The 288,358-nt window shown below is 43.9% G+C and overlaps 10 protein-coding genes across 22 annotated transcripts in view; 7 read left to right on the top strand and 3 right to left on the bottom strand.

Moving 5' to 3' along the window:
• The first annotated feature begins 16,094 nt into the window (after positions 1–16,094).
• On the top strand, positions 16,095–59,508 carry RHBDF2 (rhomboid 5 homolog 2). Of its 6 annotated transcripts, none has more exons than XM_072111953.1 (19): positions 16,095–16,236; positions 32,092–32,191; positions 38,555–38,670; positions 41,094–41,218; positions 41,500–41,695; positions 42,893–43,105; positions 43,185–43,313; positions 43,400–43,524; positions 44,585–44,788; positions 46,033–46,144; positions 46,400–46,474; positions 50,876–51,037; positions 51,357–51,463; positions 52,573–52,636; positions 53,078–53,172; positions 53,270–53,345; positions 55,283–55,383; positions 55,463–55,616; positions 56,875–59,508. In XM_072111953.1, the coding sequence occupies exons 3-19, from the start codon at positions 38,557–38,559 to the stop codon at positions 57,292–57,294; spliced, it is 2,472 nt and encodes an 823-aa protein (XP_071968054.1). In that variant the 5' UTR covers positions 16,095–16,236; positions 32,092–32,191; positions 38,555–38,556; the 3' UTR covers positions 57,295–59,508. The 6 variants fall into 6 exon arrangements, with proteins under 6 accessions (XP_071968054.1, XP_071968056.1, XP_071968058.1 ...); XM_072111954.1 differs by lacking the exon at positions 16,095–16,236 and adding an exon at positions 22,667–22,909; XM_072111955.1 differs by lacking the exon at positions 32,092–32,191 and having other exon boundaries at positions 16,109–16,236.
• A 3,619-nt stretch (positions 59,509–63,127) lies between these two features.
• AANAT (aralkylamine N-acetyltransferase) lies at positions 63,128–70,059 on the bottom strand. The gene is made up of 4 exons (XM_072111959.1): positions 69,907–70,059; positions 65,671–65,857; positions 64,771–64,925; positions 63,128–63,711 (listed from the first exon to the last, which is right to left on the bottom strand). Exons 2-4 carry the CDS (start codon positions 65,813–65,815, stop codon positions 63,406–63,408), a joined length of 606 nt encoding a protein of 201 aa, XP_071968060.1. The 5' UTR covers positions 65,816–65,857; positions 69,907–70,059; the 3' UTR covers positions 63,128–63,405.
• An 11,951-nt stretch (positions 70,060–82,010) lies between these two features.
• Positions 82,011–106,708, top strand: UBE2O (ubiquitin conjugating enzyme E2 O). Its single transcript, XM_072111952.1, has 18 exons — positions 82,011–82,442; positions 87,711–87,770; positions 87,859–87,969; positions 88,156–88,253; positions 88,343–88,406; positions 89,398–89,541; positions 89,715–89,824; positions 91,948–92,095; positions 96,080–96,528; positions 97,087–97,241; positions 97,332–97,444; positions 97,949–98,077; positions 99,651–99,740; positions 99,855–100,521; positions 100,926–101,062; positions 101,691–101,894; positions 102,625–102,682; positions 103,793–106,708. Exons 1-18 carry the CDS (start codon positions 82,092–82,094, stop codon positions 104,497–104,499), a joined length of 3,795 nt encoding a protein of 1,264 aa, XP_071968053.1. The 5' UTR covers positions 82,011–82,091; the 3' UTR covers positions 104,500–106,708.
• Positions 106,709–113,111: 6,403 nt separating this feature from the next.
• SPHK1 (sphingosine kinase 1) lies at positions 113,112–127,524 on the bottom strand. Its single transcript, XM_072111951.1, has 5 exons — positions 126,888–127,524; positions 120,515–120,661; positions 116,309–116,403; positions 116,103–116,218; positions 113,112–115,495 (listed from the first exon to the last, which is right to left on the bottom strand). The coding sequence occupies exons 1-5, from the start codon at positions 127,282–127,284 to the stop codon at positions 114,739–114,741; spliced, it is 1,512 nt and encodes a 503-aa protein (XP_071968052.1). The 5' UTR covers positions 127,285–127,524; the 3' UTR covers positions 113,112–114,738.
• Positions 127,525–132,176: 4,652 nt separating this feature from the next.
• On the top strand, positions 132,177–145,054 carry LOC140064745 (uncharacterized). Of its 2 annotated transcripts, none has more exons than XM_072111950.1 (4): positions 132,177–132,328; positions 132,411–132,684; positions 142,055–142,227; positions 143,978–145,054. In XM_072111950.1, the coding sequence occupies exons 1-4, from the start codon at positions 132,295–132,297 to the stop codon at positions 144,277–144,279; spliced, it is 783 nt and encodes a 260-aa protein (XP_071968051.1). In that variant the 5' UTR covers positions 132,177–132,294; the 3' UTR covers positions 144,280–145,054. The 2 variants fall into 2 exon arrangements, with proteins under 2 accessions (XP_071968051.1, XP_071968050.1); XM_072111949.1 differs by having other exon boundaries at positions 143,972–145,054.
• A 4,789-nt stretch (positions 145,055–149,843) lies between these two features.
• PRPSAP1 (phosphoribosyl pyrophosphate synthetase associated protein 1) lies at positions 149,844–168,479 on the top strand. 4 transcript variants are annotated; one of them, XM_072111944.1, is made up of 12 exons: positions 149,844–149,993; positions 154,328–154,502; positions 154,640–154,692; positions 156,238–156,304; positions 156,690–156,862; positions 158,468–158,583; positions 158,723–158,778; positions 159,277–159,422; positions 161,909–161,947; positions 162,589–162,659; positions 162,758–162,904; positions 164,442–168,479. In XM_072111944.1, exons 2-12 carry the CDS (start codon positions 154,339–154,341, stop codon positions 164,598–164,600), a joined length of 1,191 nt encoding a protein of 396 aa, XP_071968045.1. In that variant the 5' UTR covers positions 149,844–149,993; positions 154,328–154,338; the 3' UTR covers positions 164,601–168,479. The 4 variants fall into 4 exon arrangements, with proteins under 4 accessions (XP_071968045.1, XP_071968047.1, XP_071968048.1 ...); XM_072111947.1 differs by having other exon boundaries at positions 149,865–149,993; positions 154,399–154,502; XM_072111945.1 differs by having other exon boundaries at positions 149,881–149,993; positions 154,318–154,502.
• Positions 168,480–170,280: 1,801 nt separating this feature from the next.
• Positions 170,281–193,004, top strand: QRICH2 (glutamine rich 2). The gene is made up of 17 exons (XM_072111943.1): positions 170,281–170,625; positions 173,756–173,818; positions 175,275–175,373; positions 175,824–175,886; positions 177,258–177,717; positions 177,964–178,061; positions 178,700–178,779; positions 180,260–180,374; positions 180,455–180,583; positions 181,097–181,171; positions 181,798–181,956; positions 182,810–182,931; positions 183,876–183,941; positions 184,021–184,122; positions 190,473–190,629; positions 191,008–191,197; positions 191,921–193,004. The coding sequence occupies exons 1-17, from the start codon at positions 170,281–170,283 to the stop codon at positions 192,019–192,021; spliced, it is 2,424 nt and encodes an 807-aa protein (XP_071968044.1). The 3' UTR covers positions 192,022–193,004.
• Positions 193,005–198,084: 5,080 nt separating this feature from the next.
• UBALD2 (UBA like domain containing 2) lies at positions 198,085–211,563 on the bottom strand. The gene is made up of 3 exons (XM_072111942.1): positions 211,331–211,563; positions 206,374–206,436; positions 198,085–202,589 (listed from the first exon to the last, which is right to left on the bottom strand). Exons 1-3 carry the CDS (start codon positions 211,538–211,540, stop codon positions 202,272–202,274), a joined length of 591 nt encoding a protein of 196 aa, XP_071968043.1. The 5' UTR covers positions 211,541–211,563; the 3' UTR covers positions 198,085–202,271.
• Positions 211,564–231,179: 19,616 nt separating this feature from the next.
• On the top strand, positions 231,180–260,907 carry RNF157 (ring finger protein 157). 4 transcript variants are annotated; one of them, XM_072111939.1, is made up of 21 exons: positions 231,181–231,331; positions 233,475–233,616; positions 240,891–241,009; positions 244,587–244,675; positions 245,238–245,384; positions 245,548–245,665; positions 245,771–245,837; positions 247,261–247,304; positions 247,739–247,786; positions 248,823–248,894; positions 248,981–249,140; positions 249,489–249,601; positions 250,010–250,242; positions 250,713–250,818; positions 251,265–251,376; positions 251,999–252,192; positions 252,382–252,435; positions 252,754–252,799; positions 253,065–253,163; positions 255,386–255,426; positions 256,373–256,506. In XM_072111939.1, exons 2-20 carry the CDS (start codon positions 233,529–233,531, stop codon positions 255,424–255,426), a joined length of 1,950 nt encoding a protein of 649 aa, XP_071968040.1. In that variant the 5' UTR covers positions 231,181–231,331; positions 233,475–233,528; the 3' UTR covers positions 256,373–256,506. The 4 variants fall into 4 exon arrangements, with proteins under 4 accessions (XP_071968042.1, XP_071968041.1, XP_071968040.1 ...); XM_072111941.1 differs by lacking the exon at positions 253,065–253,163 and having other exon boundaries at positions 231,180–231,331; XM_072111937.1 differs by lacking the exon at positions 255,386–255,426 and having other exon boundaries at positions 256,373–260,907.
• Positions 260,908–285,843: 24,936 nt separating this feature from the next.
• Positions 285,844–288,358, top strand: part of FOXJ1 (forkhead box J1) — a 4,838-nt gene continuing 2,323 nt past the window's right edge. Inside the window, exons 1-2 of the mRNA XM_072111936.1 lie at positions 285,844–285,975; positions 286,371–286,912. Coding sequence (XP_071968037.1) covers positions 286,403–286,912 — 510 coding nt within the window. The 5' untranslated portion in view covers positions 285,844–285,975; positions 286,371–286,402. The remainder of the gene's footprint in view (positions 285,976–286,370; positions 286,913–288,358) is intronic.

Here is a 288,358-nt window from a genome sequence, read left to right as displayed (position 1 = left end):
GTATATCTCTATACACTGAATATTCCTTTTGTCTATTTTCTAGATTTATTTTTTGCGTGTGAGATGGTGTGCAGACTTCAGTTCCTGTACAGTCAGGGAACCACTAAAGCAGCTACAAGATAAGACAAAAGAGGAAAATACAGAACAGTGTTTATCCAAGGTCACCTTTTTTAATTATCTTTTCTAGCAGAGAATTGCAAGGAATGCAATAAAAGGTCACAATGTTTCTCTCTAGTGACATACGTCCTAGTAACATCCTCATACACATTAGAATCACTACTAAGTATCCAGAGCTAAAAAGGAGAACATCAACATCATCAACTACAGGCTGTGTGTATCTACAAGCACATCTACTAATATATCCAGATCAATGAGTCAAAGTTAGTCTTCATTTTATCTTCACTAAAGAGGACCTGTCACCCAAATTTTCGGCACTAGGAGCTGCTTACTAAAGTAATCTATGTAATCTATGGCCTCCTTCATTTAAAAATCAACTTTTAAAATTATGTTAATGAGCTTGCATGACTCATGAGGTGTTTCCTGAGGCCCTCAGTTCTTTGGATTCACAGGATGTTACACTTTCTCCACCTCCCTCACCACTGTTTGAGATTACAGTAGGCAGAGGGAGGGGGCAATTGACGAGGGAGCAGAGGCGGAGACAGTGTACCAACCAGTGAATCTGCAGCATGGAGGGTTTTGGTTACACTCCCATGAGCCCTTCAAGCTTATTGGCATAATTATAAAAATTGATTTTAGTCTTATGGGTATGATGAAAAGGGAAGAAGGTTTGTTACTTTAGTTTTGTAGCTGAAGCCTACATTAGAGGAGGAGATTAGTGGTTCTCCCGACATGAGGACTAATGCCTTTAGTTATTTTTCAATAAAACATTCAATAAAGCAATGGTACAAGTGAATATTTGAAAATGTGGAATTTATTTTTTCAGAAAAAACTTCTTTTTCCACTGATCAGGCTCTTTTCCTACTCCTCATTTCACTTAAATAGCATTCACTCTATAATCTGACGGAACCTACCGTATTTTTCAGATGATAAGGCGCACCGGACTAAAAGGTGCATTAAGAATAAAGGCCAGCTAAGACATCTAGGTGCATACATAAGGCGCACCGGATTAAAAGGCGCAGGCGGCTGCTTAGGTTAGAAGGCGGTCCGGGGGCGTGGTTTGGATGCCGAGCGGAGAGGTCGCATAGAGATCCTGCTCCGTCATCAGCTCTGGTAAAGCGACTCTCCACAGCAGTGACCCGGCGACTGTCAGCACCCCGAGTGCATACCTACGACGGGGGACATGACGAAGAAAGAACGCCCCAGGCCCCCGCAAACTCACGGACTTCTATATAGAGCCGAGCCAAGATGGCGCCGATCGCCCGCACACACAAACAGCAAGCTCACAGAGGGCAGCCAGGACGCAGGATAATTTGAGCAACACCCCGAATAGGCGCAGATCGTATTCGGCACCATCCTCCCCAAGCAGCAGCAAGGACACAGGGAGCAGAGGTGAGCAGTCAGACAGGGAGATGACACCGGGTTCGGCGGCAGATGAAGAAGTCCCGTGGTTCGCGCTATGGCTATTTGGCCCGGAGCTCTTCCCCTTTTTATATATAAGGCGCATCAGACTAAGGCGCACTTTTGATTTCTAAGAAACTCATAGTTTTTTTGTGCGCCTTATAGTCTGAAAAATACGGTATTTAAATACATGGGAGCAAAGCTGCACAGCACAACCACTACATGGTGTAGGATATCAGGGTTCGTGGACAAGCCCTGCAGTTCTGTACTACAAGCTCTTACTACTAATGTTATATTTTGCATGCTCCAGCTTATGATTCCTTTTCATTTCCTCTACTTCATTGACATAGGGGCTCATAGATTCGGGGAATTCCAGAGATATTATGTAACTTATCCAGTATATGAGGAACCAACAGGACTGTATACAGACTGCCTTTACTTTAACCCTTTACTTGCCGGACCCTTTCCCATTTTTAGTTCCAATTCTTAGTTTTGCCATAGTATGATGCCAATAACTTTTTCATTCATTTCAGTGTACCTGTGTTAGGGTTTTTGCAGGACAAGCTCACATTTTTATTGATACCATTTTGGGGACTGTACGACCCTTTGATCAATGACAAAAAAGTGGTGATTCTGACATTTGGGTGCTATTTTGCGTTATGGTGTTCACACCCGGGAATGATATTATAATATTTTGATAGGTTGGACATGGGGTCACCTAAGAAGTTTATGATTTTATGTTAATGAAAAATTTGAATTTTTTATAAATTTTATTTATTTTTGTTTTACTATTATTTCAGACACCTTGGGTACTTTAAGCCTAGAGGGTCGGCTCATTTATACAATGTACTGCAATACAGTTGATTTGCAGTATATTGTAAATATACTGCTTCTGTATTACAGTTTGTCTCTAGCAAATTGTAATATTGATTGCTTAACAGGCTCCCACCTGTCATGGCAACCAATTGGTACCATCACTGTGTATTATCCCTGTACTGTGACATCATTGTGTGTATTATCCCTGTACTGTGACATCATTGTGTGTATTATCCCTGTACTGTGACATCACTGTGTGTATTATCCTTGTACTGTGACATCACTGTGTGTATTATCCCCGTGCTGTGACATCACTGTGTGTATTATCTCTGTACTGTGAAATCACTGTGTGTATTATCTCTGTACTGTGACATCACTGTGTGTATTATCTCTGTACTGTGACATCACTGTCTGTATTATCTCTGTACTGTGACATCACTGTCTGTATTATCTCTGTACTGTGACATCACTGTGTGTATTATCTCCGCACTGTGACATCACTGTGTGTATTATCCCTGTACTGTGACATCACTGTGTGTATTATCTCTGTACTGTGACATCATACTGTGTGTATTATCCCTGTACTGTGACATCACTGTGTGCATTATCCCTGTACTGTGACATCACTGTGTGTATTATACCTGTACTGTGACATCACTGTGTGTATTATCCCTGTACTGTGACATCACTGTGTGTATTATCTTGTGCTGTGACATCACTGTGTGTATTATCCCTGTACTGTGACATCACTGTGTGTATTATCCCTGTACTGTGACATCACTGTGTGTATTATCCCTGTACTGTGACATTGCTGGGTGTATTATCCCTGCACTGAGACATCACTGTGTGTATTATCCCTGTACTGTGACATCACTGTGTGTATTATCCCTGTACTGTGACATCACTGTGTGTATTATCCCTGTACTGTGACATCACTGTGTGTATTATCCCTGTACTGTGACATCACTGTGTATTATCCCTGTACTGTGACATCACTTTGTGCGTTATCCCTGCACTGAGACATCACAGTGTGTATTATCCCTGTGCTGTGACAACACTGTGTAGTATCATCATTGTATTGTGACATCACCGTATGTATTATCCCTGTACTGTGACATCACTGTGTGCATTATGCCTGCCTGTATTCCCTGTGTTCAGCATCAATCTGATTAAGCAAAATCCAACTACAGGCGGTCCCCTACTTAAGGACACCCGACTTACAGACAACCCATAGTTACAGACGGACCCCTCTGCCCACTGTGACCTCTGGTGAAGTCTCTGGATGCTTTACTATAGTCCCAGACAGCAATGATCAGCTGTAAGATGTCTGTAATGAAGCTTTATTGATAATTCTTGGTCCAATTACACCAAAAATTTTGAAACTCCAATTGTCACTGGGGCAAAAGAAAAAAAATTGTCTAGAACTTCCATTATAAAATATACAGTTTCGACTTACATACAAATTCAACTTAAAGAGAACCCGTCATGCAAAATAACCCCCCTAAACTAAATATATTTTCATAAACTGCCATTAGAAAGCATTGCCTCTATCCCTTCATTGTCCCTCTACATGCCTGTAAACCTAAGCAATGAGGTCCTAAAGCTGTATGCAAATGACCTGTGAAATGTCCAATGAAGCATTAGCATATTCAAGCTGTCCACTCTATTCATGAGTGGGATGCACAGCCACACCCCCAGTGCTTGACTGATAGCCTGTATAATGATGTGAGGCTGTATAATGATGTGCTTCCTGGTGCTGGTAGCCACGCCCCCTGCAGCCTGTGTGTGCATGTGTGTGTGCATAGGAGAGATACAGCAGCTCCATGTTACAGCAGAACATGTCAGATTCATGTGTAGCTGATGTCTGTGTCTCTCACCTGTATATTAGGAGGATGGAGCATGTCAGCAGATGCAGCACTCACACTAGCCATGCTTTACTATACATTACACACAGACATGAGCAGGGGGAGGAGAGGGGAGGGGTAACAGAGGTGACATCACTGCCTCTGATCATGTGACCAGCCTCATTTACATGATAAAAAATATATGATTTTACAATGAATAATGTATGAAATAACTAGATAAAGGCTGGGATGGATCCTTGTGAGCTGCTCCAACAGGTAGAGGTGACAGGACAAGTGACACAGACCTGATGACAGGTGTCCTTTAAGAACAAACCTCCAGACCCTATCTTGTATGTAACCCGGGGACTGCCTGTAATCAAAACTGAATGTGCTGCTGAAGCTGGTAGAGTGGGGCCCTAATACAGGTTGTGCTATGTGGCCTTGCAATTACAAGTTGTTACTTTCACTCTTTGCACCGCTGAGACCTATGAAAAGTTGTGGCTTAAAGCCATGAGTCCCAGGTCTATATGGGCTGCCAGTACTGTGCTGTACATAGTGTATAGTGGATTGGCCACAAGCAGATCTGCAGTGACTGACCCAATATATTCTGTGGGAGTCCGGTGTACATAGACAGGTTGAGTTTCATGTATTTTTTTCAGCACATTTGCCATACAAACTCACATCTTAGACACATGGCTCATCCTTGTCAGATGACGGGAGAATTGGCTGAGTTTGCAATCTCAGGGTTGCCAAATATTTTTGCTGACATTTGTTCTCAGATGTTACATGAAGACAACCTGTTCAGTAGAAGAAATGTATTATACAGTAAGCACAGTTCTGCATATTAGCAAGTTATCAAATTTGGATAATGACAAGGTCCTCAAAAAGTGGAGTTTGAATCATCTTATGACATTTTAGTATATTGTGCGTTGTATATAGTTTAGGAGGTTGAGAAAAAACAAAGATCCATCAAGTCCAACCTGTAGTGTTGATCTAGGGAAGGTACAAACCCCATAAGACAGAAACCAATTACCCAAACATTACTTACTAATTAGAAAAAAAACCATGATTTACCTCATTAATTTTAAAATCTTAATATATTAGTTTATTTCAAGCATCCATGTTCAGGGTAGAACAGGCCCACCATAGAGCCAAAGGAACCATTGATCCAACTGAAGATAATTCACTACTCTATAAAGCTTGATAGAGGGTGGGCCCCCAAAATAATTGTATGTGATGGGCCTAAGGAACCCCAGTCCGACACTGTCCAGGTTACAATATCTAGCACCAGTGAGTTCCACTTTTGCACATTGTAATAAAATGTCTGTTTTCTTAATTATATACCCCAATTTTGCAATCCTGTCTGTATGTGCAAGCCATAGAATCAACCATGATCCTATCCCTGCCTACTTGGCTTACTGCGTTAACCTGCAGGGGGCAACTGGACGACAGTCACTACTGAGTATGTGCTTTGATCAGATGACAAACAAAAAGAGAGAAAGACTGACAGACAAACACAAGCAAATTCAGAGTGTGTCAAAAACAAGATGGCGGCGAAGTACAGAATCGTGGGGCAAAGAGTAAACAAAAAATAAAGCAAGAATCAGAATACAAGCAATAGCTCAATAGAGAATATATAACCACAGCTAACAATAGTATAACCAGCCCCTGAGTGAGATTAGCAGGAGTTCCTGGACATCAACCTGGCTGTTGATTGGATACGCTGTCTATCACTCAAACCACACCTAAGCTCCAAGATTGTGGGTGCGGTCACACGTCGCGTTTAACGCATGCGTTTAAAAAACGCATTGCAATAGCTGAAGAGTGATTTGCCTAATTAAACAGCTGTTAACACTTGCATTTATAAAACGCAAATGTTAACGCTTGTGTTAACAATGTGTTAACCAACGCATGCCTTAACCGTGATGTTAACGCATGTGTTAACAATGTGTTAACAGTTGCATTTTGTAAACACACGTGTTATAACAGCTGTTTAATTTGGCAAATCACTTTTCAGCTATTCCAATGCGTTTTTAAACGCAACATGTGACCGCACCCTAAACCCAGCTTTCCAAATCAAACACTCAGCTAAGCCAAGGGAACTAAACTCTACATGGCAAGCTACAGAGCAGCCCTGCTTCCACAAGCTCAGAACCCTGTAGCCATCAACCCATTCATAGAGTTCTGACAATGTCCTTATATTCTAAGCCCCCCATTCTCCTAATAATCCTTGGCACTTGCTCTAGTACAGCTACGTCCAACGTTGTGTGTTTAAGTCACAAAGGTGGCTTCTTGCACAAAAGTTTAGTGTTGTCTACTTAAAGCATAAGTCTGTGATATCACTATTGTTATGGTGAAAGAGGGGAAAAGATGGGGCGCCTTGTCCCTAAACTCATCCACTAGTGTGCTCACAAAGTATAATATCACCCTTACTGGCTCCCACACTATATAATGTTCCCCTTAGAGTCCCCCACATAGTGTAATGCCCCCTATGACTCCCAAACACACCATATGCTGCCTCCTTTCTGTTGCCACCCATTTTTAATTCCCCCCTTTTCTTATAGCCAATTTTTGACCCCATGTCTGAAACACCACCGTTGATTACATGCCCCTCCACCCCCATTTTTAATGCCCACATTTTTGTATCTCCATCTTTAAAATGCTCCTGTTTCAGTTATACCATACCCTCACTTCTTTGGTTTTTGCTGGTTTCTCCCACAACAGTCCTACCCTCTTCTCTCATCACTGCTGTTGTGGGGACGGCTATGCTGCTACAGACAGAAGTGGGATTGGCTGGAATGGGTTTTCCCACAAACTGAAGTTAGGCCCTATCCACCGGATCAGTGCGGTTCTCAGTGCTGAGACCCCCACAGATCGTGAAAACGAGGGGTCCGATGGGGTCCCACGTACCTCTGTCCGACGCCTTGTTGCTCCATCAGACTAATGGAGCAGATGGCTGCGCATGACCGTTCTTCTCCATTAATCTCTATAGGGCTGATGGAAATTGCTGAGCACTGCGTTCACAGATCTCCGTCAGCTCCATAGAGATTAATGGAACAGAATGGTCATGCGCGGCCCTCTGTTCTAATAGTCTGATGGAGCAACGAGTGATCTGATGGAACCCTTGTTTTCGTGATCTGCGGGGGTCTCAGCACTGAGACTCTCACTGATCAGCAAGTTAGGCCCTATCCTGTGGATAGGGCCTAACTTTAGTTTGTGGGAAAACCCCTTTAATGGTGGAACTGGGAGCCCACTGGCTCCCTGCTTCACCACTGCATTTAACTCCATAGACGGAGGACACAGTGGCCACAGATAGAGTTTAAGCTCGATTTTGTGGGATAGGTATGAAAATCCGGGATGGTTGGGAGATATGTAAATGGAGCATATTTACAGCGATCCCAGAAGAAAGTCTTCAGGTTTGCAATATGGTAATATTATTCTGTTCCTAGGTCATGACCTGGCGATGGCTGACTGCGGTGTACCACTGAAGGTGAGAAGAATAGCTCCCTACCACCACTAACTAACATAAGACACCACACACAGCCTAAATCGTTGGAATGGTGATGGTCACAGCTTTATTGAAAAACATCTTTTAATGCACTTCTGTCAAAGATAAAATAATTAATAACACATGAAATAAATACAACAAATAATAATACAACAACAAACTTTTTAGCAAGGTCCTTGGCAAACCTGCTTCCCAGTGGCATCTTAAACATCAATTTTTGATATACAAGTATATGACTCCCATACAGGGTCGGACTGGGGTACCTGGGGCCCACCAGTGAAATTAATTTTGGGGGCCCACCTACTACTACATAGAAATATTCTAGGATAAGGGAATTTCCAAGCACTGTCGGGGGCAGTGAAATAAAGGATAAGCTTATCCCTCTCTGCTAGCGCTCGGCTCTTGGTTTGTGTACAATGGCTGCAGTGGTGACATTACCTCAGGGCATTAATGTAAGGGACAGTATAAGAGTTAGCCCTGGTGTCCCGGGCAGTGGTTAGGGATGTAAGTGTTCGAACTGCACCAACCTTCCAATAAGGAAATGCTACCCTACTCTGGGTCCCCGCACCAGATAGACAAGTCACACCTGGCTCTCTGACTCTATAGATATAACTGTACATACTCTGAGACCTGTCTCACACTAGAAGGTTATTTAGTGACTACAATACAGATCTGACACAGGGAGAAGTAGGATCTTGTACCTCACAGGTGACTTGCCTTCTCCTTCACATCCAGAATCATCATAAAATCTGGTTGCAGAATTTTCTGGCAGATGTGTTCAGCTCTGGGAAGCAGATCCCCCGCACTGAGCCCCTAAAAATACCACAGTTACTTACAGTGTAATGTCACCTGGATAAAACAATGTCCCACACTGTACTTCTAAAGAATCTACATAAGAAACCCCTCTGTGCCCCCAGGATATCAAATATTACATTGTTACCCCCAAATATATTACTATACTACAGTCTGTGAATAAATACTGTGCCATTAAAAAGTATGGTTCCCCCCATTAATTAGATAATGGGGGTCATTTACTAAGGGTCCAAATCGCGCATTTTCGACGGTTTCCCCGAATTTTACCGTTTTGCGCCGTATTCCCCTGGGATTTTGGCGCACGCGAGTGGATTGTGTCGCATCGGTGCCGGGTTGCAAGCGCCAAAAATCCGGGGGCGTGGCCGTCGGAAAAATCACGCTATTTTAAAATAAAAAGTGTCGCTTGACACTAACTTACATGCACCAAGGATAGACTGGTGAACTCATGCGGACCTCGGCTCAGCAGCGACACCTGGTGGACATCGGGCGCACGACCTTAGTGAATCACCGCAAGACCCGAATCCTCGTTGGTAAACGCGCCGCTGGATCGCGACAGGACCGGGTAAGTAAATGACCCCCAATATTTGGTTCCTCTGTGAATTATTTTAATGAATTAATTTATCTATTTAATGTCCCTTCTAATTATTTTTATACATTTCCCCTACTAAAAAAAAATAACATAATATAACAATCTACTTATTATTATATACAAAATGTACTAATACATTTTTATACCATGTCCTAATTATTATTATACATATAATCCCCTCCAAATTATTAATGAGCATATAGTATCCCTTCAATTATACATTTTTACAACTTGCCTCCTATTTATATATTTACACCTAGTATCTGCACATTATTTAATTGTATTATAATATAAAGTGAATGATTTGCTGCACAGGGCGCTGGTTACTGGGAAACTCCCTGCTGACACATTCCCGCTACATATAAATAGTTTTATTTCTGTACATTGTATATACACACTGCCCCCCTTATTATACACCCCCCTAAGCGTTTAACATTAACCCCCCTCCAGATTTTTTAAATAGGTCACCTCCATACACACTGTCCCCTCCAGTTTCTAGTGAGACCCCCCCCCATACATGTTTCCCCCCCCTTCATATTATAGTTACCCCCCATGCACATTAAACCCCCCTTCATATTATAGTTAGACCCCCCCATACACATTAAACCCCCCTTCATATCATAGTTAGGCCTCCCATACACATTAACCCCCCTTCATATAACAGGCCTCCCATACACATTAACCCCCCTTCATATCATAGTTAGGGCCCCCCATACACATTAACCCCCCTTCATATCATAGTTAGGCCCCCCATACACATTAACCCCCCTTCATATAACAGGCCCCCCATACACATTAACCCCCCTTCATATAACAGGCCCCCCATACACATTAACCCCCCTTCATATAACAGGCCTCCCATACACATTAACCCCCCTTCATATCATAGTTAGGCCTCCCATACACATTAACCCCCCTTCATATAACAGGCCTCCCATACACATTAACCCCCCTTCATATCATAGTTAGGGCCCCCCATACACATTAACCCCCCTTCATATCATAGTTAGGCCCCCCATACACATTAACCCCCCTTCATATAACAGGCCTCGCATACACATTAACCCCCCTTCATATAACAGGCCCCCCATACACATTAACCCCCCTTCATATAACAGGCCCCCCATACACATTAACCCCCCTTCATATAACAGGCCCCCCATACACATTAACCCCCCTTCATATAACAGGCCCCCCATACACATTAACCCCCCTTCATATAACAGGCCTCCCATACACATTAACCCCCCTTCATATCATAGTTAGGGCCCCCCATACACATTAACCCCCCTTCATATCATAGTTAGGCCCCCCATACACATTAACCCCCCTTCATATAACAGGCCTCCCATACACATTAACCCCCCTTCATATAACAGGCCCCCCATACACATTAACCCCCCTTCATATAACAGGCCCCCCATACACATTAACCCCCCTTCATATAACAGGCCTCCCATACACATTAACCCCCTTCATATAACAGGCCTCCCATACACATTAACCCCCCTTCATATCATAGTTAGGCCCCCCATACACATTAACCCCCCTTCATATAACAGGCCCCCCATACACATTAACCCCCCTTCATATAACAGGCCTCCCATACACATTAACCCCCCTTCATATAACAGGCCTCCCATACACATTAACCCCCCTTCATATAACAGGCCTCCCATACACATTAACCCCCCTTCATATCATAGTTAGGGCCCCCCATACACATTAACCCCCCTTCATATCATAGTTAGGGCCCCCCATACACATTAACCCCCCTTCATATTATAGTTAGGCCCCCCATAAACATTATCCCCCCTTCATATTATAGTTAGGCCCCCATACACATTAACCCCCCTTCATATAACAGGCCTCCCATACACATTAACCCCCCTTCATATCATAGTTAGGGCCCCCCATACACATTAACCCCCCTTCATATAATAGTTAGGCCACCCATACACATTAACCCCCCTTCATATAATAGTTAGGCCACCCCATACACATTAAACCCCCCTTCATATAATAGTTAGACCCCCCTTCATTTAATAGTTAGGCCACCCCATACACATTAAACCCCCTTCATATAATAGTTAGGCCCCCCTTCATTTAATAGTTAGGCCACCCCATACACATTAACCCCCTTTCATATAACAGGCCCCCCATACACATTAACCCCCACCTCCATCTGTTTTGCCATTAGGAAAAAAAAAATGTACTCACCTCATCTTGCATCCTGTCTCTGTTGCTGCCATGGGACGGGGGAGAGATGCGCGCCCGCGTCGTGACGTCACGGCGCGGCCGCGCGATGACGTCACGACGCGGTAGCACATCTAAGTTACAGTGTGACGTGCGCCGGAAAGCAGCCGGCCGCGTCACACTGAGAGCTTTGGCTGCAGGAATAGTACTCGAGCGGCCCTTTCGGCCGCACCGAGTACTATTGCAGCCACTGGCAGGGGCCTCCGATGGATACGAACGGAGCCCCCTGCCATAATGACAGGAGTTGGGGCCCACCGGGGAATTACCCGGCCCCCCGGCGGGCCAGACCGAGCCTGCTCCCATATACCGCACAACATTGGTCACACCAGTAGACCACTAGCCGCCAACCCCACCAGCTAAGTGGGGAAAATGTACATGCCAAAACATCACAAATCTAACCCACCACCCAGGGCTGGACCCCCTGGTGAGGCAACTCCGTATTCGCCCTCTAATAGCCACGTACCACGCCACCTCCTCCATCAGCTGCCCTTCTTCGTTGAAAAAGAACCCGCCATAACAAGCATCCTAACTACCTATCCTCCCATACCCTAACACAGATTCTAACCTAATTGTATCCCTCCTCCCCACTACTCACATAATACACACATCAAACTAACGTAAATTAGGGAGGGTGGGCGGGACAATTTTCATTTCCAAAAGAAAAAGTTCCATCCTTAACCCTTTATATAAACCCCTTTAAAACTCCACCCCCACATTCAATTCCCCTATCACCTCACACTAAGGTCCAACCACCCTCAAACTCCAACCCCCTTTCTTAACCCCTTCAGCCCCAGCCTGTCATGCCCGCACTCCTCCCAGCCTCCAGCATGTTCCATGCTCCCATTCAGTCAGGTCCATAAATATTTGGACAAAGACAACCATTTTTTCTTTACCTCTATAGCCACTTAGGGGTGTCTCTAAGCCGGGGGATGGGCATTTTCATATATTTAAAAATGACACATAGAGGAGCAGTTTCCCAAAGGCAGGGGGGGGGGGGAGACTGCTCCTCTATAGCCACGCCCAGGTGGCAAGTGCCTGGTCACAGAGCACGTGGCATTTAAAATCTACTATATAACACATCTTTTTTTTCTCTGTAAAACCTTTTTTTATAGAAAAACTTTTTGGCAGTGTATGCACTACCGGTATGCTCTGTCGGGACTGAGGGGGTGATAAAAATGGGTCTCCTGGTGACAGGTTCCCTTTAAGGGGTTAAGGAAAACTCATGATAGACTTCTGTCACTTCTTATGATTCATCCTCAGCAACTTAACTGAAGCCAGCGTCTTTTATTATAGGACAAAGCAGAAAGTGCAAACACGTGGAACCTTGGTTTCATCCTCTGACGAATCATCTCCTACGTAGCAGCTTATTTCTTATAAATCACATGCTGCCTCATTTCCTAGGTATTCCCCAAAAATGTCTTGTAGAATACTTTGTCAAAATCTACTTTTAAAAAATCATGATTTTTATTTTAAAACTGCATTATGACATCTCAAAGTAAGAGTTAAAAAAAAAAAGAAAAAAAATCTGTAAAAATGTCCTTAAAGATCTGTTTTTTGTGTTTCTGTTTTTCACTCCCCTCCTTCCAAAATTCACAATGCACACTGTAAAAGATGATGTGGAAAATCCCCATATACTTCTGTAGGTTAAAGTACCCTAGGGTGTCTGAAAAATAATAAAAATTAAAAAATAAAAACCTAAAAATTCAAATCACCCCCCCCCCCTTTCCCAGCTACTGATATAAATATAAACAGTAAAAAACATAAACATATTAGGTATTTCCACATCCTACAATGTCCAATCTATCAAAATATAATAGCGGTTGAAAATAATGCCAAAGTCAAAAACTGCACCTTTTCACCATTTTGAAACATATAAAAAAAAAATTCAAAAGATGACACCACCAACAGCTCCGTACACGGAAGTATGAAAAAGTTATTAGCGCCAGAAAATGATAAAATGAAGATTTTTTTTTTTTAGTACAGGAGGTTTTAATTTTCATAAACGTATGAAACCATTATAAAACCTATTTACTATAAATTGGTGTCCCCATAATCATAGCAACCGTAAGAATAAAGGAGATATATAATTTGGGGCGCACAGTGAAAACTGTGAAATCCAAGCCCACAAGAAAGTGTCGCAAATACATTTTTCCCCTATGTCACTGCATTTGGAATTTTTTTATCCGCTTCCCAGCAAACGGCATGAAATATTAAATACTATGGGGCACATTTACTAAGAGTAGTGCAAACTGCACTAAATGTGTAGTGTGCAGGGGGCGCCAGATTCAGGATTTCTTGCCCATGTTCTTCATGAATCTGGCGCCCCCTGCACTGCCCCGACAGATTGCACCAACTTTCTTTTTGGTGCACCTTTAACATGGGTCTGGCGCACGGTTCCACTGAGCACCAGAACGCCACGTAATTGGTGCGCAACAAAAGGGTCATGTGCGACACAAATACCTGTACAAGCAGTTTGCACCTAAAAAAGTAAAGTAAATTAAAAACACAAAAACTAAAAAAGGGCCTCAATGTTAACCCAATTCTACGCAATTCTACGTCATAGGATGAAGGTAGTTCCCACACCTTGACGTAGAAGCTGAGCCTGTGCAATCGCCGCGGGATCCCGACAGTACGCCGGGATTATCGCGATACCGTCTGTTTAACCCTGAGAAGTTCCCGCCATAGCAACCCTGAGAAGTTCTGCTCTTCTTTTAGCTTCTAAAGCCTTAGTTTTACGAAAATAAAGTTTTAAAAAATATGAAAATATGGCTGTGGGTCTCCTGGTCAATAGATGTCAATGAAGCCTGTAAAAACAAGGGCATTAGAAGCTAGAAGAGCAGATCCTGCCAGAGGGGGCACACACCAGCATGTCAGTGTGCTTGGTTTACAATCCTTCATCCTGGTGGTAGATTTCCTTTAAGAAGTGTCTGAGAAACATTTCTGGTGCGAGCCACACAATTGTGGCGCACGCTGCACTGAGTTCCGGAGCTCATTCCAACCGTGCGACGGACTTAAGTCAGACATAAGTGTGTGGCAAACCCTATGTTAAAGGCGCACCACAAAAAAGTTGGTGAACTCTCTTCTTTAATCTGGAACACCCTGCATTATACACAGGCAAACCCATGTTTAGTGCAGTTTGGACTACTCTTAGTAAATGTGCCCCATTCTGCACAGAACAACTAGTGCCTGTCTACCTGTGTACTGTGCAGCAGATTCATCAAAACTGGCACACGTTCTTCCTGAATCTGGCGCTCTCTGAACTGCTTGGGAAGTGGGCACCATTTTGCAAATATGAAAAAGTTATTAGCGCCAGAAGATGGCAAAATAAAATAAAAAAATTTGGACAGAAGGTTTTAATTTTTGTAAATGTATGAAAACATTATAAAAACTATACAAATTTGGTATCCATGTGATCGTACTGACCTAAAAATAAAGTAAACATGTAATTTGTGGTGCACAGTGAAAGGCATAAAAACCAAGCCTACAAGAAAACGGCGCAAATTCGTTTTTTCACCATTTTCACTGCATTTGGAAATTTTTTGCCCGCTTCCCAGTACATGGCATGGAATATTCAATACCATCACTATGAAATGTAATTTGTTACGCAGAAAACAAGCCGCCACACAGCTCTGTACATGGAAAAATTAAAAAGTTATAGATTATTAAAGGTGGGGAGTGAAAAATGGAAATGAAAAAACAAAAAAGGGCCAGGTCATTAAGGGGATAATAAATCTTGGCCATTGTGTGTACAAGACACACAAACGCATGCGTTTTTTACGATCTGAAAACGCACTAACTAAAAATGGCCCAAAAACGGCCTAAAACGCCATGTGTGTCTTCACCCTAAGATCCCCGCTCAGGTCCACCAGAGTTCACCTTCTTCTTCCTGGTGCACGTAAGTGCATTGGATGCGACACAATTTAATGTTAAATGCCGCCCTCAGTCCGATGGCCGCCCCCCCCCCCATTTGTGTCACATGAAAGGCAGTGAAGCCGCGTTTAAAATCCAATCGTGTGCGACACAATAGCCTTTTAAATGCGGCGTAAATTGGTAATCGTCGGAATATTCGTTTGTGTGGTCCGCGAACCCTTAGTAAATGAGCCCCATTGTTTTTGGCTCAGGCCTTCTCATAGTCTATGGGAACATGAAAATGATGGTGTCACCTGCATTGCCATCCACATTAGCAGACCAGGTGTTATGTAACACAATAAAATGACCCTTTAAGGGGGCCCTGAAGACAATATTAGTTCTGTAGTATTGTAGTTAACTGGGGGACAGGAAAAAAACCTTCCTGTTGCCCATAGCAACTACAGTTTTTATTTGAAAACTATCTGCAACTAGTTTTTATTTAGAAATTATGGCGGGAAACCATTTCCTGTGTCCTTATAGTTACAAGGTATTTCTGTCAGACTTGTGTAGTCTACACCGCCACATGATTTCTGGTTGCTATGGACGACAAGGCCACATGTTTCCCTATAGATTTTCTAAACTTTATTTATACCCGCGCATAAGGACACTGCTTTTTACATTCCTCCACCCATTGATAGGTGATAGCAGCTGCCTGCAGTATCTCTTTACTGTGCTACAAGTCCAGACAAGCTCCAGCTCCCCGTCCTCCCCCTCAGTCTACACGTCCCGTCAGGTCCAGACAGGAGGAGAGCTGTGCGCCGCTTACATATAACATCCCCGAGCCCGCGCCGTGACTCACATCCCACCCACGTGTTTCCCCATCATCTTCCGCATTCACACCCCGCCCACTGACCACGCCCTCACGGCAGCGAGACACGCCCACCCAGCTGGCTCGCTGCGGCCACGCCCAGAAAGTGTGTGTTTGTTCTGGAGTGAGAGAAGGACGGGAGCGCTGAGAGTGAGGAGCTGCACACTAAGCCCAGGTGATTGGCCCCTGTGTCCCGGGGGCCCCTGCCATGTGTGGACTCTGCATAAAGCTTTACCTGTCTGGAGGGCGGGCTCTCACTTTAAGGGGAGCTCCATTTCCTGTATAGTTGGAGATAATCTATTGTTTCCTGTTATCAGCCAGTTCTGACTGGGTCCAGAACATCCTGGAGCACTTGTATACAGATATGGGCTGCATTGCCCCATGAATTGGCCTCTTGTATGCTGCTGCCTATAGATTTCAGCCTGTTCTATAGTTTTCTTTGTGTTTCCTGATACAGAATAGGGACCTAAATGCACTAATGTGAACTGGTACTTGCAGGAGCGCCCTCCTGGAGCATGTCCAGGTAGTTATCATGGTGAGGGGTGTTCTCTAGTTATTGGGGAGCTCTAACTAGGTTGTATGTAAGCATCTAGGGTTTGGAACTACAACTCTCAGCATGCCCTGCTCATTAGTATGTGAGAGGTGTCATTTGGAACAGCCACAGAGCACTGGATAATACGTATTAGCCTGCAGAACTACAACTCCCAGCATGCCTGTGAGTTATTACGGTGAGAGTAGTCATTTTGCAACAACTCTATACGGATTTAGGTTGCAGAACTACAACTCTCAGCCTAACTTGGTGTAAGTTGTCATTTGCAGCAGATGATGAGCGCTTGCTAGGTCATATAAGGGTTAAGTGTAGAACTACCACTCCCAGCATGCCCACATCACATTCCTGGTGAAAGTTGGCGTTTTACAACAATCGGAAAGCGCTGCCTGGGTCATGTAAAGTGCAGAACTACAAATCCAAGCACGCTGGATATGCTTGGAGTTGTAGTTTTGCAACTGCATGAGATCCCTTAAAGGCTTTGCTGGCCCCATACATGTAGCCCCTTCTGATTGTTATATATTTGTAGTGCAATTTCCCCCATAACTTCAAGTTATGATGTCATCCCATCAGTAATGACATCATGTCACGGCCTTGATTACAAAAAGACATCACATGATCACCCCAGCACCTTTACACCAAATCCATGAGACCGTAATAGAGCGGCTTGTCTGGTGGGTGTGAATATAAGGAAGTTGCATGAAGGAGGAGCGAGTAATGCGGAGATCATACATGTCATGTTTATATAGGGAGTGCACAGGATGCTATAGACAGTAGTCTGGATTCTATCCTCCTGACAAGTAATGATCGAAACCCCATGCGTTTCTTGCAACTGTCCTCCCCCCTAGTAGTAGTCATTTAGTGTGAGCCCTACAGGATAAGGTGATTGGTTTCTTGCACACAGCGCCACACTTGTCAGCATGTTGTGTGGGGTATTGCAGCTTTGTCCTAATCACTTTAGCTTTAGTTCCTGACGTGACCTGGAGTGACTGTGTATCCTGCTGCATAGGGCCTTTTTCATTTTAATTGGAATATTTGTCAATCACAGGAGCGGGGGGATGGGGCAGGGGTTCCAAAGAGTACTTACTACAGATTAACGGACCTGATGCTTGCGTTCAGGTCCGGCCACTCAACCCAGGCATATTGGCGGCCGAACAAAAAGGCAAACTGTCTCCCCCTAGCCACGGTTGGCCAGGGAAGGTAAGTATCAGTGCTAAGTACGCTGATGGGCAGGGGTATTCCAGGTCAGCTGCATAACCCCTTTAAATATCTGATGCAGGGACTTATCCAGGATATTTAACAGGTTAAGGTTGGTTACTTTTTATCTTGCAACATTTCTTCCACGTAACTAATTTTCCAAAAATAAATACATGTGTATTTGTAGTCCCTTTACACAGTAGTAGTTTTACCTATAGTTAGTGGTACAGTGAGCCCCTTGTCCATGTGCGTGTCTGCCTTTCACAGCCGCTGCCTATATAGGCCATGGAGCTGCCTGTAGTCCCCATGGACGCTGGTGTTATAGGTTGCTGGTGGTTACATTGCCCTGTTATGTCAGCCGCTCCGCTCTCCTTCTCTACATCCTGTCACTCGTCTTCTGCGTCTTTTATGCTCTATTTCCTCTTAATGTATCTCTATAAGCGGGTGTATACGGGCACGGGAGGGAGGCAAGGGGTTAAATCAAGGCGTGAGGAGTAATACGTTTGTAGGTCATAAAACTGTTCCCGCCATCCCTGGAGTGTGTAATCCTATACGGGGGCCGCAGTGTATTGATTACCAGTTGTTATGCTAGGATTATGCGCGGCCATGTGTTCCTGTATAGACAGAGTCCTCTAATCTACTATATTATGGGATAAATTATAGGATTGTGACTGTTTAGTCATCTGCTTCTGGGTGGCAAAGGACATGGCTGACATTACGGTGTCACTCTGCTTTTCTAAGGTCCTGAACAGTAAGCCATAACCTTGTTTCATGGTTAGACAGTAGCGGTGAGCAATGTAGATAACCTGGGAGCCGGGACTGCAGCCGTATCGCTTGTTAGGCTATGTTCACACACGGCAAGCTGGATGCAGAGCAAACGGAAGAATTTCTCCAGCAGATTTACATTGTGTGACTATTACCTTGCCAGGGCTGTGGAGTCGTGACTCTTCAGATATAGAATAAATTGGTGGAGTTTGAATAATGCAGTGTGAAGAAATCAGAATTTGTGAAAATTCTAAAATGTGTATTCATGATCTAAGGATTTAGGCCAGTGGGTCAGACCCCCAGGGCAAAAATTTAAAACTTTCCTGGCTCATCTTCTGCTCCCTGCAGCTTCTTCTTTCCTCTATGTGGCGCTCTACTGTGTCCCTCACTGCGTCCCCCACTGCTTTTGTGCACCAGTGTCGGGTGCACTCCTGGGTCCTCTCCTGCTCCTGTCGCCGGTGCACACAACCAGCATCAGGACTCGGGACACAACAGGAGAATCCTTGAGCAGTGAAAACTTCTCAGCTGCACTCACTGTTAACTGGCCTTCTGAAGCAATGCAGACACATCCATCAGTTATTAAAGCTCTCATTGGACTCCGACTGCCAGCTGCTCGTCGCCTGTTGGCCGCCGATTCTGCATCCTCTTCTAGGCTTTCAGTTGGGATGAAAGTGACTGCACTTTATGTACATGCTCAGTAGTGAAGCTTCTTTGCTACAGATCAGAGGGATAAGGTACTGAGAAGGAATGTCTGCACTCATCTTAGGGCTCATTCACATGGCCGTCTGCGGGGACGTACATGCGGCCGCATGTACGTCCCCATAGACGGCAATAGCGGCGCAGATACGGTGCCACACATGCTTGGCACCGATCCGGGCCGCACACCGCAAAAAGATAGAGCTTGCTCTATCTTTTGGCGTGTGTGCGGCCGTGTGCCGCTATTCTCTATGGAGGTAGGAGGGGCCACCTCCTCTCCAGCACACGGCGTTATGCCCGCACAGCGGGCATACCGCGTGTGAATGAACCCTTACAAATGCTAGAGTGACCAGAAAAACAGGGCTGTGTAGTTGGTGGCCATTGAGGAGTTGGAAGCTTGACACAACCCTGCTATCCATGTACTCCATTAAACCACAGAAAATGGAGTGGCAGGACATATGTGAGAACTGGACCTTGTTTTTGTCATCAGTGGTGTCACAGCGGTTGGATCCCAGTCGTGCCCCGGTCACACCACTGTTATTGATGACAGTCACTAAATTCATTTATTTCTAAAGACAAAAATAACATATCTTGCAGCCCCGTTTTGGTAGTTATAAACTGAGTTGTAAAAGAAGTGAAACCTGCTTACTTGCTGGTTGTGCATGTTGCGGCCCCCCTATTCATTCCTAATGCACTGATAGCTGAGCGCCGTACTCGGCAATCTCCATCAGCACCATAGAGACGAATGGAGCAGCCAGCACATACACGACCGGCATCTGGGTGCGACGGGGGTACAACCAACCCCTGTTCTTTTAATCAGTGGGGATCCAATCACTGTCCCTCACCAATCAATTTGGCACCTATACGTATATTTTTTTTTTTACACTGGAAAACCCCTTTAAGTAAAATATATATTAACTTTATGAAGATTTGGTGCGGGTTCACATGGCAGATTTTAACACAAATCTATGGAAATTCTCCTAGCGTGGAAATCAATGGGAGGCCATCATGTCTTTTAAGTCAAGGAACAAATGAATTGCCCTGCCCTATATTCCAAGTGGAATCCACATAGATTCTACAAAAAATTTAGGCTACCAGACAGGAATGTTGTTGCCGTTTTTGAGACATACAATCTGTGCCAAATTCCCCTGTGTCAGTATACCCTAATAACTGTAAACATTTATGTGCAGATACCATGGATTCTTGATCGATATAATTGTGACAAGGTGTGAACAGAACCTTTACGATATTTGTCAGAGTGTTTCAGGAGGTGTAATTTTCCTGATCTGTCCATAGAAATGACATATGGCTCTCGCTGTAATACCCTGCTTGTGCCTTTAGAACCAAAACAATCCTGTATCCGTAATAGATGGGTGAACTCCATTGGGTTTTAGTAGTGGTTGAGCATGAGTCAGTCATTCTCTGAATTTGGGCTTGTAATGGATAAAAGCTGGTACCATCTGTATGGGGCCTCAGAACCCGAATTCTACATAGTGACAACATTCTGTTAGTGTTTTTCCATTTTGTTCTATTCGTGCGCTAAAGGGGCTTCCAAATGGGGTTATCCCAACGGCCCCATTTAGGCCATAAGAGTTTCCTTTTTGTCCTGGGTTCTTCTGACCAAGCCTCCATTTTTACTGACTATTTGGAAATATTTCCATTGGGAACATTCCAATATCATGAGAAATTGCTCCATCTTTCAGAATGGGATGCACAGTAATTGAAACAGTTCTACAGTATAAGAAAAACATGGCTGCTCAGATCCGGAAACAGCGCCACATTGTCAGTAGGTTGTGTCTGGTATTGCAGCCCAGTTCTGCTGAAGTGAATGGGATGGAGCTGTCTGCTTGTATAACCTGTGAGTGGTGCATGATTTGATCCCTTTGCAATCCCGTAAATTTTTTTCCGTTACTCATTTTCATAGAAAACAAGAAATGAATTATCCCATTTCCTGTAAACATTTCCTTTGTAGTCTGCTCTGACCCTGATGTGTTGATGTGATATCTTCCTCCCTTTGCTCATTTTACTTGCTAACCAACTGAATTTGTATAAGCAAATAGGGGGCACAGATAAGGGAGTATGTCTGCAGGATCAGACTACACAAGGGTTGTTTGTAGTCTGTTACTATGATAAAGCAGAATAGAATTTTTCTAACTTTATTTTTTATTTTTTTGGTTTTGATTTTACCGGTATATTGTTGACAGGTAAAATGCCAACATCGGAGACTCCAGGAAGCCTCAGACCGCTCATTTGCAAAGAAAAATAGAATAACCATACTCATTTGTTTATTTTTTGTTTTTTCTTCACCTCTGTCCTTTCAGGTCTGGTTGAGTCTTGGATACAGCCACCTTTACCAACCCCACTATTGCCAATGCATATGGTTTTCTTAGTTTTTTTTTTCTTTGAAGGCTTCTCCATCTTTTAGGGTAGTCCTATCTTGGTAACCTTTCATTTTGAAATCCACCTGTTGCATCCGGCTCTTGCTAAGGCATAAAACATACTCTCTCTTTTGGTGCTGATTATAGGTAACCTTGTTGTTGAGGGGTCTATGATGGGTGGAGAAATAGGATTATGTGTTTAGTAAGCCTTAGGGCAGTGATGGCTAACCTATGGCACTGGTGCCAGAGGTGGCACTCAGAGCCCTTTCTGTTGGCACTCAGGCCATCACCAGAGATGACTCCAGGTATCTTCCTGCAGCCCCAGACAGCCCAGGACTTGCTGTGCACAGAGCTAAGTGACAGCTCTACCTGGGACTATTTTCTGCTTTATTGATGTCCTCAGGTGCTGGAATCAATGAAAGCTGTGACAGAGAAGGGAGTATAAATCACAAATTACATTTCTGTGTTGGCACTTTGTGATAAATAATTGGGTCTTTGTCATAGTTTGGGCACTCGGTCTCTAAAAGGTTTGCCATCACTGCCTTAGGTGTTCTTCTCTCAGAACTTTCCCTACTCAATATAAGAGGCCTTCAGAGATCATCTGTGATCCGAGCTGAAGCCGGACAGTCTTCAGTTTCCCTGCAGCGCAACCACAGGGGAAAGAAGGTAACGCAAAGTGTCCATCAGAACAGTTTTGTATGTGATGAAGGCAGGACAGGACCTCCACCAGGGTGATAGACAGTAATTAGTAATGCGATGAAATCATCCCTTTATACTTAGGACACACACTTGCTCAGGAATCCATGGTCTGCTGTGTTTATTGTCTGTCAATAGGTACTCAGCATATTTTTTCTTAGGGAACAGTGTGTTCATATCATCTTGTGAACAATAAACACCATTTTTTTAATGCTGCATGTTCTTTCCTGAGTTTGGGGGTTATCTTGGAATCCAAATGTCCTGTTCCGCCCCGTTTCCACGGTGACCCATCTGTTTATTTGCTGAAAATCTGTCACCTAGTATTCTGCTGACTTAACTCCTATGAAGCTTGTGGTTCACAGTCGCATAAGCTCAGAAAGCATATCTTACTTGTGCCTTTATTAATGGAGGAGAAGAAAAATTCTACCTCAGAGATATTGTGGATTCGCAAGCGTTAACATCAATCTTCACCGCCAGGACGTGTTCTTGAAGCTTGGACAACCTTGCTGATGACACCGGAGGAAGGATCCTTGACCACCTCTTTAGTAACGGCTCTGGGAAGGCAACAGGTCAGTCTTATAGGACGGTAGGATACATATGGAGGGAAATATAGGACTGGTCGAGAAATATGTGGCAGCATATTACAATAGTAGGACATTCAGATTATCCTTGGCAGGATGAGGTTAAAAGTTGACATGTAGAAGTCATAATGAAGAATTTGGCCTCAAGGTGGTCACCAAGCTACTTAGTGGGTAGAGGTATTGCCTCATATATTACAGTCTTGGTTGTATATTTAGGTGTACAATGCTTTGACCATAGGAAGTTCTGACAGATTATGTTTTTCTCCACGTCCATTTTTTTCCCACCTCACATCTGATGGCTTCGGCTGAAGGATCTTTCTTGTATGGGCCCCAGGAGGGCAGCGGGTCAGTATTGTAGGACAGTGTGATCATTGTGGATGGTCGTGTTGGCAGCAAGGTTTTGACTAGACAATAGTTATGGCTCTTTGGTTGGATGTGGTGAAATGTTGACTTATACTTTAGGGAGCATCTTGGGGAAGTTGGCCATGTAGAGGTCACCAAGCTACCCAGTTGAAGCATATTGAAAGTTTACTTGGGGTGATAAAACAATTTCTAGGTAAGCATAGAGTTTTAATATTTTCTACATCTTTTCTTTTCCACCTCACAGACAATTTTTTCAGTAGTTTATCGACTGAAGTATCTCTCCTGTCCCATCAGTTCTTGACCTCCTGGGTTTGCAGTCTGTTACACACACACAGTATGTTATCAGTGAATTACCTCTTATCACATCTTTATTGTGTTTTCTGTTTAAGCAAGGTATTGTATCCACCTTTCCATAGAGTGAAAGGATTATTCTGAGTGATGACTGACACAATTATTACTGTCAAACAGCTATATCTATGGAGATAAAGTGATCAATCCCTTCTTTAGAGGTCTGGGGCCTTTGTAGTTATTGTTATTGTAGTAGTAAACTTTTACATGATAGATTTTATACTTTTTGTGAGTGTGTATTACTAACTTGTCTGGAATCATGTGCTAGCGACCTTATGATGACATATCAGATGTTTTGCTATGCCGATAGTGTTCCTTCATCATGAATAGTTTTTTAAGATTCTTTTTCTTAACATTCTTTTATCTAAGAAGCTATGGCCTCCATTTAGTATTGTTGTCTGTGTGTTTTCAGTTGGAAGAGTTGTTGCTAGGTCCTCAGATGCAAGTTGGATAGCCCATCTATACATACTAATGATAGGGTGTCTTTTTCCGTTAATAGGAGCTTATTGGTTTCTGTGGACACCTTGGCACGCTCTAGCGCTAGAGTTCGTTCTCTGTTTTAGATAAAGGCTCCCATATGTATAGAGAAAAGAAGTTAGAAGACCATGCCCATTTTTGTTGAACCAGCCTACTGTCTGCATTGTATGGTTGACCTCCATTAGGTTACTTTGGCAGATTGGGAGAATTGTTTTCGGAAGTGGCTTTGACCACTCTGTCCATTGAAAATATATGCTAAGACAAATTAGGCATACATGGACATGTGGGATTCTGGTGGCATCTCCAATGCTGTTGGCAAAAATAACCAATTGGCCAAAGGCTGTTGATGTGTATGGGCACTTGGAGAGGGAAATCATGTATAGCATGTCCTGCAGACATCCGGCTTTTTCAAGACTTGCTGCTTAGCCACGACATGACCTCTAGCTCTTGGGATATACCTACTACCTGTGTCTGGAGCAAATATCTACCTCTTCTTTATATGATAGTCATACAGTTTTTGGGTCTATTTTTCGTGGCTAGAAGAGGTCTTAGTACATGTTTGACAATTCTCTATTGATAAAAACAACAAATCTATATTTTTCCATGCTGTTTTCCTTTAATTTAATTTCTGAGAAGACCAAATTGCTTGTTAACTTATTTTGTGTTTCTTGCTGTGAAGCTGTTGGATGGTTCTTTTAAAAACTCCAGTATAATCTGCTTTCCTCTTTACAGAACCAGCGATTTGTTGACCCCCATGGTGAAATCTCCAAGTGTCAATCTGTGGCTGCATAAACCCTCCTGAACCATGTGCCCATCTTTGAGAAATTTTGGTTACCTGCTGCTATGTTTATTTCTTGAATACAGTCATGTTATCTTAGAGGCCTTACAAAACTGCCTTTAAATATCATGCATCAACTAGGGCCGATTCTAGCCTAGCTGCCTAAGGCAAAAATTTAAATGACCTCCCGCTTCAAGCTGCCCACCCCTGCTATAGTTGGTTCACCAAAACTGCAGGCAAATTTATAAAAAGCATCTATAACCTGATCAGAAAATGTTGACAACATTATTAACAATGGAGAACAGCCTCACAAAGGGTCACCAGATCACAGACGCCCTGTGACTGACCCTACACAGGCTGGTGCTCTCTCACACACAGTCAGGGACACTGACATTAGTAGCATCTAGTGACAACCTGCTCCATCAGAAAGAAGATTTAAAGGGGTTATCCAAGATTAATAAATTGGGGCCTGGCTGGGGCGGGCTCTGCTCCAGTGCTGTTGATGTCCTGCTCCGCTGTTTGTCTGATCCGTGCCTCTGTTTGTTTACAGGGGCACAGAAGCTGGGCACAGGGTGCTTACGTCTGGCTGGAAGCTCCCATCCGACAGCCGAAGCTGTACTACTGACTTACTGCCCACCTCAGGGCTCAGCATTTTTATCTCTTTTAGTGGCAGAAGTGATCCTGGTGCAGATCAGTGTCTGTTCAATGATGGGCCAACCTATGGTCCTCAAATTGTTTATCTCTGAGGCCCTGAAGCCGGCAGTCAGAAGCGGTTAAGTTTGTCCGATGTGCAGTGGTTGGAAGCTATAATGATGAGGAGAACGGATGAATATGGTGGTCTTTGTAATGGTGTCATATTGGTTGTCGACAAGCAAATTGTGGGTAAGGGCAGATTTTGCATCTATACTTTCAGAGAACATATGGATCAGCAGTGAAGGAAGGTGGAGATGGGTGGTTATTGGAAGAAGATGCTATGGGCCAAATGAGTGTTCGGCAAATGTCTGAGGAGTCTGGCTCCCTTTATCTTTATTGGTGGGGTCTCTATAATCTCACATGAACATTCACATAGTAGAGCCTGGAAGCAGACCTAATACACATTCAAATTGCAGAGTTGTTGTCTGTCTTTAGTGGGTGATGCCATGTGGCTCCTTGTCTTTCCAGGATTTGGGCAGTGCCAGGGACACTGGCTCCCTTCTGCCTTCCTCCGCTCCATCTGTGCCCTCCCTCCCTCGTCACACACTTGAGGGTGTGAATTAAAGACCATGGTAAGGGAGGGGGTTTTGACTTGGAAGGATTCCCCGGTGCTGTATAACAGTCTGCTGTATGTGAATCCCAGCTGGAACATAAGGTATTGGCCTCGGAACGGAGATGTTGAGACAGCAGAGCATGACCCGCTATTTCCAGACAGATTGACTTGAGCTTAATTCATGTTGATTGAAGTTAGTTCAATGCCCTTATTTTGTCTGTGTCTTTTTAGTAACGGACTAAAGAGTCTTTTTTTGTGGGTTTTTGCCACCGTTCACACAGCATATGAACAATCTGTGAGTGGGATGTAGAGTAGATTAGTTTTTTTTTTTTTTTTTATGCGGAATAAAGAATAAATAACAATTTTTGGATAAATGTAATGTGTCTTCAGAAATTACATAGTTTTGTAATAGGGGTTTTCCAAGACATTAGATATTAATCACCTATTCCATCATCATATTGGTGGGAGTCCAACACAACCATAGTCGGCGATGTTAAAAGACCACAGGGCCAGGTTTTCTTCACTTTTGATGGAGGTGTAACCTTGCCATAGATGGATTTGATTATACATTCCTGAAAAGCAGAAGAGGTAATGAACCTCCTCCAGCTGACCACTGCAAAGTAATGTAAAGGGGTCATATTCAGTTTCCACTTTATCGTGACTGCTGTAAAGCAAATTTCCGTAGGTCGTTCAAGATGGCTACCCCTCCTCCCCCCAAATTATGTTGAAATCTAAAGGAGAAATTTAAGTTGTAGAGTTTTGCCGGTTATCAAATACAGGCGGTCCCCTACTTAAGAACACCGTCTTACAGACCACCCCTAGTTACAAATGGACCTCTGGATGTTGGCCATTTACTGTACTTTAGCTTTAGGCTGCTATAAATGGTTATAACTGTTATCTAAGGTGTCTGCAATTAAGCTTTATTGTTAATCGTGCTTCTTCTGACAACCCAACATTTTTTAAATCCAATTGCAACAGAGACCAAAAAAAATTTTGATTGGGGTTCCAATTATAAAATATACGGTTCCGACTTGCATACAAAATTAACTTAAGTACAAACCTAAAGAACCTAACTTGTACGTTACCTGGGGACTGCCTGTATATTGTAGACAAATCTTTGATAAGTTCTAAAAAGCCTAATATTAGCTTCTACATTCGTAGTCATTGGAGACCAGACCCCAAATTATTTCTTTATTCCCCTGAAGTCACATAAAATTTGAAAGCTCCTTTATCTTCCCGTGTCCTGTGAACCGTGGTCGACCTCCTTAAAGAAATGAAGGCCACACTAATAATAGGGATATGTCGGTCAGTCTCCCTTTTGTCCATCTCTATTTGGTTCTCTTTTTAGCAATTTTAAGGTGACCCTAAATTGCTGTTGGCCGACGTCTCCAGCACACATTTTGGGTAGGACAAGCTGGTATTTTTAAGAGGGGGGAGACCAAAGAGACCCTACTCAAACATCTGGTGGTGTTTTTGTGAGAACATAGAATCGAACATGTTGAAATTCAAAGATAACCCCTTAGAAATGGCCTGGGGCGATAGTAGTATCAGATGGGGAAACATTCATTATTAGGTCACATTCTTCCATATTCTGAAATGTAGTACATCTGGCCATCTCAGAAGTACAGTTCTGCCTATCGTGTATGATCTGACTGGAAGGCATTGTGGCTTTGTGAAAACTTGGCTGACATTCTGTACCGTAAAGGATTTAATTATCACAAATCTCTCCCGAACAGTGAATTGATGCTTTGTGTTGGTAAAAACGGACATTCTATCAATGGCACATTCTAAGGAGAGAGATATAAAAGCTGTTTTTATGTATTTGTGATGTTATCCGAGTGTTTGGTAAGAGAAGATCCCACTGAGATGAATACGATGACTGGCTGTTGCTCCAGAGAGATGGTTGAGAAATAATTCTGTGTTTGTCACCACATGATACAATTGTGTCATAGTCCTTCTCTAAAAGTCATGTCTCCAATTGCTCCCCCTGCAAAATTTCTCACCATGTGAAAGCCACAATTTGTTAATCACGGAAATTCGCTTTTTGAGACATTATATATTTTATTTTTTTAACGAGTTGGGGGGGCCCCACTTAGCCGAATCTCTGTCTCCAACAGCCTGGCAGTGTGGGGTGAGGGGGGCAGTATGTAATAGAACCATGATGGGGCTGTATATAGTTAACTGCGAGCGGGCTGTATATAAAAAACCATGACAGAGCTCTTTGGGAATGATAATCTAGGAAATATTTTAGTTTCTGAGGTTTGAATGCCCCCACATGAGTTCACTGCAATGGGGCCCATCTGGATTCGGCTCCAGTTGGACTAATAAAAAAAAAACTGTTTCGCTTCAAAATCTTGAATTATTTGAGGTAGGATCTGAGGTAAATATATGGACAAAATCAGTCCAATTGATATCTGATACATTCATAATGTTTTATTAAAATGGAATAGGTGTCTACAGCAACCAATTTCAGAACATGTTTAAGTAGTTTAACAAATAAAACATTATTGCTTTTTGGTTGTAATAGGCCACAATTACCACTTTCTGTCAGGGAAGATGTTGTCGGCGGGAGTCATATATAATCATCATCGGTTCTCTTCTTGTATCGTAACACTGGACCTGACTATGAGTCTGGGAATGGTCTGTCGCTGTATGGATGAAGCACCGTGTCATGGCTTCCAAAATACAAGAAAATAATCACTGCAGGGTCCGCCTAATGGTGACTGCATATTTTCAACTAAAGGGTTGGGTAAGGTCATAAAAATTTTAAGCTTAAAATTGAAATTTACCAGTAAAGGCAGTACCCGGGTTGCGTACAAGATAGGTTCTGTAGGTTTGTTCGTAAGTCGAATTTGTATGTAAGTCGTTATAATTGTAACCCCAGCCAAAAATTTCTTGGTCTCTTTGACAATTGGATTTTAAAACTTCTGTATTGTCATACAGATAACAATAAATCTTAATTGTAGACACCTTTGATGGCTCTTTCAGCTAATCATTCTAGCCTTGGATTAAAATACAGTAAATTACCAACTTAACTAGGGATCGTCTGTAAATCTGGTGTTCTTAAGTAGGGGACCGTATTGTATTCCCTTTTTTTCTGGATGAGTCTATTTCCTCTTTATTTTTATACAATTCCTGAAGTTAGACAACTGGACCACCACTTTAACGTTGTCCTAAAATGACAGCCACACAGAGAGAAAGTGTATGTGGGTGTCCTAATTTCCCCTAATGGGGATTGGGCTAATAGATTTTGTTATGCTTGATCTTTTGTTTTATTGAGAGGGTATGAGCCACAATTCAAGGAGTCTTCCACCCGAGCATACTTGTGTATAGAGAAAGTATTGTGTGGCCAGATTAAACCAGATTAACTATGTTATTGTACTGTTGTGTATTATATTATATTATATATTATATTATTATATTATTTTATTATTTTTCTATTAATGGACATCTTTCTATAAGAAAATTTTTATTGGGATGCACTGGGTGTGTGACTTGCTCTTCGAAATGCTATGGTAAATCCCATTCAGGAATCATTTTCCGGTGAACACAGAAACGCCTCTTCGATTTCTATCGAATTTCTAACAGATGGGCAGAAAAGCTAAGGTTTGCTTACATTAGTCCATCCATCTGCTGAACCAACTGCTGGGCATGCTGGGAATTATAGTAATATCCTTAGAATCAGACGATGTGTAGACTATGCAGCCGGCATGTACATTAGGGAAAATAAGTATTTGATACTCTGGCGATTTAGCAAGTTTTCCAAGTTACAAAGAATTGAGCGGTCTGTAATTTTTGTCGTAAGTACGCTTCAACTGTGAGAGAGAGAATCTGTTTAAATTCTTCATTTGTATTTTATTGCACAAAGTTGGAACACACTGCTGCTGGGATTTTAGCCCACTCCTCCATACAGAACTTTTTCAGGTTTCGGGGGCTGTCTGTGGGCAACGTTCAGTTCCAGCTCCCTCCCTTTTCAATTGGGTTTAAAGGAAATCTACCACGTTTACAAAGTAAAAAACGCCTACACATACTCACCCACTCATCTTGATCCCGGCGCTTGTCTTCGATAATCTTGACTCGCCGGGATCACCAAGTTTTAAAAGGTAACATGAAGGGCGAGGTCAAGATTTATTGCCGCCTCTTGCATAATGTATGCCTCCCTCTTCCATGATGGAGAGGGAGCGTGAGGTCACACAGGGGCGTGAATAATTAGCAGCCCTCAGCGCCGGACATCTCGTCTCTACCCTTAGGCTGGCGCCACACGTAGCGCTTTGTCTGCGCACGCAAACGCAAACAAAGTCGCGCCCACCGGGGCGGGCTTCGGCCCGATCGCATCGGCGTTTCCATAGAAACGCCAATGCGATCGGGCCGAAGCCCGCCCCGGTGGGCGCGACTTTGTTTGCGTTTGCAAGCGCAGACAAAGCGCTACGTGTGGCGCCAGCCTTAGGCTGCTTTTTATAAGTCTCTCTTTTTCTAGGTGGTCCCGGGAGGTTGGGAGATTGTCCCGCCTCCTCCTGGTCCCTTACATTAGAGCTGCAGAGCAGTCGAAGCAACGGGCCAGGCGAAGGCAGAATCAGCCATGCTACTCAGGCAACCACACTCTCTTCCCCGAGTTGTAGTCTGAACCCGGCAGAGAAAATGACTGTTGCGATAGGCGGCTACAGTATGAGGAGTCTGAAGGACAGGGGGCCACAGTATGAGAACAGGGGCTCCTCACACCGTGTGAGGAGGGGAGGGGTAGGAGTACAGATCGTATTATGTATAATTTTGGGGAGATGACTAAAAGTGGAAAGGGAGAATAAAATTTAAAGAGGGGTTTTATATGGGTCCATAGTGCGGTTGGCTACTGTAAGGGGGAATTATACTATGTGGGGGCCATTAAGGTCAATATTACACTATGGGTGTGGTTTAGAAAAAAGGGGGAGTGAGTTTTCGTCCCTTTTTTCTCTTGCCTAAAAGTCGGCTAAAATCTTAAAATACATATTCATGCCCATCCTAGCTTCAATATAGTGCAATCATCCTGTCCCCTTTTGCAGAAAAGCACTCCTGAAGTTTGATGTTTCCACCCCCATGATTCACAGTTGGGATGGTGTTTCTTGGGGTGTATTCATCCAGATGGTCCTTGCCAAACTTCAATTAGGCCTGGACTATACTTGCATTCTCTGCATAACTCTATTACGGCGTAGTGTGTTACTAAGGGTAATCTCTGAGACTGAGCTCCCAACTCTATTACGGTTATTGACTTGAATGTGAGCTGTAGAGAATTGGTCCCTATTAGTCCACCCAGAATTTCAATACAATGTAGATTCTAGTCAGTGGGGTCCATCAGGTTCAGTTTGTTTAGCCTTTCATTTTTCTATTCATGTAACAGTAACTCTTAAAGGACATGTACCACCAGCATGAAGGACTGTATGCAAATGAGCCTGAGGGGCTCCAGGTTTCATCGATGTTAATGGAGCCCCTCAGACTCATTTGCCTACAGTCCTTCATACTGGTGGTAGATGGCCTTTAAGTCTTTGCTCAGATAATGTATTTTTTTTTTTTTTTTAAATAACTGCAGTAAAAGTGGAGTTGTATTGTAACGTGAGAGCTTGAGAGCGGCAAGCCTTCTTTCCTTCTATGCAAAGTGCTTTATGTGAGTAGTGCCAAGTACTGGCGGAGTACTACAAGTTTTCCCCTGGTACTCTTGTTAAGGACTGTACTTGGTAATGTATCTGTCTGGCTGCTCTGTGTCTCATCTATGTTGTGTTTCTGGGGAGGGGAAGTCCTGGTATTCCATCTATGTATGATGTAATCCCCATGCCCCCCCCCCCCCCCCCCGCCATGGTGCCCTAATCTCTCCTCTCAATCCTTTTGATGCGCTCCCACTTCCTTGGAGCGGCTATGTGTTTTTGTCTGATATTTTTACATTTTCTATCACATCCTGTAACTTCCTATTACTCACCTTCCTCTCTACAGCGCAGGAGCCAAAGCAAACACAGGACAGGATTGTAAATAGCTGATGCCTACTGTGCGGGAAGAAGTCCCCTTGTCGAGAGGCGGATGATCTGACCAGCAGGTACCCTGCACTGTAACACATCATATCTATCTACTGCTTCACACAAATGACAATGTCTTCATGTAGAGCAGAAGTCTTAGTACAGATGGCGGAATGAGGTGTTTGTGGTGTTTTTAGGATGTGGTAATGAGGATGGTGGTCACTCGGGAAGTGGAGCGAGAGTGGCTACTGTATCACTGAGTTCAGGGCTTTACTTCTTCTGATTCTTGTATTATTTTTATTCTTGCTTGTTTTCTACATCTTGCATTGAGACAGGATAGAGGATTAATCTGCATTTATTTGCCACACATCAAAGGGTAAACCGACAATTTTGTATTGTTCTTGCACACTTTGACCCAGTAGGAGTATGACCCTTAACCCTTCCTGATTTTTGTTGTGTCCAGTCATGTGTTAGGGAAATTCTTGATGATAAGTGACCCCTCCTCAGGTGTTTTGAGCCAACCCTTATGCCAGTATGGGGGGCCCTGAAGTGCTACAAACCGTTGCGTATTTTGGTATGTTTTGTATGTTTTCTCATGATTTTGGCAAAGTAGCGGCACTGCTGAGGTTTTTCCATTTGTGGACAGTATAACTAAACATGGATTGAAGAGCTCGGCCACTTGGACTGAAGTTTAATAGGATAAGTCTAAGACCCCAATAGGGCCATATATATTATACTTACCCTGATAATTTTTGCAGGGAACTGCTCCTTGCACCACCATCCGCCGAAAGCCAGCAGGACGTCACAGGGCTTTGTGATCTATGACTCGCAGCAAACTTTAACAGGGTGAGAATAATATGGGTGACCTTATCAGGGTCTTATACTTACCCTGTTAAAGTTTAGTATAGGTGGCCAACTCGTTTAAGTTCTCCCTTATCTACTGGATAACAATCTGATTGGTGAGGCTCCGACAGGCAGAGTGCTAATAGGTGGAACAGCAGGCATAGCATGCGTCCTGACTATTCAAACAATATGAAGTGTCAGAAATTGCTAGGCACGGCGCTCTGCTATCTCTAGCACACTTATTACCTGACTATCGGAGTGCCAGAAACTGTGGATCTCTGGATTGCTCAGTGAGGACCCCTGCCGTCAGACCCTCGCCAATCATCTTGTTATCCCCCATTGCATGGATAGGTGAAAACTTAAATACAAAAAGGTAGGTAGAAGGTCCAGCACTCGTGAATAAAACATAGATCCTTTATTTCAGTTTTAACATTTCTTAAAGGGTTTTTCCATGAAAACAAGTTAGGTCCTATCCCGTGGATAGGGCCTAACTTGCTGATCAGTGGGGGTCTCAGTGCTGAGACCCCTGAGATCGCGAGAACGAGGGGTCCAACCGTTCTCTGTCAGCTCCATAGAATTTAATGGATCAGAATGGTCATGTGCCCTCTGCTCCATTAGTCTTGGGAGCAACGAAGGGTCGGTCGCACCCCTTGTTCTTGTGATCTTTGAGGGTTTCGGCACTGATCAGCAAGTTAGGCCCTATCCCGTGGATAACCCCTTTAAGTCAAAAGATTGTAAAATGTGAAATACAAGCCTGTATCCACTTTAAAAAATAGATTCAATGACCTACTTTTGGACAAAAAACATTTGTGTTTCATGGTTTTGAAAATAGATACACATTTCACACTTTACAATTTTTTGCCTTAATAAGTTTTAAAACTGTGAAATATGGATCTTCTACCTACCTTTTTTTTCATGCTGGAGTCAGCACAGTCTCAACTAGGATCCTGGTCACCGCTCACACAGACAAACAAACTCTTCATATACAGTACTGGAAAATCGTGTTATGGTGAGCTGTTGAGATATATATATATATATATATATATATATATATATATATAATTTTTTTTTTTTTTTTTTTTTCTCCCCTTTTTGAAGACTTAAATAGGGCTGCCACGGAGAGGGGGGATTAGTGTTACTGTGTTCAGGGGGCCCCAAAGAAGATAAGGAGCCCCTGGTCACTAAATACCCAACTGCTTTCCCAGGTGCAGGGAACTCACTGTGCACTCAGGTGCCGAATTATCACTGTGTGGGAGCGGGCGGCCGACAAAATTTACCAGTTAGGGGTCCAAAAATTCCTAATGACAGCCCTGGATGCAACCACTTTGATAAACACCCAGTTCTTTAGTTATGTAGCCTTTTCCATTCTTGTGTAGTCTTCTGAAAGATTTTCGGGCTTGTCATTGTAAGAAGAAGTGAATTGTCGGTAACGGGCGTTATTCAATAGGCAGGACACATGTGAAACCCATTGTTGTGATCTCTTCTCCTTAGAAAGGTTTTTATGTTATAAGAAGATATATCTAGACAAATGTATATATTCTGTGTAATTCTTTGTCTTGTTGTTGACCGGCTGCGGCCTCTGTAAGAGGGCACAATGCTAGCGTGCACACAATACAGTATAAACCATATGTCACGCTGTGTTTTCTCTCTATTGTCCCGCGTTGGTATTTGTACGTACAGAAAGCTCTGCTTTTTGTATATCGCCGCATTGTGCCCTGTACAACAGACAGAAAGTGGTTTAATCCCTCCAGTAATCTGTACGTTATTGTGGTGCATGCTCATCGCTGCGGTGTCAATTACTTGCTACTTTGCATTATGCCTTTGCACCCATGTATTTTTTTTTTACTAGACCATATGTTACTGGCAAACCGCTTGTTAAAGTAACTGTAATTATGTATATGTGAAGATTATGTTGCATGGGTGGATTTGCAGGTTATACTCGAGAATCTGTGGTGCTAACCACCTACTATGAAACCATTTCTCATACAATATGTAGTGCCGAATGAATGGATTATGGGGAATAAAAATGATTATAATAAATTAGAGGAAATTTTTGGTCTAATTCAATTATGTAATGGGTAACACACTTTGCATATATTAATAGTCCAATGTGGAGACATTATATACCATACATCTATTTCTACATTTGGTGGTGGAGACTAGCTGTTATGAGGTCTCCGATACATTGCACATTCATGTGTTCAGTTTTTCGGATGCAGTTTTCAAAGCCAAAAGCAGGTGTGGATTATAATGGCCACTGAGAGGCGCTACTGTTTCACTCCGCTCCTGGTTTGGACATGGTAAATTGCATCTGAAAAACCAAACCTTTGAATGCACCCTTAGAAAGTACAAGATAATCTGTTAATGGGGCTTTTGGGTGATTGGAGAGGGTGATATATCTGGTAGCCCCATTGATCAGCTGAGTGACACTACTGTCGGAGTAGCTTAAATGCTGTTTTGTCCATAGTTTAGTGGTCACCTTGTCTCTCTGCTCCAGGCACAGCCTTCATTGAAGTCAATGGTTGAGAATGACGTGGCTGCCACGTTTTGGACATAGTGGTTTCCTTCCATTGTGTTAAACAGCTGATCACCTAAGGCCTCTTGCTCATGAACGAGTTCAGTCGATGCACTGAAGGGTTCTCTTGACCTGAACATCTGTCCACTGGATGAACTGACATGCTGGTGCTTATTTACGAAGGGTCCCACGGCCGCACTTTCGTTGGGTTTCCCAATTTTTCGGGGGATTGTGTTGCACGCGATCGGATTGTGCCGCAATCGCGCCGGCTTTCACGTGACACAAATCGGGGGGCGGGACGTTGGACGATCCGACGGATTTGGACTAAGCGCGAGATTTAACATTCACATTTGTGTCGCAAGCCAGGCACTTAGATGCACCAGGAAGAAGAAGGTGAATTCCGGCGAACCAGAGCGGGGAAGCGACACATGCAGGATCTCGGGCGCACGATCTACATGGATCGGGGCGGATGTGCATTCCGGCGGACATTCCGGATCGGGGATCGCGACTCGGGTGGGTAAGTAAGTGCCCCACTGAGTTCATTCTAGTGCTCAGAGGTACAGGTTGGGAGATCCCTTAATCACACCAAGGGATTTTCACTGACTGCACTCACTCGTGGGCGAGGACGATTAGTGACCAATCCTAAGGACAGGGCAACAGTCCTATTTGCTAGGCAAAATCCCTTCAAGTCTGCACACTAGGTATGTAGTTTAAAGTCCAGGATTGGCTCCAGGTTTCAGTAGGCCCCTGGGAAACAGAGCCTCCGTGGGCCCCTTTGCAGTGAACTAATTTGGTGGCATTAAAAATTCTGAATTTAACAGTTTCCTGTTACATAAAATATTCTCTATTTATAATACTAAACGGCGCCCTCATAGTTATTTTTATATACAGCCCCTCTCACCCCCATGGATTCCTTATGTACAGCCTTGGGTATGCTCCCAATCAGCTCTGGGCCCCGAAACTTACCCGGGTATTCCCAGTGCTGGCGCCGGCCCTGTTAAAGTTTATCATGATTTCATAATCTTTCGTAATCTTGCATAATCTAGACATCATTTTTATTCAAACCCACCTAGTGAAGGAGGTCACTTTTGTATAAATTTTTTCCTGATTTGCAGAGAGGCATGTTACATGAAATAAAGTAGAGGTCATCCTTTATTATTGCAAAATCACAGCTAAAAAATGTAGAAACTACAATGGAACTTGAAATCAAACATGCATTCTATGCTGACAACCTTACTTGTCGATGACAAGCAAACATCTATCCATCCATCCATCCATCCATACTCATTCTATTATGATTCCAAGGCCCACCAAAGGCTCGGACAGGTGGCAATAGAGACGCTGGAGTGACTGAACCTGACCAAATGCAGTCTGCGGTCAGGTATGCCATTGTTTTTGCAAGAAAAAAGCTGTGGTTTCTAACCCTGGCCAACCCCTTTAAGAGGAAACATGTTTTAGTAACTGTGATAACCACCACTCCCTATGCCAATTAATCTATGCCAGTTTTATGTCTCCTCTGTGCCAAGGCTCTATCCCTCTGCTCTTCTCTCTCTAGATTTGCATCATAAATTAGTCCTGCGAGGTCTTTCCCCCCCCACAGACCCTGCATGAAGTATAGTTGTTTCTGTCTTGTAGATCCCAGCTCCCCTGCACCCCATATTCTCTGTGTTAGTGATCGCCGTCCTCCAGGGATTGCTCCTACTCACTGATTCATGTGTCACACGTTGCCTCTTGCCATCTGTTCTCCCCCTGGAGATGATGTATTGTGCACACACATAGTACCGGCAATTACGTCAACCCTTCCGTAACAAGCCAAGCTTTATTGTTCCCTCAACATAACATCAGTGACTGAGGAAGGCATATTTTTTTGGGGCAGAAACGTTGCTAGAATTATGTACATGGTACAACAAAGACTCACTTATGTTGTTGGAGTAGGTAGGGGCAAAAGCCAAATTAAAAATGGAAGACTGGCTGGATTACTACACGTACCAGGGGGTGACATAGTCTGGGGGTAATGGTTAGCTTTTTTTAAAAGGTTTATTGATTTGCCCCATCGTGTTTGCTGCCGCATTTGCTTTACAAGGTGCCTCTTCTATGTGAAGGGCCGTTCCATCGTGTGAATCATTACCTATAATACAATACTACCAATGTATGGAGACTGCTTCCTGCATTGCTTATGTCACATGTTTTTCATATCTGTATGGAGTATATTTGTGTTCCTTAAAAACAAAAATGTCTAGTTGAATAAGCACTTACTATGGTTTCTGGAAATATTTTGTATATATCAGTTATACATCTGGCAGCAGCCTGTTATAGAGCAGGAAAAGCTGTGTAGATTGCAAAAAGTGTCCTATTTACAGGGAGCATGTTATAAAGCAGGAGGAACTGAGCTGATTGCACATAATGCCCTATCTGCAGGAAGTATGTTACATAGCAGGAGAAGCTGAGCAGATTGTACAGTTGGAATTATTTCTCAAGCCCCCTACCATACCTGAGCAGTCTGCAGTCTAACCCTAATGTTAACCCTAACCCTAATTTCCTGATGACTCTAGCTCCACCAAATGACTCCAACTCCACAGTCCTGTTTTCCTAGCAGCGCTGAGGGCATTCCATCCCAATGCCTTATTTCTCCAGTCTATAGCAGAGGAGCTTCACTCCTGAGCATGTACATAAAGTGCAGCACACATTCATCGGAGCTAAAAGGGGGATCAAGTCCCACCCAGGTCTACATCTGCAAAAAGTTTGTATGTTCTTTCCGTATTAGCGTGGGTTTCCTCTGGGTCCTCTGGTTTCCTCCCACACTCCAAAAACCTACTGGTAGGTTTATGGGGACAGGGACTGATTTGGCAAGCTCTGTGCAGCGCAGCGTAATCTGTGTGCGCTATATAAAGAAATTATTAGTATCTGGGTTCCAGTTACTGATGTGGCCCCTTAAAGATGAGCAGTATGACAATGTGGTCCTTGGACCAATAAATGATGTCCATCTGTGGCAATATTCTTCTATGCGGTGTGCTATCTATGTGTACGTATATTTATGTGTGTGTGTATATGTCTCACCAGGATTTTTCTTTTCTTTCCTTTCCAGAAATGGCATCTGTGAATAAAAATGGTAGCAACTCGCGTCTACAAAGCCGAAAACCACCAAACCTCTCAATCACTATCCCTCCTACAGAGGCAGAGCGGGAAGCTAAACAGTTGCAGGTACACGCTGAAATATATTGTTATTGCCATTTTTTATTTTTTGTTTTACCACTTTAAAGCTTTTTTTACATTTTTTTTTAATGGGAACTAGTCAATAGGTTTAGGGCCTTTTCCCTCCATGTCACCAGATTGTCCTTCCAGGAGTGTATGAAATCTCCTTTGTAGAATTTTCTCTTTTATCTATCATATGAAAATGAGCAGCGAAGAGTCCTATTTCGCTCAAGATGAGTTTACAGACTGGAGGGAGAGTGTCACTTCATACAAGCCTTTCAGACAACACCAGAAACGGGCTACTGGTGTCATAGTTAAGATAAGAATCTCCTTTTTCCACATTCAGGCTTGTGCTTCTGTCATCTAAAGAATTGGACATACAGACATTTAAAAGTGCAGCTCACATTTCCAGCTTAAGGCTGGATTCACACTACCGTAGCCTGCTGTACCGTACCGTATGCCATGAAAAGATAGGAAATAAAACAGAATATGTCCTATTTTTTCATGGGGTACAGAGCGGTACGGTGCCGCACGTGTGCTGCACCGTACCGCTCTCGTACAGGGCCGTGCGCCCATTGCCGTCTATGGGGGATGTACACTCACCGGCCACTTTATTAGGTACACCATGCTAGTAACGGGTTGGACCCCCTTTTGCCTTCAGAACTGCCTCAATTCTTCGTGGCATAGATTCAACAAGGTGCTGGAAGCATTCCTCAGAGATTTTGGTCCATATTGACATGATGGCATCACACAGTTGCCGCAGATTTGTCGGCTGCACATCCATGATGCGAATCTCCTGTTCCACCACATCCCAAAGATGCTCTATTGGATTGAGATCTGGTGACTGTGGAGGCCATTTGAGTACAGTGAACTCATTGTCATGTTCAAGAAACCAGTCTGAGATGATTCCAGCTTTATGACATGGCGCATTATCCTGCTGAAAGTAGCCATCAGATGTTGGGTACATTGTGGTCATAAAGGGATGGACATGGTCAGCAACAATACTCAGGTAGGCTGTGGCATTGCAACGATGCTCAATTGGTACCAAGGGGCCCAAAGAGTGCCAAGAAAATATTCCCCACACCATGACACCACCACCACCAGCCTGAACCGTTGATACAAGGCAGGATGGATCCATGACACCAAATTCTGACCCTACCATCCGAATGTCGCAGCAGAAATCGAGACTCATCAGACCAAGCAACGTTTTTCCAATCTTCTACTGTCCAATTTCGATGAGCTTGTGCCAATTGTAGCCTCAGTTTCCTGTTCTTAGCTGAAAGGAGTGGCACCCGGTGTGGTCTTCTGCTGCTGTAGCCCATCTGCCTCAAAGTTCGATGTACTGTGCATTCAGAGATGCTCTTCTGCCTACCTTGGTTGTAACGGGTGGCGATTTGAGTCACTGTTGCCTTTCTATCAGCTCGAACCAGTCTGCCCATTCTCCTCTGACCTTTGGCATCAACAAGGCATTTCCGCCCACAGAACTGCCGCTCACTGGATGTTTTTTCTTTTTCGGACCATTCTCTGTAAACCCTAGAGATGGTTGTGCGTGAAAATCCCAGTAGATCAGCAGTTTCTGAAATACTCAGACCAGCCCTTCTGGCACCAACAACCATGCCACGTTCAAAGGCCTCAAATCACCTTTCTTCCCCATACTGATGCTCGGTTTGAACTGCAGGAGATTGTCTTGACCATGTCTACATGCCTAAATGCACTGAGTTGCCACCATGTGATTGGCTGATTAGAAATTAAGTGTTAACAAGCAGTTGGACAGGTGTACCTAATAAAGTGGCCGGTGAGTGTATATTGGCCGTATATAAGTCCCCCATGCGGCAGTGTGATTGAGGCCTAATGTTTATAACTTGCTGTATCTCTTTAGATCACAGAATCACAAGCCTGAAGTGATCAGAAGTTGAGATTCTTATTTTTCATGTGACACTTGAAGCCTGTTTACAGATACCATGGAACTGAAGTTAGGGGCATCTCAAGTGATACACCCCTAAAGCTGCCTCTAAAAAGTGACTCATTTTGGGGAAAAAATGACTCTTCTGCTCATTTTCACTTGACTTTATTCACAGCTTTAATCAGTAGAGTATGGGTGATAATGGCATCACTGGACACAGTTTCCATGTACCCACAGCTCACGTAGACTCCTTGGGGAAAGGTTAACCCAAGCTTCATAACCATTAGGTGGTGGTATGATGGTCCCAAATGATCAGGTTCCGTTTAAAGGTGTTTATATAAATTTCTGTATCCTTTTTGGAAGTTGAACTTTGAGACTGTCACTGCAGGCTGGTACTGTGCTTACGACTACACATCTTAATGCAGATGGCATTCACTACACTGAATTTCAGATCTTGATATGATGCTTGTCATGTAACCCTTGAACAATTCATTTACTTATATACATGTAATTTCATATTCTCTTACAGTCTGTACCAAAACCTCTGTACCAAAAGAGTGTCAGCCTACAAGAACCAAGGAGAGAAGAAGATGGTGCCACTCCAGACAGACCCGTCTTTAGAAGACAGACTTCACTTTCACAGAGTATAAAAAGGTAAGTTTCATGCAATGATGAGGGTAACGGAGGGTCTATCTCTGTGCCTACGGAATATTGGGCTCCTATACTCTACATAGCTTGTATGATTCATATGGGATCAATCCCTATAATTGGGTATCCTGTGAGATAACACTACTATATTTGGTTGTCCATGCTTTGTTATTGATAACCCATCTCTAGAATAAGCCACCAATATCTGGTCAGTGGGGCCCTAATACAGTAGAGTCCTTTACATCGGCGTGAAATCGGTCCACAATTGTTCATTTTTCTCCTCTCAGAGGTACGGCTCAGTGGTTCGGTGTGAGCAATGACTTTGAAGGGAAGAGACAGCAGTGGCATCGCAAAAGTCTTCATCACTGCAGTCTCCGCTATGGAAAACTTAAACCACAATACCAAAGGGATATGGAGCTGCCCAGCCAGGAAACACCATCCTTCCAGACCACAGAGTCCCCTGCCACCTCTCGGCTGCCCAAGGTAAGTGATCTATAGCGCATCAATGTATATAAGGGGTAATTGGCCCTCATCCCTTTAAAATAAAAACTGGAACTTTAGGTGGCACCAATTTTGTACGCCTTACCATCTGTAAATGGAGACTTAGAGTGAACCTGTCACTAGTAATGTCATTGCTGTTTTTAAAATGCCTTTGTCAACGTTCTGATTCATTTCACTAGTTTATATAAGTTTATTTCACATTACCTGGCTCTCTGCCAGCAGCATGTGCGGAGTCCAGGGGGAGGGGCAGATTCTGCCTTGTCTCCTCATGCATTCTTCGTCTTCTCCAAAACCTCCCCCTCCCCATGTCTGGTTAAAGCACATGACCGTAAGTGGGGAGGGAGCTGGATGAGTATGAAGGAGTGGAGATTGAGACACAGGCTGCTGCTGCCGCCTCTCCCTGGGACTCACCATACACTGCAGGTAGGGAACCAGGTAATGTGAATGAAACTTATATAAACTACTGAAATGATTCAGAATGTTGACAAAGCCATTTTTAAAATTGGCACAGCATAGGCTATTATAACCTGTCAAGGCATATTACCTTCCTGGTAACAGGTTCCCTTTAAGGCCTTTCACCTGCATGGCCAGGTATTAAAGGGGATGTTCCACAAAGGTTCTCTACCACCTCCTCATTACAAGAGCAGCTCAGACACAGGCATTTCATGCCGGCAACCTCGGTGTCTAGATACTTACTCTACAATCTACAGACATATAAGGTCTTTTTAGCTGAGCTGACTGTGTGTTTTATTGGATAAGGTGAAGGAGCAGAGCTGAGTGTTTCATTGTGTTTTTCTATGTGTCAGATACTAGTAGAATGTTTAGAATTTACATAGAAGTGTAGATAAACCCTGAAACCTGATAATCTAAGCACATTGTCATCACACAGTATCTCATAGCACAGAAGAAGTGGCTGCTTAGAGAGTCCTTGCCCACACTCTTATACTGACCATCACTGAGTGATAGGAGCTAAAACAACAATAAAACTGAGTAAGGGGATAAAACAATCTTTATTGTGTAAATCTCACTAGGGGACTAAAATTTTAAAACTTTCTTTCATGGGCAAACCCCTTTAAGTGATTACTCATCTGGGGCCAAACATGCAAGTTAACAAGCTAATATATACCAATACAAAAAATTGTCTTGCAGATCACATTTGTGTTTCTGTCTCCTCCCCAGATCAGGGATCCATTGGCACGAGGTCGGGCGTTTCGTCATCCAGATGAGGTGGACCGACCAAGAACCCCTCACACAGGTGTCGCCCCAGTGACTCCTGGAGTGATGTCCCTGACCTCCTTCACCAGTGTACGATCTGGGTACACCCGCCTACCGCGGCGTAAGAGGGAGAGTGTGGCGCACATGAGCTTTCGTGCTGCGGCTGCCATTATTAAGGTACAGTTTAATGCTTTGCTGTTTTCCTAGATCTAAAACCTAAATGCTATTAGTCTGAATGTAACCCTTGCGTTTCCAGGGTCGCCCCATTCTAGACACCCCTCACAGCCGGAAAGCTCTACAGAATCGTAGCTTTGCTTATCCCAGCTTTATGGATGAAGATACGGTGGATGCCCCCGACACTCTGGATTCCTCCTTCTTCAGTAAGGCAAGAAATGCTTATTCTCTCAGGTAGCTATTTCCTATTGCTAAACGCTATTCCAGTGTCTCTGTTTAACACATTTTCTTGCACAGGTTGAGATGCACGATGAAGCCTTCTCCATGCCCGATGATGTTTTCGAATCTCCTCCTTTGTCTGCCAATTATAAAATGCAAATGCCAACTCCTGTAGATAAATCGGAGGGGCCCATCACAACTGTGTAAGTGTTTTCATTTACTCTTAAAGGTATTTTCATATTAGAGACTTATCTGAAGAGATCAGGGTTCCCCTGCCTCCCCTTTCCAACTTTTCTCCTAGTCTGACGGGAAAGGCTTGAGACAAAGAAGGGTGGATTTTCTATAAAAATCACTTTCATGAACCTCTTCAAGTGGTTGTACCATGTTAGAAAGTAATCCTCTGTCTCCAGGTGGCGGACCCCCATCAATCACTAGCGGCAAGACAAATGCTTGACCTGCCGCTCCACCAAGTGAGAATAATGGGATCCTTTATTCTGGATTGCTTGGGGTCTCTTTCTCACTAGTGCGTGCAGCATGTGTCTTGCCACTCCTTTCTATTCTGTGGACATTGCTGAGCACAGTGCTCTGGTATACTTGAGCGCTGTGCTCAACAATTTTCAACACTGCCATAGAGGATGGCGCAGAAGGACACATAAGTGACCCTCGTTCATCAGATTGCTGGGGATCCCATTCTTGTGATTGGTGGTGGTCAGCAGCAGCTCCCCTATTCTGTGGAATGGGAATAACCAGCTAACTTGGTACAATCCCTTTAAGATTATTAAGGGAGCTGCACCCACAAAAAGGGAACCCAATACTCCCTTGAAGTGAATGAAGCCATGGTGTGTATCCTCTATTCACTTCCATGTGACATACAGGGTGGCAGCTATATGTCGCAGCCCCATAGAAGTGAGTGGAGCGCAGGTTGAGGATGCACCACTGTAATGCATTCACATGGGGCACTTCAGGCAACCTACAAGCCTGCATTCTCCATTCTTGCCCCACAGTATCCAAATGAATGAAAGTTGCCAGACATCCCCTTTTAATTATATGTTCTGAATTTATATTTTAAGGTATTAATAAATATTATACAGCAACCTATGTTTCTACATGTCTCTTTAGTATAAAAATAACACAATATTCATACCACTATATTCGGCTGAATCCAGAGGAGACATGTACAAACAGAATCACCTAACAGCCCTTACGTAAAAAATGCTGCAGGGGGAAGGTAACGTCATACTTCGATGTTGTCATTTTTGGCAGGAAAGAACCTATCAAGCTCTCTCCACCCTTACCTGGCCACCCACGTAGGGGCAGACGTATTGCATCTCAGGTGAAGCATTTCGCTTTTGATCGGAAGAAGCGTCGCTATGGCCTGGGAGTGGTAGGGAACTGGTTAAATAGGACGTACAGGAGAAGTATCAGCAGCACTGTACAGACCCAGCTGGAACATATCGACAGCCACAGGTGAAAAATTGCAGTATATAATGACAATGTGTAGCACCTACAATAAATCTGGAGGGCATCCAGGGGTTAACACAGAACAGTCGTGCACATTCATCACGCACTTCAGTTTGCTCTGTGCACACTTCTCCTTTCTTGTGTGGTTTCTCACATGTGAATCATCCATTTTTGCTGACATTTTCACCCATATTATACCGTCATATATTGCAAGACCATATTCAATTATTCCATTGACCTAAACCCTCCTGCAATAATAGTCGACACCACCACTATTGATACGGAGTCTCTCACATTCTGAATATTCCTTTAGTGCAGCACGGTGGCTCAGTGGTTAGCACTACAGCCTTGCAGCACTGTGGTCTTGGGTTAAAGTCCGATCCAGGTCAAGATCTGTAAAGAGTACATAATAGTAGGTCGATTAGATTGTGAGCCCCATGGGGACAGGGACTGACTTGGAAAACTCTGCATTATATAAATAAAGGAATTATATTACCAGAAGGTACCATATGGATTTAAAGTTTTACGTCAATCCGGTAGTTGCTTTCACTCCCGGTACGTTCCCGCGAACCTCTTCTTCCCCCTCTGTCCAGAGCTGCCCTATCCTTTGTCCACCTGCTGTCGTGACATCATTGATCTTGCACATGAAATACAGCTCTTCTTCTCGGTTCTGATCAACTAGAGCACCTGCAGAGCTACATCATCCTCCACCAGATAACCATGGGGGCCCATCATTTAAATGTGATTCCTGATGATGCCACAGCATTGGGTAGGCAAAGTATATGAAGCAGCATTGAAGAGAGAAGGGGGGGGGATTCAAAAGTGATACCGCTGGAGCAAAGGCAATGCCCCAAGTGCACCAACTATCTATTCTCCAGAAAATAGACATTTTTTAAATCTGTCAGAGGATCTTGGAATGTACCAGAATGGTAGGGTCACATAAAGAAATATATTGCATATTAGCACTGGTAATATGTATAGTTATTCTTCATTATAGTTACTCTAAAGTAACAACATTGCTAGGTTATCTTTATATAATTGCTGTGGGTCCCACCTTTGCATAGCAGACAAGCCCTGAGAACGGAGGGGCGCCAGCTTCCATGTTGTTCCATGTATGGTGATGACCAGTGTAGTATATTTCTGCAAGGGATCAATATTATAAAGAGATCAATATTATAAAGAGATCAATATTATTCCTAATATAGACACCTAGAAGTTGATCAGCTATATCTTTTTGTCTTTTTCCTCAGACCGTACTTCACCTATTGGGTGACGTTTGTCCATGTGCTCATCACTCTCCTAGCCATTGGTACTTACGGCATTGCGCCAATTGGGTTTGCACAGCACACCACCACAGAACTGGTAGGTAACGCTTTCAAGTTTTAATTTTCGAAAACACAAAAGTTAGGTCTTGACACCATGTAGAAGATAGGGGGAGTGTTAAAGCTGCTTGGGGCAATGTTTATTCAAGATAGTTCCACACCCCATTGCCCCGAAGGCAGGCAGGGCCTTGGACTCTGCACTGAATGTTTGTTGATTTTATTTTGAGTTTGGTATTTTTGGTGATATCTCATAGTAATTTTATCATATTATGTGGCTTTACTCTCTTGTCTATAGGTTTTACGGAACAAAGGTGTGTATGAAAGTGTGAAATACATTCAGCAAGAAAACTTCTGGATCGGGCCCAGTTCGGTGAGTGGAATTGTCACTAATTTGTTATGTACAAGCAGGTGATGTGGGTATTGCTAAAAAGCCAATGAGCTAATATAATCGAGACAAAAAAAGAGGTGGGATGCGTACACAGAACTAGACAAGAAGACAATTTTTATTAATTCATGATCAGAAAAAATAACCACAGGAAAACAAAGAAGGATAAAAGCACTTAAAAATACACCCAAATGGGGTGTATGTAGCTGCCAAGGGCAAATGAGCCCTAAGCTCCCTCACACAATCTGACAATACAAAAGATGACCAAATAAATTAAAGGGGTTGTCCGAGTTTAAAAAAAGTCTAAAATAATAAAGCTGTACTTACCTTCCGGTGCCCTCCCGTATCCAGCGCTGCTGTCGCTCCGGGCGCCATGTAAACAAACATGGCCGTCGGAGCGCTACATTCAGCTCCGGTCGTGGCCGGGTACGCCTATCCGTCCCTATACACAGCATTGTGTATGGGGGCCGGAAGGTTGTCGTGCCCGGCCGGAAGCTGAATGCAGCACTGCTCCGGCGGCCATGTTTGGCGACAGCAGCGCTGGATACGGGAGGGCACCGGGAGGTAAGTACAGCTTTATTGTTTTAGGCAGCCCGCTCCCGGCCACATATACTTTTTTTTTTCAAAACTCGGACAACCCCTTTAATGAATAATAAGAAAACCAGGTATCAAATATCTAAATCAATGTAACACACAGGTATATGTGTGACAAAGTGCCCTGTGCAAAAGACCTGATTTTATAGATGCCTGCTTGCTTAATAATACAATACCCAAAAATGTATATGAATTCCATTGGTCCAAGTGGAAGTGGATACAGATAAAGCAGCAGGCAAAATCAGATGGAGAGGGAGTAGAGCAGACCCCACACGTATCGTCACCTATCTGGCATCTATAAAATCAGGTCTTTTGCACAGGGCACTTTGTCACACATATACCTTTTTTGATACCTGGTTTTCTCCTTGTTCATTAACTTATTTGGTCGTCTTTTGTATTGTCAGATTGTGTGAGGGAGCTTAGAGCTCATTCGCCCTTGGCAGGTACATACACCCCATTTGGGTGTATTTTTAAGTGCTTTTATCCTCCTTTGTTGTCCTGTGGTTATTTTTTTTCTGATCATGAATTAATAGACATTGTCTTATTGTCTAGTCCTGTGTACGCATCCCACCTTTCTCTTTTTTTATCTTAATTATGTTGTTATAGGGATGCATGGAAGCTCTATGTACATATCACATTGGTAGTGCCTGCTCTTTCTTTGTTTCACCAATGAGCTAATATGTAATTGGTATAGACTTTGGTATCCACAACTTCATGGCCTTTTCCAAAAGACACCTCCCGCGTCATTGTAAGGCTCTAGCCGTCCGCATATAATAAATGAGCTTGTGCCCTTCCCTGTCTAGAGTTTGTGTTGCCGTGGTCCAGTGATTGCGATCTGCACCAGAGCAAAAGTTATTTTAGTTCTCTGTATAACCCTTTTACAGTGTATTATGTGTCTTGTGAATTATGGTTTAGTTTTTGTATCATCTCCATCAGGGGCGTCGCTAGGCATGTGCCCCGGATCTTTTTTCCTGTGCCCCGAATCTCCCTGGGCTGCATCAGCCAAAATCACCTCTTCCTGCATCCTCAGGATGCAGAAAGAGTTAAACACTGTGGAGGAGCACAGAGCAGTCAGCACTGTGCACCGCAGAGGATAGGAGCTCAGCAGGCAGGGCATCATGCTGTTGTGCTGGTGGTGAGGAGGGAGGAGTAATCGCCTACAGCCCCTCCCCCACTTCGGAGTCTGACAGGAGGGAACAGCAGCCTTTCAACTGGAAGGAGAAGATGCCGGGACCACGAGTAGTGGGCGGAGCTAAGAAGAAGGAAGGAGGAGAAAGCCTGCAGTTGAGTGACACCTAGACAGGTGAATCAAAAGAGGTATCACCAGGGATCAGAGGTGTGAGCAAGGCTCCAGGGGATGTGAGCAGGGTTCAGGAGGTGTGAGCAGGGGATGTGAGCATGGGTCAGGGGATGTGAGCCAGGGTCAGGATGGGTGATTAGGAGATGTGAGCAGTATTCAGGGGATGCAGGATATGTCATAAACACTGTAAGGGTGCGAATATACCGCATGGCCAGGACACAGCGAAGATGCCATGTGGTGCAGTGGGCCGGATCAATTAATGGATTGTGTCAATAATTCATAACAAAAATATTTAGAAACCGTTTCATGTTAACAGGACATGAAACGGTTACTTAATAATAATGTGGTTATAGGTTATCGGCACAATCCATTAATTCATGTGGCCGGCTGCATCACATCGCATCTCTGCTGTGTCCTGGCCATGGGATATAGTTGTATACTCTAGATACAGGGGGTATGGGCCGCTGCAGAGAACAGCTCAGCTCCACAGCATCAAACATGATGGCTGCTGAAAGTCAGAAGATAGAGGGTCAGAAACCAGGGGCAACTGAAATTGTGTACTCCAGGACTGATAGGTTGGACTTGCTGTATTTTTGTTATTAACAGAGAATGTGCTATTTTGTATATTTAAGACTTTGTGGGAATACCGCTTTAAAGCTATATTCACAGGTTGCAGATTTTACATGCAGATTTTCGTGTAGAAAATATGCAGCGTAATACAGTATCAGTAAAGTAGATGATGTGTAAGAATTCCGCAAAGAAATTGTCCCTCAGTGTGGAAAATAAATAATGATTGTGTTAGTTTTTTGTGCATCCTCTAAGATTTTTGTAAGCGTTTTTTTAAATTGAAATCTACGGAACAAATCGGCATCAAGTCCACACCATGCTGCGGAATGTGATGCAGATTTTTGCTTGAAATTATATCAGATCAGGTGAAACAAAACAGGTAAAAAATTAATGTGGAAAATCTACATGAAATCTGCAACATGTACAGTGGGGTCTCTCTTTTTCAAGTCAGGTGTATGGCCTTCCTCTGGTCCGGTAGAAATATCACATATATATGAGAATATTCCAGTGTTGGGGGCAGAAAAATGGGCAATAGTGGTGGTGTTTGCATTTTTGTCAGCTCACAAAAGGGCATTTTACAGTACAAGGTAGAATAGGGAGCATTTTAGAGTATTATTTGTGTAGTTCTCGTGTAGCCGTATTGCAGTGTTTGGCGTAGCTGTATTAGGGGTAGCAGCAGGATGACAATGTTAAGGGGCCATGGTAGAGTGTATAATGAGAAAATGAAGGTGGGCCTGATAGAGAAAGCAGAGAACAACTACAATCCAAGAACACTTCAGCTGCTGTCACTAATGAAACAAGGTATTTTATATTATTAGTACTACTGTTGTGAACAAGTGCATTTGGGCGTAGAGCACGTAGGTGAACACTACTGAGAATTTGGTAGGTATACATTGGGGCCCGTGCCCCGGATCTTTTGTGTAGCTAGCAACGCCCCTGATCTCCATACAAAAATATCAAGATCCTCACAGATTTCTCTCTGGTTAGTGGGGCAGTACTCTTCAGCCTAAGACCTAATCCACACAACACAAATTGCGGCTAGCTCACTGCCCCATAGCCTTCTTTTGGGCTCTCAGTGTGTGGTACGTGCACTGTGCCTCACTTCACTGTGAATGTGTCGACTGATCGCACTGCAGGTCCTGTTCCTGTCCCCATTGTGGTGCTGCCAGTCTCTTTAAATTGATATGGATCAATACGGTTGAGCAGTGACTACCCTTACCATGTCAGCCGGCCCACAAACAGCCCACGACCCTTTGTTTTCAGCCCGCTTGCACACGGTCCTGTGCATGATGCCTCACTTCTCCTGCACCCATTGTCTGCCAAGCAATAAACACTTTGTATTGTGTAGACATCACTTTGCCAAAAAATACCTAATGGAAGTCAAAGGAGTTTAATGGTGTGTTCACACGTTCAGTTTTTCAGATGCAGTTTTTAAAGCCAAAAGCGGGTGTGGATCATAATGGGCAGGGCTGGCGCCATCACTGGGCCTACTTGGGCAAGTGCCCGGGGCCCAGGGCTGCTTGGGGGCGGGGCCACATAAGGAATCCTTGGGGGAGAGGGACCTTTATTTAATGAATCCATAGGGGGTGAGGGGCGCTTATATAAAATATCCATGAGGGGGCTGTTTGGGATGATAAACTAGGGAATATTTTAGAACAGGAGACTCTTCGTTTCAGAATTATGAATGCTGGCACTTTAGTCCACTAAGGCTCTGCTGCAGCGGTCCTACTGAAACCTGGAGCCAACCCTGATAATTGGAGAGGCCATAATTGCCTCCTCTTTTTTCATTCCACTTCTGCTTTGGACATTGAAAACTGCATCTGAAAAACTGATCATGTGAACGCACCTTTAATGGTGACCTAAAGATAAAGGATTCAAATAAGGAGATGTGAACAGGGCCTTATACTTTTCTATCCTCATTTCAGATCTCACTTATCCACTTGGGAGCAAAGTTTTCCCCATGCATCAGGCGAGATGCCCAAATCGAGAGACTGATAAAACGAGAACATGACTTAGAACGTGAATCCGGCTGCTGCATTCAGAACGATAACTCTGGCTGCGTACAGACACAACGAAGAGACTGCTCGGTAAGAATACACCCTCATGTATCAGATGTACTGCACTTAATATTGTACCACTAGGTGGCGCTCATTCACCAGCACATGTTATTTCTTTATGTTCCTGGTCTATGACTTGTAGGGTGAAGTTTGTATCTTTTACACCAGATTTACACTTTCACCAAAGTTTTTTTTTTTTCTCAGTTAAATTTTTACTTACAGGTTTGTTAGATGAAATCGATTCAGTTGAAGGTTACTTAACCCCATTTCACAATGGTGTCAAAATATCTATTGTTTTATTTAAACCATTTTTACCACCTGTATGATTCATATTTGTACTTCTTTCTAGGAAACCTTGGCTTCTTTTATAAAGTGGCCAGAACATAAAGCTCCTTTGTTACATGGGACGTACGGTGATGCTAGGGTGTCAGGGGCGGTGTGTCACCAAGACCCCCGGTGAGTTATATTATGATAGGTGGGTGCCTATAATGTCCTTACTATGTGGAGACGTCTTCAGGATGATGGATACCCATGTTTATGTTCAATGAAAAAAATTTTGGTTACTGAATGGTTAAAATATGTGTTGACTTGTGGCTTGGTGCAGCGCCTCACCTCAGGGCCAGCTGCCACCCATCTCTGGCCTTGGATTACTAGGACTGAATTAGTAAAGCCGTCTGCTAGTTACAGGATGTATTGTCCTGAGGTAAGATCGGCTTCCTCGCCACGTGCCGTGTCCTGGCGCGCTGACATGCTGGCTTACTTACAGGAATAGGACTCGGGCCATAAGAGTTTGTGGCAGTGAGATGAGTGACAAAGTAGCATGATGTGTCCTGAATAGATCCCCTATTGTATTCATATATCATATTGTATTGATGAGCTTCCCTCATTTCTATTGTGTACAATATACAGAATAAAACATGTCTTAGACTTTATCTTATTGCACACATACTCTGCCACTCAATCAATTGCTGAGAACAAGATCCTCATTCTTGTGATCGGTGGAGGGTCCGACAGTCAGTCCTAAACAATCAGTTGATTATCCCTTATCCTGTGGATAAGGGATAAATTGAAAATATGGGAGAACCACTAAATTCACATGACCGTTGGGGGGCGTATATATGCCCGCCATATACCATATATACGTCCCCCATAGGCCGGCAATGGGCGCACGGAGTTGTACAGTACAGCACACGTGCGGCACCGTACCGTTCCATACCCAGGAAAAGATAGGACTTGTCCTATCTTTTTCCGTATTACGGCACCATGCAGCATGCATCTATACGGAGAGGGTGGGGGCGAGCAGGGCTCACCCCCTACTCTCCCCTGTGCCGACGTGTGCACGAATTCAGCCTTAAAGGGATTTTCCATCACTCTAGTCACCAGTGGAAAAGCTGTGTATGCTCCTTACAGTTCTACACATAATTTACATATTCTCAGTGCCACTGTGGCCAATTAACATTGTCTGTAATGTAACGTAATAGAGGTCTAATCTAACGTACTAATGGATCAATGAATCTAATGGATCAAATAAATTAGTTTCATTTTATTTCTCTTCTTCCCTCCAGGACATGTGAGGAACCTGCCTCACTTACACCCCATGTCTGGGCTGATGACATCACTAAGTGGCCAGTAAGTAATAACAATGATTTCGGCTAGCCATATTTACTATTTCTCACAACATCCTCCCCATATTTCACCTGAACCCGAGCATACATATCCCCCCTCCCCTCCCAGGAAATTTCAAAGGGGTTGTCCGGGATGTGAAAAAAATATGTCAATTTTTATCCAAAAACTGCTCCACATGTGACTGTGGCCAGTGCATGGAAATGGAAGTTGGGTCTATTCATTTCTTTACAGCTGAGGTGAAATACGACCACAAACCAGAGGTGGGGGGCACTGTTTTTTAAAATGTTTTTAAATCCTTGACAACCCCTTTAAGATTGGAGCATGTTGAAATCCAAAGTGCTTCCCCTAAGCATATGTCAATGGAAAGAACTTGGAGGTTGTCGATGAGGCCTAGTCTAAACAAGTTGACCGATTCATCTAATTTTTTTTGTCCCTTTTCTCTAGATTTGCACCTACCAACCCAAAAACAATCACACTGGACTTAAACACATGGACTGCGCAATCAAAGGAAGACCGTGTTGTATCGGTACCAAGGGAAGGTAAGAAGAAGGGGCTTATAATTTGGGTTACCACCACAGTGACCACTGTCCCTCTCAGGTTCTCATCTTACCATATTGTTATTTTCTTTTCCCTCAGCTGTGAAATTACAACAAGGGAATACTGTACGTTTATGCATGGCTACTTCCATGAAGAGGCCACACTTTGCTCGCAGGTAAGTTGCTGTTCGACGAAAGATATAAGAATATGGTGTCCATATCGCTAGACGTCAACATGGCCGCCAGTGATCGTTGACTCTTATTAGGGAGTTGCATTTTTTTTTTTTTTTGTTCTTTCCCAGATGCCTTGGGTGAGTGATAATGTGTACTTTTCAAGGGAATATATGAGCTATACTGATCATGCAAACCTGCCCTGAGCGAGCTGTGTAATGACAACTTTGGGGCACATTTACTTGGCCGCCTGCTGGAGTTCACAGAAAGTGCATTGTCCGACTATAAAATTGTCTGCGATTCGCTAAAATTGTGCGCCCGATATTCTGCATGTGCAGCCTCCCCGCTCAGATCCGATGGAGTTGACCATCATTTTTAGTGGTGCATCTTAAGTGCTTGGGCTTGGGACACAATTTGAAAGTTAAATCCCGTGCTCAGTACGAATCAGTCGGATGGTCCAACGGCATTCCCCAAATTTCATGTTGCATGGAAGCCAATGCAACTGCGCCACAAAAGGATTGCGTGCACAAAAATCCCAGCGCAGGCACTTGTTAAATACCTGTCCAAGCCGTGCAAACCACGAAAAAGGAGAAAAGTCCAACAAAAGTGAGCAGCGCGACCCTAAGTAAATGAGCCCCATTATGTGTGTGAAAATTGCATTGATATTCCAGGATTGGGGCTTCTCTGATGACCATCTCCTCAAACTGCTCTCTTAGCTTGTTACACTGAGATTCGACAAACCCTCCCTCAAAATAATTGTAGCAGCCTTCTAGCTGAATTCTACAACACCCAGAGAGAGAGAGTGTGCGTGTGTGTGTTAAAAGCACAGCAGTGTGAGAGATTTATTACAGTATTTTAACTTGCGGAAACTGCTAAGAAGATAAACTCCTGAGTTTTTAGATACATTGGAAACATTTAGCATGGTGAAACTAGATGACAAATCCCTTACAATTTATGCTTCCTCAATTTATTCTATAAATACGTATGTATAGATGATTCAGTACATTCGCACATCCATACAATTATGCAACTATGAAATATTACTACTGGAGTTTGAGATACAGACCCTGAGTGGTAGTGGGCACAGCAGTTATATCCTATCCTATATATCCACAGCATTATATCCTATACAGTGGTATTGGTAATCCATCAGACTAGTGGCAGGGCAGCAGAGCATTGGTAACATATGATATGTCCTGGGGTTTGCTTAGGAAAGTGGTAAATTATATGTGTGCAGGGTAATTGTGCTATGGAGAGAGGGGTATTGTAGGTTTCTTAGGCTGCTTTTACACATGTGGCTATATGCATTCCCATAGGCGACTATGGCGCCTGGCGGCGGTACAATGCACGCACATGTGTGTCTCCGTACCATACCATGCATGGGAAAAAGATAGATCATGCTCTAACTTTTCCTGTGTTTACAGCCGTCCGGGCACCGTTATCCATGGCCTCCTTCTGAAATCAACTTTTAAAATTATGCTAACAGAAGCTCCCGGAGGTGTTACCAGAGCCTCTCCATTCTGTAGCATCACATGTTGTTACACTGTGCAGGAACATATCTCCTGAGTGCTGTGGGAGTGTAGTAGCTTGTGAAGCTCCAACAAGGAGCGGCTCTGGTATTACACCCTCCTCCCCCTCCTTCTGGCACATTAACTTCTGCACAGTGTAAAAGCTGTAGCACAGGGGCCTCCGGTAACACCCCCCAAAGCCCTTTTGGCACATAATAATAATTTTAAAGGTTAATTTTAGTAGGAAGAAGATTATGGATAGCAAATATAAGAAGATTACCACAGTCCAAGTGCCTGGATCTATGAGTAATGTCCCTGGTTTATCATGATGGATTTTGAGAGTCGATTGAGTGTACTGAATGATAATACTTGAGTGAAAATTACAGCAGATTTTTTTTTGTAGTGTCTGATATTTAGTGGTCTATCTGCTTCAGGTTCACTGTCTGGATGAAGTGTGTGGCTTACTGCCATTCCTAAATCCCGATATCCCTGACCAGTTTTACAGACTGTGGCTATCACTTTTTCTTCATGCTGGGTAAGTATGTTTCAGTAGGTAGGTAGCAAGTTTTCACCAACGTATTTGGCCACTGACTTCATCTTTCGTGTTTCCTCAGGCTTATCCACTGTTTGGTGTCAGTGATTTTCCAGATGACGGTCTTACGTGATCTAGAGAAGCTGGCAGGCTGGCTTCGGATTTCCATCATCTACACATTGAGTGGGATTACGGGGAACCTAGCCAGTGCCTTATTCCTGCCCTACAGGGCTGAGGTGAGTCCTTACATTTTAGACCCAAGTTATCTACATAATAAATGGATTGTACAGGACTAAACAAAAAGCTCGGCCCTACTGAAGAATCAATTTATTTTTGTCCTTTTAAATGTGGACAATTGTGTAACTTGTAAAATTTTTAACGTTGGATGCCAGGGTCGTTCCGGTCAAGTAAGGTAGGTAAATGATATAGGTAGCAGTATTCAAACTTAGCCAGCCTCCATGGTCTGTCGGGCACGTGAATTCCCTTCTCATGTTCCTTACTTTCTAGCTTTCATATGATTATAGAGAGATTAGCCGTCTGGCCTCACGCCAGTCACTAATCCATGTGATCAGACAGTCAGGATTTGTCACCCGTTTCCTAATTGGATCTGTCTGTAACTCTCACTGGGTCAGGGCACTTTCACTAACCTCACGTTTTACATCTCGGTTTAGTCTGCATCAAACATGTTTGTTTGAATTTTTGGTGAAATGAAGAAAAAACTGAATTATGAAAATATTTCCCCCTTTCTATGATTTAGGCGTCCAGGAATCTGAGATTTGGTTGTTTTTGTCCTTTGATGATTTCTCTTCTAACAATGTGTGGCCTTACAAAGTGAATTGTGTCATTTTGACCAGAATTTTGTTAGAGAGGGGTGTAATAGAGTGGACATACATCCTCTGGAGCTGCTGTTGGGTAGATCGCTCTTTTGCCCAATCTCCTTTGCTTAAAGGGGTTTTCCAGAAGTTCTAGAATCCCCTGAGAGGCGGAGCCAAGGGTGGTAAAGAGAATGCATATAGCTATTCTGATCCGACCCTTGGGTTCCTGCATTTTCGGACAGACATAGGGCCAAAAACTGGAAGAACCAAAACAACGCAGAATAAAGGGACCTGTCTCTTGCCTTTATATTCCTGGTGGAATGCAGGACACTGCACGCCCAGCTCAGGACGGGTCAAATCCCGCTGTGTAAATGCATCTTTATAGGGTTACCACCTTGTCTCTTCCATGTCACAGACAAGCTTTCTGTGCCAACGTGGGAGATAACATGGAGCAATGAGATCTCATTGGGGGAAATGTGTCAGAACCCTGAAGTAACAGAGGATTCCCACCAGGAAATATTCCAGATGTAACATTGTCTCCTGATTGGAAATGGGATTAGTGGAAAACGTGACGTTGGCCAGGATTTGTATTTCTGTATTATTGTATGATTTCTCTGTAGACCTGAGTGGACCACATTCTTATACTTTTGCATACTCACCAGATTGTCTTCTCTTTCAGGTTGGTCCGGCAGGTTCTCAGTTCGGTCTTCTGGCATGTCTTTTCGTTGAACTTTTCCAGAGCTGGCAGATCTTGGCTAAGCCATGGAAGGCGCTCTTCAAGCTTTTTGGCATTGTCCTCTTTCTCTTCCTCTTTGGACTGCTTCCGTGGATTGACAACATAGCCCATATTTTTGGCTTCATAAGTGGTCTTCTGCTGTCCTTTGCCTTCCTCCCTTACATAACCTTTGGCAATGTCGACAAGTACCGTAAAAGGGCTATGATAATTGTCTCACTGATGGTCTTTGTAGGTATTTTTGCCTCCCTAGTGATCTGGCTCTATGTCTATCCCATCAACTGGGCATGGATGGAATATCTCACCTGTATACCCTTTACCAACAAGTTTTGTGAGAAATATGATATAGACCAGGTGCTCCACTAAGTTTTTGGCTTCTGAACCCTGGAAACTCTTTGAAGAAGAACTTGAAGGTCCTGAAGATTTCGGCAGACTGAGCTCAGATTAAAAGATGAGAGATTTTGAGAAGTGAATGACCGCTCTGGGCAATATGTACTTGCTATTTTTTAGTGCCAGTAGTGACGTTGACATATCTGAGTCAGTCCAAATCTTGGTGCCCGCCGTTGGATCCACTTATCTGACTGTGGAGGGTGCTTTGGAGGAACCAAAGGAGGGTGAATGAGCTTTGCAAAGACTTGGAGGATCATCAGCTCAGGAATCACTCCCTCCCCCTCTAACTTACTCTTTTATGTTGAGTGTAAACTCCCAACAATATGGTCAACCACAGCAGCTGAAAGTATGGGAACGTTTACAAAGGAACCCTCTAAGACTTGTGCAGAGGTGCTAATTTTTGGTACAAAACCCTGCCTTCGAGGGACAGAATCTCACTTAAGTTTACATACCAAACTCTGGGATAGAGAAAACACTAGGCCCTACTCTAGGAGGTTAGGGATGTTTGGTAAGGTAATCTGCTACTTTGCTAGGGCCAAAGTACGTTTACATTTCAACCTTTCATAGAGTTTAATAGAAGTTCATATATCTGGAGTATCCCTAGAAATAGTTTTTTTTATTTAGGCACCTTCTTAACATGTATAAAGTGAACCTGCCAAGTGATTTCTGCTGCCTTATATGAGAGCAGGAAGCTGAGCTCCAATTTATAGGTTCATATGATTTGGAGTGGGAATTTTGGGTGAAAATCAGAGAAACTCCTGACAGGACCCTTGGGAGAGACCATGGGAGTCCTGATTCCTCTACCCACACACAAAGATTGACTTCGAGAGTCCTGACTATCCACACCCATATTTAGTGCTTGGCTGTGAGAGTTCTGATTAACCAATACACACACAGTGATGAAAAGTGAAAGTTCTGATTAACATACCCATAGCTAGTGTTAAAGTCCTTATTACTCCACCCCCACAGATCATGATTGGCTGTGAGTCATGTATACCCTCTTCACTTGCAGTGATTAACGGTGAGAGTCTTGATTACCTTGCCCCACATACAGTGATTGGCTGTAAGAGTCCTGATAACCCCACCCACACTGTAATGATTGGCTGTGAGAGTCCTGATAACCCTGCCCACACACAGTGATTGGCTGTAAGAGGCATATTTTAGCATATCAGGACTCATACTGTCTTTTCTAGGAGTCCTGTCAGGATTCGCTATACTTTTTATTAAGAACTCCTGCTTCAAATCATATTGTCTTATGTATCGCATAGCTCAAATTTCCCTCCCTCTACCATATCCTGCTCTACACCCCTACACCTATGAAAAACAATAAGGTGCCCAGACTTAAATGGTCTGATGGATCTTCATTGCAGACTTTTAACTAGGACAGGGTCCATCACAAGCCCATACATTTTTGGTAGTCAACTTGTATAAAAGCTTCATATTTGTTGGTGATTGGATCATATCCCATCCTTACATCAAGGAATTATTAGTCTTCATTCCATAGGGATGAGTGTTATCCAACCCTATATATAGCCCCAAAATAAGTCCAGTCACATGTAAGCTCCTGTTGGCACCTTCCTCATCCACTTTCCAGATATCTGTCACTCCTTCCCACACACAGAGGGACACAGTGTCCACCACCTTTCCAGTCCTAGCAAGGACATCAGGGATCTCCGGTACCTCACATCCACCTGACTTGCACATAGATCAGGGACGCAGTGTTCTCTGTTTTTGCATAAAAGGACCAAATCCACAAGATAATCTATCTCACTGTGCACACGTCTACTGAAAAAAACGAGAAAGGGCTTTTAGTAGAATATTTTTTAACATAAGACATTTGCATGGGACGCTCGAATTTTTAAAAAATAACCCTTTGCTGCGCAATAGGGTCCGCTCCGCAAAGTGTCGCAACCCATTTTTTTGGAGTGAATGTTGATTTTTGTACAAGCCCTGTTGTCACGAGACATATGCAATCAAAGTACCGTAGTTTTTTTGGATGCAACTTTTTTGGGGGTGAAATGTTTATATTTAATTTATTTAAAGCGAGACTTGCACCACCCTGCTCTCTCCCCTTCCACCTGGGAGGATGGGGAGGTTTGTAATACGGCCGCTGTTACAGGAGCTTCGGGACTGGTGAAACCGCAGAGCACCGAACGGCCTTTGAAATAAAACACTCATATTATGTTTCCACTTCTTATGTCCTGAGCGTGAATTGGAAGGGGGAGAACATGAAGGATTTTCCAAGTATATATTTTCTGTCTTTACTCCAAAACACATAGAACATTATGATAATGAAGCCCTGCCCCTTCTATGGCTCCTTCAGCGCTTGGTTCAGCGCTTCTACTAGCCTGTGAGGTTTTCTCGGCAGGAGAGGATGATGCAATCACTGTTCTCCCTGCCAGACAGAGTAATCAATTGCTGCACTGTGTATAAGTGACCAACTCAGGTTGATTAGTCATGCTTCACTAACCTCCATTTGTAATTACAAGCTCTGTGTGTAATGTGTTTATGTCAGCCGCCTGACCCAGCTTTCCCAAGGTCCTGAATGTTATAACTGTTTTTTCAGCAAAACCACTCAGCTCAGGGATTAACCAAGATATGTTCCTGCATCAGTGTAGCTACAGCAGCTTCACAATGCATCAAATCAAATGGTAGGTTTCCTTTTAAGCTATGGTTTACTTTTGTGGCATAAATACGTGTCACTGTGGCACAGGAGTGATGCCATGCTATCCTCTATCATCAATACTCGGCATCACTGCCTTTACTATCATGGCAGCATCGACACTTCAAGCCCCCGCCTCTGATGTCTTCTGGGACTTGAAGTTAATAAATGATTGTTTAGATCAGATTTGTTGGCTTCCGACACCCAATAACTATAAAGACGTCTGTTGTAGCAGGGGTGCAATTTCTATCATAAAGATAGACGCTATCTTTTTCCCTACTAAATTTAACACCTCCCTCAGGTAGGGTATAAAATACCCTTTCTAGAATTTCCTCTTTATCTGAAATCTGACCTTAAGAAAAAAAATCCCCTGAAAAATAATAAGCAAATGATCTGAGAACAGTCATTTTTTGTGTCAGATGAGTCACTTTAAGATTCTACTACACACATATTTATCTCTCTGCTTCCCTGCACCTTCCTTTTGCACAGTGGTGAATGTCTCCAATGGGGGGTTATCATTCTGCAGGCTCTTTCCGACAATTTTGAAACTGTCTCTGGAGCTCTGACCCTCATCAGGTTTATCACAGTGGCTTAGGCTAGTTTCACACTGGCGTTGGTGCTGTGCTTCCTTTGCGCATGCGGTGTGCTATGTCTCTAATTTTCTTCTTTGTTGTCTTCGTGTCTGCAAAAAAGGCTGAAGGTTTAACGTTGCTTTGCAAACATCACACCTACGGTAATTCCTCAACCTCATCAGTAAAAAAACCCAGTTTCATCAGTTTTTTTTGCGGAGCCATAGACTTATATTGCCTTTTGTGATCCACATCCTTGAACAGAAATAGGACGTGTTTTATAATTGTTTCCACAGAGAACGGATCAGGGAAAAATAAGGCAATGGGGGATTTTTATCATAAGTCCCATGGCAACCAATCAGAGCTCAGCTTTCATTTTCCCACAGCTGTTTACAAAATTGAAGCTGAGCTCTGATTGGTTTCCATGGGCAAATAGACAAGTTTTACCTCAGAAACTTGATGATAAATCTCCCCCAATGAATTGTGAGGCATCTATGGAAATCACTGAACCACGAATATGAAAGAGCCCTTAGACTGCTTGATATATCTGGTCCATTAGGCTGGTGCCACACGTGCCGTTTTGTCTGCGTTTGCAAAAGCAGACAAAGCCGCATCCACCGGGGCAGGCCGCGGCCCGATCGCATAGGCGTTACTATAGTAACGCCTGCGATCGGGAACGAGCCGCCGGTGCTTTGCATTAAATTAACGCAAAACACCTCGGCAGTGATTTAGCAACTTTTAGGCACAGATCTTTGTACTGCCAATGTCTTTGAGTGTTGATGCGCATTTATTTGTGACTTTTTAGGCACAAACACCTACTATATATTGCACCAACATTTGGAAGCAGGCGAAATACAAAGACATGACAAGTACATGACAAGCCCTGCCTGAAAAAGTCACAAAAACATTGTGCAAAAGTCCCAATGCCCCTAAAAAAGTCGCAAAAATACAACCAAAAACATCCATCCAACTAAAATAAATCCCTCCCTTACAGATATTGGCGCTGTACATAATGCTGATTTTATCCACGCTGTGATCTCAGGTAGACCCATGTCTTGGTGCATGCACAGTACAGGCAGTCCCCTACTTAAGAACACTCGACTTACATACGACCCCTAGTTACAAACGGACCTCTGGATATTGGTAATTTATTGTACTATAGTCCTAGGCTACAATAAACAGCTATAACAGTTATCACAGGTGTCTGCAATGAAGCTTTAGTGTTAATATTGATTCTTATGACAACCCAATATTTTTAAACTCCAATTGTCACAAAGACCAAAAAAGTTCTGTCTGGGATTACAATGATAAAATATACAGTTCCGACTTACATACAAACTCAACTTAAGAACAAACCTACAGACCCTATCTTGTATGTAACCCGGGGACTGCCTGTATTGTAGTAGGAGGAGAGCTCTGCACATGCACAAGATTATGGACCCAAAGAGAACACCAGCAATTCACAGCTATGGCCATGGGGTACCAATAAGCTAATCTAAATGTTTTAAGGGAACCTGTCACCAGGTTTTACCTCACTGAACTACTTGCTCCTTCGGGTAAGATATGCATTTCCACTTTCATGTGAAATCTTTTCACACTTGCATTGCAGATCATACAATTTTGCCTGTGTTTTTTGTCAGTTTTTGATCTGATACGATAGCGTTCTGGATTTTTTCATGCAAGTTTTTTTTGCTTTTCAATGCGTTAAAATGAATAGACTGATGACTGTGGTCTATTTTTTTATGGCAATTAATCAGTTAAAACACATTGCACTTACCTATGTCTCAGTGTGCAAGGCGCTTCAGATGCATGCCCATTAACTTGTATTGGACTTTCTTCAAGTTTTTTTTTATTTTTTTTTAAATGCAAGTTTGACAAAACCCATTGAATACAATGGGACAGAGGGCAATGCAAGTTCAAAAATACACCTAGGACAGGCACGTAAAAAATGTTGTGTGAAAGCGGCCCAAGTCTCCCTGGTTTATTCATGCTTGATTTTGATGGTAGATTTGTAGCTCTACGGCACTGGTTCCTGCGATTAGGGCTACGGTGCGGAGACGATGCCGGTTTGGCTCTGCACCGGAGCCAAGCCGGCATCGGGGGTCTCGGGATGTCAGCGGTAATCTACCACTGACATCCCCGGGAAAAATGTCTGTCAGCATTCTGAATCATTTTGGTACTTTATAAAACTTTATTTCACATTACCATGTGATGAGTCCCAAGGGGAGCTGGAAGCGTGTATCTCCTCATGCATTCTTCCTCTCCTCTGTACCATGCCAGGGGAATACCAGGCACCAGGGAGCTGCACGAATGTGCAAGAAAGGGGACAGACACGGACACACAGTCTGCAGCCCCCCCTCCTCCCAGGACATGCTGCTGGCAGGGAGCCAGGTAATGTGAATTAATGTTTTCTAAAGTACTGAAATGACTCAAAATGCTAACAAAGGCATTTTTTAAATCAGCACAGCCTATTGGAACCTGTCACCAGCAAAAAATTACATTTCTTGTGACAGGTTCTCTTTAAGTTTAGTGGTAGCAATCTAAGGCATTAATGAATAATTCTCACACCAGGCAGACATAGAAAACCAGCAAAAAAAAACAGATTTATTATGACAGATCATATAGATTGGGAATTTGTACAATGAGAAGGGATTTGTGTGTGTGTGAGGGGTTTTATACAATGGGGCTTCTCTTCTGCAGTCAGGGACACAATTGTCATACACTTCATATTAACCACTTCATGTCTGTCAGTTCCTTTCACATTTAGGGTGAACCTTTCCACTCTGCAATTATTAGTAACCCTTGAGAAGCGAAAGGGGTTGAGGTTGTCAGATTGAAGGAGGAAGGTTGGGGGGGCTAGCAACCACTATTTCTGCGCATAAAGGCATGACCTTTAACAGGACACTGCATCTCAATAAAGGTCAGGTCTCCAACGGTGATGTCACAGGGGCCCACTGCCTTGAAGCCACACTTGGAGTAGAAAGGAACCAGAAAATCTTCACACATTAGCGCAGCCCGTCGTGCGAAAGGCAGACAGCGCAGGTACTGGAGGTAACGCCAGAGCAGGATGGATCCCTTGCCTTGCTGCCGGAACGTGCGGTGGACAGCCAGGACATGGATGTGGACAGTAGATCCATGGGGTTTGTGCAGGGTGAGGGCATCCTAGAAGAAGAAAAACCTACATTATATCAAGAAGTTAATTTACTAATTTTGCTTTATCTGTATAAAAACTAGAACAAAGAACAAACAATCTGTTAAGCTTCTCCTGCTCTGTAACATGCTACCTGTAGATAAGAAACTATGTACAGTCTGCTCAGCCTCCTGCTCTATAACATGCTGCCTGTAGATAAGAAACTATGTACAGTCTGCTCAGCCTCCTGCTCTATAACATGCTGCCTGTAGATAAGAAACTATGTACAGTCTGCTCAGCCTGCTGCTCTTCAACATGCTGCCTGCAGATAGGACACTATGTACAATCTGCTCAGCCTCCTGCTCTATAACATGCTGCCTGCAGACAGGACACTATGTACAATCTGCTCAGCTCCTCCTGCTCTATAACATGCTGCCTGCAGATAGGACACTATGTACAATCTGCTCAGCCTGCTGCTCTTCAACATGCTGCCTGCAGATAGGAAACTATGTACAATCTGCTCAGCCTCCTGCTCTATAACATGCTGCCTGCAGATAGGACACTATGTACAATCTGCTCAGCCTCCTGCTCTATAACATGCTGCCTGCAGATAGGACACTATGTACAATCTGCTCAGCCTCCTGCTCTATAACATGCTGCCTGCAGATAGGACACTATGTACAATCTGCTCAGCCTCCTGCTCTATAACATGCTGCCTGCAGACAGGACACTATGTACAATCTGCTCAGCTCCTTCTCTTGTATAACATGCTGACTGCAGATAGGACACAGTAAAATCTGATTAGTTCCTCCTGCTCTATATAATGCTGCCTGGTAATGGGACACTATGTACAATCTGTTTAGCTTCTCCTGATGTATAATATTCTATCACCACTTAGGACACTGTGTATAATCTGCTCAGCTCCTCCTGCTCTATAACATGCTGCCTGCAGAAATGACACAATTTACAATCTGCTCTGCTCCTCTTACTTTATAACATCCTTTTTTATTAATTGGCTTTTGATTCTGATGAAAATACTACTGATGTGTAGCAACAACCTAGACAACTTTCTGTGTACAGTTTGCTGTTACCTGATTGAGCTTATCCTGATCCCATAGCGACCCAATGATAAATGCCACAAGTCTCCCCTCTTCAAACCAGCCAAGCGACAGCTCCGGACAAAGGGTCAAGAAATGTCTAACCTCATCCAGATGGAGGGGACATTCCCCGGACACTGAAATGAAGGCTGTGCAAATACACAAAGACAGAAAGTAAAATTAACAAGTGTTTTAAATGTTCTTTCTAGATTTTCTGTGGAATAGAATCACATTTTGTTGCATCAGTTTTATCATCACCTTTCATCGCACTTCGTCTAACTCTTAAATCTAGCATTTGATGCTAGCTTTAAGAGTTAGACCAAGATCCAAGACCGTGACTGCGATAATCTTCTTATATTTGTTATCCATGGCCTCCTTTCTTCTAAAATCAACTTTTAAAATGATGCTTATGAGCCAAAATGGCTTTGGGGGGAGCGTTACCAGAGCCCCTCCATGCTGCAGCTTCACAAGCTGTTACACTGTGCAAAAGCATGTGTTCCCCTTCATTCTGCTCCCTCAGCACTCCCCCCCTCTGTCAGATGTAATCTCACTGCAGCTGTGAGTTTCAGCATACAGTGGGAGGGGAAAGTGATCCTGCACAGTGTAACCGCTTATAAAGCTACAGCCCACAGGGTCTCTGGTAACACTCCCCATAGCACGTCTGGCTCCTTAGCATCATTTTAGAAGGAAGGAGCCCATGGATAACAAATATATAAAATATATATAGAAAAAGCACTTCGCTTACTGACAGATCCCAGCAAAGTTCAATGCCTCCCAATAACTTTTTTGGTACTTTTTGTTCCCTTTACCGTTGCACCAGTGAGTAGGAAAGTCTTAAATTTTAGCTTTTCTGTTAGGAATGTCTAAAAACCCTTATAATACATAATTTCTTACCTTCTCTTTCAATCTCAAATACACTGACTGCATCTTCTGGAGAAAGACAGCGGAATTCACTGGCAGGAAGTGTATGGCGTCTCTGCTGGCGCGGTGATCGGATATGGACTGGCCTCATGAAAGGCAATGCATTCAGCACAGACATGGCAGGATCTGGCTCTCTATAGCTTGGTACCAATGGCAAATCCTGTTGGGAATAAGTAAGAACCTGTCAGCAAGGCTTATATATATACTGCATCTATGACTCAGCCAGCAAAGGGCACTAATAGTGTCAGAAGGGAGGATCGCCACATCCACTTAGGTGTCCATTGTCCCCATGAATATTCAAGTATAAGCCTACCCTATAATTGGGAGGGATAGATTGTCACGTTATAAACAAGGACGCATTATAGTGTTTTTCTGAATGAAAGATGAAAAACATGTCATAATTGCCCGTATTTGCATAGTCCCACCATTTTATGGATAGATGAAAGGGGCTGTGTTGCTGTTCTCTGCCCAGCAGTGACCACTGGTGCCGAAGTGCCGAAAAATTCTAAAGGAAATCGGATGGGTTAGGTTGCAAAATTCGGAATATCCCATTGACGTGTAGACATGTACTGACAGATCATGTTTGAGATTTATAGATTGATCAGCACTGGTTTAATTTACATCAAATGGTACCAGGATTGTGGGGGCTTTGTTTTTCCCACAATGTCTGGAGCCAAGCTAACCCATTACGTAAACATAGTGGTAGGGGTGGATTATGATGCCCATGGGCTGCATGAAAATTGTGGAGCATTTGTTTCCTTCATATGGTACTAGAATCAACCTATTTGGGAAAGGAGGGTGCCTCCTGTCCACTTGTAGTTCTACAGTTTGAGGACCTTTAAAGGTCCCTTATGTAAGTGTGTGTTGAGAGCATGAGGATTTCATGACTTCTCTTTATTATCTCTACTGGGCGATTGGTTCAGGTGGTCATGGGTAGTAGCCTTGGACCCGGGTGGCTGCCCAAAACACCAACATTATAATCCGCTACTGGATATGAATTAAGAGGACAGGTGATATATATAACATTGATGGGGGGATCCATCCATTAACTGCTCCGGTACCAGAATCAACACAGAGAATGGAGCTTGATGAACAGCTTCATTCTCTGTGTAGTGACCACTCACACTCAAGTCCAATACTTAGTACCCCCAATAATTTATGACTGATGACCAGGACCTGACGTTCAATTCCCTTCTTGCCTTTATTTTCCTATGTTTTCTATTGTATAGGTTGTATCACTATGCAGATCATGTCTTGAAGTGGATGAAAGCAAATGAATCTAATAGTATTTTTATGTGCCATACAATATAATTGAATATGATTATTTATTCCATTTATTTTTAATATATTTCTATGATTTTCTTGTATAAGGGTCGCGTGCTGCACTTTTGTCAGACTATGCCCCTTTTTGGGGCCTAAAACAGCTTGCATAGGTATTTAAGAAGTGGGTGTGCTTGAATTGTTTTGCACGTGACTCTTTTGTGGCGCAGCTGCGCTGGCTTCCATGTGACACAAATTAGGGGACGTGCTGTCAGACCATCCGACTGATTCGGACAGAGTGGCGTATTTAACTTTCAAATTGTGTTGCACGCCCTAAGTTTAAGATGCACCACAAAAAGATGGTGAACTCTGTCCGGGGAAGCGACGGATTCATGATTTATAGCCGCACACTGCTATATAGACAGACAAGCACTCCAGTGACCGGATAAGTAAAGGTGCCCCATTATATATATGATCCATACATTATATAGTTATAAGATATAACATATAATCCTGGATTATCTTTGTATTATTGGAAGGATCTGGCGGACACATTCGTTTCCTACCTGCAGATGACTTGCTGGGTGCTTGAAGGTACAATATTTTATATTTTGTTTCTATTAACAATCTGCACATTTTCTTTCTGATCTAGATCTGTACGTTCTTATTCCATCAGCTTTTCCTTTAAACTTTTAACATAATGCCATGTTATTTAAGTCAGGAAAAGTGATAGTAGCCTCTGTCTTCAGGGATTAGCCAATTAGCTTAATCACCTATACTTGTAAGATAACGTCTGTTCTTTTAAGCAGGACAGGAGTAAACAAGCGTCTTATTGGTATGATGCGGCCGAATATATTAGGCATGATATTCATTGGGGTTAATTAAGAAATTGTAAAAGCCTCATGATTAAGGGCACTTTCACATTGTTGTTTTTTTTTACGTCCATTCAGTTCAGTGATTTCCAAGGATGCCTCACAGATCTATTGATTTCTATTGGGTTTTCACATTGGCTTGTATTCTTACCGAACGGATGAAACAATTTTTTTTTTACTGAAAAATTGGTGTGATGTTTTCAAATAATGTTCATTTAAAAAAAAAAAAAATGTTTGCGGACAATGATACAAAACGGATGCAACTGAAGCTGAGCACCAACACCAATGTGAAAAAGCCCTCAAGGTGTAAAGACAAAATAGCGAGAAATCATCTTTCCAGAGAATTAATAACTTCATATCAATGTAGATATGACTACTGTTTCCCCTAATAGTTACTCTATTCATCTCTTTGGAACTGTTTCATTTAGATGGAGGGTCTTAGCAGCCTGCTCCTCCCCCCGACCCCCCCCCCCCCCAAACCAACACACACACACACTGTACAGCAAGTTATAACCTCTGCCAGGAGGAAAGTTCTACTTATTGTGGTCCTAAATGTGGTCCATTTTTTTAAATTTTTGACATTGAGCGACACCGCCTCAATATTTATTGATAGAAATCAGAATGTCAATTGTATCATATACATTCTTTCATCTATAACAAGATGTAGAAGGCCGGTATTAAAGGGTTCCAGGTCTATGATACTGATGACATATACATAGGAAAATTCATTGATCTGGTAGGGTCAAACCACTTATTGGTAAAGGTCCTAACTATTGGACCACCAACTAAGGATTGCTTGATTATCCCTAAGACGTATTAGACCGGGGGTGAAGACGGATCTGTAATCTGTGTTGTATGGTGTATTATGTACAATGGCATAAGCTAATACTGTACTGCTGTATATTGTAAATAGGAGATGTAGGACCTGGTCACAATGGGCTACCTTGTTCTCATATATTAGAGAGGCCATCTTAGAGCCCATAAATAGCTATCCAGAAGAACCCAGTATTTCCACAATCATTCCCATAAACATGGCTCTTACATCTTTCACCAGGACAGTGGAACATCGGGGTGCCCTCATTCATTTCAGATCCCTAACCGACCATCATATAAGCAGCAGACTATGATGTCACCCAAAACCAGATATTATTCAGTAGAATTCGTCACTATTCCAATAAATAAACCCAAACCTGACCAGCCTTCTAGAAAAATCCATAGCGCATATCATAAACCCTTTATCTCCATGGGTGGCCTGCTAAAAATGAATAAAACATCTGAATAAACAAACAAAAAAAAAAAAACGCTGAACATTGACACTCAAGGTGGAGTAATGCTCTAAACAACCCTACGCAACGCGAATTACGGTGCGGACCCTATGTGAGAAACAGACGTCAGAGATGGAGCCGTCCTATTAATATAATTGCTATGTGTTAATTGTGGGGGAGAGGACTGTAAATGAGCAGTTATGGTAAAAGGTAAAGGAAATGACTGTGATTTGGTGATCTGGTTGGTAAAAATAGAAATGATGTAGCAGAGCTGGGTTTGACAGAGTAGCAGGAGTACCATGTCGTTATATTTTTAATTTTGTATATTATATATACTGGTATATTAATAATTTTTTTTAAATATTTTTCATGTTATTATTTTTAACACACAGCTGCATTAGTAGATGTCCTAACAAACTCAGCTTTACTACAAATCAATACGCAGAAAAAAATTAATCTTAGCGAACAAGATACACATAAGCCTCCCCCCACCTTGTAAACATGATGGTCTGGATAGACCCAATTTCTAATGGACCATCAATATCTGGATTTGGATATTCTACAATAAACTTTGCAGATAGCAGGCAGGTTTGTTTTTTTTTGTATAACTCAAAACTTTTTAGAAAGCTCAAATGTATGCAGATTCCAGCACGATCACGGAGGACGCTTGTAGTAGTTCAACACTTTTATTTCATGCGTAAAAAGTCACAAAACATGCAGCATATGGACATAAAAATGACCTACGCGTTTCGTCTGGTTAAGACTTAATCATGGTCTACCCACTTTTTAGGGTTCTCCATCAGATCACTCACCTCTGTTCAGCACTGACTTGAGTGGACAGCTCCTAAGTTGGGTCAAGAAGAAGAAGATAGGGAAGACAGGGACCTGCCGCTCAGTAGGTGTCGCTGAGTCCACTGATCCCCTGAGCTGGCTGCTTATGATCACATCCTCTGAATTAAGATATTTATCAGTCACGTGACCGGTCTACAAAGGGTTTAAGATCTCACAGGTGACTAGCGGAGACAATGACAAATGTTCACTCCTATCTGCCAGGACTCGGCTTCCAGCTGTCAAATTTCGACTGTTTTTACAGATCCTTGTCCTATACATGTGTTCTTTTAAAGATTAGTTCTGACCACCACTACTTTAGAAGACCCCCTCCCTAAAAGACCAATTTTTTTTAAATGTCCAATTTTTTTCCCTATTATACTCTTGAGGCCGCCCTCCTATTGTCACACCTTAAAAGACATTTTTTTCTGTGCGAAATTGGGCAGTTTACTCACAGAGATTGCACTGCAGATGTTACCTTTTATTTTGTTGGACTGCTGCAAGCGAAACTAAATAGTTTTAGGCTAGATTTTACAGATTTATCACTAAATGTATCGCTGGGAAATCATTCCCACATTTTAGGAAGATTTTCTGTGATTTTCTTGCAAACCTTCGGTCCTCTCTATTGTACTTTCTACCATGATTTTCCTCCTATGGGCAGTGATATCAAGATTTTTTTAAGTAAAAGTAAATCCCCAATAAAAAGCGTCTTTCCAGCGAACAAAAGATAAAGTTATAGAGGGTAGAATTAACTTCACTACACCCTTGCAAATTCTGGTTCCTGCTGAACTGCACTTCCAGGGTGTCTCCAATAAGGGGGAGGGGGAATTCTCAGCCAATTACTGAGACAGATCACTGCTAATCACTGATTGGTGGAATGGCCTCCCCCACTGCTTCCTGTGATGTAACACAGGAAGTTAAAAGAACTGGGCCACCAGAAGAGCGCCAATTGCAGTTTTTCTATTTTTTATTCTTCGGAAAACTCCTTTAAGACTGATGTTGTTTCTGAAAAGTGAATATTTCTCACCTGCGGTCCTAGCAGGTTATGCGCTATGCACTCCAAGGGTTGGTGAATATCCAAGCTAATTTGTTCCTCGTGTGTGAGAAACCTTCCAAAGCTGAAGCTACCACCTCCGGGAATGCTGAGGCTACTATTTCTGGGAACACCTAATATCCATGCCTAGGGCATTTTATATGGAGGACTTTGTGGATGCTAAAGCAATTGGGTTCTGAACTTTCTGAACTTTTTACATATTTTTGGATTGGCACCCAAACAGCCAATGTGGAAATATGTGTGGGTGGCGCCGGCCATTTATTATACAGGAAACCGAACCTGAACGAAAATGTTGGGTCTGCTCATCTCTAGAAATGACATTTAAAAGATATCATTCATGGCAATACAGGGGATCTGACACATCATACTCACCAGCTAATATAACCATGCACTTAGAGTCCTATAAATAGACACATAATACGATTTAGATGAGATCTCCCAACAGCAGATATGTGAGGTCAGGTGAATATGTCATACATTTCTGTAGTCAGAGTTCCACTTTAACTTAAGCTAAGATCAGAATTCATTTTATAGTTGGATAACTTTATAGTAACTACACAGAGACATAGGAAGCAAAGCAATATTTCCTCATCATTCTTAACAGCCCTCTTGGGTACAGAACATAGTTATATAGCAGTGATGGCGAACCTTCTAGTGGCCGAGTGCCCAAACTGCAACCCAAAACCCCCCTCATTTATTGTGAGGTGCCAAACAAAAATTAAAGCAGTAACTTATCGCTCCCTTTTCAACAACATTCAATCATATTGGCCTCCTGAGGACAGCAACAGCAAATTTTCATCATTTTAGCTTCTTCCAGTGTCCCTCTGTACACAGAGAAAATCGTGAGGCCGGCAGGAGGTTCTCCAAAGATAATTTGGCCCTGTCTACTCATTCTCCCTCTTCCTACAGTCCCAAATAGCAAAGTAAGTATCTAAATATCACTGAAAGCAGCATCTTTTAAGTTGCTTGGAACTTCAGGAAGATTCTTTGAATCCTGTCTGGTGTGCTGGGGAGTTGGCCTGAGTGCCCACAGAAAGGGCTCTGAGTGCCGCCTCTGGCACCCGTGCCATAGGTTCGCCACCACTGTTATATAGCATTCAAATAGTTGAAAAGTAAAAATAAGGAATGGGGAACCTTTCACTACAAAGTGGCATGTTAATTTTATACTGTTTTGGTTGCATTTCCTGCAATCTAATCTTAATCTGCATCTGGAAGACCCTTCTCAGCCTGAAACAAAAAATTTGGTCAAGGTCTTTAGACGCATTCACTAGATATGCTGTATACACCAAGAATAGACCAGGAGTGACACCTGGAGGATAGAGTGTGTATTACATGTAGTTGACATCAAATTCTGCTTATTATACGCTAGTGAATCATTCTGCATACCCTGCTATTCCATTACACAGGTCAATGGTCTTCTCAGATGCGTTCGACGTGGCCTTCTGTGGTCAGGGATATATTTTTTTAGCTACAGTTCTCATTGAAGAATACCTTTTCTGTGGGGGAAGACTGACCACTTCTGCTGCAATTAAAGCATCTTTTTAGGCTTCCTGCTCCTGTGTTCCCGTGTTCCTGCGTTCCTGTGTTCCTGTTCCCATCTGCCAGGACCTCCCTGTTTTGGACTTGACCTATCATCTCTCCTGTCTGCCCTGACCCTGTGCCTGAACCTGACCACAAGACTGTCTCCTGCTAAGGTACCTCAACCTCGGCTGCCACCGTGGGCTAGTCGCACCCGTGGAACGACCTACTGGTATCCCGCCGCAGCAAGACCATCCCGCTTTGCAGCGGGCTCTGGTGAAGACCAGGTGCCACTTAGATTCTGGCCCCGGGTGTCGGCTAGTACCATCTCCCGCGGTGGTCCAGAGGATACACTCATCCTGACAGTAACATCCGGCCATGGATCCTGCCGAGGTTACGCTTCCTTGCACGCCTGATCTTGCCACTATCGTGGTCCAGCAATCCCGGCAGATTGCCACACACGCAAAGATCTTTGACAAGTCACCGCCATGCTGCAACAGCTGCTAGCCACTCAGCATCAGCAACAGGTTCCTGAGACTGCTACGTGACTTCTGCCACCCCGGCTTGTCTTCCTCCCGCAGAACCCAGGCTACGGCGGTCTCTGCTTTCTTGGACTCCGGTTCTGCAGGGAACTTCATTGATTCCACTCTGGTCTCCCGACACCACATCCCTGTGGTCCCTTTAGAGAAGCCTCTGGTCATCTCCTTGGTCAGCGGTCAAATTCTCTCCTATCTCTCCTCTGCTGTACACATGTGTAATGGTCTACCTAGACGGCATCTTGGTGTTCTCTCCAGACATCGAGACCCACCAGTCTCACGTACGGCAAGTTCTTGGTCACCTACGGACTAATCGTCTCTACGCCTAGCTCGAGAAGTGTCTATTTCAACAGAGAAGCCTTCCTTTCCTAGCTTACATAATCTCAGACAAAGGTCTCCAGATGGATCTTGCTAAACTGTTTGCAGTTCTACAGTGGCCATGTCCAGAAGGTCTATGTGCTATCCAGAGTTTCCTAGGTTTCGCAAATTATTTCCGGCAGTTTATCCCACATTTCTCTACTCTGGTGTCTCCTATCGTGGCACTCACCTAGAAGGGCGCCAATCCCTGCCTCTGACCCTCAGCGGCTGAGGGCCTTATCAAGGTTTAATTCCACCTTTGCTTTGGCTCCTGTTCTCTGTAGGCCTGATACGGAGAAGCCCTTTCATCTAGAGGTGGACGCATCTTCCGTAGGTGCTTGGGCAGTGCTCACCCAGAAAGGGCCTATGGGCCGAACACTCACCTGTGGCTTCTTTTCCAAGACTTTTTCTCCCGCAGAGAGAAATTATTCTATTGGAGATAGAGAACTTCTGGCCATCAAGCTTGCCCTAGAAGAATGGCAATACCTTTTGGAGGGAGCTCGCCATCTGGTCTGCGTATGTGGACCAGCTCCCACCGGGCAAAACGTATGTCCGACGTGCCCTTTGGAAGGTTCTTCACCCACATCTTTCGGCTGCATGGACTTCCGTTTCACATCGTTTCGGACCAAGGGGTCTAGTTTGTCTCCCGCTTCTGGCGATCTCTATGTAATCAGCTGCAGGTGAAATTAGACTTCTCTTTTGCGTACCATCTGCAGTCAAATGAACAGGTAGAAAGAGTTAACTCTGGGCTGCTACCTTCGTCATTTTGTCTCTGCCCGTCAGGACGACTGGTCCACTTTGTTGCCGTGGGCAGAGTTCTCCTATAACTCTCTGGTCTCGGTATCTGCTGGTGTAGCCCCATTCTTTATTGTTTACGGATGAATTCTATGCCCACCGCTTCCTCTGTCCATTCCCTCTGATGTTCCTGCAGTGGAAGAATTGGTGCAGGACCTCAGTTCCTTCTGGGAACAGACTCGTCAAACTCTACTTCAGGCGTCTGCCAGCACCAAAACCCAGGCCGACAAGAGACGCATACCTCCTCCTATCTTCTTTCCTGGGGGCAAGGTCTGGTTGTCCTCCAGGTACCTCCGGCTGAAGATCCCCGGGTACGAGCTTAGTCCACGGGTCCTTTTGAGGTCCTGACTCGCATCAATCCGGTGTCCTACAAGCTGCACCTTCCTCCCACCAAATGCATCCAGAACTCCTTCCATGCCTCCCTGCTCAAGCCGAAGTGGGGGCATACTGTCATGGGTGGTCCCACGACCCATATTGCGTATCGCAGGCTCACCCGTGCCCCTCTGCCTCCTGTCTCAGTCCCATCCGCCGCGCGCACGTCTCCGACTCCTAGACTCCGACTCCGCACGCGGCCTGGCTTCACTGGATTTAAAGGGCCTACACGCCACTAATTGCCGCTGCTCATTTTCACAAATTCCATATAAGCTTCATGTACTATTGCTAGAACTGGCAGGGGACTCCTATGGGGACAGGTGTCAGGGCCTACCGGTGGGCCATTCCAACTCTGAGTGCAAGACATATGAAAGCTGCATACAGTTTGCAAAAAAAGACATGAAGGACTCCCAGACTTCGAGAAATATTGAGACAAAGATTGAATTTTTTGGTGTTAATTGTAAGTGGTATTTTTGGAGAGGACCAAGTGCTGCTCATCACCTGCCAAATACAATCCCAGCAGTGACACATGGTGCTGGCAGCATCAGGCTATGGGGGCAGGGACAGGACTGGTTGCAATTGAAGGAAACATGAATGTGGCCAAGTACAGAGATATCGTGGATGAAAACCTCTTCCAGAGTGCTCTGGGCCTCAGACTGGGCCGAGGTTCAGCTTCCAACAAGACAATGACCCTAAGCACACAGCTAAAATAACAAAGCACAGGCTTCAGAACATCTCTGTGACCTAACTGGCCCAGCCAGAGCCCCGACCTAAACCCAAATGAGCATCTCTGGAGAGACTTGGAAATGGCTTCCACCAACGTTCACCATCCAACCTGAGAGAACTGGAGAGGATCTGCAAGGAGGAGGCAGAGGATCCCCAAATCCAGGTGTGAGGAACTTGTAGCATTTCCAAGAAGACTCCTGGCTGCACCAGCTCCAAAGCTGCTTCTACTCAATACTGAGCAAAGGAGCTGAATACTTATGACCATGTGATATTTCAGTTTTTCTTGTTTAATAAGTAAGCAAAAATATCTACATTTCTGTATTTTTTCCTGTCAAGATGGGGGCAGATTGCACATTAATGAGCGGGAAAAAAAACGTACCAATGCAATGAAACAAAGAGTGAAAAATTTTAAAGGGTCTTAATACTTTCTATACCCACTGTATATCAAATTTATATAGTTATTATTACACCTTTATACCCAGACATTGTGCAGTGTCAGGGTTTGGCACTGCAACTCCACCATTCATCTGAATGAGTCTAAGCTGCATAATGATAACATGACAGGATGAATGGATCATAGTCACAACAAAAAAGAGTCTGAACACTAACTTAAGTTTGCAGCCCCTTCAATCAGATAATAAGTAAGGCCGGAAATTAATCTTCAGGTTGTCCAGATTAAAGCCAATATTGTTAATAATTATTTCCATTTCCATTTTTTATTATATTTTTTAACATACATATAAATAAAGATTATTATAGCAAGTTGCCAATTTAGCATACCCAGACAAATATGTTATGTAAATTTAAAGGGGCTGTCCACTTTCATATATAATGTATACCTAATGTACTTTTTGCTCGCTAGAGGTTAAATCTGCCAAAGTAATGTAAGTCTCAGATCACCAACCAGATCAATTCTTTAGATGGAAAACCAATACTTCATTCAATGTGAATCCATTTTCTATATTTTTTTTTAATAATCTTGATAAACCCACTCACAGTTTTATTTGCTTGAATTTCAAATAAAAGGGGAATAACATCAAAATTGCAAAGAAAAATCATATCAAAGAAGCTGAAATGGAACCGAAAATCTTGCGTGGCTATCAGGCTTTACTTTACTCTGTCTTTAGAAAATATTCTATATCTACATAATGCCATGACCTCTGCACAGAAAAGGTTAACAGATGTTCCACAGAACTAGTCCCCATCTCATCGTGTCTCCCCAGGGAGAGCTGAATGTTCTCATGTTGTAGTGTACATGGCTGGCCGCCATTAATGTCCCTTGCCATTACTAGTGCTGCTGGGTCTGTATACATTGTATAACATTTGCTGTTCATCATTTATCTGGTAGTATAGTGTAGGACAGACATATAAGATATCCACATAGAGAACGTGGCACACACCAAAATGAATTTTATGATTTTATTTCAGTGAATTTTTCACATAGCATAGCCTTCACCGTGGTATACGATCAAAAGGAATACAAGTTACACAGATCAAAGTACAGGCAGTCCCCGGGTTACATACAAGATAGGGTCTGTAGGTTTGTTCTTAAGTTGAATTTGTATGTAAGTCGGAACTGTGTATTTTATCAGTGTAATCCCAGCCAGAACTTTTTTGGTCTCTGTGACAATTGGATTTTAAAAATGTTGGGTTGTCATAAGAATCAATGTTAACACTAAAGCTTCATTACAGACACTTGTGATAACTGTTATAGCTGATCATTGTAGCCTAGGACTAAAGTACAATACATTACCAATATCCAGGGGTCCGTTTGTAACTAGGGATCGTATGTAAGTCGAATGTTCCTAAGTAGGGGACCGCCTATAATTTACGACATTTCGGTCTGGCCGATGCGATGGGGGAACCACATATGTGGTGAGGTTCCCCCATCGCATCAGCCAGATCGTACTTGACAAAGGTCGAGATGACCAAAACGTCATAAATTACTTTGATCTGTGTAACTTGTATCCCTTTTGATAGCATAGCCTTCACCGTGGTATACAATGTGAAAAAAATTCACTGAAATAAAATCATAAAATTCATTTTGGTGTGTGCCATGTTCTCTATATGGAGTAAAACAGATTGAGAATCCTACATTGAGCACCACCTACCAATAGAGTGCGGTCACTATTGCTCTACGTGAGACCAGGGGCGGACTGGCCATTGTACCCACCGGGAATTTTCCCGGTGGGCCGGTCGGTCCTGGGCCGGTGTGGGGCCGGTCCGGAGCTGGTGCGGGGCCGGTCCGCACTCCCTACAACTTTTCATCTAATCTATAGTACCTGCATCGTACGATCGTACAATGCAGTTACTATTGATTAGTACACAGACGCAGCGCAGCACCGCTGCTTCTGTGTCTGTGTATAAAGGGCAGCTACACAGGTCGCGCAATTGACGTCATTGCGCGACCTGTGTAGCGTGGAGGAGGCTGGCACTTACCGTGTCAGCTGTCCGGCCCTCCCTGCAGCTCCGCGGCTTGGTGTTGAGGCGCGGAGTAGTGACGTCACTATCCCGAGCCTCTACATCAAGCCACAGAAGACCGAGGGAAGAAACCTGTGCGTAAAAGGGTGAGTATGATGTTTTGTTTTGTTTTGTTTTTAATGATAGAATGGGGACAATAATTATTTCTGGGGCGGGAGGGGGGTGCATTAAGGCTGGCAGGGGGCATAAATTATAGGTCTGGGGCAGGGGGGGGGCATTAATTATATGTCTGGGGCGGGGGGGGCATTAGGGCTGGCAGGGTTCATAAATTATATGTCTGGGGCAGGGGGGGCATTAATTATATGTCTGGGGTGGGGGGGGGGTGCATTAAGGCTGGCAGGGGGCATAAATTATAGGTCTGGGGCAGGGGGGGCATTAATTATATGTCTGGGGCGGGGAAGAGGGCATTATTCTATATCTGGGGCTGGTAGGGGGCATAAATTATATGTCTGGGGCGGGGGGGGGGCATTAATTATATGTCTGGGGCAGGGGGCATTATTGTATATCTAGGGCTGGCAGGGGACATACATTATATGTCTGGGGCGGGGGGAGGGCATTATTCTATATCTGGGGCTGGTAGGGGGCATAAACTATATGTCTGGGGCGGGGGGGGGGGGGGGCATTAATTATATGTCTGGGGCAGGGGGCATTATTGTATATCTAGGGCTGGCAGGGGGCATAAATTATATGTCTGGGGCAGGGGCATAAATTATATGTCTGGGGCGGGGGGGGCATTATTGTAAATCTAGGACTAGCAGGGGGCATTAATTCTACATCTGGGGCTGGCAAGGGGCATCAATTATATGGTGGGGGCATTATTGTATATCTGGAGCTGGCAGGGGGCATTAATTATATGTCGGGGTCATTATTCTATATCTTGGGCTGGCGGGGGCATTAATTATATGTCTGGGGCGGGGGGGCATTATTCTATGTCTGGGGCAGGTTGGGGCCATTATTCTATGTCTGGGGTATGCTGGGGTATTAATTCTATGTCTGGGGCAGGCGGGTGCCATTAATTCTATGTCTGGGGCGGGCTGGGGCCATTAGTTCTATGTCTGGGGCGGGCTGGGGCCATTAGTTCTATTTCTGGGGCAGGCTGGGGCCATTAATTCTATGTCTGGGGTAGGCTTGGGCCATTAATTCTATGTCTGGGGTAGGCTTGGGCCATTAATTCTATGTCTGGGGTAGGCTTGTGCCATTAATTCTATGTCTGGGGTAGGCTGGGGCCATTAATTCTATGTCTGGGGTAGGCTGGGGCCATTAGTTCTATTTCTGGGGCAGGCTGGGGCCATTAATTCTATGTCTGGGGTAGGCTTGGGCCATTAATTCTATGTCTGGGGTAGGCTGGGGCCATTAATTCTATGTCTGGGGTAGGCTGGGGCCATTAATTCTATGTCTGGGGTAGGCTGGGGCCATTAATTCTATGTCTGGGGTAGGCTGGGGCCATTAATTCTATGTCTGGGGTAGGCTGGGGCCATTAATTCTATGTCTGGGGTAGGCTGGGGCCATTAATTCTATGTCTGGGGTAGGCTGGGGCCATTAATTCTATGTCTGGGGCAGGCTGGGGGCATTAATTTTATGACTGGGGTAGGCTGGGGGCATTAATTTTATGACTGGGGTAGGCCGGGGCCATTATTATTACACCTGGGTCATAGTCGGAGCTCTATCAATACTGGGGTGGAAGTGGGGGGTTAAGGAGGTTAAAGGTGAGAAAGAAGAAATACATTATCCTTACACTATGGGGTACTATTTGTGTGGTACTAATATTGTAGGGGGCTCTATTACAGTATTTGGGGCACAGTATTGGTGGTAGCAGAAGAAGGGACAATGGGAAAGTGCAGAACATAAGACGTCTGTGTGGTAAACTCTGCAGGAAAGCTGTGTACCTGGAGGAAGAGACAAGGAGATGGTGGAACTAATGGAGAAGAGGAACGAGCACAATCCGGGGAGACGTCACCTGATGTCACTGGATGCAATAGGTGAGGATCTCATGTGTTTTCTGTAGCTGTATATGATAAATACTGATTTTTTGCATGTTCGCTTCTGTGTATATATGTAGTATTATAGTAGTTATATTCTTGTACATAGGGGGCAGTATTATAGTAGTTATATTCCTGTACATAGGGGGAAGTATTATAGTAGTTATATTCCTGTACATGGGGGACAGTATTATAGTAGTTATATTCTTGTACATAGGGGGCAGTATTATAGTAGTTATATTCTTGTACATAGGGGGCAGTATTATAGTAGTTATATTCTTGTACATAGGGGGCAGTATTATAGTAGTTATATTCTTGTACATAGGGGGCAGTATTATAGTAGTTATATTCTTGTACATAGGGGGCAGTATTATAGTAGTTATATTCTTGTACATAGGGGGCAGTATTATAGTAGTTATATTCATGTACATAGGGGGCAGTAGTATAGTAGTTATATTCTTGTACATAGGGGCAGTATTATAGTAGTTATATTCCTGTACATAGGGGGCAGTATTATAGTAGTTATATTCCTGTACATAGGGGAAAGGTATATAAGGCTTACCGGGTCGTGTGTTTGCATCATTTACTGATCGACAGGTCACATTCTTTGCACATCAGATTCACTTACTAGTAAAAGATGTTCTTGTTTTGCGTTAAGGCCATCTACCAACAATTTGTCTGTTATAACCCCACCCACATTTTCTGACCACACCCCCTTGTTTTGACTCCGCCCATAAAATGGGGCCACTTTTACAGTTTTTTCCAGGGCCATTTTAAATTCCCAGTCCGCCCCTGCGTGAGACATATAAGATATATCATGTATAGGGTCAATCTAGGTATGGTTTGTAGTATTGATGGTCAAATTTGAAGTCTCGTCTATATAGATGCTTCCGATTGTTGGATCCAGAAGCATATCTTCTGAACTATGGTGTATACTGTGTAAGAGGACCCCTACCGACTAAGTGCCATTTGTAATACGGTGGAGGGGCTTAAATCCCTAAAGCTGAAAACCCTGGGAACTCCAGGGGGTCTTCTTGTAGGTCTTCCGGTTTCAAGCAGCAGTTCAGTTAAAAACTTGGAAGCACATGGGGTGATGGGCGCATGACCACAAGCTGAGTGCCTGGAGGATGCCAACAAGTCATTCTGCTTTGGTCATGGGGACGTTTATTTTATAGCATCAATTGAAGGAGTTTAATCTTCATGGGGAAGATGTCTGAATAGTGGAACCACATAATTAAAAGAACAGGACTCCCATGTAATATCTGAAAGGAGAGGTGGATGTATGGGCACTACACCACTTCATCTCTATTAGAAGACATGTACAATTCTCAACTATCATTGGCCACAAGTTATTATTAACGTATCTTTTATCAACAGGAAAGATAATAAGTTACAAATTTTACACAGTTATGTTGCTTCCTTAGTGTATCATCAGTGTCGGACTGGCATGTGTTGGGCCTACCAGAGGTGGTAATCACTTCAACCATAAAATACCATGCGCCATGACTGCGGTAATCTTCTTATATTTGTTATCCATGGTCTCCTAAAATCAACTTTTAAATTTATGCTAATGAGTCAGAAAGACATTGGACGTGTTACCAAATCCCCTTTGCGCAATAGCTTCACAGGCTGTTACACTGTAAGCAATAGTGTTGAGTGGACCCGAACCCAAACCAACCACCATTAGAGGGGATTGTCAAAACCCTCCCCAAAATGGCGACGGCCGCCAGCAGGTTAGTGCCGATGTCCTACACCCGCAGGTAATTTAAATGTTGCTAGTGACTTTTCCATTTAAACTGTTATCGCCCGCAATCGGGGACAAATCACAGGCGTTACAGGTTGGGTGCCGAATGTTATCGCATAGAGTGAGAGGGGGAAGTGCATCTGCGCAGTGTAACATCCTGTGAAGCTATAACCTAACGGGGCTTTGCTAACACCAACCAGAGCCCTTTTGGCTTATACTTATAATTTTTAAAGTGTATTTTAGAAGGAAGGAAGAAATGGATAACAGATATAAGCAGATGACCACAGTCACTGGACCTATTAGTAATGGCCCTGGTTTATCATGATGGGTTTTGATTTCCTTTGTATCTGTTATGACTCTGGGTGCAGTGTGCTGTGTAGTCGGCCATTACTGAGCAGCGCTGCGCATGCGCACACCAGGGCTCCTTTTGTTCCCAGTTCCAATGCTCTGGTCCCTGGTAACAGAGCACAGGTTACCCCAGCAACAGCATCCCTGCGCCTTAGTAACGACGTCGGGCGCCGTGACGTCAGCTCGCTCTTCCGCCGTTCTCTCCTTGGTAACCGCCCAGGCCGGCGGCAGCTTCTCTGTTCTCTTCCGGACAACAATAATGGCGGATAGCGCGGAGCCCCCGTCCCCAGTGGCCGGCAGTGACGGCTCCCAGCGGCTCCTCTTCTCCCATGACCTGGTGTTCGGCGCGTACAGAGGGCAGAGCCGGTTCGGCCTGGTGCGGCTCATCCACGGGGAGGACTCAGAGAGCGAAGAAGAGGAGGTTGTGGAGGAAGAAGAGGCCGGCGGGGGCCGGAGGAAGGGAGGAGGCGGAGCGGCTGCGGGGGAGCAGGGCAGCCCGGGCTCGGACACTGCCGGGGGGGAGGCCAGCAGGTTCGGGCCCCTGAAGCGCGGCTACGTGCGGGTGCAGTGGTACCCAGAGGGCATCCGGCAGGACGTCAAGGAGACCAAGGTAACGGACTGCGCAGTGATCGGGCGGATCGCTCCTACCCATCACCATCATAGCTAATGATCCTACTACAAAACATCGTGATCTGCCCCAATATTGTGGTTGATGGGGACAGGGATTACCGAAATGATAGGATTAGAGAGGCATCTATGGAGATTATATGTGCATTGTGCCATTTAGTGTACATGCTACAGATCCCATCATACCCTGATAACTATAATAGAGATTACTAGAATGACCGGATTACCAAAGGTTCCCTCAGATTATACACAATTGGAAACCATTGCCTTTACTGTGACACTAGTCTCAGATGCAGGGGATACCGGGTATCACTGTGAGATTACAAGAATAATGGGATTATGGAAGAAGATGATCAGATTATATATTATATATCTATAAAACGTCTGTATTCCCGTCCTGTCGTGGTGAAAATACATTCCCTGTAGAATAACCAGATTATCACAGGTTTCGTCAGATCAGAAATAATTTCCACGGTGGTCAGTAAAATCTGCATTGATGGTGGCACTACAAATCTCAGCTGCAGACTATACAGGGTATTACATTGAGATTATGGAACAATGGGATCAGATTATAATTGATTTCTCTTTGGTGCAGGGGACCGCAACCATCCTTATTTCTGTACATCACGGTATAACTGTATGTTATTTTGGAGGGATTATTAGAATAGCCAGATTATCATGGTCAGATTAGACCTGATTCCTATGGTGGTCAGCAAATATTCCCAGCTGCGGTGACACTACAATTACCAGCATGCCCTGACCTCCACAGGGAATTTATTGGAGTGAACTAGAGATTACTGCAATAATGGGAGTGTGAAAGGATTCATCAGATTATAGATGGTTCCTATTGTGGTCAGCAACCATTACCATTAATATGACTACAAATCTCAGCCGCAAGCTATACTGGGTATTTGAGATTACTGGAATTATGGAACAATATGGTTATTATAGATGATTCCTATTTTTAGCAACCATCTTCATTCCTGGTGTTGTGACATGACACCTATAACTATTAGTAGAATAACTGGATTATGAAAGATTTGGTCAGATTATAGATATTCCTATGGTCGTCAAACATTGCCATCTGCAATGTGACACTACAACTACCAACATGCCCTGACAAAGGATTGGTCAGATTATAGAGGCTTCCGATGTTGGAGCAAGATATGGCAAGGTTTATTAGTCATTGGTATGTAACTATAACTCCCAGCATGCCCTGCCAGCCCCACACTATACAGGCTATTTGTTCAGGATTACTAGAATACAGGATTATGAAAGCTTTGTTGGAATTATAGCATATTGCTGACATTGGATGTGCCAAGAGTCAGAAGCCGTCGTTGTGAACTACAACTCCCAGCATGCTCTCAGAGGGTTATATAGGATGGCCATTGCAGATAAGCAGAATTCGGGGATTATTTGAGACTGCAACGCTACTTCAAACATTGTGTAACTGTGTGTCAGCATGCTGGGAGTTGTAGTTCCACAGCAGCATGATTATTCTTCCCTAGGCCCTGTAATTTAGTTATTGGACATCCACGTAGTTGACCACTATATCCTCCCTATTTCCTGGTTGTATAGTGGTATTTATATGTTCTGTATGCTTTTTTTATTTCCATTGGGGTTTATGCCAGACCCAGAAAGCAGGGCCGCCCGTCTGCCAATGACACTTGCCGGGGGGCTTTCACTGGCAATTAGCTGGGAGGATGAAATCCCAGGGGCGACTACTAAATGTCAACCTTTGGCTTGTGAATCTGGATGGTGCAGATTACGTGTACGTATGAGGTCACACACCCCGGCCTTTATGCCTGTGACAGATGGAGCAGATTGGATGTCATTACACAGATCCCCTATAGATCACTTCCCGTTAGGGATACAATAGGTCTAATGTTAGAAGATGGGGAGGAAGCGGTTAACAGACTGGGTGGGGGATAACGGTACATTGCAGTGCACGCCGATAACATGGGTGTGCGGAAACCTCCACATCAATAGAGGCAGCGTCTGCCCTCCTCCTGTCCTTATGTGCAGCCTCATGAACATGATGATTTACACACTGCGCCGCTCCAGGATTAGTTATTATTCATACATTAATATTTTATCACTGTCTTCTTCACGTGCTGCGCCGCTTCCTTACAAGACCACCCCCTGTGTCTGAGCTCCTGCTGGGGTCCTGATCCCATAGATCTCTATGCATTATATCCACCTCCCCTTCAGCCCCCAAAACACAGGGTTCTCAGGAATGAGACCCCTTTAAGATAGGAATATATCAGGGGTCCTACAATGGAGCCTTGGCACCAAACTTGTGGTACCTTTCGCTAGAGGGTGTTTATACTTTTATGCTATGATTTTGTGCAGTGGACTGTATGATTATTGCATTGAAGAAATTTGGGTTTGCAAAATTTTGTGACATTTTCAATGATTTCAAAGAGTCCAGATTACTCCGCCCACACACAGTGATCGACAGCTGTCTGTGTACAAATACTGATATTGTGAAAGCTGTCAATCACGGTGTGTGGGCGGGTCAATCACGGTGTGTGCATGGGGTAATCGGGACTCAGTATGTTTTAGGAGTCCTGTCAATCTTTACTTTCGTCAGAAATCCTGTTACAAATTTCCATGTAGGTTGTGATTACAGTGACAGCTGTCAAGGTTTACTGTGGGGAGGTAAACATTTGGAGGGTGTATAATAGACAGGTACCTTGTGTATAAATAGGTCTTCATGTTGAGCTATTATAGGAAGCGTCCGCTCTGTTCTCTCCCAGCTCTAAGTTTTGGAGTGCTGCAGGTAACCACAGGAATCGATGGGCTCCCATTGATTTTACAGCGTGTCCGGCAATGCTTTGTTTCTCCCACAGTGACATTGCATGAAAATGAATATTATACACTGCAGATACATCTGCAGACCCCCACGGGCACCTAGTGGTGGGCGTCTGCAACCAGTGGTCAATACACGGTTATCACTAAGCAAACACTTATTTCTTATCAGTGTATGTTTGCTGGGGGTCTGATCACTGGATGAGGGTCCTGGGGCGCCCATTCTGAGGAGTTTTCTTAACTAAAAGAGGAAAAATGACATTAGTACCCTACAGAGTTAGGTGTGTCTGTGCCTTACACTGCTTTGCATACACCTCCTTACTGGAAGCGACTCCTGTCTCCTTGCTTAGGTCAAGCAGGGTCATAATCAGTCCCTCTTTTCCCATCCTTAGTCATTAGGCTCCCAACCTTCCATGTCAGGTCCCTGTACAGTTACCAGTCCAGGAATTTTGGCTGAGCCACATGCCAGGTCACTCATCTGTGCCAAGTGCCTCTTAGTTGGAATATTGTAATTCTTCATCTCTCCTGTGAGGGTGCTGTAGGGATATTCCACAGATTACGGCTGATCGCTGGAGGTTCCACCAGTGGCTTATTCTATAGGTGGACAGGAGGTCTTCTAGGGGGTGGTCTTATCATAGAGGTTGGCAAATTTGCATTTATGATAGTACTTGGGAAATTGACAATGGGTGGGCTTCTAAAAGAGGGAGGAGCCTTAGGAGTCCTGTAGAGTGATTGTACCTTTATCAGTCCAAGGGTCGCATTGTCAGACCACACAAATTTAGGGGGCCGCAGTAGTAACCAGCACCCTAGATGTGCCAAAAACGAATACAGACCCCAGAGCAGACTACAAATACAAAGCCAAAACCAGACGATAATTCTGGATACCCCTCTCCAGAGCAGACATATAATACTGAAGACCCCAATGCAGACCTTTAATACAGGAGAACCCCTCCCTCCCAATAGCAGATGTATAATAGTGGAGACCCCAATGCAGGAGACAAGACAACCCCATATGTTGTGTTTGCAGGGTAATTGGAGCATGATAGGAGTTTTCTGTGCAGCGGTATGGCACGTGTTCACACAGGGAGGGTGGGGTGCTCTCCTCTGATGCAGTTTGCCTGCATTGTATACTAGGAGTGTTCTGGCAGGAGGCCCATGTGTTCAGCTCTAGCAGCGCCAGGACTTTCACACATAGGAATGACTATGAGTAACGCAGTCAGCAGTTCTAGAGAGAACCGGCCAGATAATGGGGAGCTGCTCACCTTTTTGTTAGGGTTGTAAAAAAGAAGCCATTGTATATGTAGGATGTCATGGGTTACTATAGTGAGGGGGGTATTGTGCTGTCTACTATGTTCTGAGAAGTTCCTATGTGAACAGCGTCGGACATGACCCCCACCTAGAGTTACGAAGGTCATATGGCCACTGATATCTACACATTAATCTCTATGGGTGACATCGCTACCTGTGACCATAAACAGAAGTGGATTGAGTCTGCCATATGCCCTGGGCTGTATAAATATTATAGCCCCTACAAGTCTGAAATCACTCCCTACATCTGTTACTCGAATCAGCTTCTGATGGAATAGAGGATGTGTCCCTTCTGCCTGATTTCAATCTGCAGTTTTAGGACCTTTGAAAGACATTCAAAGGTCCTGAAATGACTCTTGAATACGTGTGTATTTAGAGTAGGAACAGATTAGGAGGATTTCATTGGTGAAGCTGCTTCTCAGTATAAAATTTGGTGTGTGGTTAGAGTGATCATGGGCCCCCTAGAAAGTTTGGGCCCCAGGTTACCGCCCAAGCCACCTATATTATAGTCATTACTGTCCATACATCTATACCCAGTATTTAGTACCCCTATATGCAAATTACAGTGTCCTCTCTGGTACTACACAGGAATGCACTGCGACTTACCTAGGCAGGTGTGATAAACTGCTCGTCTCTGCTTCATCTGTATGAATCGCTACCTATATATAGAAGATGACTGTCCTGTTATTGACTTGTTTAATCTCAAAGGAAATTTGAGATTCCCTTATCCCTTTGAGATATCCCTTAGGATAGGTCAGCATTACATTGGGGGGTGTCCAAAACATATTACCATTGATGGCCTGTGTAGGACAGCGCTTAAAGGGGCTGTCAAACCCTTGAAAGTATTCCCTATCCATAGGACCCGCGATGAGCTTCAGTTCATTGGAGTCCTGGCCACAGATCATGAGGATGGGGTCCTCTGTCTCTTATTCGAAGTGAGCATTGGTGACACTAGCACATTGCCTCGATGTTGATGATAAAGTACAGGACCCTATTCCTGTGATTTGAGGTCCCAGTGGAAGCCCAGAGATTGAACACTTCTTACTTGCCCTGCGGATAAGTCATTATGGGGGGACCACCTATATAAGTTTCATCACTGCTATATAACTCTTCTTTTTTTTTTGTCTTGCAGCTGAAACTAGAGGACAGGTCATTGGTGCCCAGAGATGTTGTGCGTCGCTTAAGTTCAAAGGTAACTATTTGTCCATTGCTAGTGCACCAGATCTGCATGTGCTGTATTTTCTGAATACTTGAGGATTCTCCTTGTTGCTCCATTACAGGACAGTCAGTGCGGCACAGTCATTGATGTGAACATAGATTGTATGGTGAAAGTTGTGGGGACAAACTGCTTCCTTAATCCCATTAACAGCAAGGACCTGCAGCACATATGGGTAAGATGTCTTGAACTTGTCCTATATGATAAAGCTGTCTACATGTATAGGTATATACTTGTCATGTGACTGCTCCTGTCAGCTGTATTCAGCATTACCCCATGCTGGATGTGGGTCAGATACCATGGGATCCATTACAGAACTCCCCCTGCCTAATCTTTCTCATCCTCTACGTTGTCTTTGCAGCCCATCATGTATGGAGATTACATTGCATATGACTGCTGGTTGGGCAAAGTTTATGACCTGAAAAACCAAGTAATCCTAAAATTATCTAATGGAGCCAGGTAGGTGTATTTGTGAATCGGGTCCTTGTCCGGTCATGTGATATCTGTCATTCTCTGTGGTGTTAATGCCTGTTATTCTCTTGTTACAGGTGCTCCATGAGCACAGAAGATGCCTCTAAGCTGTATGACGTCTGTCCCCAAGCCAGTGACTCGGTAACTATTCTCCCTCTATTATAGCATCACAGCTTGGTGACCTCTTCCAGAAAAGGGGTGATGCAGGATGTCTGACACTAGTGACCAGTGGAAGGATAGATCATTAGTTTCAAAGTCACAGAAAAATTTTAGGGATAGATCAGCCAATGACATTTTTGGTAAAAATTGTTTAAAAAAAATTCCCTACATTTCAATGATGATGTTTCAACGCAGACATGTTGACATGTTCTGGACATCCCCTTTAATGCACAGTAATGTAATTACATCAATTAATTTCTAATCTAAAGACTCTGCTGTACATGTAGACTGTGTATATAACAAAATCTGACTGGTAGGGGCTGACCCCAGCACTGATCATCTGTTCATCTCTGATGTATACAGAGGGTCACTGTGTCCCAGTATCATCCAGCCGTGCTCCCATTCACTTTCATTGACCGCAGTGACTGTGGTTGAGGCCTCTGGTTGATACAGTTACAAGGGATCAATCTGCTCTGTCCCTCTGTATAAGGGTACTGATCAGTGCATTGGCCAAGTGTTGGATCAGTGTGAACGGGCCACTAAAGTGAAATTTTAGGTTTTCCCGTATCCTCATAACTAGCAGATTGGTGGGAGGCCCAGTGGTGGAACTTCCACAGATCACGATAACAGGGGTCCATTGTACCCCAGGTGAACAGAGTGGCCAGTGGCACATGCACCTGTTACTCTATTCATCTTTGGTTTATGGAGATTCATAAACAATGAATGGAGCAGCGGTGCACATGTACGACCTGTCGCACCATGCGTTTGGGGTAGAGGGGTTTCTGAATGTCCGACCCCCAATATTATAATATTAAAGATCAATCCAATGGACATCTTATTCTTGAGAATCCCCGACCCACAAATAATTCTGCTACTCAAAGGTTTAATTGTGTATGAACCATCAAACTCTACAATAAGAGCAAATGGCTGTATGTGTTCCTCTCCGCTCATGTTTGTCTCTGTTCATACTTAGGGCCTGTTTTTTGATGACTCTTATGGCTTCTACCCTGGGCAAGTGCTCATTGGTCCTTCCAAAGTCTTTTCTAACGTTCAGTGGCTATCTGGCGTCAAACCCGTCCTGAGCGCCAAGAGTAAATTTCGTGTGGGTGTTGAAGAGGTGCGTACTATAAGGTCCAATTTTTCTCCAACCTCTACTGCCCCCTATCTACAAGGCTGTACGCTGCATGCCTGCAGTCATGTTCTTGGTGTTTTCTGCTTACTAACATGTACCTTCACATCACATCCGCCATACATTCATCTTCTCACAGTATCTTGTTGTGCTCTATCCAGGTGCAAGTAACAGATCTGAGAGTAACCTGGATTACAAAAAGCTTTTGTCTTGGGGGTACCGATTCTATGGACCCACCATCGTCTGTTATAACACAAGAAAACTTGCACAAGTGAGTAGTTGCTGCTGTGTGTAACCATGTCTTTATTTCCCACTGTATAATGATCATGTTAAGGCTACAATCACACAGATGTGTACCCACCGTACCATAGCACACGTCGGCGCTGGGGAGAGGAGGAGGGGATGAGCGCTCGTTACCCCTGCCCCTCTCCATAGTAATATATGGTGCACAGCGCCGTATCCCGGTGAAAGATGGGGGGCTTGTCCTATATTTCTCCCGGCTACAGAGCGGTACGGTGCCGCACGCCCATTGCCTGCTATGGGGGACGTATATACACTGTATATAAATCCCCCATACGTGTGTGTGAATATAGCCTAAAGGAAATCTACCATCACAATCCACCATGATAAATCAGGGACACTTACTCATAGATTCTCAAATTTGTTATCCATGGCCTCCTTCCTTCTAAAATCAACTTGTAAAATGTTGCTAATGAGCGCTTCCTGCTATATTCTGTGCTGAGGGAGCAGGGTGAGACAGTGTAAGCCAGATCAGAGGGGCTTGGGTACCCGCTCAAACTCGTTGGCATCATTCTGAAAGTTGATTTTAGCAGGAAGTCATGGATAACAGCTATAAGAAGACATTACCCCTGGTTTATTATGTTGGATTTTGATGGAAGATTTCCTTTTCATGTGACAGCTCCTTTGGTATGTTCAGCATGCCGTCTATTACAACATCCATGCGCCCTCTCCCTCATACATAGATGTGTGATGTATGGCATAACACCTTGACTTCTTGCCATGAATCTTTGCATTTAAATGTTCACTTTCTTTTGGTTTATCCCTTCTGATCTTTGTGTCGGTGTGCTCAAATTTCCTCTTCCCAAAACATAATAGTATATCACACAAGATGGGACAATCTCTTCCTGCCCTTTGCTTGTATTGGGATTGTTAGCTAAGCACATGGGGAAGAGAAACCTACTGTGACCATACTTATATTATGGGAAAGTATTTAGTTAAGCTTATTGTGTTATTTTTTTATTTTTTATTTTTTTCCCTTTAAAGGGAGTTTGTCACCAGATTTTACCCAATTAAACTACCAGTCCCCTAAGGTAGGTGGGTGAAATGTCCTTTCTAGAATTCCCTCTTGTTTATGAACTTCAGTTTAACTTTTATGAAAATGAGTGAAAGGAAATCTACCATTAGATTTCATGCATTATAACCAAATATACCTTAAAAATACTGTAGCTACACTGATGCAGAAACATATCTTGCTCAACTTGGGGATTAAACAAGATATGTTTCTGCATCAGAGTAGTTACAGCATTCCCATGGCATGTTTGGTTCATAATGCATGAAAGCAAATGGTAGATTTCCTTTAAGTCCTATTTTGACTGAGATAAATCCTTTCAGATGCCCCCATTTTCAGTTCTGTAGCGCCTAGAACATGGTGCTAGTTTCATATTAAAGATAAGAATTTATCCTTTAGACCCCATGTGGTTCTGTGATACAGAAAACAGGAAATACAGACTAGATTGGTGGGAACCAGATCTTTATCTGCATCTCTCATTTTAAACTGTCTGTATCTCTGGTTATGTAGATCACAGAACCACATGTCTGACGCAATCTGATAGATGAGATTCTTTAATGTGACACCAGCAGAGATGTTTCTGCTGATGTGAAGTGACACTCCCCTTTCAGCCTCTAAACTTGACTCCTCTCTGGCGGAAATATGGCTCTTCTCTGCTCATTTTCACATGACTTGGTCTTTGGAGGAGATTTTTCTTATAGATATGCAGTTGAGATTTCACATAAAAGAGAAAATTCTAGAAAGGACATTTCATATCGTTTCTGAGGAGGCTGGTAGTTAAATGGGATAAAAGTGGGTGACTGAACTAAGAGAGGGTCTACCTATTGCTTTTTAACGAGAAGCCCCTCATCTAGCAGATTATGATAACGGGGAGCCCTGCCATAAGATGGGGGAATGCCTGTCTTTGCTCACTTCTGTTCTTGCAGTGTCCAATCAGGGGAATAAAGTGCTTGTAATGCATGCATGATGGAAGGTCCCTCTGAATTTTTCCCTTTTTGTTAGAATTTATTACATTTTGTATGTTTTCACGTTGACTCTCAGAATCCAGAACACTAATTCTGATTTCTCTGTTTCCCATATATAAGGGTAAAGAGGCTCGGCTCGTTTGACCACACACAGCGGCAGCTGGGAGAACGCTGTCTGTACATTTTCCCTACCATTGTAGAACCCACCAAAATCCTATGTGAAAGCTTAAAGAATTGTCTCCTTGGGGAGGTGACTAGTTCTCGAAAGGTATGTAGTATTTAGGTACTTGATATCTTGAACTCCGGCTCAATGCTGATTCGTTGAATTATACCTTGTGCAGGGCCTTTAAGGGAGGAGCATCACCTGCACCATGCATTATTCAATGAATTGGCTTTGACTGGAATTCTCCTATTAAAGGGAACCTGTCATCAGAAATTGGCCTAATAAACTATTACCAGTATGTTATCTAGTAACTTTACACCTTCCAAATTAAGTTTTTTTTCATCATTCAGAAAATCTACATTGCTGTGAGATGTAAATTGGTTGTAAAAAGTCAAGGAGGCGGAGAATTTAGCAATGAAGTCACCACTGATAGCCTCCTGTGATTATTAACCCCTTCCCACAGATGCTTTTTTTTTTTTTCAATTTTGCGTTTCCATTTTCACCACCTACAATAAAAAAAAAAAAAATCTAGCTTTTTAAAAAAAATTTCCATATGAAGTGCTGTGTCAGGGCTTCATTCTGACTGTATTTAATATTCAATGCCGTGTACTGGGAAAAAAATTCCAAATGCTGTGAAATTTGTGAAAAACTGCGTGTGCGTAATTTTCTTGTGGGCTTTCTTTTTTACAGTTTTCATGTTGCAACCCAAATGACGCGTTATACTTTGAGTCGCTACGATCACATTATAGTATAGGTTTTTGTGTTTTTAATACACTTAAAAATGAAAACCTTCTGTACAAAAAAAATCTTTATTTTGCCATCTTCTGTCGCTAATAACTTCTTCATATTTCAGCGTACGGAGTTGTCTGAGGTGTCATTTTTTTTTTTTGCAATATCAGATTAAATTTTCATTGTACAGTCCTCAAAATGGTAGCGCTCTTTTGGGCACTTATTATTAAATGTTTTATGTTGCAAAATGGGGAAAAAGTGCCATTCTGGATTTTTGGGCACTATTTTCCACTATGGGGTTAAACTCTGTGAATAACTGTGATTATTATATTTTGATTGGACATTTTGGGACGCGGTGATACCAAACATGCTTATGATTTTTACTGTTTATTTTTTTCAGTCCCCCGAGGGTGCTTTAACCCTAGATTGTCTGATCGTACCATACTACAGTCATGCCATGCCATTACTCATGCCACTTGCACATGGTAACAAATGACCGGAAACTATACAGCCTCGGGTCTTACAAAGATGACACATCCCGCTGACATTACAGGGCGCACCGATCTAATCCAAGATGGCGGCGCCCATGTGATTCTGGCTTTTTAATGCCACCAGGCTCTATCAAAGGCTTAATACTCACAATCGGTGCTAGCACCGATCATAGGTCTTACCGGTGGGTGTTTGCTGCAATATGCAGCAAACACCCACCTTGTATGGAGAGGGCTCAGCCTGTGAGCCCTTTGCATACACCCACACCCGACGTGTGATGTACTAATACTTCAAATGGGGTTAAAGATTCTTTGTACCATGTTAGCTAGCAGTTAAATAGATGGAAGTTGAGTCCCTCAGTTGTTGATACCTTTTATTATTTGCAAGCTCTTGAGACTACTCAGGTCTCTTAATTAGGTACAAGACAATATCTTAATAGAACACAAACGAACACTGTAACGCTATGGTTGATGAGGCAAGAGATAAGAAGCAGCACAATCAATGGAAAAAAAAAGTAAACATTTTTGACGTAATAGAGACCTGCTTAGTGATGTCTTTGTCTCAGAGTGCCCCTTCACTGTAATTGATGATCCTGCACCCAGAGAGAGCTTGACTTTAGTGTAAAACTCTCCGCCTTCATAATTTACATTTCACTTCCAAGTTCATTTTCTGTCTGATGTCACCACACTGGACCGCGAAAGAAACATGATGTAGAAGGTGTTCAATGGACAATATACTGGTAGTGGTTTATTAGACATTACATGGACCCAAGGCCACAGGGACTTCAATGGGAGTCACAGACTGTGCTGGCCTGGTTGCCCATATTGACTACAGTACACAGGATGGGATTTTGAATATCATAGTATACATCACAGTGGGGATGCATTGTAGTATGATCATAGTGAGGATGCATTGTAGGAAACATCAGTAGTAGCAACATTGTACTGTCCTTTCCTCTGCACTGTAGTTAGCCCGTGAAATATAGTCAGCACACAGTCATACACTTGTGCTGAAATATGAAATTTCTGTAATTTTTATGTAATTTTTTTTTTTTTGGGTGACTTAAAAAACGGTCATTAGAGACTAACATTTGTTGGACTTTTATGTCACTTTCACGCTGTCAGAATTTTGCATTAGTATTTATAAGCCAAAACCAGGAGTGGACTCAAACACTCCATAATACTACCTTTTCTCTTTATAGGTTCTACCATGAATTGCAAAATACTGATGAATTACTGACCGTGTGAAAGTGGTCATAGGGTTGGTCGTACATTGGGTAGCTGCCATCGCTCGGGTGATGATAGCAGAGTATATGAAGGCAGGAGCTGTACGATTTGTACATTTTGAAGATGCCGTGCAGTGTCATATAAGCTACAGTCACTATACATTGTCTTCTGACTCCATACACTGCTAATATCAGTTGATCAGTACAGGACCTAGGTGTGAGACCCATACACATAGCTCCCAACCATCCCGATTTTGCCAGGAAAGTCCCGTTTTTCTTACCTCAGCCCCGCGTCATGGGCAACTATGAGATTGTCACGGATTTTCCCCCCACGTCCCGGCGCTGTGTTCGCATAGTAAATACTTTCAAAGCCAGAATTCATAGTACAGAATGGCTTGTACAGACATCGAGCAGGGAATCCTTTTCAGAGAAGTGTCGGGTTAGCGGAGAGCAGGGACCACGTCATCAGCTTCAGATCTCTATCCATATATGGTCACTGCATCTCCTAGGGTTCCCCAGAGCAGACATCGGGCAGGGAATCCTTTTCAGAGAAGTGTCGGGTTAGCAGTGAGCAGGGACCACGTCATCAGGTCAGATCAGCATCTGTCCATATATGGTCTCCAGGGCTTCCCCAGACACAAGCTCAGTATTTATATCTAAGCTCAGTAATTAAATTAAATAGTTTACCCCAGGCTGAGATTCGAACCTGGGACCCTCTGCACTGTAGACAGGAGCCTTAACTAACTGAGCTATAAGCCAGGTGATACTTATCATAGGATTTTTGGTAACTAAGAAGTGTTATCTGCCACTGTTACACTGTGACACAGACTTACTGCACTGATAGAGATGGATCTTCTCAGATTATTATTGTAATTATTGAGATTATTATTGTTATAAATTTTATTATTATGGAGACGATTATTATTAATAGTAATAATAATAATAATCGCAATAATTACAATAATCTCTGAGAAGATCCCTCCCTATATACCAAGGCATTAAATCTGTGCCACAGTGTAACAGTAGCAGTCACAGTTCTTAGTTACCAAAATTCTAAACCTTGATAATCACAGAGGTCATAGCTCAGTTGGTTGGGGCGCTGTGTCATTATTGTTCATGGACCCTGCAGGTTCTAGGTTCAAATCCCAATGAGGATTATTTATTTATTTATTTATTTTTTTTATTGAGATGATTTTTATTATTATAATATGGCTAAAATTTGGGACGTGGCCCGGGAGTGATTGGGGGTGTGGCTTAGGGGGATTGCCGCGGCACGCTACGCTGCCATTTTGTCCCTCTTTCCCTTTCACAAATGTTGGGAGGTATGCATACAGGCTCTAAATGATAACCTATCATAAGGCTATTTCAATCATTTTTCAGTCTGACAACCCATTAATAATTGTATGATCAACACTTACCACTCTAGTCCCAACCTCACCCCAAATACTGATTGGTTAGATCACAGTAAGTTATCTGAAGATTAAAGACAACAGGACAAAAAGACATACTCCTACATATGAGATGTTCAATCACTTGAACATCAACAAGTTCCGTCATGATCGATGTAATGTGTGTATGCTGCCCCCTAGTGTTTTTCTAGATAAACTTTAATAATATGCCCATTTATTTTCTGATCTTCTTTTTAGCAAACAGAAAAGTTACGGGAGAAGCAAATTGTAAAGATCATCTCATGTACTCAGGAACCGGCCAATCCAGCTTATCTACTCAAAAGAAACTCTGTTAACCTTCCATCCAGTGAGATGAATGAGAAAGATGTCTTGCAAGGTGAAGAGGAAGTAAAGAACGCGGCAGACACGGAAGGATGTTCTGTGCAGGATCAGCTGCTGGGAAACGTCCATGAGATGTTTCAGGATTTGCCCCTTAAGCCCCGCGATCAGGACGCTGACGATGAAGGGTTAGAAGATACTGATGACACGTGTTCTGTAACGTCCTCAGCGAGCTCTACCACCTCCTCAAAAAGTGGCAGTGGGCCTGGCCGTAAGAAGAGTATTCCCCTATCCATACGAAACCTGAAAAGGAAGCACAAAAAGAAAAAGAAGAGCAAGGTTTACAGAGAATTTAAAACGGGGGACAGGTTTGTAAGTGGGGGAGATCCCCTTTTTATACACCGCCATGATAGTATGTCGGAAGATGGCAAGGGGAGAATAGAGCATGGGTGAATGCTAACACCCTAGATCAGTGCTGGCACCGATTGCAATGCTGCCAGAAGCTTATGAAAGCCGTCAGCGTGTGGGCACCAACATATTGGCTCAGATTGTGACTGTAACAATGTGGTGGTGGCAAAACTGCCATATACTGCAATTCAGTAGTATTGCAGTATATTGTAGGGACAATCGGACTCCCTAGTGTATAAGTACCCTAGAGGTGTCTGTTTCCATCGGGGAACCTCGTAACAGAATAAAGTGACCAGATGTCTGAAACTCCACTTTTTTGCCATTTTACAAGACCTTTTATAAAAAGAAACTTTAAAAAAGTGATCATTGTCATCTCATTCTGCAAAAAATTACATTCTTCATGTGAATTGCGGGTCCTAACAATTGAACCACTAGCAAGCATAGGTGCAAGAAGTGCAAAAGCCCCTTAATACACACCTTTATGATGCATTATGTACCTTCTTACACTTGTCCTGCAGGGTGGTCGTTGAAGTTCTCACCACCGTGACAACAGCAGACGTCATGTGGCAAGATGGAACCGTAGAAACCAACATTCACTCAAATGAACTGATTCCTATTCAGCATTTGGACAACAATGAGTTCTGCCCAGGAGATTTTGTGGTGGATAAAAGAGGTGAGTAGATGACCTCCTCCTGCTCCGTTCTGACCTTCTGTAATGGCAGTAATGTTCTATCCCTAATGATGTTTCTTCATTCTGTTATAGCACACACTTTGCAGGACCCTAGCATCTATGGTGTAGTACAGTCTGGAGATCACACAGGGCGCACGTGTGTTGTAAAATGGATCAAGTTAAATCCTGCAGGAAATGATGTGGAGGTAAGGGAGAAGTTGTTCTACTAACATACACCATACACCTAACATACACAATTTACTAATAATGGAAGGGTTAGAGCACATCCCACAGTATGCACATGCAATGGGATGCATTGTGTGGTTCGGCACCCTCTGCCTGCCACCGAAAGCCGGTGTCTCACAAGTGATGTAACTGTCCTTATATGGACAGTTTCGGGACTGGGGACCTTCCAGAATGTAATCTCATCGGAAGACTGGGATGGATGCCATACATAGTTGCATCCGCCCCCCTTTAGTTGCATGGTCTCCACTGAGCGAATACATCGCTGGGCAGGATGGAAACCTGTAGATGTGACATATACTGTGCAGGCAGAAAGGATGCCCTCACCTACCAGTAGATGTCTATGAGTATGTTTATTGAATTTGTTATGATATGAATGTAGCCTTCTAGGAAATGTTCAGTATATAGACTGTATAAATTGAGGCCTTTACCATTAATGGTCTAAAAATGAAAACTTAATATTTTAGGTTGTCGGAGAAGAAGATGATGTTAGTGTCTATGATATTGCTGACCATCCAGACTTCCGCTTCCGAGCTACAGATATTGTGATCCGTATCGGGAGTTCAGACCCAGATGTAGCCGCAGATGGCAGCCAGGTAACCAGTTATATTCTGACATAGGGATTTTAAGATTGGGATCCTATTAAGCCTGTTCTCATGCTGCGCTGTTTTGCCTATGGCAACCAATCTTTTATTATCAATTAAAAATACTGCAGTTCAGTCAAACATGTTTGGCTAAAAAGCATATTCCCTCCCGATGCAACTAGTGTAACAACCCCCCCCTCCTTCTCAGGAAAGTTGTAAAAGATAAGACATGTTTACTACTTTCTCCTAGACTTGGAAGATGGGCAGAAGACAGATAAGAGATAAGGTTTACTTTCTGCCTCTATTAGAGACAAACATAACATTTCGAGACTCCCTTTTTTTGGAGCTACTGTAAATATTTAGAAATTACATTATAAGCAGGTCTCATGTGGTCTGCGCTAAACAGGTAGCGGTGAAGCTTTACTACGGTTCTGGATTCCTCCACCATTAGCAGTAGTATATAAGGTACAATACAAAATAATCTTATATTAATGCATTAGCGACTACAAACAGACATCTGAAACAATAGAAGTGAGGGCCCTGCTCACAAGAGCTTACAGTCTCAGGATGATGGGGTGACACAAGAGCTTACAGTCTCAGGATGATGGGGTGACACAAGAGCTTACAGTCTCAGGATGATGGGGTGACACAAGAGGTATAAGAGCTTGTATAATGGTCCAGCCATTCTTTATAAGGGAACAGTACAAAATAATTTTAAGAAATAAAAATGCTGTTGCTTTAATCAGCCAGCAGCCATTATCTAAGTCATACAAAGTCCAAAGTCCGTGGTACTGCAGAGAAGCCTGGAGGTCGGTATCTGGTGTTTGCCCCATCACAGACAGGAAATGGGACATAGGATGGATTAGTAAACAGGGGGTTGACATATCATGCAGTTAGTGAGTGTGATAGGCTGCCTAAAGAGATGGGTTTTAAGAGAATGTTTGAAGCTTTGGAAGTTGGGTGTTAGTCTGATAGGCTGGGGTACGGCATTCCAGAGAATTGGTGCAGCTCGGGAGAAGTCCTGGAGATGTGCATGAGGGGTTCATGGACCAAATGTCTGAAATGCCACTCACCACTATTCTACCAGATCTGGTCTCCCTGGATTGAATTCCTTGATTCTCTGGATAAGTATTTAACTATTGTTCATTACTGACTTGGGGTATATCGCATTTACCCTGATTGCTCACCCACCCTTTCCATACCCTTCTTTTGGTGTGTCTTAATCCCTAAAGAATTGTTATAATCTTTACTTTCTGAATCTTCTGTTTTTCCATACTTACCTTGTCTTGTGTACATGTTGTCCATGTTTTATGACCCAATCTTTGATTGCTGTGACTCATAGTCGTAATGTGATGTGGAATTATATATTACAGGACGTGATCATTATAGTTATGTCACTTTAGCACTTTTGTTTACTAGATTATTGTTACATTCTGTGTACAGGAATTTGAGACTTGACCTTTCAATAATTTTGGTAAATAAACGTAATGAATACATAGATGGTTGTCCGTTTTCACTCCTCTTATGTGTATGGTGTATTCTAAATATTCTAATTAGAATATTTTTTTATTTATTTTTTTTCCAGCCCTCTGTTGGACAAGTTGCTCATGTTGACGTCAGTAGTAAAGTAGAAGTGATTTGGGCTGACAATTCCAGGACCATTGTCCTTCCACAGGTAAGTGAGTTTATTCCATCTTCTGGACATGTGGTCTACATAGCTATGATATCTATGCTATATAGCTCTGGTCTACTTAGAAAATAAATGATTGCCTTTTATGTCCTTCCTCAGCACTTGTACAACGTAGAGTCAGAATTGGAGGAATCTTTCTACGACTCGGTGGACAGCACCACTAGCGGCGCCTCCTCTGATGAGTGGGAAGATGACAGCGACAGCTGGGAGACGGACAACGGCCTGACGGAGGATGAACACTCGCGTATCGTGGTCGAAGGAGCAGAGGAAGCAAATCCAAGCGCATCCGCAGAGCAAGCGCAACCTCCTGAAGCAGAAAACGCAGAAGCCAGTGCTGCCGCCGCCGCTTTAGGGGTAAAGGTGAACGAGAAGGAAGGAATGGTGAAGAGCTTCAAGGAGTTAAAAGAGGCTATTAAGATTCTTGAAAGCTTGAAAAATATGACTGTGGAGCAGCTGTTGACCGGTTCTCCAACATCGCCCATTGCTGAGCCGGAGAAGTTTACTAGAGAAAAAAAATTCTTGGATGATATCAAGAAGTTGCAAGAAAATCTGAAGAAGACGCTTGATAATGTGGCCATTGCGGAGGAGGAGAAGATGGAATCCGCACCAGAAGCGGAAAAAGAAGAGAAAGCTGAAGCACAGACACCAGTCCGATCTGAATGGCCGAGTGACACTCCAGTCCTGTGCCAGCAGTGTGGAGGAAAACCTGGTGTCATATTCACTAGTGCTAAAGGAGAGGTGTTCTCTGTGCTGGAGACCGCACCTGGTAAGTAACCGGGTTGTAGTGATACCTGTCATTGCCAAATTCCTGTATAAAGGGTTGTTGTCCTCCAGATTATGGGGGTTGAATGGCATTTGAGCTGCTCCTCTAAATCATTTGCTATATCCGTAATAAAGTGTTAATAATCAAACTCTAGTCATTCTTATAGATGCTTTATGGCACCTTGGTCAAAGAAATTTGTCAGCAGTTTTGACCATACAAAGCTGCAATGTTGGGTATTGTCCCAGGAGATCCGTACATGGGTGGAATATGGGTTCTTTCATGTTTGCCCCCTACTTGTCACATAGCAAGACCATAAAATCAAATCCAATTTTGTCGGAAGTCTCCTCCCGATCACATGGACTCGCTATAGATGGCTATGTAGTTACACTACTCTCTTCTCTCTGCAGAGAGCCATGCTTTCAAGAAGCTGGAGTTCCAGGCACCAGAAGCAAAGAAGTTCTTCAGCACCGTGCGCAAGGAAATGGCTCTTCTGGCCACATCCCTTCCAGATGGCATCATGGTCAAGACCTTTGAGGACAGAATGGTAACTCCTGGCAGAGTTCTTATGTTGCTCTTTATCAGTGGTAATTCAGTAGATTTTGGTTATTGTTAGACCTTTTGTACCACTCTGAGTATGCTAGTATTAAGGAGGTTCAGGTCCACAGGCCTGGATGGCCAGCATCCCTCAGAGGATGAAACTCTTTCTATTCTCTTACTTTTCAGTTATTCAGAATTCAAAACCTAAAAGGGGTATTCCTGATAAATATGAATGTCTGATACAAAACTCATAATGCTATAAATAAATGAATGCAACAAAACTCAATATCAATAATCACAAAACAAAGATGAAATGGTTTGCTTCTATGATACACAAAATATTATGGGCTTTCTTAAGTAGGTGGAGTTATCTCCAAGATGGCCACCATCTACAACTACAAGTCCCATGACCCCTCAGTTCTTATTTAACGGTGCTGGCACCAATCATGGGTGTTAGCGACGGGTGTTTGCTCCATTGTGCAGCAAACACCCGCTGAGTATGAAGAGGGCTCAGTTCGGGAGCCTACTTCATACTCCCCCTCTGCCACAGGAGGTTCAGGAACGTCTTTTTTGCGTTAAGGGGTTAATATTGAATATTGCTCCCTGTTCACTTTGTTTTGTGTCTTTCTTTGTAGGACCTCTTTTCTGCCTTTATTAAAGGTCCAACCCGCACCCCGTATGAGGACGGCCTCTTCTTGTTTGACATTCAGCTTCCCAACATCTATCCCGCTGTGCCACCACTTTTCCGCTACCTGTCCCAGTGTAGTGGAAGGCTGAATCCGAACCTATATGACAATGGGAAAGTGTGTGTCAGTCTCCTGGGCACCTGGATAGGGAAGGTAATTGGTTCTATACATTGTCTTTGTTACACTGCTAAAGGGGTTTCCTTGTAATTCCTTGAATGCTATAGTTTTCATCTCCTGGTGGTCCTTGATGGTCCTGCAGCGAGGATGTCATATACATCATTCATACAACCACCACAGGGGATTGCAGATGTCAGCACTCACAAGCCCTACACATAAACGTCACCGCTAAGAGCGGCAATAGTATGAATTATATGCCTAAAATCTTCACTGCAGGATCAGCAGGGACCCCTTTATCAAGGGACTTTTTTTCGTCTTCTTAAATCCTACCCCTTTACAGTGTGAATAGGATTTGCCTTCATATGTATATTTTCTGTGCATAAAGTTCTACATACATAAAGTTAGGTTTTCGGGATAAATCACTGGGTGTCTTGCAGTGGGCAACCCACAGATCAGTTCTAGTGAGGCCAATGAAGTCACCTGCATTAGTTCCATTGTCTGTTTGCAGTAAATAGGCTTGGGCTGCAATACCAAACGCAGCCACTATTTATTGTGTAGTCCTGTGCAAGCAGTAATTAGTTTGAAGGGCTGCAGGGGTCCCAAGTGTCAGACACCTATTAATTTAAAGGTCTATCACTAGGAGTCCTAGGAAACCCTTTTTTAAGCAGCTACTCAGATCAGTCCACATGGCATTATCATGTTCTTTTCTGCAATATAGCAAAATGTTAATTTGTCTTAAATTATATGTTTATGTTTAATTAAACAGGGCACAGAGAGATGGACAAGCAAGTCTAGTCTTCTTCAGGTCCTCATTTCCATCCAAGGTGGGCTTAAAACTTTCTTTAAGGGAAACTTTTACCAGATTTTGCTTCATTAAAGGAAATCAATCATCAAGATCTAGCAGGATAAACCAGGGACACTTGCTTATAGATACAGACACAGTGAGCGTAGTAATTTTCTTAAATTTGTTATACCTGGCTTCTTTCCTTCCAAAATAAACTTTTAAAATTATGAGCTAAAGGGGCTCTGGAGGGCGTTTCCAAAGCCCCTTAGTGCTACAGCTGTTACAATGAGCAGATCATGTCTCTCCCACTTCCCTCTAGCAGCAGCATGAAGTGCAGGGGGAGGCGAGACCAGCTCTGCTCATTGGGGCTGTACACTGAGGGGCTGTTAAAAAAAAAAAACCTCCAAAACCCCCTCAGACTCATTAGCATAATTTTAAAAGTTTCTTTTATGAGGAAGCAGGTCTCGGATAACCAATATAAAAGATTAACACGGTCACGGTGCCTGGATCTAGGAGTAAGTGCCCCCTCAAAAGTCAAGTGAAAATGAACTGAGATGAGTCAAGTTTTGAGGCTGAAGGAGAAGTGTCAGTTCAGACGCCTCTATCTTTGTTTTTTTTAGACCCCAGAAACATATTAAAAATAAGAATCTCATCTTTAAGATCAGATCAGGCTTGTGGTCCTGTGAGCTACAGAACAGAGATACAGGCAGTTAGACATAGTTGGGAATGTGAACCAGAGAGAGCGATACCTTTTAACTTTCTATATCTGTAGCTCACAGAACAAGCCTGATGCAATCTAAAAGATGTTTAATATGACACATGCATGTTTGTTGCTTCTATAAAACAGAAGATGGGGGCATCTGAAGGGACACTTCCCCTGCAGCCTCTGAACTTGACTCCTCCCAAGCAAAATATGTCTCTTTTCTGCTCATTTTCTTAGGACTTTAGAGGATATTTTTCTATCAGTAATTGGTTGGGATTTAACGTACAAGATTCTAAAAGGGACATTTTGTTCCCTACCTGAGGGGGTTAGACATTTAATGGGGTAGAATCTGATGACAGGTTCCCCTTAACAATTTGGTGTTGAGAGCATGACCATGACTGATGAATTAATCAAAATTTTTTTTGTACATTTTCCGGTCATCCTCAGGCCTGATCTTGGTGAACGAGCCGTACTATAATGAAGCGGGCTTCGATAGTGACCGCGGTCTGCAAGAAGGCTATGAGAATAGTCGCTGCTACAATGAGATGGCTCTCATCCGTGTGGTCCAGTCCATGACACAGATGTTGAGGAGACCTGTGGAAGTCTTCCAGCAGGAGATCCTGGAGCACTTTCAGAGCAATGGCTGGCGTTTAGCTCACAGGATAAATACTTGGCTTGAGACCAACACAATGGTAGAAAAGAGCAGCGAGATGTCGAATGGCCAGGAACACCCCTGTATAGTCCCCTACAGCCCCACCGAGACCGACAGCACGCCGGAGCCTACACTGACTTCCAAGGACCTGGACGATTCTGGATGTGGAGCCTCCACGGTTTCCCCCGGAGAAGCTTCCCGTTATTCTGACTTGGAGAATGTAGGTAAGGGAGTGGTGGTGAGTAACACCAGCAGCCCTGCCGAAGAGCCTCGAGGAGCAACCGGAGGGGCGCTGCCAAGTGTGAAACCAAAGAAGCGCAGGAAGAGCTACCGAAGTTTTCTGCCTGACAAACGAGGCTACCCCGACATCGGCTTCCCCTTGTTTCCTCTATCCAAGGGCTTCATCAAAAGCATTCAGGGCGTTCTAGGGCAATACAAGGCTGCACTCTTAGAGGCCGGCATCGTGGAGCCCCGGGCAGGCAGACTGACATTACCCTTGTAGAAGTGAGGGACTCGGTGGGCAGGACTTTTCCCCTGCCTCCTCCACACACTTCATCATACACCTTCTTTATCTCCCCCTTCCTTCCCCGTCCTTTTCACTGCCAAGCGAGGCCCAAGTAAAAGGTCTGGGGTAATGTAAGACTCCAAAACTTCAGGGTCTCCTGTACACGTTGAGACCAAATAAGATTGTAACCTTATAAATAATGGCTGACATGTTGCTGTATGCTCTGATGTTCTCCTTAGTTACTCTGTCCAGTTTATCTGCTCCTGGTGTAACGCCATGGGGCTGCCTTGCTGCTATGGGGCAGAGAATTGCACCATCATTGCTCGTGGAAGAAGATCGGTATCCTCTGTATCATCGCTAGACCCTCGCCCTATATGGGTTGTCTTATCGTATGACCTTTACCTCCTTGTCTGTCACTACACTCTTTATGTAGGGGAATTTCTTCTCCTTAGGCTTATAAGCTACCGAATGTGAGATGTACGGGATCAGAAAATCATTACTTCTCTTTTGCAGCATCACAAGCAAGTGCTTTACGGTAGGGGCATCACAGGGAGGGCAGATGTCCCACAGGTGAAGTCTTTTAAGTGGTTGTTTCACCAACCCACTTATCTTGAGAATGGGGTCCCATGCTTAAAATGAATGAATGAATGAATGAATGTATTCACATTCAAAATCTATGGGACGGACATAGATGGGTGAGTGCTATACTAGGCTATGTCTGGCCGATTAGATTTTGTTGTGTGACCATCTCTGCATTCCCACCCAGGACTTGGCATTGATGGTCTATTCCTTTTGGGCTTTCAATAGTTGATTACGGTGGAAGCCAAGATCTGACCCCACATGGATCTGCTGGGAGCCTTATTAACAAATAAACCCTAAGCAGCCATTGCTCCCATTCACTTTTAATGCGAGTTGGAGCTGCAGTTACAATGTCCAGCCACTACAGAGACATGGAGCCAACTTCTAGCTCTACGTCCCTGTGTGTACAGTCTGAATGGCTGAGAGGCGATGTCCTCCACCCACCGATCAACTATTAATAGTAAATCCTGACAACCCCTTTAAGAAGAAAATTAGCTCCCATTGAAATCTATGCACTTCTATTTTTCAGATGGACCATGTCCCCTCTAGTGGTCCTTATGATAGTCCTCACAAGATACTGGTGGTAACTTGTATATCTTCATAGACCACCCACCCCTGAGGAGACAGTTTCCCAAAACCCTCCGAGGTGTCAGACTCCACCAGCGAGTGAATAGTTAAGGCCCTTTTTGCTTTGGCTCATCATCCTGTCCCTTCGCTCTAAGCTAATTAATGGGGACAGGGCTGTTTAATATTTCAGGGGACGGAGCGCGAGCTTTGTCTCATCTGGTCCTCGCCGCCCCTTAATAAACGGGAGACCGACACCGCAACGACGGCTATAATAAACCACTGCCATGAAGACGAGACCACGCAGGCCACAGCGTCTTTCCTTAACCCTTGCCTGCCTGTAGTATGATCTGCCTTACATCTTGGCATGTTTACATGAAGCCACCCCTTCCCCCTAATGTGATGTTGGGTTTCCTCCCGCCCCTCTGCAGTTCTGTATTATACTCTGTGTGTATGTAATATTTAAAGGGTCAAAATAACGCAAAATAAAGCACTACTACCACGCATAGAGGAGAGCATGAGTGATGAGCGGGCCTTGTAGACATAAGCTGTGGGATGTTATATAAACCATGTATAGACTGCGCTGTATTATTTATGTTTTTTTGGGGGGGTCTTTTTTTAGACATTTTTCAACCCCTTACACCCCTGAGATCGTCTATAAACTTCTAATTTAACCATTTTAACTCCTCTGGGCATATCACTCACCCGCCTGTGGTGATGTACACGAAAATGAATGTGTTGGGTGGGACGTGATCTCACATGTATTCAATTAGCTCCATAGATATAGTGAAGTCTGATCTCTGGGGGGGACCTAAAGGGGTTAAAAATGTAAGGAATGAACCTATACACCCCGCTTCTGACAGATGTACAGTATTTATGCTGGCAGCAGATAATTTTGAACCAAATGCTGTAAAATTCTGAGTGCTGGTGCTTCTGACGTGTGTGTATAGTGCTGTGTGACTTATTATTCTTTTTTTTTTTTTTTTACATTTTTGTTTATTTTTGCTAATTTAATGTTAAAACAATTCTGCAGGATTGTTTAATTAAAGATGCCTCTGCTTAATGATGATGTCAGCCCTTTAATCCTCCTGACAAGTTATTGGATTCCAGGATTGGTTCTGAAATTTGCAGAAGTGCCGCTCCATCCTATCTGTGTATGCAGCTATAATGTCATGTGACTAGGGTGACATCATCACAGGTCCTTTAGAATTTTAGCATTAAAAAACTGTACACCAAGCATATATCTCATGAAATCACATCAGCCTGCATGGAGAGGTGTAGAAGTCCATGCAGGCTGCTGGGATTGTTTTATGTGGTCAGATATGTACGTGGGGTACAGTTTGCTAATGTTAAGTGGCTAAAGGACCTTAGATGTTTCACATGACATTAGGCCACGCCCCTCAACTCGCTCCAAAGATCTTTAGATACCAAGCGAGTTTATAACTGATTACATGGGGATCTGAGGGAAACTACTTTTAGCTAAAAGCAGGAGGTCAGATAGTTACTAGGGCTCTATAGGAATCTGCCACTACCTGTATTTGTGAAAAATGTGGTGACGGGTTCCCTTTAAGTTCTCTGGAGACGCTGTACGCAGGGTTTTTCTATGTCCACAATCTACATCTCTAATGACCATTATGCTTTTAATTAATTTACTTCATTCCTAGTCTCCAGTACAAATTATTTCAACAGCCCTTAATGCAGGGGGAATATAAGAGCCAACATTAAGATCATTTTTGGGATTTAAATTTTTTTTAAAAACTAATTTTATGTGGTCAGCCACGCAAGAAAGATGAGGAAGATCATGTACCTTTGTTTTGGCTTGGCTTTTGTCTCGTTCAGCGACTTTTCTCGGGGGTGTGCACTTTTGTAACTCTTTGCACCTAAGACAACCTCCTTTCAAAGTTTGCCATTGTCTGGATGTCTGCAGTGTCTCCTTGGTTATCACCTGATTCCAGATGTTAAAGTTCACATTATAAAAGTCATCAATATGTGTGGATGTGACCCAAAATTTTACTGTAAGGTGGTGTAAGGTAAGTGATTTTCACTGTGCTCATACACCTATTAACCTAAAGGACTGGCATCAGGACTGGCATTATACAAGTTTCCATCTACGTTAAGGCTACATTCACACTACAGTATGGGGGACGTATATACGGCCGATATACGTCCCCCATACACTTCTATGGGCTTGCAGCGCCCAATGGGAGCGGTACGGTGCAGCACCGTACCAATCCATAGCCCGGGAAAAGATAGGACATGTCGCCGCGGCCATACATCGCTATGGAGAGGGGCGTGGATGAGCTGCGCTCACCTCCTCCTCCTCTCCCCGCGCTGCCGTGTGCCCGACGTGCTACGGAGCGGCGGGCTCACGGCAGTGTGAATGTAGCCTAAGATCCCCATTCTTGTATTTGTAACAACTAGGTGATCTGCTAACTGTATTTACAGAAAAAAAGTTTGGAAATCCCATCCCCTTGCCCTAGCACACATGGTTTCTTCTGTGTGGTTCATGTTTACATGTGCAAACTACAGTGCCAAATGAAACTTGCACAGCAGGCTCATCCTAACATTTGCAATAAAACTGATCCAAGAAAGATTCTTCACCAAGTCTAAGTAAAATAAAACTTATCTCAATACATCACACTCATCTCTCAGGTACTTTGCCCTTCCTGGTTGTCAGCATAGTAGCACTCCACTCATGTATGCATATAGCCCTCCTTGTCACCATAGTAGCACTCCAGAACTCTACTCCTGTATACATATAGCCCTCCCTGTCATTATAGTATCACTCCAGCACTCCACTCTTGTATGCATATAGCCCCCCCTGTCATTATACTATCACTCCAGCACTCCACTCTTGTATGCATATAGCACTGCCTGTCAGCATAGTATCATTCCAGCACTCCCCTCCTCTATGCATATAGCCCTCCCTGTCCGCATAGTAGCACTCCACTCCTCTATGCATATAGCTCTCCTTGTCACCATAGTAGCACTCCAGCACTCTACTCCTGTATACATATAGCCCTGCCTGTCGGCACAGCAGCACTCCCGTCCTCTATGCATATAGCCCTCCCTGTCAGCATAGCATCACTCCAGCACTCCCCTCTACCCCTCTTTTACTGTTTCCCTCTGATTAAGCATGAGCTGTTCAAGCTTTAAAGGGGATTGCCCATGAAAGAAAATTCAAATTGTAATCATCTAGATGTGATTGCACGCTAAAAATCATTTTTAACCCCTCATTTTACAATTTTACTCAGTTTTATTGCTGTTTTAGCTCCTATCACTCAGTGATGATCAGTGTAAGATTCCAGAGTGTGGGCGGGGAGTCTCTAACCAGAAACTTAATGATGCTATGAGGTGCTGTGTGCTGACAATGTGCTTAGATTATCAGGGTAGAAGGTTTATATACACTTTCATTTAGCTTCTGAACATTCTACTAGTGTTTGGCGATGAGACGGATAAGAGATGCATATTACAAATGACTACTATTACAGGCATAACATACACAGCTCTGCTATATCTCTCCTAAAATGCATACTGTCAGACCTGCTGTCCCTCCCCCGGATAAAGATCTTATATTTCTGTAGCTTTACTCTCCTCACGAGCCGGCCATTAGGGAGACAGTGTGTGAGAGCTCATCTTGGAATAAAAGGGTGAGGGCTCAGGGTCAGACCGGATAACACCTAAAATCGCAGCAGCCATTATGGAGGATGGGATGGAGTAGAAGTCCATCGAGGCAGCTGTGATTTCATGTGATCAGTTATATACATGGGGTAGTCATTGCTTATTTAACAGGACCCTTGATCACCTCACCCTGGTCACTTTACATGCTGAGAAGAAGCTTAGGACATGAGGAGGAGTAGATGGGAGGGGCCCACAAAGCAGGACACGCCCCCTCAGATGCAAGGGAAACCTACATAAGCTCATAAAGCTCAGTGAATGTGTGTTTATGTCTGCTAAAGGAATCTGCACATTTACAATCACCAAATTTTGCACAGTGGCCTCCTTTGACTCATTCTGGACTCTGTTTTAAGTCAAAATAGTCACCCCACCCTTTCCAAAACACACTTATTAACCTCCTTATACTGGAGTCATTGTCTGCTGCTGCTGTGGTAGTTAGCAACTAATCACAGCTCAGCTTCTATTTTGCCACATGTCATTAATATGAGCGCTGAGCTTTGATTGGTTACTATGGGCAATGAGTATACGATTATGTGTGAGGTCTGGCAGACAGACAAGGAGGGAGACAGAGAGAGAAATGGATATAAAATATTTTTTGTTAACCTATTCTATTTTGTTATAGCTAAGAACAGTTTACTATCCTGGGCAACGCCGGAAGCTACAGCTAGTATAACATGAAGTTGATTTATGGGGATGTAAGGGAAATAATTTTTAGCTAAAAGAAGGGGGTCAGTCAGTTACTAGTGCTCTATAGGAACCTGTCACTGGCTGTACATGTGAAAATGTGGTGACAGGTTCCCTTTAAATACGGTACAACCATGATCCCGGCGTATCACATACGTTACACCCATTGCAGGCGACACATCAGGGATATAATAGAGGAGGATGAGTGATCGCTGATGGCAGGATTGAATAATTTAGACTCTATAAATGGAGCTTCCCTCTAGTACACGCCCAGTAATTACTGACCCAGAAAAGAGCTGGAATTTTGTCCTCTAACAGACTACAAATCCAGACAGTTCTCATTTTTTAATTTACATTATTTAATGACCAAGTTTCACATTTGATGTGTCATAACTTGAGATGCTTTGATATGATAACAACCAGTGCTGGCAATGATCAAGAAATGAGGCGGCTATAATAAGTGCGTGTAATATATAAAGTCTGCAAGTCTTTATTATAGCCTGGGACAACCTGCAGAACCGGTTATGGCAATGGTTACATTATATCATCAGGCTGGTCCATGTTGTACAAAGATGTGAGGGACAGAGAATGATAATAAAGAGTATAAAAGTATAAGAGTAAATACATTTTTTTTTCACAGAAAATAGTGTTTAAGTGATAATAAACTTTGTATTATACCCATTAAAGGGGTTGTTCAGTCACAAGAAGTTGGCCCCTATCTACAAGATAGGGAGTAACTTGCTGAGTGGTGGGACCCCCACGGATCCACAGAATGGGGGTCTGTTGTAGCGCAAAAAGAATGGTGCAGCAGGTGGTACATGCACACTGCCGTTCTATTCACTGTCTATTGAAATGATGAGTACTGCGCTCATCTATCCCTTTTAGTGCCATACAGATGTATAGAGCAGCAGGGCGCATGTGCGTCTGGCTGCTGTGTTCATTGGGAGTACATTCTTATGATCTGTGGGGGGTACCACAACTGTGACTTCCACTGATCAGTAAGTTAGCCCCTATACTGTGGATAACGAGTTGTGACTTGACAACCCCTAAAGTACTGCAGATTGTCTGTGCGTTTTGCCTGCTCTTTCTCCTGCAGTGAGCAGTGTGATCTACTTCAGACAAATAAGGAGGCTAACGATTAACTCTTTCCATAATTAGAGCATATTTCCATTCATTCAGCTCTATGAGGAGATTAGACTAGCCAGGGACTGTCTGTAAAGAATTAAATCATTACACACTTTATCAGGTTCCTTTATCTCGCAGCTGTCCGTGGATATAAGGAAGTAAGTTAGTTCCCAAACTACTTTATACAAAAAAGGACGACGCAGGAACAGATTTCTTGTATTTCAGTGTTCATTTCTGCAGTTTTTTTGAAAGTTTAGTAACACCCTAACAAGAATAAGAAGAGCAAAAAGATCTAGTGCTAAAGAAATTCCACTTTATTCAAAGACACTTGTAAAATCTGGTCACACACAGCGAAAACAGTCAAAACGCGTAGATCGTTTTATTTTTCATTAAGAAAAACCTCAGTCTGTTTTTTATATATGTGGCACGTGAGTTGCTAAATGTGGATGTGCAACCCTTTGATAAAGTTGCAGAATTGGTGCAGCTACTTCCAAGTTTTCCTAAGTTACTGAGGGACTGAAGTGTAGTTGTGCCTAAATTTCAAGCTTTTTTAAAAGTTGCACTTTATAAATGGGTCTACCACATTTAGATTCAAGGGATATATTTGGATATATCTAAAGTGGATTGCAGCACCCCCACAGTTTTCAAAGCTTTGGTTGCCGCCACACAGGTGCCATCATGTGGAACCCCAACATACCAGCAAATTTGAAGATAGACCATGCTTAGAAAATAGATTTATAGGGGGTAATTTGTCATTAGACAGCTCCTTGCGAAAGTTCTACGTCTGGCTTTTGAGTCCGCCGTCAGATTCCTTAGAGTTGCTTTGGCCCTTTTAATAAATGTTCTTATACCTGCTTAATTCCTTTTTAGTTTTTTTCAAAAAGTCGCAAAAACGCATAAAAAGTCCCAGCACATACGCCAGCAGGGAATTGGAGTGACTAAGTCTTGAATGTGTTTTTGCACCGTGTTGCAATAGCAGTAGTTCTATGTTTACGTCAGTGTGACCTGTGTGATATTTTAGCAGTCAAAAGTCTAATGACCAAAATGACCACTGATAAATAACCTTTATAAAATTTATGTAGATTCGCTTCTCGGTGCAGCTAGAAATTTTCAATGCTGTCAGAGCACCCCAGTCCATTTTTCTCACCCTCCCTGCTTTAACATCAGCACCCTCTCATTCCGAATCCTTCATGTACAACTCTTCAGCACCCATCTTATTTTGCTCTCCTTGTTCTGAACTATTGCTCATACACGGTTCTCGTCTTCTGGGCGCAGACACATTAGTTGTAGTTCTTTATGGTTTAAAGGAAACCTACCATCAAGGGTCTACCTACTATCTACCTGACCCTTAGGCTACATTCACACGGCCGTATGGGGGAAGTATATACAGCAGACCTATATACACCATATATACGCCACCCATAGATGGCATAGGGCACATGTTTCCCCATCATACGGCGCCGAGCGCCATATATTGCTATGGAGAGTGGCGGGGGTGAGCAGTGTCCCTTCTATTGTCCCGATGTGTGCCTGCTGTGCTGCGGTACAGTGGACACATAGTCGTGTAAATGTAGCCTTGAACTGTCTGTGTATAATCTTTTCATTCAGTAGATGTTGAGAAAATTCTTATCTTTTATTTATGCAAATGATCAGCAGAGGCTACTGGGAGGTGGAGTAGGCTCCCCGGGGAGCGGGAGTCAAGGCGACTCCACGGCCCCGTAAGCTTTAGCCGATCCCACCTACCAGCACCACCTTGTTGTGCTCCGGCTCCCTTTAATGATCTTGAAGCACCAGCTTTGGGACGGTAGTGTGCAATGGAGGCACTGGTAGGTTGAATCAGCTGGGGAGAGAAATAGCCTTGGCTCCCGCTCCTCGGAAAGGCTACTCCTCGCCCCAGTATCCTCTGCCGATGATTTGCATAAATAAAGATAAAAATTTTTTCAGTGTCTTCTGAATGTAACGATTAGATAGGGACAGTATAGGGATCTGGCAGATAGTAGAAACCTACCACTGGTTTCCTTTAAAAAAAATATTGGAGGTAGTTGGCAAAAGCATAGTGATGCTCTGGACAATGTTCTTCTGGAAAACCTTGGGTCGTGGCAATGTGAATGTAGCTATGACACATACCCATAGATTGTATAGACATACTGTAAGAATCTGCCGCCAGATATCAGAGGAAAACTTCATGTCTCCACGAGTCTGACAGCACAAGAAGGATCCACATAATTGTAGGTTTTTATGTGACAATGAGTCAGTGTAAATCTTTATTAAATGTGTCCTGATTATAAAGTTTTATATAAAAAAATAACTAAAATAAGACATAAAAACGAGAGGATGTTGTGTCTTCTCTAACCTGCCTGGATCTATATCATCACTGACCACCACCTGAAATTCACAGACGAGACTTGCAACATAAACATTTTATTTTCTCTTTCTATAAATTAGATTTTATGCAGGTTTTGCCTATTGAAAAACAATACTAAGCCTGTAGTGTGTAAGGTTGTGTTCAGACGGTGCAGTTAAAACTAAATCAAAAGTCTATGCGCATGTTTCATATATAAAATAAATCGCATTCTGATGTGGTTCTATCTGCAGCCCGACTGCATCATCATCTGTACAACAATTGCACACATCATTCACTCTGCACATGGAGACTGTGGTAATACCAGTTAAGTTAGAAGAGATTTGCACAGAAAGTTTTCAACCGGTAACCACCACTAGGGGGAGCTTAATGCATACAATTTATACATGGAATCGAATGATAAAACTGTATACAGTAACCTCATCTAATGGTTTCTGCATGGGGTAGAAAGCTGTCATGTAAACAAAAATTCTATTCTGGGGACTTGTAACAAATTATCAATAGCTTTATAATAGTATAATAATGGGTTGGTTGATATCAGATCAGTGATGGGCACTTCCATTCAAAACAGCAATGGTCATCCAGTGAGCTCTGCTTCCACCAATTTCCAGGTCAGCATCTTTAGGTTCATTGGTCATGTGGTCAGGTTGCGGATCTCTCTTGGTCAAATAAACAGTGTTGAGCTGCAATACCAAACATAGCCACTGTACAATTTATAGTGCTGTTCTGGAGGGAAGGGATCATGGCTTGCTGCAATCTCTTAGACTGCTCATCTGTGGAGGTTTCCTAGAGTCGGATCCATAATAGCCTACGCCCCCAAATCTGATATGTTTTTAGTTCTGGAAGATCCCTTTAAGAAATCAGATCATTACTGCCACAAAAATCCAACCAGTTTCATGGTACCAGCTTTCAGCTGCTGTGTGAAAACACCGCCTAAAGGTCATTCAACACTTGTTTTGGAGAGAATAGCCCCTGTAAAAGGACCCTTAATAACCGGCTTCAGCTTTCCTTATGGATGTTCAGGAGTTGCCCTTTAAGTAAGCGAGTGCAAGCAGATGAAGCTCTCAAGTTGTCTACAGAGAGTAGAAATTATCGCCTCCTCACAGCTATTTTACTCATCCCCACTATAATTACCTGGGTATGTGGGTGGCACTGGCACTAGCTCCTAGAAATCCCAGTCTTGTGTGCCACCTCATTCTTTCCACAGATGCCCCTGTGCTCTTGCTGGTCATACATTCTTGCAATCACTGGTGAGGACCTTGTCCCATTGATATTACATTCCCCAAACCGCAGTGAATCTGCCCTTGTATAGGGCTACAGTCAATGACCTCCCCATCCACTGTCATGATACCTGAGCTTTCCGAAGGCTCAATCCTAAATGCCTGCACCGGAACATGGAAGAGGTGCGGGATCTCCTGGTCTAGGTGGGTTCCTTTCTCCATCGCCATAAATAATTTAATAAGAGATTTCCGGGAGATCCTAGAGGTGGCATAGAAGAGGTGGATGTTACCTTCTCCAGGACCTTTGATCATTGGAGCTGTAAAGTGTTCAGCACCTAGATGAGACTGGTAGAGAGCAAGGACCAGAACAAATTGGTCCTCCACTGTGTGCCAGTGACTCGGGACAGGTTGGTCCAGTGGTACCAGTAAGGAATCTACCAATATCTGTGTCTCCTTACTGTCTGATGAGGAACTACCCCCATTACAGGTAGTGTCCTTCTCCTCAGATGAGGCTGGGAGGTAGGACAGTCGTCCTCTATAAGTTCTCAGTGCAGTCAGACGGACAAAAGTGCCAATAGAGAAACGTGCATATCCCATAAACCTATACTTCTCACTTTCTATGTCCACGTCGGAAATGAAGCCCCATGCCAAGCTGAGAAAGGAGAAGATCCTCTGCTGGGAGGAGGTGGTCAGTGAGACAATGTCCAGGGGGACAGGATGACCCTTACATAAAATAAATGCACAGTTGGTCAGGAGTTTAGTTCCCGTCACTTGCTGGTGCCTGCAAAACAAAGGAAAGAGATTAACAATGGCGCCGTAGATGAGTCGCGAACATCCCATTGTAACCCCTACCACCCCAGAAGTCTTCAAGGGTTCCTCATACCATATGGCATATATTTTATCATGGACCATCATTATATGTATAGTGACCTTCCATGAGTTTGTTTTCAGCCATGTTGGTAAGGTGAAGAGTTCACAAACTGCTGTGTCCCATCTGTTATCAGCCCCTTCAAGACCTCTCTGGGGATTTGGATTAGTCTTCAAGTTGATAGTAGTTACAATGGGAAATGTGTCTGCCTCATCTGCTGCCAAACACAATGGTCCTGGAAAGCTTCATGGCCTTCATGAAGGGTGATAATGACTATAATTATGGAGGACGCCCGTTCCCACCTGACCACAGTTGGATTCATCAGCCCACCAGACATATGGACCCAACCAGCCACCATCATTCCACCAACAATAAAATTGCTAGATCTACTCAGATTTGGGTAACAAGTGTTCTTGTGTCTATGTGGCCATCAGAGGATCCTATGTAGCTTTACCAGCATCTCCTTACATGACCAAAAAAACTTAATATGGGATGAAAACCATGAAAGCCAAAACCTTACCCCGAATAATGATTGATAGATGCCGCCAGTGCATTCCCAGAACCTCCAGGCAGGATAGAGAGGATCTTTTTAATGGCCTTTGCCCAATCCGGTCGCTCCATTAACCCATTAATGACCTGCAACAGAAACAACCATTTAGACAGAGAAATGTGAAAGCTGTAAGGTAATCATTAGATCAGAAGCTACAATGATTCTTAACCAATTACCTCAAACATCAGCCCGTCCCCCGACATCACCACTATGGCATCCCAGGTGGACAGGTCCTGCTCCTGCACCACTTCACGCGCTTGATTGGGTCTCTCTGTGTAGGACAAAAATATAGATGTGGTATAAATCAGGTATCCAGGCAGCACAAGCTCATGAGAAGTTATCAATGTAATTCTTCTAGAATGTACATGACTGGAATTTTCCTAATAGTTATCCATCTTCATCGCCTTCATCTACCAAATTCTTGTGTAAATCCTGCAGATCATTCATCCGTCCTCCTATCTCAGGTCACACAACATTTATAGAGTCGATTCATATAAATCATTCCAAATTAAGATGGTAATGGAAACAGCCCCTTTCATGAATACTATAGAGTGGTAGTAAAGAGATGTAACCGAGTGTATAATGATGCAATACAGGGGTCTGCCAAAAATCTTCTCCTCTGCCCCATTTTGTACACACGCAAGGAATAGTTAATAGTTGTTGTTGACCAAATTATCATTAGCAGATGTGCCATTAGCGGAAGCCTCCAGCAGTATAACTAACTTGTTATATGTCAATACTTTCCCTCACAGCTAATGACAATGAGATCCTGCTGGCTATGTTCCAATCTACACAGCAAAGCTAAAAAAAGTGACTGCAGAGCACAGGACATTCAGCTTCTAGTGACTGCTCTTATGGCCAGTGTACTGACTGCACATTTTTCGGGTTAATCAGTAATAAAGGGTTATTACACCTCAAGTCACTGGGTGGATTTATACATTTTGACATTTTCCTTTGCACATACTTATCTTGAGGCATGTTCATGTAACGGTAGGAATTTTATTAAAGGTAACAACAGCATTGAGACCATTAAACCTCTTTGTGACCCCTTTGGTAGTCGTAGGTTAATAGCTATTGAATGGCACCTTACACTAAGGCGCCAACAGTTACAGAGAAAGCAACAGCAAGACTGAAATTAGGGCCCTCTCCGTACTGCCCAACACACTCCTAACCACAGGGGACAAGAAATCCTGCAAAATATGGGAATATATGACTTAAAGCAGGAGATCTATGTAAGAAGTGGAGTAAATCCTGACAGGTCTCCCAGGAGAGACAATCAGAGTCCTGATTATCCCACACACACAAGTAATTGGCAGTGAGAGTCCTGATTACTTCATTCCCACAAATTATTTGGTACTCATTGATATAAGGAGAACTGTCAATCACTGTGTGTGGGCTGGGTTACCAGGACTCTCACCGTCAATCACTGTGTGTGGGAGGGATTACCAGGACTCTCACCGTCAATCACTGTGTGTGGGCGGGGTTACCAGGACTCTCACCGTCAATCACTGTGTGTGGGCGGGGTTACCAGGACTCTCACCGTCAATCACTGACTTTGTGTGGGTGTATAAGAGCTAACCAGTAATGAAAGATGCAAATGTGGGCAACAACCCTATTTTGTCCTCCCACTTTCAAAGCAGTTCAGTGATATATACTAAAACACCAACCATTAATAGTTATGCATTAAAAACACAGTATCACCAGGTATAGCTTGGAAACCAGCTTAGAAAAAGTGATTAATAAAAACCAATACCCAAAATATCGTCAAACCAACCCGCCGGTAAACGGTTCTCCCAAATAATATGGCGTTGAAATAGATCAGTCTTACTGGCCTTGGCATCAAGAGGTCTACTCACTGTAAGGTAGCACGCAGCAACTCATGTCCCAAATATCTGTTAGATGGTGGCGTGGATACGGGCAGCGCGCTAACACTTTCCCTAACCCCCTTGACATTAGCTCTTGCCCTTACAAGGGCAGTACCTTGTACATTTGCCCTGTCAATGTAATACACCCTGCGTCCCCCCACCCTGACACATTTCGTCCCTTAGTGGATTCTTCAGAGGGTACAGCGGAGGATGCAGGCTTAAATCGACAAAATTGTCTTAACCCTGGTGAGGGGTAAACAACCGGGGTAGGATAGAGTAAGTACGAAGTATAAGGCTACGTTCACACAATGTGTGCCCACTGTACTGAATCACGGCGGGCACACACCGGCGCCAAGGTGAGGAGTAGTAGTAATATATAGCGCATAGTAATATATGGCGCACAGTGCGCCCATTGCCGCCTATGGAGGACGTATATACACCCCCCATACGGTCGTGTGAACATAGCCTAACTATCAGGGCTCGTGTCCAGAGTCCCTAATAATAATCATACTCATGAGTAAGGTCTCTATTAGGGCTTGTGTCTAGTTATACAACAATTTACCAGCGGCTTGGTTTGACGATATTCGGTGTATTAGTTTTTATTAATAACTTTTTCTATGCTGGTTTGATGCCTGGTGATACTGGGTTTTTAATTATATCCATTTAAGGTTGGCGTTTTTAGTATATCACGCTTATTTCTGTCACTGAGTGTGGGCGGGGTAATCGGGACGGTCACTGCCAGTCACTGAGTGTGGGCGGGGTAATCGGGACGGTCACTGCCAGTCACTGTGTGTGGGCGGGGTAATCGGGACGGTCACTGCCAGTCACTGTGTGTGGGCGGGGTAATCGGGACGGTCACTGCCAGTCACTGTGTGTGGGCGGGGTAATCGGGACGGTCACTGCCAGTCACTGTGTGTGGGCGGGGTAATCGGGACGGTCACTGCCAGTCACTGTGTGTGGGCGGGGTAATCGGGACGGTCACTGCCAGTCACTGTGTGTGGGCGGGGTAATCGGGACGGTCACTGCCAGTCACTGTGTGTGGGCGGGGTAATCGGGACGGTCACTGCCAGTCACTGTGTGTGGGCGGGGTAATCGGGACGGTCACTGCCAGTCACTGTGTGTGGGCGGGGTAATCGGGACGGTCACTGCCAGTCACTGTGTGAGGGCGGGGTAATCGGGACGGTCACTGCCAGTCACTGTGTGAGGGCGGGGTAATCGGGACGGTCACTGCCAGTCACTGTGTGAGGGCGGGGTAATCGGGACGGTCACTGCCAGTCACTGTGTGAGGGCGGGGTAATCGGGACGGTCACTGCCAGTCACTGTGTGAGGGCGGGGTAATCGGGACGGTCACTGCCAGTCACTGTGTGAGGGCGGGGTAATCGGGACGGTCACTGCCAGTCACTGTGTGAGGGCGGGGTAATCGGGACGGTCACTGCCAGTCACTGTGTGTGGGCGGGGTAATCGGGACGGTCACTGCCAGTCACTGTGTGAGGGCGGGGTAATCGGGACGGTCACTGCCAGTCACTGTGTGAGGGCGGGGTAATCGGGACGGTCACTGCCAGTCACTGTGTGTGGGCGGGGTAATCGGGACGGTCACTGCCAGTCACTGTGTGAGGGCGGGGTAATCGGGACGGTCACTGCCAGTCACTGTGTGAGGGCGGGGTAATCGGGACGGTCACTGCCAGTCACTGTGTGTGGGCGGGGTAATCGGGACGGTCACTGCCAGTCACTGTGTGTGGGCGGGGTAATCGGGACGGTCACTGCCAGTCACTGTGTGTGGGCGGGATAATCGGGACGGTCACTGCCAATCACTGTGTGTGGGCGGGATAATCGGGACGGTCACTGCCAATCACTGTGTGTGGGCGGGATAATCGGGACGGTCACTGCCAATCACTGTGTGTGGGCGGGATAATCGGGACGGTCACTGCCAATCACTGTGTGTGGGCGGGATAATCGGGACGGTCACTGCCAATCACTGTGTGTGGGCGGGATAATCAGGACTCTCATCGTCTTTGCTAGGAGTCCTGTGAGGATTTTGCCTTTTGCTCCTTATTTCAGCTCCAAATCATATAATCCTATACATCACAGAGCTTATCTTCTCTCTTCCACCATATCTGGCTCTCAGATAACACAGCACACAAAACCTGACAGGTTTATCACCAAGATTATGATAAAAATGCTGAATTTCCTTTTCACTTTGATAAAAGAACAGTATTTGATTGGCCATTGCACTGGTGCACCTATGAGGGAATGTATATATTTTATATTAACTATAAGTGCGATAGTCACATGATTTCTCTCCAAGGTCACCTGGTATGAGGTCTTTTGAACGTACCGACTGATAACAAGTAGAAATATAGTGTTAGCCATTGACCTTCCTGTCAGGTCTGTATAAACATATGGTACCTGGTCACTACATCTACACCACAAAGAGGGAAAAGTTGTAACATCAAGGTATCTATATTTTTCCAGGTCAAAGTTCAACTATACATTGATTTAACCTGCGAGTCACATTACCTGTCACGAACAGGGTGAAGTGGGCATTGGCCTCTGTTAACATTGGCATCACATGGGTCTCAAAGAGAGTCAGTGCTTTTCCAGTTCCTCCTCGTGGATTGAGCAGCACCAGAAAGCGAGGTGGAGAGGGCAAAAGTCGTGGGGGACCTGGGTGATGAAATGACTGGTTATTATATATACAGCAATATCATCTCTAGATAGACATGAGTGTTCACATTTCAAGGATTTTCCTTTTACACTTCTCATACCCCAGCCTACATAATCAGAGGACTAAATTTCAAGATGCCCTGCCTGATTTCACAGAAGAGGGTTGGCAGATAGTTAAAAAGGTTAATACTCTTTACGGCTGAAATGAGGGATGCTAGGCCTGGCCACACCAGGACTTACCTCAGGAAGCCATTTTAATTCAATTCAAAAAGTAAATTCAAACATTTTTCTAAACTACCATATGTACTCGAGTATAAGCTGAGGTGCCTCAAAAAATGGACAACTTATTGACTCGAGTATAAGCCTAGGGTGGGAAATGCAGCCGCTTATAAAATTTTCAGTAGCCTCCCTCGTTAAAAAAATGTCAGCAGCCTCCCCTAATTAATAAAATGTCCAGCAGCCTCCCCTAATTAATAAAATGTCCAGCAGCCGCCCCCTCATTAATGAAATGTGCATTTCATGCCACAATTGCGTAGTGTCTTCCTTGCACACCCGGCATGTGCAGGACAAACTTTATTGTGTTTGGGGAATGTTTTTTTGGAGAGGAGGAGGTCTTTGATGAATTGGGATGTATAAATATTTTTATATAAAAGAGTGAATGATACTAATTTTTACAATCTGATCAGACCGTCCACCTACAAACTGGCAGATAGAAACAAACATTCAGCAATGAAGTGTTAATGTTTGGGGATCCAAATCTATTTCCTCTTATCAGCTGCACACAGCTTGGTTCTTGACCTGATCGCCACAGTCCCTGCAAACCAATTTGGGAAACCCTTTCTATCAGCCCCTGAAGAGCACTTCCACCCACATTATCTCCACACACAGATGCAATCATGCGGTATGAATGCCAATTTAGGGCCATGGTGCTTTGCACTTTTACACTTATGGGGGAAGGAAAGTGACAAACACGCTTCTATGTGGGGTTGTCACTGAGCCTTCTGTGCTGAAGTTTTTAATTGTTCAGAACAGGTTTTATTAGTTTTTTAGGTTTCTTAAGCCATCATACAGCAGTGTGGGCCCCCTGTTTCTGTATACTTGGCTTCCCCCATTTCCTTTTGCATTGAGGATATGGGAACATGACCGAAATACCTAAATAGGTGAAGGCTTCATCAAGGTACAGAATTGGACTATTTCCCAAAACTAATTAAAATGTCTACAATAAGGAGCAGCGCTGCGGAAAAAAAGAACAATTCCTGTACTATTAGACAGCATTATGTTATTCAAGAGAAGCAGATAATCCTAAAATCAAGTCCCGGGAGTGGGAAAACAACACCAAAAAAGTCTGAGAAAATAAAAACTCTGAGGATTGACATATAGTGTTATATCTAAAAGGTTCTACCAAACTTTTAAAAATGTGGTGCCCTAAACTGATCTACATGGATAGAAGACCTGGTGGATGCATGGAACTAGACCAATGGGACCAATCAATCCCTTGTGCAGGATTTTTTAACATCTAGCACCCCCACTGTTTGAAAAAAACACAGCATTTTAATTTTTATGATTTATAGCGCTGAACATTGTATAGGGGTCTCTACTGGTATTGCAGCACTTAACCAGGACTAAGATGCACACAGATTAGGTGACAAATGGATTTGACATTACAGCCCCATAAGGTGCTCCAAACACTTGATTGCTGCCCCCACCAGTCAGAAGACCCCTAGAAAACCGGTTCTGTACTAATGGGTGTATGAGAATGCATCCCGATGCTCTATGCCCAAACTTCAACCAAAATCCACTTATTTACCTTGAAGTGCCAACATGGAATTTTAAGCAGTAACTTATTGCTACCTGTTCTTCCACATCTTTCAATCATATTGGCCCCCTGAGGCAGCCAATACAGTTGAAAGAACATCATTGTAGGGTCCAGGGTCTCTCTGTACAGTAAAAATGTAGGGTCCAGCAGGAAGACCTCCAAAGATAATGCAACCCTGTCCACACCTACTCAAATTTCCTGCAGTTCCAAACAGCCAATGAAGTGTCTCTTTAAAATATCTTTATATCTAAAGCATCTCTTAAGTTGCCTGGGACTGCAGGAAGATTTGGTCCTATTTGGTGAACTCTGTCCTGGGGTGATGGTCTGACTGCCCACAGAAATGGCTCTGAGTGCCACCTCTGGCACTCGTGCCGTAGGTTCGCCACCACTGCTCTATTCAATTATATGGGAATGACAAAAATAGCCAAACACAGCGCTCAGGTATCTCCGCCAGTAAACGGGAGATCATGGGGTTCCAAGCAGTCAGACTCTTATCCATCAGCTTGTTATCTGCCATTCTGTGGAAAGGGAAAACATGTTAAGTTGGGAAAACAATTTAACCTCACACACAACGCCATTTCATGGGAAGTGTCTCTTCACTTCCTCTCAAGCACACCGCCATACATTGCACAGTGTAGGTGTTTAGCAATGCAACTCCACTTATCCGCTTGAGTGGGACGGAGTTGCAACCTGGCAATGTGATTGATGGCCATTGAAGTCCATGGTCTGAGAATCATCTCTCACCACTTCAGACAGGTAACACATGCAATTTCAAATGCATCATAACAGCTGACAAGAGATTTGCCTGTTTACATAGCTGTTAAAAAGATGTAAACAAAACAGATAATGCTGCGTTAACATGGTTTTTTTTTGTAAAACATTGTTAACACCTATGGAATCAGGCAAATCTCCTGTTCTCAGCTGTTCTGATGCGTTACTGCCACATGTGAACGCTCCCAACACCACTAATACCTCATATAGGGGGATACAGAATTGTCGCAAATTCCATGTAAGTCTTTGTGTACAGAGATATAAATCAGGTTTCTATGGGACAAATCCTGCAAAGTAATACACTGCGATGTATAATGTAAATGCTGGAATGTGCTCCGACCTGTCTGTGCCTCCTCCACCTGATAGGGGTTACGCCTGGTGTGTGTTACCTGTACACAGGGCAATGATCTGGAAGCAGGTCACTGATTCACTGGAGCGCAAACACAAAGCGATAATGGCAGGGTGACACAACACAGGACACAAGCGAGTGGCGGGAGAAGATCACAGACAACTCATGTAACAGGAATACAGGGATACTTAGATGGTACAATTGTAAAATAAAAGGAGCTCTCACATAAAGGGAAAGAACTGTATAGAATATTTACACAAAGTGCTGCTTTACAGCTTTGTGCATCCTAATAATTTACAGCTCTATTATCAGAAACTTGTGTGGGGTCCAGTCAGTATCCTGCTCCGGAGCCCTTGCTTCTGATTGTTCCTATTATTTGGGTCCTGTCGGTACCCTGCTGCCTATACCTTAACATTGGCATTGCCAATGGGGTGCTGTCCAAAAGGGGTGCTGTCTGTGGCCTGCTGCCTAGCCCTCGACTCTTATGGTTTCTGTTGTGGGTGTCCTGTACGTACCCACTCAGCCACCGTGCCACTAGTCAGTATCCTGCTGCCTAGCCCTTGCCTCTTTATGGGGGGCCCAGTCAGTATCCTGCTGCCTAGCCCTTGCCTCTTTATGGGGGGCCCAGTCAGTATCCTGCTGCCTAGCCATTGCCTCTTTATGGGGGGCCCAGTCAGTATCCTGCTGCCTAGCCCTTGCCTCTTTATGGGGGGCCCAGTCAGTATCCTGCTGCCTAGCCCTTGCCTCTTTATGGGGGGCCCAGTCAGTATCCTGCTGCCTAGCCCTTGCCTCTTTATGGGGGGCCCAGTCAGTATCCTGCTGCCTAGCCCTTGCCTCTTTATGGGGGGCCCAGTCAGTATCCTGCTGCCTAGCCCTTGCCTCTTTATGGGGGGCCCAGTCAGTATCCTGCTGCCTAGCCCTTGCCTCTTTATGGGGGGCCCAGTCAGTATCCTGCTGCCTAGCCCTTGCCTCTTTATGGGGGGCCCAGTCAGTATCCTGCTGCCTAGCCCTTGCCTCTTTATGGGGGGCCCAGTCAGTATCCTGCTGCCTAGCCCTTGCCTCTTTATGGGGGGCCCAGTCAGTATCCTGCTGCCTAGCCCTTGCCTCTTTATGGGGGCCCAGTCAGTATCCTGCTGCCTAGCCCTTGCCTCTTTATGGGGGGCCCAGTAAGTATTCTGCTGCCTAGCCCTTGTTTCTTTATGGGGGGCCCAGTCAGTATCCTGCTGCCTAGCCCTTGTTTCTTTATGGGGGGCCCAGTCGGTATCCTGCTGCCTAGCCCTTGCCTCTGACTGTTATGTGAGTTCTTATCATTACCATCAGGCTGAGCCCCTCTCTCCGTTCCATCTTGATTGCATTTTGGAATGCAAAGGAGACAGAATGTATGAACTCAGCCACAGGGCGGTTTCCCATATTGGGTTTTGGTCAAACAAACACAATGCTAGAGTCCGGGGACAGGCCTCGGCCCAATTGCATATGTGTTTCCATGGAAACACATGCGTTTGGTAACCAGCACCCGGTGTCTTGCATTTAGCCAGGTGCAGGTTACCGATCGCATGGGTTTCATTGGAAATGCATATGCGATTAGCCAGAGGCCTGCCCCTGGACTCTAGCATTGAGTTTGTAATTGCAGCGCCAGCAGCATGTGTGACTGCACCCCTAGGCTGGGTTCATATTTTGTGTCAAAGCATGTCTTTGTTAACATAATGTTAACACAAGTGTTAACATTTGCGTTTTCTAAATGAAAGTGTTAACATCTGTTTAATTAGGCAAAACTCTCTAAAGTTGTTGCAATGTATTTTTAAACACATGCATTAAACACGACGTGTGACTGCAGCCTAAGGGCGCGTTCACACGTTGCGTTTTGACCTGCGTTTTCATTGCGTTTGAAACGCATATACAACAGCTGAGGAGGGGCGATTTGCCTAATTACATCACTGTTAACGTTTCAGTTTACAAAACGCATCGTAAACGTGATGTTAACGCATGCGTTAACAAAGCGTTAACGCATGCGTTTTGTTAACGCATGCGTTAACATTGCGTTTACAAACGTAAACGGTAATGTAATTAGTCAAATTACCTCACATCAGCTGTTGTATATGCGTTTCAAACGCAATGAAAACGCAACCAAAACGCAACGTGTGAACGCGCCCTAAGGCTGGTGCCATACGCACCGCTTTGTCTGCATTTGTCTGCAAACGCAGACAAGGCCCCACCCACCGGGGTGGGCCGCGGCCCGATCGCATCGGCGTTTCTATGGAAACGCCTGCGATCGGGAATGAGCCGCCGCTGTTTTGCTTTAATTTAATGCGTTAATTTAACGTCGTTATGAGCGCAACACTAGCGGAACGTGTGAACGCACCCTCAGGGGTTCAATTTTTCAGATGCAGTTTTTGATGTCGAAACAAGGAGTGGAGTAAATAAAAGAGGAGCAGCGCCTCTCTGTGATATTCTCTCACCCATTATGATCCACACCTGCTTTTGGCTTTGAAAACTGCATCTGAAAAACTGACCATGTGAATGCAGCCTGACTGTTGTGGGGACACTAAGTAAGCTAGTATCTTGTATTTATTCAACTTTGAAGCTCAAGAAATTGTAGTTTTATCTAAGTGTCACTAATCTACACACGTCTGTACGGTGACCACTGATAACAAGGCCTACTCCCATTCACTAGTGTTACCCATAGCAACCAATCAGCATTCAGCTTTCATTTTACACAGGTTATATGAAAAGTGAGAAGAGGAATCTGATTAGTTGCTATAAACCACTTTTCTTTTAACGTGTGTTCACACGTTCAATTTTTTAGATGCAGTTTTTGATGTCCAAACCAGGAGAGGAGTTAAAAAAAAAAGAGGAGCACCTTTCCTCAATGATATGTTCTCCCATTATGATCAATACCTGCTTTTTGGCTTTTAAAATTGCATCTATAAAACTGAACATGTGAACGCATCCTAACTGCTTTCTCACATAAACAGCGCCCTCCCTATCTATGGGTTTTGTCAGGTATTGCAGCTTAACTCCATTCATTTCAATAGACTTGAACTGCAATACCACACACAACCGATGGATTGCTTTGGCCGTGTTTTAGAATTTTGGAAACCCTTCAGGAACGCAAATGTTGAGCTGCCAGACGCACCCGATTATAATAAATGAGGTCACGTAGAAAATCAACAGGTTACAAAGCAAAGTTTTCTAACTTTGGGTACAATATAGAAGAGCAACATTGTCACCTAACTACAAGTCATTGTGAAGCCACAGCCTGATGACTTCCGCCCAGTGTAATGATCGCTTACCTTGTTCATAAGAAAGCTGGCATATCTTCTGTGCCCAGGTCTTTGCCAGGTTAAAGTTATGTTCCCTATCCCTTGATGCCTCTGTCCGAAACGTCCTTGTAATCCTTTGCCGGTAACTTGTGGCCCCCAACATGCCTCGAAGAGGATAAAATATGACTTTGAAGTAGCCCCCTATGTCTTTGGGGTCTTTACCCCTGAAGGCACGACAACTAATGCAGTCGGAAAGTTGAAAGGAGGTACGTGAAGACCCCGAGGAAGCGGCGGAGAGGCTCTGGCTGAATAGCTGAGATCTAGTCAGGAGCAAGGACAAGGAATTGCCATCTTCAGGCACCTGGGAGAAGGTGTCACAGAGGAGGACGTCAGTTGGGACGCTGGCAAAGTCATGGGCTTCTCCCATCTTTGGCCCTTAAAAATGTAGAGAAATAAGAAATGATATGCAATGAAATAAGCAAAAAGAGTGCATAAGGTTCAGGAGATGATCTGCATAGAGAGTGCAAGGATCAGGCACCAGAGGAGAGACTGTCAGAGCAAAGAGAAACCGACTGAGGAGTATAACCAGCTCTGCCTGCTCCTCCGCCTGTCGCTTCACGTTTGACTCCTGTGTGCCTCTTAGCAGTAGCCTGCACCCCCTGCTCCGTGCTGCCCTCTAGTGTGGGCACTGCAGACTGTTAGGTATTTACTGAGGCCACTCACCTGTCCTGCAGAGGCGGTTAGATCTCTGCACAGGGGAGACACATTATGGCTTATTCACAAATCCGTCTTTTTTGTCAGTATGCTATCCGTGATTTTTACTCATTATCTACCCTTTATTTTCTATATGTTTTTTCACCTTTCTGTTTTATTACACTGATCAGTCATCTCATATCTCACAACTTTCGTAGCAGTAACATTGTGTCCCCCAGCTCCCTGTCACATTGTGCCGCCATTCTCCCCCACTCATTGTAGCCCTTAATATTGTGCCACTTTATTGTGCCCCCACCCCAACAGGTTCCCCTTATTCTGCCCCCAGCAACTCCTCCTCAAATTGTAGCCCCCTCCCCCTGATATTGTGTCCCCCTGCTCCCCCTAATATTAAAGCCCCGGGACAGCAGGATAGAGACCAAAATATATGTACTTGGGACAATTGAAGATAGATGGTTGTCCCTTTTACAGATAAAGGACAATAATAGAAGTCAATGGTTATGCAGAAAAAAGGATGACGTGTGTGCAGTCCTTTTTATTCACTGATGATGTTTTCTAATGTTGAGGTTGAGTTCACACATCGGGGCACATTTACGCATTTACGCCGGGTTTCCCGAATATTTCCAATTTGCCCTGAATTGCACAGAGGTTTTTGGCGCACACGATGGGATTGTGGCGCCAGCATTCATGCGACACAAATCAGGGGCGTGGCCACCGGAAAACCCGACAGATTCGGACAAACCGCGGAATTTAACTTTTAAAATTGTGTCACAAGATCAGCACTTACATGCACCGGGAAGATGGTGAACTCCAGCGGACCTGGGCGGGGTAGCCACACATGCAGGAAATTGGATGCACAATCTTAGTTAATCGCGGCAGCTCCGAATCCTTGTCGCACATTCCGGATCGGCGGCATCAACGAGACCCCATTCTGTCTAAAGTCTTGAACTGCACTTAGCTGGAAAGGGAAGGGGCTAGAACACACATCTCTGCTTAGGATAGGTTTAAGCACATGGGGAGGGGGGGGAATATATCAAGGCGTATACCCCTGAAAACAGACATACAAAGTGTGACTTAGTCGCAATGCCAGGAGTTTTGACTTATCCGCCATCTACAGTGATTGAGAGTGGAGGGAGCGGTGCTGGTTTGGGCAAGCCTGTGCCTATTCAGGTGCGGGCTATGGTACAATTCTACACCAGGTCGCTGTGCGGGCTATGGCACAATTCTACACCAGGTCGCTGTGCGGGCTATGGCACAATTCTACACCAGGTCGCTGTGCGGGCTATGGCACAATTCTACACCAGGTCGCTGTGCGGGCTATGGCACAATTCTATGTTGCCACACACCGGGATTTATCAGTAGCCTGGAGCAAGGACATGCCGTAGGGTGGGGGCACCATCATACGCTGGGGTGTGTAACAAATGTGCCCCATGGTGTTTTTCAAACTATTCAAGGGAACTTCAAGGGCTCGACAAAGCGACCATACATTGAGTTAACACTACATCGTCATTGCGTTTAATGTGAACACAGACTATGGGACAGATTTATCAAGTGTCTGAAAGTCAGAATATTTGTAGTTGCCCATGGCAACTAATCACAGCTCCCCTTTAAAATATTCATGAGCACTGATAAAATGAAAGCTGAGCTGTGATTGGTTGCCATGGGCAACTAGAAATATTCAGACTTTCAGACACTTGATAAATCTGCCCCTATAAGTACAAGATTTTTGAGGATCTGACTTGATAAAACATATTTGGGAATGTGGGCACTGTTCCAGGTTACGGTAGTGATGAGGTTTTCTGCTTAAGTAGGTTTGTAGCCACTTTTCTACAAAAAAATTCCTGTTTTTCACTCGCTCATTCCGTTCTAATGACATCACCCACTGTGCCTCTTTCTCTCACAGTCTGTCTCACTGAATGAGTTATAACTATACTACTGCAGCTCCTCCTATTCTGCAGAGCTCAGACATATAAACAAAGATCCACAGAGAGTTTGCAGACAGCACTAAAGTAGCTGGACTGCTGAATCGCTTGATGAATAATGTACTCCCAAAAACATATAATGGACATACAATGGACCCCCAAGAACTAGTATAAGGCAAACCAATTTGGAAGTTAATGGAGAATCACTTGAAACTAACAATCACAAATAACATGGATGCTATTGATGACACATCCTACATGGGGTATAATGTCTCAGCACATAATCCATCAAGTGGATGAACTGTAGTAGTGAGGTTATTTATTGAGACAGCCCTGTATACTGCAGTTGCAATGCTGGACAGTACGCCACCATAGCCAATACAATGTAATGTACAGAGCTTTCTTCTCCTCTCAGAAGTACCCCCTGTGAGGCTGTATACATTACATACCTCCCAACCAACCCATTTTTTGAAAGCTAGTCGTGGATTTTTGGGTCTGTGCTGTCCAGCTGTCTTGGTTAGGAGGAAGTATGTCCCAAGCTGTAACACTATCTACTTCTACTAAGAAATGCTGTTATTGTGTCTGCTGACGTCAAAGCCGATCATAGCAGTATCAGGCAGAGCTACCACCAGGAATTTTGGGGTCCCCTACAGGAAAATGTTGTAACCCCCGTACTTCCCCTATCCCAGCACACACATCATAGTTTGTCACCATGAACTGCAGAATTGCTGTTCGTACTGTAGATGACTCAGGCAGCTGCCTTCTGCCGGTGGCTAGTTTGTACTATGCAAGATATTTCAATGTCATCTGTGTCTTTAAGACACAGATTCCATTGATATGTAAAGCGGCGCAGAACAGACCCCTCTGTCTGTGCCACTCTGGAGCACCCAGGTGGCGTGTGATGCACAGAGCTGCAACCCAGAAGATCTGGGAGACGAGAGGGTGGCAGCGGCGTGCAAACAGAGAGGTAAGTATTCAATTTACTAATGACTGGGTCATTCATATACTTTTGGGGGGAGTTGTATATGGTTAAACTATGGGGGAGTGCTGCAAATAAATACACTGTAGTGGGAGCTATATGTAACCTATAAAATGTGAGGGGACTGCCTACTAATAAACTCTGATGGGCCTGTATATGACAGCTATTCAATTATTGATTAATTAATCTCCTTTCAGCGGTTGCTCAGCGTTTTGAAACGCATGCTACGTGTGACTGCCCCCTCAGCACTTTCCTCAATGACCCCTTCTTGTCCAGGTAGCTGCTTGCAGCACATTTGTAACGCAACAGTCAGTGATTTTATTCCATGAATTCTTCCCCCATGTCACAACCTCCTGCAGTATCAAAATGATCTACTAATACTTACTGTACATGGCAGAATTTGCCACAAACATTATTATAGGGGCAATATATATTATTGTTTATTACAGGAGATCTCTAACATGGGACATATAGTATCAGTGACTCCACAGTAGCCAACAGCCACAATGCCCTAACAATAACAATATATATAGTAACAGTGCCCCCATAGTAGTCAATAGTCTCAGTGCCACAACAGTAGCAAATAGTCTCAGTACCCCAACAGTAGCCATTAGTCTCAGTGCCGCGACAGTAGCCAATAGTCTCAGTGCCGCGACAGTCGTCAATAATCTCACTACCCCCACAGTAGCCAATAGTCTCAGTACCCCCACAGTAGCCAATAGTCTCAGTATCCCCACAGTAGCCAATAGTCTAAGTACCCCCACAGTAGCCAATAGTCTCAGTATCCCCACAGTAGCCAATAGTCTTACTACCCCCACAGTAGCCAATAGTCTTAGTGCCTCGACAGTAGCCAATAGTCTCAGTACCCCCTCGGTAGCCAATAGTCTTAGTACTCCCACAGTAGCCAATAGTCTCAGTACCCCCACTGTAGCCAATAGTCTCAGTACCCCTACAGTAACCAATAGTCTCAGTACCCCTACAGTAGCCAATAGTCTCAGTGCCACAACAGTAGCCAATAGTCTCAGTACCCCTACAGTAGCCAATAGTCTCAGTACCCCTACAGTACCAATAGTCTCAGTACCCCCACTGTAGCCAATAGTCTCAGTACCCCTACAGTAGCCAATATTCTCAGTGCCGCAACAGTAGCCAGTAGTTTCAGTGTCCCCACAGTAACCAATACTTACAGTGCCCCCCACAGAACCTAATAATCACAGTGCGACCACAGGAGGCAATAGAAACCAAGTCTCCTGGAAAAGGTTTTAGTTCAAAGTTACCAGTGAGTCTTTCTCAGTATAACCCCAACCTTGAATTGAACCACGAAAAACGTTCCAAGGGTCAAAAACAGACTGGACCACCTTACGGGTTTCTCTATAGAAAGGAAATGTTGCGCCCTAGACTATATGGTAGAGCTGAGTAATGGACAGGTTTACCTCTCAAAGTAAATTTTCTCTAAGTTCTCTAAGACATGTCAGCTCTAATTTTTGTGCTAATATTGTTGACATTTCACTTAAAGTTTCTGATATAAAGTTATAAATCCAGTTTTTTCTTGCCCAACCTTATCCTTCAGCACTAAAATAACTAAAAATTGATGTTGCTGCATAAAAAGTGGATGCAGACATGTAGTTGGAATACAATATGACAAAATTAAAAGCAATAGGCGTATAAGAGCCATGGGGCCCCGTATACAATTACTGAATAGGGCCACAATTCCCGTATCATTCCAGGACCTGCCTCTCTGGCGCCTCTAGTGGCCGCCGTGGGCATTGCCGTGTGAGGCGGATCCGCTTCCTGTGCCGCCCGTACAGGGGGAGCCGGGGTCACACGGATGGAGTGTCAGGGGCCGGCACACAGCAGCGCAGGTGAGAGGGGGCGTATGCTGCGGGTGACAGCCGCCATGGTCCCGGGTGTAGTAACCAGTGTCCCCGCTTCTCTCTTCCCCAGTGCGGGCGGATTTCGGGGCTTATTCTCCCCCCGGCTCCACACGGAAGAGGCACATCCGTTTCGCGGCGCATCATGACATCCTCCTGCTGCGGGAGGTCATCCACCACAACCCGTTCTGGGTGCGGGAGTTCGGGCAGGTGTGGGCGGCGGTGGCCGAGAGGATGAGCAGCGCCCTGCAGAGCGAGGGCTTCGAGGTGGACGGCAGGAGGTGCCGGGAGAGGACGGCGCTACTACTGGACTACTACAAGAGGCACAACTACGCCATGCTCCGGAGGTGAGGGCTCATACTAGTACTATTACTACTAATACTACTACAAGAGGCACAACTACGCCATGCTCCGGAGGTGAGGGCTCATACTAGTACTATTACTACTAATACTACTACAAGAGGCACAACTACGCCATGCTCCGGAGGTGAGGGCTCATACTAGTACTATTACTACTAATACTACTACAAGAGGCACAACTACGCCATGCTCCGGAGGTGAGGGCTCATACTAGTACTATTACTACTGGTACTACTGATACTACTACGAGAGGCACAACTACGCCATGCTCCGAAGGTGAGGGCTCATACTAGTACTATTACTACTGGTACTACTAATACTACTACAAGAGGCACAACTACGCCGTGCTCCGGAGGTGAGGCTATACTAGTACTATTACTACTAATACTACTACTTCAAGAGGCACAACTACGCCATGCTCCGGAGGTGAGGGCTCATACTAGTACTATTACTACTGGTACTACTAATACTACTACAAGAGGCACAACTACGCCATGCTCCGGAGGTGAGGGCTCATACTAGTACTATTACTACTGGTACTACTAATACTACTACAAGAGGCACAACTACACCATGCTCCGGAGGTGAGGGCTCATACTAGTACTATTACTACTGGTACTACTAATACTACTACAAGAGGCACAACTACGCCATGCTCCGGAGGTGAGGGCTCATACTAGTACTATTACTACTGGTACTACTAATACTACTACAAGAGGCACAACTACGCCATGCTCCGGAGGTGAGGGCTCATACTAGTACTATTACTACTGGTACTACTAATACTACTACAAGAGGCACAACTACGCCATGCTCCGGAGGTGAGGGCTCATACTAGTACTATTACTACTGGTACTACTAATACTACTACAAGAGGCACAACAACGCCATGCTCCGGAGGTGAGGGCTCATACTAGTACTATTACTACTGGTACTACTAATACTACAAGAGGCACAACTACGCCATGCTCCGGAGGTGAGGGCTCATACTAGTACTATTACTACTAATACTACTACTTCAAGAGGCACAACTACGCCATGCTCCGGAGGTGAGGGCTAATACTAGTACTATTACTACTAATACTACTACTACAAGAGGCACAACTACGCCATGCTCCGGAGGTGAGGGCTCATACTAGTACTATTACTACTGGTACTACTAATACTACTACAAGAGGCACAACTACGCCATGCTCCGGAGGTGAGGGCTCATACTAGTACTATTACTACTGGTACTACTAATACTACTACAAGAGGCACAACTACGCCATGCTCCGGAGGTGAGGGCTCATACTAGTACTATTACTACTGGTACTACTAATACTACTACAAGAGGCACAACTACGCCATGCTCCGGAGGTGAGGGCTCATACTAGTACTATTACTACTGGTACTACTAATACTACTACAAGAGGCACAACTACGCCATGCTCCGGAGGTGAGGGCTCATACTAGTACTATTACTACTAATACTACTACTTCAAGAGGCACAACTACGCCATGCTCCGGAGGTGAGGGCTAATACTAGTACTATTACTACTAATACTACTACTACAAGAGGCACAACTACGCCATGCTCCGGAGGTGAGGGCTCATACTAGTACTATTACTACTAATACTACTACAAGAGGCACAACTACGCCATGCTCCGGAGGTGAGGGCTCATACTGGTACTATTACTACTGGTACTAATACTACTACAAGAGGCACAACTACGCCATGCTCCGGAGGTGAGGGCTCATACTACTAGTACTATTACTACTGGTACTACTAATACTACTACAAGAGGCACAACTACGCCATGCTCCGGAGGTGAGGGCTCATACTACTAGTACTATTACTACTGGTACTACTAATACTACTACAAGAGGCACAACTACGCCATGCTCCGGAGGTGAGGCTATACTAGTACTATTACTACTGGTACTACTAATACTACTACAAGAGGCACAACTACGCCATGCTTCGGAGGTGAGGCTATACTAGTACTATTACTACTGGTACTACTCATACTACTACAAGAGGCACAACTACGCCATGCTCCGGAGGTGAGGCTATACTAGTACTATTACTACTGGTACTACTCATACTACTACAAGAGGCACAACTACGCCATGCTCCGGAGGTGAGGCTATACTAGTACTATTACTACTGGTACTACTAATACTACTACAAGAGGCACAACTACACCATGCTCCGGAGGTGAGGGCTCATACTAGTACTATTACTACTACTACTACAAGAGGCACAACTACGCCATGCTCCGGAGGTGAGGGCTCATACTAGTACTATTACTACTACTACTACTACAACTACTACAAAGGCACAACTACGCCATGCTCCGGAGGTGAGGCTATACTAGTACTATTACTACTAATACTACTACTACAAGAGGCACAACTACGCCATGCTCCGGAGGTGAGGGCTCATACTAGTACTATTACTACTAGTACTACTACAAGAGACACAACTACGCCATGCTCCGGCGGTGAGGGCTCATACTAGTACTATTACTACTGGTACTACTAATACTACTACAAGAGGCACAACTACGCCATGCTCCGGGGGTGAGGGCTCATACTACTAGTACTATTACTACTAATACTACTTCTACAAGAGGCACAACTACGCCATGCTCCGGAGGTGAGGGCTCATACTAGTACTATTACTACTACTACAAGAGGCACAACTATGCCATGCTCCGGAGGTGAGGGCTCATACTAGTACTATTACTACTAATACTACTACAAGAGGCACAACTACGCCATGCTCCGGAGGTCAGGCTATACTAGTACTATTACTACTGGTACTACTAATACTACTACAAGAGGCACAACTACGCCATGCTCCGGAGGTAAGGCTATACTAGTACTATTACTACTGGTACTACTAATACTGCTACAAGAGGCACAACTACGCCATGCTCCGGAGGTGAGGGCTCATACTAGTACTATTACTACTGGTACTACTAATACTACTACAAGAGGCACAACTACGCCATGCTCCGGAGGTGAGGGCTCATACTAGTACTAATACTACTACAAGAGGCACAACTACGCCATGCTCCGGAGGTGAGGGCTCATACTAGTACTATTACTACTGGTACTACTAATACTACTACAAGAGGCACAACTACGCCGTGCTCCGGAGGTGAGGCTATACTAGTACTATTACTACTAATACTACTACTACAAGAGGCACAACTACGCCATGCTCCGGAGGTGAGGGCTCATACTAGTACTATTACTACTGGTACTACTAATACTACTACAAGAGGCACAACTACGCCATGCTCCGGAGGTGAGGGCTCATACTAGTACTATTACTACTGGTACTACTAATACTACTACAAGAGGCACAACTACGCCATGCTCCGGAGGTGAGGGCTCATACTAGTACTATTACTACTGGTACTACTAATACTACTACAAGAGGCACAACTACGCCATGCTCCGGAGGTGAGGGCTCATACTAGTACTATTACTACTGGTACTACTAATACTACTACAAGAGGCACAACTACGCCATGCTCCGGAGGTGAGGGCTCATACTAGTACTATTACTACTAATACTACTACTTCAAGAGGCACAACTACGCCATGCTCCGGAGGTGAGGGCTAATACTAGTACTATTACTACTAATACTACTACTACAAGAGGCACAACTACGCCATGCTCCGGAGGTGAGGGCTCATACTAGTACTATTACTACTAATACTACTACAAGAGGCACAACTACGCCATGCTCCGGAGGTGAGGGCTCATACTGGTACTATTACTACTGGTACTAATACTACTACAAGAGGCACAACTACGCCATGCTCCGGAGGTGAGGGCTGATACTACTAGTACTATTACTACTGGTACTACTAATACTACTACAAGAGGCACAACTACGCCATGCTCCGGAGGTGAGGGCTCATACTACTAGTACTATTACTACTGGTACTACTAATACTACTACAAGAGGCACAACTACGCCATGCTCCGGAGGTGAGGGCTCATACTAGTACTATTACTACTAATACTACTACAAGAGGCACAACTACGCCATGCTTCGGAGGTGAGGCTATACTAGTACTATTACTACTGGTACTACTCATACTACTACAAGAGGCACAACTACGCCATGCTCCGGAGGTGAGGCTATACTAGTACTATTACTACTGGTACTACTAATACTACTACAAGAGGCACAACTACGCCATGCTCCGGAGGTGAGGGCTCATACTAGTACTATTACTACTAATACTACTACTTCAAGAGGCACAACTACGCCATGCTCCGGAGGTGAGGGCTAATACTAGTACTATTACTACTAATACTACTACTACAAGAGGCACAACTACGCCATGCTCCGGAGGTGAGGGCTCATACTACTAGTACTATTACTACTACTACTACTACAAAGGCACAACTACGCCATGCTCCGGAGGTGAGGGCTCATACTAGTACTATTACTACTACTACTACTACAAAGGCACAACTACGCCATGCTCCGTAGGTGAGGCTATACTAGTACTATTACTACTATTACTACTACTACAAGAGGCACAACTACGCCATGCTCCGGAGGTGAGGGCTCATACTAGTACTATTACTACTAGTACTACTACAAGAGACACAACTACGCCATGCTCCGGAGGTGAGGGCTCATACTAGTACTATTACTACTAATACTACTTCTACAAGAGGCACAACTACGCCATGCTCCGGAGGTGAGGGCTCATACTAGTACTATTACTACTAATACTACTACAAGAGGCACAACTACGCCATGCTCCGGAGGTGAGGGCTCATACTAGTACTATTACTACTGGTACTACTAATACTACTACAAGAGGCACAACTACGCCATGCTCCGGAGGTAAGGCTATACTAGTACTATTACTACTGGTACTACTAATACTGCTACAAGAGGCACAACTACGCCATGCTCTGGAGGTGAGGGCTCATACTAGTACTATTACTACTGGTACTACTAATACTACTACAAGAGGCACAACTATGCCATGCTCCGGAGGTGAGGGCTCATACTAGTACTATTACTACTGGTACTACTAATACTACTACAAGAGGCACAACTACGCCATGCTCCGGAGGTGAGGGCTCATACTAGTACTATTACTACTAATACTACTACTACAAGAGGCACAACTACGCCATGCTCTGGAGGTGAGGGCTCATACTAGTACTATTACTACTAATACTTCTACTACTACAAGAGGCACAACTACGCCATGCTCCGGAGGTGAGGGCTCATACTAGTACTATTACTACTAATACTACTACAAGAGGCACAACTACGCCATGCTCCGGAGGTGAGGCTATACTAGTACTATTACTACTGGTACTACTAATAATACTGCTACGGCGCACAACTATGCCATGCTCTGGAGGTGAGGGCTCATACTAGTACTATTACTACTAATACTACTACTACAAGAGGCACAACTACGCCATGCTCCAGAGGTGAGGCTATACTAGTACTATTACTACTGGTACTACTAATAATACTGCTACAAGACGCACAACTACACCATGCTCCAGAGGTGAGGCTATACTAGTACTATTACTACTGGTACTACTAATAATACTGCTACAAGACGCACAACTACGCCATGCTCCAGAGGTGAGGCTATACTAGTACTATTACTACTGGTACTACTAATAATACTGCTACAAGACGCACAACTACACCATGCTCTGGAGATGAGGACTCATACTAGTACTATTATTACTACTACAAGATGCAAAACTACGCCATGCTCCAGAGGTGAGGCTATACTAGTACTATTACTACTGGTACTACTAATAATACTGCTACAAGACGCACAACTATGCCATGCTCCGGAGGTGAGATTATACTACTAATACTAGTACTACTAATACTACTACAAGAGGCACAACTACGTCATGCTCAGGTGAGGTTCTACTACTAGTACTACTACAAGAGGCACAACTACTCCATGCTCCGGAGGTGAGGGCTCATACTATTACTACTACTACTACTACAAGAGGCACAACTACGCCATGCTCTGGAGGTGAGGACTCATACTAGTACTATTATTACTACTACAAGAGGCACAACTACTCCATGCTCCAGAGGTGAGGCTATACTAGTACCATTACTACTACTATAAGAGGCACAACTACAACATGCTCCGGAGGTGAGGCTATACTAGTACCATTACTACTACTATAAGAGGCACAACTACAACATGCTCAGGAGGTGAGGCTATACTACTACTACTAATACTACTAAAAGAGGCACAACTACTCCATGCTCTGGAGGTGAGGCTATACTACTAGTACTATTACTACTAGTACTACTACAAGAGGCCAAAATACGCCATGCTCCAGAGGTAAGGCTATACTACTACTACTAGAACTACTAATATTACTAAAAGAGGCACAACTACTCCATGCTCTGGAGGTGAGGCTATACTACTAGTACTAGTAATACTACTACAAGAGGCACAACTATGCCATGCTCCAGAGGTGAGGTTATACTACTAATACTACTACAAGAGGCACAACTATGCCATGCTCCAGAGGTGAGGTTATACTACTAATACTAGTACTACTTATACTACTACAAGAGGCACAACTACTTCATGCTCAGGAGGTGAGGCTCTACTACTAGTACTATTACTACTACAAGAGGCACAACTACGCCATGCTCCGGAGGTGAGGCTCTACTACTAGTACTATTACTACTACAAGAGGCACAACTACGCCATACTCTGGAGGTGAGGTTGTACTACTAAAACTAGTACCACTTATACTATTACAAGAGGCACAACTACTCCATGCTCAGGAGGTGAGAGCTCATACTAGTACTACTACAAGAGGCACAACTACGCCATGCTCCGGAGGTAAGGCTATACTACTAGTACTACTAATACTACTACAAGAGGCACAACTACGCCATGCTCTGGAGGTGAGGACTCATACTATTACTATTATTACTGCTACAAGAGGCACAACTACTCCATGCTCCGGAGGTGAGGCTATACTACTAGTACTATTACTACTGGTACAACCACACCATGCTCAGGAGGTAACGATATACTACTAGTACTATTACTACTGGTACTACTACACGAGGCACAACTACGCCATGCTCCGGAGGTGAGGGCTCATACTAGTACTACTAATACTACTACAAGAGGCACAACTATGCCATGCTCAGGAGGTGAGGCTACACTAGCACTATTATTACTAGTACTACTAATGCTACTACAAGAGGCACAACTACGCCATGCTCAGGAGGTGAAGCTATACTACTAGTACTATTACTACTGGTACTACTACAAGAGGCACAACTACGCCATGCTCCGGAGGTGAGGCTATACTAGTACTATTACTACTGGTACTAATACTACTACAAGAGGCACAACTACGCCATGCTCAGGTGAGGCTATACTATTAGTACTACTACAAGAGGCACAACTACGCCATGCTCAGGAGGTGAAGCTATACTAGTAGTACTATTACTACTGGTACTACTAATACTACTACAAGAGGCACAACTACGCCATACTCAGGAGGTGAGGCTATACTATTTGTACTACTACTACTACAAGAGGCACAACTACACCATGCTCAGGAGGTGAGGCTATACTACTAGTACTAATACTACTGGTACTACTACAAGAGGCACAACTATGTCATGTTAAGGAGGTGAGGCTATACTACTAGCACTAATACTACTGGTACTACTACTACAAGAGGCACAACTACGGAAATGCTCAGGAGGTTATGTTATACTACTAGTACTACTACTAGAGGCACAACTACGCCATGCTCAGGAGGTGAGGCTATAGTACTATTACTACTGGTACTACTACTACAAGAGGCACAACTACGCCATGCTCAGGAGGTGAGGCTATAGTACTATTACTACTGGTACTACTACTACAAGAGGCACAACTACGCCATGCTCAGGAGGTGAGGTTATACTACTAGCACTAATACTACTGGTAAAACTACAAGAGGCACAGGTATGCCATGCTCAGGAGGTTAGGGCTCATACTTCTAGTATTATTAATACTTAGAGGCACAACTACCATATTTTTCGGACTATAAGGCGCACAAAAAATCCTTTGATTATCTCAGAAATCAAAGGTGCGCCTTATAGTCCAGTGCGCCTTATATGTGAACGTACTTACAGACAACAGCTGCCTTAAACTGTGCACAGGTCTGCCACCTGCTGGTCATTCATCCTTATAATCAGGTGCGCCTTATAGTCCAGTGCGCCTTATAGTCCGAAAAATACTGTACGCCATGCTCAGGAGGTGAAGCTATTCTACTAGTACTACTACTGCGCCATGCTTAGGATGTGAGGGCTGATACTGCTTGTACTGCTACAGGAGGCACACCACTAGTATTAGCATTACTAGTACTACAAGAGGCACAACTACTGTGTCATCCTCAGGTGGAGTAGGCTCATACTAGTAATAGTACTACTACTAGTACTCCAATCACTTCTAGTTCTATTTCTTCTTGTACTTCTACAAGAGGCATAGCTATGCAATGCTCATGAGGAGGGATGCAACCACAGTACTATTAGTATTACTATCACTACTACCTAATATAATACATCTGTACTATAACTGGTAATGCTATCATTTTCTCAGCAGAGATGAGGGCTAATACTATAGTATTACTACAAGTACACCATCGCCAAATCTACAAGAGGTACAACCACGTCATGCTGCATAGATAAGAGATAATAGTACACATTACTACTACCGTAGTACTGCTATCACTTGTACTACAAGAGTCACACTGAGCAATGCTACAACGGTGTGGGCTGCTACTACTGTTTTATTTTTCTACTAGTGACCCTCTCAGTGCTCCTACTAGAGGTGTGCTGGTGCACAGGTTCACATGAGGCAATGATAAGGTTACCGCATTTCGATGCTGAGCGTCTTAATCATGGGTGAGCTGGCGTTTTTTCCTACTTTGTTGTAGTTTGATGTTTATACACTACTACTAGTACTCCCATCAGATCTATGCCATGTTGCAGGTCTGCTCCTACTGTGTTACACCCAAGTGCTGTTGTTTCCATTTGTACTGGGTCCCCCATCGCAGCTGCTACTCCCACCAATAATACTCTCCCCATTGCTGCTGCTCTCGATACTATTGATGCCATCCTACTCCTACCATAGTATTTCCTCCCATCACTGCCCTACTCCCTACTTAATTGGTGCCCCTATCGGTTTTAGAAATGTTATAGATCCTACTACTCCTAACACTTTCGTAAAATCATTATACGTTCCCCCTTATTTGCCTTTTATGTTCATTATTCAGTTACTACTGATCCTCCCTGATCTTGCACCTTCTCCACAGGGGCGGCACAGAGGCTATGTACATGGAGAAAGAGGATTTGCTGCAGAAAATCCTGGAACTGGAATCTGAGAAGCGAGAAGTCGGTTCTGATCCGCGGCACAGGGACACCTTGTGCGTCACCGTCACTGAGGAGACTCTGCGCAGGGCACAGGAGGAGGCGGCCATCCCACCCGGTGTGTACCTTATATTCTACAAGTGGTTGTGCCACTCGCCCTATGTAAGGTCCTCTCCTAATAACTAGTCCTAGTAATCAGAAAGGCACAATACACGTGCTATATATCTACTAGGAGCACCTATGGACTACACTGGACAAGTTGTTTATGAGTCCATTGTATTCATGAGGTTAATATCATCCTCACTCATCATAGCGGTGATGGATAAGCTGCTGTGTATACAGGTACACAAGAATTGTGATCTTTGCTGTGCATCACTGTGAACTTTTGGGTTATTTAGGGTGATCTGGAATATGATATAACTTCCTCCTGTAGTGTTTCCTAAGTTCAGAGTTCATCTGGAAATGAATTTGTAGGCTGAGCCTTACCATGCTGAACTTCCAAAACTCAAGAATCCCCTTTTACTTTGGAACCCCTTGGTGAAAACTAGGCTATAGAGTCAGATTTATTGCTGTCTATGGATGAGATTTATGGAAATCAATACCGCCCCCTACAGGTATGTGACCATAATGCCAGCAAAATGAAGGGCGTAGTAATTGTATGTGGTGGAGAACCCTTCTAATGGCTAGATAAGACCAGTGTACAGGGGTGGGCAAAAATGTAGCAACTTTTGTAAATATTGGTAGGAAGATTATTGCACTGGGCAGTGATTGGGGTGTTAATATGGCTCCAAAACACTGATTGTGTTCATTATTTATGTAGGAACACAAAATGGTCACCAGGTGGCAGCACCGTTCCTCTGCTAGAGGGATATGCTGCATACAAGAAGCAACTGTATGGGGGGGCGGGGGGGGGGGGATGATAAAATAAAATTGTTAGAATAGGAATAAGGGGTCCCACTATTCCTAATGAATTTTAAAGGAATTGTATGACATATATTAGGTCGCTGCAGTTGCTGGCTAAGTACAAAGTCCACATTGGTCCAGAAAGAGTTTTAAGTGATTTTGTACATTTTTTTTTTTGCTCTGTTTAGTCCTAGCGCTACCAACCATCCGTTTTCTAGTCCTAGTGTCATCCTAGTTTTCAGATTTTTGCAGCCGTGAGCTACTTCCTTGAAACACATGAAAAAACACCGACCGCACTAGGGTGGCATGTGATTGCGTTTTATTTTTTTTTCATGCACCCATTTCCTTCAATGGGTGAGTTTCACACACACAAACAAATTTCTGATACAATTGCTGTCCCAGTTTATATCGGACACAACTTTGATTTAAGGACTATTGTTTTTAATTATGCATGTAGCATGTACTACTCTCGTCCGAGCCGTGCGTGAAACTTGCTTAATAAAGATATTAATTGCATAAAATAAAAATTGGACAGCATTTGGATGCCATCACAACTGGGTTGACTACATAAATGGATGATTAGATAGCATTAGGGCTCAGTCACATGGCTGTCTGCGGGAACGTACATGCGGCCGCATGTTCGTCCCCATAGACGGCAATAGTGGCACGGCGGGGATACGGTGCCACACATGTGTGGCACTGATCCGGGCCGCACACACCGTAAAAAGATCTTTCGCCGTGTGGGAGGCCGTGAGCCGCTGTTTTCTATGAAAGGAGGAGGGGCCACCTCCTCTCCAGGACACGGCGGTATGTACCCTTAGGACGTAAAGCAGAACACAATCGTACGATTTGACGTTCTGTACACGGCCTATGTCTATGAGGAGATCCCCTTTTTGAGGAATATATACTAATAGCTGTTTTTATATTTTTATTAACATATAACCTTTTTTTCCGGTCAGTTATAGAGTCCAAGCTAGAAGATAACAATATGGCAGAGCGAGCGGCCAGGAAGCAGGAATGTGAGGGCTGCTGCGGCGCCTACGCCCGCATCCTGCAGCACCTGGAGAGGAGGGCAGAAGCCGAGCAGCGCCTGCGGGAAGAAGAACTGGCACTGCGCCGCGAGGAGCTACAGCTACAGAGAGAGCGCGCCGCACTGGAGAGGGAGAGGCAGGAGGCCGAGCGCAAGGAGAGGGAGAGACGCTTCGAGCTGGAAAGAGAGGAGAGACAAGTCATACTGGAGATACTGCGAGAGAAGATGATAAAGTGACGGTGGGTGCGGGAAAATCACACCTACAAAAATACACAAAGAAAGGGAATGGAAGATTTGTTGAGACAGACAGGACAGATGTTTGTAAGGTCATCCACAGGGAAAGCAATTCACTGAAAAGGGAAGACCCAGGAAGGGGGGGAGGTGACAGAGTGAATAATGACAAAGTGACGAGAGTGCAAGCACACAGGACAAGACCCCAGGAGCTGTGCTGAGATCACTGCCGAGCGGTGGTGCCCAGATAAATACCAAGGTAAGAGATATGATCACTGGCGTGCCAGGGAGAGAACGACTATGGAGAACCCTTTCACTGCCGCAGTGGTGGGCTTGTCACATACAACATCCCCTAGACAGGACGGATAAGAGAATCTCCGAGTAAGTGTCATTAATTATATACCCTGATAATAAATGTTTAGTATGACCATACACGTAATTACAGCCTATACACGAAGTAATGAATTCTGGAGACTGCACAGGGTTCACACAGCAGCCAAAGCTGGAAACGGATCCGCATGAGAGGAAACTTTATATTTCTCTTCTCATCTGGATTCGGTCCCAGAATTCACAGAGCTGCAACTGCACAGTGTGAACCTGACCTACCAAGATCCTAATAGATTGTAAGCTCTTGTGAGCAGGGCCAACATCCTGGTTGTTTATACTGATGATTATTTTACTTTCTGTGTAATGTATATATCCCTCATGATGTGTACAGCGCTGCAGAGTATGATGGGGCCATATGAATAAAGATACAGGTATATGATTTGTATTTGAAAAATTTTGGGAGCTAATTTATTCAAATTTTCTTCTGTATTCAGACTTTCCTTTGAATGGCCTCTTGCCTGGCCCCCGATGGTCTCTGTATCCTGCAGTGTGTGACTGGCTATGGTGGTCATATTTTGGTACATCAGCATGCAGGCTAATGGACCATGGGGTGCCAGGGGGATTGAGAAGGTAAGTACTTTCCCCCCCCCCCTCATCTTTTTAAACAAATATCTGCACCTGAATATTCTGCAGACGAATTGCACATAAAATCCACAGCAAAACCGAGTGTGAATGGAGCTTGAATATGGACACTTTCTAACTTTGTATCATGAGTATAAATGGTGCTACAGACTTGTGTGTGAACCGGTACCAGACACCCCATGGCTTGTAAGATCAAAACATGTATGTGACATGTACGGAATATGATGGTGATCTATTAATAAAGATTATTATTATGTAAGGGAGGTCACGAAGTTCCAAGCAGAGAACAGACTGATAATCTCTATATTTACACCGTTGCTGAGATAAATTCTCTGTAATGATGTTACAGACACTTCTAGGTCAGGGTCCCGGGCAGGTTAATTGGTCCCTTACATGGACTTCTGCTGCCATCTTGATTTCCTAGGACGGATCAAGTGTACATAGTAATGTTTAGTAACCTGAGACCTATAAACATAGCAACCACAACACACATGGAATACGGGGTAGGTCTGAGAATTTGGTGTAGGTATGTAGCTGTACAAAACACTTCCTATATTTGTAGCTGTCATTTTCTTGTATTTTCATAATATTGTAAATTTCAATAATCCTAATTGATACGGCTAGACTTCTAGAACGTTATTGTTGACATGGCAGAAGACCCCATCTGACACCAGGACTTAAGTTTCAAGAACAGGTGCCGGGTGTCAATCACTCTGGAGGTGACGTGACCTGTAGATTACATACATCCAAGTATGAATAACGCTCCATGCACACGTACGTGTACATTACACAGGGCCACAAATAACGGATCCATGGCCCATTTGTCTCCTCGCCATACGTGGGCTGGAATAGGACTCGCTCTGAGTTTTGGATGTAGAGACTGCAGCTATGTGCACGATCTTGTTGACATGTCTGTGTGCTATCCGTTGAATCAGCAGATGCCACACAGACAAATAGGGGGAGATTTATCAGAAGTGTCTGAGTGCAGGACTGGTCTAGTTTCTCATGGCAACTAATCAGAGCACAGCTTACATTTTACCACAGATGTTTATAAAATGAAGGCTGATTGGTTCTCATGGGCAACTAGAACAGTTTATCTTAGAACATATGGGGTCCCATGATCCGGCTGCTCAATTTGGCGGCAGATTGCACCCTCTGTAGAGGTCTATGGCACCTGATCACGGTATGGTGAGTACCAGTTGCCTCACCAAACCCTGACCAAGCCAGGCGGTTGCTGTGCATCATATCGGACATGTCCTATATTGTGCCGTATTATAGCGGCGTCTTCTCAGCTTTCAATGGAGAGGGGACTGAGGAACGCTCACTCCTCCTCTTTCCTATACCCGGCTGCACGATCACCCGTGCTTGTGTATAAGGCCTAAGTTTGTGTGACTGAAGGGGAAGACAAAGAAATGCGGACGAGAAATTAATTACAGGCCCCACCAACTATCCCCATCATATACTTCTATGCATAGAAAAATGACACCATACACAGCTCCGCACACCGCAGTGTGAAAAAGTGCCAGAATAGGGCAAAATGAAAATATTTTTTGTACAAGTATTAATTTTTTTTAATCTATTAAAACATAATAAAACCTATACAAGTTTGGTATTGCTGTGATTGTACTGACCCAAAGAATAAAGTAGAGGTGTCATTTGGAGCGCACAGTGAAAGACGTAAAAACTGTGTCCACAAGAAAATGGTTGGAATTGATTATACAGGCAGTCCCCAGGTTACGTACAAGATAGGTTCCATAGGTTTGTTCTTAAGTTGAATTTGTATGTAAGTCAAAACTGTATATTTTATAATTGTAGTTCCAGAAAAAAATTTTCTTGCCCCAGTGACAATTGGAGTTTCAAAATTTTTTGCTGTAATGGGATCAAGAATTATCAATAAAGCTTCATACAGACACCTTACAGCTGATCATTGCAGTCTGGGAGTATAGTAATAGCATCCAGAGAGCTTCACCAGACGTCACAGTGGGCAGATGGGTCCGTCTTTAACTAGGGGTTGTCTGGGGTCCTTAAGTAGGGGACCACCTGTACCATCTAGGAAGGACAATCTGCCCCTGTAAATGGGGAAAAAAAAAGTTGTTACAGATTTTTAAAGATGGGGATTGAAAAATTGAAACACAAAAAAATGAAAACGTGGTTCTTAAAGGGAACCTGTCACCACAACCCCCGTTTATTTTTTACCACGCACGTGTTCCAAAAGCCCATAAGGTGACAATTGCTTAGTTGCTTTTGTCATGTTTGGCTCCCTGCCGAACTCCCACACTAAGTCCCGGGGGCAGGATTTTTTCCCCAGCCCACACACCCCAGTCCCTCCCTGTGACATCGGGGATGGGCAGCAGCTAGGAACCAGAGGAAGGGACCGGAGTGTGTGGGATGCAGAAAAGATCCAGGAGCAGATGTACGTTTGATTTTGAATCCCTGTCCCCGGGACTTGGCGTAGGAGCCAGGTCAAATACACTATATGATTATAGTGAACCAATACTTCTTCCAAATCTGACAAAAGCAACTTTGGAAGATGTGGGTAGTGAAAAACGGAGATTGTGGTGACAGTTTCCCTTTAAGGGCACAGGAATCCTCTCATATCTGTTGGTTGAGATTGTACACAGATACCAACATAACTGTTCCAAAACCATTCACGTACATAGAAGCAGAGCTGCATGGTTTTTGTTTTGTCTTATAGGCCCACAAGGGAAGTTTTCATTTAGTAGATGTATACCTTGGATAGGGATATGGGATTGGTTGGGGGTCTGACACCCAGATTATACACCCAGTCAGTTGTCTTGGCTTCCTCTGGTTGTCAGATGCTGGAGGCTCCCTCCTCTTGTGTGCCAGCTGTTCCAGGGGACTGCGGATCTGCTATTCCATGGCATTGGTGGAAGTAACCTTCTGCTCTTGGCTCCATCCACCATGTAGTAGTATCAGGAAGCTGCTACAACAGCTGATTGTTGCTGGGCCTGGGTGTCCGACCTCCACTGACCATACACTGTTGACCTATCCTATGGGTGTGTTCACACATTCAGTTTTTTAGATCCAGTTTTTGATGTCCAAACCAAGATTGGAGAGAAAAAAAAAAGAGGTAAAACCACTTTTCTCAATGTCTTCTCATGCTTTTGGCTTTAAAAACTGCATTTGAAAAGCCGAGCATGTGAACACACCCCAATGATCATTTTTTTTTAGTACAGAAATTACTTGGGAGGAGCCTGGACATATAATTACTAATATATGATAACGTTTACTAAAAATATAAAATATTTGCATTGTTACTAGACACATAAGATCCTTGTACCCACACACCTGTATATACTGTATACACATCATAATTATACGCCACCACATGAGGATGCACCAGTCCTGCTCGCCTCCTGAAAGTTAACAAGTTAATTATGGGATCAAGTTGAAAGAAGCCAAGAGGGTGTTATTATATCACTGGTGATCCGGGGATTAGTAATAATAACATCCCCCGCATGAGTCTAGTATGTACCGTGTATATATATTCCTCCAGCATGTCTCTGATGTATATACTATAGCAGGAGCTATATACCAAGAGAGAACTATACATCCCAGCATGTCTCTGATGTATATACTATAGCAGGAGCTATATACCAAGAGAACTATACATCCCAGCATGTCTCTGATGTATATACTATAGCAGGAGCTATATACCAAGAGAGAACTATACATCCCAGCATGTCTCTAATGTATATACTATAGCCGGAGCTATATACCAAGAGAGAACTATACATCCCAGCATGTCTCTGATGTATATACTATAGCAGGAGCTATATACCAAGAGAGAACTACACATCCCAGCATGTCTCTGATGTATATACTATAGCAGGAGCTATATACCAAGAGAGAACTATACATCCCAGCATGTCTCTAATGTATATACTATAGCAGGAGCTATATACCAAGAGAACTATACATCCCAGCATGTCTCTGATGTATATACTATAGCAGGAGCTATATACCAAGAGAACTATACATCCCAGCATGTCTCTGATTTATATACTAGGAGAGAAGTGTACATCCCAGCACATCCGCATTGTATATACTATAGCAGGAGCTATATCTCACGAGAGTACTACAACTCCCAGCATTTTTGTTGTATATATTAAACAAGGGGCTGTATATCAAGGAAAAACTACAATCCCCAGCATGTCTCTGCTGTAATGGAAGGATCTTTATACCATTAGAATACTACGACTCCCAGTATGTATCTTGTGTATATGTTATACAAGAGGATGTATATGACGAGAGAACTACAATTCCCAGCATGTATCTATTGTATATATATTACACAATGGGCTGTATATTACGAGAGAACTACAACTCCTAGCATGTATCTGTTGTATATATTACAGAATGTGTTGTATATGACCAGAGAACTACAACCCCCAGCATATATATGTTGTATATATTACATAAGGGGTTGTATATGACGAGAGAACTACAACTCCCAGCATTCCCCGGCCTTCTATTCCAGAGCTCTCTGGTAGTACGTGTCAGAGGGGCCGCATTGTACCCTCCGTACAGGGGTCACCCCCTTACGTATGTACAGCACATCACTAACTGCCTCTCCAGACCCCGCCCCCTGCTCCGCCCCCACCCGCACGTGACAGATCACATGACCGTGACGTCGGCCCAGGTCCTATTGCTCGTACAGATCTAGCATCTAGTCGGGTTACGGGGAAGTTTGTGCAGCAAAACAAGAGAGACTTGTGCCCAGGAGTCCGGTATGTACCCCCGCCCCTTCCCCGCAGTGCGGGGTCCCCTCCGCTCGCCCGCACCCCACTACTGCCTATGTGTCTCCCCTTCTCTGCGGATATTCTGCATCTTGTCGCATCGCTGGTATTTTCGTTTAAAGGGGCGCTCCATTTCTGATCCCCTTTCTTTGTGTACGTGACAGTCAGTGTTGGCTATGGCTGCAGTGCAGAGGCAATTACTCAGCAGACACTTCCTAAATGCTTAGAATTATTTCCCTGTATGACTTTATCTACATTTGGATCTTCCCCAGCTGTTACAGAACAACAACTCCCAGCAGGCAGGCTGTCATGGCATGCTGTGAGTTGTAGTTTTACGCCACTTACAGCCTACAGATTGTAAATTATTGCCCCTAATATATAAATCCCTATAGATCACTATAGAGATCCCTCCCTGTATGTGTCTTAGTCACTGCCCCATAGCAAAACTGCTGCCAAAATTGTATAAGATTTGTTGTTGCTGCAGGTCAGGGCGTCAGCTTTAGTCTCGCTGGGTGTTTGTTGCTTTGTATCAGCATTAATAACCTCTGATTGTGATGTACCCGGGGCCGATACTTCTTTGTGCTCTTTGTTAAATCGCTGCCGGCCACTTATATGAACATCTGCTTATCAGGGACGTCTGCCCCCTGCCTAAAAGAGATTATAAAGTCCTAAAAGACAATGCAAAAGGAACCTTGGAGACAATGCATGGAGAGACTCTAAGCCCCCAAAAAAGATAAGGGTCAAGTGAGATGGTGCAGAAGTAGGGGCGGGGGTTAATTAAATGGTTTCATAATGGTGGTGAGTAAATGGGGGGAGGGGGGGAGGTCCGGTGAGGCGGCTCAGGATGGGGGAGGTCCGGTGAGGCGGCTCAGGATGGGGGAGGTCCGGTGAGGCGGCTCAGGATGGGGGAGGTCCGGTGAGGCGGCTCAGGATGGGGGAGGTCCGGTGAGGCGGCTCAGGATGGGGGAGGTCCGGTGAGGCGGCTCAGGATGTGGGAGGAAGATTCCAGTTCCTTTATTCAATAAATGGGGGATCCTTTAAGCTGGCGCACAAAAGGGAGATCCAAAGAGCCAGTCTGATAAGGGGTGGGGGTCCAAAATAAAGGGGCGCATAAATGGGTGGTCCAGTGCAAGAAATATAGGGTCATCCAGTGAGCTGGCAAAAAAGTGGTAGGTCTATCGAACCATCTAGTAATGGGGTCTTCTTTTTTTATGATAAAAGAAGGGTCCACTGGGTTGGTTCCTTCCACTGAGCTGGTGCCTGAAAAATACCGGGCCCCAAACCAAACCGCTGAAATTCAGGGGTGCCTCAAGATTTTTCTTGCATTACCCATCTAAGTTTCTTCCTTTCTGCCAAATAAGATGTCAAACCAGACACAAGAGGCACCTATGATCACTGGTCTGTGCCATGACACGTACATTTCCGACTTGAGCTTCGTTCTCCTTTCACCTGGCTGTGCAGCTTCACGGGCTGTTATACTGTATAGGAGCACTATCTCTCCCCCCTTCCCCCTGCTGTGTGCTGAAACTTTCTCTGCTGCTGTGAGATTACATCAGGCAGAGGAAGATGCTGACAGAAAGTGAGACAGTGTAACAACTTGTAAAACTATAGCACCACCTTCTAGCTCATTAGCATAATTTTAAAAGTTGTTTTTAGAAAAAATCATGGATAACATTATCACAGTCACGGTGCCTATGAGTAAGTGTCCCTGGTTTATCAGGATGGATTTTGATGGTAGATTTCTTTTTTTTTTTTCCCTCAAATATATTTTTATTTAAAGTTTTTTTGCATAAAATGCAAAACAGAACTTTAAATCAGATTGGTAGGTTTCTTTTAAGTTAAGGAATGAGGTTACAATGGTTAAAATTGGGTAACCTGCAGCAAAAGATTTCCCGGCTTACCTACGACATCCCAAGCCTTTTGAATTTTCAGCTGGAAATTAAAAGGATTTTTAAAAATGGGACTTTTTATAAAGATCGCCGCCCGCTGGTGGGTTTTCTGTGGTTGGTATTGCACTGCAATCCTTTTTAAATGAATAGGGTTGAGCTGCAATACCAGATTACACCTTAGTACAAGAGGGGCGCCGTAATGAATGTGCTCACCGCTCACTCTGTGTTCCAATGATAAGTGTACGGACCCCTTTATCTGTAGATGGGGGACAGCATTGAATCTTGAGACGTCCTTGTTAGAGGTGCATTCCCATGCTGGACCGAGTGTGCATGTTTATAGAGGGGACTGTTTGTTCATTATGTGACCTCTTTTTCCGCAGTAGTCAATGGGAAGAAAGTTCTCCACAGAGAAAGTTCCAGTGACACAGGAATAGCAGAAGCTTTTATGGGGTGGATCCGTGGTGGCGGGGGATAACTTTGCACCTACTACACCTATGTTTATCTGGGGGGGGGGTGAGAGGTGAAAGGTGAGCATTTCCTGGATGACTGCGGGAAGCTAAATGACATTTCCATAGCCTACAGGAATGTGCTGTAGTTTTATTACAGGGGAGGGGGTTGCACTGGGGGATTACAGCAGACTACCTCCGCTCCGTAGATTTATATATACACAGCTATAAGAGTCTTTGTCACCATAACAGAACTCTAGAATTATGGGATTCTAGGATACACATCACTTCTATATTTTAAATGGCCCCTTAAAAGGGTATTCCTCCCACGAAGACCAGATTCTTAAATCTACTCAGGATAATAGAATAACACACTCTCTAATTCACTATTATGAACAAAAATACAGTATTTCACAGATATAAGTCCAACCTGTCTCTTATCAGTCCTGGTGTACACAATTTCGGTTTCTCTTGAATATGACCATATATCCTCTGACTATGAGATTCTTCTCATGAATAGCTTCTCTTGTCTGCACGCTGTAGTGCTCTCTGCCTCCTGCCCCTCCCATCTGCATTACAAGACCAACTCAGACACAGGCACTTCCTGCCAGTGAGCAGAAGTGTGTAGAGACTTACTCTACTAACTACAGACAGATAAGGTCTTTGTAGCAGAGCTATAGGTGATATGTAGTAGAACTGAGTGTTTCATTGTGCGTTCTATCCATCTCATGGATCTCATCATCTCTGAAGGTCTCATCTCTTTTTCTATGTGTCAGATACTAGTACAATGTTCAGAAGCTAAATAATAGTGTAGATAAACCCTGTACCCTGATAATCTAAGCACATTGTCAGCTCACAGAACTAGATAGATCCACACACACCCTGGAATCTTACACTGACCATCACTTAGTAATAGGAGCTAGAACAGCAATAAAAGTGAGTACAATTGTAAAGTAAGGGGTTAAAATGATCTTTATTGTGTAAACATCACTAAGAGGTTAAAATTTGAGAACTTTCATGGGCAAAACCCCTTTAAGTCCTGACAGGGTGTGGTTAAAGGGGAACACATGATCTATTCAGGAATAAAAGGGACAATTACATATCTGATGCCGCAGAAAGTAATGGGTGAGGGCGTTATCATTTTACGCTATGTCTGGTACATTGCCACCATATTTTTGGGAGTTTTTTCTTCGGCAGGATGACGATGCAGCAGATCAAAGCAGACCAGAGTTGTCTCATTTCCACAATCAGATTTACAAAATCTCTCGTGGTTCAATGGTTATCAACACAGAAATTCTCCATAGATTCTCCTGCGGGTTGGTAACGATAGGATCCTGGACAACACGTGACGTAGCTGTGCATCACAGGGAATGTTCCTGGTCGTTAGAACATTCTTTGTTTATTTTGTGTTTATAAACCACAATCCTCCAATCTGATTGTGACAATCGATTTCCCAGAGACAATTCTGGTCTTCTGTGAGCTGCTACATGACCTCCTTCTCATTGGAAATCCTGGCCTTGATCCAACATGGCGGCTATGAACCAGAGACGTCCTAAAAGATTGGCCTCTCACCCGTTATTTGCAGGGTTCTAAAGTGTTATTTTTAAAGGGTGTATGCATTGCCCTGTGTATATATAACAGGTCCACTCTCCTGATTTTCGTGGGATCTTGTCATCTTATGATCTATCAGTTACATTTCAACACGTCCGATGCTTCAGTTTTTGGTGGAAATCGCAGTAGGTTATTCCATCCTCTCCAGTCAAAACACACGCAATCTCGGGCCGATCCAAGCATGCATGTGTGTATTGGGTAGACAAAAGGAATAGCTGTAAGAAGAACCAGCTTGAGAAAGGCCGTTTCATCTGTTCCACGTCACTTCTATAGACACTTGTTAAAAAAAAGTGTGGACTGTGTCATTTGTGTTGTGTAAAGTATCGGTGGCTTTTGCGCTGCTATTTGTTGATCAGGGAGCCGTGTCAGTGTATTTCAGGTGTCATCATCATGCCAAGACGGATGCTAATGCCTCACAAGTCTGTTTTCTCTCACTCCCGGCCCCCAAAGTGGCTGAATGGTCCCTTTACTATGAACTCAGCCAAAGGTGGATACCGGGTCTTCTCTGCTAACTCCAGTCCTGCCTGCGTGGAGCTGGCCAAGAGAATCACCGAGTGAGTATGGACCCCGTGTCCTAAGATATGAAGCTAGTGGCTCCTACATGGCACCTAACAGTGTACAGAACCTTTCAAGGGGGTCCACACGCTCCCAAATCATCACCTGTAATACATGATATTCCTCTCCTCTGCAGGCGGCTCGGTATTGAACTTGGAAAAGCTGTTGTCTACCAGGAGACCAATGGAGGTGAGAAAGGTCCATGCTTCTAAAACTTAATGTATATAGCACCAACGTATTCTGCAGCGCTGTACAGATCATGGGGGACAAATACAGACAAAATAAGACATAACAGAGCAAAAGGCATGAGGGCAGGGCGCTCACAAGAGCTCACAATCTATGAGTCTTTGTGCAATAGAACCTCTATGGCGCCAAGTCCTGGGAGAGCAGGTGTAATGCGGACTTTGGCCAGTGGATGTTTTACTTTTCCGGTTACTATTGACTAATAAAGTGATTTAGAAAGATGATTATATTGACAGTTCCGGTAATATAGTAATAATTATTTTATAAGCGATGGTAGGATTTAATCTGCTATGGGTGGCATGGTGGCTCAGTGGCTAGCATTACACCCTTGTAACGCTGGGGACCTGGGTTCAAGACCCAGGGTCAACATTTGCAAAGAGTTTGTATGTTCTCTCCGTGTTTTCATGGGTTTCCTCCGGGTCCTCCGGTTTCCTCCCACACTCCAAAAACATACTGTTAGGTTCATTGGGGACAGGGACTGATTTCGCAAGTTCTACGTAAATAAAGGAATTATTATACTTTATAATCCGCTGATCTGCATCGTCATGAATTGGTAAATGGTTGAGGCAATGGGTCATAAAATAACTTCTCGATTACTCATGGATTTCAGAGCTTTTACCCTGGTCACATATCCTGTGAATAGAAGAGAAACGTCTATAGCGGCACAAGCCCTTAAAAGGAATCTATCAGCACTTTTGACCGTTCAAACCTGCAGACATTGTTAGGTAGAAATCTTGTCCGTGTGCGGGTCTGATTGCAGTTATGTCTCATCTTCTACTTCTTACAGACCTGTGACAATCTGCAAGACAACTGACTGCCTCGGGAACCTGAATCCCTGCAGTAGGGCAAAAGATCTTTAAAGGGAATCTGTCAGCAGGGTTGGCCTTACAAAGCAGCTGACAGTGATATATTGGCCCTGGAGATCTGTGTAACCATACTTGTGTGTGCTTATGTCAGTTATAACAAGACTGTAAAATGCCTTCACTGTAGCTGGACTTGAAGCACACTGGTGTGTGGTATATCTTTATTGTGATGCTGCATAGCCTCCCTTTAGCAGCTTCTGTTTGTATACTACAGCATTTGCCCATTGTGCTGTGTTCAGTGAAGAGATCTCACAAACCAGTGCTCCAAATCCAGCTACAATCCTGGAATATAAACACATTCGTGCATTTTACAACCCTGCTGCTAATAACAAAGTAAACAAAGCTACAGTTACCACTCTCCAGGGACAAAACCTAACACTGTCTGCATTGTTGTATGGTCAAACCTCCTGACAGATTCCCTTTTATAGCTCTATTGTCCTGCTGCGGCCAGTTATCTTTAAGACTGAGATGGAGAAGATTTGACATCACGGAGCTTCCAGGACACTGCACATTTATAAGTTTTAGTTGTAAACTTACTAAAATAAAACCTAAGGAAAAGGCTAGGATTTTTTATGCATTTTTTTATTTTACATTTCCTAAATTATAACCTTTTTCATTGTTTCTTTAGAAACTAGAGTGGAAATTCAGGAATCGGTTCGCGGACAGGATATATTTATCATACAGACGATCCCAAGGTAAATAATCTGGAAGCGGGAGGACAGCTGGATAGTTGACTAATAGTCGACTGCTTTATAGGGAAGCAGATTGTACGGCAGTCCCCTATGAATCGACCTAATCTGCCATCCTCATCTTATCAGTGACCCATCCGCGCTATTCTAGGAATCTATATAAGAAGAGATACTCCGCACAGAGGAGACGCTCAGCCTAAACCTCATTCCTTTGGCATCTGCAGCTGTCGTAGAATAGGGATTATGGCGAGCGTTATTATCTCTGGCTTTATGTTATTCGGGCTTGAAGGTCACAGAATTATAGCGGCAGGTGTGGCGGCTTCACAGGCTCCCATTGTCATCTACATGATTGGTGCATTACTGATCGCTTTCTGTATTGACCCCTTCGCAGGGACGTGAACACCTCTGTGATGGAGCTATTGATCATGACGTACGCTCTAAGGACATCCTGTGCCAAGAATATCATCGGGGTCATCCCTTACTTCCCTTACAGTAAACAGAGTAAAATGCGCAAGAGGGGGTCTATCGTCTGCAAACTGCTGGCGTCCATGTTGTCCAATGCGGGTAAGTGGATCATCCATTTATATCTATATAGTGGCATTGGCAGGTTATGATCTGGGGTATATGAATGTGCCCTTTGTGTGTTCACAGCACAAGGAAAATTCCCAGTACAAATCTCATTCACATTCGCAGAAATTTGCTACATGTCAGTCTGATCATTAGGAGTCCAACGCGGTTTATAAGAAGGGACCTTTGTATGTCTGCATTAGTCACGCGTGTGCGAGGGCTCCACTCTCTTTAACGAGACTACAGGGATTGGCCATGGGAATAAATGATACGGCAAAACAAACGCATGACTTAACGGGGTTGGACATTTTACCTCATGATTTTTGTAGTGTGTGTGTGGGGGGCAGGATATTAGATAATTTACCAATATACATCTATTAATAGTTCTTTTCTGATTTCTGGATATATAAAGTGAAGCCTCCTGTCTTTTTACCTCATCAGTCAGACATTCCTGACCATAAAATGGCGGCAGATGGAGGGTCATGTGATCTCTAACTGGTGATTGTTCATAGAGATATAGAGATCACATGACCCTCCATCTGCAGCCATGTTATGGTCAGGAATCTCTGGCTGATGAGGTAAAAGTCAGGAGGCTTCACTTTATATATCAAGAAAGCGGAGCAGAACTAATAATAGATGTATATTGGTAAATTACCTAATATTCTGCACCCCACACGTCCACACAAACATTACTAAACATATAAGGTAAAGTGGCCAATCCCTTTAATTCTCCAAACATATGGGGAGACATGACCCCAGGCCTCTTGATTAGTTGGGCCCACATTAATCAGATTGTACTCCTCTATCCAGCGTATGTAGCATAACTTGAATGGACCATATTTTACCCAATTGAACTATCAGCCCCCCTTAAGTCGGGTATGAAATGTCCTTTCTAGAATTCCCTCTTTTTTTATGTGAAATCTTGCCTGTTTACCCATAAAACAAAATCTCCTCCAAAATCATGAGAGGGAAGTCATATTTTGCCCGAGAGGAGTTAAGTTTTGAGGCTGCAGGGGGAGCAGCACTACACACATATATTAAAGATAAGAATCTCATCTTTCAGATCACGTAAGGCGGCTGCAGACCGTTAAAGATATGGCAGAAATCCAGTTTATCCAGTCCTGTAGATCGCAGAACCTCAAGCGATATGAAAAGATGAGTTTCTTGAGGCTTGTGGTTCTGTGATCTACAGAACTGGATAAACTGGCAGTGAAAGACATGGTTGGAAATGTGAGCTGCAGATAAAAATCCAGTTCCTGCCTTATTTTTAACTGTCTGCAGCTGCCTAATGTGACCTAAAGGATGAGATTCTTATCTTTAATATGACACCATGTTTCTAGGCGCTATGGAAGACATGGATGTCTGAAGTGATGCTCCCCCTGCAGCCTATAAACTTGACTTTTTAGGAGATATTATTTTTTTTTTATAGGTAAAAGGGTGAGATTTTACATAAAAGAGGGAATTCTAGAAAGGACATTTCACACCCTACCTTTGGGGCTGCTAGTATAATGGGGTGACAGGTTACCTTTTTAAAATGATCAGAATTGCTCTCTAGATATGGTATTGCTCTTAAATTTTTTTTTTGGTAATCTGAACCTTTAGGACTCACACACATCATTACAATGGACCTGCATCAAAAAGAGATTCAGGGCTTCTTCAACTTTCCTGTGGACAATCTGCGAGCGTCCCCGTTCCTGCTACAGTATATACAAGAGGAGGTGAGCAGTACCACATACACCACATTCAGACTCTTCCTCCAGTTGCCTCCTTAGTAGTCAGGTACTCAGTCACTGTCTAAGAATTTTACATGATGTCCTGTATGGGATCATCCACTCATCATGTTCTTTCCTTTTTCAGATCCAAGATTACAGAAATGCAGTGATTGTCGCAAAGTCTCCGGATGCGGCAAAGAGGTAAAAGAAAAATTAGCTTAAAAAGCCAAAACGTATCTGCGGGCGCAATAATACAGTAGTATGCGAAACATAATATATCTTATAAGAATCTGAATCCGATATTGATGTCTTATGAATAGGTCACAATTATATCTCTAAGGGTACATTTACACGATCGGGTGCTCACATTCACACGTGTCAGTGTGCTAGAGAGGAGGTGAAATGAGCGCTGGACACTCCTCTCCAAAAGGCAGGGCCGGCGCCATAACACGGCAAAATATAGGACATGTATATAGTCCTATATTTCTCCGGTCACTGTACGGTAAGACAGTGTGTGCTCACCGCACCGTGAATGGGCGTTATAGGTGTCAATGGGGACGATATCCTATCAGTCCCCATTACATTTGTGTGATTGAGCCCTCAGTTGGCCAATTACACAGGACTTTGCTCAAAGAGAAGATTTTGCTATTGGATTTAAATACAGAGTTTGTTCTTACTTTCTTCATACCATCTATTAAGGGCGCAATCCTATGCCGAGCGTCTGCGCCTGGGACTTGCTGTGATCCACGGGGAGGCACAATGCGCAGAACATGACATGGCCGACGGACGTCACTCACCACCCACTGTGAAGAATACCACCGTTCACCCCGGGCTGGAGATCCCCTGTAAGTGTGTTTCTTGTATGGTCTTTAATTTAAAGTATCCCACAGCTGTATGTACTGGTGGGGGGTCCTCACAGTGTAGATCTTACTAACCTTGGTCTTTGGACCACCTGGTACAGGTAAAGCTCTACAGTGTAAGGACCTCTCTAAACAGCTCCATGCATGTATTCTTAAAGGGGGTGTCCAGGATTTAGAAAAAAAAAATTGTCCGCTTTCTTCCATAAATAGCGCCACACCTGATCGTAGATTGTGGTGGTATTGAATGAATAGTTTGCATGGTCAGGACCGGGACAACCCCTTTAAAAGGAAGGGAATAAACAGGTTCATGTTGAAACTCTACATGCCTGATCCTACTGTCCCTCAATAATCTGCTGGGGGGTTGGGCAGAGAATAATTTTGTGTATATGGATTAGCTTTAGAGTTTATGTGAATATTTCTAGTACAAGTCATCGTTACGCAGGTTCTATTGATAGCCCTGTTATATATATAGCAGTGTAAATACACAGAGAATGATAAGAGTTATTGAGGAAGGGGAGTGATGGCCAAAGGCCGGGGGCAGCTACATCAATGGGATTTCAGGCTATGAATGGAACGTCTTCCGAGGAAGCGCAGGAATGTGGACTGACGACTTCTAAGAAGATAATCATATCTGCTCTCTAAGAAGCAGAAGATCAAGGAGAAATGACAACAAGTGTCAGAACACACAGAACTGTATCTGTCACATTGGCTGAAGAGGTTGTGCCAAGTACACAAGTTATCTAATGCCGGTCTGCTTCATACGGGGGGACAAGGACCCCTGTTCTCATAATAGGTGGCCAGACCCTACATAATCAGACACTTGCGGTATTAGATGTTCACTTGGAAAAAACCCCTTTAATGTATGTGAATAGAATAAAAAGGGAGTTTTACAGGAACCTGTTTATACAGCATGAAATACAGATAATTTCCCCATTACAAAGTTGAAATGGACATAAAGGGAATATAAAAGCTCAGCAGTGTATCCATTAATGATTAATGTAATAACCGTATATACTCGACTATAAGCCAACCCGAATATAAGCCAAGGCCACTAATTTTGCCACAAAAAAACTGTGAAAATCTATTGAATCGGGTATAAGCCTGGGGTAGGAAATGCATTGGTCACAGCCAGTAAATAGCTAGTCGCCCCCCCCCCCCCCCCCTAGTATTTAGCCATCCAGCCCTCTGGCCAAATATATAGCCAGCCCCCTTCCCAATAGTCGGTCACCACCCTGCCCTAGTAGTTAGCCAGACTCCTACCCCTATAGTCGGCTGCATTCCCCCAATCTAATCGGCCCTCTGCCCCTGTAGTTAGCCAGCCCCCATTTGCCCAATTCCTTAAAAAAAGTCAAAAACTCACCTTTCTGGTGCCCCCTCAGATCTTCTCTTCTCCGGTCCCGCAGCGGCAGGTCCCGTGTGCAGCAGCTGACGTCACAGCTTATGTGCCAGAGCAACACACGGACCTGTTGACGTCATAGACTGTCCACAGGAAAGGGCTTTTGATAGGGCTATTTACTTGTTTTTTTCTCGACCCGAGTATAAGCCGTGTATACTCATGTATATACGGTAAATAACTTATTTCCCCCTTTTCTGGCTGCTCTGAGGATAAATTAATTCATTTTGTCTGAAGGATCAGGAAGCAGGCACTTTACACACGCTTTTCAATGATTTCCCAATGATTATACCCCTTCCTGAGAGTCAGAGCCTTATGTGTAACAATTGTCTGTCCTGAAGACCTCCATCCCCCTCAGTCACAGCTGGATGATGGCTACTGTGACTTGGGGGACTGTGTGTCTTCAGTACAGTCAGCTGCTTATCCCTCACTTTAAATAGCTCCTCTTTATGGGAGTTTAGCAAATATGGATTTTACCCCAGCAGATGGATGTTTAATGTGAATGGTCAGCCCATGGGTGGTATATGGACATATATCCTGAACACTGTGTTGGGATCCAGAATTTTTGCTGTACATGTGTATGATGCTTAGAGTCTTCATTAGATTTATCAGCCCTTTTGATGCAGTCCTTCATATTAATGTTTTTAACAATATGTATTGTTTCCTGCTCTATAACATGCTGCCTGCAGATAGGACACTATGTACAATCTACAGGCAGCATGTTATAGAGCAGGGGTAGCTGAGCAGAATGTACATAGTGTCTTATCTGTGGGAAGCATGTTATAGAGCAGGAGGAGCTTAGTAGATCATAGAATTATTTATTATAGGGCATACTGTCCGCTATGTAAATGTGCTCAGCCCCTCTTGCTATATATCATGCTGCCTGAACCTCAGACACCATATTCCATGTGACCGGTTCTCTATATTGAACACATATTAGCTGACCTGCTATAAGACGAGCAGGGCAGGAGTGTATTTGCTATATATTTGGGTTGATTTACTGCTCCTCTTCCGGAGGATATAACCTTACGTCTATGTGCAGCCATTGCTTATTTGCTTCCTGTGCTTTTGCTATTAGGCAAACGGCAGCCCCTGTATCCAGGCATTGAACTGCCAAGTATGGAAAGCGTTGTGCTGTGTGCCGCGTGTCCGCTTGCTGTGCTTCATTACTTACTGTGTGCCCACTTACCCACCTCTCGCACTCATATACATCACCAGTCTGTCAAACACTGAGCCGCTAAGTGTCCCATCATCCTGACCTGACCAAAGAAGGACATAGAGAGTAGATGGAGCCATGTAACATAATATATACTGTATCCTGCTGCTAATGTTCTCTAACACATCAGTCAGTGGGGTCCAGAGCGTAACACTAATATATACTTCTATATTCTCTCATTATCTACGCTATATATAATATATACTGCCTGTATCCTGCTGCTAATGTTCTCTAACACATCAGTCAGTGGGGTCCGGAGCGTAACACTAATATATACTTCTATATTCTCTCATTATCTACTCCATACATAATTACAGCCTGACAGATTTGCATGGAAGTGCAAGAAATAGGTTTGTTGTTTGCTGCTCCTTATAGATATTATTATCAGCTGCAGACTGGGGAGGCATGCTGGGAGTTGTAGTTCTGCAGCAGCTGGAGAGCCACTGGCAGACATGAATGGCGTTGCTGTGTGTGTGTGTTTTGCATGCTAAATCCCCCTTACTGTATTATTGCACAATTAACTCTATCCTTTCTCCATTAAGTGATGATGGCAAAGGAAAAGCCGCCGATCAGTGTGGTGGGAGATGTGGGAGGACGGATCGCCATCATAGTGGTAGGAAGATGCTGCAATACTTGTATGTGTCATGATGTTTTCTTATCAAAGTCTCTAACTTTGTGATTGTGGTTGGGGGGGTCTGTGTGTGACTTTAGGATGACATCATTGATGAAGTTGAGAGCTTCGTGGCCGCCGCAGAGATTCTTAAGGAGCGCGGAGCGTACAAGATCTTTGTGATGGCCACTCATGGGATCTTGTCTGCCGATGCCCCCAACCTTATTGAAGACTCTGCAATCGATGAGGTCAGTGCACAGATAAGTAGATGCCGATTACATGATACTGTAGTAGCTAGAATATCAATATTTCAGTCATTTGTTACCCCTTAAGTTCTACCCATATTGTCTGGTCGGAGCTTATCACTTATCTGGGGGCAAAGTTCTAGGTGGTCAGTATCTGAGAAGTAGTGGACAAAACTCACAAAACCTCCAGCAATCTGGGGCCCAGAGTGGCTCCTGCACTCATCATTGTGTACCAGGCGGTGCTGTGTACATTTACCAGTGGTTATACCTGGTACTGCAGTTCAGTCCTACACCAGCAGCAGGGATTGCAAATTGTTTGTAGCTCAGTATTTCCGTTCACCACTGCACAACAAAAAGTCTGAGCATGCCCTTAGAAGGATCATAATGTAATGTAAAGTGCAATAAAATGTATAAAGGAGGTGATATGAAACGCATATAATTTGTGGAAGGAAGCAAATTTGCGTCCTTTTAGTAAAAATGTTGTATGTAAAGTGTCTCCTTAGTAACACTCTTAATATAGAGTTGTTAAGGAGAGCCCATTCATATACTCTACACACCCTATCTTGTTTACTGTAACGTTAAGCAGCTTCTCCTTCGCTCCCCTGAGTACTTCATTACTTGTATACATTTTCAACTTCACTTATTACCTTTTTATTTCTTTGGCTACATTCATATTGGATTTTGTGCAGCATAAGCTTCTCAAAGCTCCTGGCATATACACAGAGAGAATACATAGACATATACTGACAGAAGGAGGCCTCATTTTTATCTCTGTATGTCCGGTATACAGGCAGTCCCCGGGTTACGTTCAGGATAGGTTCTTTAGGTTTGTTCTTAAGTTGAATTTGTATGTAAGTCGGAACTGTATATTTTATAATTGTAACCCCAGACAGAATTTTTTTTGGTCTCTGTGACAATTGGATTTTAAAAATTTTGGATTCTCATAAGAACCAGGATTAACAATACATCTTAATTGCAGACACCTTTTGATAACTGTTATAGCTGATTATTGTAGCCTAAGGGTAAAGTACATTAAATTACCAACATCCAGAGGTCCGTGTGTAACTAGGGGTCGTCTGTATGTCAGGTGTTCTTAAGTAGGGAACCACATCCAGAAGAAAACACCAGATGCAAAGACGCAGCAAGCTACATCCTTACCTGCTGCTCCCTCCTGCTGAGCCACAATGTGCACAGCGGAGGCCATTGGCAGCATATGGTGTCCCTCCAATTGTAAGGACTATGACATCACTGGGGAAACACCCTAAACATTGGCGGTAGCCAATCACTAGCTGCTGATGTTCACTCGTGGTTACAGAAAACCTCATACAATGTGTAGGATTCATGCTGTATGGATCAGGCTCTCCTTAGCAATACGTATGAGAATGTTGCTTAGGAGAGCCTTTACATAGAGTTTTAGGATAAAAAGACACAAATTATTACACATCTTCTTTTTACCTCCTTTACAAATGCCTTTTATTTTTCTCCGTGTTGGAGACACTTTAATGAGTGAAACACTTGTGTCTGTTCTGTTCTCCCTAAGGTTGTGGTGACAAACACCGTCCCCCACGAGGTACAGAAGCTGCAGTGCTCAAAGATCAAAACCGTGGACATCAGCCTGATCCTGTCCGAAGCCATCCGCCGGATCCACAACGGAGAGTCCATGTCCTACCTCTTCCGCAACATTGCAATGGATGATTGATTGGTTCTGCCCAGCTTATCAGTCCAGTGCTGGATGGGTGCCAGTCACAAGTGGGTGAAGCTCCATGTGCAAAGAGGGTCAACTTTGCTTGAGGAATCCCGTCCCTTTTTGCATTCACACTACAGGCACTGCCACTTTACGGCTGGGGGTGAGGGGAACCCTGCTTTACTTATCTCTGCTTGGATGAGAATGGGGATACACCTGATTTGGGGGTTTGGAAGGATTTGTAGCTTGCGTTGTAAATTTGTCTTCAGTCCATCAAGAACTGGATAACATAACCATTTAGCTTTCCTCTTGGATGCGGATGTCCTGAGCCTTCCGTGAATCGAGATGGTGTTGGTATTGCTCCATACTGAATCGGCATTAACCCATGGGCTGCCATAGGAGCAATATAGGACAACACCATTGGATACACCTATTTGAGTATATGCATCCATCTATACATACAATACACATCAATATATAATATCTAGCTGGCAGAGTGGGTTCTGTAATGTAAAGGTTGGGTAATCCCGAATTATTAGGTGGATCGTCTGGCCCAACTAAGTATGACGCAAGCCGTAATTTCATAGACCGTGTGAGCATGCACTCGCACACGTACATGCGTATAGTAGCTTCACACATACTGCTTATGTCTGTGTACATACAAGATCTCTGTACACAAATGTGCATGAAAATATAGCAAAAAGTGAAAAAAATTGTGTAAATATTTAGGTGACTAAATTAATGCTTTGTAGTAATGGATGGGTTTGGCTGGGGACATTGATTAGATCTGCAACATTTAGGGTGGGTACAACACAGCAGTATCATATACAGGCAGACCATCCCTTTATCCTATCCTGCTCCACAGGACAGACTAGAAAATAATCACTGGGGGGGGTCCGCAATCACAAAGATGATTTTTTATTTCCCCTAAATGATAGAGATAGCCGAACGCTCAGACATTGCTGGACCTGCGCCCCATCGATTAGGTAGAATGGGACAACCCCAGGAAAGCTTGAGCGCCCCCTAGCAGTTCTGCCATCCTGTTACTAACTCGGTTTGCCCAGAATGACATAACTAAGAACAATTTTTCCAGCTTTTGCTAGGAAATGTAGTTTTTTGTGCTCCATTAAGGAGCAGGTGTAAATATATACTAAGGTGTTTGCATTGTAGTACATAGACCAGTGTATATACAAGCCGTGTGTAACTATATACATATATTTTCACACTGTATATACTCCTTTGCTTGGATTTTACAAGTTTCTCTATAGGTGAACATGACGTCCTGTGAATCCTATTGCTGTCCTGATTTCATTCCCGTCTGAGTTCCGTGTATTGCGAAGATGATCTGCGGGGCCATGCTATATAGGGAGATGTGTTCTGTACATTGTATATACTTTACAATAACCTCTGGTAGAGCTCTGCCAGGATAAATCCACTTACCTTGTGTATGTACGACTGCTGCGGGCACACCTACTGTACGTGTGCGGGGCTGCTGCGGGCACACCTACTGTACGTGTGCGGGGCTGCTGCGGGCACACCTACTGTACGTGTGCGGGGCTGCTGCGGGCACACCTACTGTACGTGTGCGGGGCTGCTGCGGGCACACCTACTGTACGTGTGCGGGGCTGCTGCGGGCACACCTACTCTACGTGTGCGGGGCTGCTGCGGGCACACCTACTCTACGTGTGCGGGGCTGCTGCGGGCACACCTACTCTACGTGTGCGGGGCTGCTGCGGGCACACCTACTCTACGTGTGCGGGGCTGCTGCGGGCAGGGTACACTTCTCAGTACTGTATTGTATGATTTTGTGTGTTTTATGTTTTATTTTTACTCGCAATAATAATTTAGTTTTAACTTTATTTTCATGGTTTTGCTGGGGTTAAAAAAAAATCATCACAACTGAGTTTTTCCTCTAAACCTGTGTTTCGTATCTTGGGTTATTTGATGATTTGAGTTGGATTGTTGTGATAATGTTTTTGGTTGCCATAAAGAACCATTGGCTTACATGTGTCCTGATATGTTATACTAAGCTATATTGGAAATAGGAGGGCTAAATCTTGGGTGTTACCACTGGGTGGTATATGCCCAATAGTGGGGCGGCATCAGAATTTTTATTTCTCAGAAACAGCTCCACCGTTGTTTATTGGTTGTGTCTGGTATTGCAGCTCAATGCACTTGGAGGAGATACAACTGATTGACAAGAGGAGCAGTGTTACTATAAAGGAAAAGCTTCATCCACCTGCTGGGGCCACAATTGCTGCACATATACCCTGCAGCCGGGTAATGGCTGTGATTCCTATGGGTGTGCAGAAGATGTTATGTGAGACTTAAAGGGTTTTTCTGGTCATTACAGGTATTCCTGTATCCACTGGATATGAGATAACTTACTGATGGTTGGTGGGATCCCCACAGATCATGGGAACGGGGTTGTGTTGTACCCCAAGTGAGACCTGAGCGCTCTATGGCACAGACACTTGAGCGAACAGCTTTACTATTCCTTCTGGGGTACCACAGACCCTTGTCCTCGTCATACATGGAGGTGGGGAACCCACCACTAGTTAGCAAGTTATACAGGAAAACCTTTAGTGGGAGGACAAAGTAGCGATTTCACTTAAAACCCACTTGTCCGAAATGCCCCTATATGGGCATAAAAAGACGCCATTTTTTTAAACGGCACCTAGTAGATTGTGCATTACACGCTTCATAGTGCACAAGGATATGATCAGGAATAGCCGCAGTATAAAGCATGGGGAACACGGGTAGAGCGATGGGTTAAGAACCCTGCAAATTCATTGCAATGTGAAGAATAGGACTTTTAGACATTAGGAGAATAGTGGAACCTAAATCAATAGGACCCGACCCCACTATATGATTCTTACATTAGATTATGTCACGTGGCTACTGTATAAGTAGAGGTCTTCAGTAACAGGATGACAGTGACACCTGCTGTTTATTTAGAGGTACTACATGTAACTATACAGCCAATAATAACCAATCCCTCACAGTGTAAGTGTTCTGTCTATGCATTGGGCATCACTGTATACTATCTTAAAGAGTGAAAAAAAGGCAATAATGAGAATTTTCTCAGAGCTTTTAGGGTATAGATCCATTTAGGGTATAGGTGAAAACCAATGCAGAATGATTGATTAATGTCAGGTTGGATTCCCTGGTAAAACATGCAAAACTGCACATTTATTTTAAAGGGCATCTACCACGAAAATGAAGGACTGTATGCAAATAAGCTCGAGGGGCTCCAGGCTCCGTTAATACCTATCGAGCCTGGACTCATACAGTCCTTCATCCTCATGGTAGATGCCCTTTAACCATAGACCAACAGTGACCCAGAGACTTCCATGTCTGTGTGGTTGTTGACTAGTATCCTGAATTGTATCCTAAAAAATTGGCTACATTTGGAGAAAGCAGGTCTATCCACCACTGCTGGCTATAGACTGGATATGGTATCCCTATTTTAGGGATGCTGAGCTGTAATACCAGTCCAGGGACAAGAGTGGCGCTGTTTCCGAAATCAATTATCTTCTTACCGTGCCAGCTGTGTAATAGAGGTAAACGCATCACAAGGCACCTAGTAAGTCATGACGTGTCCGCATTCAATAAGTCATGAATTACCCGCGATGGAGATGGCACAACACTGTGATTTCTGCCTATGTTATTCATATGAGCTTCCAACGTATGGCCAGGAGGGGGCATTATATGAGACATTGCCCTAAAACGGATCCCAGGACGTGTGAGGTTGGATGCCCATGTGCCCGCTATGAGGGGGGGCATGAGGCGCGGCCATTGATGTCTTCGAAGAGAGGATCATTGTATTTTCCTGCAGAGCAAATAAGAATGTGACGTATATTTTTCAATAAATAATCGGATGTGTTACAATAATCATTGTGTGTCGTCATTTATGGTACAAAGCATCCGGAAAGTCTCCAGACGCCATCACTCCTCAAGTCGTCACCATCATTCTGCGCTCTATACCCCCCATAGTGACAAAGGGAACACAGGACATTACAAATCTTTGATATATTATTGAAAAAATAAAAGTATATAGACTCTCCCCAAATTCATATTTGCGGCAGCTTTGGTTGCGACTACAGGCTCCAATCTTCCTCCGTATTCCTGGATTTGGGGATTTTCATACTTTCCAGTTATGTTGGATGGTACAGCCATGTCTATCCAGAAATGTTTAGTTGGGCTGAAGTCATAGCTTACAACCACTGGATACGTGTACTTATTGGAGATTTATAAGAAGTTTTGGGGTAAAATTGTTCTAGTTGGCCATTGGAACCAATCAGAGCTCTGCTTTATATTTATAAATTGCTGTGGGAAAATGAAAGCTGAGCTCTGATTGGTTGCCATGAGCAATTATGATAAATCTACCTATTGTCTCCAGATTTTACCACATTAAACTACTATCCCCCTCAGGTAAGGTATAAAATGTCCTTTCTAGAATTCCATCTTTTTATGTGAAATCTCATCAATTTACCTAAAAAAAAAAATCTCCAATCATAATCATCTGAACAAAATAAGCAGAGATGCGTCGTATTTTGGCTGAGATAAGTGAAGCTTGTGCTTCTGGGACTTACAGAACTGGAGGTACATCAGTTAAAAAATAGGTGGGACTAACTATTTATATCGGCGGCTCGTATTTCCAACTAAATCTTTGTCTATAGCTCCAGTTATGGAGCTCCCAGAACCACAAGCCTGATGTGATTTAAAAGATGAGATACTTTAATCTGACACCATGGTTCTAGGTGCTACAGAACCGAAGATAGCAGTGTCTGATGTGACACTGTTTCTCCATCCTCTAAACTTGACTCCTATGAGGCAAAATATGACTCTTCTCTGCTCATTCTCACTTGAGATTTTTTTTGTTTTAGATTTAGGTAAATGATTGAGATGTCACATAAAAGAGAGTAAATTTCATCCCCTAGCTGAGGGGGCTGGTGGTTTAATGGTAAAATCCGGTGATTTTAATGCATAAGGTCTTGTGGATGGCATGTAGAATACCTGGGGCACAAAATCTCAATTACACAAGTTTGATGCAAATCCACAGCAAAATCCTCTTCAAAGGTTTTAAGATTTTAATTATATTTAATTATAAAGTCAATAAATTTGAATTATATAATTTTATATAAATCCAATATATTATAAATTAGACGGTTTTGGATGCCGGCAGTGGATTCATTCAGCCACCCATAACACTGACATATTTAGGGTCCTTATTATATATATAAAATCGTGACCATAAAGAATTCAGGATAACGTCTATACCAGGCCCTTCCCTGCTTATCCTGAAGTGCGCAGCTATCTTTGTTTTGCGCAGGATGACAGAATGTTGCATTGTATCTACAATTATGGATGACATTAGGGCTCATTCAGCCTTATGCGTCCGTTTGCACGTTGTCCGTATTGTGTCACCGCGTCCATTTATTTACGTTATTCGCTATCGGCGAATTTCATGGATAGTCTGAATGAGCCCTAATTGTATAGCTCAGTTTTTGCGGGTCCCACCACCTCTTGATGTCAATATTAGCAGCAACATGTATAAGGTGCTACAGTATGAATACACTTCTGTCACCTAGCCACAGGGGGCGCCCTACACTGCAGAAGAAGTGAGAGGTAGGTGTGGCATCCTGATACTAACTGAGAGCCCTGATGAGGCAATGCCCAGACACCGAGAGGCATGGAGGCAGGAGGCATCAGTCTACATGACTTGGCCAATTTAGCCATTGGCACCCCAGAGGTGGGGGCAGTGAATTTCACCGCTTTGCACACCCTCCTCCATGCCATCATCAAGCATTTACCCATCCAGGATGAAGGTGCAGAGCTCACAGGTGGCAGAAGGCGATGCCCACCATCTGGAGGAACCCTGGGGCAGCTGGAGGCACTGAATCACTTACCCTCTGGACTAGATCTCATAGAGAGGAGCAAGCCTGGGCATCAGGAGGGCAGCGGAGCTGTGGAAGACATGTGGCAGCTGATGAAGCTCAAGAAGAGGCTGGAGGTCAATGAGGAAGGAGTCTGTAAGGTAATGACAAGTCTCTGATCAGGTCCTGGGGGCACTGTATCATCCGTGCCCTCTATCCTTACCGTAACCCACAGGTCACCCATGTAGCAGATGTGTTTGTGAGATGCTGGAGGATAGCAACACGGTAATACAATGATCAGGTGCAACATCGTCATTCTCCATAGGGAATAGTGATCCGGCGTAAAAGAACTGGGATGTCACTAAACACCATATGAGGGAAGTGAACCGGAGAGGAGTTCTTAAAGGGGTTTTCCACATCTGTAATATTTGTGCATCAAACTTAAGATTAGTGTTGAAGAACAAAGTCCTTATATCAGTGTCTCTATATCAATGTTCCTATATCAATTTGATAAGTGGCATTGATAAGGTACGTCCACCCATGTGAACATAACCAATGGGCATCAATGTTATGCGGCAATTCAAATTTTACCTTCCATGGTCACAAGTGCAGCACCTCGAGGAGCTGGAGCCATCTATAGTGTTCAGCTCTGTAGTCTCATCCCTCATACTTCATATGTGGATTTTGCTGCTTAGAAACCAGACGGATGATAAAAGTGGACCCCCGGGCGCGTAAAGGAATCTGAACCGCAGGACACTAGAGAATAATTTACCAGCTTGTTGTCTGTGCATCCATAAGAACCGCACAGACTTCCAGGGAGCTCATTATCACGTCAAATCAACTGTGAAAGAATTTTTGGGAGATTATAGATTTTTGAGGAGAGGGTTTTTAGAATAACGTGAAAGTAAAATAAAAATTAAAGTCATCCTAATGGGACTGAACTGTAATACCAGGTCTTTCCTTATCATTTGAGTGGCGCTGTTTCTGGAATAATTTAAAAAAATAAATAAATTTAAGATGTTTTCCTAATAAATGATATTGATGCCCTAAGACCCCCTGTCATCAGACATTGGGATAGGGGATACGTCTGTAGGATTTTTATAATGATAATGAAACAACTTTGAAATGGTACAGAGAACACAAGGGTTCCGGTTTTTACTGCAGGGGCGGAGCTTAACAATCTTTCTGTCCTACAACAGGCAAGACAGAGGGGGGAGGATCCTGCTGCGGCCAGTTATCATACAGCCATGCACAGGTGAATGAGAAGGAGGAAGGGGGGACATTGTATTTGGAGGTTATTGGATTGTTTTACTACAGGCAGGACAGAGAGGAGAGGATCCTGCAGCGGCCAGTTATCTTACAGCAAGGCACAGGGGAATGAGAAGGAGGAAGGGGGGACATTGTATTTGGAGGTTATTGTATTGCCTTACTACAGGCAGGACAGAGGGGGGAGGATCCTGCTGCGGACAGTTATCTTACAATCTGGTAGAAGTGAATGAGAAGGAGAAAGGGGGGACATGATTTCTGCATGCAATTTTTTCGGAGGTTATTGTATTGTCTTACTACAGGCAGGACAGAGTTGGGGGCTGCAGCCAGTTGTCTTACAGCCAAGCAAAGGTGATTGAGAAGGGGGACAGGACTGTTTTTCCTGAGGTTATTGTAGTTCTCCCACAATAGGACCATTGCTTGTAGTAGCAGTATGAAGCCTAGCCTACATGGTCAGCTGCATTTATGAAGCAGATATACTGTCTTAGATCATGAAAGACTGTAAATAACCATCCCTCAAATTTTCTCAGAACAAAAAGTTAAAAAAAAAGTCATTAAAATATAATTGGGATTCAGTTTATATCAAAATAATATAAATATATTTTTTTTATTATTAGGTCAGTCTCTAAATTGGGGGTCTTGCTGTTACCTACAACTCCCATAAAGCCTAGGTCACCCATCAATAGTATATGTATTTGAAAAGATGAAAACTGGAAGCAGTTGGAATAAAAACAAGAAAACATAGCTACTGGAGCTTATTTGCGGCCAAAAACATATCCCTGTGTGTATTGATCTGAGGTACAACATGCCAGTTCTTTTCAGATCATTTTTAGGGTAAGTGCAGGGTAGGAACAGGTTAATAAGGCAGAACCCTGACTAAGCATGCTGTCTCCAGTATTAGGCTCTTGTGTAACCTGTATATGATTTCATGAATACAATGTAATGTGATCGGCACCACTGAAGGCATTTTCTTTCAGGACATGTAAGCTTCTCCCATGGAGATGAAGCCTCTCATTAGCCGGTTACCCTACCCCCGGAGACAGCCCGTTCTGTACAAGTTCTCCCTATGGATCGCAGCTTTTGTAGATCTGTAGAACTGTGTATTACTAACTATTAACATATGTTTATGAGCTCTACGATTAAAGGGAACCTGTCAGGGATATTTGGAATGCTGGACCACCCACATGTCCTTCTGGACCCGGGGTTAGTGCCCTAAATATTCCTACAGAAACCCTGTCCATTATACTAACCCAGCTCCTGCTCCTAGTAGCTGATGATGGAGTAGCCTACTCCAGCTTCAGTGCTCATGTGCAAGACCTCAGGTGTAACTGAGGGTCCTTCCCTAACTTCAAAATACACCTGCCAGGCACCAGGAGCACCTACCGTGTCCAATCTCTAGAACTCACCTATAGATAAATGCAATAGAGAGGTACCCCCTATCAATAAAAATATATGGGTACCCCAAATACATTCTCAACACTGAAAAATTTGTCTTAAAGTGAGTCTGTCACCAAATTTTACTAGTACCCTCTCAGGTAAGGTATGAAATCTGACTCTTCTCTGCTCATCTTCACATGACATTTCAGGGAGATTCGTACATGGGTGAGGATTCGGATAAAGAGGGGATTCTAGAAAGGACAATTCATACCCTAATGAGGGGGTTTCGTAGTAAAATCAGGGGACAGGTTCACTTTAAGATCCCACTAATATTAAAACTGTGTTGGAAAAAGAAATGATACATGATGACGCAGTCTGCATGGTGCTTCGCCAGATTATGCCCGCTAGTAGGATGCCCTAGTTGGGTGCCCTCTTATAGCTCCATACAACTTGGTGGTTTTGCAGAACCTCTAATCAAACCCATGTGTAAGTTTTATGGCTGATGTAGTAGTCTTAATACAGTGTCCCTAGCCTTCCATGTACCTCTAAATTTAATACCAAGTACTATGGGAAAGAATTATTTAAGCTCTGCCAATATGGTTTTGTCTGTCTACCACACATTTGATGACCACCATTTTCACCCTCCAGGTTATGACCGTGCTACAAGATCTCATGCTGGACGTCAACACCCTAAAAGAGTCACAGCGCGAGGTACAGGATGAGATACAGAAAGGGACCCAGACTGCAGGCTTAGTAAGTGTCACAAGCAATTGCATTGTGGCATCTAAAGGGTTAATGGGCCACACTTATCCCTGGAAACGCATGTGCGTTCGGGCCGAGGACCGCCCCCCCTGGTACTTGTGACCGCGGCCAAAGTGTTTGCACCAGTTTTCTGTCTGACTATGGCTATATTCAGACGACCGTATGGGGGGCGTAGATACGGCAAAGTATATACATCCCCCATAGGCCAGCAATGGGCACGCGGAGCCGTACAAGAGCGGTCCTATCCTTTCTCAGCATACGGTGCCATGCACCATATATCCCTATGGAGAGGGGCGGGGGTGAGCTGGGGACGTGTACCTGCCGTGCTATGGTGCACATTTCCCGAGTAGTGGAGGGGGCGCCAGATTCATGAAGACCGTGCATCAGTTTTGATGAATCTGGCGCCCCATGCACACTCCACAGGCAAACTGCACATAGTACAGACTGCACTAGATTTGATAAATGTGACCCATTGGGGCAGATTTATCAAGCTGTCTGAAAGTCAGAATATTTCTAGTTGCCCGTGGCAACCAATCACAGCTCAGCTTTCATTTTACCAGTGCTCATGAATATTTTAAAGGGGAGCTGTGATGGGTTGCCATGGGCAACTAGAAATATTCTGCCTTTCAGACAGTTTGATAAATCTGCCCCAATGTGTTAAAATTCTCTCTATATTCCGAGCTGGACACCACCTCTTTAATACAGCAGTGATGATGTGAGCCCAAAGATGGCACTCAGCATATCAAATGGTACTGCATGTGTTTTAAGGGACAGGGATGTGGCCGTGGAACTGGTGCTGAAGGGAGAGGACGTGTTCCATCTCTGACTGCTCCAAGTTCCCTTGGGGGAAAGTAGGCGCCAGGGTTTGCAGTGTGTACTGGTAGGCCCCAATAGTTGATTGACAGTCGATCAACTTCTATGGGATTATCCACGCCACACTGAACCTCTGTTAAAAGTGCTGAGCCCTCCACCTCACCTCCTTCAAAACAGCAAAGTTGTCTCAAGTCATGGAGGAGTCAGTCATGCTGTACGATGACTCTTCTAGCTGCGATTCTGTGGCCCATCCACCGGCCACCTACCCCTAGCCCATTTTTGTCCTGTTCGTCCCAAAACTTTTTAGCCTTACTACACCCATTTTACAGCCTATTTTGACTTCAACTGAGTTTGTGTTCGGGTCAAGCCTGGGTCCCAAACCAATTTTTTCCCGATGTTCAGCCATCACTGATGAGTAGACACTTCCGTCCATGAGAGATCCCATGGCCTGGTCTAGATGGTTACAGCTGTAGGGTCTATGTCTTGTTTATACCCAGGGAGTGCTATCCTTGTGTATAGTGGTTGTACATGGCACTGGCGCCTCTCTGTGCCTATACATCTTGGTTCAGTATATTCTAATGTGACATTGTAGGAGAGCAGCAAGCCGCTGGAGAAGCCCTACCATGATGTGACGACAGAAGCGGAGAAGGATAGTGTCCATATTGAGCTGGGATTGTTGAAGGCTCAGGTGGTAGGTACATGTGCGGTAACGTATGACTGACGTCACATTTCAGAAACAACCTTCACCACCGTATAACAGTAATGGAAAAGCCTGCCTCAGTATTCATCCATTCTCTATGGACATCTGGAAAAGTGCTTGACGATCTCTGTCCATATTACAGAAGTGTAGGGGAGAACATCTGCTCCTTTCATAGGGTGATATAGAGAATCTATTTCATGGACATTGAAGTCTAAGTGATCAGAAATGGAGCACAACAATGCTTCATCCTGGTGGAAGAGGTGGAGGTCTGGTCCCGTTCTCCAGATCGCTAGGCCCCCCAGCAGCCTGACACATATCCTCTATCCTGTGAATATCCCACACTGTATCTAGAGTAACAGAACATGGAATATTGTGGTTGACCATAGGTTACCACTAGTTTTATGTGGATTTGAGACATTTTTTTCTCTTGTGTTACTGTAGAAGAAACTGCAAGAGAAGTTTGAAGACTTCCACGAGACGTTGGCACGATTCCCAGAGACTAAGGTAACCGTAAAGGGGGAAATGCCTGGAGCAGTGTTAGTGCCGAATGTCACGTTCAGGTTGTGAAATCAAATGCAGAACTAATCATCATTATTACTGTGTAACAGGAATGCACTTTATTCCCTGGTGTTTGACCAGTGAACCTTAAAGGGATTTTCCAATCGTATTCAGTGATGGTATATTGCTATAATTAAGTGAGGTGAAAACTCTGGACGCTGATTCTGAGAATGATTGGGCCATAGCGCTAGTTTACTGCTGGGTCACCTACTAAATTATACCAGCAATAATTTGGGCACTAGCTCATGCCACCCTCGTTAGAGTTATCCTCTGACATGGGAGGACCAGTAGGACACAGATCAGCTTGTTGCTGAGTATTGCCAGCAGTGGTAGTTTGCATTTACCGGTGGCATGCTGCCCAGTTTATTTGGGGATTAATTCCAGAGACACTACTTATTCCACGCTCCTCCACAGGGCCGAATTAAGATTGTTGGAGACCCCTGGGTGCAAAATTTGGTAGAGCCCCCCGCCGATTGTATCCCAGCCAGGATACACGTTTAACATCCATGCAATCGGCAGTGTTCCCCCTCAGTCTGTGTTATCTATGTAATTAGCAGGGTCCCCCTTAGTATTCCATTCTTAGTCTTCCCCCTTCTTAGTTGATTTTTAGCCCTATTGCAGCAGAAAAAAACAACAAAATATACTCATATGTACCACATGGTGTTTACAGCGTGTTCTATAGACACACATGCAAGTAATTTTATACCGAAACCGGCTCTGCATCTGAGCCGTTAGAGCTCCAGACTGGGCCTGGTGCTCCAAGAGTGCCTATGATGATGCCCTGTTTCCACTGGTGGAGGCCCCCCCTCCCCCGAGGGGCAAGTTGGTGGGTTGGTGGGGCCCTGTGGCACGCTCCTTGAGAGCCCTCTCATAATCCAGCTCTGCTCCTCCATGTGATCAAAGCTGCCAGGCTACTCCTTATATAGATTCTGTGTGTACAGACTATGCAGAGCTGAGTGGAATTACACAATTAAATCTCATTTGATTCACTGCTAAGCTCCATCATGAAAGAACACTAAGCATCTTAGGAAATGTGGGCAGGATATAATAGACTCAATTCTAGGGCAAAGACAGGAAGAGGTCAGTCTCCGCTCACTTCTCTGCTGTTCAGGAAGATTTTTGATAAGTAGCTTCAGAACACAAAAAAATGCCATAACTCTGCAAAGCAAAAGTAGAGTGACACAATTTGGCCTTTGTTCTGATGGTTTTTAAGGAGGGTATTAGATATAAAATTATTGTAGAAGCATTGTACTTGGCAGCTTCTTTACAAGACCAAGAACCTGAAATGCTCTCACTGATTCTTCTTTCTTTCACCAGGAGGCCCGGACTACAGAGTTCGGCAACAATGACATCAGTCCGGTGTCTGAACCTATAAGAAGTACTGAATTATCACAACCAGATAGACACATGTTGGAAGCGTCATATACTGAAGGGTCCAGTCAGGATGAAGATTCTATGTCTTCTGTGGAGACTGCCCATGTCACCCGGGATGGTGTGGCCTCAAGTATATTGGAAGACACTCACATAGAAGTTCTAGGTCAACAGCATGAAAATGATTTAACCTATACCCACCCCGGGGCCCCTGTGCTTGGCAATACTGAGATTAACCCTTCTAAGACTAGCATGGATACTACCCCTTCTCCAGGTTCACCTGTTACACCTTCTCCTTCCACTGGAGCTACATCTAAGGAGCCTACAATGCTTTACATAACAGTGGATGACCTGGAGACAGACAAGGCTAACCGGACCGACCTCAGACTTTTGCAGAAAAATACAGGTCTGATCCAGCACAAATCTCAATAAAAACATAAGGATCAGACAGAATAATATGTGTGTTTGATCCTTAACCTCACAAATAAGAAGCTGATCTGCAGTAATCTGGTCTGAACACTACACAAAGAATGGCGCTACTTCCAGTTCCTTTCTCTGTGTATCAGCTGCTGGCTGCAAGGGATCTGTGGGAGTCTTGGGTTTTGGACCCCAACCAATGTATCAGTAGGATAAATTTTCTCCCTTCTTTCAGATGATCTTGCCAGGAATGTGCATGACCTGCAGGAAAAGCTGAACAACCTGATTAGAGAAATTCAAGACTTGAGAGGGGACCCTGATAAGAGACACTTGGTAAATATAGGGATTATCCAGAAGGCTTATATATATATATATTGTAGGGGTTTAGCTCAAATGTGGGGGTCGGCAATGACAAAGCTTTCTTGGACAGCAGGATTAAAGTTGAAACTGTGCATTTATTCCAGCAAAAACAGCAGTAACAAACAAAACATCAAATAAAATCCTTGCCTGTCCGGCTCTAACTAAACACTTGGCGGCCCTCACTAGCCACTGGAGGGCTTCTCCCTGCCAGCATGAAACATACATTCAGTAAACCCCAGGTCACTCACGCGCTCTCACACAGTCCAGCCTCTGTGTCTCCAGGTAGAGAGCGACTTCTGACTGCTCCACACCCTTCTTTAAGGGGTTGCACACCTGGTACATTGTTAGACTCATTAGAAACTGGAAGCTTTGGTCTGGAGCAGTGATCACATTTGTCTCCACTCCTGCAATTAGAGTCCTGTACCAGATCTTCCCAGAGACCAACACATGGAAAACAGCTTCCAGTTTGACCCCAAAACTGTGGTAGGTAGGCTTTGGTCTTCAGATTTCCCGACAGCCCAAAAGTGCAGTGAATTCACAAGTTTCCTATAAGATTTATATAACTCTCTACTATTCAATTTTCCACTTTGCTAACCATCATTTTCTTATAGTTGGACCGCCCGCAGAGATCAGTAGACCAGGGTAGAATCATACAACATGATAACCAGAAGCTAGAGGACTCCAACCTCAAGTAAGTTAGGAGACCAGGTCCAACACTTATTTTCAGGAAGAAAATACCTTGGGCAGTAATCATTCATCTTGTCTCACTGTATAAGCCTAGTGCAGCATGCGCCACATTCAGCAATTTGGTTATAAACAAAACCGGGTCTGATCTCTGGTTGCTTATTGAAAGTGTGCAAAAAGTGCAAAAAAATGAGTGCCACTTGGTTCAGTTATGAAAACCCTCTCAGTTTCCATGTCATACCTGTGTTTCAAAAATAAGTCTAAATATGAATTAAAGAGGACCTGTCACCACCCAAAAAGACCCCCACCAAACATGCCCCCCCCATAATCTTCTCCCCAGCCCCTTTCTATATATGCTAAATTTATTTTAATGTATGTTGGGAAACTTGTACTAAATGTTCCTAAAAGATCTGGCTTCTTACCAAATAAGAGGTCGGATCCACGTATCTCATGCGCTGGCAGTCGGGTTTATTCATGAGGGGGCCGGCAACTCTCTGTATGCTCTGGCCGACACCTGTCCACCACACCCCTCTGTTTCACTTTTCTTGTGCTCTCAGCGGGGACCTGTAAGAGAATCCGGCAGCATCGCATATATTGTGCAATCACTGCTGGCTCTCTGCGGTGCGGCCGCGCCGTGCTTATTGACAGTGGCCGCTTTCCCGCTAATGAATTCAAACTTACTGCGCAAACGCAGAAGCTCCTTTTCCAGTGTAGATGCGCCTCTAAATGCTGAGCTCTGCGTTTGCTCCTCTGAAAAACTGAACGTGTCGACATACCTTTAAGGCTTATTTTTAGGGAATGTCATATGTTTGTCCATCTTTTGGAAAATCATCATAACTCTCCAAACCCTGCTTAGCAGTGGCACTTTCCTTACTTGAGCCCCTGTTGTCCATTCATTATGACATTATGTCATTTACGATTTGCGACGATTTCCCCTGAATTGCCCGGGATTTTGGCGCACGTGATCGGATTGTGGCGCATCGGCGCTGGCATGCACGCGACGGAAATCGAGAGGCATGGCCGAACAAAAACCCAACGGATTCGGAAAAACCGACGCTTTTAAAACAAAAAATGTGTCGCAGAGCTTGCACTTACCTTCACTAGGAATAGGCCGGTGACCTTGAGTGCGTTCCGATACTTTTCAGCGCAGCAGTGCCACCTGGTGGAAGTCGGAGTAACTGCCTTAATAAATCCCGGCCGGACCCGATTCCAGCGCAGAGAATGCGCCGCTGGATTGCGAATGGACCGGGTAAGTAAATTTGCCCCATTCTCTTTAAAATGCTGCCACAACTACATTTCTTGGTGCCACAGTTCAGAAGATTAGGGCTTATTTTTGTGGTAGGTCTTATTTCAGGAAAAACACAGAATTTGTAAGTGGATAATAATAGGGGATGTACAATATTATAATGATGAGAAGTTGGGATGAAAGAAAAGCATTGAAACGTTAAAGAAGTTAACATTCCAAAATATCTCATCTTCATCCCAAGTTCCGCCATCCAAGACATTGAAAAGGAGCTAAAGGAAATGCGTAAGAGTCAGAACCAGGAGCGCCCCTCCGGGGAGCAGTCAGTGACTGACGTACCCCTGAACCTGCGCGATGAGGTAAGTGCACTAAAGGAGGCATTTACAGACTGACTCTAGTTGTGTGCCACCAACCTAACAATGATGTCTCCTACTTTTAGGACAATCACTCCTCTGTTATTGATGACATCCAGAGTTCAATGTTGCGGCTACAGGAGGAATGTGAGCGCCTGACCACAACCACAGGATCGCTGCTTCACGACCAGGAGCAGAAACAGCAGCACATTGATGTGAGAGTCTCCGCAGCCAGTATTATACCCTTAATATCTGCAACATCGACTGAACTTAATGGGCAACTACCACCAGGATGAAGGACTGTATGCAAATGAGCTGCAGGCTCCATAGGTATTTATGGAGCCTGTAGCCCCTCAGGCTCATTTGTATACAGTCTTTCATCCTGGTGGTAGATGCCCTTTAAAGGGCTTGTCCAAGATTAGATACTAAGGATGTAATCTTAGATAAATAGGATAGATCATTAATATAAAATCAATTGGGGGGGGGGGGGGGTGATCAGGCACCTAGTACCCCCATTTGTCGGCTCCTGTGGCCAAAGGAGCTCTGTGCAACACAATTAATGCTCAGCTCCTATTCATTAATATGAGGTGAGTTGACCAATTTACACCCGGAGACTTCTTCTGGCTCCCCCACCAACGGAATTAGCATTTTAATGTATATATATATATATATATGATGGATTTACTTAATCTGTACTTATGGCGGCTCCTTCATTACTCTCCCTACAGATCCTGTACCAGGCGGTGGAGAATCTTGACAAGAACAAAGTAGACAAGGACCTCCATGAGCCGGAGGACGATGTGGTGAGGTTGTGGCTGTTTCACCAGTATAGAGCGCTGGGGTATGATGAAAGCCATGTGACGCTACGTGTCGCGGCGGATACATTAGGAGGCTTAGACCTCTTCATGTATCCGTCTGGTGGCCATGGCACTGGGCAGAGCCTGGCATAATTTTGCGTAAAAAAAAAATAAGGAGTGAATATTCACAGGGTTTTAGAAAGTGCACACGCCAATGGCCACTCCCCTTCTCACTCACAAGGCGTGGAGTTGGCGAAGTCGCAAGAATAATCACAAATTCTTGTATTGCGGAAGAAATTGTGGATATTTTAGTGATTCAAAGCCAAGAAAACTGGCATAGAGGCAGTGATATATCCGCCCTGTGTCTCCTCTGCTGCTATGACCATCCTGATGCCTACCTACCTCTGTCTCCCTTTATTACTAGTGTTTATGATCTTTAAAGGGGTTGTACCACAAAAGACACTTATCTCTTTACTTGTCCGATCAGTGGGGGGACCCCCCACAATCACAAGAGGACACGTAATGAAGGACAGGAGCTCTCCATTCTCTATCTAGCCCTTATGTGGACTTTTCCTTGTGTCACATGGCCTTTAACCTTTCCCCTCTGTTTTCTGGATGATTTGTCTGGATAGGTATCAGAGGACCAGGCACCGAAAGGTAAAATGAACTGCACAGATTTTAATGCCACCACAGAGAACAAAATGTTACAGGAGCTGCTCAGCAAAGTGACTGCCCAGGAGCGAGACTGGCAGAGACTGGTGGAGAGAATCAGTGCGGAGATGGAGAATAAGGTGGGATCATGTGAATATTAGGGGTAGTCTGAGCTTTTCTTATCATAATATCATAGGGGCTTATAACCTATTGTATCTATAGGGGTTGTCACAGCACAAGTATTGATCCACTTAAAGGGGTTTTCCCACGAATGAAAGTTAGGGCCTATACATGGGATAGGGCCCATCTTGCTGATCAGTGGGGGTTTCAGCACGTGGTACTCGGTAATTTCCATCAGCTCCATAGAGATTAATGGAGCAGAACGGTCATGCCCGGCCGTCTGCTCCATTAGTCTGACGGAGCGACGAGGGGCCCAACGGACAGGTCTCAGAACTGAGACCCCAACTGATCAGCAAGTTAGGCCCTATCCCGAGGATAGGGCTTAACTTTCGTTTATAGGAAACCCCTTTAAAGGGGTTATAGACAAAGTTAACAAGTTATCACCACAATCTGCTGACCTATGTACTGCTAGGACCCTTCTAATAGTAAGACTGAAAGCAGAAAGTTGTGTAAGTATTTTGGGGATGGAGCCAAGTACAGCTTGTGGCTTTGTACAACAGTCCTATAGAGGTGAATGGAGGGTCAGGGCACCAGAATAACCTCTCAAACCTTTCATAGTAATTGATGTGAATAGTCAAATGCACTTGTGTTTCAATCCACTTTCCTTTGTTCACAAAAGGTTCCAGCTGTTCGGACCCCAAAACAATCTAATAACTAGGCACAAACCCAATAAATATTGTATGTGACCTAACAACTCAGTAGTTTTCCATTCAGCCGTCCTAGACACCATGCGTTGTGATGTCACCACTGGATGGGTCTCATAGCCATGAGATCAGTGAGTGGTCAGTAATACCGCTGTCTTATGGTTTACAGCTGGACCGCATGGAACTGGAGCCGCTGAAGAACATCTTGGAACAATGCTGGAGAGACCTTCACCAACAGCTGCAAGGACCTCCAGTGCAGTACGAGGTCGAAGAAGCTGCTGGTATCCGAAAGTAAGTGATTGCTAGAGATAGAGAGACTGAGAGTTGGGTAATAGACCCTTACTGACAATCTGGTGTAGATGGGAAGGTAGAGGGCGGCTGCAGAAGTAAATACCAGCCCTCAGGTAGTATATGAAATGTCCTTTCTAGAAATCCCTCTTTTATGTGACATGTTGCATAAGGCATATGTAAATGAGCAGACTAGAGTCATATGTTGCCTGAGATGAGCCACTTTTAGAGGCTGCAGCTGTAGTTTCACTTCAGACACCTCTATCATCAGTTCTATAGTACCTGGAAACATATTAATGATATCAATTTCATCTCTCAGATCGCATCAGGCTTGTGGTTCTGTGATCTATAGAATTGGAGATACAGGCAGTTAAAGACAGAGCTGGAAATGAGAGCAGCAGATAAAGATCCAGTTCCCACATATGGGGGATATTTATCAGGGCTTCTGCACCTTGTCCGTGGCATAGAAGCCCTGAAATAATTGCAAATGCTTGCTTACAGCTAGCACTTGCAATTTTATATGACTCTTTCCTGTTGTAAACGTGGGAGATTTCACATAAAAGAGAGAATTCTAGAAAGGACATTTCATATTCTACCTGAGGGGGCTGGTAGTTTAATGGGGTAAAATTTAGTGACAGGTTCCCTTTAATGGGACCTTTTAATAACATTTCTATGGGACTACACAAAGCAGTGACTGACGCTCTGATCCCCAATAATCCAACACATATCCTCGGGAATACGTCTTAATTAGAATAGAATGCATGGACTAAACAGGAGAGAAGCAGTAGTGACATAAGGCTGCCAGCAGGGGGCACCGTTGCCTTACGTTTAGGTTGCATTTTTTATACAATTTTTTTTAATTATAAATTTTTACCTGTAATTTTATTGAGAGCAGAAATATTCTATTCTAACACTTTTAAGATGATATTTTTATCTTTACCATCCAGGCAGCTGATACAAAGATTTCACTGCATCTCCTGTAACCGCATGGTGGACATGATGGTGCCCGGATCGTAAGTTTTTTCTTTGTTTCATAACATAGTTTTTTCTTATTCAGTATATGTTCCCTTCATTCTCTTTTTGGTTTATCAGAGAGGTATTATCCATCCCAAACATCCCTGGACTACCAGCACATCGCTCCAACCGGCCATATACTGTGTTTGAACTCGACCAAATCCGCCAGCAGAGCCGCAGGTGGGGCAAGTGGTTTGGTATCGAAAAATGTTTTCTGAATTTTTAGAAATATGATAGGTCATATATAAACTCTACTGATCAGCTAATAAACAGTCTATGGCGATGTATGTACAGAGCTCTATAGACTGTGCAGTGGCCAATCTGTGTTACTGCAGCTAAGCTCCTAGGCAATTGAATGGAACTGAGCTGCTGCATCTGGTTCTGCTACTACACATTGGGGGTCATTTACTAAGGGCCCGATTCGCGTTTTCCCGACGTGTTACCCGAATATTTCCGATTTGCGCCGCTTGTACATGAATTGCCCCGGGTTTTTGGCGCACGCGATCGGATTGTGGCGCATCGGGGCCGGCATGCGCGCGACAGAAATCGGGGGGGCGTGGCCGAACGAAAACCCGACGTATTCGGAAAAACCGCCGCATTTAAAAACCGAAAATGTGTCGCTTGGGGAGCGCTCACCTTCACCTTCTATGGGATGGTGCATTCCGGGGCGTTAAGATTATTTTCGGCGCTGCAGCGCCACCTGGTGGACGGCGGAGGAACTACCATCTTAAATCCCAGCCGGACCCGAATCCTGTGCAGAGAACGCGCCGCTGGATCGCGAATGGGCCGGGTAAGTAAATGTGCCCCATTGTGTACTAGTGGCGTCTTTCAGTATTGTTGCTATTGGCTCTGTGGTTCCCTTTAGGTCCTGTTCGCACAGCCATATACGATCCATGTGGTTACCATATTACATTGACGAAAAAATGCCCTGAAGAAGGACCCAACTATTAGGCCCCATGCACATGGCTGTATAATGGGGACGTGTGCTATATGTTGTTTCTATGGCTAGCACCCATCCTTGTAGTTTAATGGGCTCATACACATAGCTGTGATTTCCAATACCCTGTTTTCGAGTTGTCTGCCCGAGAAGAAACGATAGAGCCCATGTTGGTGGCTTGGTCAGTCTTTTCTTCTGTGAGCAATCCTTATCCATTAATGACACTCAGGAAGCAAACAATGGTTCACGGCCCGTTGTGAGTCCACAACATTCATGTATCATGGAAAATAAGGTTAGAAAAAGGCATCGGTCCATTTAGTCCAACCTATTATATTCTATTGTGTTGATCCAGAAGAAGGCAAAGACCCTACAAGGCTCATAACAATTGGCCAACAGTAGGGAGAATTCATTCCTAACCCTTAATATGGCGGCCAGAATAACTCTATAGATCAACAGAAACTACTTACATGTTTTATTCCCATATAATATGATATTATTGCTCTACAGAAAGTCATCCAGGTGTAGAGGATGACCCCTGTCTATGGTGATGGTAGATCCTCCTCTCCTCTAGGTGTAGAGGATACCCCCTGTCTATGGTGATGGTAGAACCCCCTCTCCTCTAGGTGTAGAGGATGCCCCCTGTCTATGGTGATGGTAGATCCTCCTCTCCTCTAGGTGTAGAGGATGCCCCCTGTCTATGGTGATGGTAGAACCACCTCTCCTCTAGGTGTAGAGGATGCCCCTTGTCTATGGTGATGGTAGATCCTCCTCTCCTCTAGGTGTAGAGGATGCCCCTGTCTATAGTGATGGTAGAGCTGCCTCTCCTCTAGGTGTAGAGGATACCCCCTGTCTATGATGATGGTAGAACCCCCTCTCCTCTAGGTGTAGAGGATGCCCCCTGTCTATGGTGATGGTAGAACCACCTCTCCTCTAGGTGTAGAGGATACCCCCTGTCTATGGTGATGGTAGAACCACCTCTCCTCTAGGTGTAGAGGATGCCCCCTGTCTATGGTGATGGTAGAACCGCCTCTCCTCTAGGTGTAGAGGATGCCCCCTGTCTATGGTGATGATAGAACCACCTCTTCTCTAGGTGTAGAGGATACCCCCTGTCTATGGTGATGGTAGAACCTCCTCTCCTCTAGGTGTAGAGGATGCCCCCTGTCTATGGTGATGATAGAACCACCTCTTCTCTAGGTGTAGAGGATACCCCCTGTCTATGGTGATGGTAGAACCTCCTCTCCTCTAGGTGTAGAGGATGCCCCCTGTCTATAGTGATGGTAGAACCTCCTCTCCTCTAGGTGTAGAGGATGTCCCCTGTCTATAGTGAAGGTAGAACAGCCTCTCCTTTAGGTGTAGAGGATGTCCCCTGTCTATGGTGATGGTAGAACCGCCTCTCCTCTAGGTGTAGAGGATGCCCCCTGTCTGTGGTGATGGTAGAACCTCCTCTCCTCTAGGTGTAGAGGATGTCCCCTGTCTATGGTGATGGTAGAACCTCCTCTCCTCTAGGTGTAGAGGATGCCCCCTGTCTATGCTGATGGTAGAACCAACTCTCCTCTAGGTGTAGAGGATGCCCCCTGTCTATGGTGATGGTAGAACCTCCTCTCCTCTAGGTGTAGAGGATGCCCCTGTCTATGGTGATGGTAGAACCTCCTCTCCTCTAGGTGTAGAGCAGTGATGGCGAACCTATGGCACGGGTGCCAGAGGCGGCACTCAGAGCCCTTTTTGTGGGCACCCGGGACATCACCCCAGCACACCAGACAGGACTCAAAGAATCTTCCTGCAGTTCCAAGCAACTTAAAAGATGCGTTTTTCAGTCATATTTTGATACTACCTTCGCTACTTGGGACTGTAGGAAGAGGGAGAATGAATAGACAGGGCTGAATTATCTTTGGAGGACCTACAGCTGTAAATTTTCCATCTTTCTACTGTGTTGCTGTCCTCAGGAGGCCAATATGATTGAAAGTTGTTGAACAGGGAGCAATAAGTTACTGCTCTAATTTTTAGTTGGCACCTCGTGATAAATAAGGGGGGTTTGTGGTTCAGTTTGGGCACTTGGCTGCTAAATGGTTCGCCATCACTGGTGTAGAGGATGCCCCCTGTCTATGGTGATGGCAGAACCACCTCTCCTCCAGGTGTAGAGGATGCCCCCTGTCTATGGTGATGGTAGAACCACCTCTCCTCCAGGTGTAGAGGATGCCCCCTGTCTATGGTGATGGTAGAACCACCTCTCCTCCAGGTGTAGAGGATGCCCCCTGTCTATGGTGATGATAGAACCTCCTCTCCTCTAGGTGTAGAGGATGCCCCCTGTCTATGGTGACGGTAGAACCTCCTCTCCTCTAGGTGTAGAGGATGCCCCTGTCTATGGTGATGGTAGTACCTCCTCTCCTCTAGGTGTAGAGGATGCCCCCTGTCTATAGTGATGGTAGAACCTCCTCTCCTCTAGTTGTAGAGGATGCCCCCTGTCTATGGTGATGGTAGAACCCCCTCTCCTCTAGGTGTAGAGGATGTCCCCTGTCTATGGTGATGGTAGAACCTCCTCTCCTCTAGTTGTAGAGGAGGCCCCCTGTCTATGGTGATGGTAGAACCTCCTCTCCTCTAGGTGTAGAGGATGCCCCCTGTCTATGGTGATGATAGAACCTCCTCTCCTCTAGGTGTAGAGGATGTCCCCTATCTATGGTGATGGTAGTACCTCCTCTCCTCTAGTTGTAGAGGAGGCCCCCTGTCTATGGTGATGGTAGAACCGCCTCTCCTCTAGGTGTAGAGGATGCCCCCTGTCTATGGTGATGGTAGAACTTCCTCTCCTCTAGGTGTAGAGGATGCTCCCTGTCTATGGTGATGGAAGAACCTCCTCTCCTCTAGTTGTAGAGGATGCCCCCTGTCTATGGTGATGGTAGAGCCTCCTCTCCTCTAGGTGTAGAGGATGCCCCCTGTCTATGGTGATGGTAGAAGCTCCTCTCCTCTAGGTATAGAGGATGCCCCCTGTCTATGGTGATGGTAGAACCTCCTCTCCTCTAGTTGTAGAGGATGCCCCCTGTCTATGGTGATGGTAGAGCCTCCTCTCCTCTAGGTGTAGAGGATGCCCCCTGTCTATGGTGATGGTAGAAGCTCCTCTCCTCTAGGTATAGAGGATGCCCCCTGTCTATGGTGATGGTAGAACCGCCTCTCCTCTAGGTGTAGAGGATGCCCCCTGTCTATGGTGATGGTAGAACCACCTCTCCTCTAGGTGTAGAGGATGCCCCCTGTCTATGGTGATGCTATAACTCCCTCTCCTCTAGGTGTAGAGGATGTCCCCTGTCTATGGTGATAATAGAACCTCCTCTCTTCTAGATGTAGAGGATGCCCCCTGTCTATGGTGATGATAGAACCGCCTCTCCTCTAGGTGTAGAGGATGCCCCCTGTCTATGGTGATGGTAGAACCACCTCTCCTCTAGGTGTAGAGGATGCCCCCTGTCTTTGGTGATGGTAGAACCATCTCTCCTCTAGGTGTAGAGGATGCCCCCTGTCTATGGTGATGGTAGTACCTCCTCTCCTCTAGGTGTAGAGGATGCCCCTGTCTATGGTGATGGTAGAACCTCCTCTCCTCTAGGTGTAGAGGATACCCCCTGTCTATGATGATGGTAGAACCTCCTCTCCTCTAGGTGTAGAGGATGCCCCCTGTCTATGGTGATGGTAGAACCGCCTCTCCTCTAGGTGTAGAGGATGCTCTGTCTATGATGATGGTAGAACCTCATCTCCTCTAGGTGTAGAGGATGCCCCCTGTCTATGGTGATGGTATGACTGCCTCTCCTCTAGGTGTAGAGGATGCCCCCTGTCTATGGTGATGGTAGAACTTCCTCTCCTCTAGGTGTAGAGGATGCTCCCTGTCTATGGTGATGGAAGAACCTCCTCTCCTCTAGTTGTAGAGGATGCCCCCTGTCTATGGTGATGGTAGAGCCTCCTCTCCTCTAGGTGTAGAGGATGCCCCCTGTCTATGGTGATGGTAGAAGCTCCTCTCCTCTAGGTATAGAGGATGCCCCCTGTCTATGGTGATGGTAGAACCTCCTCTCCTCTAGTTGTAGAGGATGCCCCCTGTCTATGGTGATGGTAGAGCCTCCTCTCCTCTAGGTGTAGAGGATGCCCCCTGTCTATGGTGATGGTAGAAGCTCCTCTCCTCTAGGTATAGAGGATGCCCCCTGTCTATGGTGATGGTAGAACCGCCTCTCCTCTAGGTGTAGAGGATGCCCCCTGTCTATGGTGATGGTAGAACCACCTCTCCTCTAGGTGTAGAGGATGCCCCCTGTCTATGGTGATGCTATAACTCCCTCTCCTCTAGGTGTAGAGGATGTCCCCTGTCTATGGTGATAATAGAACCTCCTCTCTTCTAGATGTAGAGGATGCCCCCTGTCTATGGTGATGATAGAACCGCCTCTCCTCTAGGTGTAGAGGATGCCCCCTGTCTATGGTGATGGTAGAACCACCTCTCCTCTAGGTGTAGAGGATGCCCCCTGTCTTTGGTGATGGTAGAACCATCTCTCCTCTAGGTGTAGAGGATGCCCCCTGTCTATGGTGATGGTAGTACCTCCTCTCCTCTAGGTGTAGAGGATGCCCCTGTCTATGGTGATGGTAGAACCTCCTCTCCTCTAGGTGTAGAGGATACCCCCTGTCTATGATGATGGTAGAACCTCCTCTCCTCTAGGTGTAGAGGATGCCCCCTGTCTATGGTGATGGTAGAACCGCCTCTCCTCTAGGTGTAGAGGATGCTCTGTCTATGATGATGGTAGAACCTCATCTCCTCTAGGTGTAGAGGATGCCCCCTGTCTATGGTGATGGTATGACTGCCTCTCCTCTAGGTGTAGAGGATGCCCCCTGTCTATGGTGATGGTAGATCCTCCTCTCCTCTAGGTGTAGAGGATGCCCCCTGTCTATGGTGATGGTAGAACCGCCTCTCCTCTAGGTGTAGAGGATGCCCCCTGTCTGTGGTGATGGTAGAACCTCCTCTCCTCTAGGTGTAGAGGATGCCCCCTGTCTATGGTGATGGTAGTACCTCCTCTCCTCTAGGTGTAGAGGATGCCCCCTGTCTATGGTGATGGTAGAACCGCCTCTCCTCTAGGTGTAGAGGATGCCCCATGTCTATGGTGATGGTAGAACCTCCTCTCCTCTAGGTGTAGAGATGTTGCTTTAGCAGCAGACACATGGCACTGATCATTAAAATTGAGTTTACTATGCACCACTTCCCCAAAGTATAATTTTCATTTCCTCGAACCCACGTCCATAACTTTACATTTATTCGAATCAAACCTTATGTGTCATTTGTCAGTCCAGGCTTCCAGTTTCCATAAAATCCATTTGTAATAGAATACCATCCTCCTCTGTATTAATTAATTTACAGAGTTTAGTATCATCTGCAAATATTGAAACTCTGCTCTGTAATGGAGTCCTTGCATTCCCACAGGACTTGTAGTCACAGTTTGGTAACATAGAGCGTATATGGTCCTCTATAGCAGCCATACATGATAAGCAGCACAGTGGGAGTAGTCGTGTTACTACCCTTATGATTTCTTACGTCACACCACCACACTATTAAACCCAGTTCTATGGATTTCTTATTTATTAGTGATCGCTTCCCACAACTAAGTGATTTCGGATCAATGTCCAGCACCCGTAACTGTGGAGGAAGTCACACACTGACCTACCCACAAAGACGTTATACGAGGCTGCAGGCCAGCACGCCCTGTACTGCACAGAAGGAAGACTTAGTGGACAATTTAAAGGTACGATGGGTACAGCAACAGTGAATGATCCCCAGCTCTGTGGATTTTATGTTCTGATTATCAATGCCCTGGTTTCAGACTAGAAATGTCATATGTTCTGAAATTTAACAATTTAAAGGGATTGTACTAAGATTGATTGTTATTCCCCTATCCCCCATCAATTTGTGAGAACAGAACCACCAGTCTTTGAATGTTGGGACGACCAATGATCACGATCCCAAGTGATCACATTTTTATTCCCTATCCCTACAGTCAATCCAATGTCCTGTGCATTGCTGCCACCTAGAGGCAGTGCAACTTCTAGAATTAGTTTTTTCCATTACATATTTTACACATCTGTCTTTTTTTTTTTTTTTTCATTCCACCTTCCCGTTACAGGAGGAGGTTTATATTCTAGGCCAGGATGGGCACATTTACCGTGGAAGGAGGGACAACCATTTGCCCACCATAAGGTCTAAGGATGCCAAGAAAGCAACGGCGGCTCATCAGAAAGTCTGTGACTGTAATTTAAAGGGAGATGACAATGTGTTTGGCTGTTCTTCAGTCATGGCCTCAGATATTCATTATGGTAAGCAGCGAGAGCGGGTCATAAGATGGGATAACTACTGCTGGCACATTGGTGGCATAAACTGCATTAATTCAAATGGACTCTGTCACCAGATGTACCCCATGAAACTAGCGGCCCCCTTGGGTAGTGTAGAAAATGCTCTCACCTCACCACCTCCAAAGTCATGTGAAAATTTCCAAAGAGTCATATTTAGCTGAGATGAGTCAAGGCTGCAGTGGGAGTGTCACTTCACTGCCTAGCAACTGTGCACAGGGAAGAGATGCATGTGCAGTGCTCACTGCGTATGTCGGCGATACAGAGCTCACAAGGTTTGCTTGTGTGGTGAGCCAACGTCATTAGGTGGAGGGTCAAGACTAGGAGGATGTGGGATTGAGTTTGGGTGCATATTGATGAGCGAGGTGGCGAGTGAATCAATTATGCAAATGAGCAGGCGGGCGATAGAATTTGAATTGTGCAATCCCTGGGACTTGACTGTGTGTGCTAACAGGGAGCCAGGTTAAGTTTGATACTGCATATCTCACAAAGTACAACATTTCTATCTACTGTAGTGTCTAAAGGAAAACTACCCCACTGGTGACAGGTTCCCACAATCAATCCCTGACAAGAATACAGAAAATTTCTATTTTAACAATGAACTGATCCCCATTGCTTAGCTATACATGTATATCATTTATTATCCGCTTACTTTTATTTGATTTTTTTTTCCAATTTTTTATTTTATAGGAGTTTCCAAAACCCATCTGAAATCTACTCAGGGGTCTGAACAACCGTTGCCCTCGCTTAAGGACAATGTACCCCCCATGTGTTACATCAAGACCACCTAAAGGGTCTCCATTATCTTCTGGTACCCATGTATAGTGGTTGTATATGGAGCCATCGGGAAGAGTATGGGTAGAATATAGAGTCTAGTGATGTAATGTGGAGGTAGAACGGTGCTCAACCTTGACCTGAGTCTCACAGCGAGCAATGTCTTCTCCCGAAAAGTTAAAAAAACAACATTTACTTGTGAATTCTGATTTCCTCTTTTCACTTTGTTTCTGTGAAGAGCAGAGGAAGTGGGGCGATATAATCGAAAGTGAAAGACGGATATATATATATATATATATATATATATATATATATATACATATATACACATATACAGGCAGTCCCCGGGTTACATACAAGATAGGGTCTGTAGGTTTGTGCTTAAGCTGAGTTTGTATGTAAGTCGGAACTGTATATTTTATCATTGGAATCCCAGCCAGAACTTTTTTGGTCTCTGTGACAATTGGATTTTAAAAATGTTGGGTTGTCATAAGAATCAGGATTAACAGTAAAGCTTCATTACAGACACTTGTGATATCTGTTACAGCCGTTTATTGTAGCCTAGGACGAAAGCACAGCAAATTACCAATAACCAGAGGTCCGTTTGTAACTAGGGGTCGTATGTAAGTCGAATGTTCTTAAGTAGGGGGCCGCCTGTGTGTGTATATATATATATCCATTGATACGCTAGGAAATATGAGTAACTACCAGTGTTCACACTATGAATTGGTGCAGGGGTTCTGGTTGCGCCCACCCCTAATACTACATATTGTGATCCAAAACATACTGGTAGGTTGTTTAGACTGTGAGCCCCATTGGGGACAGGGACTGATTTGGCAAACTGCGGAATCTGTGAGCGCTATATAAATAAAGAATTATTATTATTATTATTATTATTATTATGATGATGGGGGCAGATTTTGTATTGGAACCATCTTGGAATGAACAGGTTTGGCTTCAAAGATGCTATACAAGTAACCCTGTAATGTGTTTAGGGATAAATAATAGTATATGGAGGAAGCCTATGGAGAGGGGAGGGGGCCAGAGGAGGCTACAGTCAGTGTATAAGTTGTTTATTACCTGACCCTGCACAGAGATAGACCATTATTTTACTAGATATAGTAAAGTCTATCTAAACTGTTTAAGCAGCAACATCCCCCCCCATCCCTTCTCAATAGACATCGAAGTTCAAAGCCAAAAGGAGGCATTTTCCTCTCCGATGAGATATTTTGCACATTTTTTTTTTTTTTGCACTATTCATTTAAGATAAGTTGTTTTATAATCTTAGGTAGTGGAGTGGCTTTGATTTTAACCCAAAATGTGTTGTAGTAGGTTTCATACAATCGTATCCGTTGTGTATGTGTCCCCCCCGACAGTGAAGAGGGGTATTATAGAATTCTAATAAAGGAAACCACAGCACCCAAGTCCAAGGCCACCCACTGCCCATGGACACCTGAAACCCCATACTGGGAGAGCAGCCACCTGGGTGAATGATGTGACCACCCAAATCTCCTTCTCCATTTGGCTAAGGATTTTTTATCGCCACTTCCCCATTCTCATAGAGAACAGATGACAGAGTGCTGGGTCTCATGACACTGGCACACGCTCCCTGCTGACACCCAGTCACGTGGAGATCATATATAGGGGGGGGGGGGACGTGACCTGACAATCAGACACTGCAGCATTAGGGACACAAAGGGAAGCTAAAAAATCTTGGCCATTTTACCTCATGTTTTCGTTCTGTAATGAGTGTAGGGCAGGATATTAGATCATTTACCAATATACATCTATTAAATATTTTTAGATCTATATTAGATATGTAAAGTGAAATCTTTTACCTCATCAGCCAGACATTTCTGACCACAAAATGGCCGCAGATGGAGGGTCATGTGATCTCCTAACTGTCCATGAGCAATCACCCTGCCCGGATCTTAATCTTATATAAATGAACACTATCATAACCTCCTGGAAGGGTGATTGCTCATGAACAATTAGAGATCACATGACCCTCCATCTGCGGCCATTTTATGGTCAGAAATGTCTGGCTGATGAGGTAAAAGACAGGAGGCTTCACACATGAGGTAAAGTGGCCAACCCCTTTATGTATATCGGGTTGCTTCAATGAATGTAGTGAAATCATGTATGTTATGACTGCGACCCAAAGTGCCGTACATAACAAGATACCCAAGTACTGGGCAATACTGTATCCAATGTCACATGTGCCCACATAGGCTTTATTAAAGGGGTTGACATGAAAATGAGTGTCCAGGATGACGCCCAGCAATCACATGACTGACTTGTATATTACTCCTCTGCAGAACATCGCACTAGTGGATTCCCCCACATAAGAATGGAGCACAGCGTAACTCATAAGGAGTCATAATTGTCTATAGGGGTCTGATCCCATAATATTTAGGAAGTGATGGAACTTTTTCTAATTCAAAAAATATTTTCTGAACCCTTCAGGGCTGGTGATGTCACTACTGGTTTGACATTTTAGGGGTGAACCGGGAAGGACTAATGTGGTCACAATGAGGGGGTGCTGGGGGGTAATGAAAATTATCTGATAACAGGAGGGAGTGTGAATATCCGCCTTTTCTTTATTTCTCATTTTGGATCAGTGGCGGGGAAGGAAAGGGTTAAGCGGCTGCTATGTGCTGACATTTGGCAGGTTTGTCAGCCGCTATCGTTAGGATGTGGTTGTATTGTACAGGAAATGGGTTAAGGAAATATCTATCAGATACATTCATAACGTAGAGGGATGTCCCAGGAATAAACGGCTCATCTCTACAGGATCGGAGGCGGAGAATCAGTGCGGGACACATCTGTGCTCTTATCCCAAAACCGTGGAGCTCATTTTTACTTGATGGATATTTTAGCCTGAGGGTGCAGCCACACATTCTGTTTTTCAGATGCAGTTTTTGATGCCCAAACCAGGAATGGAGGAAAAGTAGGAGCAGCACCTTTCAATTATTTGTCTCAAACCATTATCACCTGCTTTTGGCTCCAAAAAGTGCATTTGAAAAACTGAAGGGTGTGCTGATACCACACATGGCGCTTTTGGTACTTTTTAAGCATGCGTTTCCATTCCACTTAAAAGTGCATCCGTTTTTTTTACCATGCGTTTGGATGTTTGGGAGGGGAGAGAAGAGAAAAAAAAAAAATAAATGGCTTGACACACACTTACAAGCACCAGGAAGAAGATGGTGAACTCCGGCGGACCTCAGCAAAGCAGCGACACCTGGTGGATATCGGGCGCACGACCTTAGTGAATCCCAGCAGGACGCGAATCCACGTCAGATAACGCACCGCGGGATCGCGAATGGATCGGGTAAGTAAATGTGCCCCCATGTGTGGCATTACCCTTAGGTTGGAATAATGCAATTATACAGCGATCATGAATAAAATTAGTGCTAATCAAATGCCGACCACTGTTTCTGGCATTTGTATCCATTGATGTGTAGAACCTCTTCTACGGTGTAAACTTCTAGACGCAGGGGGCTTAACATAACCTCTATCCATCCCTCAACTGCGGTAAGCATTGGGATTTGTCATAGATACGTGATAGGTGCACATTGGGACCTCATCGATCTGAAAACAACAAGGGTCACCCATGCCCAATGTAGAGTATGCACTTGGCTAATATTGGCAATGCCTTAGGGTGAAGACACACATGGTGTTTTTAGGCCGTTTTTAGTTAAAAAAAACGCATCCGTTTTTTGAAAATGCATGCGGTTTTGTCAGTTTTCTGAAATTGCGCAATAAGAACGGACAAAAACGCAAGCGTTTTTAACAATGTAAAAACACACTAACTAAAAACGGCCCAAAAACGTCCTAAAACCGCCACGTGTGTCTTCACCCTTAGACTTGAATGGACGTTAGCCATGTACGGCCGGCAACTCAATCAGACCAGGCTCTCAAGAAAAGAGGGGGGGGGGGCATCTGTGGACTTAAGGGTGATGGCACACGTGGCGTTTTGAACGCGTTTTTGGCCCATTTTTAAAAGTCTGTTAAAAAACGCAACCGTTTTTGACAGGTTTGACCAATTATCTCAAGTAAAATGGATACGTGTGACGGACTGCTTAAAAACGGCCCAAAAACGCGTTCAAAACACCACGTGTGCCATCACCCTAAATCACCCTTGCTGAAATCCCAATCATAGTATGGTATATAGACTGAGCATCATACTGGATTATAGCCATAATGCTGCAAGTCTAGGTCCCCGGGAAAGTGTTCAATCCCAGAAATGCATCCAATATATATAGTGTGTATTGTGCGGACTAACATATAGTCACTTACAGTAGAAGAGGCTTTTGTATGTACCAGACTCATTTCTCAGAAACACAGACTCCTCAGTTTGGGTTAAAAAAAAGTTTGTTTTTTTTATTTTTTATCATCTTTAAAATTAAAAAGAATACTCGTCAGATCTTGGGTTATAAACATGATTTTGACCCAATAACCTCTCTTGTGGGGGAGAAAGCACAAGTTACTCGCCCCCCCCTCCTCCATGCTCCTCCTGCCGCCCCACATTGATAAGTCTCTGATGGACCTTCCGGGATACAACCTCAACTATTCCCAGTGTACTGTATTATATTTAATAACTATAACCCCAAAATGCTACTGCCGAGGCTCCACGTGAGCTGCCACCAGCACGGCGTCACTATGGCTCCCCAGGTCACATTAGCCACGCCGAACCTATAGGGGTAGGAGGGATAAGAACACAACAGTATATTCCCCATTATTGCCCATATATTCTCCGTCACTTGTAAATCTGCATCTCCTCCTAAACTGTAATCATCTTTCTACAGACACCGTATGGCAAATTTACTGATCTGATGCAAAATCCCATCGCCTTACTCAGACTTTGATGCGGATTTGAAGCCTTTCATTGCAAATGATAAAATAAACGATGACATTCTGTGGACAATGCGCAACATAAAACATGTAGATATTGCAGTAGATTAGGACCAGCAAAGAAAAAAAAAAAATTATATTGTTTATAGTGTAATGAAAACTTATACAATTTTCCAATATACTGTGCTAATTACTCCCAGTTTTTTAGATCTCTGCTTGCTGTCATTCCATAGGAAGCTTCATTGTCACTTCCTCTGGATAGAAACCAGTTCCTGGTCATGTGATGTCACATGGGTGCACAGCTTGTTACATACCCCTGGTCATGTGATGTCACATGGGTGCACAGCTTGTTACATACCCCTGGTCATGTGATGTCACATGGGTGCACAGCTTGTTACATACCCCTGGTCATGTGATGTCACATGGGTGCACAGCTTGTTACATACCCCTGGTCATGTGATGTCACATGGGTGCACAGCTTGTTACATACCCCTGGTCATGTGATGTCACATGGGTGCACAGCTTGTTACATACCCCTGGTCATGTGATGTCACACAGGTGCACGGCTCATCACAGTGATCAGAGGTGTGTTTTATAACAAGCCCTTATTAACCCAGTCACATCACTGTCCAATTTAAAGTTGTGTGTATAAGGGAATACCAAGTCCCAGTTGATGCTAACAATTGGAGAACGCTCTGATCACTAATCACGAACAACATAACGCAATATAACCGCTAATCTTGAGAAAAAAAAGATACCATCAATTGAGAACATTATCTGATCCTCTCCACTGTTTGTGCACTATTCACTTGTTATCATTTTTAATACATACCTAATAAAAAGTGATATTTTAGTAACGCTAAGAGGTTATGAATGCCCATTGGCATATTGTGTCTCTTATGACAAGCCCTGCACCTGTGTGACATCACATGACCATGGATATAACAAACTGTGCAACATCACATGACCAGCTATATACCGAGCAGTGCACCTGTGTGACATCACATGACCATGGATATAACAAACTGTGCAACATCACGTGACCAGCCATATACCGAGCAGTGCACCTGTGTGACATCACATGACCATGGATATAACAAACTGTGCAACATCACGTGACCAGCTATATACCGAGCAGTGCACATGTGTGACATCACATGACCATGGATATAACAAACTGTGCAACATCACGTGACCAGCCATATACCGAGCAGTGCACCTGTGTGACATCACATGACCATGGATATAACAAACTGTGCAACATCACGTGACCAGCTATACACCGAGCAGTGCACCTGTGTGACATCACATGACCATGGATATAACAAGCAGTGCAACATCATGTGACCAGTCATATATACTGAGCAGTGCACATGTGTGACATCACATGACCAAGGATATAACAAGCAGTGCAACATCACGTGACCAGCCATATACCGAGCAGTGCACATATGTGACATCACATGACCAGCTGTGCTACATCACGTGACCAGCTATATCCCAAGCAGTGCACCTGTGTGACATGACATGACCAGGGTCATGGTCCTCTAGAATGACAGCAAGCAGAGATCTACAAAACCATGAGGAATTGATACTGAATGTATACTGGAATATTAGACAACTTTTTAGTACACAAAACAATATTAATTATTTGCTAAAACCCGTTAACAATTGTATGACCCTTCTGCAGCAAAAGCCATGAAGACCGCAATTGGGGGGGGGGGGGGTTATTTTTAGCAGAAGCAGTGAACAATGCCATTCTATATACATCACAGAAATGCTGTGCTCAGAGCTTACCATTAAAAGGAACCCCAAATTTCATATAAATCTCTTCTATTTTACAATTTTAAAGAAATCTGAGGATTCTGGCTCTTCTCACAGGTCGCGTTTGGTTTATGAAATACGGACCATCCATATGTGCATTACATTTCCAGGATGGATGATGTGGGGAGCCCCACCTGTCCATGGATGTACGGTCTTGTGGTGGAGCAGCACCGACTCCCAGCATCATAGACGATCATTCCTGCATGCAACAGACCGTCCGGTCCATATTTCCTGGACCCATACAGTTTGGGGGGAAGATTTAGCTGCTATTACTGGCTTTGTATAGGGGACCTGCACAGCACAGGACAAGGACAACAGCCTAGAGGGAGGAATACTAGTATATAATATGTCCTATAGAATCTATACCCCATATACACCGGCCAATCCAAACATCACTGCGTGTGCGATAATGTGCATAGATAGACCACGTTGCATCATCTGTGCCCTATATACAAGGCCATCAGCTATGACAAGACACAAACCCAAGGACAGGGGGTGATGGTACAAACTTGTACAGAAGGATGCAAATAAGGGGTGCGGAGGGTCTAGGCGCCCAGGAGCCAGTCCCAATCTCCAGGTTGTCCAGAGGCCTTGGGATATATACACATGTATGGCATCACATCAACCCCTAATTCAATCATTTCCATACTGACGTCTTATTCCCCTCCCAATCAGCTGGCATCAGGAATTAAAGGATACTCGGCAGCTTCCCGCTTCATACATGGCGCTAGCTCCTCGAAATCTGTAACGGGATGGAGCTGCAATACCAAATTCTGCCTAAGGATCAGAGGGGCGCCATTGCTAAAGGAAAAAAAAAAATGTTAAAAAAATTACAACTGCAGTTGCTTTATCTCCAAAAAAAAAAAAAAAAAAAAAAAAAAAAAAAATTTGCCCGACTCATTAAAATCCACTTTCCTCACATTTGTGCCTGTTTTTGCCAAAAAACACAGGATCCTCAACATAAGAGCCAGTCACTCAGTGCTATACCCTGGGATACTAGATTACAGCTGCCGTGTATCCCTCACCATATACAGATTCACTTACCCCCCCCATGTTTATGATGTAAACAACATACCTCACCCAGAACATCACCCCAAAATGGAAATATGGACAGTTGCTTACATCGCGAGTAGAATCTCCACCAGAAAAACGTTCTTACATTCAACACAATTCATTAATGTTTCTTGGCTAAATTAGCAACATTTTAAGAATATTTCAGTGCATTTATACAAGAAAAAGAGGATTTATTATCATCTTCCGTGAAAAGACGAGGACAGAAGGGGCCGAATTCAGTGCGCATAACAATAGAAGCCGTAAACTGGCTCGGGTTTTGAGGGACACCCTATGGGACCCCCACTGATCATGACGATTATCGTTAATTTTACTATTAGCGCCCAGCGTGAACTGCAGTGTGCACCCCATTTATTGCACTGCAGGAAAGCGAGGTGCTGCAATGTGCAGTAAAGACCTGGTGCTGCAGCACCCTTGAATCTCTAGATAGGTGGGGGTCCCAGAACATAAGAATACCCCAATAAAGGACTGCAAAGTAAGGACAACATACTGCAAATGGGGCCAGGTTTACATGATCGGGTTCTGGTGCAGCTCGTCTATCACCGCTGAGTTGTCATTGTGGTCTGCACACAGCAGCGGGTCCTGCTCCACTGGGATTTGCTTTGTGTGGGAAGTAACACCCCGGCTGCTGTGATTTGCTACAAAAGCCAAAACATATAAACCTATGTAAAATATAACAAGAAAGGCTGTTGTCCTTGTCTAACCCCTCTAGGCAAAAAAAAAAAAATAATAAATCTATCATCGATACTGCACATGACAAATTTGTGAAGGTTTACCAAGAACTCTTAAAAGGGTTATCCAAGAGGTTAAAAAACATGGCCGCTTATCTTCTATAGACAGCGCCACCCCTGACCATGGTTTGTGCTGGTATTGCAATTCAATTACAGAAATGTATGGAAATTCGTTGCAATACCACAAACTACCATGTGGTCAGATGTGGCGCTGTTTATGGAAAAAAAAGCAGCTATGTCATTTAACTTCCGGACAACCGAATGAAGAGAACCCATGATCCAGGCCAATGACCCCCCCATACACACAATGAAGTTTTGTTAGGACAGCACTTATTCCCTGCTACTGACTATTTGGGGGCAGCCTGCTCCTCTCACTGTTTACTACTCCCTGCAGAGGAAACGCTGCAAGGACAACCAGTTGTAGGCGCAGTTGGCCAGAGCAGTCAGTGATACTCCCTTAATATTGAAACGGACCTGGTACTAAGGACCTACAGGTGATCTGAGCAATGAAGCATAAACCAGCAAGGCGAGGGTTACTTCTTTCCCTTTAATAGGGCTACCATAAAACTCAATGAGGCCAGATTTGGGCAGCAACACATAGATAGGCGCCATTCATAAACTGCAGGTAGATCAGCCAAACCCAAATTTACTCTGGCCTTGAAAATTCCCCTTCTGCAATATCCCTAACCAGCGTCACAGGCGAATGGAGTTTTTACTGCTGTCAGACCCTCAAATAAAACAAAGTCATTTTCTCCTAATTAATAAAAGAATTGTAATATCCCTGATCACGCCCCTATGTGTTGCTCATGGTTGACCTGGGTGTTATATCAGACTAAGGACACAGTGCCAGGCATTGCATGTGATACATCAGTGCCGGGGAGGTGGAGGGGGGGCTTCATCTCCGGCTTCTCTCTTATTGCTCAGGAGAAGCACATGGCAGCCCACGCTTTGAGTAGGGCATGGAAGCAAAAATGGGAGAAAACAAAAATCAAGTCTTTACAAATCCACTGTATGCATATAAAAGGTGGCATCTCAAGTTTTGGTTACTCCTCCATACAGAGTTTGCAGGAATGGAAACCATGGATAAAATGCCACTGCCATCATGTATTCTTCAGAACCGTACGTCTGTGTAGATCGTTGCGTCCAAGCGTCGGGATTAAAGGGACGCAACTAGATTGTTTGTGGCGTTGGTACTGAAGCGCCCAGCTCCATTGATGCTGGTCCGCCCAAAAATCAACAAAAGCCCCTTTACAGATCTCCGACTAAAGCTCTTGCCTCCTTAATACTGCAGCCGCCATGATCCCGCCACGTCATGCTAGGAGTAGGTGACACTATACACTTCTAAACAACGTCAGACAAGAAGGTTCCTGTCCTATCACAGACTTGGGGGGGGACGTGGGACCATCACTTAAAGCTTCTTTCCATTTGATGCAACTCTAGAAGGTGCTTCTTCTAGATCCAGATCTGGGTACACATACTCAGGGTGTGGGTCCCCCTCCTCCTCCGAAATCTCACATAAAATTCAAAATCTTTATATATTATAATTATATATTAAAAAGAAACGGGGAGGAGGGGGCGGAGACATTTATTTTACCCCTCTGTTCACTTTCTCGGGTCTTCCAAAATTTCTTTTTCCAGAACCTCTTATTTATAAAATAAAACAAAGACTGAGAAAGAAAAAAAGAAAAGAAAATTGAAGTCCGTTCATAAAATTCATCAAGAGGAGACCAGGGAGACTATCCGTCCTCCACTGCCGCCTCCTCTCTTCAGTGCACTCGTGCCCAGTCTTATCTCTGCCCGTCCATGGCAGCCATGGCTTTTTGGGGGCCCCCTGCAGGCTGGGAGGTTGGAGGCCAGGCTGGTTGTGGATGGTGGTGGTGATGGTGGAGGTGTGTGGTTGGAGAGGCTGGGGGCAGCCATACGGGCTGTTGGCTGGGTGGTGAAGAGGCCCAGTATGGGTTGAAACTGCCCGGAGGAGAACAAGTGTTTGACGCTGCAGGACTGCTGCTGTTCTGCAAGCTCTCTGAGGTTCGAAGTTTAGAAAACATGGCTAAAGCATCCGGGAAGTTGGGCGGAGTGGCTGGCGTGTTACTTGGGGTGCACATCTGAAAAGACAAGAGGGTATAGAAATAGTTAATATACAAACTTCTGTCTTAAGTCAAAAGGGGCAAAGTGCAGAAGACGGGACTATAAGCAATGTAGTAAAGGATGATACAGGGAGTCCACGTTGTGGTCATGATTAAATTTTATTTTAGCAAGAAAAATGAAGTCAATTCCCATATGTGGTGCTAGAATAAAGTTTCTTGAGAATGGAGGATGCATTCACTCTGCCTATTTTCAATCTAACATTTCAGGACCTTCAGGTACATGTGTATTGAGAGCAGGAACAGATCTACAAAGATTTAGCGTTATAAGATCCAGAGTATGAAATTTGGTGGGTGGTTTGGGTAGCCATAGGCCCACGGGGTTACTGTCCAATTTGCCTACATTGTAATCCACTACTGGTGGCCCCTGAATCACGGACCATGCAATGTCCTTTTCATGGGCTGACCACAGTTTTGGGGGAAAAATGAGCGCGTGCAGGAAAGCGATATATAGCCCCATCCCCAGCAATGTGGTCAGTCTATGAAATGTTGAGGTCCGATTTTGATCAGGTTTGTGTGCAGGAAGCCCTAGGAGACAGTAAAAAGGAACAAAATTCGTAGTGAACACAGGAGAAGAGTTTTAAATCAAATTTGAAACAGAACGAAACCACGTCACATCATGTGACGGTACAAAGGTCCCTAATTACAAGGTGTAAACACAAGAGGGGGTGAGCGGCCCGTGTTATGGGTGCAGACATGGCGCACGCTCAAACATCCAGGACGTGTCCAGACCGTGCACATCCTGCAGGCCCTTCCCTATAAACACTCACTATTGCACAACACTGAAGAATCTGCAGAAAAACTAATCCCCCAGCAGCACAGAGCATTGCTGTAATGACCGAGGCCGCCGGCCTACACAAGACTTTCTCCATTTCCTGTCTGACTGTAATCGCACAGAACATGGAGCGTCCCCGGAGCAATGAACACCAGGAAATTATCACAAGGGGCGAAAAACAAGCATGTCGCTGCATTAGTCCTGTTTACTCACCATCTGCCTATTAATACAAGGGGGAAGGGCAGCTACACAACACCACAGCAAGGTGAAAGTACAGGTCACTGGATGTCATTACTGCATGGTAGCGCCTGAAGTTACTAAATAACCACAGGGAATCATTTAAAGGGACATGACTAACCCAGAAGTTATACATTTCTGCCTTCATGTAAACACTTTTCTCTATTGCGCCCCCCCCCCCCTAATACTATGACGCCATGTACAGAATAGTGGGACAGAGTGTGACATACATTTATATCCCCCGTCCTGCTCTCATGAGAAACATAACATTGTTAGAATTTGTATATTTTCGTTGCCATCAATCCCATGATGCATCAGCTCAGCTTCTAATAAACAGCTGGAGATAGGTAGATTTCTGTGCCTGCTGGGGGGACAGTGTTATAATCCATCTCACCATGTTCTTTTACTATAAGTACATGGACAGGAGGGGGAGCCGCCATCTTCTACACAGTAATTGTGTGACGGGAACCAGTCTTATAGTTTATGCCCCGTGCACTATGGGCTATAGACTGTGGGGCTCCAAGCATTTAGACATTTAACACCTATCCACAGCGGCTCGGTCTATGTGATATAGTTGCACCCTATGTGCTCGAGATCCAGCGGCATATCCACTGAGCACTCATCTCTCCAGCGGGAGCACCCGCTTTTCCACCTGCGCTCCAGCGGTCATAGCACCGGATCTCATCTCCATTTCCACTTATAACTTGCAATCCGTGCCCGATGAAGGTCTGAATTTATAAGACCAAAACGTTAAAATAGTAATTTTTGTTGGATTTCTATGTTTATTCTGGATTAAATAAATTCTCCTCAATTTCTGACCTACAAGGAGTGCCACGTTATCTTTTCTCTATGCACTGAGAAGAAGCTGGATCCCCTCAAAATAAGCCACTACACACTGTACAGAGCTGTTGGATTCCTGCTGCAGGATAGATCAGCAATTCTTTTTTCATCCCTTGTACAAAAGGCTATGCCTATGGTAAAAACGGACAGCTTTTGCTTCCACGCTCTTTAGTACCTTCCCTGATCAATCTCTGAAGGACTCTGGAAGGGGAAACCCTATGCCAAGAGCTGGATTTTTGCTCTCTGACCATTGTCTAGGTATCAGACACAGATCTTACACGACCAAAACATTTGGTGTATTCAATCTGCAGATGATAAGCCATCAGTCTCCAATAAGGGATTAGCCTTATCTACACCATAAAGATAGGCCAGGCATAAGAGAGTGGGCAAAGTGCATAGCCAGCTGTGCATGAACTAGAACTGTTTACATCACTGTTATTAACCTTCACTGGATTGACAGTAGTACAATGTATGCAATACGGATATCCGGGGACATACAGGGGCCTATAGGCACAATGGATTAGATACATATGATTTGGAAAGAGAACTATGGAGATATATCGCTGCCTGGGCACTCCCTAGTTACATTAAAGGGGCTGTACGGAGACAAACATTGCCCTTAATATGCTTCAATGTCATTACACCTAATGTAATTGTAAAGTCCTGCCCATATTAGAGCTTTAGAAATCATTTGCTAGCCCTGACCAAGGAAGGTTAACTCCTCACTCCCCTCAGTAACGACCAGGGGTCTTACCGCTTACTCCGGTCGTACTTGTGTGTATTGTCCCCTCTTCTGGGCTGTCATTTGTTCATAGGAGGACCATTTTAAGCACGTACACACAGCATTGAAATCATGCCTGGCGGCAGTGTGACGATATTTTCACACACCCGTCCTCACCAAGCGCCAGCTCCTAACACAAGCGTTTTTTTATGTCTGGTGACCTGGCGTCTGCTGGTCAGAATCCGCCAGGGGAAGGCATAGAAGTGTAGGATCCTGTGCCGTGTGCAGCAATTGGATGAATTACATAAGGGAGCTCTGTGGGAGAGGGGAATGATGGGACTTGAAGTCCCTTTGCAGCGTGGGGCGGCCATATTTATCCAAGACTTGTGGTTTAAATGGTAAAAAAAAACGCTGTATGTTTAATAGATGAGGAGAATGTGTCCCGCTCCCTCCCCCCCCCCCCCCCCCGACATATAGTGGCTGCACATCCCCTTTAAAAGGAACCTGTCCCCCATTAAAGGACATCTACCAATAGGATGAAAGACTGCGTGCAAATTAGCCTGAGGGCCTCCAGGCTCCATTAACACCTATGAAGCCTGGAGCCCCTCCGGCTCATTTGTATACAGTCCTTCATCCTGGTAGTAGATGCCCTTTAAACTAACAGCTTGGACAACCCCTTTAATAGGTTCTGTACACAAAGAGTCTGTATACACAGCTGTCCGTGTACGTAACCCTACAGTGAACACACTGTATGGGGCACTTGTGTGCAAACTAAAAATCTGCGTGCGACCTTCCACAGATCTTAACCCCTTGACTCCTGCTTTATTTTTTTTCTTTTTAAGCTAATATTTATTTTTTGTTTCATTTCCGGTACAAATAGTAAAAGTGAGAGTTCCACAAGTGTTATTTTAGAAGGCAGGGGACACAGGTAGAGGGATGTATGTTTGTGCAGCTGTCTCCCCTGCCCCGCTCGCTCTTTCCTGGAGGCCATTTTGTTGTGGTGGTTACACACGCGGCTCCTGCTGTGTTTACACGAGGTGTGGACCTCTTGGAAATCACACAGCCCGATGATGTGCGCTATGCATTCCTGCCTGCGGGGACAGCGCGCCCAGGCTCTCTAGTGTGGGCCGCTTTTAACCCTTCATGACCAAAAGCAGGAGGGTACTACTCACCATGTGCGGATGATGCTGCGCGCTGGGGATATTGGATTCTTGGAAAAAGGTGCTGAGAGCGGTCTAAAAACATGAAAGACAAGAAAAGAACACAAATATTAAACATGTATATAGCCTTATATACTGACAAGCTGTCCACTACAGAGGCCAGAACCCTATGTAGGGGTAGGACGACAGGTCAGTAAACATAACCTTGTGCGAGGCACATTCACCCAGATTTTCCTGACATCATCATTTACAGGAGAAACAGGAAGGGAGCGTTCACAAACACCTCAGTCATGGCCGCCTTCAGGGAAAAGGCCTCACACATACTAATTACAGAGGGGAAAAATAAAATAATAATAATTATATACATATACACACACACACACACACAGTGTGTGTGTGCACGTTTGTGGTGTGCATGTGACTATTGCTGCACACAGCGACGTTGCGGGAGGGTGCTGATCACAGGATAATCTGCTCTGGGCACAATAGCCAGGAATGCCAGGTATGTATAGACATATACACACCGTCCTGGGGGCTGGAGGGGGTGACATGACATGGAAATGGGAGCCCTTTGTCCCAATGTGGTTTCTCCAGGACCATAAAGCAGCTGCTGGGACGTGTGCACACATTGCACTGGATGTAAACAAACACAAAAGCCACCTCTGCCCTGTGCCACATAATGGCTCCTGATCCAATGGACACGTGGTACTGCATGGCGTTTGGTGAAAATAATATAGACAGTCCTTATTGTGCAACATATGCACAGCTACAGGGACCCAGGCAGGAAAGCCACCCGCCTCCTCCATGTAAACACTGGCCTGCAGACATGGGGAGCCCCCCCCCTATACCCCCAACACTACAACAGGCACAGCTCGTCCTGAATGTACAGGAAAACAAAGAAAACCCCAGCAGCTCAGCCATGCCCAGATATACATATGTGTGAGCGGAGGGTATATGTGCGGCAGAACGAGGCGGAGACACCACTGACAACAATAACAATGAGGGTTAACCCCTTCACCACCCCAGAGCCACACTGCGGAACTCACAATGAAGACATCAGCAGCCCTGGGAGTGTAATGTGTGCTACATACCATGTACTGATAAACCTGCCCTGTATACGCAATAAAAAGTCCATACACATTACATCGTGTTTATAAACAAACCGCATAAAGAATCGAAAAAAATCATAATCCTGCGGCATGGTGCACATCTACTGCTCCCAAATCACCGGGAAGGGGACGCAAAAATTGTCAAAAATATACAATGTTTACAGCAGGGCTATAAGTAGCAGAATGCCAGGAGGAAGACAAAACAAAGGGCATTGTTACTAATGTAATGTAATATCTGTGCGTTATAGATGTAACTATATACACACACACACACAAACAGGGATACTGACATGATATAAGCATGAATACAATATACTGTGATATCTGTGTAACATAGATGTAACTATATACACACACAGAGAACAGAGATACTGACATGATATAGCACGAATATGATATACCATGAGATCTGTGTAACATAGATGTAACTATATACATACACAAGGTGAAGGGATAAGGACGTGATATAGCACGAATACAATATACCATAATATCTGTGTAACAGATGTAACTATACACACACACACAGAACAGGGATACCGACATAATATAGGATGATTAGGATATACCGTAATATCTGTGTAACATGGATGTAACTATATACACACACAGAACAGGGATACTGACATAATATAGGATGATTAGGATATACCGTAATATCTGTGTAACATGGATGTAACTATATACACACACAGAACAGGGATACTGACATAATATAGGATGATTAGGATATACCGTAATATCTGTGTAACATGGATGTAACTATATACACACACAGAACAGGGATACTGACATGATATAGCATGAATACAATATACTGTGATATCTGTGTAACAGATGTAACTATATATACACACACACAGAACAGAGATAATGACATAATATAGGATGATTAGGATATACCGTAATATCTGTGTAACATGGATGTAACTATATACACACACAGAACAGGGATACTGACATGATATAGCATGAATACAATATACTGTGATATCTGTGTAATATAGATGTAACTATATATACACACACACACACACACACACACGGTGAAGGGATACGGACATGATATAGCATGAATACGATATACCGTAATATCTGTGGAAAATAGGTGTAACTATATCGACACACAAGGCAGAGGTATAAGGATGTGAAGATGATATATACTGTAGTAATATTTGTGCATTATAGGAACACTCTTACACAACAGGAACGGCTTCTATATCCATCACTAACGTGATCAACCCTGATATATGTTACAGATGCACAATAAACACACACATAAATAGGGATGGACACACAATCACAGACAGATATACAATATATTGATACTGTCTTCTACATAGGGAGCCAATTTTGTAATACAAATAAATCTAAAACAAAAATATATTACATTTATTTAACCATCTCTACATCTCTTTACATACACACGTCAGTCTTCTCTATCCACGCACAAAGGAAAGGGTTACAGTAACACAAATATGAAAAGACCAAAATATCTGTGCCCTATATCCTCTTCATACAGACATTTCGGCACATACTGTACTTTCTTACTGTACATTCTCCATCTTAAAACCGACTCACATGACAAAAGAAATATTTTGCAGGGTTGTGTATAGGTGAAAGTTGCACGTCTCCAGGCGCCATAGAAGACTAACGCCCCAGTGTGTTGCTATGTTTAGTCCTGTTCTGCACCCTTTGAAGACTCGCTAGTTCGCCCACATAATGTTACGTGTGCAGCCATTCATTTTGGTGTCCCTTTTCCACCATTTTTTTAATGTATATTGTGCTTTTCATGCATTTGTTTCATTTCAGCAAAACATAAATATACAAACAAAATCATCAATAGAAAATAATGAGTTCTAAATAATAAATACTAAACATTCATTATAAATAAATGTAAAAAATAATATGCAAATAATGACTGTAAATTAGCATTTTTTTTTTCCAAATCTATTTATTTTGGTCCAGCTAATTGTGCAAAGTGCCATAATTGTACCCCCCCCCCCTTCCTCCCATAAACTACCCCCATGACAGTTGTCCCGCAGGGTTATATTCTGGGCACAGCCTCCTGCAAGACTATATGACAGATACAATTACTGTGTTTATAAATAGATGCAGTGGTCACATGGCCTTTCTGCTAACCCCCACCCCCTCTTTAGGATTTTTGGTGAAGGGTCATTAAGCAAAAATACCAACCTAACCAGTTTGACACCCAAACAAGCTTCTGCATACACAATGGGCACATAGAGAGCATGGAAGCCATATGATGTGTATATTCCCATAGAGCCATCATCTATCACACTGATATGTATCAACGGGGTTAATACACAGGTTTCTCTCCAGCATACCCAGATACAGGCACATAGAAGGGTACATAAAATACTCCTCTGTCCATACCACCGACTACACGTCTCCTATAAACAAGGCAGAAGCACGAGGTCTGGGAGCACAATATAGCCATATATCACAGGACGCCACATCCGCTCTGCCGGATAGTAATAGCCATTGTTTGATAGGGTTGGTCTATAGGATTAGATTAAAAGGAAGTATTTAACTACAGGCTGGAGAGCTATATATAGAAGAGCCCATTACCAGGCGAAGAATGATGTGCCTGTCCTCCTAGCAGGGCTCTTTCCCCCCCCACTACAAGCGTCTGCTTACATGGGAATCAGTGATACAGTATAGTAGGAAAGCACATGGGAGGCAATGCCCTAACATATTATAGACTGAAAGCTCTTGCGAGTGAGTCCCTCATTCCTACTGTTATTGCTCTGTAATGTCTTATTTTCTATGTAGATGCATCCCATGACCTGTAAAGGGCTGCAAAATACAATGCCGCTAAATAAATAATAATTACTACTACTATCTGCATTTGTTATTGGAAGCGCAGAATGAGTAATGTACTATTGTACTAATGTACTATTTACTACTATGCAGAGTACAGACATCTGTAACAGTGGCCTGTACTCTGCAAATGGACTTACACAGAACAGTGGTCATATATGCACACTACAGACCCACTAGATGGGGAGGGGCCCAGGGTCCTCATTTTGCTCATCAGTAGTCAGATAAATTGTATTATTAGGATTAATCTTATTAAAGTAACCGCCTTTAGCTGCGGTAGACCCCACACATCTCACCAATATCAATCTTTCCTACACCCAAGCAAATCAGGAAAGGCAAGGAATCTATTAACACAACTGGAATTGGAAAAACATGGCCGCTTTTGAATTAAACCACATCGCCACTCCAATCTGCAAGTGGCCAGTGGTACTGCAGTTATGTGAAATCCACAACCTATGGACAGGTAAGGCGCCGTTTTAAAAAGTCAGCCATGTTTTCCTAATCCTTGACCACGCCATCCCTCCTGCTTGTTTTTCTTCGGGATCGCTTCATTATTTGTCTATTCAGATTAAATATTGGAAAAATAAATCAGCCACTGAATAGAAATCTAAGGAAAAGGCGCAAATTACCCTGCAACAAGACGGCAGAAGTGTAATAGGCACCTATTCACACCTTACACTCATATACACACGGCCAGTTAGTGCTGATGTAAGCGGCAGGGCAGGCCATACCCTCATACATTGCGCCTGCATGCAACTTTCACTTGAAGACGGAAAAAATGTCTCATACACTGCAGATCTGAGGTCATGTGATTAGTACTGTGTTTTGGGGGGTAATTATGGTCAAATATAAGAATAGGCATAAGTAGGGATCCGTATGAAGGAGAATAGGCCATAATGTATACATAGTATAGAAAGAGATGCATATAAATAGAAGTAGTCATTAGCAACCGTCTGCACAGTGCGGCGTGTTGTGTGTATACACTGGGTGTGTGTATAAACATGGTGGTGTCTCACCTCAAACTGCCAGTGCGCCGCCTGCAGCAGCTGCTTGGCCTGGTCCGCCGCGCAGCCCGCCGTCAGCACAAACTGGTTAATCATGACCTGGTGTCGTAATTCCTCCATGTTTACAGACATTCCGGGCCCCGCTCCGCTCTCCCCGCCCGGCAGCCTCGTTATGTCCTCAACCACAGGACCCGGCGCGTCACCCACCGGAAGGCGGGGCATGGCGTTTCACCGCGTCCGCTAATTGGAAGCCACAGCTGCCAGTCTACATCGCTTCACTCCGTAACTCGGCCGCCTATTGGCTAAGTCAGCTTGTTTTGGCTGTCCCCGCCCGTTGATTGGTGGATTCCACTTCACCAGTGTTGTACTCGCCCTACTTGATGTTTTGGATCGCGCTGATTGGCCGGCTTCTAGTGTTGACGAGCGCAGAGACAGTCATGCCTTGCATTGATTGGTCCGCTGGGACTGAGCAGACCGGGTCGCTGCTGATTGGTCCTCGCTGTAGAGTTTGAACACAAGGCTGCGAGGTCTCGGCTTAGCTGATTGGACGGCGAGTGCCCGTATGTGACAACAGGGAAATGTGGCCAAGTTCATTGAGGACTTTGTGAGGCTGAGTGTGTGCAAACACTGAGGCCTGTGCTCACTGCGTACACTCCAGACGTGTCCTTACAGCCCGTCTACATCCAGTATTTACTATGAATATATAATAAAAGACATAAACAGAATAATCCTTAGTATAATATGTGATGTAACACAATTTCCCCTAAAAAATTCTTAAAACTTGTCAGATGACATCTGATTTACACCTCATGAGCCACTTTGTACATCTGGCGGTTAAAGTTGCCTGCAGGCGCTGCTGATATACAATTTATTATTATTTTTGTAATATTTTGATGTCAAGATTGCAGCAAATGATGATGGTAGGTATAGTGTACGGCTGGGATGGCGCCTGCATCATCACTGCCATGTGCCGGGGGTGTAACACCACTTAAAGGGGCTTAAAAAATAGGGCAATTGTACAATAAATTAACTTGATGGCGCGTTCACACATTGCGTTTTGGTTGCGTTTCCATTGCGTTTGAAACGCATATACAACAGCTGATGTGAGGTAATTTGCCTAATTACATTACTGTTTATGTTTGTAAACGCAATGTTAACGCATGCGTTAACAAAACGCATGTCTTAACGCATGCGTTAACATCGCGTTTACGATGCGTTTTGTAAACGGAAGCGTTAACATTGATGTAATTAGGCAAATCACCTCTCCTCAGCTGTTGTATATGCGTTTCAAACGCAATGAAAACGCAGGTCAAAACGCAACGTGTGAACGCGCCCTAAGGAATACTCAACCCTGTTTCCTGCCGGACCAGATTCTTCCCATGTCTCTATCCCATCCAGACTGGAAATAGAGCAAGAACAGCGACATAGTTACATCATTGTCTTTGCCCATGGGACCTATGAGCAGTCACTTATCCTTACTGGTTCAGCACTGGCTGGTAACATGGCATCGGATTTGGATGAGTACAGTATCACCTTTTTTTTTTTACGAATGCCATGGACGCCAAGGGTTTTCAGGTTAGCACAAAAACACACCTGTACCTGAGAATCAGCCATGTGGTGTGCCTCCTGTTTCTAGAACGAGTGACACACCTGCACTGAATGCAATACTCCTTAACGGATCAGTGTCCTTGGCGGTCAATCTTACTGATCCGTTAAAAACATACGAGCATGTCCTACTCAGAACCTTTTTTTCATAGATCGCTTTATGACTATGGCTTCTACGGATCTCTGCAAAACCAGATGCCAGACTAAGTAAGGGTGATGCCACACATGGCGTTTTAAATCCGTTTTGCTTAAAAACAGGCCGAAAATGGATTCAAAACGCCATGTGTGGCATCACCCTAAGGCCCCTTCCACACTAGCGTTGCGTTTCACGTCAGGGTGCAATGCGTGAAAAACTGACGTTTTTGGCTGCGTTTTTGTTCCATTTTTCCTTGGAGTAATTAGCGTTTTTGCGTTTTTCACGCGCGTGTTGTTAGCATTTTTTTTGCGTTTTCGGCGCATTTTTCACGCGCGAGTCAATGGGAGAATCGAGCATTTTTCAAAGGGACCATGGTTTGGGATTAAAATGGGTTATTTAATTGAAAAATAATGTCTTCTGATAAGTTGCAAACATCTGCGATCTATTCTTCACTGTTCCCCGTGTATATTATCTCCCGACAAGTTAGCAGATGTGAAGAACAGTGAAGAATAGAATAAAAACAGTGAACACAGTGAACACAGTGACCACAGGATCATTTAAGTGAAAAACACAGTGCAGAACACAGTGCAGAATAGATTACAGATGTTCGGCACATCTGCTTACTTGTCGGGAGATACGCGCGGAACGGTGCGCCCAAAATAGCATGTGAAGAACAATATATATGTGTGTGAAGAACAAATTGCAGATGTTTAAATACATCTGCAATGTGTTCTTCACACATATATATTGTTCTTCACATGCTATTTTGGGCGCACCGTTCCGCGCGTATCTCCCGACAAGTAAGCAGATGTGCCGAACATCTGTAATCTATTCTGCACTGTGTTCTGCACTGTGTTTTTCTCTTAAATGATCCTGTGTTCACTGTGTTCACTGTTTTTATTCTATTCTTCACTGTTCTTCATTGTGTTTTTTTAATTAAATGATCGTTCGCGAGCAGGGGAAATACTGTTATTCTGGTCACCTAGCAACCCTTATGTTTAAAACGCATTGCACTTGCAATGTTCGCGAGTGCAATGCGTTTTTGATACGTCCCCATAGACTTGAATGGGGCGTGAAAAACGCGCGTGAAACGCAAAAATAGAGCATGCTGCGATTTTGACGCGCGTGCAAACGAACGCAAGCACGCGCGTGAAAAACAACGCTAATGAAGAAAGAGCCATTGAATACAATGGGACAGAGTGCAATGCAAGTTCTGCGCGTCAAATGCACGCGCAGAACTCGCGCGTGAAAAACGCCAGTGGAGAAGGGGCTTAAGGCTTCTTACCCACCAGAGAGTGGTCATTGAAAATCGCTCTGGGCGCTGAAGGCATCTCCCGACCCGAACCTCTGATCAACTGGAATGAACTGACACACTGGGTCTGATTTACTAACCCGTCCGCTGGAGTTCACCCAAAGTGCATTGTCCGACGATAATGCACTGTGCCGTGATTTACTAAGATCGTGCGCCCGATATCCTGCATGTGTCGCTTCCCCGCTCAGGTCCATTGGAGTTCGCCATCTTTTAAGTGGTGCATGTCGTGGGCTTGCGACACAATTTGAATGTTAAATCCCTCACTCAGTCCGAATCAGTCGGATCGTCTGACGGCACGCTTTCTAATTTGTGTCACATGGAAGCCACCGCAGCTGCGCCAAAAAAAGCATGGCCTGCGGCACAATCCCAGGGCAGACACCTGTTAAATACCTGTCCAAACCGTGTAATCCCCGAAAATGGCGAACAGCCCAACGAAAGTGCGATCCGCGACCCTTGGTAAATGAGCCCTCATTTACAACCAGAGGTTCTGGTAAGTGCATGAAACGATTTTCACTGATGGCACTCACATGTGGGCAAGAGGCCTTAGTTTGTTTTTAACAGGTTCTTTAGACGATGAACGATCTGTGACAATACAGTTGAGTAGAAAATTCTAACTGTTTTACATTTTATACTGCACTCGCTCCTGGGCAAGAGGTCTAATGCAGATCGGTTATGAAAACGGATTGGGATTCAGGGCGGCACGGTGGCTGAGTGGGTAGCACTTCTGCCTTGCAGCACTGGAGTCTTGGGTTCAAGTCCCACCCAGGTAAACATCTGCAAAGAGTTTGTATGTTCTCTCTGTGTTTGCGTGGGTTTCCTCCAGGTACTCCAGTGTCCTCCCACACTCCATAAAAACATACAGGTAGGTTGTTTAGATTGTGAGCCCCATTGGGGACAGGGACCTATTTGTCATGCTTTGTACAGCGCTGTGTAATCTGTAGGTGCTATATAAATTAAGAATTATTATTATTGCTCCATTCTAATTATGTCGGTTCTGCCACCTTATTGGACTGTACCTCAGTGGTGACCCTCTGCTTCTATCTCTGCATCCAACCACTGACTGTAGTAGGTCGTACACCAACTAATGGGTGTGTAAGGTACATCGGATTTATCAGCCAGCATTTGGCATGAAGTCCCTTGTTCCCAACAAAACAGCAGCGCTGAAATGTAATCATGAATATACTGTATATTACTATAATGCACAGTCCATTCCCTGGCCCAGTGAGATGAGATGGCAAAAAAAATACAGCCTGGAGAAAGCTTGAAGTGGTTCAGTCAGTGTTTCCTTTATTTTTGCTAGTAAAAATAGTCCAGTCAGCAGGGCATTTTTTGTCAACAGGAAAGAAAGCAGAATTCCTCTCAGGAGTCAGTGTGAACAAAGCCTAAAGGGGTTTTCTGGCTTCAAAGCAAAACCTCTTTTAGAGAAGGGGAAATGGTATCTATATTTTACATATTCCAGTTGCAGATCTATATTCATTACATAGTGGAGTTTGTTGAAAATAATAAAAACATGATCAATGAAAATCAAAAATAAATAAATAAATAAAACTCAAAATCAAAGTGGAAATTCAAATTTCAAGCTTGTCCAATTTGAGGGGAAATGCTATAAGACAAGGAAATGAGGCTCAGTATTGTGTGTGGCCTCCCCGTGCCTGTATGACCTCCCTACAATGCCTCAGCATGCTCCTGATGAAGTTGTGGATGGTCTTCTGAGGGATCTCCTCCCAGACCAGGACTCAAGTATCCGCCAACTCCTGGACAGTCTGTGGTGGAACGTGGCACTGGTGGATGAAACAAGACATTTTGTTACAGATGTGATCGATTCGATTCAGGTCTGTGTAATTGGAAGGCAAGTTCATAGTCTTCATCATGCAGGAACTGCTGACACTCTACAGCCAGATGTGGTCTAGCATTGTCATGTTTCAGAAGGAACCCAGGGCCCAGACACCGTCACTTCTGTCACATGTGCTCAGTGTGAACCTGCTCTCATCCGTGGAGAGCACTAGGCGCCAATGTGGAATATGTCAATCTTGGTGTTCTCTGGCAAATGCCAATTGCCGTACACATTACCAACTTGTGGATGTCAGGCCCTCATACCACCCTCAAGGAGTACAGTTCTGCTCCTCCTGCTCCAACTTTCACAAACAGTAGCGATCCTGCTGCTGGGATATTGGTACGTGACGCAGCCCTAGATCCTATGAACTGTTAACATGCCGGAGGCCGCTGGGAAAGTAACTAGTACCCTGTTGCTTACAATGCCAAAGGTATATACTGGGAAGCCTAGAGTTGGCTGGCCTTGAAATTGTGATGAAGTTGGCCCACTTAATCATTGCAATGTATCTTACATGTGTTGTTTTGCATGTTTAGTCTCACATTTGTAACTTTTTGGTGTGCAACTTTTTAGTCCCAAATCGTAGTTTACGATGTTCAGTTTTGGGACATGTTAGGTGCAAGAATGGGACAATTTCAGATCCCAAAAGTCTCACAAGTTGAAAAAACATCTGGGCTACAAAAATAAATACCACAACTGCAGTAAATCCTGGAGGCAGCTAACTTTGGTTGGCTGCTTGATTCTGCACCTAAAAAGTCTCAAACTGCGAAAACTCTCACAAAAAGTTGCACATAAAAAAGAAAGCAATAGGAGTCATATGTGTCCCCCTTCAGACTCCCATAATGTGGTAGAGGATAAGTTAACTATCTTAGAGAAAAAAATGAGAGACTTAAAGGATAGATCAAGGCAAAATAATATCCATATTAGAGGCATTCCGTAATCTGTCCCGGACTCAGGGTTAGAAGAATACACAAAAAAGCTTCTTTCCTGTTCTTTTGGTTATCCCGGCATTGAGGAGTTGGATACGACTATAGATCGTATTCATAGAATCCTGAGGCCTAAATGGGCTAAACCGGAAGCCCCACAAGATACCCTGTTACGGTTGCATTTTTTTAAAAACAAAAAAATGCAGATGTCTCTCTCTCTCTCTCTCTCTATATATATATATATATATATATACAGTGATACCTCTTTGAGCAGATTTCTATACTGGAGATAATGGGAGGAGAAATTGGTCACTTAAAAAATACAGTCTTTCAGGGATGGAGTCTTCTTAAAGGGGGGGGGGTCTTTTGGAGGACTTGCACTGTAGATATCTCTCATCTCCAGGAGCACAACCCTCATTCTGTCTATGCTTCCAGTAGCAGGATTGGTGACATTCCGCAGTGACTTCATCATTCCTGCTCCAAGTTATCCCCTCCGCTCCATCTGGGACCTGGGGCCGTGTCACTATAAATTAACAGATATTTTTTCTTAAGCTTTTGAAGGCCCATAAATCCTCATGAGGTTTTTCCAGTGTACCTAGAAAACCCCTTTAAACTTTCAGTCACTATGGAAAATCCTTGAACTAACATTCTAGTTTTTCTGTTTTGTTTGTAAAATACTCATTTATTTTAATACTCTTCTCTCATATCTCTAATATCTCTAATATCCAGGATTATAAAATATTAAATAATAATAACATAATGCAACATCTTGCCTCTATAGAACTAAAACATGGTATCACTCATGTGATCTGCAGACATCATGTTACAGGACTGGTATTTTGTAAATTACAGGGTATTTCCTATCCACAGGGTGAATTAACAGAGACCTGTCACCACTCCTGATATGTCTGTGTTTTACTAAATAATTATATTTCCTATCAAAATTTCTTCCTCTTTTAATCTTCTGGAAAGTAATGACACGTGTACATATACTAATATCTCCTATTAATATTTAAATATATTAAATAAAAAAAAAACACATTTTGGTTATTATTAGACTGCTTTAACAGAAGTGTCTCAGATTTGGCAGCTCTGATTGGATAGTATAAGTAGTGACATCACAAACGGTAAACACCCAGTTGTCAATCAATTAATACATTTCTTGTCAGGTTAACAGAGGAGCGGTCAGGAATGGATTATAATATGGGCGCTTTGGGTGTTAGCCAAAGGTTTCTGCCTAGTTTGATACTGCCTTAAAGAGAGGGGCCTCCATAACCTAAAATCCTCATACAAGTGTGTCGGCTTTCAACATACATGAATACAAGAGCTTTTCAGGACCACTGCAGGTGGACAGAAGTGACCCCCTCCTTTTTCAAGAAGCTTATGTAATGGCCCGCTGGACGGGTCCCTTACGAACCTTATACACTTCTACTGTCCATAAGATGTAGGTGAAGTACAACCATCTAGATCCTATATCCTAAGTGGTTACTATATGAAGTTGTCTTTAAAAATATATACATTGCCTTTAAACCCTTAAGGACCAGGCCCTTTTTCGTTTTTGCATTTTTATTTTTCACTCCCCACCTTCAAAAATCGATAACTTTTTTATTTTTCCATGTACACAGCTGTGTGATGTCTTATTTTCTGCATAACAAATTGCACTTCATAGTGATGGTATTAAATATTCCATGCCGTGTACTGGGAAGCAGGAAGAAAAAATTCTAAATGCAGTGAAAATGATGAAAAAAAATTTGTATAGGTTTTATAATGTTTTCATACATTTACAAAAATTAAAACCTCCTGTACAGTAAATAAATTCTTCATTTTACAGTGTTCTGGCGCTAATAACTTTTTCATACTTTAGTGTACAGAGCTGTGGTTGGTGTCATTTTTTGCAACTTCTGATGACGTTTTCAACGCTTTTATTTTTAGGACTGTGCGACCTTTTGATCACTTTTTATAGAATTTTTTCTATTTTTCAAAATGGCTAAAAAATGCAATTTGCAAATTTGGACGCTATTTTCCGCTACGGGTTTAAACGCAGTGAAAAAACGGTTATTATATTTTGATAGATCGGGCATTTTTGGACGCGGCGATACCTAATGTGTTTAGGATTTTTACTGTTTATTTATATTTATATCAGTTCTAGGGAAAGGGGGGTGATTTGAATTTTTATGTTTTTTTAATATAATTTTTTTTTTTTTTACTTTTTTTATTTATTTTTCTACTATTTTTCAGACTCCCTAGGGTACTTTAACCCTAGGTTGTCTGATTGATCCTACCATACACTGCCATACTACAGTATGGCAGTATATGGGGATTTTGTATACCATCTATTACAATGTGCAGATCGCACATTGTAATAGATAGCCTCGATCATGACAGCCTCGGATCTTTGTGTGATCCGAGGCTGTCATGACAACGGATCGCCGCTCCCCGGTGACGTCACAGGGAGCGACGATCGGAGCCAAGATGGCGACGTCCATGCACCGCCAGCTCTTTAATGCCGCCGCCAGCTTTGCCGGCGGCGTTCAAAGGGTTAACACCCGCGATCGGTGCAAGCTCCGATCGCGGGTGTTAGCGACGGGCGTTTGCTTCATTATGAAGCAAATGCCCGGTGAGTATGGAGAGGGCTCAGCCCGTGAGCCCTCTTCATACTCCCCCATGCGCAGCAAGACGTAAGGGTACGTCTTATTGCGCTATGGGGTTAATCATGTATTAATTCCTTAGTAGGTACACCATCTACTGGTTGCAGAGTGTAATGCCAAATGTGAATCCAACACCTGTCACAAGGCCCCTGGGTGGAACCCTGGAGACTCTGCCCCCAGGTGAAGCTTATATCCATCTCCCTGTGGCTGGAAAGTACCAGATTATAGTGATGGAAAGTCCAGCTCTTCTTAATGAGTTGGATCATTAGGCTCTGCTCACTAAGAAGAGCTCTTCTTAAAAATGTAATAGGGAACCTCAGGCCAGCCAGTCACCCCACTCCACACCACTTTTAACTCAATTTTATTGGGTTAAAGGTGGTCTGGTGAGCCGTTTAGGGGCGGGGTTTAGTGTGCCATCAACTCATTGAAAGGAGCCGACTCCCATCGTTCACACGAATGAGCCGACTCTTTGTGCCAGCTCATTCGCATACGAACCATCTCTGCCAGATTTAAGAGGAGACCTTCCTGCGATAAGATTAGAAGCAGATGGGTCCTTGCTACAACACATGGCCTGCAGATAACACGCCTCCTGCAGCTCTAACCTAACCTAACCTCTCCAGCCCAAAGCTACTGAACCTGGGCTGTGAGCATCCTTTGCCAGACATTATCCAACTAGCTTGGACCTGGACAGATTGGATTGTTACCTTGGCCTGTTGCCTTTGCTGTATTTGTGTTCTGGAACAAAAGAATATTGAGTTGATGTTCTACATCTCTTGTCTACGTGTGAACCCTGGCTGCCACTAAGAACAAGAGCCTCCCCTGTAACATCTATCCGGGGTTTCTGCCTGGCGTGAATTATGTCACTTCCGTGTGGACCAAGCGATTGTGACCATGTTAGGTCAGGCCAGTGGGGAATACAGAGCAATTATGTGGTCAATTTAAATGTGCTCCAGAATTGTTAGAATATGGGAAATACTAGTATCCCACTGTAAAGGTTCCATCTGTTGAAAGTTTTATGAATCGTTAATAACTTTAATATTGTATCTTTAGTGAAACATATTCCTGCATATTCTCAGTCACCCTTGTCTTTGGTATTCTTCACTACCAGTAAGATTATGCTGCATTGTTGTGTTTTGAGCACAGGACCGGTCCCTGCGCCGTTCATGAAAACTTCGGTCACCCTACAGAAAACCATGAGAACACGTCCTTTGTGTGGGAGGGTGAGTCACTTCCTCTCTCATTGTTTAAATGGTGGAATGTTTGCAGAGCTGCCAGCGTGTGAGTATAATGTGTGCAGGAAACAGCTTGTCACTGGGCAACTACTACATTACTTGCTTCAAGAGCTAACAGTTAAAGTTTCCTCTAAAGGGGAATTCTGAATTATTGAAGAAATGCAACTGAAACTGTGAAAAAAACTTTTAAGGTTTTTACTACACATAATTGTTTATGTTTGGTATCACTTTAAACTGGTGCAACTGGAAGAAAAAATTTAATGTGCACTAATCTGCCCTTTGTAAACGTCTACTTTTCATTAAAAAAATGTTTTAATAAAATAAATCAACGTGGGTCCTGTTTTTTTCTATAGCTTCCCATAATGAGTACAAGAATGGGGCAATGATTCATGTTAAGACTACACACATTTTCCTGTTTTTCTAATAAAGCAACTTTTGCAACTTTTAGATAGTGTTTTATTTTAGTATGTTTTATATTATATATAGTAAAATGAAAGTGCAAATAAATTTGTTTTACATATTTGCTGAGTAGCACTAACTTCCACAAAAATACTTAATGTTTTCTTTTTTTCACAATACATAAAGTATTCTTCTGTCCACAGAGTTTGGCTTAGATGTTAAGTTTAAGCCATTAAGTTTCCTCTGCGTTTTGTGTGTGACCTGTGGCTAAGGTTGCTTCTGTATTGGGACTGATTGAGTCACACCCGGTACCTCTGCAGCTTCCTTAAGTGATGGACGGCCGATCCAGTCAGCTGTGGGGGACAGCATTCAAGAACTCCTTTATATACCTGCTCATTTCATTATACCTTCCTGGTGTACTAGTCTTTTCATACCATTTCTCGACTTCAGCTTGCTAATCTGTGTATCCGACCTCAGCTACATTTATCTGACAATTCTCTCAATTTATGATACTCTGCCTCTGCCTGAATTTGACCCGGTTCTGTCTGACTTTGCTTGTACACCTGTTATCTGTTTGTCCCTCTGTGTCTTGTATCCCCCAGTGTCATTCCGCTTTCTCCATCATAGCCTGTGTTTGGTTATTGGCTTGACGTATTTCTTGTCCTTGTGTGAACAATGGTGTATCTCTGACCTCCTGTTACCTGTCCTCTCCACCGTCCAGCAGTTGCTCGGACAAAGTAATTTTTGCTTTCACCTTGTAGAGTCCTGCAGGGTATGTTTGCAGGTTTCTGCTACTGGGGTTGCCCTGTTGTATCTGTTTATCTGCTGTAGGCAGTGTAGGCAGTTTTCCACCACTTACTAATAGCTTGTGCAAAGTGGTTGTGGTTGTGCTGTTTGCTAGATTTTGGAAGCAGGTGAAGTATCACAGAGGATAGATGTAGTCAGTGATGGACTGGCCCACCAGAGGATTAACTGGCGGGCTCAAGTCCTTACCCAATATTGGACCCCAGAGGTGAAGCAGAAGACAACTGAACTTGAGGACTACTAGGGTCTATTTCCTAGTGGTGAGGGAGGACCACGGAAACACAGTCCAACAATGGATGCAGGATTTATATTTCTTCCTATGACTAGAAAATAACATCACTTTATGGTCATTGGGGGGTCCTATCTCAGAGGGACTGATTGATCCCATTTCAATATGTTTTGTGGTTTAAAAATTATCAACGCAAAAAGTTGCAACAACTGGGAACGTTCCTCATAATAATATCAGAGATGTATTTTTCTCTTTTGTTTCTGAAATAAAAGGTTGTCCTGGGACTTTTGATTCAACCTGTAGGATCATTGTGATCCTGGATACCAGATGGTGACAGCTTGTGGGTCTAAATCCCTTTAATGTGTCAAGATTTCGAGTCACTGACTTTTCTAAAAGGGGTCCTGACATGTATTATTATGGTGATCATTTATGGAGGGTCCTAGAAAGCATATTAGATCCTTTATGAATGAACCTCATAACTGTGGCACAGCTTATGTTCTGTGTCCCGGGAACAAGCAGAGTGCAGGGATGAAACAAAAAATGAATGTAGAAGCCAAGGTCAGAACAAGCCGCAGTCCAAGCAGATAGACGTCCCGGAATAACTGGCGGAGGTCAATGATAGTTACCATGGAAAGGCCAGAGCAGCCAGAAAGGGATGGAAAACAAACCTCTGATAACTACAAAAGTGACATTTCGAGAAAATCTGGAAAGGGTGTGGGGTTGCGGGATCATAACAGTATAGCCAGCAGACATAGGATGTTATCCATCCACATGGTCTGACAGTTCCTACCTATTTTTAAGCTTGAAGACCCCTTTAAAGTTGCCATTCCTACCTATGACCCCTGCTTCTGCTGTACAGCTTTCATGAGGCTTCGGACCTATCATAAACCTGACTCAGCATCCAATCTTTCCCCTGGGTGGGGTATATTATTCTGATCTGACCTTTGTTGCTGGTATACACTCTCAGTTAAAGGCCATCTGTATGTTTTCATTGTTCCCCTGGCTCTCAGACCTTGGCCCAGTAGCTGTACTTTCCTCTGTCTGTATTCTGGATGAATCTGCTTTGGTCTGGCTGGATCCTGGCTCATCTTCTGGTACAGCTCTTGTTTATGTCTGTTGTTTATGTACTTCTGTGCTTTTATGTTCTTCACTTGTATATCTACCATCCAAATCCATCATGATAAACCAGAGGCACTTAGATCCAGGCACCACCATGACTGTGGTAATCTTCTTTTTAAGTTATGCTAATGGGCCAGAAATGCTTTTGGGGGGGGGGGGGGGGGGGGAGTTGTTACCATAGCCCCTCCGTGTTCCAGCTTCAGAGGTTGTTACACTGTGCAGGAGTGGTGGCTGTTGTATTCTTGCAGCAGCTAGGTATTTAAAGTGAACCTGTCACCACATTTATTTCTAATATAGGTTCAAGTCCCAGGGTCAACATCTGCAAAGAGTTTGTATGTTCTCTCCGTGTTTGCGTGCGTTTCCTCCGGGTCCTCCGGTTCCCTCCCACACTCCGAAACATACGGGTAGGTTGATTAGATTGTGAGCCCCATTGGGGACAGGGACTGATCTGGCAAGCTCTGTGCAGTGCTGTGTAATCTGTATGCGCTATATAAATAAAGAATAATTATGTAGTTAGCGGCAGGTTCCCATAGAGCCCTATTAACTAACTGACACCCTTCCTTTATCTAAAAATTGCAATCCCTCAATTGCGGCGGCAATTCATAATGCAATTCATGCAGTTTGATGGCGACAACTCCGGATGCAAGTGCTGGTGCATTATCGTGGTGAAACAGCACCTTCTTTTTCGCCAAATGCGGACGTGTCTCCTTCAATTTTGCTCCAAACACTGCTTGGAAGTTAACAGCCGCATCTGCTTGTTGTCCACCATGAGGAATCGCGGCACCCATCATGCCATTTTTTCATCGCCGCCTTATCATGTAAAATATTAATTACCATTCTGGTCGTCACACCTACGGCCTCAACTACTTTTCGCACTTTCGTTCGTCGATCAGCGAGTATCATCTCGTGGACTTTTTAAATTATTTCCTCGGTAACCATGTCTGCCGGGCGTCCTGGTCGCTCCTCATCAAAAAACGGATGTTCGCCCACGTTTAAATTCGTTGAACCAATATCGAACTGTGGTCTTAGATGGCGAAGTGTCCCCATAAACAGCATCCAACTTTGCTTTTATCTCCTCACATTTTTCCCTTCCAAAAACAAAAAGCAAATTACCGTACGATACTGCTCTTTTTCCATCTTAGCGAAAATCACGAAACACGTCTTACTCAAATGGCTGCCAAATCCAAACTAACCTATCCATCAGTCTGCAATTTGTTTGATAGATGGCAGCACCCGATGATAACACCAACTTCCATCAAGAAAGCCCTCTGTCGTCAAACACGGGTACTTATTGAACCCCCGGACAGTACGATTTTCTTTGTTCTTTCTTTATGGACACTGTACAGTAACACTATACGTATATACTTGGCCTGTATATACCTTATGGATAACAGTACAACTTCCCTTGTTCAGTATATAGAGACACTGCACAGTGCAACTTCCCTTTGTATACAGAGACACCTCACAATATACCTTCCCTTGGTCTGTAAATAGAGACACTGCACAATACAAATTGTCTTCTTCTCTATATAGAGACATTGCACGGTACAACCTCCCTTGTTCTGTATATAGAGACACTGCACAGTACAACTTCCCTTGTTCTGTATATAAGGGAAATGCACATTATAACTTCCCTTAGTCTGTACATAGAGACACTGCTCAGTACAACTTCCCTTTGCATATAGAGACACCACACAGTACAACTTCCCTTGTTCTGTATATAGGGATACTGCACAGTACAACTTCCCTTGTTCTGTATATAAGGGAAATGCACATTATAACTTCCCTTAGTCTGTACATAGAGACACTGCTCAGTACAACTTCCACTTTTCACTATAAAAGGACAATGTGCAGTACAACTTCTCTAGTTCTGTATATAGAGACATTGCACAGTACAAATTGTCTTGTTTTGTATATGAAGACACTGCACAGTACAACTTCTTTTGTTCTGTATATAGAGACACTGAAGTGTACAACTTCCCTTGTTATGTGTATAAGGACAATGTAAAGTACAACTCCCCTTGTTTTTATATGAAGACACTGCACAGTGCAACTTCTCTTGTTCTGTATATAGAAACACTGAAGAGTACAACTTCCCTTGCTCTGTGTATGAGGACAATGCACAGTACAACTTCCCTTGTTCTGTATATGAAGACACTGCACAGTACAACTTCCCTTGTTCTGTATATAGAGACACTGCACATTATAAACTTCCCTTGTTGTGAATATAAGGACAATACACATTATAACTTTTTGTGTTCTGTATATAGAGACACTGCACAGTACAACTTCCCTTCTTCTGTGTTTATAAGGACAATACACATTATAACTCCCCGTGTTGTGTATATACAGACACTGCACAGTACAACTTCCCCATGTCTGTGGTCGGCCAGTGGCTGCAGTCCTACATGAGTAGTGAGCGGTTGTAGCAGAAGATGGACCTCTGCCAGAACCTCATCATGTGTGACGTGCACTTCAGATTCTGCATTGCAGCAATGTACACAGTATAATAACCCCGGCTCTGTGGCACATTGCTAATGGGATGATATTTTCAGAATCTATAACTGGATACACTCCTGCCAGCAGGCTGCAAGCTGCGCCACTTCTTCTATAGCAAACCATGGCAGACGTATGGAGAGTATTGTCACTGATTGCCATAAAGAGATGGACTGACCTAAAGACAATACTGTCTTAACACAGATTTGTGTTCCCATTCCAGCACATAAATGTTATTGTTTGTATTATAAAAAGTTATACAATTTTCCAATATACTTTTTGCATAAATTCTTCACCGTTTTCTAGATCTCTGCTTGCTGTCATTCTATAGCCCCTTCTATGGCCAGAAATCGTGGGGAAACCCGTTGAAAGTTCGCGGATCCTTAGTAAATGAGCCCCATTATCACCATGTGAAAAAACGCCTAGAAATTGCATTGAAAACACGCGTGAAAAACTGAGACACTGAACAAACTGACAGAAAACTGATTGAACTCTTATGCAAAATGTCAGTGTCACTGACCAAACGCTGATCGCACCCTGATCAAACTCTGACGTGATCTGCAACGCAAGTGTGGAAGGGGCCTAATACTCTCTGCTTGCTGTCATTCTATAGGAAGCTTTATTGTTAACTTCCAATGGATAGAAATCTGTCCATGGTCTGTGATGGACATGCAGGTTCATGGCTCGTTACGATTATAGAGAGTAATCAGAGCTGCGTGATTATAACGGCTCGTGCACCCATGTGTCCATCACAGACCAAGGACAGCAAGCAGAGATCTAGAAAACCCTGAAGAGTTGATACAGAAAGTATATTGGAAAATTGTATAATTTTTCCTTACACATATCATATCAATTATTTGCTGAAAGTGGACAACCCCTTTAAATCTGATGCATTATTTAGGAAACTGTAAGAAAAAAAAGCAAAACACATTATGAAGGATGAATTTTTTCAATGGAATTTACCTGCAGTTTGGGTCTTACAAAGCAGGAGACAATTTGTTATTGGGTAAGCATACCTTTATGTATGTTATTAGTAGCAGCAGAACTGTGAAAAGTGAAGTAATAATCCAGCTCTGCAGTTTTTTGAAAGGATGTTAGCAGGTATTTCAGCCTGAAGTGCTTTCTGCTCTCTGCACTGTGCTGCTCCAAAGGAGGAGGGGCTAGGGAGGAGGAGCTTACCAGGATTTTCAACACCCCTGACAATGCAGTGTTGCCAAATCAAAATCTCCCTCCATATAATAGTGTTTCTTTAGGTCTGATCAACCTAGGGAGACCTCAAGTGTTTGGAAATGGTAATGCAGCTGATAAAAATCTGCCTGAGGAGGAAGCCGTAATTGTGTGACCAATGAGATGTACTTCCGTTATTACAATGTAAAGAGAGTGCTGGTTGTTGATGTTGCTGCTGTTGCTGCAGGTTCTGAATAAATAAAATCTAGGTTGAACGCTTGACATCCTCTGCTTCCCATTCACCACCACTAGGGAACCCTACATATAAATGGGGGTTGCACAAGGGAGAAACATTCTACATTTTCAGCCTTTGCCTCCTTTTCTTGTGCTTCCACCTGCAAGAGATTTGCCAGGCCGGGGATGAGACCTCTGTTCCATGGTACCCAGCACCGTGACCGCAGACCAACGCTAGGCTGCACTCAGCCAGCCACTCAGGTACCTAGGGATCCAGCTGCCCCCAAGCCAGAAAAAAGCTTGGCCCCAGTGAGGGATGTTGCACTTACAGCAGCCACTCAGAGCAGAGGGGAGGGGCTTTAGAACATTTCATTCCAAAGAGAAGAAAGCTCTTCAGGCTTAAAGCCCCGCACAGAGCACTTGCAGGAGCTGCAAACCTGGACTATAACTTGCTGCTGCACGCACAGAAAGATATGGTTACACAGAGCTCCAGGGCCTATTATGAGCACTATCTGCAGTTTATTATGGTCAAAGCTGATGACAGATTCCCTTATAAGGAAGGGAAGCCGTTGTGGGGTCTGGTACCACTGGATCCACATGACTTTGCATAATAAGATTAAAACATGTGAGTGTGAATGACAGATCATGCACTGGGCAGATTTCATGGTCTGCAAACTATGTAGAGGACGGGACTCCAAGCATCATAGTGAAACAGGATACAAGGAGTCCCTGCTTTCCCCTAACCAGCAGCTCCATACTGTAATCATGTAAAGTTGTAATAGTGATGGAAAATGTTAATGTTCTCATAAAGAAGTAATGAAAAGAAAAAAGAAAACCTGGTAAATCACGTTGTCAGGAAGACCAAAACCATCAGTTAAGGATCCGTTAAGCCATTCTTTAACCCCTTAACGCAATAAGACATACATATACGTCTCAGCGATCACCCGGGCTCAGAGCCTGCTGTTTAACCTTATAGATGCCATGGTTGTGGTGACCGTGGCGTATATGGAGCACTACTGTATACTGTGAAGGCTGTAAAAAGTTGAAAAAAAACATGGAAAAATTATGATATTTTCACATCCAACCTCATAAAAAAAAAAAGATTAAAAAGTGATCAAAAAGTAACATTAACTAAAATAAAAATGGTTTCCTTCTTGGAACATGGCGATGCAAAAACAAACAAATTTCTCAATAAATGAGTTCCATTTTCTGCAAAAAGCTACATAGATGGGGTATCTCTATAATCGTGGAGACCCATAGAATAAAGATGACATATTATTTTTATGGCATGGTGAGTGGCCAACAAAAATAGCTAAAAACCTTAAGAATTAATAAATTTTTTTTATCCCGCACCAAGAAATATTTAAAGAGGACCTGTCATGCCTCTAGGAGCACTTGCTTAAAGAGGACCTGTCACCCATAAAAAAGTCCTAGGAGCTGCTACTAAAGTAAGCAGCTCCGATGCAGCAGTGTTACACTGCTAGCATTATCGGTACCCTCCAATAAAGCAGCAGACACTGCCGCGATGTACCATCGGAAATCCGGACCGCTTTAAGCGCCCAATCCATAGCTCGGTGGTGACTACCTGGCTTCATACGGCAGTCACCGCCTCCTAGTTCCGCCCCCTCATGAATATGGCGGACCACACTCAAAGTGGCCTATAGTAATGCGCGGCAATACTGATAAAGCTAGCAGCAATCTCAGATGTTTAACCCTTTAGGTGCTGCAGTCAAACATGACCGTAGTGCCTATAGGGCTTCTAGACATGTCCCTGCCACTGTTTTCGGGGGAACATCTGATCGATTCTATGGAGGCCAGAGCTGCCTTCAGCAGCAGAAGACAGATCCTGTCAGGGACAGCATCAGTCATTGCGTCATTTGCATACTGTAATACACCACCATACATCAGTATTGCAGTGTATTAGTTTGAACAAGCGATCAAATGATCAAGTGCCAGAGTGGGACAGTAAAAAAAATGTAAAAGAAGTGATAAAAATGTACAATTTTTTTTTTACAAATAAAAGAATAAAAAAAAAAAATGATAAAAGTTCCCTAAATGCCGGAGGCTAGCCGGGTTTCATTGCGCGGTTGCAATGGTCTCCAGACGGCTGCGCAAGGAAGGTGTTACTGCACAAGCGCAAGACCACCAGTTAACTGTCCCCATTGTTAAATAATGATGCAATTAGGTCGGCCATATTATCATTGAATCAATGTAATGTTTTATTTAGGCCGGTGACACACATGGCGTTTTTGCTACATTATTTTTATAGCGTTTTTTGCATCTTTGTAAAACGCATCAGTTTAGCATATTGGCTTTTTCAATGGGTTTTTGGATAAAGTGCCTTAAATTTGCGTTTTCTCCCTTGTGCTTTTTTCTTTGTCTGCGTTTTTGAGATGCGGATTACATTTTAAAACGCTTGCGATTACATGTACAGCAGAGAGAAGATCACTGCACGTTTTACAAATTCCAAGAGACACAGATGTATTCAATTACAGCACAGTATATAAATATTAGGTAGAACGGAGTTAACCATATTAGTGTGTCTCTCTAAAACCATTCATATTTCTCCAATTTTAATTGCCTGCGTGGGAGTCCGTGTGGGACACTGTCTGACACCTACCTGCAAAGACTCAGGGCGTGTTTTCATGTTGCGTCTTTATTGTGTTTGAAACGCTTTACAACAACTGATGAGAGGTGATTTGCCTAATTATATTACTGTTCACGTTTGTTAACGCAATGTCAACACACGTTAACAAAACGCATGCGTTAATGCGTTGTTAACCGCTCCACAGCTGTTGTAATGCGTTTCAAACACAATGGGGCAGATTTACTTACCCAGCCCATTCGCGATCCAGCGGCGCGTTCTCTGCACAGGATTCGGGTCCGGACGGGATCTATGAAGGTAGTTCCTCTGCCGTCCACCAGGTGGCGCTGCTGCGCTGAAAATCATCTCTACGCGCCGGAATGCACCACCTCGGACCAGGTGAAGGTAAGCGCTTCCCGACACTTTTTTGGTTTTTAAATGCGGCGGTTTTTCTGAATACGTCGGGTTTTCGTTCGGCCACGCCCCTCGATTTCCGTCGCGCGCAAGCCGGCGCCGATGCGCCACAATCCGATCCCTTGCGCCAAAATCCCGGGGCAATTCAGGTACAATCGGCGCAAATCGGAAATATTCGGGTAACACGTCGGGAAAACGTGAATCGGGCCCTTAGTAAATGACCCCCAATGAAAACGCAGGTCAGAACGCAACGTGTGAACGCGCCCTCAATCTTGATGATTTTACCCTTAATATGCCCCATTAAATTTCATCCTCAGCATACGAGTCGGTAGACATAAGGAAAGGGAGCCCTGTACCCCTGATGACCCTTCCTACAAGGGGTGCAGAACAATTGTCCTGGTAGAAACCCTGCACATATTTTATAGTTTCTGCTGTCAATACATAAGTGGAGTCACTAAATGGCTCTATTAAAAAAAACTCAACAAATGAAAAAAAAAAATCATAGAACAGATAAAAATGCCTTTCAGGAAGGGGTTAATGATGGTGGCTACAAATGTATAACACACAGATGTGCATTGACCTTGAAATATCACGGCCTGCCACTAGATGGCGCAGGTTTGCTGTCTTTCCTCATGACCTTTCCGCATTGGTCTCCTTGGGCTCCTCCCACAAATATCAGTCCCTCCCCCCTGACTGGGACTTTTAAACACGTGGTTCCCGTCTGAGGAAACATGGTTGTCATGGGGATGGTAACTCCGCCTCCTTCATCATCAATGGCAGAGTTCGCTGAGGGGGAGGGGTCTCAGCGCTGGAGTGACGTCACTGCTGTGTGCTGCAGCTGCTGCAGGGACCGGTGCCGGGAGCCGGAGCGGGACAGGTGAGCGGAGACGGGCGGGGCAGCACCGGGGGTCAAGGGGGCTCCTGCACCATCCTATGGGGGGCATCTGCTGCTATATATATCACCTGCATCCACCAGTGCGCGCAAGGACTACAACTCCCAGCATACCTGGCCGGAGCTGTCATATATACTCCAATAGGGAGACAACTCCTATCATGCCCTGGTGCCTGGCCGGAGCTGTCACACATTACTAGCCCTGCATGTCACTAGCAAATCTGTTTTGAGACTACAACTCCCATCATGCCCTGGCGCCTGGCCGGAGCTGTCACACAACACTAGCCCTGCATGTCACTAGCAAATCTGCTTTAAGACTACAACTCCCATCATGCCCTGACAGCCCACAGCATTGCTCAGCTAGAGATGTCACCGGTTGGTGCTTAGGTGTGACCTCTAACCTCTAGGCTCTACCACTAGCCAGGCCGTAGCTGTTGGTAATACATTGCAGCACCACTACAACTACAACTCCCAGTATGCCCTGAAAGACTACAGCATGTCCTAGTGCAAGGCTCTAGCTATTGCAAAACTACAATTCCCAGCATGTCCTGGCTTCCCCCAAAATGTTCTGGTGCCGGTCAGACCCATAACTAGCTTTGTACGCAGTAGAAGCTGTTGGGGAAAGTGTAGACTACCACTCCCAGCATGGCCTGTTGTAGTACCTAGCTAGCGCTGTCACACGCTGGTAGCTTTACATGTGACCTCTAGGGTCTGCATTAAACAGGATTCTAGTTTTTGGAAAACTAAAACTCCCTGCGATCCCTGACAACCCTCAGTGTGTTTCTGGTGCTGTCAAAATCTGCCGCGTAATTCTTTGCCACCTCTTGCAATGATTGACATGGTGCTTGGTCAAGTGTCAGGCAGGAATAGCCGGACTCTAACTCCCAGCATCTTCTAGTGCCCAGCTATGGCTGTCACTGGTCTGTAATAATAACCTTTATATAGCGCCATCCTATTCTGTAGAGCTTTACAAATCGCGTACAAACAGTCATAGGGAAGAATAGGAGTGAGGGCCCTGCTCACAAGAGCTTACAGTCTATGAGGATGAAGGGTTGACACAAGAGCTTACAGTCTATGAGGATGAGGGGGTGACACAAGAGCTTACAGTCGATGAGGGGGTGACACAAGAGCTTACAGTCTATGAGGATGAGGTGGTGACACAAGAGCTTACAGTCTATGAGGATGACGGGGGTGACACAAGAGCTTACAGTCTATGAGAATCAGGGGGTGACAAAAGAGCTTGCAGTCTATGAGGATGAAGGGAGACACAAGAGCTTACAGTCTATGAGGATGACGGGGATGACACAAGAGCTTACAGTCTATGAGGATGAGGTGGTGACACAAGAGCTTACAGTCTATGAGGATGACGGGGGTGACACAAGAGCTTACAGTCTATGAGGACGAGGTGGTGACACAAGAGCTTACAGTCTATGAGGATGAAGGGAGACACAAGAGCTTACAGTCTATGAGGATGACGGGGATGACACAAGAGCTTACAGTCTATGAGGATGAAGGGAGACATAACAGCTTGCAGTCTATGAGGATGAGCGGGTGGCACAAGAGCTTGCAGTCTATGAGGATGAGCGGGTGGCACAAGAGCTTGCAGTCTATGAGGATGAGGGGTGACACAAGAGCTTGCAGTCTATGAGGATGAGGGGGGTGACACAAGAGCTTACAGTCTATGAGAATCAGGGGGTGACAAAAGAGCTTGCAGTCTATGAGGATGAGGGAGGTGACACAAGAGCTTACAGTCTATGAGAATCAGGGGGTGACAAAAGAGCTTGCAGTCTATGAGGATGACATTAAGAGGTATAAGATCTTACAGTTATGAGTCAGTAGCTTTGCATGTGACCTGCAACCTGCAAAAATTAGAAATCCCAGCATGCCCTAACATCCTGGGAATTCTAGTTTCTTCACATGTGCAGGTCCGCTGATTTCAGAGCCCATAGTGATGGATTTTAAAGGGGTCAGCTATAAGCTGGCGTTGGCCAGGCAGATCCTTACCAGGTTACATGTACCATCCATTACACAGTGGTTGGCAGCGGCCGAGTTGCTCCGGGAGGCTCATGTTCCACTATAAGATGGTGTCTGTTCTCCTGTGACTGTCACATTGTCTCTTTACCTTTAGTGAAATGGCAAATCAGTAATCGGAACCGCCGCGTTCCCGCTCATCCCCGGGAGGATGGGTGCACTCACCAGCCGGCAGCACGCAGGAGTAGAAGAGGTGGATATGCCGTCTAATTCAGTCTACAGATACCCACCCAAGTCCGGTGAGTAGCCAAGCTCAAGCCCCCAATAAAAGATCTTTTTCTGACATAGGCCCTTAAAAAATACGACCCTTGAACTCTTCCTTTACTAATTGCCCCTTAAAGATGGTATCTATGATTGCTGACAATGTGTTTCATGATCCTTAAAGGGATATTTCAATCTGGGATATCCACAGGGTATGTAATTATCTGGGACTCGCATATATTTTAAGAACATTATAGATGTCTTGCAACTGCAGTGAGAAAGGTGGTGGTCACACGTGCACCTCTCATTATTCACTTGGCTATTTTCGGTAGCCCCGCAGGAGTTGCAGCTGAGAGCCGTGCATGCTCAGCCGCCTCTTCTCCTGTTCTCATGATGGGAATAAATGTTTAATAATTTAAATGGATTGTCCAGGATTAGGAAATTATTGTCCAGGAGGGGCAGTAAACAACAGAAGGGCATATACTTGCCTCTCTTCTCCAGCTCCAGTCCAGCACCTGTGTCACTTGTCACCCCTTGGGCTCAGTTTGGCCCATGACAGCTGTTGTCTTTATTGGGCTGCTGGGGTCATAGGGTAACACAGACTGAAATGGAAGTGTGGCAAGATGCAAGTATAAAGAAAATCCACCAGTAGATTTGACCAGACAGTGAGGCCATTGTCCCGGGAGAGCTGTGTAATCATACCTTTATATCTGTTGTTAGTAGCAGCAGGACAGTAAAGAAGTGCATATATATTCCAGGATTGTAGCTGGACATGGCGAACAGGGGGTGTGTCGTCAGACTACTGTGTTCTTAGAGCTCTGCGTTCACAGCCCCTCCTCTCTAGTGTAATATCTAACCAAAAGCCGGATTTTGCTCAGAACAGAGGGGGCGAGGTGTTGATGTTAGATCTCACCTAGTCCAGCCACAATTATGGAAAATAAATGTATTTTTTCACAGTCCTTCTGCTACTTACTATATTCCGAAAGGTATGGTTACACATCTCTCCAGGGCCAATACCTAACACATACAGTGCAGGATGATGGGTGGCCGATAGCATCTGCAGTCAGTGTTGGGGAAAAGTGTCATCTAATCCATTTGTAAGTTTACAGGAGAGTATAGGGGTTGAGTAAGGAGTCTATGAGAGGGGGAGAAGGAAAGAGCCAGATACAAGGATAAAGAGTCCTTTTCTCTAGTAATTTTTTTTACAAGATTTATTATATCTTTGAATTCTGAATGAAGTTTCACATATTACGTCTATTTAGCCTTGTTCAGTAGAATCTTTTATACCTATAGATTACAAGGGAGTTTGTTTCCTTTAATGGGTACTATGTAATGCTTCATTTTTCCTTTTAGGTGGCTACGGGGGAAATTTAAGAATGTTCACAGATTATAATTGGTTGCTGTGGGTACCAGCAGAACCCCACATTGTTATCCGGGACCCCTTTAATAAAAATATAGTCGCTTTCAAAGTAAAGTGTGTTTAAATTCACAACCCCTAATTTAAGGGTATATTCAGATGATGCCGTTGTATCATGGTTGTGCTTTCATATCTTCGGTGGCTGGGGTGGATTGTAACCTTGGTTGTGGGGGTGGGAGTTTAATTTTGAATGATTTGTGGCAATGATTGTCAATCCCTTTAAGAAGTTGCTATAGCAGCAATGTAAAGGCCTGTAATAGATCTGGTTTGTGATCAATGTGTCAGCAGAAAGTGTGACTCTTGGAGAATTGCTATACGTAGGATTTCTTTATGCTTGTGATGATGGAGCGCTGGAGTCCTGGGTTCGAGTCCCACCCAGGTCCACATCTGCAAAGAGTTTGTATGTTCTCTCCATGTTTGTGTGGGTTTCCTGTGGGTCCTCCGGTTTCCTCCCACACTCCAAAACATTCTGGTAGGTTGATTTGATTGTGAGCCCCATTGGGGACAGGAACCGATCTGGCAAGTTCTGTGCAGCGCTGCGTAATCTGTGTGCGCTATATAAATAAAGAATTATTATTATTATTACGGAGAGTAGATGGAGATGCGCATGGAGAGGAGTTATCTCAGGACATATGGATAATATGGGCTCCTACAGGTCACATAGGAACCATATTCGATCCTATAGCTATACTTTATGCATGAGGCTTGTCATAGCTCTGTGTTTTGGAAGCTCACGCTTTGGGGGGGTCCATGAGGTGGTGTTTATACGTGACACGTGTAGTAGGGCTTTATAAGATCAGACAATAGCCTGGTGGAAGGGGCCGCTCGGGGCACAGGGAGCAGCGTGCATGTCTGCATCCAGCGTGACTGCATTAACTTGCTGCATCAGCCCTGCAGAGCCTCGTACAGGGGCAGTGTCTGGAGAGCAAGCAATGTCATTCTCCATTGTCAGTCAGCGCCTTTACGTTCCACTAATGATGTTCGCCAGCACATGGGGGGGATATTTTTTGTCCTGTTTGTGGTGGGCGCATTGTAATTTATACTGTGCAGTTATCTGCACAATTCCTATCTACATATAGTATATAATGCAGACACTGCGTCTATAGGGTCAGGATGCAAAGAGACGGAGTAGGGAAAAGGTCATGTGTATGACCTTTGGAAAATGTAGTCCCGATATCAATCATCTTGGGGATAACTTGCTGCGCCTCACAGTTTTCTTTTTCGTGTGCTACAGATAAATCTTCATCTTAATTCTTCTTAAGAGTCTTTTACGAGGGGGATGCGCAAGGCAATAATTACAACTTTGGATGCGTGTTCCAGATCTTGACACTATATGATATACGGTGTTCCCCTATGTCCATACATTTACTGATAATGGGTGGTCTGCACCTGTTCATTAGTGTTTTTAAAGAATGAATGGAGTGTTGGTACAAATTCTCACTTGGGGGATCATGTAGTTCCCCCTTCTTATGATGTGCAAAGAGTTTGTATATTCTCTCCGTGTTTTCATGGGTTTTCTCCAGTTTTCCTCCCACACTCCAAAAACATACTGGTTGGTTGATTAGATTGGGGCCCCATTGGGGACAGGAACCAATTTGGCATGCTTTGTGTAGCACTACATAATCTGTTTGTGCTATATAAATAAAGGAATTATTATGATTATTATTATAATTTCCAGCCCATATTTTCGGTATCACTTGCGGTCCCACCAGTTTGACCTGAAGCGATCACACACTTATCCGCGACCCTATATGACACTAGGGATACGTGTCTATAGACTGTGTAAGCTCTTGTGAGCAGGGCCCTCACTCCTATTATCATCTGGCCATATTATTACTCTGTCTTATTTTGTGTGCATCTGTACAGCTATATGGAATATGATGCCGCTATGCAGAGGTTTATTCTTGGCAGTGTAACCACTTTTACTGACCTATCTTTATTGCTGCTACCTAATGAATGAAGCTTTTTACCTACAGCTCCATCCCCTGTATGAAACAACTGATTTTTAGGAGGTCATAGTATAAAAATCTCTAAAGCTGGAGAACCCCTTTAATAGTTCTGGGCTGGAAAAAGTCACAAAAAATGTTTTTTTTTTGTTGTTACCCATTGCACCCAATCCCAGCTTCATTTTTAACAAATTGAAAAGTAAAAAAAAAAAATGATGTCTTTTTATAGGCAGTGTTCATACATCTGCTTCTTTTGAGAGAGATTTACAATAACATCCAACCATGGCTCCGCTTTCATTTTATATTTGGATTTTGAAAAATGAAAGTTTTGGACACTTTTTTTGAGAAAAAAAAGGTGGCACAATCACCGCAGTGTGTGAACCGAGCGTAAAATATCTTCCACTTTTACCTGAACATTGTCGTTTCTCCACCTCCTCCAGGCCTCATCCTTCAGTGCACCTCTACCTCTGCTGCTAAATAATGCAGGTGATTCAGAAAGCTGTCTACATGAATAATATATGGTGTAGCGGAAGTTTTAGCGTTTAATTTTAGTGTTAAATTGTTTCGTGCAACTGATTAACCCCTTGCCCTCCGTGCGTTGATGTAGTAGTTGGCAGGGCGGAGTTGCCGTCCATGTTGTGATGGTGTGAGGCGCTGGTCATTGATATTGGTGTGTTCTGCCTGGTTTGCACACGGGTTTGGGAGAAATAGGTCATACAATGAATTATGCTTAATATATTCCAGAGGTTAGACGCCTGACAGGCCTTCCAGTATGGATTATTCATAAGATTCCTGTCAGACCTTCAGTTTCTACAATGGCTGCTCGCCTTAATGACTTTCAGCTGCACACACTTTAATTGTGGCCCGATATTTCACGGTGGACTTTTTATGGTCTTCGAATTTTGTGAAGAGTCATTTCTCCGACTTTTATTCCCCTATTAAGAAATTCCTCTCTGACATTGTATGTTCGTATGTGCGTCCATCACGTCTAGCGGCATATGTTCGACTAGGAATAATACATCACCCAACACCTCCGCTGTCCGACAAGGTCTGTGTTGTAATCCCTTCTTAAAGTGTTAATCCCCCTAAAATAAAACGCCAATAACATATGTCCTTGACTTGTCCTTTTCTCACAGGCTGAAATTAAAAACTTTCCCTGGTTGTTTCCTATTGTAATTTTGGGTTCATTGGGTGACAACCAATTTGGTCATTATTTTAGCTGACTATAGCTCCCAATACATACAGTTGAAACCGTAGTTTACATACACTGTATAAAAAAACATGAATTAATTCCCATTTTAGGTCCATTAGGATTTGCCAGAATAATGAGAGTGTATTTTGTAAGGTATTACTATGGCTTTTATGGCAAAGTCAAAAGTTTACATGCACTAAGTTTACTATGCCTGTAAACAATTTGGGACAGTCCATATGATGATGTCATGTCTTCTGGCAACATCTGAAACGCCTGTGGATGGATGTATTTAAAGACTCCCTTGAAACGCAAAAAAAATGTGTTGAAAAATCTCACCTCGGCTTATACACAAGTCAATAAAAAATTTGGCGCGGCTCCTCTTCTGTCTTCTCAGCAATGGTCCGTTCCCCGCGGCTCCTCTTCTGTCTGCTGTAACAGCCGGCAGAGACGCGGCCTTGCACTCTGCCGGCCGGTGCATACTATGACGTCATCACCGGCCATATCATAGTGTGCGCCAGCATCTGCCGGCTGTTACAGCAGACAGAAGAGGAGTCGCCCTGAACATCGGGTCCAACCAATTTAATTAATTTATTTTTTCTTAAGTGCTGGGCTGGCTGTATACTAAAGCGGGCTGGCTGTATACTGGGTGGGGGCTGTGACCAATGCATTTCCCACTCTCTTCAAGTATATTAGAGGTAATAATTGTTTGTAAATTTATACATTTTAAATTTTTCAATTAGTACGTACAGTGAAAAAATGTGGTAAATTGTCTGGTCCTTGAAGGGTTTTTCCATCCAAAATGTATTCTATCATATAGGCCAGTGATGGTGAATCTTTTAGAGACCTAGTTCCCAAACTGTCACAGGATTCAATTATATCGGCTTCCTTAGGACACAAATACAGTATTCACGAGGGGGGCGGGATTAGGGAAGTTGACTGCTGCCTGAAGTTTGGCAGTCGCCGGTGGCTTATGGAGTGAATGGGGCAGTCTGGGGAAGAGGCAGCACCTCGGACCACCCCCTCATGAATATGCCGGACCACTTACAGCGCGGTCCGACTTTTTTTTATTGTACAGCGCGGCATTGTTTGCTAGCGTCATTGAAGGTTGCTGATAACGCTATCAGTGTAACACTGCTGTGCCTGTTGTAGAACTAGGAGATGCTCATCATTCTATACTTTAGCAAGCAGCTCCTAGTGGCGTTTTTTCAAGTGACAGTTCCTCTTTAACCGGTTCGCGACCGCCCGCCGTGTATTCACGGCGGCGGTCGCGCTGCGCTGCATGGAGAGGGCTCACGGGCTGAGCGCTCTCCATAGCCGGTAAGTCTTTGCAGCAAAGGCTTACCGGTAACACCCGATCGCGGGTGTTTTCACAGCGTGGGCTGCCGGCAAAGCTGCCGGCAGCCTCAAACAGATAGCGGCGCATGGGCGCCGCCATCTTACCTGGGATCGCCGCTTCCCGTGACGTCATCGGGGGGCGGCGATCCGTCTCCATGGTAGCCTCGGGTCTTCCGAAGACCCGAGGCTATTTTGTTTTAACCCCTTCATTACAATGTGCTGATAGCACATTGTAATGAATGAGGAAGAAAATCCCCATATACTGCCATACTGTAGTATAGCAGTATATGATAGGATCGATCAGACAACCTAGGGTTAAAGTACCCTAGGGAGTCTGAAAAATAGTATAAATAAAAATAAAAAAAAGTTTAAAAAAAAAAAAAATTATAATAAAAAAACCTAAAATTTCAAATCACCCCCCTTTCCCTAGAACTGACATAAATATAAATAAACAGTAAAAATCATAAACACATCAGGTATCGACGCGTCCGAAAATGCCCGATCTATCAAAATATGATAACGGTTTTTCAATGCGTTTAACCCCGTAACGGAAAATAGCGCCCAAAGTCGAAAATGGCACTTTTTTGCCATTTTGAAAAATCTAAAAAAATCTATAAAAAGTGATCAAAAGGTCGTACAGTCCTAAAAATGATATCATTGAAAATATTATCAAATTTCGCAAAAAATTACACCACCCACAGCTCCGTACACCAAAGTATAAAAAAGTTATTAGCGCCAGACGTTGGCAAAATCAAAAAAATTATTTTTTTACAGGAGGTTTTAATTTTTGTAAATGTATGAAAACATTATAAAACCTATACAAATTTGGTATCCCCTTAATCGTACCGACCCAAAGAATAAAGTAGACATGTCATTTGGGGCGCTCAATGAAAGACGTAATATCCAAGCCCACAAGAAAATGGCGCAAATGCGTTTTTTCACCATTTTCATTGCATTTGGAATTTTTTTTCCCGCTTCCGAGTACATGGCATGGAATATTTAATACCATCATTATGAAGTGCAATTTGTTACGCAGAAAACAAGCCGGCACACAGCTCTTTACGTGTAAAAATAAAAAAGTTATAGATTTTTGAAGGTGGGGAGTGAAAAATGGACATGAAAAAACAGGAAAGGGCCCGGTCCTTAACCGGTTAATATCAAAAAGATGAGACAAAATCTTTAATGGAAACATTTATAATAAAACTTCACAACAGATTGGCGGTAGATTAGGTTACACCGGTATTTACCACCGGTCCCTGCTGGACTGTAAGTATGTACTATATGTCTATAATGCCCTTTAATGCAGCTTTACAATTCATTACTCTCCAAACCACCTAATCCCATAGATTGTAAGCTTTTATGCTGCAGAAGGCAAGGTGGAGGATTTGTATCTGACTGATGTGTACATCTTTCCATATCCAGGGAGTTACTTTGCCAGCCATTTTATCATGGGCGGTGAGAAGTTTGAGTCCAGCCACCCTGAAGGTTATCTTTTCGGTGAGAACAGTGACCTGAACTTCCTGGGAAGTCGCCCAGTCACGGTATGTACACTGAACGCTGCTGGCTCTGTAATCACATTGGTCTCCTAATCCTACTAGAAAGCTGTGTTATTACATGCCATATGGAGGAGATGCATTTAAGGCAGCCATATTTAACAGTACATGTGTAATTGTGTCTTATTATAAGCTAACAGAGCATCTTTGTGCGCCTCCTCCTCCCTGCGCCTGCCTATGTGTTGGGGGCACACCAGGATACCCCCGCCTCCCCTTATGCGGGGACGGATCACAGTGCTTACACGTGTATGGATAATCCAGCACACATTCTGTGTTAACCCTCACCGCTACGTGCCCGCAGCATTTTAGTTGTGGCTAACATCTTACCTTCCAGGTTTCTCAATTACTACATCACAGTGTGTGTATATATGTAGCTGTATATACTTGTATGTATGAATTGGATCTCTTGCACTACTTCTAAAACATTAATGCCATTTAAATCTCTTTGTAGACTGTTCTCTTGAGTCTATAATCCGTTATACAAAACTCTCTCGAATTTTGAGCGGTCAAAGAAACCCAAGCTCAAAACAATGTTACATGCAGAAATTCTAACTTTCTTTCTTCTGGGGTTCAGGTCCCCAAAACGGGTAACTACCTTGTACTACTGATACCTATGTGCCTATTTAGCTCCTAGTTCACTTTAAAGATTTTACAGTATAGACCACTGTCTTATGTATACCGCGGAAATCATCAGTCCTACTGCCATATGCTGGACCCCCCAGGGGCTGTGAGGTAAGTAGTGGCTATAGATCGGTTTTATTACTGCATATGGTGTATGGATACTGTAAGCTGAACTTTCTGTCTAATATTTCTCTTTAAAGCCTCACTTTAAAGTACTGACCGATGGGTCTGATCCGTTGAGCCCATTCATGACATGGAGAGCTGCCAGCTCCATCTTCATGAGATCTAATAAAATATGCATGCTGATAGGCTGCACTCCTTTCTTCTTCTCCCCCCACAAAGAGCTAATGGGTTTAAGTGTGTGCCTAAAATTGGCAATGTACATTGTTCTGTGGCGAAAGCTACTTTGGAATATAAAATTTACTCTGCTTGCTCTGCTGAAGTTGGCTGTACATGTGTAGATATTCCTCTCAACTTCCCCATACACATGCATTCTCAGTTTGGATTAATACTCATGCAGAAGAAGTGAGGGTTCAGTTTCTGATTTGGATAATACAATCTGGCAGGCACATGGCGTGGGTTTGACCCAAGTGCATCTATTCTATAATGGACTACATTGCAGAACTCTCGCTCTAATATATATAGATATATATCTATAAAAAATACCCTGTACACAGAATATACTCAGGATATTCCAATTGCTAAAATAAGTATTTTGTGAGCAAATGTCTGTGCGTGGTGGAGTTGGGAGGAATAGCTGTTGGCTGACAACTGTGTTAAGGGTGATGTGACCCCAAAACACTAATCTCCTATCTACAATATATGGGATCAGTATCTGCTCTTTGGGGGTTGGACTGCTTGGACCTCGAACAAAATCCATACCATATGGGATGCTTCAGGGGACTTTTGAACCCTCGTTATGATTTCTGGTGGTCCCAGCTCTCAGACCGCCAGTGATGGATAAAGGATAAGTGTTATATGTCTGGACTTGCAGTCCAAGGGTTTGGGAACACTGTAGTCCTCTTGCTCTCCTATATGGCAATCAATCATGCCCCCCCCTGTAGACTGCACTCATGTAATTTTGTGAGGGTGAGGGGCTTTATTAGACATCAGTGGTCTTATTGCACATTTTACCTTACAGTGGACCTGTTTGAAGAGTGATTTCCCTATGTAAAAAATCTGCAGAGCTGTAGGATAATGATAAAACTTTGTACACACTTCACCTATGTATAAATGAAATCTCTAATAACGCCACAGTTATAGAACTATAAGAACCATCCCTGGTGGAGGGACACCTATTTTTTACATGGGGTAATAGCCATGTTTATGGGTATACAGCGTCCAGTGATTGACATTCTTCTTAATTCTGTTTTCATTCACTTTCCCATCTTGACTCTGCATGAAGGAGTTTTTCTGCTTGTCTGGGCAATAATCACTCATGGGGAAGGTGAAGACAAACACTCTGGAGATAAATGGGCCGGAGGTCTCAGTCCTTTAGCAGTGGCAAGGTTAAATGCTTCCCAGAGAAGGAGGATGAGGCCGGGAACAGCGGACTGACAGGTCAGGAGGAGGATCCTAACGGAGGTGGATAAATATAGCTTTGTCCAAGGACCCCCTCTCACTATCCCCCACCTCCTCCTCCTGGAAATACTCTGTTTATTACATGCAAGAAAAAGAATTGTCCATTTACATCGTCCATTTACAATTATTTCCAGTAGTAACCATCCCAATTGTGAATTGCAAAAAATAAAGGATAATGCAATGAATTGACCTGGTGTTTTCGCTCTGATGACCCTATTAATCATTTGAAGAGCCATCAGTGGACGCATTTACCATTCAAACCAATAGACATTGAAGTATATGTGTGTTTGCTTTCGGTCCCCTAAATTTTTTTTGGAGCTTTCTAATATTTTGTTATAGTGTATTGTCAGCATTCGGGGTAGCTCACTGCAAGATCTTTGGATTTGAACATAGTCTTATAGACCATGTCGGACTGGAGTAACTTAGGCCCACCGTTCATGTTACTAAAAGATGATTAGACTGACGCTTACTGAAAACGCACAAATGACGTTGCACAATATTAAACACATTGGGGCACATTTATCAGAATGCTTTATCCTTCACCAAATGTATCCCTGAAGCTGGATGATAACACCTTCTGCGTCCTATTTAACAAACTTTGCACCTCCTGATTTTGGGGAACTTTTGACACAACTTGATGAAACATTGCCAGAATAAAGCTTAGTCAGAACAGCACAGGGAAACTGCTGTATTGGAAGCTCTAGAAGTGAAACATGGAGCTGGTGTACCCACCAACCTGCTAAAATGAGTGGTGGACCCATGTTTGAAGAAAACCGTGATGCATTTAGTGACTATGCGTCATTGTCATCATTGGACATACCCGGGTAATTGTTGGGGCCCAGGGCTGCTGCGGGGCCCACATAAGGCTGTACATAAGGAATTCGCGTGTGAAAAGGGCTGTATCTAATTAATCCATAGGGGGTGCGCTTTTTATAAAATAACCATGAGGGGGCCTAATACAAAGGGACCTACTGAAACCTGGAGCCGAACCTGGGTATGAGGTCAACACGGGCTCTGTAGAGTATTATCACCCTAGAGACTGTACAGGTAGAATCAGTCCTCAGCAGATATAACAGAACAAGCATATAGATCTGACATGTAGTGGTAGTAAATACTTATATTCTCCAAGAAATTACCATTGTAAATCATCCATTCAGATTTCTGTGCAGCCAGAGAGTGTCCACTCATCACTCAGGACACATATTATTTGCAGTAAGAATGGAAACACCTGGTTGAAAATCACTAATGGGCTAGACAGAAACTTTTTTGTAGCGCTGAATCCTTCAGAATCCTTCGAGAGTTCTGCTATGAGCCCTATGATTCCTGTGGTTATCTATGAAGCTTGTTATCTCATCTCTTCTAGTTCCCGTATGCTGCCCCTTCACCGCAAGAACCTGTGAAGACTCTGCGCAGCCTGATCAATATACGGAAAGACACCTTACGCCTGGTCCGGTGGGTATATCCTCTAGTTATTGGGATGGGAATATTAAAAAGCTGAAGGTCTACACATGTTCAACACCTATATTGCAATCCAGATCTCAAATCTGTCACCAGATTTTACACCATTGACCAAATGACTAGCAGGCTCAGGTAAGGTATGAACTGTCCTTTCTAGAAGTTCCTTTTTTATGTGAAATCTCAAATGTATATCTAGAAACAATACTCTGCCAAAGTCTTGTAAAAATGAGCAGAGAAGAGTTGCCTGAGACGAGTCAAGTTTAGAGGCTGAAGGGGAGCGTAATTTCAGACTCTTCCAACTTTAATTCTGTAGCAATGAGCAGAAGAAGAGTCATATTTTGCTGGAGATGAGTCGGCTGCGCGCGCGCACGGGGGGGGGGGGGGGGGCTGGTCACTAATCACTATGTTCTTCATTCTGTAGCACCTAGAAACATGCTTTTGGTGTCATATTAAAAATAAGAATCTTATCCCTTTTACTTGTTTTATCCATGGGATATCGTGGTCTTTTTGAACATCTGTTGGGGGGTATATTTCACTCTTCCTTTATTTTATGTAGGTGTACCGAGGAGCTGAAGGGCAGTGGAGCTGATGTCAGCCGGCCCAAGGTACATTATAATGTGGAGTTCACATTCGACACAGATGCAAGAGTGGCCATTACCATCTATTATCAAGCCACAGAGGACTTTCAGGGGGGCATTGCCAGGTAAGGATGGGCAGAATACACTTCTTGTAGAATCAGTAAGTGATGTTATGATTTGGGTACATATCCCTCACACCTGAAGGGGGTACGGTACGTCCCGGATCTGTCGGGACGACCTGCATCTAGTGGATGAGAATTACTCACCTCCCTGTCTTGTCTTTATTAGTTACATTCCCAAATCCAGCAACCTGCAGTCTGAGACCGTGCACTTCAAGAAAGGGGTCAGCCAGCAGTTCTGTCTTCCGTCACATACTGTGGACCCCTCCGAGTGGAGAGAAGAAGAGGTGAGGGAAACTTAGTGCTACACAATTTAGAGGTTTTTAAAAAAAAAAAAAAAAAAAACCAGGTATACGCTATAAATCCCTTCTCTCGTGTTTTTTTTTTTCCAGTTGACCTTTGACCTTGATCATGAAGTATATCCTATGGTCGTTCATGCAGTGGTGGAGGAAGGAGAAGGTAAGAGTTATTGTCCTATGCAAAATCTGCTCAGCTCCTCCAGCTCTATAACATACTAGGATGCTATGTACAGCCAGCTGAGCTCCTCCTGCTCTATAACATACTACCTGCAGATAGGACACTACATAAAGTATGCTCAGCTCATCCTGCTCTATAACATGCTGCCTGCATATAGGATGTTGTGTACAGTCTGCTCAGCTGCTCCAGCTGTATAACATACTTCCTCCAGATGGGGCACTATGTACAATCAGCTCAGCTCCTCCTGCTCTGTAACATGCTACCTGCAGATAGGACACTATGTATAATGTGCTCAGCTCCTCCAGCTCCATAACATACTTCCTGCAGATGGGACACTATGTACAATATGCTCAGTTCCTGCTCTATAACATGCTTTCTGCAGATAGGACTCTACGTACAGTATGCTCAGCTCCTCCTGCTCTATAACATACCTCCTGCAGATAGGACTCTATGTGCACTCTGTTAAATATACTAGCGGCAGATTACTTCATCTTTATAGGAAAAGGTCTGAATCTCAATAATCTCACCCATACAGACACATGAGAACATACAAACATCCGTCAGATGTAGTTCTTGGTTTTACATTACATTTGTAAATATACTATCTTAGACATCCAAAGGATATACCATGAATCTGGTACGAAGTACTAGACAGGATGGGGTTAAGGGACATCTGTTCTATGAGCAGAACCTTATTTTTCAGGCATTTATGGTATATACTATTAATTTGACATTAAAGGGTTAGTGCCAAGTTTGATTGTTATCCCCTATCCTGTTGATGGGGATAACAATGTGATTGATAGGGATCCAACTCCATCAATCAGGAGAATAGGGGTCTTGTTCTAACTATTGGATGCGCCTTGCTGCTCCTAATAATACTATGGGCTAGTTGTAAATTGCCAAGCACAGCGCTCTGTATCTCCAGCACTTCCATTCACTGTCAGAGCGTGCCGGAGGTACCTGTGCTCTGCGATTTCTAACATTGTATTGAATAGAGAGGCAGGAGACCTGTGGCTCCATTATTTATTGAGAATGGGACCCCCCCACTCTCATGATCAGTGAGGGATCCCATCAGTTGGACCCCCACCAATCTGATTGTTATCCCCTATCCTGTAGGCGATAACAGTCCAACTTGGTTCAACCTCTTGAATGCCTCAAGTATCATATTCCGTCGGGTTTCTATCCTAGTACATTATCTCTGGCCCTGTAAACAGCAAAACCTCAAGTAATCCATTATGCAGGCAAAACATAATCAGACTTTCCTCCAGAGACCAGGGTTTAGGCTTCAGTCTAGTTGGCGTAACCAGGGATTTGCTGTACTATACAGAGATCAGTGTCCAAGACCTCCTTAATAGACGACTGGATCACTGATCTGACGCTAACCCATTTTATATCTCCTTTACAGAACATCTTGGGCACTGCCATGTGTTAATGGCCACATTTGAAAGGGTAAGTATTTTTCTTCTTTTAAGCCAATGTTACCAGTTTGTTATTAAGTATTTGGGATATGATGTTTGTGTGTAATTTAAAGATGTCCAATTCACATTTTGGGTCACGGATTATACACATGAATGTGCTTCGGGAAGTATTGTAGCTCTACATTAGGCTAGGGGTTTCCACAAATCCACCCCCCCCCCCATACTATAATCATATTCTTAGTACTGCACGGCTATTCCAAGGGGGTGTAGGGACCCCATGCAGTATATATAACTGTGATGCTTGGACTCCCATCCCCGGCACAGTGTTTGGTACATGAAATGTGGTCACCATACATTCTGTGTTTCACGGACTGAACAGTTGCGTGTGAATAAGCCCTTAATACACTGCTCTTCTATGGGCTCTCTACCTTGTTCTGATTGTAGTGTTTTATTGTGTTTTTCCAGCATGCAGATGGCAGTTTTTGTGTGAAGCCCCTGAAGCAGAAGCAAGTGGTGAGTATGGTAACTTCAGCTTTAGTATGCCATACACACTATTGTGTTGGTTTTTCCTGAATACAGTATACAGGTCGTCCCCTACTTAAGAACAACCGACTTACAGACGACCCCTAGTTATAAACGGACCTCTGGTAATTGGTAATTTACTGTACTTTAGCCTTACTGTACATTCACACGGACGTAAGATTTCTCCAGTCCCATATTTATGGGCCGTATGAGCCCATATATACGTGACGTTTTTCATCCGTATGCAGCACGTATGTGACCCGTATTTTATACGTCCCCATAGACTTCTAGGGCATACGAAACTGAAATACAGGAGAAAATAGGACATGCTCTATATTTTTATATGGCCAGTATACGGTACTGTACGCTACGGTGTCAAAAACGGCAATATAAATGGTTGGACTTATTGTCCATTGAAATGAATGTGGCCGTATGTAACCCATAAAAAAACGGTACGTATACGGCCGTTTTAATACGTTGGTGTGAATGTAGCCTATAATAAACAACTATAACAGTTATCACAGGTGTCTGTAATGAAGCTTTTTTGTTTTCCTGGTTCTTATGACAATCCAACATTTTTAAAATCCATTTGTCAGATAGACCAAAAAAAAAAAATTTGGCTGGGGATACAATTATAAAATATACAGTTCCAACAAATTCAACTTAAAAACAAACCTACAGAAGTGATCTCGTATGTAACCTGGAGACCGCCTGTATAGGTATTGGATTGAACTGAGTTGAAGAGGACCTGTCACGCCAATTTGTGATCCTAAACGATTTACAGGTCCATATGGTTCCCAAATCAGGTCTCTATGTGGCCATTTAAAAAAAAAAAAAAAACATTTAAACTTGCCTAGATGCGAGACCGTAATCCCAGCGCACACACTTCTTAAATACCTGTGCAAGCCGTTTTGGCCCCGAAGAAGGTGCACGGTCCAACAAAAGTGCGCAACGTGACCCTTAGCAAATGAGTGAGTGTCTGACCTTTATATATGATGGTTAATTTTTTTTGTCTTTATCTTTCCAGGTGGATGGGGTCAGTTACCTCTTGCAGGAAATCTATGGTATTGAAAACAAATATAACTCACATGACTCTAAGGTAAGTTTAGAAATGTATGCGCTCCTGGTGTCTGCTCATATGTGCCGACAAGAGGCCTTTTGACATATGTTGTTCTCATGTTCCAGGTGACAGAAGATGAAGTCAGTGACAATAGCGCGGAGTGTGTGGTTTGTCTGTCTGATGTTCGGGACACACTTATTTTGCCATGTCGGCATCTTTGTCTGTGTAATACTTGTGCGGATACCTTGCGATACCAGGCAAGCAACTGCCCTATCTGCCGCCTGCGTGAGTATCTGAGACTGTTCCTTTTGTCATCTTATTAAAGGGCATGTCCAGCAGCATTGTTACCTTTGTTAATGTGCTGCCGCTGTACTGAAAGGGAACCTGTCATCAGAGAACTTTTTCCATAAAGACTGGTTGTAGAAGCCCATCACACCTGTAGTGCAAATATATATTTCTTCCATTTTTTAAGATTCTGCATTATAATATAATTGTGTGTTTTAATCCTCTGTGTAGTCCTAGGGGTTGGGCTTTGCTTTGGCTTCTGTAAATTGCCTTTAGTGAAAATGAGGTCCCTGGTGAGAATTCAATAATTACATGTAATGTAAATGTTTCCCATATCCCCCTTTTCAGCTTTCCAAGCACTTCTTCAGATCCGAGCAATGAGGAAGCTTCCAGGTCCTCACTCCCCTGCTGGATTTAGCCCCATCATTGCAGCTCCAAGCTCAGACTCTGAAGAACATACAGTAAGTGTGAGGTGTACAGGCAGTCCCCGGGTTACATATAAGATAGGTTCTTTAGGTTTGTTCTTAAGTTGAATTTGTATGCAAGTCTAAACTGTATAGTTTATCATTAACCCCAGAAAAAACTCTGTGACAACTGGATTTTAAAAATGTTGGATTGTCATAAGAACCAGGATTAATAAAGAATAAAAGCTTCATTGCAGACACCTTTTAATAACTATTATAGCTCTTCATTGTAGCCTAAGGCTAAAGTACAGTAAGTTACCAACATCCAGAGGTCCGTTTGTAACTAGGGGTCATCTGTAAGTTGGGTGTTCTTAAGTAGAGGACCACTTGTATCTTCACTTTTAATAAATTGTTTCTTATAGTCTCACTTTGGATAACACAAGCTGTCTATCCGATCTATTCTAGTCAGCTGAACACGTTCCTCCGGGTTATGAGGTTGTGTCCCTCTTGGAAGCCTTGAATGGACCCCTGACCCCTTCACCGTCCGCTCCCCCATTAAGAGCTCTAGGGGATTCTCGGCGGGCAGGAGTGCTTCCATCATATGGCAGTGACATCCAGCTGCCCCATCTGCGCATGCACTCGCCTCTTCAGCATCTCTGTGGCAGCCAGGCGCTGAAGCTGAAAAAAAGTATCTCCAGGTTTGTGAGGAAAATTCTGCTGCGTCACTTTGTTCATGTAGATAAAGTAATAATTTATATTGTGGTCATTGACCCCATAAGGTGCCCATCTGTACAGACATATCACACCTACCATTGATTATAAGGTACTAGGCATAGGATTCAAACTGCATATTAGGAAGGAGCTGGGTTTGTCCACATTTTGACCACGTGCCACGGCTAACACACAGCTCCATGTATTTTTAATGGGCTCCTATACATCGTTCCCTGTGTGAGCCAACTGCTGAGTCCAAAAACTGAGCGGGTCCTATTCCTGCCCATGCTTGCAGCTCAGGCAGCCTTTTCTATTGTCAATGTTTTTTTGGAAGTCCATAACCCTTAAGCAATATTAAATGTCCCGATGGTATGAACTTTACCCTTGTGCCTTGTACTGCACCACTTCTATGGAATAACATGAATGTGATGACTTTATGATTCATCCCCCTACACAGGTCAATCTCACAAAACTCCTCGGTGTTACAAGAAGACGAGATGGAAAAATCATTCAGCGATGCCGAGATCCGAACACCACGGAAGAAAACGCCCCAACTAGCCGAGGTGAGTTATGGAGTTATGGATCTTAGAAAATAATATATCTATTCTTAAACGCTATTCTTAAAGGGCTTGTCTGGAGATCGGCTGCTTTCTTTTGATGACAGCGCCACTCCCCGTCCCTTTTCCACCTGGCCGAGGGCCGGGGAGAGAACATGGCTGTGCGAATAATGACTTATCGTGGATTCTGCCACTATTGCAGCTCAGCTATATAGGAATCAATGGAGCTTAGCTGCAATAACAACACATACTACCCATGGTCCGGAGAGGAATGGTTTTGGAAGAAAGCAGACATGTTTTTTAAACCCCTGACAATCCCTTCAATGTCTTAAGCCTGTTAACTGCATGCTAATGGCCCATGCAGTGATAAGGTGTATAAAGGAATGGAAGTGTAGAGGGTCCTAAACTGAAGAAGGTAACTGCCTGTGCTGAATGTACTTATTCCTTCCCAGGAATGTGGAGCGACTCCAGAAAGTGAGAACCTGACTCTTTCCTCCTCCGGAGCCATTGACCAATCTTCCTGCACAGGAACGCCACTGTCCTCTACCATCACCTCTCCAGAAGGTAAGACACACAGCTCATTTTCAATACCGTTTAAAAAAAAAAAAAAGCCTAGGAATGTAAGAAAAATGTTCATATAATGCAATAGGTTCAATCAGTAGTGGTCTGACACCTCACTGATCCCTTGTAGGGTACATGTACAGTATAGGGCTCCCTCCATTGTATAGAAGGTACTCCAGCACAGAAGCCATTTTTTATTTAAATAGATTATCGGCATCAAAATCCAAGGACAAGACAACCCCTTTCATTTCAGGATTTTCAGTTTGCCAGGACAGGACAGTTTTATCTTGGTTTTAGAATTTTTCTTGGCTTAGGTGGTGTTGGTGCCTTTTCTTCTTGCTTTTAATGTAATTACTTATACCATGTTTGACCACATGATGTCACTATTGCTCTTTTGTACTCCTTGTCCCCTCCGTGGCCCTTGCTCTGTGCCCTTTGCCCTCCCCACCACACACGGCTTTGCTCCGTTTGTTCCTGCACTGTCCCCCTGTCATTCTTTGCTATTGTGTTTTTAATACATCATTCTTTCTTTACTACTGTCTTCCTCCCTTATTTTTCCTCTTGTTCCCTTTATTTTTCGATACCTCTTCCCTTTTGCCCTACTCCACCCTCCTCTTTTGCACAGACCCCTTGAGCAGTAGCCTGGCGCAGTCCGTAATGTCCATGGCCTCGTCCCACAGCCAGCAGTCCCAGCTCAGCACCGACACTGTGTCCTCCATGTCTGGCTCCTACACAGCAGGTGTAATGGAGGAAGAGGAAGGGGGGATCACACCGTCGCCTCCTGTGGCTCCCAGTGGATCCCCCTCTGAGGAGGGAGAGGTGAGACCTGTTGTGTTTTTTTTTTTTTTTTGACTACTACTATTATTACTGGAATATTACTGCTATTATTACTGGACTATTACTACTACTAGTACTATTACTAGTACTATTACTACTACTACTATTATTACTATTACTACTACTTTTACTGGACTACTACCTGACCATAACTCTTCTTGCTTTTATCAGCTGTCACCGGAGGGACACTTTGTGACTGTGTCTGCAGATGAAATGGATGCAGAGGTAGATTATAGATTGGGTATAGATAACAATTGCTTTATTGGGGGATGTGTGGGTGTCATATAGTTAGGTGGCCATATACAGGAGATTAATAAAGCGATTTCTATAAGCCATCCCATATGCACTCTTGCTTTTATTCCCAGTTGAGTATGTTGACATCCAACCTGTCCAACCCTACTGCAGACCCCTCTACTTTACTCTTATTGTGGAGAGACAAAAGACTCCGATATAAAATTAGATGGTTGGCTGGCTGTGCTGAAATACATCTCATATGTCTGATTGTATAGTTCCCTTAAAATATATGTTCTGTTTCTTTCTTAGGGAAACGTCACAGAAGAGGAATTTGCATCCCCAGAGGAAGATGATGGTAACACTAACATTAACCCTAATATGTCTTATGTGCATGTTGCCCGCTGCCAACCTGTTGCTGTGCAGTTGACCGTCCACCATCAGCATACCTTACATTGGATATCCTTGTCTTTAGTCCTCATTCAGCATGCCCCTAGTCTTGCATGGCATCTACGCTTGCGTCCACAACTCTCTTCCTCTTCTAATTGTGCACATTAGATACCTTGGGCAATCTGTCTTGTGCCCTACCCTGCCCACCTCTAACTTCCTTAACTCTGTTGCAGGGCAGAGGACTGGCAGAGAGTGTGACAATAACAATGCTGCGCACGTCACACTGCGGGACGCTCTGGACAATGTGCGGGGCTCTGAGGGCTGCCTGGCCGGTGAGTGGCTGCCTCCTGAACATGAACTCTCCTGCTGCCCATCCGTCTATAGGGATGGGGTTCACTGACCTTCCAAAGCAGAACACGGCCTGTAATGAATGTGGCTAAGAAACATCCCCTCTCCTTGTCTGTCTCCAAATTCAGTTCTGACACCCTATGTTGGCTTTGCCTCTGTTTCCTTTACCTTCTCCTCTTTTTGTGTGAAAACCTTTTTTTTTATTTTTTTTTTCATTTATACATTCTTTTCTTGCATAATTTCTCTCCCCTGTAAGGTTCCTATAATTTTACTGACTTACTAATCTTCCTGCCCTCCACTTTACACCCTCATTCTGGACTTGGGAAAGCAATCACGTTCTCAATAGGGAGAGGGCTATGACCAGACCACATGGCCACCACTTGTCCTCTATTAGATCAAATGCATTGGCCATGATAAAATGTAACTGCTTGAGCCAGGAGGCCACCATACACATTAGCTGATAAGAATTACAGTTTCTAGTAGTCTTCTTGACCGTAGATCTTCAGGGGCTACTACAATTTTACTACTACTGAAGTTCAGGGGGTGGCAGATTGGTTAGAACTCCTGTTCTGGGGTAGTTTATGGGCTCATTTGTAATCTGGATCTTTCTAGGGCTTATCTGGTAAACGGTTGATTAGTATCTTGGGTCCAGGGGTTTACTCTGCTTTTAGGACCCAGCCTTGCCCCTACAGGAATGCTGATTCACGGCGCTGTCCATAGATTGTGGTGCATAGAAGGGATGGAGATGAAACCTGGTTTTGGTTTTTCGTCCCAGTAGCGCTTTACACGTGGCACTAGAGAGAAAGATGCTAGACTATGGGCTCTTTGAGTCCCTGTGTATATAGTTTTACCTTCTATGCCCTCGCCCTCCTTTCCCTGTCATTCCAGTCCCATCATTTCCACCCTAATTATTTTGTCCGTACCCTGTTTGTGTCTCTCGTCTTACTTTTTCTCACTTGTCACTTTTAATTGCTGTAAAAGTTCATGTTCACTATGTGTCAGCTGTGCTCACTGCTTTCTGCTCTGCTTGTCTGTGCTACCTATGATGCCCAGTAGCATGCCCATAAGGCTGCCGCTCTTCTCTTGGAGGCATCTGCATGATGTAAAACTTGAGAAGGCCACTTCATGCACACTCTATGAGGATGCCCATACTCGGCCTGGCCCTGCCATATGTAGCTAATTCAGTTGTCAACCTGCATTTGTTCTATTAAATACTGGGTACCGCTGCAGGCTCACTGTTGGTGCATGCTGCATATGGCCAGGCCATGTTGGGGTAACCTTAGTGGCATTACAGTCGCCATACATCAAGAAATATATGTATATGTTGTTAGGGATGCAATATAGTAATGAGTCCATTAGGAATGGCAGTAGGCAAATCATGCAAATTGGGTCAACCCCCCGTCACACTTCCAACCTGATGTTAAAAAAAAAAAAAAAATTATATATAATTATCTTGGCTTCTTTTTGGTTTGACAATCCCCTTTTATATACGCGTGTGGGGGGCGATGTCCTATGAATATTTATTTGCATGATTATTGGCCTATATTAAAGGATATTAAAGGTAGGTCATTAATATCGAAGTCCCTGAAATCCTGAACCCATTCCACAGGGTAGAAGATAATAAACAGTGGAGGTGTGACTGATGGGACCCCTATGAAATTGGGTCCTGTTCTCGCTAATTGTGGAGCCACATTTTGGAGTGCAGTGTACGCCTGTTTCAGATGCTTAAATCGTAGCGGTAGGATGTATGCTGTATACGTGTTTCTGTCAATTAGTGAGAACAGGACCCCCATTCTTGTGATGGGCGAGTCTCCCAGGGCCCCCGTCCCTTCTTGTGATGGGCGAGTCTCCCAGGACCCCCCCCCATTCTTGTGATGGGCGAGTCTCTTACCACTTAGATTGCTATCTTCTATCCTGTGAATATAAATCAAACTAGTGGACAACCCCTTTAACCTACGGCACCATGCTGCCCTAAAGTGTGCTTCCCAGTCAGTGCCACGTGATGAGGTCACATTCATTTGGTCACTGATGTCCTCTTGCAGTCAGGTCTTGCTTGTGTGTGCCGCCACATGCTGTATATTCCAGCTCCTGTGTGATGGTTTTTCTTTCTACACCTGTTTCCCCATCTGTCTTTTATTTCTATTTCTGCTTCAATCTCCTCTTCTCTACCCGTCTTGTTGTTTCCTTCTCTACCGCCCATCCGCAGTGGCTGCCCCGGACCCCCAACCCATTCCGATCGAAGATTAGGTATGAAAGTCTGGCCCTGCAGAATATTGCTCTATCATTTCCATAAATCTGCTGCTTTCTAGATCTCCGTAGACGGACAGTCTTAGAAGGTGGAGGGTGTTAGCGCCTTTTACCCTGTGCCAGGCCTCGTTTGTTGCATATGGTGAGGCTGTAGACTCCATGACCTGCTGTAGTGAATATATAAAGCTACTTATGTCCTTGTATCCTGTTTCCATTATATAGACTTTATGGGGGAGATATATCAGAAGTCTTGTAGAGCAGAACTGTTCTAGTTGGCCATGGCAACCAATCAGAGCTCAGCTTTCATTTCCCCACAGCTGTTTATAAAATGAAAGCTGAGCTCTGATTGGTTTCCATGGGCAACTAGAACAGTTTTACCTCAGACACTTGATGATAAATCTCCCCCTATGTCTCATCAACTCATCCTTCTTATTTCCTACATCTTCACTTGTGTCTCATCGCTTAAACATTTCTTTAGTTCAAAGTAAAAATTTACTTTATATCCTTAAAGCATTGATAAAATACCTGGTGTCCTCCTTTTTATTGTTCTGGTGTGTTTCCTAATCTCCTCCTCAGTTCTGGAAAGTGTCCTTTATCTTCCTTGACTACTTTGTGCAGACATTGGTAGTCTGACACTCCCCCTGACTTCGAATTGACCAGTCCGGTGTTGGTGGGAGGGTCTTGCACTGCGAGTGTGTGCACAGTGCTTTAAGAAGCCTTGGACTTATAAGGGTGATGCCACACATGGCGTTTTGAATCCGTTTTGAAACTGTTTTTGGCCTGTTTTTAAGCCAAAAGCATGCGTTAAAAGGGGGACTGGGAATTGGAGAGGTCACACCGTAAACATTAAAAAGGTGACATTTTTACAGTAAACTGAAAGGTTGCTTTAAATATACATCTCTTTTTGGGGGGATGATTTTAATCCCTTTCCTGCTTTGGTTTCCAGATTCCTGTTACCCTGGTACTCCAAGCCAGAGAAGACGAGACCCATACCACGTGCCGGACACTTGCATCTCCTTACAGGAGATGGGAGACAGACAAGGTCGGCTGGGTGCTCAGGACGTTTGACGAGTCGCTGCTATCGTGCGGACACTGAGAGAGACTCTCACCTCCATAAAGTCACTCAGGACACCTCACCGTCTATACCGGGTGCCAGCTGTCTACCCTCGGTCACCTTGTTTAACACTTCACCTTCCAGTAGGTTGATGTGTACACTTGCTGCCTCTTCAAGGTGCGGCGGTCCTGGTACCCGTCGCTGTATATTTAGTCATGTATATAGCTTGTGTATACATTTGCAGCAGGAGAAACTTGGACGGAGCTGTCTTAGTTTCTTGTTTCCTAGTCGGGGCCTAGCAATATATGTGATGTGTACAGTTGCTGCACTTGGCTCTTCCAGCATATGTGGAGGGAGAACTAGCGCCCCCTAGTGTAATGGGCAGGAAGGAGCTTAATTGCAGGTACGGAGGCTCGGATCAGTGCAGTATTTTATCTATTTATATGTTGGGTTAGGAGAAAGGGTTAATTTATTGTCTACTTGCTCCATGTGACCGTTTTCTTGAGGGTGAGCGGAGTCGATCTGACGTTTTGAGTGGAGTGTGAGGATGGCAGTGAAGGTAATGTCATACTGTATGATAAGAGACCATCAGTATTAATTCCCTATTTTATATCTTGTCTCGGCTTCTCCATGACCGCCCTTTCTGGCTCTTTTGGGTCCTTCATCCTACAAAAATGTTCATGTATAAAACTTCTGCTGATCTTGAGACACCTTCCCTACAAGCCTCTGCGTCCATATTGTTTTAACCAAAGTCCATTTCTGTATCGCTGTATAGGCTATTGGTTGTGAGTAGAGGATGGTGCGCCTGACCGGATGTGGCCATACACATTGGCATGGAGCCTCCTGATTCTGACTGTTCTCCAACTTTGTGATCATGTTGGGGCTGTGTGGTATTGGTGACGTATGCATATGTTTGGCCTGGCTGAGCGTGCATGTGTATGGGAGCTTACTGTTATAATGTGTATGCCTTAGTTCATGCATAGCCCTCACAAAAGCTAAAACTTGAGTCAAGCACTTACTAACCATATCACATATTATAATCACCCTTCAGCCAAATCTATGTAATGGCAGATGGACATAAACCTAGGACAGAATGGTGTGTGCATGTGTCTAGGAGGTCAAGCTACATGAAGAGGGGGCTATCGGTTGTACAGTACATCCTACAAGGGTCATCCTCATCCAGGAAACCAACCCCAGACGCCAGTAACGTGTTTTGTGATAAAAACCTGCAAGATGAGAGGTAGAACATTCAGAAAGGTGATGCTTGTAGATAGTAGACCAGGTGAGTTTGGACCCTTCTCAAAGGAGAGATCATGGTAATTGTTACACAGAAGACCCTGTGTTGTCACTTTTTACACGGCCAGTGTGTTCTATTGGCGCCTCATCCTATGTTTTTGCGCTACTTTTTGACGCACTTTTGTTTGCCTTTCTATTCCTTGATTTATTCTACCTCAATTTCTCTCTTACCCTTCACGTTTTCACAAATACCACTTGTAGGTGCTCCACAATACATCCATATTACTGGCCCCAGAAACATTCATACCTAAAAATTATTATCTGATAATCACAACACATTTTATTATAATGTGTTTATTCTCATATATTGTTATGTTCATGGAAAAAGGGGTAAAGGAACCTTGCAGTACAGTGTTGGTTAAATCCCACTTTTTGCACCTATAAGTGGTAAACTTCTAGCTGTTTACTGCCACCACTAGAGGGCGCTGGCTGCATACTGCTTTATTATTGTAAAATATCTCTCACAAGGAGTTCCCGCTAGTAGCTGCAGGTTGAATTTTGGTATTTAACAAAATGTCCATGTAGGGGAATTTTGGCCAATATAAATATGTATTAGGAATTATGGGCTATAACTAAAGAAAATGGTGCTTATTACACATCAGAGACCTGTCCAAAGTTAATTTATTCTGTAGTTTTTGTTTGGTAAACTTACACTAAGTTAAGGTAGAATCCTCTCTTGTAAAGCGACACATCTGTTCACTATACACTTTCTATAGGGCAGGTCACCCCAAAATTCCCAGTATTATTCTTTAACACATTCTACCTCACTGAAACAATGAGTCATTATACATATTTTATGAATCCATTTATTAGAAGTTCTCCCTTTTTTTTTGTAAGGTATAGACACTGGAGATCTGTATAACCATACCTTTTTGTGTGTGGTATTAGTAGCAGCAGGACTGTCAAAATGTATATTCCAGGATTGTAGGGGATGTAATGGTGCGTCTCGTCACACTGCTTTGCACCTAGCACTGTGCATGGAACTGCTATATAGCCCCTGCTCTGAGTAAAAGCTATAACAGGCTCCTGATTGGATGCTGCAGCAGAGGTGGGGCAGCTGTGGAGAAGTTTAATTCACAGATCTAGTTGCACAGCAGTGTGAGGACCTGCACCATTACAGTTGGGTGAAATGCAATACTGGAATATAAATCTATAATTAAAGGTCTCTCCATTGTCCAATAACTTGCACTGTCTGCAGTTTTACATGGTCAAACTTGCTGACAGTTTCCTTTTGCTTACTAATTTCTGAAATTCATATGCTATTCTAGGACTCCATTACCTCTGAGAATCATTGATTATACTTGTCTTGTGTTATCCATCCATTTCATCACACACCAGATAAGTAAGAGGCAGCGGTGGGGAGTCTACTACCAGTAGTAGGGCAGGAGCACTTAGCCCCCATCATGATCCCCATTTCATAGTGCAGGGTAAGGGGTAGAAAGCTTGGCAATGTATGGAGACCTCAGTATGTCTGTGGCCGGATGTAATAAGTGACGGGCTGGGGCTGTTATCAGTATTATGGAGGTATCTACCATGTACATGCGTAATGCAGAACCATCCTGACATGCCACATCCCTTGACACGCTCCCTACTACTACTAAACCAACTCCACTTACTAATCCTTTCTGTACGACAGCTTATGCTATGTATATTTACATAAGATATAATTCAACTTTCTATCTTCTGTATAGTAGTCCTCATAGGAAAAACTTCCTAGTTTACGCTTATTGACACATATCTTTGTAAGGAGCTGCATTACCTTCTGTACAGTATATATTGTGTTATAAGGACGCAGCCCGGGATGGATCTATAGATACATACACATCCTGCATATCACCCTGCACCTATACTATGTCATCATACATGTACATCCTGCATATCACCGTGCACCTATACTATGTCATCATACATGTACATCCTGCATATCACCGCGCACCTATACCATAAGCGTCATACATGTACATCCCGCATAACACCCTGCACCTATACCATAAGCCATCATACATGTACATCCTGCATATCACCGCGCACCTATACCATAAGCGTCATACATGTACATCCTGCATATCACCCTGCACCTATACCATAAGCGTCATACATGTACATCCCGCATAACACCCTGCACCTATACCATAAGCCATCATACATGTACATCCTGCATATCACCGCGCACCTATACCATAAGCGTCATACATGTACATCCCGCATAACACCCTGCACCTATACCATAAGCGTCATACATGTACATCCCGCATATCACCCTTCACCTATACCATAAGCCATCATACATGTACATCCCGCATATCACCCTTCACCTATACTATAAGCCGTCATACATGTACATCCTGCATATCACCCTGCACCTATACCATAAGCCGTCATACATGTACATCCTGCATATCACCCTGCACCTATACCATAAGCGTCATACATGTACATCCCGCATATCACCCTTCACCTATACCATAAGCCATCATACATGTACATCCCGCATATCACCCTTCACCTATACTATAAGCCGTCATACATGTACATCCTGCATATCACCCTGCACCTATACCATAAGCCGTCATACATGTACATCCTGCATATCACCCTGCACCTATACCATAAGCGTCATACATGTACATCCCGCATAACACCCTGCACCTATACCATAAGCCATCATACATGTACATCCCGCATAACACCCTGCACCTATACCATAAGCCATCATACATGTACATCCCGCATAACACCCTGCACCTATACCATAAGCCGTCATACATGTACATCCTGCATATCACCGCGCACCTATACTATAAGCCATCTGTGTTATATTTACAAGCCTGGACGGTGTCCGAAAGATCCCCCATTGTGTATACCACATAGGTCTGTACATAAGTATGTGAAATAGAGCAATACGCCATTCATGTATGTATCATCCGTGTACAGATGATAGCAGGTTGAACTGTCTTTCTATGCACATGTGATTATATTGATGACTAGGTCACCTTGCTGACAGTCTCCCGAGCTGCATTGTCTTTCTTACACCTGCCTCCCTCTCCTCACTTTTGTATCAATGCAATATATATGTGTCTGTACGGCCCTGCATGACTACACAGGTGAATAAACTGTAAATCTCCTCTTCATATGTGTGTTCTCTTCTTACAAAGTCATCATCATATTGACATCTCCAATACCAGGGGGTTATTGAATGAAACATGCGTGTTCTAGTATGTGGTGATCACTTACATTAGATGTTGGGACAGATATCAGAGTGGAGCAGCAAAACCAGTATTATTACTCTATACATCTTAAAGGGAACCTGTCAGCAGAAATTGACCTAATAAACCACTGCCGGTACGTTGCTAAACAGCTAAACACCTTCCAGATTGTGTTTCTTCCATGACCCAGTGTGGTGGCATCATCCAGAAAATCTACTTTGAAGTGAGATGTAAATTGGTTGTATGAAGTCAAGGAGGCGGAGATTTTAACACTGAAGTCAAGCTCTGTTCCTCAGAAAAACCCCTTCACTGTAATTGATGATCCTGCATCCAGATACATCACAAACCAGATGTCCTGAAGTTCGGCACATTATGGCAATCACAGAGGAGGAGGTGATCTCTACGTTACCTAAGGTACGGATAGTCCAGTGGGACACAAAACTTCCACCAGTGCGTTCTCGAAAAGAACAGCTTTATTCTATTCACACAGCCGTAATTGTGGCCAGGATCAGGCCGAATAAATTGGAGCCACAATAGAAGTCTACTGCACCCAGTTACCCTGCAGTGAGAACATGGTGCCTCCCCACGCTGACTAAGGTGGGCTGCTCGTCTTTTAAAGAGGAAGGATGAGGGGCACTCGCCCACCCCTTCCCTTCTCCACCTGGCTCTGTGCTTGCCAGGGCCGCTTCTAGACAAAGTGGGGCCCCAAAATAAAACTATTTTATGACAAGCCACAGTCAGTAAGAGGTTCCCTTTAGTATGATAAAACAAACTGTAATATGGGAGAATTTTATAGGCGATAAACAGATGATAGGCAGCATGGTTGCTCAGTGGTTAGTACTACAGCCTTGCAGCGCTGGTCAACATCTGCAAAGCGTTTGTATGTTGTATGTGTTTGCGTGGGTTTCCTCCAGGTCTTCCGGTTTCCTCCCACACTCCAAAAAATTACTGGTAGGTTGAATAGATTGTGAGCCCCATTGGGGACAGGGACTGATTTGGCAAGCTCTGTGCAGTGCTGTGTAATCTGTGTGCGCTATATAAATAAAGAATTATTAATTATAATTATTATGATAGAAGATTAATATGAAAGAGATTTCTAGATGCAGAACATTAAAGTAGATGATATATGCAGAAGATGGATAACTAGACATATAGATGACAGATATATAAACAGGAGATAGATGATAAGCATCTCCACCCGGGAATTCAACCAAGGGGTATTAACTCTTTCACCGCCAGGCATTTCTGGATATTTTGTCACTTTATTGACCAGAGCAATTTTTACAATTTTGACTTATAAAAATGAAATCGAAATTACAGGAATAGGAATTAAAGTAAACCCAGCAAACCACATATTTTCTGAAAGCAGAAAATTGCCCCATTTACAAAATTGCATTAAAGAGTTTATAGACATAGGCGCCTTCATGCAATTTTGATTCAAACTGAAACACCTACAAGAGCGGACAGGGTAATGCAGAAAATCTCCATGGGTAATAGTTTCAAACCTGCAGCAGCAATTGCTTGCCAGTTTAGCACTGATCTGTCTCGTCATACAGTGACTTGTAAGAGCATTTGGACTGAAAACCAACTGTGCAGAGACCAAACCGCTCATTAGTAGAAAGAATTTGAAGACTTATCTTACCTTTTGCTGAGGAGCATATTGTGTGGACAGAGGAGAAGTGATGCACAGTTCATTTTAGTGATAAAGTTTAATTTAGTTGGATCAGATAAGAAACAGTATGTTCATCGACAAAGGAAAGACTGAACCCAAAGTGTGTAAAGAAGTCAGTGAAAGGTGGTGGAGGAAGTGTCATGGTTTGGGCAATGTTTTCTACAGCAGGATTTGGACCTCTTAGGCCGCGGTCACACGTACCGCTAAGCGTCCGTCATAACGCGATGCTAGCACACAGGGGGAGGTCCTCGGCCCGAACGCACATGCGTTTCCAGGGAAACGCATGCGATTGTTAAGCCTATCGCATGCGTTTCTCTGGAAACACATGTGCGTTCGGGCCGAGGACCTCCCCCTGTGCGCTAGCGTCTCGTTATGAACGGACGCTTAGCGGTACGTGTGACCGCGGCCTAAGAGGTCCAGATCCTGCTGCAGAAAACATTCCCCAAACCATGACACTTCCTCCACCGAGGCCTTAAAGAGCTACATGGCAGAGTGAATGCAAGTGTGTATCACAACCTTCGGCTGGTGCCACACGTGGCGCTTTTGTCTGCGTTTGCGAACGCAAACGCAGACAAAGTCGCGCCCACCGGGGCGGGCCTCAGCCCGATCGCATCGGCGTTTCTATGGAAACGCCTGCGATCGGGAACGAGACGCCGGTGTTTCGCATTAAATTAACACGAAACACCGGCGGCTCGTTCCCGATCGCAGGCGTTTCCATAGAAACGCCGATGCGATCGGGCCGAGGCCCTCCCCGGTGGGCGCGACTTTGTCTGCGTTTGCGTTCGCAAACGCAGACAAAAGCGCCACGTGTGGCGCCAGCCTTCTTTAACAACACATGCTTCCTTCCTTGCGTTCTTCACTTAATCAGCCAGCAATTTTCACACCGGACAATGCTCCCTGTCCCGCAGCAAAATGTGTAAGCAGTTCCTTGAAACAGAAAACATTAAAACAATGAAATGGCCAGCCTATACTTTGGTAATTTTGTAAAACGCTCTTCTGGTAGCACGTGTGTACCCCTTACAAAAAATCCATCAAACGTTGATAGATGGAGATAACATTTTTTTCTGAAAAAAGTGATCATACATTGTTCTCTAGTGTATATTAAGTTCACGTTAGGGCTGGTTACATACAGCAGGTAAGTATTGTATAGCAGGTAAGTATGATTGACATCAGCAGCTGCTTCTTACAATGGTCACAACTGAAAATCCTGCACATAATGACTAACTAGCAGCCAGAAAACCCGGTGAGGGCTTGGGTCCTCACCCCACCCTGGACACTGTTCTGCCCATTAGTTCAATGAGGTCAAACCCGTTCTACAGGTGCGACATGAATCTGGAGCTTCCCTTCTTTATCAAAGGCTTGGCGGCCATAACCCCTTCAGTGCTGTGTACAGTAAGTAATACGAGCGCAGGGTCCGACTGTGGATAATGAGAAAGCGGGAAATACAGGAGGAACCCAGAGGGTGCGGTTACATGTTCAGTTTTTCAGATGCAGGTTTTGAAGCCAAAGGCAGGTGCGGATCATAATGTGTGAGGACATATCATTAAGAAGTGCTCCTCCTCCTCTCTTCACTCCAATCCTGGTTTGGGCATCAAAAGCGGCATCTGAAAGCGGCATTCACATATGGGGGCAGATTTATTATTGTCACTACGTCCAGGGGCGGACTGGGAATTTAAAGTGGCCCTGGAAAAAACTGTAAAAGTGGCCCCATTCTGTGGGAGGGGTCAAAACAAGTAGGCGTGGCCTTGTGATGTGGGTGGAGTTACTAAACTCCATGCAAACTGTTAATAGATGGTCTAAATCAACATGTACAACGCAGAGAAAGAGACTCATACTGCGTCCTTGTAAAGGAATAACACTTCTATTTTAAGAGCACACAACTTAATACTGCCATATATGTACACTAAAACATACTACAATACCTTCTCCAATAAACACCTGCCTCAAAATACCTGCCCCTAAGTAAAATATATTGTAATACTGCCCCGTATGTACAAGGATATAACTACTATAATACTGCCCCTGTATGTACAAGAATATAACTACTATAATACTGCCCCCTATGTACAGGAATATAACTACTATAATACTGCCCCTGTATGTACAAGAATATAACTACTATAATACTGCCCCCTATGTACAAGGATATAACTACTATAATACTGCCCCTGTATGTACAAGGATATAACTACAATAATACTGCCCCCATATGTACAAGAGTATAACTACTATAATACTGCCCCCTATGTACAAGAATATAACTACTATAATACTGCCCCCTATGTACAAGAATATAACTACTATAATACTGCCTCCTATGTACAAGAATATAACTACTATAATACTGCCCCCTATGTACAAGAATATAACTACTATACTACTGCCCCCTATGTACAAGAATATAACTACTATACTACTGCCCCCTATGTACAAGAATATAACTACTATAATACTGCCCGCTATGTACAAGAATATAACTCCTATAATACTGCCCCTATGTACAAGACTATCACTACTATAATACTGCCCCCTATGTACAGGAATATAACTACTATAATACTGCCCCCTATGTACAGGAATATAACTACTATAATACTGCCCCCTATGTGTAGCAGTTGTTTTAGAGTAATGGTGGGGTAATAAGCCGACAGCAGTCCTGTTTTTACAACATGAAGCTACCCAAAGGAATGCTGCAACCTGTAGCCCCATATTTTACCTTAGGGCAGCTGCAGTTCTTTCTCCTAATATAGGACTGCTGCCACTCCATTTATAACATGCACAAAGCCCTGATAGAATACTTTAAATAAAACGATTGATACTTTACATCTGATTCCTTTACCAAGAGGGAGTGGGAGAAGTCCTGTGTAAATTAAAGGATACCTTTCTCACTAAAGCAATATAGCTGCACATACTAATGTAAGAATCTCCCTAGCCCTCACCCACATAGCGGTTTGATTGATACACCTAGATTACAGTGGTCCAGCGTACATATAAGGGGGCCACCCAAGGCCCTCCCTTTTCAGAATTTCTCCTGGACCACCACTCCCACACCAGATGCCGGCAGCGAATGTCAGGCTTGATGCTGCCTCCTGAGACCGCTTTAGACTGCCCCTTATGAGTACAATACAATAAATGGACTGCTGTAAGCTAGGTCCATCGATCGGACCGCAATGATACTCAGTGTGGCAAAGCTTTTCAATATTTTCCAAAAAAGCTAGAAATTTAGTGCAATAACTGGGGGAGGGCTAGGGAGATTCTTACATTAGTATGTGCAGCTATTCTGCTATAGTGAGACAAGTGTCCTTTAAGAGAGGGAGCACGCTGCATCAGAGCAATGTAAAATATGGAGATATGGAGTGCAGCAGTCTTGTGTAATTTATGCACAGGGCTGATGCACTTCATTACCCCATATTTTCTGAAGAAATACTGCAGCATGCTCCCCAATATTTCCTTCTGCTTTTCTCTCCATGTAAAGCAGAAACTGTTATCCTTTACACAGCACTGTCGAATTGTAACTCACAGGTGACGATCTACTCCAACGGCTATAGAACTGCAACGTGACACCTCCTTCTCACTTGTTGATGCATTAGTCCCCCTCAGATGTTGTCGGCTCCTTGCATCACATCTCCACAAAGCGATCCTAAAAATACCACAGTCACTTTCACTATAGTGTCACTAGAATATCATACCAAAATAATCATACCACTTGTACCACAGCTGAGCACACCCTGAATAAATATTTAATTATGTGTAATATACGGAGCCCCCTTTAATTTACGATAATACATTTACCAGGTAAGTACAAGACCCTAATTTATTCACCCATATTGTACTTATCCATTTCTCTGTAGTTTGCAGGAGCTCCAAACTTCCTGTCCAGGGGTTAACATACATTATTGACTGCATGGCCCTACTAGTCCATCCACTGGAAGACAGGAGGCTGCTGATAGTGGTTCACCTGTTACTTTTGCGCTTGACTTAGTAAACTTACTCATTAGTAGTCATTAAGTCAGGAGGGCTGCTTATACTATACATAATGAGGGGATGTAACCAGTAAAATATTATGTACACCACCCATTTGTTAATTATATAAGCTATAAATTGTACAGAGCCCCCTCTGCATTAAAGGAAATCTACAGTCAGGAATTTACTGTGTAACATACAGGATCGGTTCTTTAGGTTTGTACTTAAGTTGAATTTGTTTGTAAGTTGGAACTGCTATATTTTATTATTGTAGCTCCAGGGAAAAAAAATTGTTCCAGTGACAATTGGATTTTCAAAATTTTATGCTGTCATGGGAACAAGGATTATCAATAAAGCTTCATTACAGACACCTTACAGCTGATCATTGCAGTCTGGGACTATAGTAATATCCAGAGACTTCACCAGAGGTCAGAGGGGGCAGAGGGGTCCGTCTGTAACTAGGGGTTGTCTGTAAGTTGGGTGTGCTTTTTATCATACTCTAAATCCTAACTCCTGATTGTCACGGGTGGTCCCACGACCCATATCACGGGTCGCGGGCTCACCCTTGCTCCTCTGCCCCGCCAGCGCATCGCCCTCACAGCTCACCTGTTCTGGCTCCTGTCTCGCACCTGTCAGCTGTGCGCACGCGCGCCAGCTTCTGTAAATTTAAAGTGCCAGCGCGCCATTTATTGGCGCTGTTCATTTCCTCAAAATTCTATATAAACCTGCTTCTTCCTGCAAGCCCTGCCGGATCTTTGTGCCTCACAGCCTTTGAAAAAGCTACCCAGCGATATTCCGTGCTCCTGAGTTACCAGAGTCCCTCCGTGCTCCTGAGTTACCAGAGTCCCTCCGTGCTCCTGAGTTACCAGAGTCCCTCCGTGCTCCTGAGTTACCAGAGTCCCTCCGTGCTCCTGAGTTACCAGAGTCCCTCCGTGCTCCTGAGTTACCAGAGTCCCTCCGTGCTCCTGAGTTACCAGAGTCCCTCCGTGCTCCTGAGTTACCAGAGTCCCTCCGTGCTCCTGAGTTACCAGAGTCCCTCCGTGCTCCTGAGTTACCAGAGTCCCTCCGTGCTCCTGAGTTACCAGAGTCCCTCCGTGCTCCTGAGTTACCAGAGTCCCTCCGTGCTCCTGAGTTACCAGAGTCCCTCCGTGCTCCTGAGTTACCAGAGTCCCTCCGTGCTCCTGAGTTACCAGAGTCCCTCCGTGCTCCTGAGTTACCAGAGTCCCTCCGTGCTCCTGAGTTACCAGAGTCCCTCCGTGCTCCTGAGTTACCAGAGTCCCTCCGTGCTCCTGAGTTACCAGAGTCCCTCCGTGCTCCTGAGTTACCAGAGTCCCTCCGTGCTCCTGAGTTACCAGAGTCCCTCCGTGCTCCTGAGTTACCAGAGTCCCTCCGTGTTCCTGAGTTACCAGAGTCCCTTCGTGCTCCTGAGTTACCAGAGTCCCTCCGTGTTCCTGAGTTACCAGAGTCCCTTCGTGCTCCTGAGTTACCAGAGTCCCTTCGTGCTCCTGAGTTACCAGAGTCCCTACGTGCTCCTGAGTTACCAGAGTCCCTCCGTGCTCCCGTTCCCATCCGCCTGGACCTCCAGTTGCTGACCCCGGATTTGGACTTCACCTTGGATCTTTGCCACCTGCCCTGACCCTGGACCTGACCCCGATATACTCATAATCCCTACACTGCCAGTGCCCATCCGTCTTAATCCCCATCCATTCTCTACCACCCCCCTCCCCCCCATTATACTCATCTGACTGTGGCTGTCCAGCTCTGACCCCCCCCCCCCCTCCCTTTCAAAGAAGTAAGTAATCGCCTCACAATTCGTTTTATAAATAGTGGTGGCACTGTGGCAGTAATTATCCATATTGGCCACCCCCCTGCGGCTGCCCCGAGTACAAGTGGCTCAGCGCTTGTGAAAAATATAAATAAAAAAGTTAACTTACCTAGCTGGCACTGGCACAAGGTTCCGACTCCCACTCCGCTTCTTCCGGCCGCTCCAAAGCACTCCGCGCGCAGCACAGCACAGCCGTAAATTGACAGTTGTGCGTGCCAGTGCGGGACGGCTTCACGCTCCGCACGCTGCTGAGCAGCCTGCGCAATGATGTCATTGCACGGGCTGCGCTGTAGCAGCAGCATGTGAAGCGGCCGGCCTTAGCGAAGTCACAGGCAGACTGTGACAGCTGTGTACACCCGTTGCCCGGCAACGGCCGCGTTGCGGCCGCTCCTGTCAGCCGCCGGCCCGACGCGTAGAAGCAGCGCTGCGCTGCCTGCTAGTGCCTCCGTCCTCCTCATCATGTGTAAGTCGGCCCGACCGGCCTCAGACCGGCGGCACCGGCCCCAGATCGGCCCGGGACCTGTCGGCCCACCGGGAAAGTTCCCGGTGGGTTCAATAGCCAGTCCGCCCCTGACTACGTCTAAAAAATGCCGGGATCTTGAATTTTTTTTTGGGCGCAGAATTGTTGTAGATCATTTATAATGAGTTTGCGCCAGAAAGAACAGATGCTTCCTACTATCCCGACTCCTCCGTCTTTTTTTGTCGCAAGTGGGTGTGGCCTAACTTTTCCACATTATCCGTCACATTTATGTGTATTTTGTCGTCATTTTAGGCACAAATTTTAGCGCACAATAGATCAGGAAAAAAATGGTCAGAGAGCAAAATTAAGGCGCACATCTAATTGATGTCTGCATTTTTATGGCGCACGACTGATTATTACCGTCTACCCATTATTTACTTACAGCCGTGCGCCACTTTAAAGTGGTTGTCCGAGAGTTGTGAAAAAAAACTAAGGCCGGCGCCACACAGGGCGCTTTGTCTGCGCTTGCAAACGCAGACAAAGTCGCGCCCACCGGGGCGGGCCCCGGCCCGATCGCATCGGCGTTTCTATGGAAACGCCTGCGATCGGGAACAAGCCGCCGGTGTTTCGCGTTAAATTAACGCAAAACACCGGCGTTCCCGATCGCAGGCGTTTCCATAGAAACGCCGATGCGATCGGGCCGAGGCCCGCCCCGGTGGGCGCGACTTTGTCTGCGTTTGCTTTTGCAAGCGCAGACGAAGCGCCCTGTGTGGCACCGGCCTAAGGGTGAAGACACACGTGGCAGTTTTTGGGCCGTTTTCAGATCGTAAAAAATCGTTTTTTGAAAATGCATGCGTTTTTGACAGGTTTGACCAATTATCTTAATTCAAACTGGTCAAAAACGCATGCTTTTTTTTCCGATCTGAAAATGCTCTACACGTGGCGCTTTGTCTGCGCTTGCAGATGCAAACGCAGACAAAGTCGCGCCCACCGGGGCGGGCCTCGGCCCGATCGCATCGGCGTTTCTATGGAAACGCCTGTGATCGGGAACGAGCCGCCGGTGTTTCGCGTTAAATTATTGCAAAACACCGGCGGCTTGTTCCCGATCGCAGGCGTTTCCATAGAAACGCTGATGCGATCGGGCCGAGGCCCGCCCTGGTGGGCGCGACTTTGTTTGCGTTTGCAAGCGCAGACAAAGCGACACGTGTGGCGCCGGCCTAAGGGTGGCCGGGGGGCTGCTTAAAAAAATAAAGATCTACTTACCTTCCGGCGCCCTCCGGTGTCCCGCGCTGCTGTCGCTCCGGTCCGGGCACCATGTAAACAAACATGGCTGCCGGAGCAGTGCTGGATTCAGCTTCCGGCCGGACCCAACAACAATGCTGTGAATAGGGACGGATAGGCATGGCACCCAGACCGGAGCGACAGCAGTGCTTGACACCGGAGGGTGCCGGAAGGTAAGTAGATCTTTATTTTTTTAAGCAGCCCCCTCCGGCCACCTTTAGTTTTTTTTCACAACTCTTGGACAACCCCTTAAAAACATCGGGCTGTTCTTTCCAGAGACTAATCTCCGATGGCGACAGTCGTGCTTGCCCCAGAATTAGTAAACCCCCCCCCCCCCATGGTGTTTTTGCTTTATTTTGAATCGCATCCTATAAAAGGATATGTGTCTATGGGTTTTTCCCAATGCATTTACAACGGCCCAGATTAATTAAAGCTCTGTGCGCCAGTTTTCAGTCAGACTTTGCAGGTTCTTTCTAGTGCAAACTGCTTGCAGTGACACATTTGTGGCGCACGCTGCACTATTCTTCATGCAACAGAAAATTTTGCACTAAAATTGGCGTTCCAGTGCTCAGTCAGACCATATTAAGGCGCACCAAAAAAAATGGTGCACTCTGTCGGAGTCCTGAATCTGACGCCCTCTGCAGTATGCACAGGCAAACTGCTCATAGTACAGACTGCTCCCTTTTTAGCAAATCTGCACCAATGTGTTTCAAAATGCAACAAAAAAGCCAAAAATCGCGGCCTGCGGCTGTCTGCACACTTTGCAGATTACACACCGAATTTGTTGCAGAAAATATGCAGCATAATACAGTAGCAATAAAGTGAATGTGATTTGGTAAAAATAATGTGGACAATGCATTTTTTTACGGCTTTTGAATTACATCAGATTTGTTGAAACTAAGCACGTACAATACCCACATCAAAAAGCAGAAAGCTATAGCCGCCTATTGTCGTCCGTGATCCACAGTGAACAAAATAGGACAGGCTCTAAATTCTTTTCAACCCAACATTTATACACAACAAATTACTTGCAACAAATATTGTAATTTGTGCTGCCCCCTCCTAAATCCTTGCCTGCAACAAAGGTTTATGTCCACAAGATGGCGATCTGGATTGCATGAGTGTTTTTTGTTGTGTGGCTTGTTTTATGAAAGCAACTTTTTTTTGGGGGGGGGGGGCACTATTTGGGGATACCTATAAATTACCATTTACATTTTTCTTTTGCATATAAATTCTGATTTGTTATTCACTTTAGTACATCGTCATCCAAGATTCCATATACTTGGGACCTACAATGCACAAAGAAAAATGTCAAGTGACCCTTTTTCTAGGTAATGACTGTAGGTACTTTCCCCTGTCTCTGTATGACTCACGAGGGGACCCCCATTAATTATGCTGTAGTTATCAAAGAGTTAAGTGTCTAGACTGGAGGTTCAGGGAGTAAGTTCTCCTTACTTTGCCAATTAAGGCCGCCTTGCATGCGTGTGGAGACTTCTAGATTGGAGCTTTCTATGATCTTGGTTCAGAGAGCCCTTTACTCCCACCCACCCTTCCTCCCTACTGAAACATTGCCAAAAGACAACACTACAGGCTGAGGGCCTGTGCAGGCCCCCATCAAAACATGAAGAATTCTCTGGAAGGGAGTCAAAAACTGCTCTATAGACTACACCCAGTCCCCCATATAAATGGCCACGTTGAAACCAATATTCTGAAATATTGCCCTTAGATGCCGGATAAAAACAAAAGCTGCTCCTTACCACTAATATGTGTCTCCCTTCATTGCCGGGCTCATAGATAATGTTCCCTACACACAGCAAGGGGTTCCAGCATTTATGACACCAGCTTGTACCCCACCTTCACCATCCTATAACTTTACAGGATCTACAGAACCATCTGTAACATCAATGGGCAATGTAGCGCGGCACAAGGACACTGTGTGCCCCCATGTCCATCCAGATATTATCAAATTTCATGCTAAAGGCCCCCAATACGGTTCTTTTCATTGTACATTTTTCTTCAATAGCCTTTTACTTTCACTCTAATCTTGCAATCACAAATATCAGTGGTGTAACAAGACTGTAATGGGCCCCGGTGCAAACTTTGTGAAGAGGCCCCATATATGCAAAAACCTGTGTTATTGTCAGCATCTAACACATTAAACTTGAGAATATACATATAGACGTTACACATAAATATATATACGTGTGGTGAATACAAATATACCAGAAAGTAATGTACTGCACAATATATACCAGCATATGATGTATAAAGGCAATAAATATACTGTACAATAAGGCTGAGAGCAGAGATAGGCATCACTTACGGATTAAATCAGTCACAGTCGCTTCCTTCTCCCTCTGCGTTGGCCTGGTCCATCCTTGTCCGTATCCTGTAGGCTCTTCACAGGTGGCAATTCTTCATAAGCTATACAACCTGCAGGATTTGCCAGCCAGTCAGCTCCTTGCCACACACCTCTACACTGCGCCACTAAAAATATATCACAGTTAATAGAGTATAGTGGGGCACATTTACTAAGAGTAGTGCAGTGTGTACTATGTGCAGTATCCTGGGTTATGTGCAGGGGGCACCAGATTCATGATTTCTGGCACCTGTTCTTCATGAATCTTGCGCCCCTGCACTGCTCCTACAGAGTGCACCACTTTTTTTTTGGTGTACCTTCCATATGGGGTGTGCAACACAATTCTGTCGGATGGTGCATGGTTTGACAGAGCACCTTAGCGCCAAATTTAGCAATTTGTTTTGCATGATGACTAGTGCAGGCGCAACACAAAAGGGTCGTGTGCGACACAAATGTGGCGTGGACACTTCTTAAATACCTGTGCAAACAGTTTGTACTAGAAAGAACATGCAAAGTCCATCAGAAAACTGGCGCAGGGGCTTTAGTAAATGTGCCCCAATGTCTCCTGGATAAATATTATGTCCCATGCTGCTAAATAACACTCCATACAACTGAACACGCTGCCACCTATACATATTAAATTCATACTAGAACCACCTTATCAGTGCTCATAATTAAAATAATAAAATCCGCACTTTCCCAGCTGCTTCCTCTTCTTGTCCCGCAGCTCCCTTCTGCCCAGTATATACGGGCCTCTCTCTCTATTACCCATACGTGGGTGATACTGTGCATACGGCATCATGTGCTCCTTGGTCATAGAGAGAGGCCCAGCAGAGCTCCGGATGGGTCCTTTTTATGGCGGGCGGTGCAGTAATGGTGATCAGCATCACTGCCTCCGTAAGTGCTGGGGAGGGCCCGTACCTATCTCAAGAAGATGTGGTACCTCCCCAGCACCGGGCCCGGTCACGGTCGTTACGGCCCCGACAAATATATATTAACGTTTCAGTCACACATAAAGCTTCATACAAAAGGAACAAGTCTTTTTTTTTCGCAAGTTGGCACGGCCTAAATTTTCCACATTATCCGTCACATTTATGTGTATTTTGTCAGCATTTTTAGGCACAATTTTTGGCGCACAGTAAACCAGGAAAAAAATGGTCAAAGAGCAAAATTAAGGCGCAGTCCAGGTAAGATTTTGGCGCACATCTCATTGATGTCTGAATTTTTATGGCGCATGACTGATTATTACCGTCTACCCATTATTTACTTACAGCCATGAGCCATTTTAAAACATCGGGCTGTGCTTTCCAGAGACTGATCTCCCATGCCGACAGTCGTGCTTGCCCCAGAATTAGTAAATCCCTTATGTCTTCTCTTTGTTATTTGGCATCTGAGATTGACAGGCAAGATCCTACCTGAGGAGGCCAAAGGAGGTGAGGTAAAGATGTGTATATACATTTCGGCTATTCCTCCTATCCGTTCCCAGTCTTGGAATGGCCGGGCATGCATGTTTAATTCAATAGAGAGAGAAATAATCAGCGCCAGAAACCTGGGCTGGTGGCCAATTTTCAGCTCTCTGTGGGGAAGGGGGCGTTCTGAGCTTTGCTATGATGTCTGCTGACCATGTCTCTTGTGGACAGAGATCTTGGCGTGATGCCGATATGGTCATATTCTTACAGCTATAGAAGGAAATGCAGGGGTGCAACATGAAGGGCTGCACCCAAGAATCTTAGGGGCCCATAAGATGACCCATAACTGTCTGTGAGATGGTACACAAATTACTAAATTAATGGTTAGTAATTACTGATAGATTGAGACTCATAAGAATAGTATTATTTGAAAAATAAGGGGTGTGTATACTATTCCTGCACAAGGACCCTCTACTTTTTGCACTGACACCCCACAGCAAACTTGTCCCCCCTTTAAACTACCAGCCTCATCTTGTAGGATATGACATTTCCTTTCCAAAATTCCCTCTTTTGTGTGAAATCTTGTACCTGTAAAATACTCTCCAAAGTCATGTGAAAATGAGCAGAGAAGAGGCAGATTTTTCCCGAGATTAGTCACTTTTAGAGGTTGTAGGGGGTTGTAGTTGTCTTTTCTGTAGGACCTAAAATCATATTATAATTTTTCAGAAGGCATCAGGGTTGTGGTAGAAGTGTATGAGAACACAAAAATAACAGGTCATGTATTGTGCCTTTGGTATTTGTGGATCAGTTTAAAGGAAATACAATCATTTGACTCCTCAAGAGGTTGGGACAAGCTTGTGAAATCATTCATTTATAGTTTATAGTACTAGTCTTCTTATATGGGACACCATAAGGGCCCCCGAAACCTCTTGGGCCTGGGTGCGACCGCAACCTCTGCACCTGCTAAAGTTACCCCCCTGGGAGTGGATGATCCTGGCCCCTCTATTGGCTGATCTCTCCTTTTATCTTGACGTTGCCTGAAGAATTGCACATTTACATTTAACAAGCACCTGAGTACAAGCTCTGGCCCGTCTATAAAGGTAGACTTGGAAGACCTGGCTGTGTATGCTGGGGGCCAGAAACACGAGAAGATCATTGTCTATATAACAATGGAGGTTGGAGGCCGACCAGTCTACAGAACAGTTACTGGCAGCCTCCTCTATGCGGTGAGATGGCTCCTTCATGAGACAGGAATAAAAGGTTTTCCATTTATTACTGTGGAGTAAAAGAAAATCATAAAACTCTTTTGGATCGCACACAAATTGCACCTTAGGCTACATTCAGACGACTGTGTGCCCGCCGTACCATAGCGCTGCTCACGGGCGGAGCCCGCTCCATAGCGATGCATGGCGCACGGCGCCGCATTCCGGGAAGAGATAGGACATGTCCTATCTTTCTCCAGGATACGGAACAGTATGATGCGTCTGCGGTTAAATTTTTTCATTTCAAAAAGAAAAAAAAACAAAATTGTAAATATTTTATTGAAAAAATTGTATTCCTTTAACTCTATCATCACTGTAACAATTAGGAAGCAAGAGTCACTATAAATATGTATTGTGTCTTATAGTATTAGCGGGCGGATGGGGTCTATGGGGTCACTTTTGGATTACGTATACCACATTTTTAGGCAAAAATCACATTACAGCTTCCTATGACTTTACTAGAATAATACTTTTGAAGTATGAGCCCAATCTTTTATCCTGTGAAATAGTTGATCTATATATATATATATATATATATATATATGTCCTATCTGTGTATATTCAGATAATTCTTTCCAGGACATTCTCCATGACTCCGGTAAGTTCCAGCTCCATTCACACTGTACACATCTCAGTTCCCATCTTACACCTTTGTTTATTTGATTCTCAGGTGACAATCCTTGTCTAAAAAGGAAGCGACAAGTCCTGGGGTGACAGTTTCACTAGCAGAAGCAGCTAAACTGGGGATAGTCTTGTATATTTATGACAATTAGAGAGAAAAGCGTCCTGGGATTCACATCTGTGGTTATAATGTAGATACAGTATAATGGAAAGAATGGATGGGGGCAGTTCATTTCTCTCTAGTAGTGGAAATTCCCAGTTATGATATATAATCTTCACAGTTCTGAAAATTTTTAAGGTAATTGTTAGTAAATAGGGGGTAACCTTATTTAGACCCCCATCTATAAGCCAGAAGAGAGAAGAGCTACAACTACCCCTTTCAGAGGACTCGGTATCTACATAATTTTTTATACGGCTCCATCATATTCTGCAGCCCTTTACAGATCAAGGGGGATATATACAGATAAAATAAGACGTAACGCAGCAATTACATGGTCAGCTGAAGTCACAAGAGCTTACAATCTATCTATAAATACATGCAATAAATACCAATATGTCTATGCAAAAAACGGACACAATAGTCAATCACATTGTAGGAGTCTGTCAGCTCGGATCTCTAGTTGTCAGCAATGTTATCATTCACACGTTATACTTTTCTCATGTGTTTGCTCTGGATGTGGGCTGTTATGTGGCTGTCCCTACTGAATGTGTAGGAGTTTCATGTCAATGTGTAGTAATGCGAAAAAGGGACAGTACGTGGGTGTTAGCGGCTTATACAAGGAGACCAGATGTGTATGAGAGTGTCAATAAGACGGATCTGTACAACCCCCAAAATGGCTGATGCAACATCTTGTCCCCATGGACCATAGGAGGATCAGCTCTGGAGCACAAGCTGCAGCTCTGATATGTGATGTGTACTGTAGTATTCATACAAAAATGGATTATATAGAGAGAAAGGTATTCTGTATAATCATGTATCAAAACGGTCTAAGACCTCTTGCCCATGAGAGAAAATCGCTCCATACGCTGAAGGGATCTCCCGACCTGAACTTCTGATCACTGGAATTATCTGACTGAGCTCATTCCAATGAATCCGAGGTTCTGAAGAACCCTTCAGCGCAAAACGCGATTTTCAGTGAACGTGAAAAATACTGACACCACACAGGTGTCATCCACACGAAGTGTGCCCTTATGAAGAATGACTGGACCATTTTACAAGCTCTTATACCTCTTGTGTCACACCCTTCATCCTTATAGACCGTAAGCTCTTGTGTCACCCCCTCATCCTCATAGACTGTAAGCTCTTGTGTCACCCCCTCATCCTCATAGACTGTAAGCTCTTGTGTCACCCCCTCATAGACTGTAAGCTCTTGTGTCACCCCTCATCCTTATAGACTGTAAGCTCTTGTGTCACCCCCTCATCCTCATAGACTGCAAGTTCTTGTGTCACCCCCTCATCCTCATAGACTGTAAGCTCTTGTGTCACCCCCTCATCCTCATAGACTGTAAACTCTTGTGTCACCCCCTCATCCTCATAGACTGTAAGCTCTTGTGTTACCCCCTCATAATCATAGACTGTAAGCTCTTGTGTCTACCCTTCATCCTCATAGACTGTAAGCTCTTGTGTCACCACCTCATCCTCATAGACTGTAAGCTCTTGTGTCACCCCTCATCCTCATAGACTGTAAGCTCTTGTGCCACCCCTTCATCCTCATAGACTGTAAGCTCTTGTGTCTCCCCCTCATCCTCATAGACTGTAAGCTCTTGTGTTACCCCCTCATCCTCATAGACTGTAAGCTCTTGTGTCGCCCCCTCATCCTCATAGACTGTAAGCTCTTGTGTCCCCCCCTCATCCTCATAGACTGTAAGCTCTTGTGTCACCCCCTCATCCTCATAGGCTGTAAGCTCTTGTGTCTCCCCATCAACCTCATAGACTGTAAGCTCTTGTGTCATCCCCTCATCCTCATAGACTGTAAGCTCTTGTGTCAACCCCTTCATCCTCATAGACTGTAAGCTCTTGTGTCACCCCCTCATCCTCATAGACTATAAGCTCTTGTGTCACAACTCATCCTCATAGACTGTAAGCTCTGGTGTCACTCCGCTTATCCTCATAGACTGTAAGCTCTTGTTTCCCCCCCTCATCCTCAAAGACTGAAAGCTCTTGTGTCCCCCCCTCATCCTCATAGACTGTAAGCTCTTATGCCCCCCCCTCATCCTCATAGACTGTAAGCTCTTGTGTCACCCCCTTATCCTCATAGACTGTAAGCTCTTGTGTCACCCCCCTCATCCTCAGACTGTAAGCTCTAGTGTTACCCCCTCATCCTCATAGACTGTAAGCTCTTGTGTCACCCCCTTATCCTAATAGACTGTAAGCTCTTGTGTTACCCCCTCATCCTCATAGACTGTAAGCTCTTGTGTCACCCCTCATCCGCATAGACTGTAAGCTCTTGTGTCCCCCTCATCCGCATAGACTGTAAGCTCTTGTGTCACCCCTCATCCTCATAGACTGTAAGCTCTTGTGTCACCCCCTTCCTCCTCATAGACTGTAAGCTCTTGTGTCACCCTCTCATCCTCATAGACTGTAAGCTCTTGTGTCACCCTCTCATCCTCATGGACTGTAAGCTCTTGTGTCACCCCTCATCCTCATAGACTGTAAGCTCTTGTGTCACCCCCTAATCCTCATAGACTGTGAGCTCTTGTGATCAGGGCCCTCACTCCTATTGTTCCATATGACTGTTTGTACTCTGTAATGTAATATTATATTTGTATATGTCCCCTATGATGTGTAAAGCACCACGGAATATGATGGCGCTATATAAAAATTATTACTTTTATGTAACCCTTCAATGGGCTGGCACACGCTAGTGACATCATTTGTCAACCTATTTAAAAAATACATACATTTAGTATCACGTATCGGTAACAAATGTAACCAACACATTGTTCATTTCTCTCAGTGAATGCCACAAGAACAATCCCTCAAACAGCTGCATTGTTCTATGGAATACAAGTGGCTGCACCCTGAAGAGGTTAAACATACGAAAATTATATTTCTTTCTTTCTTCCTTTTTATTTACATTTTATCAATAATTTCATTATTTATAACGGCCAGCAATAGTTGTATAAGAAAGCAGGACAGGCGGCGGTGACTTGTTGGTGCACAATGATGTCATTAGACTCGCAGGAGACATCTCACAATACAAACAACAGTGTCCATCCCCTGCTATGGGGCCCATGAGAAGGGGGCCCAGCTCAAAATGACCCTATCCCGCTCTGTGGGAACCCGCACAATCCCAGCTAACAATTAAAGGGGAGATGACTTAGGATATGAGATAACTGATGCTGAGAGGACAATGGTATCTATACCCTCATTTGGATAAGAAGACACTGGATACTTCTGCTGCCGCTTATCTCAGATCCATATGGTTTATCCCTATTTTCTTAATGACTTATATTATGGGATGGTGTGTCCATCAAATGGTGTCCTACAAGAAGTAAGTAATAAGACCTTGCTTCAGGGAGGATATCAGGACCGAGACCAGGGGTGTAACATTAGGGGGTGCAGAGGGGGTGATCATACCTAATGAACTGTCTCTTGGTCACTTTGTAGAAAACAGCAAGGAAATAGTTAATCCCTTCTATCCGTCCGTGGCCTCCTCTGTTTGCTTTCTTGAAGTGCAAGCTGTGAAGGAGCACACCAGAGAGAAGGAAGTGCAACCTGTTTATTAACACACAGTGAAACCCCATACACATATACAGCACGAAAACCCGAGCTTGTGATGTCCCTGTATTCAGTGTCGGACAGCTGTGAGGGATATTCTATGCTAAATACTCCTAAAATACCTTGCATCCAAAGTGGTTGTCCAGGATCACAAGAACATGGCTTTTTATTTCTAGAAACAGCGCCATGACTATGAAGTGGTGGTGCCTGGTATTGCAGTTAAGAGTTATCTTATAAGTGAATGGCGCAGAGGCGCAATACTTCAACTTACCTGTATAAAGGTGCAGCGCCGATTTTTGAAAAAAGTAATCAAGTTTTTTTCCAATCTTGTGCAAAGCCTTCAAGGGCCATTTGGCTAAATTTGGCAATATTCTAGAGGACCCTCTATGCTCAGGCCTCCTGACCATATACTTGCTTTGATGGTACTTTAATATATAAGTTCCTGGGGACTCATCCTCCTTCTATACAGAACACGTATTGTATCCACTTTTATTGTATCTTTGTTGCCACCACAGGGCACATATTATTACTAAGATTTTTTTTTTTTGTGTCACATTGACCCTTGTGGCCAGAAGAGTAACTTGCAATTTTTGGGTCCCAATGCAAAATCTGTTCCAGGCCCCAACTATACGTTATTGTGAACAGTACTATTCCCTCATGTGTTGTCCATATGATTTTTGGTTTAGGGTGTTTCTTCTGTGGACCACTTTCCTGTCACAACCAAGGCCGACCGGTGGGAATCCTGTTGCCCTGGTGGGCCAGTTTAACCCTGTTTGCGGATGTGGTAAAATGGTCAAACATGGTCTTAATTATAATTTACATTTATATGTTAAAGGGGAGCTAATGTCCATATACCCCAATAGGGGGGTCCCTCTATTAAGACCACTGACTCCATTGTGTAGGACTTGGCATAACTATGTATTCAATACTCTTCTCTTTCAAGGACTTGTATATAGTCAACAAGTCCATACTGGGAAAAAAGTATTCTACATATTGGCTCAGTGGTTGGCATTACAGTCTTGCAGCGCTGGGGACCTGGGTTCAAGTCCCAGAGTCAACATCTGCAAAGAGTTTGTATGATCTCTCCGGGTCCTCCGGTTTCCTCCCACACTCCAAAACATACTGGTCGGTTGATTAGATTGTGAGCCCCATTGGGGACAGGGACTGATATGACAAGTTCTGTGCAGCGCTTCGTAATCTGTGTGCGCTATACAAATAAAGGAATTATTATAACATATTGTGATCCTTTAAAATGTCAAAATCCATAGATTGAAAGTATAACATTGATCATTTTGATCAATGACGAATTGCCATCAAGTATATACAGGTATTTTTATACATGTGTAACTGCTAAATATTGGGGCACCCTAAGCCATCCGAGTTGTGGCCATAACTTTGGAGTCCTGGCCCCTAATGGGCCCACAGTTTTTATTAATAGAAAGATGACGACTCAAGGCATCGCCATTGACCTTGTCATTAATGACCTGCACATCGTCTACTTCTGACTCCATGTGTAGGGACTTATAAATGCATAGAAAATTAATCAGAAAACATTTCACTTTTTGAAGGAATATTGAAGAACGGTCCCTTAAAGGGTGACTTTTTCAGAAAATAAGAGAAGGGAGATGATGGGTTCTTATGATAAGAGCACCTACCGTACCATAGCTTCTAAGTGCCATAGCTACCATAGCTTCTAATTTGGGTCAATGGAGGGGATATGATTTGGGCTAAATTGTACAACCTACAGCATGCACCCCATAGTCTCTTGGTATTGAGTAGGGTCTTGGGTCATAAAATGCAATAACAATAAAGACCTATGTATGTATCAGGCTCATATCACAGACTATATAGACCTGTGTTTTGGGTTTATATAGGGTACAGGCTACTAATGAACCCCAAATCTTTGTTTATCCATCAGTACTCCTATATCTATAGTCTGTGTAGGATTACACCTGTCTCATCCCAGTGCAAGTGATCAAAGAAGGTAAAAGAGAGGGAAGCCATGCTCACCCCCCAGGGGGTTAATTGGTCAATCACACTTATATAGGGATGTTAATGTCCTGGTGTGGGAGAGCCAACACTGAGAGAGGGAAAAGGCAGAAGATACAGCGGGAGATAAGACCCCTCGCCCCCCACTGGGATCCTGCTGGGGGCTACATAGTGGGGTCTATTGAAGAGTGATTTTAGTGGGAAAATTTTCCAGTTTTAAGGAATGTTACCCTCCAAAAGTAACTGTCTCCACAATTGTATATACCGCCCTTACAACACAGATTTCATCTCCATTTTTCTATACAGGAGATTTACAAAGTCAGGGGAACACAATCCTGTATTAACACAAATCCAGTTAACCCATTTTCCAGGCCACCTTTGCCCATACTTCAGTTATGTCAGCAGCACTGAATGGGTAAATTGCCTGCAATCCCTTATTATGCAAATAGATGGCATGTCTCTGGCATGGCGCCAATCGTACCGCCCCCCTCCGCCTCCCCTAGTATTTTGGGGGATCTTTTCAGATCCCATATTTTGCCTATGGGAAAAAACCCAAATGAATGGGTCCTTTTGCTATGCCACGGCACAGAGGGGACAGGGCTGTCACCAAGAGAAGAGGAGGGGCGGGCGCTGCGCCTGCCAGGCAGAATAGAGGCCAATGACTGCATTAATAGAAATTGTTTTCCTGGGGCACAGTCTGTAACCCCCACTTTGCTCTATCTCCCTGCACGGCTTCCTCTGTATGAAATAGACTGCACCGTGAACTAGTACGAGGAAACCACTGCCTGAAAACAGAAGAGTTAACACTTCCCCAGAAGTTGGTTCCCTACTTAAGAACACCCGACTTACAGACGACCCATAGTTACGAATGGACCTCTGGATGTTGGTAATTTACTGTACTTTAGCCTCAGGCTACAATAAACTGTTATCACAGGTGTCTGTAATTAAGCTTCATTATTAATCCTGGTTCTTAATATAATCCAACATTATTTTAAATCCAATTGTCACAGAGACCAAAAAAATTCTGTTTGGAGTTACAATTATAAAATATACAGTTCCGACTTACATACAAATTCAACTTAAGAACAAACCTACAGAAGCTATCTTGTATGTAACCCGGGGACTGCCTGTAGTCTTGTTGGTCGATTATCCTAAAGGACCCCCCCTTCTATTAAAGGGATTTTCAGAGATCCAGACCCTTAGGGGGCAGTTTCTTTCTATATATATATATATAAAAAAACAACCCTACAATCACCTCTGTGGATGTTTCATCTGTGACTCTGGGGCTTCCAGTTGGACTGGAAGTGATGATGTCACGTACATTGTGTGCAGCGGTCATAACTGAAGGAATGGAAAGTGACCCTAAGGCCACAGAATAGATGAGATTTCATCACTTCTGTTCTGAATTAAACAAAGTCTTGGAGACCCCTTTAAATCCTAGTTCACAAATTTGTCAGCTGTTTCCGTTACACTTTCCATTTTAGGAGATTGCAACAGGAAAAAATATGTATGTTGTCTTCTGGTCACCTTTTGTTCCTCATAGACATCAATATTGAGAAGTTTACCTTCCCTTACACTTCCCTTACACTTCCAGGCTGCTGCGCAATTAATAGTGGGAGGTTGCAGGCATTGCTAGGCTGCCAGGTTTATGGAGAAACACAAAAAAATGAAATTTGACAATCACTATGAGATTTCCCAAAAGAATGCAAATTTTGCTGAAGTAGGTAAAATTTCATACAGCAAATTGCAAAATGGCCAATATAGGTGCCCATGTGCTATAGATAGCTGACTGTAACCTAACCAAAAATCTATTTACCATATAAATCCCATCATGGCTGCTGAATCATCAATATTTAGTCCTCTGGGAAACCAAGTACATGATATACAAATTGATTTAATATTTTCGGCCCATTTTAACCATAAAATATATCACAGTACTACTACTTTATCATCTGTATTTATTGACACAGTACTGCTACTCCTATCCTGTATACATGGGCATAGCACAGTACTACTCTCATATCCTGTGCACATGGCCACAGGACTGTACTACCACTCCTATCCTCTATATATATATGGACACAATACAGTACTACTACTCCTATCCTGTATACATGGCCATAGCACAGTGCTACTACTCCAATCCTGTATATATAGGCATAGCATAGTAGTACTACTCCTATCCATTATACATGGGCATAGCACTGTACTACCAATCCTATCCTTTATATATATGGACACAGCACAGTACTACTACTCCTATCCTGTATACATGGCCATAGCAAAGTACAACTGCTATCCTGTATACATGGGCATAGCACAGTACTACTACTCCTATCCTTTGTTTATATTTGAACTGTACAATACAGTACTACAACTCCTATCCTGTATACATAGGCATAGCACAGTACTACTACTCCAATCCCATATACATGGCCATAGCACACTACTACTACTCCTATCCTGTATAAACGGCACAGCACTACTACTCTTGTGCTATATATATGGGCACAGCACTGACTACTACTCCTATCTTGTATATATGGGCACAAAGCAGTAATACTACTCCTATACTATTTATATGGGCACAGCACTATACTACTACTCCTATCCTGTATATATGGGCACAAAGCAGTAATACTACTCCTATACTATTTATATGGGCACAGCACTATACTACTACTCCTATCCTGTATATGTGGGCATATCACAGTCCTACTATACCTTTCCTGTATAAATCTGTATCACAGTACTACTTCTTCTATCCTGTGTATATATGGGCACAGCACAGTACCACTACTTAGGGTTCATTCACATGGCTGTCTGCGGGGACGTACATGCGGCCGCAAATTTGCAGCCGCTTGTACGTACCCATAGACGGAAATAGCAGCCGAGTGTGCGGCCGTGCGCCACTGTTTTCTATGGAGGGAGGAGGGGCCACCGCGTATGAATGCCCCCTTTTCCTGTATGTATGGGTACAGCACTACTACTATCATGTTGTATATATAGGCACAGAAAAGAACTACTACTTCGATCCTGTAGATAACGACACAGTACTACTACTTCTATTCTGTATATATGGGCACAGCACTATACTTCTATCCTGTATATATGGATCTAGCACAACACTACTACTCCTATCCTGTATATATGGGCACTGCTCAGTACTACTACTCCTATCCTGTATAAAGGCACAGATCAGTACTACTACTCCAATCCTGTGTATATGTGCACAGCACAGTACTACTACTCCTATTCTGTATATATGGGTAAAGCACTACTACTACTACTATCCTGTATATATGTGCACAGCACAGTACTACTACTACTTTCCTGTATATATGGGCACAGCACAGTACTACTACTCCTATCCTGTATATATGTGCACAGCACAGTACTACTACTACTTTCCTGTATATATGGGCACAGTACTACCTTTCCTATCCTGTTTATATGGGCACTGCTCAGCACTACTACTCCTATCCTGTATATATGGGCACAGTACTACCTTTCCTATCCTGTATATATGAGCACTGCTCAGTACTACTACTCCTATCCTGTATATAGGCACAGATCAGTACTACTACTCCAATCCTGTGTATATGAGCACAGCACAGTACTACTACTCCTATCATGTGTATATGTGCACAGCACACTACTACTACTCCTATTCTGTGTATATCTGCACAGCACAGTTATACTACTCCTATCCTGTGTATATGTGCACAGCTCAATACTACTATTCCTATCCTGTATATATGTGCACAGCACAGTACTACTACTCCTATCCTGTATATATGGGTACAGCACAGTACTACTACTCCTATCCTGTATATATGGGCACAGCACAGTACTACTACTCCTATATATGGGCACAGTACAGTACTACTACTCTTATCCGACGAGGGGGTGGGTAGTTAGTCATCAATTTATTAAAATAATCCTTTGAGCATACTGTATTATAGTTGTATCCGCATATCTCCAGCTGTAGTGTCACAACTGCAACTCCCATCATGCCCTATAGTTTGGTAACAGCCGGACATCCCTGCAGTGGGATGCGGGTGATGGATGATAGTAAATATTTGTAGATCTCTGTGGGGAGGCGGCGGTGTATTCCCCGGGCTGCACATGCGGAGGCCACGCCTCCGGTCACGCCCCTTCTTCCAGCCTCTTCTACATGCCAACATCAAGCAGGGGCGGGGCGGCATGACTTCGCTCTCTCCATGGCGACTCAGCATCCAATCGTAAGGCCGGAAGCTGTTTACATGGGCGGGGCGTAGTCATGGTACCCGGAGAAGCCTTTCAGAGCCGCTGGTACTTAATGTGTGGCATGAAGCTGGGGGCAGATAGAGAGGAGCGGGCAGTAATCACCAGTGCGGCTTCTAGAAGCTTCTGTCCTGCTGCTGCTGCCCCTCAGCCTCTGTCAGTCAGGTAAGAGAACTGCACTCACCCTCATCAGGTACCATGGGGCATCACTTGTCTATGGGCATTGGCAGGGCCTGGCATTACTGGCCGGACGTGTAGTGCATGGCAATGGGATTATCTCCTTTATACCTCTGCAGGGGGCGCCGCCGCTCCTGTGCCCACTACTTGCCAAACTTTTCAGAACTTTTCCCATGTGCAGACGGATACAAAACTTTTACACTGAATTTTTATCGCTAAAACTTCCTCCGTATTGTGAAGACGTGGACATTTATGTCATTATATACAGTCAAACTACAACTTCCAGCTATTTATAATGTCCCATTGCTGGGAGTTGTAGTCTTGTAAGACTACTACAAAAAAAGTGTAATTTTTTTAACTTGTATGTCATTTTTTTTTTTTAGGAAAAAGTCTTCGGACCACTGCGTCTTCCTGAATGTTTGACGTGCCCACTGCGGTGCCCACAGACATGGCAGATAACTGGTTGTCTTACCCCACTGAGGCTGAATCGGGACACGAATCCCTCTCCAGTTCTGTCAACCTGGACGACAGTCTGACCAGTCTCCAGTGGCTACAAGAATTCTCCATAATCAACGCCAACGTGGGCAAGACCCCGTCCTCCATAGACTCTAATGGGTACCGTCATCTGCCAGGCTCTGCTGCCCCCTGCTCGCCCCTGGCCGCTGATCCTGCCTGCTTAGGAATGCCCCACACACCCGGCAAGCCCACATCATCATCTACCTCAAGGGCTGCCCACCTGGGACTACAACCCCTGGAGGAGATCGACTACAAGACCAACCCACATGTTAAGCCGCCATACTCGTATGCCACCCTCATCTGCATGGCGATGCAGGCCAGCAAGAAGACCAAGATTACGCTTTCTGCCATCTACAAGTGGATCACAGATAACTTCTGCTACTTCCGGCACGCTGACCCCACCTGGCAGGTAAATAATCAAAAATAGACTCAAGAAACTGGAACTGATTATATACTGTATAGAAGTCAGTGGTCTCCCATGTGTATATACAAACGCTGGGCTATGTATGACATTATAGGGGACCGGGTATCATCACATAAATAACCCTACATAGATCTGTCACAGTTGCAGCCTTCCTAGTCATGAGGCAATACACCACGCTGTTGGCATCCTTCTCCCTTACCCCATGTCCCCTGGGTATAATTATTCTCTAGTTTCGTGACTCCCGAGTTACTATTTTGTGCGGTTCTCCGTCCCACAGCATCACTGGTGTTTTGCGTTAACCCCTGTGATCCATCACACAGAGGTTGTAAAACTGTTCTTTCCCTGCAACACAATGGTTAATAATATATGTGGGCAACAATGGAGGGTCAAAGGAGGTTCCTATGCGGGGTCAGTAACTACAGCGCCATATATCAGTGTACTATTAGTCTGTGGGTGTCAGCTCCCTCCCCCTGTTCTGTAGAATCTGTGTGGCCCTGACACCACATTGTCTTCTGGTAATAGATGGGCCTTGGGAGGGTCCGGGCCAGACTGGTTTATGGGAGAAATCTTGTACAGTCAGGTGGGAGGAGGAGATTACCGGAAAGGGGGAAACTAGACAAGACCCCCCCTTCTTACAGCTACTTGAAATAATTATCTAATCTATGTATCTATCTACATTTCTATCAATCCATCTATGGTATCCATCTATCTAGCTATCCATCTAATGTTCATAATTCCTATATATCCTTCCATCAATATATCTACAGAATTATCTACCTATCTCTTCTTTATTCTATCCATATCTATCTATCTATCTATGTACCCTCATATCTATTCTATTATCTATTATTATCATATCTATTATTATGTATGTATGTATGTATCTCATATCTATTTAGTTATATATGTATCTATCTCATGTCCATCTATGTATCTATCTATATATCCTTCCATAAACAACATTTTTTCTATCTACTTTATTTTCTATTTCTCATTTCAATCTATAAATCATTCAATCTATCTACATATCTAAGTGATATCTATCTATAGATTTATATCTATCCATCTATCTTACATATTGAAACGAAGGAAATGCAGCACCTTTTTTTTTTTTGGTATGTATATGGAGTTTAACACACTTGGAACTAATTTCCAACAAAGGATTATATTTGGTTGCTCTGGACTATTTTTTATGTCTTAGGTATATCTATAAATCTATATCCTTCTATGTTTTATCTATCCTTCCATCAACATACATACTATGTATCTATTATGTATGTATGTATGTATCTCTCTCTCTCTCTAATATATATATATATACATACACACATCTCCACATATCTATTTTCTATCAATCGCTATAAAAGAAATAGGCCTCCAAAGCCATAAACTTTCGAGGAGGTGAATAATGAAAGTGACTCCCCCGTCTTG

This window comes from Engystomops pustulosus, chromosome 6 (assembly GCF_040894005.1).
Source record: "Engystomops pustulosus chromosome 6, aEngPut4.maternal, whole genome shotgun sequence".
Classification (NCBI taxonomy): Eukaryota; Metazoa; Chordata; class Amphibia; order Anura; family Leptodactylidae; genus Engystomops; species Engystomops pustulosus.
This window is presented reverse-complemented; position numbering and strand designations above follow the sequence as displayed.

What these genes read in the sequence shown, in the direction of transcription:
- RHBDF2 (XM_072111953.1), top strand. Translation starts at nt 38,557, where the DNA reads ATGGCATCTGTGAATAAAAATGGTAGCAACTCGCGTCTACAAAGCCGA. An exon ending in GGGAAGCTAAACAGTTGCAG is followed by an intron (nt 38,671 to 41,093) that starts GTACACGCTGAA and finishes ATTCTCTTACAG; the next exon opens with TCTGTACCAAAACCTCTGTA. An exon ending in GAGGGGCCCATCACAACTGT is followed by an intron (nt 43,525 to 44,584) that starts GTAAGTGTTTTC and finishes CATTTTTGGCAG; the next exon opens with GAAAGAACCTATCAAGCTCT.
- AANAT (XM_072111959.1), bottom strand. Translation starts at nt 65,815, where the DNA reads ATGTCTGTGCTGAATGCATTGCCTTTCATGAGGCCAGTCCATATCCGA. An exon ending in ATTTGAGATTGAAAGAGAAG is followed by an intron (nt 64,926 to 65,670) that starts GTAAGAAATTAT and finishes GTATTTGCACAG; the next exon opens with CCTTCATTTCAGTGTCCGGG. An exon ending in ATCAGGATAAGCTCAATCAG is followed by an intron (nt 63,712 to 64,770) that starts GTAACAGCAAAC and finishes TTCTTCTTCTAG; the next exon opens with GATGCCCTCACCCTGCACAA.
- UBE2O (XM_072111952.1), top strand. Translation starts at nt 82,092, where the DNA reads ATGGCGGATAGCGCGGAGCCCCCGTCCCCAGTGGCCGGCAGTGACGGC. An exon ending in GGACCATTGTCCTTCCACAG is followed by an intron (nt 99,741 to 99,854) that starts GTAAGTGAGTTT and finishes GTCCTTCCTCAG; the next exon opens with CACTTGTACAACGTAGAGTC. An exon ending in AGACCTTTGAGGACAGAATG is followed by an intron (nt 101,063 to 101,690) that starts GTAACTCCTGGC and finishes CTTTCTTTGTAG; the next exon opens with GACCTCTTTTCTGCCTTTAT.
- SPHK1 (XM_072111951.1), bottom strand. Translation starts at nt 127,284, where the DNA reads ATGGGAGAAGCCCATGACTTTGCCAGCGTCCCAACTGACGTCCTCCTC. An exon ending in CTTCACCCTGTTCGTGACAG is followed by an intron (nt 116,404 to 120,514) that starts GTAATGTGACTC and finishes TGTCCTACACAG; the next exon opens with AGAGACCCAATCAAGCGCGT. An exon ending in TCTATCAATCATTATTCGGG is followed by an intron (nt 115,496 to 116,102) that starts GTAAGGTTTTGG and finishes TTTGTTTTGCAG; the next exon opens with GCACCAGCAAGTGACGGGAA.
- LOC140064745 (XM_072111949.1), top strand. Translation starts at nt 132,295, where the DNA reads ATGGAGTGTCAGGGGCCGGCACACAGCAGCGCAG. An exon ending in GCCGGCACACAGCAGCGCAG is followed by an intron (nt 132,329 to 132,410) that starts GTGAGAGGGGGC and finishes TCTCTTCCCCAG; the next exon opens with TGCGGGCGGATTTCGGGGCT. An exon ending in AACTACGCCATGCTCCGGAG is followed by an intron (nt 132,685 to 142,054) that starts GTGAGGGCTCAT and finishes CCTTCTCCACAG; the next exon opens with GGGCGGCACAGAGGCTATGT.
- PRPSAP1 (XM_072111944.1), top strand. Translation starts at nt 154,339, where the DNA reads ATGCCAAGACGGATGCTAATGCCTCACAAGTCTGTTTTCTCTCACTCC. An exon ending in CTACCAGGAGACCAATGGAG is followed by an intron (nt 154,693 to 156,237) that starts GTGAGAAAGGTC and finishes TTGTTTCTTTAG; the next exon opens with AAACTAGAGTGGAAATTCAG. An exon ending in TCCAGGCATTGAACTGCCAA is followed by an intron (nt 161,948 to 162,588) that starts GTATGGAAAGCG and finishes TTCTCCATTAAG; the next exon opens with TGATGATGGCAAAGGAAAAG.
- QRICH2 (XM_072111943.1), top strand. Translation starts at nt 170,281, where the DNA reads ATGGAGGCAGGAGGCATCAGTCTACATGACTTGGCCAATTTAGCCATT. An exon ending in ATGAGGAAGGAGTCTGTAAG is followed by an intron (nt 170,626 to 173,755) that starts GTAATGACAAGT and finishes TTCACCCTCCAG; the next exon opens with GTTATGACCGTGCTACAAGA. An exon ending in ATGAGCCGGAGGACGATGTG is followed by an intron (nt 181,172 to 181,797) that starts GTGAGGTTGTGG and finishes TTGTCTGGATAG; the next exon opens with GTATCAGAGGACCAGGCACC.
- UBALD2 (XM_072111942.1), bottom strand. Translation starts at nt 211,540, where the DNA reads ATGCCCCGCCTTCCGGTGGGTGACGCGCCGGGTCCTGTGGTTGAGGAC. An exon ending in CGGCGCACTGGCAGTTTGAG is followed by an intron (nt 206,437 to 211,330) that starts GTGAGACACCAC and finishes TCATGTTTTTAG; the next exon opens with ACCGCTCTCAGCACCTTTTT. An exon ending in CGCAGCATCATCCGCACATG is followed by an intron (nt 202,590 to 206,373) that starts GTGAGTAGTACC and finishes TTGTCTTTTCAG; the next exon opens with ATGTGCACCCCAAGTAACAC.
- RNF157 (XM_072111937.1), top strand. Translation starts at nt 233,529, where the DNA reads ATGGGTGCACTCACCAGCCGGCAGCACGCAGGAGTAGAAGAGGTGGAT. An exon ending in TTTCAGGGGGGCATTGCCAG is followed by an intron (nt 245,385 to 245,547) that starts GTAAGGATGGGC and finishes TGTCTTTATTAG; the next exon opens with TTACATTCCCAAATCCAGCA. An exon ending in CTGCCCTATCTGCCGCCTGC is followed by an intron (nt 249,141 to 249,488) that starts GTGAGTATCTGA and finishes CCCCCTTTTCAG; the next exon opens with CTTTCCAAGCACTTCTTCAG.